The 288,358-nt window shown below is 45.6% G+C and overlaps 3 protein-coding genes and 1 pseudogene across 13 annotated transcripts in view; 1 reads left to right on the top strand and 3 right to left on the bottom strand.

Moving 5' to 3' along the window:
• plekhh3 (pleckstrin homology, MyTH4 and FERM domain containing H3) overlaps nt 1-75,865 on the bottom strand; it is a 76,462-nt gene extending 597 nt beyond the window's left edge. The window contains exons 1-13 of one of the 4 annotated variants that reach the window (XM_078529525.1): nt 75,593-75,865; nt 58,855-58,907; nt 54,006-54,100; nt 51,301-51,495; nt 49,760-49,917; nt 49,149-49,272; nt 38,183-38,480; nt 27,195-27,402; nt 18,861-18,997; nt 13,793-13,913; nt 10,495-10,950; nt 4,251-4,442; nt 1-815 (exon numbers count right to left, since the gene is read on the bottom strand). The exon at nt 1-815 is cut by the window's left edge and continues 597 nt beyond it. In XM_078529525.1, coding sequence (XP_078385651.1) covers nt 639-815; nt 4,251-4,442; nt 10,495-10,950; nt 13,793-13,913; nt 18,861-18,997; nt 27,195-27,402; nt 38,183-38,480; nt 49,149-49,272; nt 49,760-49,917; nt 51,301-51,495; nt 54,006-54,100; nt 58,855-58,907; nt 75,593-75,718 — 2,340 coding nt within the window. In that variant the 5' untranslated portion in view covers nt 75,719-75,865 and the 3' untranslated portion in view covers nt 1-638. The remainder of the gene's footprint in view (nt 816-4,250; nt 4,443-10,494; nt 10,951-13,792; nt 13,914-18,860; nt 18,998-27,194; nt 27,403-38,182; nt 38,481-49,148; nt 49,273-49,759; nt 49,918-51,300; nt 51,496-54,005; nt 54,101-58,854; nt 58,908-75,592) is intronic. The other 3 variants (XM_078529527.1, XM_078529526.1, XM_078529528.1) reach the window with 3 other exon arrangements.
• A 24,506-nt stretch (nt 75,866-100,371) lies between these two features.
• On the bottom strand, nt 100,372-101,427 carry LOC144667691 (C-C chemokine receptor type 7 pseudogene; annotated as a pseudogene).
• Nucleotides 101,428-154,707: 53,280 nt separating this feature from the next.
• cntnap1 (contactin associated protein 1) lies at nt 154,708-215,462 on the top strand. Of its 2 annotated transcripts, XM_078529520.1 has the most exons (24): nt 154,708-154,945; nt 158,917-159,018; nt 159,756-159,949; nt 160,371-160,518; nt 162,918-163,121; nt 165,556-165,740; nt 166,147-166,290; nt 175,532-175,808; nt 176,330-176,479; nt 182,167-182,338; nt 183,348-183,454; nt 184,773-184,895; nt 186,770-186,973; nt 187,354-187,510; nt 187,705-187,832; nt 188,321-188,488; nt 189,018-189,236; nt 189,813-190,052; nt 200,706-200,933; nt 208,214-208,347; nt 209,444-209,537; nt 211,839-212,066; nt 212,970-213,017; nt 213,718-215,462. In XM_078529520.1, the coding sequence occupies exons 1-24, from the start codon at nt 154,864-154,866 to the stop codon at nt 213,906-213,908; spliced, it is 3,927 nt and encodes a 1,308-aa protein (XP_078385646.1). In that variant the 5' UTR covers nt 154,708-154,863; the 3' UTR covers nt 213,909-215,462. The 2 variants fall into 2 exon arrangements, with proteins under 2 accessions (XP_078385646.1, XP_078385645.1); XM_078529519.1 differs by lacking the exons at nt 154,708-154,945; nt 158,917-159,018; nt 159,756-159,949; nt 160,371-160,518; nt 189,813-190,052 and having other exon boundaries at nt 162,923-163,121.
• Nucleotides 215,463-230,428: 14,966 nt separating this feature from the next.
• Nucleotides 230,429-287,551, bottom strand: ezh1 (enhancer of zeste 1 polycomb repressive complex 2 subunit). 7 transcript variants are annotated; one of them, XR_013573397.1, is made up of 19 exons: nt 287,418-287,551; nt 287,009-287,137; nt 285,768-285,887; nt 285,478-285,598; nt 277,704-277,868; nt 276,292-276,394; nt 275,236-275,399; nt 269,831-269,922; nt 269,098-269,293; nt 268,685-268,971; nt 265,377-265,471; nt 248,568-248,608; nt 247,804-247,820; nt 246,723-246,901; nt 246,221-246,316; nt 235,134-235,215; nt 234,216-234,296; nt 233,684-233,768; nt 230,429-231,487 (listed from the first exon to the last, which is right to left on the bottom strand). XR_013573397.1 is itself a non-coding variant. In XM_078529513.1 (19 exons), exons 1-19 carry the CDS (start codon nt 287,541-287,543, stop codon nt 231,427-231,429), a joined length of 2,349 nt encoding a protein of 782 aa, XP_078385639.1. In that variant the 5' UTR covers nt 287,544-287,551; the 3' UTR covers nt 230,429-231,426. The 7 variants fall into 7 exon arrangements, 6 of the variants coding, with proteins under 6 accessions (XP_078385639.1, XP_078385640.1, XP_078385642.1 ...); XM_078529513.1 differs by having other exon boundaries at nt 247,695-247,820; XM_078529514.1 differs by having other exon boundaries at nt 247,695-247,820; nt 275,308-275,399.
• Nucleotides 287,552-288,358: the final 807 nt, after the last annotated feature.

The raw sequence follows: 288,358 nt of genomic DNA, 5'->3' as shown, positions 1-288,358 counted from the left end.
CAATCTTGCATCTGTGATGAATCAGAAGTACTATCTGAATTTTAAGTGCTTTAATCTCCTCTTGGTTTCCTCTTGCTATCCATCATCTTGTTCATAATCAGTGCCAAAGAAATTAAGTTGTTGCAATCCCCATTAATCATCTGACTAGGGTTTGTAGCATTTACAGCTTCTTTTGAGATACCAAGTGGTTTGTTAATCTAAGGATTGATGTACTAGGGGACCATTTCACTGGAATACCTTCCCATTTGTAATGCTTTATTCAAAATGGCATTGAACTTTCATTTGTTCTCTTCCAGTCCCAGGCTTTCAGGCCTTTGCCCGAGAAGAGCACTGGATTTGTTCACTCCTCTTACTACCTTCACGACAGTCTGACAAGGCAAGACTACAGCAGGAACTTTTGATTCTGATGCCTCATCAACTTCCTGACTTAAAGAAGCCGTTTGCTCGTGATTTATAGTATGTTAAATGTTTAAGTGAAGCTGCAGCAATTAGTGTTTAGTAAAAGGCCTAAATGGGACCAACTCCCTGCTGCAGGATGAGGCTCGCTACCTATGTATGGTGTGCTGAAGTCTAATGATACAGTAGTAACAAGAAAAGTGAATGTTTCACCAGCAGCTCTCCTACTGTGCTCTGCTGTGTCAGATGCTCCACAAGGTTAAAGTTTCCTCTGTGCTGGAATCCCTGTACAGGATACGGTGGTGACTGTTGGCCAGGCTACCTGTTGTGATGGGTCTAGTTCGATGATCACCAGCTCGGGCTCGTGTTCTGACATGACTGGCGCTGTAAATTTTCATTAGCTGAGCAATCTCTTGAACCTAAGGATTAAAAAAAAGTTAATTTTAAAAGGCATTCAAAAAACCATTTCTTCACATCAGCCAGCCATATATTTCAGGGAAACCCGTGGTTTATGAAAATAAGACATCATGCAACTTACAGATGTCATTATTAAATAGGAAAAAGATCATCCACTTTTAGATCTCTTGGCAACATTTACAAATCCCTTGCTGAAACCTCTGCCAATGCAGACTGGTAACCAAGCTCTTACAGTTACATGAGCAAAGTAACATGCTCTTATGATCCTGCCTATTATTTGGGAATGCCACACCAGGCCAAAAAAGAAATTAGAGACTTCAACACAATTGGTTGAGGAGACTAATTCAAGTTTAGAAGAGGGAAGGTGAACAGGAAATTCAGATTTAATTACCACACAGGATGATGATTATGTGGATTGAACTGAACAGGGAGTTAGTAGGAGCAGATAGTGTCAGCCAATTCAACAGAGAGTGACAAAATAGCGCTTCAGGGACTCAGTATAGTTAGGGATTTTTGAATGTGTGACTGCCAATATCTAACCCATCATCATCTTTGTATTCCTGTGCACCTCCAAGTATTAGATTTTACATTTTACAGAGACTTTCTGATACTAAGCGCTTTAGTTATCTTTTACTATTTAACAACTTGTTTCATGAACTGTGGGATTATGCCAGGTCATATTCGATCAGTGAAAATATTCAGGGGAAAGCAATCACAAAAGGAAGATGCAATGGAATAGTGGTTTAAATAAGTCCCTCTGTGACATTTGCGATTATGGAAAATTCAGAGCAGACAGCAATGTACATTCTTGACAGATACACCCATCATTACCATGAGGATATATATTCCTGGTCCCTTATACAATCCCTGCCAGTGGATTTAAGACAGGTGGGAAGCAAGTTTATCCCCTTCATTAAGTTAATGAATACAAATTGGTATTTTATCAAATATTACGGATCGTAGGTAGAACCAGTCTGGAAAGTTCAAGGCAAATATTCAGATCACAGGGGTTTTATGTTCAAGGAGAGGGCATTAGGAGTTGGGGACTAACACAAGCTGAAGTTATTTTATGGCCTGTGAAACCACTGTTTCATATTGAGGCATCTCGTTGATTTTGCATATCGATTAAAGTTGCACTTTACTGGCACCCCGTGTATGCACCACTGCGATGGTGGTTCATTTCCTAGTTACAATTTAGAGACAAAACCTTGCACAACAACCACTGTATTTATATAGCAGCTTTAATGCAATTAAACGATCATCCCTAGGCACAATTTAAAGATGGAGCAGGAGTTGGGTGAGGTGGTGTTAAAGTAGAGCTAGATGTCAGAATACACGTGGAAACCTGATGATGTTTTTGGATGATGTTGCTGAGGAGCAATATGTAGATGAGAAACAGGAGAAAGCAAAGGATAGATCTTTGGGTTACTAGAGGTAACAGGAGCCATAAGAGAAGCCACTGCAGATGATTCTCTATGATTAGACAGGCAAGAATGAAACCAGACAAGTGCTATCTCATCAAGCTGGACAACAATATAGGTGCATTGGCAAGGATGGTGTGGTCAACTGTGTCAAAGGCTGCAGAGAGACGAATGAGATGGGATAGTCTACCTTAGTCACAGATTTCTGACTCAAGATTCATTTTGGTACTCTGGGAGGAGTGGAAACCTGATTAGAGGGATTCAAACATGAAGTTCCAGGAAAGATAGACAGGATTTAGGAAGTGGCTACACATTCAAAGGCTTAAGAGAGGAGAGGGAGTTTCGAGATGGGGCAGTAGTTTGCAGGGACTGAGGGGGTTGTGCTTTTTGAGGAGAATGATAACATCAGCAGATTTGAAAGAACATTAATATCTGTTGCCTCAGGGACCAGGTTTGGCTGTTGGCAGTTTAGGAGAAATGGGGTTGAGGGAGCAGGAGGTTGATCTCATCGTCAGATGAACTTCAAGAAGCAGTGAGGAGAGATAGGAGAGACCCTATAGAAAGACACAAGTTCAATGCTAGGGCAGGGGGAGAACGTTAGAAGAAATTTGGCATAGGGGACTGGGTATGGGAGGGAAGTGAAAGGCAGCTGACCATATGGTCCCAAACACTGAGGATGATTTGAAACCCCTATAACATGACAGATAGGCTAACAGAATGGGCAGACAAGTGGCGACAGAGTTTAATATGGAGAGCCACTATATAAATAGTCGTTGCTGCAAGGTTTTGTCTCTAATTGTAACTAGGAAATGAACCACCATCGCAGTGGTGCATGCATGGGGTGCCAGTAAAGTGCAACTTTAATCAATATGCAAAATCAACGAGGTGCCTCAGTACGAAGCAGTGGTTTCACAGGCCATAAAACAAAATAATTTCTGTTTGTGTTAGTCCCCAACTCCTAATGCCACCTCTCCTTAAACACAAAACCCCTCTGCGATCTGAATATTTGCTTTGAACTTTCCAGTCTGACTGCTTCTTAAGAATGTGGGGTGATGCATTTTGGCAGAAAGGATATGGAAAGGCAAAATGGCACAGTTCTAAAGAGGGGGGAGCTTTTGCATTGATCTTTGAAGGTGGCAGGACATATTGAGAAAGCAGTTAGCAAAACATATGAAATCTTGGGCTTCATAAATAGAGGTATTGAGCACAAGAGAGGAAATTATGCTAAATCTTTATAAAGCTTTGGTTAGGCCCCAACTGGAGTACTGCACTCAGTTCTAGTCACCACACTTTAGGAAGGATATGAGGGCTGTGAGGGCAGAGAGAGATTCACCAGAATGATTCCTGGGATGGGGGATTTTAGGATGGAAAAGCTGGGGTTGTTCTCCTGTTGGGGGTGGGGGGGTGATTTGATAGGAGTGTACAATATTAGGACAGGTTTGGATAAGGTAATCAAAGAAAAACTGTTCCCATTGGTTGACAATACAAGGTCTAGAAGACACAGATGTAACGATTTCAAAAGTTGATTGGATGGGCACTTAAAGAAAATAAACTTATAGGACATTGGGGATAGACTGGGAGAATGGGACTGACAGGATTGTTCTGTAGGGAGCCAGCATGGAGTTGATGGGCCAAATGGCACCCTCCTGTGCCATAAATAACTCTTCAACTCTTAATGACGATGAAATTCATGAGCTCCTTGCACTTTCTTTAAGGTGAGGGTGGAGGAGACAAGGCGGGATGATGTTCAGTGAGCAGTTTTGACAGGTGCAAGCAGGACCTGATGGTGTTTTATATAATCTACCCAGATCTGGAAGAATGGCTAAACCAATTATCTGCCATATCTGTTTAAGACCTCATCAGTTGGACTTGAAGGAGCGAGGAGGGTGGCGGCAGCAGAGGAATGGCCAGGGTGACGGTCCACAGTAAAATTATTACTCTATGACATCAAAGGTGGAGCTGAGGTTGTGACTGAGCAGATCAGTAGCTGCTGAAATACCATGTACCATGCCATACCTTGCAGGACTCAAACAGCAAGTCCTTTTTACTCAGGGTAATTTTGAAGGTGTTCCTGTCTGTTGCCTCAAACGATGAAATCTGCTGGTAATCGAAACTCTCCACAGACTCTGCATCCCCTTGTTTGTAGAGAGCAACACCTTTCGCTCCTACTGCCAGCCACAGTGTCTGAGCCATGTTCACTGCCGAATTCTGTAATGCATCAGAGGCCAGGCTTTATCCATTCTTAAAACACTGTCATTTGCCCTGGTTTCACTTTAATTCAGGTATTTGTGTGAATAAATATTTATTTTGGACTATAAATATTATATTAATATCAGACCCATTAACATTTCACAAGCCACCAATCTAGCTCATACTTCATGACCACAATTTTTCAGATGATGGGGTTTCCCATCTCACCACCCAGAGAGTTCAGTGGGGAACGCATCCCCTGTCACTGGCTGCCCCACATTTAATACTCCAAGGAGCGTTGACTGGCTGGAGGTAGGACTTCTGCCCCTCACTCGGCAGGAAGTCCCACCTCAGAGAGCTGCCAACCAATCTGATTGGCTGGCAACTCTGAAGTCCCTGTAGAGCCAGAAGCACTGGCGGCTACTGCTGGGACTACAACCAGAGTGCGAGCCGCAGCGTGCAGGAGCAGGTTGAGTTGGGGAGGCTCAGGGCATGGAGGGCCCAAGAAGTTGGGGAGGGAGCAGTCACGGGTGCAGACCTTGTGGAGGGGCGCCCGATGTTCAAAGGAGGCTGTTGATGGAGGCCCCCCCCGCCCAACCCTAGGCCTGAGCAGGGTGACTTTCCAGGCTTCTCTGCTCCTGTACTCCTCCCGTCTGCCTCAAAATTGAGGCTGAGCAGGAATTGGCTCCCAAGTGGTCATTAATTATCCACTTACAGGCTTCAATTGCGGCAAGGGCAAGTGGGCTGGCCTCGGCCTCGCCTGTCCCACTGTAAAATTGCAGACAGGGTGGGAAGGCAGTCTGGGAAATTTTACAGGCCCCCACGATCTTACAGAGTTTCCTTTGATTCTTTGGGCGTATTTTTGCAATTTTGGATTTTGTAAATTGTGTAATAATTTTTTAACATTATCATCTTGTATTTGCTATATACATACTAAAACATTCTAATGCACTTCACAGGACCGTAATCAGACTAAATTTGACAGCATCAAAGATGGAGACATTAAGGCAGATGATCAAATGCTTGGTCACAAAGATAGGATTTCAGGAGGGTCTTAAAGGAGGAGAGATGGCGAGATTTATGGAGGAAATTCTAAAGTATAGGACCTGGACAGCTGAAGGTATGGCCATCTATGTGATGGTGAAATTACATAACAGGGGAATATTGCAGGAACTTGGTTCTCAGAGGTGTGTCGGATTGGGGAAGGCTACAGAAAGAGAGCATCAAGGCCATGGAGAGATTTGAAGGTGAAGATGAAAATCTTAAACTTGAGGCTTTTTTAACCAGGAACCAATGTAGATCAGTGAGCATATAAGTGATGGGTGAACCGGGCCTGGTCTGATTTAGGGTGTGGCCAGCAGAGATTTGGATGAGCTCAAGTTTACAGAGACTGTAAGGTATGAGCCAGCCAGGAAAAGACTGGAATAGTCTAGTCTGGAGGTAACAAAAGCATGAACGAGGGTTTCAGCAGCAGATGGGCTGAGGCAGGTATGGGGACAGGCATTCGGCTATTTAACCACAAGGGACATCAGTCAAGCCTGATCCTGATGGCATAGATTCATACAGGTCTACAGCACAGAAAAAGGCCCTTTGGCCCGTCGAGTCTGCGCCGGTCAAGCAAATACCTAACTATTCTAATCCCATTTCCCAGTACTAGGCCCATAGCCTTGTATGCCATGGCATCGCAAGTGCACATCCAATACTTCTTAAATGTTATGAGGGTTTCTGCCTCTACCACCCTTTCAGGCAGCGAGTTCCAGATTCCCACGACCTTCTGGGTGAAAAAATGCTTCCTCACATCCCCTCTAAACTTCCTGTCCCTTACCTTAAATCTATGCCCCCTGATTACTGATCCCTCCACCAAGTGGAAAAGTTCCTTCCTGTCTACCCTATCTATGCCCCTCAAAATTTTATACACCTCAATCAAGTCCCCCCTCAATCTCCTCCGTTCCAGGGAAAATAACCCCATCCAATCTCTCCTCTTAACTAAAACTCTCCAGCCCAGGCAACATCCTGGTAAATCTCCTCTGCACTTTCTCTGGTGCAATCACATCCTTCCTATAATGCGGATTCTAGAACTGCATGCAATAGTCTAGCTGTGACCTAACCAGCGTTTTATACAGTTCCAGCAAACCTCCCTGCTCTTATATTCTATGCCTCGGCTAATAAAGGCAAGTATCCCGTATGCCTTCTTAACCACCTTATCTACCTGCCCCGCTACCTTAAGGGACCAGTCGACATGCACACCAAGGTCCCTCTGATCCTCAGTACTTCCCAGGGTCCTACCATTCATCGTGTATTCCTGTGCCTTGTTTGTCCTGCCCAAGTGCATCACCTCACACTTATTTGGATTAAATTCCATTTGCCACTGATCAGCCCGTCTATATTCTCCTGTAATCTAAGGCTATTCTCCTCACTATTTACCACCCCACCAATTTTCATGTCATCCGCGAACTTACTGATCAACCTTCCTACATTCAAGTCTAAATCGTTTATATATACCACCAACAGCAAGGGACCCAACACCGATCCCTGTGGAACCCCACTGGACACAGGCATCCAGTCACAAAAACACCCCTCGACCATCACCTCTGCTTCCTGCCACTCAGCCAATTCTGGATCCAGTTTGCCAAATTGCCTTGGATCCCATGGGCTCTTACCTTCGTTATCAGTCTCCCATGCGGGACCTTATCAAAAGCCTTGCTGAAGTCCAAGTAGACTATGTCAAATGCATTGCCTTCATCTACACACCTCTTCGAAAAATTTAATCAAATTGGTCAGACATGACCTCCCCATAACAAAACCATGCTGACTGTCCTTGATTAATCCCTGCCTCTCCAAGTGTAGATTAATTCTGTCCCTCAGAATTGCTTCCCATAGTTTCCCCACCACTGAGGTTAGACTGACTGGCCTGTAGTTCCCTGGTTTATCACCTCCTCCCTTCTTGAATAACGGTACCACATTGGCTGTCCTCCAGTCCTCTGGAACATCTCCTGTGGCCAGAGAGGTATTGAAAATTATTGCCAGCGCCCCTGCTATCTCATCCCTTGCCTCACTCAACAGCCGGGGATACATGTCATCCGGGCCTGGAGATTTATCTACTTTTAAGCCTGCCAGACCACTTAGAACCTCCTCCCTTTCTATGCTAATTTCTTCAATTATATCACAGTTCTTCTGTCTGATTTCCACACTCACGTCGTCCTTCTCACTTGTGAACACCGACACAAAGTACTCATTTAGAACCCTACCTACGTCTTCTGGCTCCACACACAAATTACCACTACAGTCCTTAATAGGCCCTACTCTTTCCTGAGCATTCAGGGACAGAAACTCTGGCTGCTTTCTCCTTCTCAGACCAGAGACACGGGGGACTGTGTACTCCCATTGGCAGAGTCTAGTTCAGGTCAACATTAGAATCTTGAACCTTCTGAGATTCAGACATGAGGAAGCATTGCATAGTCTGCTACTGGGAACTTAGAATATTTAACTATAAGGAAAGCTTACTTATTGTCAACCTTTAGAAAGAGTTGATAAATTGGAAGACAACTATGTCTTAAGGTGATTTTCATTGCAATACATTGATCTTAGTCATGATAAAGAATTCTCACTAATTATGTTGTCTGCTTTATTTACATCTTTCTAGCATTTGAATTTTAACATGCAAGACTGACCACATCACCAATGGATTTCCTAGGCTGAGTTACTGACTAGAATTAATAACACAGGGTACAGGATCATGACTGGGACGAGTTACTAAGCCTAGCAGTATTACTTGGTTTTATACCAATAAAAATAGACAGTAAATACTGGTGAGATCCAGCTTCCCCATACAATTATATGCTAGACTTCAGTTTTTGTAAACCAATGAGTCTATAAAATGGGACAAAGTTTCTAAACACTTGGAAAAACATAAATTAATAAAGGCTAGTTAAGTATAGATTTCTAAAAACAGATTCCACTTGACCAACCTCATAGTATTTGAAGTAACAACAAAGAAGCATTATTTATATGAATTTTTAAACACATTTTATATTACTGAGATTTCTGCAAAGATAATATGGCATTTTGATTTATGGCCACAGGGTAGAAAGCAAAATGCTGGGGTAAAAGGAAGTTTATTGAAAGAAAGATTGTGGTAATTGGTGTTCCACAGCGGTCTCAGTTGGATCTGCTCCTATTTTTGCATGAATGATTTGGACTTGGCAAAATTACAACGGATTGTACCTTAAAGGGTGCGGGTCATGAGTCAGAGCAGAATTAAACTGGGTTGGGTAATGCAAGTTTTATTTATTCACAGGTAGCGGGTATCGCTGACAAAGGCAGCATTTATTGCCCAAGTCTAAATTGCTCTTTAGAACATGGTCAGCGCCCACCTTGAATACAACTGGCTTGGTAGGTCATTTCAGATGGCAATTAAGAATTAACCAGATTGTTGTGGGTTTGGGGTCATTTATATTAGGCCAAGCCTGATCGGGACAGCAGATTTCTTTCCCCAGTGCCATTGGTGAACCAGATGGCTTTTATGACAATCCAATAGTTTCATAGTTACCATTACAGAGACTAAGTTACCATTACAGAGACTAGTTTTTTATTCCAGATTTAATTAATAATTGAATTTAAATTCCCCATATTCCATGCTGGGATTTAAACCCATGTCTCCAGATGAACCATCCTAATATCTGGATTACTAGTCAACCATTATGTTACCATATCATATCAAAATGTACAGGAAGTGACTGGGCGGGGTATTAAACACAATAAGGAGTGAGGGGGAAAGTGGAATATGACTGGGTGGGATATAAGAGGGGGATGGAGTGAGAGCAGAAGGGGCATGCGGGGGTACAGGGAGTGAGGGGGTTAGCAGGTGGGATATGTACAAAAAAATCCTGAACAGACCTGTGGCCTCATTTTGTGCTCAAATACTGTGGTTATAAGAACTGTAGTTCCTGCACTGATGATGTCAACATTTCACTAATTTGAGCAAATACACTGAAATCAACATAATGGGAAAGAGGAGAATTAATCAGAATCTTAATTTTTGATACTTTGAAGGGAGGCTGGATGCTTTAATAATATTCTTTTATGAACATGATATTTACAACTATGGTCGCTCTGATGTTTGTTTATAGATTGGCTGAATGTGTTATTAGGGTAGAGTGTGTAAAGATTGGACCAAACATGTAAATGAATGTTTAACTGATGCAGAGATTTTGTAGCTCAGAGCAGCTTTGCATTCACTTCAGAGCGCATTAACCATAAATCAGCTCTGACCCAGCAGCTTCATCTCCCACTCTGAGGGTAGGCTGGGGTTAAAGCTAGTTACATCAGTATGTAAGCATCAGTTATATCACTGTATGAGCTGTGAACATTAACCATTTCAATCACTTCTGTTTGCTTACACAGCTAGATTTTAAACCTGTTTAAATAAATCACTGGAATGTGTACTTCCTTGTAAATCTGAGGGGCTCAGTTTAAAGCGTGAGGCAAGAGTGCCAGAGACATATTGAGAGACTTAAATTATCTGTGGCTTGAAACTGGATCATCCAATCGGCTTAATTCAGCCAAGTCAAACAGCAACATCAGAACTTGATCTCCCCGTGATCTAATTGGGTTAAAAAGATCAATGCCTGAGGGATGAAGGAAGCTTTGTCTGAGATCAGGAGATGGTGCTCATGGGAGCAAACTCATACAAGCACATCTCCTGCTCACTCCTTCAGACTGTCCTGATATTCATTCTCCGAGTTCCCCTCGTCGCTGAAGTGTGTGTCCTGGCTGAAAGCAGAATTGCAACATGTGAGAAATTCTGTGTGAAAAATTTTTATGTTGCAGCTGTGGAATGTCTCTATGCCTCCTCATATATCTTTTGCTTGCCTGCTATCTGCAAATAAACAGAATTACCAGAAAAAAAAACTGAGATTATGCTCGATAAAGGAAAGATCAGCTGGATAGTGGCTGTAAGCTGCAGGGGCAGATATACTCTCTCCTGTACATTATGTTATTAGTGCAGGGTACACTGGATACAGCAATTCTGATGCAAAGACAAATGAAATAAATTATCCAATGCACTTACCATAAAAGCACCTACTTCAAACAGTGTGGCTCCAAATCCAGACCATTCCCTCACTATACTGAAATATGTTGCCATAGCCTCCAGTTGGGTCATTCCCTGAAGTTGTTTCCACTGTTCAATGATCATGGCCATTGAAGCTGCTGCCTCCTCTTTCAGCCGTACTTTTAATAGCTGTTCCTCCTCGAGTTTCTGTTTATGGATTGTGCTGCCCCAGATGCTGTTCGTCAGCGCTTCTGGCAGGAAGTGACTCCGACCCTTATTATTTGTGGAAAGTAATACCTTTACAGACTGCTGAACCCGAGCCCGGAGAACATGAACAGAAAACAACTCCTGGAATCTAGGTAGTGGCACATGTGTGGCAAAGTCCCGGATTGTAAACTGCAGTCTCAGGGCAGCCAGGGTCTGCAGGGTTTCTTCTGATGCAGGAAAATAGCCTTTGGTTACCATCTCATGGACCTAGATCACAAACAAAGCAAATTTCTTGCATATAATGTACTGCTGCTTTATGCAAGATTCAAAAATAGGACCATGTGACCAATAACACATTATTGTCTCTTGTATAATGCTAACAGACGTTCATAGTATTAGAAATGGTCTAGAACCCGAAGCACAGTTGTTACATTGCTAATGAGAGCTGTAACTTTATGGGAACTTATGTACAAGCGTTCTGTGCAAATTAAAGTCATTGGAGCTACTTATAAATCGTTCAGGTGAGTTATATTCAGCAAATTACTTGTACATTTCGGGCTAATAGAGGGGAGTGAAAATGGATCTTGTGTCACATTACCCAAAGGTGAATTAGAAAATGTACTAATGCTGAGGGGGGAGGCTAATGGAGAGGGGAGGTGCTGGGGTTCAATACTGAGGTATCTAGCACAGCTCCATAATTCAATATCAAAACAATAATTTGAAATTTTAATTATGAAACTGAAGAAAACTCATGTTTTAAGTATTCTGATTTTGTCTCAGCTTGACTCATAAGGCAAGCAAGTCAGAGATTTGGTAAGAGCAAATCATGTTTAGGTAACAGAGGGCTGATGTGGTGTGCATGGACTTCCAACAGGCATTTGATAAGTGCCACTTAAGTTTGTCAGCAAAGTTGAATCCCATGAAATAAAAGGGACACTAATTGCATGGATACAAAATTGGGTGTGTGACAGGAAAGAGAGTGTAGTGGTGTACGATTGTTTATCATACTGGAAAAAGGTTTATAGTGGGGTTCGCCAAGGGTTCCTGCTTTTCTTGATCTATATTAATGACCTAGACATTGGTGTACAGGACACAATTTCAAAATCTGCAGGTGGAACAAAACGTGCAAGTATTGTGAAATGTGATGATACCTGATAAACTTCAAAAGGAGATACATTGGTGGAATGGGTGGACAAGTGACAGATGAAATTTAATGAAGATAAGTGTGAGGTGGTTCATTCTGGTAGAAAGAACAGGAGAGGCAATATAAAATAAAGGGCACAATTCTAAAGGAGGTGAAAGAGCAGAGGGACCTGGGTGTGTATGTGCATAAGACATTGAAGGTGGCAGGACAGGTTGACAGAGCGATTAATAAAGCATACGGGATCCTGGGCTTTATAAATAGGGGCAGAGCACAAAAGCAAGAAAGTTATGATACACCTGTATGAAACAACTGTTCGGTCTCAACTTGAATAGTGTGTCTAGATCTGGGCACTACATTTTGAGAAGGATGTGAAGGCATTAGAGGGAATGCAGAAAAGATTCTTGAGAATGGTTCCAGCGATGAGAAACTTCACTTATGTGGATAGATTGGAGAAGCTGAGGCTGTTTTCTTTGGAGAAGAGAAGATTAAGACGAGTTATGATAGTGGTGTTCAAAATCATGAGGGGTCTGGAGAGAGTAGATAGGGAGGAACTTCTCTTGAGACCAGAGGACACTAATTTAAGGTGATTGGCATAGGAAGCAACAGCGATTTGAGGAAAACTTTTTAACGCAGTGAGGAATTAGGATCTGGAATGCCCTGCCTGAGAGTGTGGTGGAGGCAGAGTCAATCGTGGCTTTCAAAAGGGAATGGATGATTAATTGAAGAAAAAAAATTTCAGGGCTATTGTCAAAAGGCTGGCGAGTGGAACTAGGCGATAAAAAAAAACCAGAAAATGTTAGAAATACTCAACAGATCAGGCAGCATTTATAAAGAGAAACAGAGTTAACACTTCAGGTAGATGATGTCTCTCATCAGAACTAATGATATTGCTTGATCTGCTGATATTTTCAGCATTTTCTGTATTTATTTCAGATTTCCAGCACCTGCAGTATTTTGCTTTTGTATTTGCATGAGGTGAGTTCCACTTGTAGAGAGCTGACAAACACAACAGGCTGAATGGCTGCCTCCTGTTTTGGAATCATTTTATGATATGAAATTATAAACAATTATTATTTACAGCAAAGTAAACAGTTAATTGAAAACAATTTTGATCTTTTATATTTATCTTCAAGATTAGTTTAAAATCATTTGGAAAAAGTGCTTATTTGGACAATTCAACATACGTACTGAGAAATAACAAAAAATAGAAATGGTGTAATCACTTCCTTTCTCTAACAGTGCTAAGCTTTTTCCCTTGAAATAAAAATTAAACATCTGGTATATCTTAAATCAGAAAGTTTGTCTGAAAAAAGCTTACGGAATTTACTTGCATTAAATAAAAAGAATAAAATCAAAAAACAAAAAAAAAAATCAAAACGGGTGGGGAGGACATTGGATCCCCAGGTCGATGATTATTCAGGGTGGAAATCATTGAGGCTGTGGGGAGTCAGCTGAGCAAGTGAACAGATTTGCTGGGATGTTGGCAGGTGAAAAACCACTTGTTGCCATGCAGGAGACACATTCACAGCCTAGCTCGACCTCTCCCTATAGTGTCCTTCAGAGTGTGACCCACCAGATTCATTCTCAATTATCATGTAAGGTGATGTTACTGTCTGAAGACCTTTATACCAGCCACACATAGTGTTTTATATTCATACTTTATACATCAGTAAACCCTCTCCTCCTGTCAGCTACCTCAATTATCTCTCTTATTTAACACCATTTAACACTCATAAAAGTTTCTGTAATGTGATGTAAAGCTGCATAGTGAATCATAGTTGCTATGTACATGGTCTGATGGAAACAGGATATGCTGCTCCAGTTAGATACAGAACCAACTGGCATGTTTATAACAGATGTGGAGAAAAGATCGAGAATTGTGGATTGTCAAGTTACTGCCATGGCTAACCAAATGGTGAGGTAGCTCCAACGGGCTGAATGGCCTTCCTGTTCCTATATTTTTACCTGCTCGAACAGGAGAGTGAATTCCAAGTTGTTCTTTGGAACATTGTCTGAATCCAGGAAACAGTGTAGTTTGAAACAAAGCTTCCATTGGTTTTCTGGCTCATCCATGCTTGCAGCAAGACTGGAAAAAGGAAGCAAAAACTATAAGTTCGAACAAATGGGCCACCCCAAACCTTCTCCTTGGTGCAGCAGCACAGCCTAGTAACTGAATATAGAAACCTTCAAAAAGGGCCTTTTGCTGCTACAGTGAACAGAAGAATCAATTTTAAAAAGCTTGGAGTTTCTCCTGATGACTCTTGGTAAATGGAGCAGGTGTTTATTTTCATCGTCGCCACCTGACAATGTAGTGGTTAACAGAGAAACTTGCTTGGCCTGAGTCAGCTGTGTCGGTGTGGCACTGGGTCATGTATAGGCCCAGACTGGGTGAGGGCGGCAAGTTTCTTTCCCAAATGGACATTAGTCAATTAGTGCTTTTACAGCTGGCCTTCAGCAGCACCCGACCCCCACTTCACCCGACGCTGGGTTCCTCGATCAGACAATGAGATAGCCCCAGGTGCCCGCAAACAAACCGACAGTGTTTGCTTTTTGGGCTTCCTGTGTGGCAATTTCCCCCACCGACACTGGTGGGATACCAGCGGTAGTGGAGTGAGGCCCTTAAGCAGACATTAAAGGTTGACCACAAGCTTTCGCACCCCGGACTTAATCGGGACAGAGGCAGGAAAGCAGTGGGGTCCCCACCTGGCACCCTCCTGTCCAATTAAATGCCCCCCTGCCTCCAAACTCACCTCAGGGAGGGCATTAAATTCCACCCAATGATAGTATTCGTGAGATGTCTGGCATGCTATTCTCTCCCTCTACTGTAAATACCGACACAAAGTCATTGTCCACCAAAAACCTTATTTCTATTGACAATATCACCGTTCATATTTCCAAGGGGCCCACATTGCTCCTGACCACCCTCCTCTTCTTAATAAAACTGTAAAAATTTTCTATGTAGGCTTTGATATTCCGTGCTGGTTTCTTTTTAAACTCCCTTTTTATAACTCTACCTATTTGTCACCCTTTGCTGTTTTATATATCTCCCAGTCTCCAGGATCTGTGCTACTTTTGCTGTCTCATTCATGGCTGTTTTGTTTGGCAAGTAGAGCTCTTGTTCCTAGGGGTATAAACCGGTTGTGTACCATGTAAAATTCTTTTTGAACACCTCCCACTGATCTGTTGTTTTACTCATTAACAGACTTGCCCAGTTTACTCTAGATAATCTCTGTCTCACTGCATTGATGCCAGCCTTAACTGAATCTAGAATCTTTGTAGTTTCAAATTTCTACCCATCAAATACTACGTTGAACTCAATCACACTATGATCATTAGTGAATATATGTTCACAAACAGTTAATTAGGTCTCATTACTAAATCTAATATGGCGTGCCCCCTTTTTGATTCTAGAATACAATATTGCAAAAAGTCATACTGGATGTACTCATAAATTTAACTACCTCTCTAATATGCTGGTCTGCTTATCCCAATCTATAGAAAAGTTAAAGTCCCCAAGTGTATACACAACTCCGACTACAGTCTTAAATCCTTTTCTGTTGCTTTATTCTACCTAAAAAATCTCCACCACTCTGCTAACCTCTCATCATTGAGGTGATTTCATTCTTAATCACTAAGGCTACCACTCCCCCTCTACCACTTGCCAAAATTTCCTGTAGACCTAAAGCTAATGCTGAAGGAGCACTGCAGTTTTGCAAATTATAGAGTCATAAAATCATTTACGGTACAGAGTGCAACTTCACAAAGTGAGCAATTGGGAGTATGGTGAGTGAGGGGAAGATGGTGCTCCTTTCTTTTGTTGCCTCCAGTATTTGGTTCTTACCTCAGTACAAGGGAGGAAACTGACTGGTGAGTAACTGGTAAGTTATTCACCTTAATCTACTTATAATAAATAGTTTGTAAAGATAAGGTATGGCAGGGCAGCTCGGCAGAGTGGAACGTGCCTCCTGTGGTATGTGGGAAGTCATGGACCCACCATATGTCCTAGACAAATGCATCTGCAGGAAGTGTCACCATCTGTAAAAGCTTGAGCTCTGGGTTTCGGAATTCGAGCAGCGGCTGGAGTCACAGCGGTGCACCTACGGGGCAAAGAGCTATGTGGGTAGCACATTTAGGGAGGTGATCATACCGCAGGTTAGTAGCGTACTGGCAAAGAGGTAATGGGTGACCGCTAGGCAGTCTAAAAGAACCAGGCAGGCAGCGCAGGAGTCCCCTGAGTCAATCGCACTTGCTAACTGATTTTTCAATTTTGGATACTGGTGAGGGCGATGATTCCTCAGGGGAGTGCAGCAAGAACCAAGTCCATGGCACCACGAGTGACTCAGTTGTGACTCAGTTGCACAGGAGGTGAGAAAGAAGAGTGGAAGATCAATAGTGATAGGGGATTAATTCATTGGGGGACCAAACAGGCATATATCTGCGGCCGTAGACATGACTCCAGGATGGTGTGTTACTTCCCTGGTGTCAGGGTCAAGGATGTCAGAGCAGCTGCAGGACATTTTTCTGAGGGAGGGTGAACAGCCAGAGGTCATGGTCCGCATTGGTACCAACAACATAAGTAGGAAGAAGGATGAGGTCCTGAAAGCAGATTTAAGGGAGTTAGGAAAGAAACTAAAAAGCAGGACCTCAAAGGCAGTGATCTCTGGATTACTCCCAATGCCATGTGCTAGTGAGCACAGGTATAGGAGGATTGAGTGACTGAATACATCGCTGGAGAATTGATGGAGGAGGGAGGGCATCAAATTCCTGAGGCACTGGGATCAGGGGAGGTGAGACAGGTGGGACCTGTACAAGATGGATGGGTTACACCTTAGCAGGACCAAGGCTAACGTCCTTGCAGGGAGATTTGCTAATGTTGTTGGGTAGGGTTTAAACTAAATTGGAGGGGGATGGGAACCTGAGACAGAACTCAGATTGGAGGGAAGCAAAGCTGGTGACAGGAAGTAGTAAAATAATCAGCAAATTTAGAAGGCAGACAAGGCAAAGGCAAGCTTCAAATAGGATCAGAATGCGGAATAATATTAAAAAGACAAAGTTAAGGGCACTCTATCTGAAAGCACGCAGCATTCACAACAAGGTAGATGATTTGAAGGTGCAAATAGAGGTCAATGGGTATGATTTAATTGCCATTTCAGAGACATGGTTTCAGGGTGATCAAGACTGGGAATTGAATATTCAAGGACATTCGTCCTTTAGGAAGGATAAGCAAAACCAAAAAAGGAGGTGGGGTAGTGCTGTTAATAATAGACAAAATCAGTACATTAGTGAGAGAGGACCTTAGATCATGGATCAAGGTGTAAAATCAGTTTGAATGGAGCTAAGAAACAGCAAGGGCAGCAAACATTGGTGGGACTTGTTTCTAGGCCACCAAGCCGTAGTGGTAATGTTGGGCACAATATAAATCAAGAAATTAGAGCTGCATGTAACATGGGTAATACAATAATAATGGGTGACTTCAATTTACATATAAATTGGGTAAACCTAATTAGCACTAATGCTGTGAAGGATGAATTCCTGGAGTGTGCAAGAGATGGGTTTCTGGTGCAATATGTTGAAGAACCAGCTAAGGATCAGGCTATTTTAGATTTAGTATTATGTAATGAGAATATAAAATGAATAAGTGTTAAGTTATCCACTTGGGTAGAAAAAACAGAAAGGCAGAGTATTTCTTAAACAGTGAGAGGTTAAGAAGTTTTGATGTCCAAAGGGACCTGGAAGTCCTTGTTCATGAATCACTAAATGCTAGCATGTAGGTGCAGAAAGGAAGGTGAATGGTATGTCGGCCTCCATCGCAACAGAATTTGAATACAGGAGTAAAGTGTCTTGCTGCAATTATATAGAGCCTTGGTGAAACTGCATCTGGAGTATTGTGTACAGTTTTAGTCTCCTTATCAAAGGAAGGATGTACTTGCCATAGAGGGAGTGGAATGGAGGTTCTCCAGACTAAACCCTGGGATGGCAGGATTGTCTAATGAGGAGAGATGGAAGAAACAGGGCCTGTATTCCCTGAAGTTTAGAAGAATGAGAGATGATCTCATTGAAATTTACAGAATTCTTACAGGGCATGACAGGGTAGATGTGAATAGGATGTTTCCCCTGGCTGGTGAGTCTAGAACCAGAGAACACAATCTCAGAATAAGGGCAGGCCATTTAACACTGAGATGAGGAGGAATTTCTTCACTGAGAGCGGTGAATCTTGGGAATTCTCTACCCCAGAGGGCTGTGGAAGCTAAATCATTTAGTATGTTCAAGACAGAAATCGACAGATTTCTGGATACTAACTGTATCAAGGGATATGGGGATAGTGGGGAAAAATGGTGGAGAGCTAGATGGTTACCATGGTCTGTTTGAATGGGAGCAGGCTCAACTTCCAAATGGCCTACTCCTGCTCCTATGTCCCTAGGAGGCTGCCATTCAGCCCATCGAGTCTATGCCAGCTCTTCGTGGAACAATCCAGTCGGTCCAAATCCCCCGTTCTATCCCGGTAGCCCTGCAAGTTTATTTCCTTCAAACGCCCATCAAATTTCTTTTTGAAATAGTTGTTCGTCTCAGCCTTTACCACCCTTGTGGACTGCAAGTTCCAGTTCATTACAATTCACTGCATAAAAACATTCTTCCTCACAATCTCCATGCCTCTTACCCAAAGCCTTATATCTGTTTCCTAGTCCTTATACCGTAAGCTAATGTTGTCTTTTGATCCAACCGAAATAGATTATCTGGTCAATTATCTGATTGTGTTTTGTGGGATCTTGCTGTGTGCATGTTGGCTCTTACAACAGCGACCATGCTTAGAAAGTATTTCACTGAAGGGTTTTGGGATTCCCTGAGGATGTGAACAGAGCTCGACAGGAATCTGTAAATTTGCCCATTTTTTTTTTCTTTGCTTAACTTGTACCTGATGTTACCGAATATCAGATAATTAAAATATCTAGTTCTGGCCCTTTTCGAAAACAGTTTGCTGTGATTATTAATTTCTAAGCAATATCAAATTTAGAAATCTTTTTTGGATATTTACTTTTCAAACCTGGTTATAATATCCGCTACAATTGTGTTATTCGTCACGAGTTGCTGTTCAGTCATGTTCCGTTCAAAGAGAGCAAATTGATTGCGACTTTGCTCTAAGCCAAGCTTCACCAGCAGACTGTTCACAACCTGTAGAGGAGTAAATGGAAGAAGTGAGCTCAGATTGGTCACAGTGGCATTTGGATGGTAGAGTGTGTGGTGCCTTAGTATGTGTCAATCATACCTGATCACATAACACTGCTATTGCTTTGGTGGGAATGTAAGTCTACAGTGTTGCAGTTGGAAGCAATGAAAAATTAAAAAGGGCACTACTTCCCACTGAGCTGGGATACATATTGTGCCTGTTGTGCACTGAATCAGGCTAACCATGAGGCACCACTTTGGAGTCCCAGTGTATACAGAATTAACTATTCTTGGCCAGGCCAGGCCTCACTGCCTTTGGTTAACAGAAGGGAAAATGAGACAGGGTTCCTGCTCTAAATCACTGAAAACATAGAAACATAGAAAAATTTAAGGCACACGAGGAGACCATTAGGACCAATCCAGTTTGATCCCAACTTTCAGCTCTTGGTCTGTAGCCCTGTAGGTTATGGAACCTCAAGAGCACATATAAGTATTTTTGTTTAAATGCGATAAGTCTTTCTATCTCTACCACCCTTTAAGGCCGTGAGTTCCTGACACCTACCACTCTCTTGGTGAAAAAATTTCTCAACTTCTCTCTAGTCTTTCCACCAATTACTCTAAATCTATACCCCCTGATTATTAACCTCACTGCCAAAGGAAATAAGTCCTTTGTATCCACTCTATCTCGGCCCCTCAATTTTATACACCTGAATTAAATCTCCCCTTAGCCTCCTCTGTTCCAAAGAAAGCTCCAGTCTATCCAATCTTGCCTTTGCTAAAATCCTCTATTCCTGGTAACATCCTTGTAAATCCCCACTGTGCCCTCTCCAGGTACGATCACATTGTTCTTGTAATGCGCTGACCAGAACTATACTCAGTGCTGTACTCTAGCTGTGTTCTAAGTAGTATTTTATACAGTTCTAGTATAACCTCCTAACTCTAATACTCTAAGCCTCAGCTGATAAAGGAAAGTATGTGCCTCCCTGACCACCTTATCTAGCTCCACTGTTACCTTCAGGGATCTGTGGACATGTACTCCAAGGATCCTCTGTATCTCTGCACTTTTTTGAATCCCACCATTTATTGTGTATTCCTGGTATGTCCTCATCAAATGCATTACCTCACACTTCTCTGGATTGAATTACTTTTGCCACTTTTCTGCCCACCTGACCAGTCCATTGATATCTTCCTTACTATCAACCACATGGCCAATTTTCATATTATCTGTAAACATCTTAATCATGACCCCTACATGTAATTCTGAATCATTAATATAATGCTATGGACAGCAAGAGACCCGTTACTGAACTTGTGGAACCCCACTGGAAAGAAACTTCTAGTCCCAAGGATATCCGTCTACCATCACCCTTTGCTTTGGGATCTGACTTCTGCTTGCTTGCTATTTCAATGAACCACCTTGCTCTCAAACTCACATTTCTGTCTTCAGCTTGCTGCAACGTTCCAGTGAAGCTCAACACAACATGAGGAAACAGCACCTCATCTTCCAATTAGGCACTTTATGGTTTTCTGGACTCAACACGGAGTTCAACAATTTTAGACGATGAACTCTGCCCCCCATTTTGATTTTGTTCTTTTGCCATGTGCTGGTCACATTCTTGTTTTCATGATTTTGCTTTCAGACAGAGCTGTTCATTATTCTACCATTTACACTCATCAGGACAAATGCTTTGGCTCTTTACTAAAATCATTACCACTCCCTTTGCCTTTTGTTCCATGACTTCTTTGTCATTTAATCTCCCCCACCCTCTACCCTATCATAGACCTTCCCTTTTGTTCTTCCTCCCCTTCCCCCTCCTTTCAACCCATATAACCCATCACCTTCCTTCAATAATGAAGAAGTGTCATATTCAACTTGAAAAGTTAACTCCATTTCTCTCTCTCTCTCCACAGATACTGCCAGATCTGAGTATTTCGAGCACTTTGTTTTTATTTCAGATTTCCAGCTTTTATTATATTGAATCCAACTTGCCAATTTCCCTTGGATCCCAGGAGCTTTTAGATATGAACATTTTTTAAATTCATTTACAGGATGTGGGCTTCACTGGCTGGGCCAGCATTTATTGCCCATATCTAGTAGCCCTCGAGAAGGTGGTGGTGAACTGCCTTCTTGAACTGCTGCAACCCATGTGGTATAGGTACACCCACAGTGCTGTTATGAAGGGAATTTCAGGACAGTGAAGGAACAGCGACATAACTCCAATTCAGATGTGTGACTGGAACTTTCAGGTGGTGGTGTTCCCATTTATCTACTGCCCTTGTCCTTCTAGGCGATAGTGGTCGTGGGTTTGGAAGGTGCTGTCTAAGGAGCCTTGGTGAATTCCTGTGCATCTTGTAGATGGTACACACTGCTGCTACTGTGCGTCAGTGGTGGAGGGAGTGAATGGATGCGGAGGTGGTGCGAATGAAGCAGGCTGCTCTGTCCTGGACGGTGTCAAGCTTCTTGAGTGTTGTGGGAGCTGCACTCATCCAGGCAAGTGCGGAGTATTCCATCACACTCCTAACTTGTGTCTTGTAGATGGTGGACAGTCAGGTGAGTTACTCATTGCAGGATTCCTAGTCTCTGACCTGCTCTTGTAACCACAGAATTTATATGGCTAGTCCAGTTCAGCTTCTGGTCAATGGTAACCCCCAGGATGTTGATAATGGGGGAATCAGTGATGTTAATGCCATTGAACATCAAGAGGGCGATGGTTAGATTCTTTCTTGTCGGAGATGGTCATTGCCTGGCACTTGTGTGGCGCGAATGTTACTTGCCCCTTGTCAGCCCAAGCCTGGATATTGTCGGGGTCTTGCTGCATTTGGACATGGACTGCTTCAGCATCTGATGAGTCGCGAATGGTGCTGAACAATGTGCAATCAGCAGCAAACATCCCCACATCTGACCCAACGATGGAAGGAAGGTCATTGATGAAGTAGCTGAAGATGGTTGGGCTGAGGACACTACCCTTAGGAACTCCTGCAGTGATGTCCTGCAGCTGAGGTGATTGACCTCCAACAACCACAACCATCTTCCTTTGTGCTAGGTATGACTCAACCAGTGGAGAGTTTTTCCCCTGATTCCCATTGACTCCAGTTTTGCTAGGGCACCTTGATGCCACACTCGGTCAAATGCGGCCTTGATATCAAGGGCAGTCACTCTTACCTCACCTCGGGGGTTCAGCTCTTTTGTCCATGTTTGAACAAAGCTGTAACGAGGTCAGGAGCTGAGTGGCCCTGGTGGAACCCAAACTGGGCGTCAGTCAGCAGGTTATTGCTAAGCTGCCACTTGATAGCACTGTTGATGACCCCTTCCATTATTTTACTGATGATCGAGAGTAGGCGGATGGGGCGGTAATTGGCCGGATTGGATTTGTCCTGCTTTTTGTGTACAGGACATACCTGGGCAATTTTCCACATAGCCGAGTAGATGCCAGTGTTGTAGCTACACTGGAACAGGCTAGAGGCATGACAAGTTCTGGAACACAAGTCTTCAGTACTATTGCCGGAATGTTGTCAGGACCCATAGCCTTTGCACTATTCAGTGCCTTCAGCTGTTTCTTGATATCATGTGGAGTGAGTTGAATTGGCTGAAGACTGGCATCTATGATGCTGGGGACCTCCAGAGGAGGCCGAGATGGACCATCCACTCGGTACTTCTGGCTGAAGATTGTAGCAAATGCTTCAGCCTTATCTTTTGCACTTGATGTGCTGGGCTTCCCCATCACTGAGGAAGGGGATATTTGTGGAGCCTCCTCCTCCAGTGAGTTGTTTAATTGTCCATCAACATTCACGACTGGATTGGCAGGACTGCAGAGCTTAGATCTGATCCGTTGGTTGTGTGGTCGCTTAGCTCTGTCTATCACTTGCTGCTTATGCTGTTTGGCAGGCAAGTAGTCCTGTGTTATAGCTTCACCAAGTTGACACCTCATTTTTAGGTATGCCTGGTGTTGCTCCTGAGATCTGCCCCAAGGCGGATGAAGAACTTCTGGAGCCATCCATGAGGCGGCAGATACTGAATGTCCAGTGGGATACATGGGAAGATCTGGCAGAGATCCCCGAGAGTCTGTGGGCCATGATCTCAGTGTTGGAGGAGTCCATGCGGAGTCCACTACATTGGCCCAGAGTTCAGAACACACCGCCTCCTCCATAGAGAGAGTGGTGACTCTCAGAGAGGCAGCTCCAGGAACTCAAGCAGAGCTTTCTGGGGTTGTGTTCACGACCTCAGCAGGTCACTGCCAATGTGAGAGACCATAAGACATAGGAGCAGAAGCAAGCAATTCAGCCCATCGAGTCTGCTCCGCCATTCAATGAGAACATGGCTGATCTGATAATTCTCAACTCCACTTTCCTGCCTTTTCCCCATAACCCTTGATTCCCTTACTGATTAAAAATCTGCCTATCTCAGCCTTGAATATACTTAACGATCCAGCCTCTACATCCCTCTGGGGTAAAGAATTCCACAGATTAACTACCCTCTGAGACAAGAAATTCCTCCTCAGCTCTGTTTTAAATGGGCGGCACCTCACTCTGGGATTATCCCCTCTGGTTCCCCTCCCACAAGGGGGAAACAATCTCTCAGCATCTACCCTGTAGATATGGGGACCAAAATTGATCACAGTATTCTAGGTGTGAGGCACCTTGTAACTCTGCTAGCTGCCCGTCCATCAATGGTGAGCAGGGAGGTTCAAACCAATCTCATTTCGGCAGACAAGGTGCAGCTTGCATCTAGGGGCTCCTCAGGGCGCTCTTGGTGATGCCAGTAACTCCTCTGCCCCCTGCCAGTGACCGTGGCATCTGAGGAGACCGTAACGGCTGAGAAGTGCCCAGCCATGGTGCTGGACTCTCCCACCAAGATGGGGCCTACACAGGCTCTGGCGATCAGAGGACAGCCACCAAGGTCATCAAGGCCAACAGGCCATCAGAATCAGCAGCCTACCTACAATCCAGCTGCCAGCAAGAGGGGGGTCACCAAGACGTAGAACTCGCAAACAGAAATTCAGTTACTATGATCACATAAGGGGTTATCAAAGGTAATTTATGTTTCCCTGGCGTGTGTGTTCTGTTTCATTTGTATATTTGCCTTCATTATAGAAATGTCTCTTGATGTGCAATGGCCTTAGTGCGCTTCATGCATTTGCTAGGGAAGAGGCCTGTGAGTCACGCGTGACACAGAGGAAGGGCTGCAAAGTTTATTTCACAGATCTGTACTTGACTTAAGGGTGGCAGGAGTGCCTCATCAGTATGATCAGTAAAGTGACTTTTCCCTTGCCATCACCTTGACTGCTTGCTTTGGATACCTAACTGAAGGTCCTCTGAATCAAGGCCTCCCTGCCTCTCATAAGCATCCTCACATCGGAATCTTGCTCCTCACTCTGGGGCTCCTCAGTCTCCTCCTCAGACTCAGCACTTGAATTGTTCTCTGCAGCCCGTGGAGCAGGATCACTGTCTTCATCCTCCAATGGGTCCCCCTTGACAGAACAAGAGTGTGCAGTGTGCAGCACACAATAGTAAGGGATACACACTCAGGAGGATATTAAAGGGACCCCCCCGAGCCGTCCAGACAGTGAAACTGCATCTTCAGTAGGCCTATGGTCCTCTCAATAACTGCTCTCGTGGAGCCATGAATTCAGTTGTAGCTCTCCACAGCTGCAGTCCTTGGGTGTCTCATAGCTTCATCAGCCACCTTTTAAGCAGACAGGCTTTGTCTCCCAGGAGCCAGCCATCCAAGCATACTGGAGTAATGAACAGCCTTGGTACCTGGGAATGATGGAAGATGTAGGAATCATGGCAACTTCCTGGATACCTTGCACAAACCTGCAGTATCTGACGCTTGTGGTCACACACAATCCGGACACTGAGTGGAAGCCCCTTCTATTTACAAAGGCACTTGGCTCACCCACTGGCACATTTATGGGCACATGCTTGCAGTCAATGGCTCCCTGGATGCAGAGAAACCCAGCTATGGCAGCGAATCCTCTGGCTCACTCTGTCTTGCTAGCCTTGTCAGTTCTGAAGTGAATGAAGGTACTGATCCTTCAGAACAGTGTGTCAGTGACCAGCTTGATGTAGCTGTGGACAGATGATTGGGAGTCACCACATAGATCTCCCACTGATCCCTGGAAAGAACCAGAGCCATAGGTTCAGGACAACTGTCACCTTAAAAGCCACTGGCATAAGGTGGCCACCTACACAGTTGGAGGCGAGTGTTGGAGGCATATGGAGTTAGTTGGCAGTGTCTTTGGAGAGGTAGACCCTTCTTTGACACTGAATCTCAGGCATGTTCCAGTAGCATGAGCATTGCCTGTAAACTCTGCCTGCTGGGTAATGATGCCTTCTCCGGACTCTTCTGCCTTGCACTTCCTGCTGGCCCTGCACTCCTTCTGGCTGCGCCTCTTGATCCACGGGTCCCACTCTGGGACACTGCCTGTGGGCGATTGGCCTCCTCTCCCTTTTGGCCCTCTCTCCTCCTCTTCTGAGGAGGTCCCTCCAGCAGAGCACACTGTCCCATTTCTGTGATGTTTCCACAGATTTCTGCACTGATGGCCTCTGCAAATGATAAAGCAGAGAGCTCTCCAGAACAACACAAAAATACCAGAAACTATTACCATACCAGCTTCAAACCGCTCATAGCCAAACTCCTAACTACTTACTTTTGCATCTGTCTGTGGGCCCTTTATCCTGCCCTGGATGTAGAGTCCATGAAAAATGTAAGTCCACCTGGCCGAGCGGCCTATGCGCCGAGCGTAAAAGCGCACGGGCCACTCAAAATCTCTGTCAATTATCATTTAAATCACCTCAATTAAACCTTTATCTTCCACATGCATCCGCCAACCGAAATATCACGAGGCCGTGCAACAAAATTGGGATGCCCCCCCCACCCCCCGCTATCATCGCGCCCCATTTCACAAATGAACGTCACTGCAACGTGCCCACACTGCGAGCGTAAAATTCTGGCCTATTCCTTCCCTTAGCAGCCTGATGATTTCTCCACTTTCAAGGATGTTAAAACACTTTCATGTTCCATTCCTCACTCTGTATATTCCATCCAATATTTCACACTCCTCCTCCTAACCACAATGTCTGCTTTGTGAAAACAGACACAAAGTTAAGAACCAGGAGATATAAATAAAAACTGTTGCCCAAGTCTTGCACCTGCTAGATACATGTAAAATAATGAGAAAATGGATTTATGGAACATTTACCCCTCCACAAGAGGTGAGCATAACTGAGTTACAGCTTTAGCCGTGCCAACCTCCACCCTCCTCCCCGTCCTGAGCATGCATCCCAGCGCACATACCAAACTCGAGCTCAATCAGCAAACACCTCACCCTGAATATGTCCGTGACCTCTGCTCATTTCCGGCCACCTGAGCATCACAAGAATTCTTGCACCCGTTGCCCAAGTTTCCCTTCTCTTCCCAAATCCTTTACAACTTCTTACTGCTTGTCTCAGTTACAGCAAAACCCCATTTCTCAGCATTGTTCTGTTTCTGCCTCTTCATTGCAATCAAACACCAAAACTTGAACAACTGGCTACAATCTAAATGTAAGGTCACAGACCTGAAACATTGGACTGAATTTTCAGCTTCAAGGTAGGTAGCGGGAACCAGGAAATTTCCCAACCTCACCCGCCCGCCTCAGGAGAAAGACAAGCTTTTCATTCTAGGTCCGAAGGTGGGGGTGGGGGGGGGGGGGGGGGGGGGGCAGGCAAACAGTGGGTGCTAACAGCAGGAATGTTTCAAATATCTGGATATTCTCTATCCTTCTATCCAGCTTCATCTGCTCCACCCCCCTTAAACAATATAAATTTCATCACATTTCTACACTTTAACTCTGAAGAAGGGTCATATGGATTCGAAACGTTAACTCTGTTTCTCTCTCCACAGATACTGTTAGACCTGCTGAGTTTTTCCAGCATTTTCTGTTTTTGTATTCATCACACTCCTGACTTGTACCTTGTAGATGATGGACAGGCTTTGGGGAATCAGGAGATGAGTTACTCACTGCAGAATTCCTAGCCTCTGACCTGCTCTTGTAGCCACAGTATTTATATGGCTGGTCCAGTTGTTTCTAGTCAATGGTAACCCCCAGAATGTTGATAGTTAATGTTGCAGTGAGGGGCACACGGTTCTACTGGCTGTTATAACAGGGTCACCAGGTTCAGAAAACGGTGATTTCATGGTTTGACCAGTTTCATCTCTTACCTCCCCAGCTGTTGTATGAGAATTGATGGTGACCCTGCAGAATTTGGAGCCAGCATAGTGAATGTTGCAGCTCATCTCCTCTCGTTGGATCAAGACCAGAATTTCTTCGCATGATGGTACACAGTCCCTGCATTTGGTTTTCTCCAATGAATTTTTGATGAATTCTGCATATTTATCTATCTCAGTCTCTGGAAACTGATCCTGTGACCTGTGAAGGGCAAAGTAGTAAAAAGGAAAAGTTAATCACAAGTTCAAAGACGTCAACATGATCCCCAACTGACCCAAAACAGTGCGCTTCCAACAGCTGATGAAATGTTTACCATCTGCCCTGGAATGGTTGGGGTTCAGCTTCAAGCCTGTCCCAGAATGTTCACTGCTCTAGAGGGTGAAAGTACCATACGCCATCGCTGACTGAATGAGCTGATTCCTGATCCTACGCTTCTGCACAATGTCACTTTGCACATTGGAGCTGAGGAGCACACTAGCATAGGCTGGGGTGAATATGCCTCACAAGTCTCTCCATTAAAGCAGACGCTGCTAAGATCAGGAACAAACCATTCGATGAAACCTATCTGAAGCTTTTTTTTTTAATATCATACTTGAAAATTTAAAGGCTTCAATATTAGGAGCTGAGGCTGACTCTGGAACTAAGGAAACTTAAAACTCTTCTGCTCTTTATAAATCATAGATTCAGGGTACGATTACAGAGATGGACGGCATGTGGCCCTTCAAGCCCATTCCAGATCTCTGCAAGGGCAACTCAGCTAGTCCCACTCCCTTTTCCCTGTAGCCCTGTAATTTTTTTTCTTCAGATAATTATTCAATTCCCTTTTGAATACAACAATTGAATCTGCCTCCACCACACTCTCAGGCAGCGCATTCCAGATCCTGACCATGCACCATGTAGTTGCTGTAAAAAAAATGGAAGCAGTAGTCACTGTTATTAAACCTGCCTTCCACTATTAGAAGAGACTGTTCAGACTGCAGATGAAACAAGATCATCATTGGTCATTGCAGGAGGGCTAACGTTAATGGGATGGGAAAGAATCTCGCAAGGGTAAAATTAAACCAAAATATGACAGGAAAAACTGTAAGTGAACAATGGGTAATCATTAAGGAAGAGCTGTTTCAAGTGCAGACTAGGCAAGGGGTGAAAGGTAAGGAATCAAAACTGGGGCTCACTGTATAACGAGGCAGATAGAGATTATGATGAAACAAAAAAAATGACGGTGTATGATGCTCGTCAGCTGAATTCTTTAAATATTAACCAGGTCAAATTCAATAGGTAACAGCAATGTGGTTTACTCTTAAAATGCTCTTTGAACAAGGGCAGTTAGGGATGGGCAATAAATGCTGGCATAGCCAGCGACGCCCACATCCCATGAGCGAATATAAATAAAAGGTTGAGAGGATACGTGAACAGGAAACTAAGACTAGCAAAGAGAGAACAAGAGACTAGGATGGCAGTCAGTATAAGAGGCAACCAAAAATCTTCTATCGGCATATAAATAGTAAGCAGGTAGTAAGAGGTGGAGTGGGTCCTAATAGGGACAAAGAGGGTGATATATACTTAAGAGGTGCAGGCAAGGCTAGAATGGATGAGGTGAAATTTGATGGCATGAGTTACTTGAAAGGCTTGCCATGCCCAGAGTGGATAAGCCGCTTGGTCCAGATAGCCTGCATCCCAGGTTGCTAAAGGAAGCTGGAGTGGAGATAATGGAAAGGCTCGCCATAATGTTCCAATCTTCCCTGGATACACAGGAGGTGCCAGAGGGTTGGGGATGGGTTAAATGTGATAGCCTTATTCAAGAAAGGGTGTAAGGACAGTCCCAGAAACTACAGGCCGGTCAGTCTAACATCTATAGTGCATAAAAAAAAACAACAGGCACTTGGAGAAGTTTGGGTTGAATAAGGAGATCCAGCACAGATTTGTAAAAGACTGGTCATGTGTGACCAATCTAATTGAATTTTTAAATGAAGCAACAGAAAAGGTTGATGAAGGGAATGCAGTGGATGTTGTCCATTTTAAGGAAGTGCTTGACAAAGTAACGTATAAAAGGCTGGTTAACAAAATTGAGGCTCATGGAATAGGAGGGTCAGTGTCAGCTTGGATTTAAAAAATAGCTTAAGGACAGAAAACAGCAAGTCCTGTAAATGGGTTATTTACAGACTGGAGGACAGTAGGCAGTCGTGTTCCCCAAGGCTCAGTGCTAGGACCACTCCTTTTTTTCTCTTATGTAAATGACTTGGTATTGCAATACAAAGTAAAGTTTGCAGATGATCCCAAACTTGGGGATGTGGCTGACAGTGAGGATTTACTGCAGCAGGACATAGATAGGCCAGCAGAGCAGGCAGACAAGTGGCAGATGGAGTTTAATACAGAGAAATGTGCAGATGTGCATTTTGGCAGAAAGGATAGGGAGAGGCAATATAAACTAAATGGCACAATTCTATAGTGTGTTCAGGGACAGGGAGACCTGAAGGTTCATGTGCATTGGTCTTTGAAGTTGGCAGGACATACTGAGAGAGCTGTTAGCAAAGCATATGGGATCTTGGGCTTCACAAATAGAGGTGAAGAGTATAAAAGCAGGAAGCTTATGCCAAACCTTTTAAAGCTCCAGTTAGGCCATAACTAGGCTATTGAGTCCAGTTCTAGTCACTACACCCTAGGAAGGATGGTGCAGAGGAGATTTACCAGGGATGGGGGATTTTAGTTGCAAGATTAGGTTGGAGAAATTGGGGTTTAAAGAAGATTGAGGGGAGATTTGATAATGTACAAAATTATGACAGGTATAGATAAGGTAGATAAGAAAAGCTGTTCCTATTCCTAGAAGACTCATTTAAGGTTTTGGGCAAAAAAAGCAATAGGGAACATCAGAAAGAAGTTTTTTATGCAGCGAGTGGTAACGACCTGGAACACTCTGCCTATGTCTGGTGGGAGTGGAGATGATGAATCAATTATTTCAAAAGGAAATTGGATGAACAGAGGGAAATAAACTTACAGGACCACAGGGATAGGAAGGGGGAATGGGACTGGCTGGATTGCTCTACAGAGACCCAGTATGGACTCGATGGGCCCCTTCTACTGTAATTACTCTGAGACAAACGGAGTGTAGATTGCAAGCAGAGTGAGTTTGTTGGGTGAAGCAGCCTCTGGGCTGGAATTGGGGAGAGTCTCTTACAGAAGATCATGAGTGAGTCAGGGCCAGAGTAGGAGGATTGTGGAGTAGGACGCGCTTCAACTTACATTGCTGAGCTTCCAAAGACTGTCCTTGTCCCAGTTCAGGGAGGGGGAGGGCATGTTTGTCGAATGTTAGTTGTGCCCAGCAGAGCGTGCGCAGAGCATGGTCAGCACCTCACGCACGGCGGTCCAAGGGTTTCTGGCATAGTACTCGGCTGCAGATGGTGCAGTCACAGTTAGGGGAGGCATCTGCAGCCTGTAGATCGAGAACAGGTAATGCAGGGGTGGGCGCTCAGCGTATATGTGACAGTATAGTAGGCCTCAAGATGGGGAGGGGTAAGGTCCATATGGGGCATAGGAACGTAAACCTCAAACGACTCTGGGGTAACAATTACAATTGGATCAAGGATTACAGGGGAGGACAGAGTAATAGGAGGAACGGAGACCTGAACTCCTCCTACAGGACGATAGGAGGGATTTCCACAGTCACACAAGGAAGGTCGAAGCTGGTCTGGTAATAAAACCTGAGGACTACCATCTTGAAACCTCAAGCAATAGTGCAGCGGAAAGTGAAACTAAGAAAAAGCGCTCTTGGGGAGGGCTGCCAGGGCTTCTGGGAGGGGTAGATCACAGCACTGGGGAGGCCAATTAAAAGCTTACCATCTGGAACCTGTATTACCACATGAGGAGGAATGCACGGCTGAGACATGTTAGGAGCATCTCAATAACTATAAAGGCAATCAGGGGCCTTCAATGTAATAGCCCATTCATGGGAGATTAATCCCACTGTGTTTCAATCATCAATCTCCCTGCAATAACCCATTGGACCAATTCCACAGTATGATAATGACTCCAAAAACAAGTGGGTACCTGGACAAACAGGAGAAGCCTCTTGGAAACCTCACCTTAGAATCCTGCAGCTGCCAGGTTCAGGGATGGGGCTCCCACCCCCCACTAAAAGAATCTCATCCCCTCACAAAGCATGTGTCCTCATGTATGTTCCAAAGGATGTGGTCATAGACTCCGCTGAATGAGTAATTTATCACCTCAAATAAAAGCAGGATATCCAAGCACCTGGCCAAATCCATCTCATAGCTGTAGGTCTAAGGAAATGGGGCGGGGGTGGTGGGGTGGGGGGGTAAGCATACTGTGACACAGAGAGCTATCATCGCGATGACCAGGATTGTATTGGCTAATAAGTGCCTAGAATGTGACCAAGCGCTTGAACGCAGAGTCACTCACTCATGGGTCAGCGACAGAAAGAGAGCCTTTGGAGGCTGATGCTCTTTCTTTCAATGTTTCTGCAGAGAGGAAACCTTCAGGATGGTGGAGGGTGCATTTAATGTTGCCTGTATCATCACATGCAGACAGGAGGAAAGCGGTGAAGAGTGTGACAACGACGCCAGGCTCACCAAAGGGAGGAGCTTCACCCTGATGAGCAAGGGGCAGCAGGGCCCCCTCCAGACCCAGAGGAGTCAGCTCACAGGAACACTGCATGTAGGTGACTCTCAAGACCGAGAGTATACAGAAGACGCATGTCCTTTCTACAGATGAGCGAGAGACAGTGTCGTTGATGCCTCCGCAGGTCCAGGGATCTGGGGCTCACATCTGCCACACCCTCCATGAGTTGATACAGTTAACGTTTTGAGTCCGTATGACTCTTCACCAGAACTAAGGAATATAGAAATGAGGTGGAATATAAGCTGGTTGAAGGAGGATGGGACAGGTAGAACTGGATAGAGGGCCAGTGATAGGTGGAGGCAAAGAAGAGATTGCCAAAGATGTCATAGACAAAAAGACAAAGGGGTGTTGACAGTGGTGATATTAGCTGAGGAATGTGCTAATGATGACATTAAGGGTAGAAAGCAGGACGGGCAAGTCGAGGAGCCTCACAACATCCAGGGTTGGCTCCTTGGTGACAGAGGATACCGTAAAGTACATGGCTGATGACACCTGTCTGACGGCCACAAACTCCAACTGAAGGAAAGTACAACGATGCTCATTCTGCCACACGAACATTGGTAGAGCAGACCATTGGCATCTGATGGCGATTCTGATGCCTCGACAGATCTGGCGGAGCACTCAAGTACACTCCCCAGGGGGGTCTCACAGATCATTGTGGTTTGCTACTCCCTGCACAATCTGGCACTGCAAAGGGGGGACGCATTGCCAAATGTCGAGATGGAGGATCTGCATGTCTCCTCTGATGAGGAGCACATCAAGAGGGATGAGGGGGAAGCCAAGGCTGCAGAGGAAGAAGCCATAGCATGGGCTAGATGAGGCAGTCACGCAAGTGAGAAGCTCATTGCCACCAGATTCCAGGAGGATGTTGAAGAGTAGCAATGCTTATCCTGTTGGACCAGTGCCCTTCATGATGGGCCCACATCACCACCAGCATGGCTAGTCTTCTCAACCATCCTCTTCATCCTGACATTGAGTATTTACACATTCTGCTCACCATGTCCTCATCCTTTGAGGGATGAAGTCTTGGGGGCATGTGTCCTTGCTGAGATGAGGTACCAACTAAAAGAGGTCATTCCAGCATCACACAAGAGAAGGTGTTGACTCTTAAAGCGTTTCCTCAGCATTCTAGTTGCTAAGGCAGCTTACAAGAGACAGGAGTTGCACTGCAGTCCTCAGTGGACTCATGGCAGTGTACCTTCAATTTGATAAAGCGCCTCAAGGTGATGCATCTCCAGCAACGGAAAAACATCTTGCGTGTCACTTCGATGGTGATACTGCGAGGCCATATTTGGGACACAGCAGGTGAGGACATTCAACAGGTGATAACGCTTGTTCAAAGCACTCAGTTCTCAGCGCTACCTTAATCTCCCATTACACTGAGACCCTCCATTCTTAGTTAGGGATGCAGAACTCCAGTTAGTCTGACCTTTCAATGGACATAGCACCACACGATGACTATCTTCACACATTTGCTGACAGGCATGAAAAGGCCTCCTTTTCAACACCATCAGTTTCCCATAATGGTCAACCCTAGCCCTTGTGGCCCCAAAAATGCAGACACACCATGAAGCCCTCAAGGTTCTGCTTCGTTGATAATAACAAGCACACAATGCTGCATTACATCCTCGCTCCCAGCCCATTTCTGCCCTGAGCATTGTCATCAAGCTAATATATGAGCTTCGGGACCATGCTCAAAGGTTCCATTGACCACAACACATCTCCATATGAATGTAGTGTCGAAGAGTGTATAGGGGAGCAGAGGCTAAGTAGAATGAACAAGCCAGCACTGCATTCCCTTTTTGACGATAGTCTTGTGGGCGCTATGCACTCAATCCCAAGGTGCAAAATGGTTAAAGCTGCAGCTTTGAGCGCCAGGACAAAATTGTGCCCATGAGGGGCAGAACACTAGCACAGGGGAGGCAATGGCATAGTGCTCTTGTTGCTGGACTAGTAATCCATGACCCAGGGTAAAGCTCTAGGGGCCTGGGTTCGAATCCCACCATGTCAGATGGTGGAATTTGAATTCAACAAAAATCTGGAATTAAAAGTCTAATGATGACCATCAAACCATTGTCAATTGTTGTAAAAATCCATCTGGTTCACTAATGTCCCTGAAGGAAGGAAATCTGCTGTCCTTAGCTGGTCTGGCCTACATGTGACTCCAGACCCACAGCAAAGTGGCTGACTCTTAAATGTTCTCTGAACAAGGGCAATTAGGGATGGGCAATAAATACTAGCCAACCAGCGACGCCTACATCCCATGAATGAATACAAAAAGCCAATGAAGTGGGAAGGTATGCACACTTATTGGTCAGTTTAGCAGATGTACACTCAGAGAGTCGATAACGCGCAAGGCTGGCAGGAATGTACACAACCTCCAAGCATGGGCTTATAGATTGCAAACCCTCACGGATGACAGAGAGCATGGAATTCAAGGACAGATTAGCCTTCTCCATGTGAATCTATACATCTCCTTCTAAACGACACCTTCATCTTTCCACAATGCAGATGAGTTGGGGGATGCAGTGCCGCGAGCAGATGAATGATCTCACCCGCACAGCCAGGGTAAGTCAACCTTCTCATCCCTCTCAGCTCACTCTTATAAGCCCCTCACACATTTGCAGTATGACACTCCACAGGGATCTCTCACATTATCAACACAAGGGATTTCATCACTCACTCTCTCACACACACCCTGCCATCTCCATCTGGGCTCACATCCTGCGCAGTTCACGTCCCCATCCCGTACATGGCTCCACTCAACACCCACAAAAAGCAGGCATCCTTATCATCCACCTTGGCACGCTTCCTGCTCACACTCTCTCCACCTATCTTCATGCAGGCCAAGCTCACCCATAATAAAAGGGAATGGTCCCAGTCTGGTGGCAGGATGCCAGAGAACAGTGCCCTCACCCGGTATGAAGAGCATGCAGTACACCCAGCTGGAAAGGACCAGGATCCTGCCTGTGGTGACTGCGAGGTCAGCAGTGCACACCCAAATGCGGACCCTGCACCAGCTGATCCTTCAGACAGTGAGACGGTGAGTGCAATGTTATGTCTTGGAGCCTGTTGTCATGCACAACCCGCTTTCATACGCACCACAGCCAAACGCCCCAGGGGCACTGGGAGCTAATCCCTCACCTCCAGCCCTGAAGATACCTCAGATGAGGATTTTGAGGACCCACTTGCAGAAGACCTGTCACAGGGCTCACCCATACCCTCCACCAGTGCAGAGACACGCACCTCGGTGGGACCTAGATCTAGAGCGGGCTTGCTGTCATATTCTGGTGAGCACAACGCAGATTCTGGTTCACAGCAGGCGGATCAGGAACATCCAAGGTCACCGACATTCGGAGGACTGCTGGAGGCCAGGAATCTGCTGAGTCCCAGTCAGATGACGAGCCTGGTCCTAATACAGACGTTGGTGCAGGAGCAACAGACAGGGGCATACCAGGCAGCGTTCTCAGCTGCATTCCACAGATTACAACACATGATGGAGGAGTCCATCCGTGTTCAGTATGAGATAATGAAGCCAGCAAGCCAGCGCACCAAGGTCAACAGTGGTAGGATGGCGGCCGCCATGGAGACCTTGGTCCAGGACATAGCACCTGTGCTGCTGCAGGAGTTGCACTCCATCACTGTAGGCATTGGTGGCATCCACCAGTGGCTACACAAAAGGATCCAGGGCACCTCAATCTCACTCCAACTGCCCCTCCTCCTCAGGGAGTCAGCCAGGAACCCTCAGGCACCCGTAGGGACGGGGACCAGCAGCTGGACTCCCCAAGGCCATCTATCCAGGTGACTCCGGGAGTGTCCAGCCAATCCCAACCCCTTCTGCCTGTGACCCCATCACCTACAGCTCGACAGGCTGAGGAGGCTGCACCTGCCCCACAGGAGACCCAAATCAGGCCAGGGTTCTCCAAGTCTCAGCCCTCCAGAGGATGCCCGCCAGAGTTATCACAAACAACAAGGTGTAGCAGACATCAGGCTGCCTCCACCTCCACTGTAGATGTCAGCGATGCACCAAGACGTAGCGGTAAGGTTAGGAAGATCAAGAAATATTAGGAGTACAATGGTCGCATGGGCGAGCTTGGCCTGCGTGAAGATGGGTGGAGAGTGTGTGAGCAGGAAGTATGCCAAGGCAAATGATAAGGATGCGTGCTTTGTGTGGGTGCTGAGTGGAGCCGTGTAGGGATGAGGACGTGAACTGCACAGGATGTGAGCCCAGATGGAGATGGCAGGGTGTGTATAGGAGAGTGAGGGGTGAAATCCTTTGTGTTGGTAATGTGTGAGATCCCTGTGGATTGTCATACTGCAAATGTGTGAGGGGCTTATAAGAGTGTGAGCTGAGAGGGATGAGAAGGTTGTCTTACCCTGGCTGTGCGGGTCATTCATTCATCTGCTCGCGGCGCTGCATCACTGTTCTCCTGTGGGCTGAGGTGGCACTCACCGCCATAGGCGCCTCCTCCCGAGCTGGGTTGGTGACCATGTTGACCTCCACCAGTCATCCTGCGGCTAGAGATGGTCACAGCGGGCCTCCACAGTGCCCAGGTGACACCAGCGAGGTGTCACTAAACTTGGGGCTGCATTCTTCCTGCTTTTGGGGGCCATCTCTCGCCTGGAGCAGTCTTGAGCTGCAGGCATCGAAAGATGTGTGTGGGTGCACTTTAAACATGGCGCCCGGAGCAAGGATCTGCTGAGGTCACAGCAGGGCGTGTGAATTACAGGCTGTCTGCCGGTGAAACGGCATGTTTCCAACTGATGAGTATTTAGTGAGGCAAGAGGCGGACGATCAGGGGCAAAAACTCGCCATTGAAGTCGGCAGGGAAAAAGTCGCTTTTCCCACCCACCACCCACTTAGTTCACAGAGAGGAAAATCCTGCTCAGAGTGTAGACATAAATGGGTCATTTTCTGATTGGCCAGATGTAACAGGTGGTGTGCCACAGAGATCATTGTTGAGCTCTCAACTTTTTACAATTTATATAAATGACTTGGATGAAGGGACCAAAGGTATGATTGCTAAATTTGCTGATGGCACAAAGATAGGTAGGAAAGTAAGTTGTGAAAAGGACATAAGGAGGCCACAAACGGATATAGATAGGTCAAATGAGTGGACAAAGATCTGGCAAATGGAGTACAATGTGGGAAAATGTGAAATTGTCCATTTTGGCAGGAAGAATTAAAAAAAAGAATCATATTATCTAAATGGTGAGAGATTGCAGAACTCAGATGCAGAGGGATCTGACTGTCCTAGTGCATGTATTGCAGAAGTTTAGTATGCAGGTACAGCAAATAATTAGGAAAGCTATTGTTATTGGTTATTTCGAGGGTAATTGAACACAAAAGGGAGATGAAAACAAAATTCTGCGGATGCTGGAAATCTGAAATAGAAACAAAAAATGCTGGAAAAACTCAGCAGGTCTGCCAGCATCTATGGAGACAGAAACAGAGTTAACGTTTCGAATCCGTATGACTCTTCTTCATATGGTCTTGAAATGCTAACCTGCCTATTTTTGTAACAGAGTTATGCTTTAGTTGTACAGAACACTGGTGAGACCACATCTGGAGTACTATGTACAGTATTGGTCTCCTTATTTAAGTAAGGATGTAAATGCTTTGGAAGCAATTCAGAGGTTTACCAGACTAATACCTGGAGTGGGCGGGTTGTCTTATGAGGAAAGGTTGGACAGTATCCACTGGAGTTTAGAAGAGTAAGGCGACTTGATTGAAATATATAGGAGCCTGTGGCGTCTCGACAGGGTGGATCTGGAAAGGATGTTTCCTCTTGTGGGAGAATCTATAACTATGGGTTACTGTTTAAAAATAAGGGGTCGCCATTCAAAACAGAGATGAGGAGAATTTTTTTTCTTCAAGGGTCTTGAGTCTTTGGAACACCTTTCCTCAAAAGGTGGTGTATGTAGGGTCTTTGAATATTTTTAAGGCAGAGGTAGATAGATTCTTGATAAGCGAGGGGATGAAAGGTTATCGGGGCTAGGTGGGAATGTGGAGTTGAAGTTACAATCAGGTCAGCCATAATCTTATTGGATGGCAGAGCAGGCTCAAGAGGCCGAGTGGCTTACTCCTGCTCCTAATTCACATGTTTGTGTGACTTTGTGAACGTCGGGTGTTTTTCAAGGGACAGTTGACAAAGTGAAACCTTTCACATTTAATTAAAAGACTAAATATCCCTCTGGACAAATTTTGCTCTATTTTGTGACCCTGTGTCCATGGAAGTTCAGATACTTTGCTTGAGCAACCTGACACTGGGAACATGGATCACTGGGAACATGATGCACTGGGAAATTCCTGCTGTCCAGTAGCTATGCTTTTGTGTTTTCTCACCTTTTGATGTGGAACCTGAGGTATTTGAGAACAGTGGTACTGGGGAGGAAGGTGACGCTCATGCACGTGAGCAGCTGCCAATTCCGCAGGTCACTGACATTTCCCGCATGTGGGGGATTGCTTGTCTGCTTAATCAGCTGACAGTAGATCTCGTCCCGGAGAGGCTCCAAGTCCAGGCAGGTTTGCAGGACACCCTGAATGAGTGGGATAGGATCTCGTTCAGTCTCTAGTTGCTGCAGTGAATTGAAAACTTTGACAGCTTCATCCTGGACAGTTGTGTAACCTTTTGTATTCTTGACTAGAATAAAGAGCAAAGATTTAACATAACCAGGCTGTCATCATACCCTATATCACTGCTTTGAATCCAACAATTTAGCATTTTATACCTGTTTCAAACAATCCAATGTCAAAGTACATAGAACTAATAAATCCAGAGGCTCCTTTACAAGAACATAGGAGCAGCAGTAGTCCATTCATCTCTTCGACCCTGCTCTGCCATTCAATAAGATCATGGTTGATCTGGTTGTGATCTCAACTCCACTTTCTTGTCTGCCTCCCATAACCCTCGACTCCCTTGTCTATCAAAAATCTATCTAACTCAGCCTTGAATAAATTCAATGACCCAGCCTCCACTGCTCTCTGGGGAAGAGAATACTACAGACTAACAGCCCTCGCAGAGAAAAAAAATTCTCCTCATTTTTCTGTCTTAAAAGGGAGACCTCTTATTCTTAAACTTTGTCCTCTAGGTCTGGTCTCTCTCACAAAAGGAAACATGCTCCTGGGATCCACCGTCAAGTCCTCCCAGGATCTTATATGTTTCAGTAAGATCACCTGTCATTCTTCTAAACTCCAATGGGATGAGGCCCAACCTGTCCAACCTTTCTTCATAGAGTAAGCCCTTTATCTCAGGAATGAATTGAGTGAGCCTTATCTGAACTGCTTTGAATGCAATTATATATTTTGTTCAAATAAGGAGACCAAAACTGTACATAGTATTCCAGATGTGGTCTCATCAATGCCCTATACAGCTGCAGTAAAACTGCCCTATTTTTATATTCCAATCCCCTTTCAATAAACACCAACATTCTATTTGCCTTCCTAATCACTTGCTGTACCTGTATACTGACTTCATGTGATTCATGTACCAGGACACCCAGATCCCTCTGTACCTCAGAGTTCTACAATCTCTTTCCATTTAAATAATATGCTGCTTTTCTATTCTTCCTGCCAAAGTGGACAAGTTCACATTTTCCCATCTTCTCCATCTGCCAAATTTTTGTCCATTCACTTAACATATCTAATTCTCTTTATAAACTCTTTACCTCTTGACAACTTACTTTCCTACCTATATTTGTGCCATTGGCAAGTTTAGCCATCATACATTCAGTCCCTTCATCCAAGTCATTGATATAGATTGTAAATAGTTGAGGCCACATTACTGATCTCTGTGGTACTCCACTAGTTACAACCTGCCAACCTGAAAAAGACCCATTTATCCCTCCTCTCTGCTTCCTGTTAGCTAACCAATCCTTTATCCATGCTAACATATTATTCCCACATCATGCTCTCTTATCTTGTGTAATAACCTTTGATGTGGCACCTTATCAAATGCCTTTTGAAAATCCAAGTACACCACATAGGGTAGACAGGAAGGAACTTTTCCCCTTGGTGGAGGGGTCAATAATCAGGGGACATAGATTTAAGGTGAGGGGCAGGAGGTTTAGGGGGGATGTGAGGAAGAATTCTTTCACCCAGAGGGTGGTGGAGATCTGGAACACACTGCCTGAAAGGGTGGTAGAGGCAGAAACCCTCATAACATTTAAGAAGTATTTCAATGTGCACTTGTGATGCCATGGCATTCAAGGCTATGGGCCTCGTGCTGGAAAATAGGATTAGAATAGTTCGGTACTTGTTTGACCGACACAGACTCGATGGGCCGAAGGGCCTTTTTCTGTGCTGCAGACCTCTATGACCCTATCTGCAGGTTCCCCTTTATCCACCTTGCTTGTTACTTCATCAAATAACTTGAATAAATTAGTTATACACGATTTCCCTCTCAGAAAACCATGTTTGTGCTGCCTGGTCCCATTATGATTTTCTAAGTATCCTCCTATAACCTCCTCAGCAATGAATTCTAGCAATTTCCCTACGACAGATGTTAGGCTAACTGACCTATAGTTTCATCTTCTTGAATAAAGATGTTTCATTTCCAATTTTTCAATCTACTGGGACCTTTCCAGAATCTAAGGAATTTTGGAAGATTATAACCAAGGCCTCCACTATCTCTGCAGCCACTTCTTTTAAGACCCTAGGGCAGGCTAGTCCAACCGGCAGCCCATGGGCCGAAGCCCCTCTCTGTGGCCCCAGAGCCAATGATCAAAATGCAGGTAACACGGTCAGTGAAATTGAGGATTTCTGCAAAGGTCTGTTTCTCCAAATCAAAACATGTTTCTCTCCCATGTTGGCTGTTGATGGGCTGATGTGTGAGCCACGGGCAAGGGTGTGGACGAAGGCAGTGCCGTGGGCGAGGGGGTTGCTGCAGGCGAGGGCGAGGGGCTGGGTCGAGTGTGGGTGGGGGGAAAAGGTGAGTTTGGGGTGGGGGGGGGGGTGGTAGTCGAGGGTGAACTGGATATGGGGATTGGAGAGGAGATTGCCCTGTCCTGTTCAGACCTGCTGTCTTCTAATTTTGCTGCCTGATTTCAGCCCTTCCTCCAACCGGATCCCACTTGTCATTCCCCATCCCACCCTGCCTCACCTGCCCCAGTTTACTGTGCATTGCCCTGTTATACCAGTAACTTGGAGCAGGGGCTCCTCTTTAAAACCTCTTTCTTCAGTAACCTAGCACATGAAGCTAGTTCAATTACAATTATTTTTCATGTGGGATTTTGATTTATCAATGTTCAAATAACCTAATTTGTCTTTGAGGGTGTTACAGATAGACTGTATACAGTCAGTGGGATACAGCACAGAAGGGGGTCATTAGGCTCATCGTATCTGTGTCAGCTCTTTGGTAGAGATATCCATTCAATAACACTCTCCGTAGCCCACCCCCCCAACACTGGCTCCATCTGCAGCCCTACCATGACCATCCCCCACCAGCTCCATCTGCGCGCCCTCCTGCCACCACCCCCGCTGGTTCCATCTGCAGCCCAGGACAGGGGTTACTAAGGGGTTCAGGCTCTGGAGAGAGCGAGAGTGAGGGCGAGAAAGAGAAAAAGAGAGAGAGGGGGGGAGAGAGAGAGAGAGAGAGAGAGAAAGAGAGAAATAGAGAGAGAGAGAGAGAGAGAGAGAGAGAGACAGAGACAGAGAGAGACAAAGACAGAGTGGGAAGCGAGAGAGAGAACAAGAGGCATACCGGGAAAGGAGAGAGACGAACACACAAAGCGGGAAAGGAAAGCAAGGAAAAAGTTTATCTTGGAATGCACAGTGCTGCACATGTATGGTACAGTATTTTAACTTGTATATTGGATTTCTCGGGGCAAGAAAAGCCCATTCCTAATTGCCCTTGAAAAGGTAGTGGTGAGCTACCTTCTTGAACTACTGCGCACACCCACAGCGTTGTTAGGGAGGGAGCTCTAGGATTTTGACCCAACAATGGTAAAGGAACGCCAATATATTTCCAAGTCAGGATGGTGAGTGACTTGGAGGGGAACCTCTAGGTGTTGGCGTTCCCATCTATCTGCTGCCCTTGTCCTTCTAGATGGTAGCGGCCATGGGTTTGGAAGGTGCTGTCTAAGGAATCTTGGTGAATTCCTGCAGTGCATCTTGTAGATGGTACACACTGCTACCACTGTGCGTCGGTGGTGGAGAGTGAATGTTTGTGGATGGGTGCCAATCAAGCGGGCTGCTTTGTCTTGGATGGTGACAAGCTTCTTGAGTGTTGTGGGAGCTTCATTCATCCAGGCAAGTGCAGAGTATTCCATCACACTCCTGACTTGTGCCTTGTAGATGGTGGACAGACTTTGGGGAGTCAGGAGGTGAGTTACTCACCACAGGATTCCTAGCCTCTGACCTGCTCTTGTAGCCACAGTATTTATATGACTCGTCCAGTTCAGTTTCTGGTCAATGGTAACCCCCACCCAGGTTGTTGATAGTGGGGGATTCAGTGATGTTAATGCCATTGAATGTAAAAGGGCGATGGTTAGATTCTCTCTCATTGGAGTTGTACATTGCCTGGCACTTGTGTGGCGTGACTGTTACTTGCCGCTTGTCAGCCCAAGCCTGGATATTGTCCAGGTCTTGCTGCATTTGGACATGGACTGCTTCAGTATCTGAGGAGTCACAAATGGTGCTGAACATTGTGCAATCATCAGCGAACATCCCCACTTCTGACCTTATGATGCAAGGTAGGTCATTGACGAAGCAGCTGAAGGTGGTTGGGACTAAGATACTGAGGAACTCCTACAGTGATATCCTGGAACTGAAATGATTGACCTCCAAAAACCACAACCATCCTTTGTGCAAGGTATGACTCCAGCCAGTGGAGTTTTCCCCTGATTCCCACTGACTCCAGTTTTGCTAGAGCTCCTTGATGCCAGAAGTCAAAAGATGCCTTGATGTCAAGGGCAGTCACTCTCACCTCACCTCTAGAGTTCAGCTCTTTTGTCCATGTTTGGACCAAGGCTGTAATGAGGTCAGGAGCTGAGTGATCCTGCTGGAACCCAAATTGAGCATCAGCGAGCAGGTTATTGCTAAGCAAGTGCCATTTGATAGCACTGTTGATGATCCCTTCCATCACTTTACTGATGATCGAGAGCAGACCGAAAGGGTGGCAATTGGCAATTGAGTGTGTCCTGCTTTTTGTGTACAGGACATATCTGGGCAATTTTCCACATTGTCAGGTAGATGCCAATGTTGTAACTGTATTGGAACTGCTTGGTTCGGGGTGCAGCAAGTTCTGGAGCACAAGTCTGCAGAACTATTACCAAAACATTGTCAGGCCATAGCCTTTGCAGTATCCAATGCCTTCAGCCGTTTCTTGCTATCATGTGGAATGAGTTGAATTGGCTGGAGACAGGCATCTGTGATTCTGGGGACCACTGGAGGAGGCAAAGATGGATCATCCACTCAGCACTTCTGGCTAAAGATTGTTGCAAATGCTTCAGCCTTATATTTTGCACTGATGTTCTGGGCTCCCCCATCATTCAGGATGGGGACATTTGTGGAGCCTCCTCCTCCTGTGAGTTAACTGTCCACCACCATTCACAACTGGATGTGGCAGAACTGCAGAGCTTAGATCTGATCCGTTATTTGTGGAATCAAGGTAAGTCTGTCTATCACAAAACAAAAACAAAAATAATACCTGGAAAAACTCAGCAGGTCTGACAGCATCTGTGGAGAGGGATACAGTTAACGTTTCGAGTCCATATGACTCTTCAACAGAACTAAAGAAAAATAGAAGAGAGGTGAAATATAAGCTGGTTTAAGAGGGGATGGGACAAGTAGAGCTGGATAGAGGGCCAGTGATAGGTGGAGATTGCCAAAAGATGTCATAGACAAAAGAACAAAGAGGTGTTGACGGTGATGATATTAGCGAAGAAATGTGCTAATAGGTGACATTAAGGGTAGAAAGCAGGACGAGCAAGGTACAGATAGCCCTAGTGGGGGTGGGGTGGGGGGAAAGGGATTGAAATAGGCTAAAAGGTAGAGATAAACCAATGGATGGAAATGCATTTAAAAATAATGGAAATAGGTGGGAAAAGAAAAATCTATATAAATTACTGGAAAAAAGGGGGATTGGAAAGGGGGTGGGATGGAGGAGAGAGTTCATGATCTAAAGTTGTTGAACTCAATATTCAGTCCGGAAGGCTGTAAAATGCCTAGTCGGAAGATGAGGTGCTGTTCCTCCAGTTTGCATTGAGCTTCACTGGAACATTGCAGCAGGCCAAGGACGGACGTGTGGGCATGAGAGCAGGGTGGAGTGTTGAAATGGCAAGCGACAGGGAGGTCTGGGTCATGCTTGCGGATAGACTGAAGGTGTTCCGCAAAGCGGTCACCCTGTCTGCGTTTGGTCTCTCCAATGTCTATCGCCTGCTGCTTATGCTGTTTGGCATGCGTGTAGTCCTGTGTTGTAGCTTTACTAGGTTTACACCTCATTTTTAGGTATGCCTGGTGCTGCTCTTGGCATGCTGTCTTGCACTCTTCATTGAACCAGGGTTGATCCCCTGGCTTGATGGTAATGGTAGAGTGGGGAATATGCCAGGCCGTGAGGTTACAGATTATGGTTGAGTACAATTCTGCTGCTATTGATGGCCCACAGCGCCTCATGGTTGCCCAGACTTGAGTTGCTTGATCTGTTCAAAATCTATGCCATTTAACACTGTGGTAGTGCCACACAACATGATGGAGGGTATCCTCAATGTGAAGACAGGACTTTATCTCCACAAGGACTTTGCACTGGCCACTCCTACCGATATTAACGTGGACAGATGCATCTGCGGCAGGCAGGTTGGTGAGAAAATAATAGTCTGGATTTTGTTTTGAGAATAATGATGAGGCTAATAGTACTCATCATTATTATGGAGTAAATTAGACAGCAACGTGCAGTTAAATGCAGAAATCCAGAAGCTGCTGTCAAGATACCCTTCTCCTCCACAGGCTGAAATATAACTGTACCCCATCAATAGTCTCAGCCTTGAAATCAATGTAAGGGCATGAAGTTCTGGTACTCACCCACTAATTAAACACAGTGAATACAAGCTTAAAATGTTAGTGCTGGTGTACTCAGGTGTAAGTGAATAAGGGATGAGTCATAATTACTGTCAAAAAGCCTTTCAGGTCCCCAAAATGTAATTTTACAATTGTGGAGTCTCCTTCTCCCCATGTTGTGCCATTCCTCACTCTTTCCCTGACACATTTACTTGCTGCTCAACTGCCTGAACCAGCTCCAGCCACAATGCACCTTCCCTTTAGGAGGTACAAGCTAACAAACTGGTGCTAGGAAGATCCAACTTCAGCCCCACTGATGTTGCATGCAACTAGTGAACTACATGGTTAGTGCTGGCTGCATGCAGAAATTATTATAATTAACAGGCAGCACAAATTTGGTGTGCTGCCTGCATTTCAATGAACAGGCATTGGATGATTGCACATCACAATCCCCATGCCATTTCAGGCCTATTCAATTTAGCTTTCTGCATTTTTTTCTTTTTTCTTTCTTTTGGTAGAAATTCATGGCTGAGCAGGAGTCTGGCACCAACAATGTGATGTGGGAGATCCCAGTCTTCCTGCATGTATTAGTAAGGATCCTTCAATCTGATTAAATGAAGAGTCAGGCAGTTGTTTGTCCTACTCAGACTCCCTATAGACGACATCATGGTGGGTGATAAAGAGGTTACACTCGGAACCCCGTCAAACCTCTGTGGGCAACTATTAGCATAGTGAATGACCAGTCCTTCCTGTGCCACTGACAGCAAAATAATTTAATATTTTAACACTATTATTTCCCTGCTTTCAGAGCTACTTTTCAAATTCAAACTTCCAGTCACTAAACTTAAAGCTACTTTGCTTTTTGTGAATTGCTCTGAGATGACAAAATGTGAAATGGAAACTGAAGGATTCTTTGTTATTCTCTCAGGACTGTGTGCCCTTTTATTAATTCCTTTAGCATGTTTCAGCAACTCACTGTAAATAAGAAAAGAGCTTGCATTTAAATAGTCCTCAGTTCTGAGGGAGATCTTCATCCCAATCGATGATTCTTTGAAGTAAGGTCACTCTATGGACACTTTCCATATAGCAGAGTCTCACGAATGGTAGTTTCTGGGAGTTGGGGAAGAATGTTGGGAAGATAGGACTCTAGTTTAACATTGGACAGCATTTCCAATGACAACTTAGATCATGAGCCAAATTCCTGGGCCTGGATCTTGTGTTGGGCGTGTGCGATCCGCAATATGTGCTTCCGGCCGCAATCCGCCACCGACTGCGATTTCATGCTGGCTGGCCAATTAACTGGCAGCCAGCGTAAAACGCGCACTGAGAAGGGCTCAGCGCTGCCGGGGGGTGCGGGAAGGGGGCGGGCACCGAGGAAAGTGAGGGTAGGGGGGACGCTCCCCGAAGACTGACAGCTGCTATGGAGCTGCCTCGGGGAGCTGCAGTACTGTAAAAACGAAATGAGGTCAATAAACTGCTGCAAACTGTGTCAATACTACAAATTCAACCACCTGACAGCAGGCTAGATAACACCTCACCTCTCAAAAGTCTTCTTTCATTTTATTTAACCCCGGACATTTTATCCCGCCCTGGGTGGAATTTGTAGTGAAAACGTGAAGGCCGCCTGACTGATTGGCCCGTCTGCCAAACGTAAAGGTGGATGGGCCACATAAAATCACTGACAAGTAGCTCTTTAATGGGCTTAATTGCCCGCTTAATTGTTGGCAGGTGCGCTTCCGACTCTTGTTGCGTGCGAGCGTGACGTCGGGACGCACACCTGACGTCTTCTCACGCGATTTCACGTAATTCCGGGTCGGGCACGCATCCGCACTTTCAATGTAAAATTCTGGCCCTGGAGTACATTTTGACCCAAAGCTCAGGAACATAGGAAAAGGAGGAGGCCATTTAGCCCCTTGAGACTGTTCAGTCATTCAATCAGACATTGTTTGATCTGCAATCTAACTCCATATGTTAATACTTAATAACCCTCGTCCCATGTCCCTTAATAGTTGTGGATAACAAAAATCTATCAACCTCAGATTTAAAATCTACAATTGATCTCGTATCAATTGTTGTTTGCGAAAGAGAGCTTCAAACCTCTATAACCCTTTGTGCATAGAAGTGTTTCATAATTTCACTCCTGAAAGGTCTGGCTGTAAATTTTAAACTACGCCCCTTAGTCTTAGACTCCCCAGTCAGCAGAAATAATGGGCAGAATTTTATAATAGCGGGATTTTACGTCAATGGCATTTATAACGGCCTGCCACATTTTACTGCCCTGTCCCTGCCGAAATGGCCAAATTTCTCTCTAATTACCCTATTTTTTCCACATTAGATCTTGAAAATTTGGATTAAATTACTGCTTAACCTTCCAAATTCTAGGAATTAAAACCCTAGTTTATATAATCTCTCTTCATAATTTAACCAGGTATCATTCTGGCAAATCTGCACTGCACTCCCTCCAAGGCCATTTTTCTAACCTAATGTGTGGTACCCAGAACTGCTCACAGTATTCTAGATGCAATTTAATCAGGGCTTTGTACAGCTGTAGCACAACTTCTATCCCCTCAATACAAAGGCCAGCATTTCATTAGCCTCCTTAGCTATTTCATGTACTTGTTTTTAACATTTTAATGATCTGTACACCTGGACCTCTTAAGTCTCTTTGGATCTCCATTGTTTCTACCTTTTCACCATTTAGAAAAACCCTGTTCTATTCGTTTTAGGCCCAAATTGGATGAGCTTAGAAGGAAACATGCAATCAGTGAGCCAAGCCTACAGTTTCCCTGTAGTCTTCATGTTGTTTGTTGTCCTTCCTTGTTGCTACTCTAATTTCCATAGTAATCAAATTTAGGAATTGCTTGTTTGGCTTCCAGTGTTCTTTCTTGGTCTGATATATCAATGATTTGAATGTGGGCATAGGGAGTACAAAAGTGGAAGGTTCGACAAACTGTGGGGAGTGTTACAGTTCAGGAAATAATCAGTGAGCAGAATGGACAGACAGATAGCAGGTGCAATTTAAAATGGGTATAAGGTAAAGCAAGTGCAGAGAGTACACACTCAATGGAAGGGTATGAATCAAGAGACACCTCAGGGTTCAGATAGAGAACTGATGAAAATATGAGTGCAGGTGGTACAGGGTATCAGTAAAGTAACAATAAATTTGTACAAAACATTGACCGGCAACAGTTAGAGACTGTGGCCAAGTTCAGTTCCCATTTCAAATTAACTTTCACTGTCCAGGTGTCTGCACACTTCACCAGTCTGTTTATGTCTTCCTGAAGGCTGTTCTATCCTCTCCATTGTTCACTACATTTTCAAGTTTCATATCATCTGCATACTTGGAAATTAAGGCCATATACCCAAAAACAAGTCATTAATTTACATCAGAAAGAGCTGTGGTCCTAATACTGACTTCCTGGGAGACAGCACTGTTTTTTTCATTTGTTCATGGGATGTGGGCATCATTGGCTAGGCCAACATTTATTGCCCATCCCCAATTGTCCTTGAGAAGGTGGTGGTGAGCTGCCTTCTTGAGCCGCTGCAGTCCATGTGGTGTAGATACACCCACAGTGCCATTAGGGAGGGAGTTCCAAGATTTTGACCCAGCGATAGTGAAGGAACAGCGATATATTTCCAGGTCAGGATGGTGAGTGTCTTGGAGGGGAACTTCCAGGTGCCGCTGTACCCATGTATCTCCTGCCCTGTCCTTCTAGATGGTGATATGTTTGGAAGGTGTTGCCTAAGGAGGCTGGGTGAGTTTTATATTTTTCCCCCAATCTGAATAACATACCATTCACCATTGTTTTCTGTCCTTTAGCCAATTTGGTATCCATGCTGCCATAGCCCCTTTAATCCCATGGGCTATAATTTTACTAAAAATTCTATTCTGTGGTATAAAAATGAAATTCTGTGGATGCTGGAATGGTGAAATAAAAACAGAAAATGCTGGAAATACTCAACAAGTCTGGCAGCATCCTTGGAAATTAAAATCACATTCTGACAGAAGGTCATGTCTGAAACATTTATTCTGTTTCTCTCTCCACAGATACTGCCTGACATGAAGAATATTTTCAGCAAACTTTGTATTATATGGGACTTTGTCAAATGACTTTTTTTCAAAAGTCCACATAGACATCATCAACTGCACTACCCTCATCAATCCTACCCTTATGGCCCCCCTCATCTTCTCAAACTTCATGCACACTTCCAAAAATATGATCTAACTCAAGCTTTCCCACCGATGTTAAAGGATTAGGTATTTATTTTATTAAGTCTGAATATTACATCCAATCTCCAAAGAGGGTTTTGTACTTACAGTGGTGGCACACTAATCCATAACGGAATGGGAGGAGAGGAGCGTAAAGTGGTTTTTGAGTGTGCTGCAGAATAGGATTCCATTTGTAAATGTGCTCCAGAACTTCAGAATTGGTGTAGTTCTCCTGGAATAAAATGAAGGAGAACGGATTTTAGATTCAAGGACTGGGGCCTGGAGCTCAACTCAATCAGAATCACTGACAACACAGGAGGCAATTTCATAAATAGCTGACAGGAAAATCAAAACTAAAGTCTGCGAATGCTGGAATAACACAGCAGATCAGAATCTAGGAACAGAAAAGGCAAGAGCTAGGAAAAAAACTTCCGATACCGAACTTCCTCAAAACCAATTCTTCTCCAGTGTCCAGGGTTCCTCAGTGCCAAAAGTCTGCCTTTCATTAATATGCTGTTCCTTACAGAGAATGAACAAAGATGATAGGATGAATGGCCTCTTTCTGTGCCATACATTTTTTATGTTTCTTGTGTCCCGAATCACTACACAGCTATAAATCAATAAATCCCCCACCAATCACCAAATTCCCATTGCGTAAATTCCCCGTCAATCAGTAGTTCACTGTATCAATGAATAAATATGGGTCATTTGGAGAATACCTCAATGTCCTGAATCAGGAGCAGTGTTGGTGTCTCCACAGGAGCTTTACAACTGATGACATTCTGGATCGCACAAGCCCACTGAATACATTGGTTCAGGTGTTTTGTGTAGAGTTCATAGCGATGCTTTCGACCAAACACTGTGATGTTCCAATAGCCTGAAAATAACCATCAAATTATCAGGATTGCAATAATCTCCTTTGTTTATTCAGCAGGGTAAGGATCACCCACCATGTAACTGTACAGAATCTCTGTTTATTCAGGGAAAGGGTCACTCCCTGTGTAACTGTACAGAATCACCGTTTATTCACTCACTGATGTCATGTTACTGAGCAATGAAATTTTAAGTAGAAATTTTAAGTTGAATGAACAGCTGAAAAGGGAAGAGAGAGAGAAACTGAAAAAGTTGGCTTTAAACAGAAAATAAACTAGAAAATTATAGAAATAAGCAAGGTCACTGACTGAATGTCATTACCAGAAATTCTGGCCTTGGAAACCGCACTCCATGAAAAGTAAAATGATTAGAAATAGATAAGCATTGGGGTAAAGAAAATAAGAGAGTTGGGATCAGAGCACATGTGAAGCAATAAGGCATGGCATAGAGACAGGAGAAAGATTGCAAACATCAGTTATATAGCACGGAAAAGGCCATTTAGCCCATCCAGTCTAGGATGAAGTTTATGCTCCACTAGAGCCTCTTCTGCCTTTCCTCCTCTAATTCCAACAACATAATACTCGATTCCCTTCTCCCCCAGGAGCCTATTTAACCTCTCTTTAAATGCATTGATACTATTCACTTCAACCATTCAACCACAATGAAATCAGACAAAAATGTGTAGGGCCAATAGATCAGTGAGACTTAGGGACATCAGCTGAAGATATAGGGGAAGAGGTGGGTACTCCAGGTCTCTGCTAGTTTCCACTTCAGTAAGCTGAGTAAACAAGCAGTGACAGATTCCACAAGAATGGATATGGACCCACCAGTTGGTCCAACTCTGGACCTCTCCAAAAGAAGTTTTAAAGTACTTTCCAATTCAGTCCCTTCCTCAGTGAACCAAGAGACACATATCCAGGACTTGAGGGGGGTTTTGGGCAATCCAAGCCCCCCACCAAGAGGAGGGATGTTGCCAAACAGCTTTGTCCAGCACAAATTAGCAAGTGCCAGAGATGGTGCCTAAGGCACTTGGGCCTGACTGTCCTTTAGTGATGAGGTGCCAAACCCCTAAGCACAAGGGGCTGTTCACACACTTCCTGGGGGCATAACTGACCTCCCTCTCACTGACCTCTTGGTCCTGCCTCTCTATGTCCATTCCCTTTCAGCTTCTTCTTGTTTCCATTAAATGCTATATTCACTATTTCCTGCTATAACATATAACACGAGAACTTTACTGTCACTGAATTTAGATTTTCAAGTATGGAGGTTTGGTTGGGTGAATAATTGCTTGGTTCACACAGAGGAGCCATGCAGAAGCGGCAGGTGCTACACTTTGCCACATGGTGCTATTTGTCACAGGGATTGAAGTCTGTTCAGAAATCTCTACCTGTTCCCTTGTATGTGCACTTGTCGGGCCAGAGTACGGAGCACAGGCTGGTCAGGACTAACATGCCGAGACGCTTCGCATTCAGCTCATTGTTGGTGTAATAATCCAGTGAATTCTGCGTCAGCACAAACCAGTGTTTCCGAACTCTTAGCCAAGGCATCATCACACTGTGCTGCACCTCTTTAAACAGCCAACCTAGAAATGAATGAGAGACAGAACAAGCAAGAAATGGATTTCTTAATATCTGAAAACATCAACACTACACTCAGTGGAACTCGGGTTCAGACTTAGGTCTGGTGTTCAGTTTCCAAGCGGGAAGCAGTAAATCTTAAGAAAAAACACCATCTCCTTTCCTTTGCTGCTATCTTCAAAATCATAAAATGTTACAGCACAGAAGGTCGTCATTCAGCCCATCATGCCTGTGCTGGCTCTTTCAAAGAGCTATCCATTAGTCCCACAGCCTGCTCTTTCCCCATAGATCTACAAGTTTTGTTAAGTTGCTCTCCACTCATGCAGCAGTCATTCTACAGAAATGAACCTAAGCAGTGAAAGTTGTTCAAAGGTTGATTCAAGATGGATGGATTTTTGTTAACCAAAGGTATTAAGGAATATGGTGAATGGCAGGTATATGGAGTTCAGCTGCAGATCAGCCACGATTTCACTAAATGGCAGAACAGACTTAAGGGGCTGAATGACCTCCTCCAGTTCCTGTGGTGATGCAGCACTCACTGTGGACACAGCCCTAGATCTTGAAGTTTTTTCTTTCATGGGATGTGCACATTACTGGAAAGGGGCATTTATTGCCCATCTCTAAATGCCCTTGAGAAGGTGCTGGTGAGCTGCCTTCTTGAACTGCTGCAGTCCCTGTGGTGTAGGTACACCCAGTGCTGTTAGGGAGGGAGTTCCAGGACTTCGACCCAGCGATAGTGAAGGAAAGGCAATATATTTCCAAGTCAGAATGGTGACTGGCTTGGAGAGGACCTTCTAGATGGTGGTGTTCCAATGTATCTGCTGCCCTTGTCCTTCTATGTGTTAAAGGTCGTGGGTGTGGAAGGAGCCTTGGTGAGTTGCTGCGGTGCATCTTGCAGATAGTACCCGCTGCTGCTTCTGTGCATGGATGGTGGAGAGAATGAATGTTCAAGGTGGTGGATGGTAGATGAATCGAGAGGGCTGCTTTGTCCTGGATGGTGTTGAGCTTCTTGAGTGTTGTTGGAGCTGCGCTCATCCAGGCAAGTGGAGTGTATTCCATCACACTCCTGACCTGTGCCTTGTAGACAGTGGACAGGTTTTGGGGAGTCAGAAGATGAGTTACTCGCCGCAGGATTCCTAGCCTGTGACCTGCTCTTGTGGCCACAGTAATTAATTGGCTAGTCCAGTTCAGTTTCTGGTCAATGGTATCTCCCATGATGTTGATAGTGAGGGATTCAACGATGGCAATGCCATTGAATGTCAAGGGACGATGGTTAGATTCTCTCTCGTTGGAGATGGTCATTGTCCAGCACTTGTGAGGCTTTGCATTGCTCCAGACTATATATTCGTTGTGCTACAGGAAATATTTAAATTGAATTAACTTGAAGCAGCTTTGTGAGGTGCCATTGTTCCCTCTGGTTCATTCAATTTTAATAGGCTAAAATTTGCCTTCCATAAGTCATGAGGAACCAAGAATTGGGAATTTGAGACTAAAATAGACTCTGGTGTCATCACAGTTTATTTGAAGTAAAATTGTGGTTTTGGTAATTCTCAGTTCCTGGGACTCAGCAACCAGACAGTGTGTGTGTGTGTGTGTGTGTGTGTGCGTGTGTTTGGATTATAGAGGAGTGAGTGCCTGTCCTTTCTGATGTCAGGATGTGCAAACCACATCAGACAAATACTGGGTGACCACTATGAACTCAAAATTATCATTTAAAATGACCCTTACCTTATTAAAAATAGTCGTCCTACTGACTGTGAACAACAGCCTGCAGATGCCTGCAGAGACTAGGACCTCGGTGGTCCATGTGCCAATGACACCGCCCAGTGATCTTTTGAGCTGGAAAATGCAGCTTTATAGATTGTGAGAATCAGGATCAGACTAGGTCTTTGTGTTACACTGGGGGTTGGGGAAGTTCTGGGAAGGGAAGTTTGAATGGTAAGGATGGGACTGGGGAACTTGGAACAATCGAAGCCCAAATACTCCTCCTGCTCCTGGCCACAGAGATGTTTTGGATTTACTTATGAGAACCTCCTCTTCTTGCCACTTAGTTATCGTTAAAATATCATGGGGGCCCCAATGACCCTGATTAGCATCTATTAATAGGCCAGCCTGGGGTCAGGCTAGCACCTCAGCTCCTTAAACACAGACCAGCTTAGGTGACATCGTTGGGCATTGACAAGAAGTCTTTAACCAAATGTATTGACTGGGTGCTGCACATTCCCCTGGGATAAAATTAGTCCCTGACTGTTTGCCTCTCACAATTGTGAGCGCAGCTTTGGGTCACGTCCAAAGAAACCACAGCAAAATGGAAACATTCCTACTGCTGTGTGTTTTCCGCCCTGAACCACAACAGCTTCAAGCTCAAAACAAAACCATTCCTTCAATACAAAAAAAACAGCCAAAACTATTTATTTAATGGCAGCTCAGAATTGCAAATTGCTGTAGCCTCTTCCCAGGTTTAGTGAGTAGCAACTATCAGCTTAGATATCTGCTTAACTCCCAGTCCACTCACCCTGCATGATGATGCCCTTGTCCACACCAGTCGCTGCTTTGCTTTTGATTTTTTCTTTAATCAAGCTCTTCATTTCCTCTGGAATCTCTTTTGGTCTGAAACAAAACTTTCAATGCTCAGAATGGCTAGAATTAATCATTGACCAGTAACACTGTCAATTTAACTAGCAATAGAATATCAACCAGTAACAGGAATGGTAACTTAGTGGTAATGTTAATGGGCTACTAATCCAGAGGCTGGTTCTGAGATAGGAGTTCAAATCTTACCAGAGCAACTGAGGAAATTTCAAATCACCACCCATGTATAAATATGGAATAAATCTAGTGGTGACCATGAAACTATAGGAATTTCATTCAAACCTGTCTGGTTCACTAATGTCCTTTAGGGAAGGAAATCTGCCATCCTTACCTGGTCTGGCCAACATCTGGCTCCAGACCCACATCAATGTGGTTGGCTTTTAACTGCCCTCTGAAATGGCCTGGCAAGCCACTCAGTTGTATCAAACCACTACAGAAAAACTGATTTTCTTTATTTGTTCGTGGGATTCAAGCATTGCTAGGAAGGTCAACATTTATTGGCCATTCCAAATAGGGAGGGAGTTCCATGGGCTGCATATGCACATGGAAAGCTTCAACGTCTGAGGAATTGCAAATGGTACTAAACACTGTGCAATCATCAGCGAACATCTCCACTTCTGACCTTATGATGGAGGGACGGTCACTGATGAAGCAGCTAAGATGGTTGGGCCTAGGACACTGCCCTGCAAAGTCCTTTTTTTAAAAAATTCATTCATGGGATGTGGGCTTCGCTGGCTGGGCCAGCATTTATTGCCCATCCCTAGTTGCCCCTGAGAAGGTGGTGGTGAGCTGCCTTCTTGAACCGCTACAGTTCATGTGATGTGGGTACACCCACAGTGCTGTTAGGAAGGGAGTTCAGGATTTTGATCCAGCAACAGTGAAGGAACGGTGGTATATTTCCAAGTCAGGATGGTGAGTGGCTTGGAGGGGAACTTCTAGGTGGTGGGTGTTCCCAACCATATGCTGCCCTTGTCTTTCTAGATGGTAGTGGTCATGGGTTTGGAAGGTGCCGTCAAACGAGCCGGGGTGAATTCCTGCAGTGCATCTTGTAAATGACATACTGCTGCTACTGTGCGTCGGTGGTGGAGGGAGTGAATGTTTGTGGATGTGGTGCCAATCAAGCGGGCTGCTTTGTCGTGGATGGTGTCAAGCTTCTTGAGTATTGTGGGAGCTGCACTCATCCAGGCAAGTGGGGAGTATTCCATCACACTCCTGACTTGTGCCTTGAAGATGATGGACAGGCCTTGTGGAGTCAGGAGGTGAGTTACTCGTTGCAATATTCCTAGCCTCTGACCTGCTCTTGTAACCACAGTATTTATATGGCTAGTCCAGTTCAGTTTCTGGTCAATGGTAACCCCCAGGATGATGATAGTGGGGAATTCAGTGACGGTAATGCCATTGAACATCAAGGGGCGATGTTGGCTTCTCTCTTGTTAGAGATGGTCACTGCTTGACACTTGTGTGGTGTGAATGTTACTTGCCACTTGTCAGCCCAAGCCTGGATATTGTCCAGGTCTTGCTGCATTTGGACACAAACTGCTTCAGTATCTGAGGAGTCATGAATGATGCTGAACATTGTACAATCATCAGTGAACATCCCCACTTTTGACCTTATGTTGGAAGGAAGGTCATTGATGAAGCAGCTAAAGATGGTTGGGCCAAGGACACTACCCTGAGGAACTCCTGCAGTGATATCCTTGAGCCGAGGTGACTGACCTCCAACAACCACAACCATCTTCCTTTGTGCTAGGTATGACTCCAACCAGTGGAGAGTTTCCCCCCTGATTCCCATTGACTCCAGTTTTGCTAGGGCTCCTTGATGCCACACTCGGTCAAATGCTGCCTTGATGTTAAGGGCAGCCACTCTCACCTCACCTCGGGAGTTCAGCGCTTTGGCCACGTTTGAACCAAGGCTGTAATAAGATCAGGAGCTGAGTGGCCCTGGCGGAACCCAAACTGGGCATCAGTGAGCAGGTTATTGCTAATCAAGTGCCGCTTGATAGCACTGTTGATGACTCCTTCCATTACTTTACTGATGATCAAGACTGATGGGCGGTAATTGGCCGGGTTGGATTTGTCCTGCTTTTTGTGTACAGGACATACCTGGGTAATTTTCCACATAGCCGGATTGATGTCAGTGTTGCAGCTGCACTGGAACAGCCTGGCTAGGGGCGCGGCACGTTCTGGAGCACAAGTCTTCTGTACTATTGCTGAAACATTGCCAGGGCCCATAGCCTTTGCAGTATCCAGTGCCTTCAGCCGTTTCTTGATATCACGTGGAATGAATCAAATTGGCTGAAGACTGACATCTGTGATGCTGGAGGCCTCCGGAGGAGCCCGAGATGGATCATCCACTCGGCACTTTTGGCTGATGATTGTAGCAAATGCTTCAGTCTTATCTTTTGCACTGATGTGCTGGGCTCCTCCACCATTGAGGATGGGGATATTATTGAGCCTCCTCCTCCTCCAGTGAGTTGTTTAATTGTCCACCACCATTATCGACTGGATGTTGCAGGACGGCAGAGCTTAGGTCTGATCCGTTGGTTGTGGAATCACTTAGCCCCTGTCTATCACTTGCTGCTTATGCTGTTTGGCACGCAAGTAGTCCTGTGTTATAGATTCACCAGGGTGACACCTCACTTTTAGGTATGCCTGGTGCTGCTCCTGGCATGCCCTCCTGCACTCTTCATCGAACCAGGGTTGACCCTCTGGCTTTATGGTAATGGTACAGTGGGGGATATGCCGGGCCATGAGGTTACAGATTGTGTTTGAGTACAATTCTGCTGCTGCTGATGGCCCATAGCGCAATTTGGCTGCCCAGTCTTGACTAGCTAGATCTGTTCAAAATCTATCCCATTTAGCACAGTGGTAGTGCCGCACAACACGATGGAGGGTATCCTCAATGTGAAGCCGGCACTTTGTCTCCACAAAGGCTGTGCGGTGGTCACTCCTACCAATGCTGTCATGGACAGATGCATCTGCGGCAGGTAGGTTGGTGAGGATGAGGTCAAGTATGTTTTTCCCTCTTGTTGGTTCCCTCACCACCTGCCACAGCTGCTAGACTGGGGCTGTGTCCTTTAGGCATCGGCCAGCTTGGTCAGTAGTGGTGCTACCGAGCCACTCTTGGTGGTGGACATTCTGCGCCCTTGCCATCCTCGGTGCTTCCCCCAAGTGGTGTTCAACATGGAGCAGCACTGACTCATCAGCTAAGGGAGGGCGGTACGTCGTAATCAGCAGATTTACTTGTCCATGTTTGACCTGATGCCATGAGACTTCATGGGGTCTGGAGTCGATGTTGAGGACTCCTAGGGCAACTCCCTCCCAACTGTATACCACTTTGCTGCCACCTCTGCTGGGTCTGTCCTGCTGGTAGGACAGAACATACCCAAGGATGGTGATGGCGGAGTCTGGGACATTATCTGTAAGGTATGATTCCGTGAAGATGGTTATGTCAGGTTGTTGCTTGACCAGTCTGTGAAACAGCTCTCCCAATTTTGGCACTAGCCCCCAGGACTTTGCAAGGGCTGAGATTGCAGTTGTCATTGCCAGGTGATCCGTCCGGTTTCATTCCTTTTTTGTGACTTTGTAGCAATTTGTTACAACTGAGTGGCTTGCTAGGCCATTTCAGAGGGCATTTAAGAGTAAACCACATTGCTGTGGGTCTGGAGTCATGTGTAGACCAGACCAGGTCAGGACGTCAGATTTCCTTCCTTAAAGAACATTCGCGAACCAGATGGGTTTTTACAACAATCGATAATGATTTCATGGTCATCATTAGACTTTTAATTTTTATTGAATTCAAATTCTATCATCTGCCATGGCGGGATTCAAACCCAGGTCCCCAGAGCATTACTCCGAGTCTCTGGATCACTAATCCAGCGACAATACCACTACGCCATTGCCTCCTATTCCACTTTGCCATCATCCTGAGGCTGAGATGATTGTTCTCCAACAATCACAACTATTTGCCTTTATGTTAGGTATGACTGCAACCAATGGAGAGATTTCCCCCTGATTCCCATTGACTCCTGTGTTGCTAGGGTGCCTTGATGTCACACTCAATCAAATGCTGCCTTGATATCAGGGGCAGTCCCCTCACCTCTGCAGTTCAGCTCTTTTGTATATGTTTGGGCCAAAGCTGTAATGAGGTCAGAAGCCAAGTGGCCCTGGAAGAACCCAAATTGAGCGTCAGTGAGCAGGTTATTGCTGAGTAAGTGCCGCTTAATAGCACGAAAGGGTCGATGACCCTTTCCACCACTTTGCTAACTGGCCAGATTGGATTCGGTTTGTTTTTAATGGACAACATATACCCAGGCAATTTTCCACATCATCAGACAGGCGTCAGTGTTGTTGCTGTACTGGAACAGCTTGGCTAGGGCCACAGTTAGTTCCAGAGTACAAGTCTTCAGTAATACAGTCTGGATGTTGTCAGGACCCATAGTCTTTGCTGTATCCAGTGCCTTCAGCCGTTTCTTGATATCACTTGAGTGAATTGAATTGGCTGAATCCGGCTTCTGTTATGCTGGGCACATCAGGAGGAGACCGAGAAGGGTCATCCACTTCTGGCTAAAGATGGTTGCAAACGTTGACTAGCAACACAGTGAATTTAACTAAGCACTAGAATACTGACCAGGACCACAGTCAGAATATGAGAGGGGTGAGGAACTGAGGACTTTAGCTTCAAGCAGAAACAGCTCCAGCAACACCTGATGCAAAGACTCTGACTCTGGTCCACTTCCTGTAAAATTTCACGATTAGGAGATTTATGTTACCTGTTTGAGGTGTCAGGGGCTAACGACTGAGTTAGGCTCAGATCTGATGATGCCTGCATCAGAAAAAGAAAATATTTAGTATCATGAAAAAAGACGTCAGCAAGCAACATTTAACTGTATAGTCCATCTCACAATACAGGAGCAGAGATTATTGCGTATGCGAACTGGTGACTATTGGGTACAGCATCTAGTCTCAAGAGGTACAGGAACTCAGACCATTATCTGCAGGAGTATTGAATGTGCAGTGGTGAAATTAGCAAAGAACAGGCATGAACAAATATTGACAAGTAAAATTAAGGAAAGTTCAAAGATGTTTTATAAATACATAAAGAGCAAGAGGATAACTAAGAATAGGGCCTATTAGAAAACATATGAACGTAAGAAGCTAGAGCAGGAGGAAGTCATTCGGCCCCTCGTGTCTGCTCCACTATTCAATAAGGTCATGGCTAATCTTCTACCTCTCTCCACTTCCAGCGTTGACCCCATGACACTTAATTCCCTCAGAACCCAAAAATCTATCGATCTCCGTTTTGAATAAACTCAACAACTACATTCGCAACGATCTTCATCCAGATGTGCCAAGTGGATGATCCATCTTTGCCTCTGCTGGAGGTCCCCACCATCACAGATGCCAGTCTTCAGCCAATTCAATTCACTCCACGTGAAATCAAGAAACGGCTGAAGGCATTGGATACTGCAAAGATTATCGGCTCCCTGACAATATTCCGGCAATAGTGCTGAAGACCTGTGCTCCAGAACTTGCCACACCCCTAGCCAAGCTGTTCCACTACAGCTACAAGACTGGCATCTACCCAGCTATATACAAAATTGCCCGGGTATGTCCTGTACACAAAAAGCAGGACAAATCCAACCCGGCCAATTACCGCCTCACAAGTCTACCCTCCATCATCAGTAAAGTGATGGGAGTCACCAATAATGCTATAAAGCGGCACTTGCTTAGCAATAACCTGCTCGCTGATGTTCAGTTTGGGTTCCGCCAGGGCCACTCAGCTCCTGACCTTATTACAGCCTTGGTTCAAACATTGTCAAAAGAACTGAACTCCAGAGGTGAAGCGAGAGCGACTGCCCTTGACATCAAGGCAGCATTTGACCAAGTGTGCATCAAGGAGCCCTAGCAAAACTGGAGGCAATGGGAATCAGGGGGAAAACTCTCCACTAGTGGTTATTGGAGGTCGAATATCTAAGTGCTAGGGCATCACTGCAGGAATTCCTCAGTGTAGTGTCCTGGACCCAACCATCTTCAGCTGCTTCATCAATGACCATCCTTCCATCAAAAGGTCAAAAGTGGGGATGTTCACTGATAATTGCACAATGTTCAGCATCATTCATGACTCCTCAGATACTGAAGGAGGCCATTCCCATATTCATCAAGACCTTGACAACATTCAGGCTTGGGCTGAAATGTGCCAAGTAACACTTGCGCCACACAAGTACCAGGCAACGGACATCTCCAACAAGACAGAATCTAACCATCACCCCTTGACACCCAATAGCATTACCATTTCTGAATCCCCTACTAACAACATCCATGGGGTTACCATTGACCAGAAACTGAACTGGATTAGCCATATAAATACTGTGACTACAAGAGCAGGTCAGAGACTAGGAATTCTGCGACAAGTAACTCACCTCCTGACTCCCCAAAGCCTGTCCACCATCTACAAAGCACGTCGGGAGTGTGATAGAATACTTGTCACTTGCCTGGATGAGTGCAGCTCCAACAACACTCAAGAAGCTTGACATTATCCAGGACAAGGCAGCCCATTTGATTGGCACATCCAAAACATTCACTCCCTCCACCACTGATGCAGAGTGGCAGCAGTGTGTACCATCTACAAGATGCACTGCAAAAACTCACCAAGGCTCCTTAGGCAGCACCTTCCAAATCCACGACCGCTAGCTTCTAGAAGGACAAGGGGAGCAGACACATGGGAACATCACCACCTGGAAGTTCCCCTCCAAGCCACACACCATCCTGACTTGGAAATATATCACCCTTCCTTCATTGTCGCTGGGTCAAAATCCAGGAAATCCCTCCCTAACAACACTCTGGGTGTACCTACATCATATGGACAGCAGTGGTTCAAGAAGACAGCTCACCACCACCTTCTCAAGGGCAGCTAGGGGTGGACAATAAATGCTGGCCTAGCCAGCAACGTCCACATCCCATGAGTGAATAAAAAAAACATCCCTGGGGTACAGAATTCTGAACATTCACAACGCTTTGAGTGACCATATTTCTCCTCTTCTCAGTCCTAAATGGTGGACTCCTCATCCTGAGACTGTGACCCCTAGTTCTCGACTCTCCAGCCAGAGGGAAACATCCTCTCAACATCAACCCTGTCAAGCACCTTAAGACTTTTATATGTTTCAATTAGATTATTTTTCAAGTTCAGGGAACTGCAGACCATTTTGCTTGATATCAATACTAAGAAAGATAATAGAATCTTTACTCAAAAATGCAATAGAAAAACATCCAGAAACCTAAAATTTAATAAGTCAGCACGGATTTCAAATGGGGAGACATGCTTGACCAACCTTCAAAGTAAGGGAGGAAATAGCATGAGGCTCTGACCATCATTTTCTAGAGGAAAGTGGCAAGTTTGGTTCAGTGGCAGGGAGCAAAAGGTTGATGCGTGTTTTTATGGCTGGAAGACTGTGTCCAGTGGGATTCTGTGGGGCTCAGCACGGATCCCCACTTTTCATGGTACCCTTCAATGATTCAGGTTTAAATGCAGAGGGATATAAAAAGTTCACAGATGACACAAAAATTGGCCCTTGGTTGAGGAAGGCTGTAGACTGCAAGAAGATATCAATGAATTAGTCAGATAGTGAGCAGAAAAGTGGCAAATGGAATTCAATCTGGAGAAGTGTGAGGTAATGCATTTGGGAAAGGTGAACAAGGTAAAGAAGTACACAATAAATGGAGGAGTGTGGAGGGCCAAGGGATCTTACCAGGTATAAGCCCACAGATCACTGAGGGTAGCAGGACAGGTACATAAGAAAGTACGAAATAGCAGCAGGAGTAGCCCGTATGGTCCCTTGAGCCTGCTCCACCATTCAATACGACCATAGCGGATCTGAGCTCAGCCTCAACTTCACTTTACTGCCTGCTCCTTATAACCTTTGACTCCCCTATAGTTCAAAAATCTGCCTCTCACAGCCTTGGCTCAATCTCCACAGCTCTCTGGGATAGAGATTCATGGCCCTACAGGAAAAGAAATTGCTCCTCGTCTCAATCTTAAATGTACACCGCCATATCCTGAAACTGTGCCCCTAATTCTAGATTCTTCCATGAGGGGAAACATCCTCTCAGCACCGACCCTGTCAAGCCCCCTCAGAACCTAATATGTTTCAATAAGATCACCTCTCCTTCTTCTAAACCCCAATGACTGCCGGCCCAACCTTTCCTCATAAAAGAACCCCTTCATCCCAGGAATCAACCTAGTGAACCTTCTCTGAACTGCCTCCAATAGAAGAACATCCCTCCTTAAATAAGGAGACCAAAACTGTACATGGTACTCTAGATGAGATCCCATCAACACTCTGTGCAGTTGTAGCAGGACTTCTCTACTTCCCCTTGCAATAAAGACCAACATTCTATTTGCCTTCCTAATTACTTAGTCAGAGAGTCATAGAGGTCTACAGCACAAAAAAAGGCCCTTCAGCCCATCGAGTCTGTGCTGGTCAAATAATACCTTACTATTCTAATCACATTTTCCAGCACTAGGCCCATAGCCTTGTGTGCCATGGCATCGCAAGTGCACATCAAAGTACTCCTTAATGTTATGAGGGTTTCTGCCTCTAGCACCCTTTCAGGCAGTGAGTTCCAGATTCCCACCACCCTCTGGGTGAAAAAATTCTTCCTCATATCCCTTCTAAACCTCCCACCCCTTACCTTAAATCTATGCCCCCTGGTTATTGATCCCTCCACCAAGGGGAAAAGTTCCTTCCTGTCTACCCTATCTATGCCCCTCACAATTTTATACACCTCAATCATGTCCCCCCTCAATCTCCTCTGCTCCAGGGAAAATAACCCCAGTCTAGCCAATCTCTTCTCATAAATAAAACTCTCCAGCCCAGGCAACATCCTGGTAAATCTCCTCTGCACTCTCTCTAGTGCAATCACATCCTTCTTATAATGCGGATTCCAGAACTGCACACAATACTTGCTGTACCATCTTGCTAACTTTTTTCATTTCACGTATGAGGACTGTCATGAAACTTTAATATTTTTCATAATATTATTGCGGTATATTGTAAAGTAGGTTTATGACTGTGTATGGTTCTGTCTGCATGATTTAATTGAATTAGAGTCAGACAGACTGCAAGCTTGACGTTATCAAAAGAAGTTAGGGGTAAAAGGCATTTGAAATGCTCATGAGTAAACATGGAACTTTCTGGCTTGCTATTTAAATTTAAAATCTATTTTGAACTGTTGCCTTAAAGGGGGTGTGTAGTTGGGAGTCAGGTTAATTAGGGATTTTGGGATTTGTTATAGTATTAAGTAACTGTAATCTCTGTATGTGTTTGAAATCTTTTCTTTTGTTAATAAATGTTTTAATTTCATTTTTAAAATCTCTAAAGGTGTAGTGGACTCATTACTTCTGAATTCAGTGCACACACCTTCTCATAATAAATACAAATTGCAAAACTGTTGTGATAGCGTGGCCAGGTTTCCCTTGTGGATTTGATCTGCCTGGCGCACATCACCTGCCACATAACAGGGCACCTCGGTCCCTCTATACCGCAGCATTCTGCAGTCTCTTTACATTTAAATATTGTTTAAATAACATGAAATCTGCTTTTGTATTCTTCCTACCGAAGTAGGAAACTTCACATTTTCTGACATTATACTTCATCTGCCAAACTTTTGCCCATTCACTTAACCTATCTCTATCCCTTTGCAGACTTTTCGGCCTAGATTTTTGTCCGCAAGTCAGGTGCGCAGAGTCTGGAGAATTCCCAGCATCATCAACCCGACTTTTAAAGGGTAGCAGTCTATATTAGGAGTTAGGGTGGGTGACCCCCAAAAGTAGTGAGGGGGCAGAGGTGGGCCCAGTGCAGGTTGAGCAACTCCAGCTCAGATAAAAAGCAGGCAGTCAGAAAGCCCATTCAAGAGGCTGATTGTCCAGATTGTCCCTGTGCCTTGGAGGAGACATCATTGACTTGTCAGGTGAGTGGGAACTCTGTAAATGTTGTTCAACTGGTAGCTGACCCTGAAACAGAGGGCCCATCATGGACGTTCCCTAGGAAAAATTGCCGTTGTTGCTGCCTAATCGCAGTGTACTGTACTGAAGCACTGAAAGCATGGAGTGGATTCACAAGACCCAGCCATGGAGATAGCATCATCTTGCCACCACTACCTGGTATAGATATTCTGCAGTTATGCAGTTAGCCGCCAAGACTCTGGTGGATGAATGATAAATAGTGCTATGCTCATTATCCCATCTACTAAACCTCTTGCCACCCATCTCTCAGGATGCACCCCACATTATTGACCTTTGACCAAGTCCCTTACAGCTGTGCATTGTCACAGCATAGTAATGTGACTAAGACAGAGGAAACCAATAGGGCTGTCAGTGGTTGTGGAGCACAGCATGCCACCTTGGATTCACAGCCACAACATTCATGGCATGTGTAGAGCCATTTTCTCTACCTTACCAGTAATCATTGATGATATAGTGAAAACGGTTAGTGCATTAAGCACACAGAAGTGAATGAAGTATTGTAATCTGAACAGCTCACAACCTTTTCTTTATCTTACATTTTTACTCATTGAATGTCACACAGAGGAGACGCAGGGGAAGGGCTGTATCCAGCTGCCCCACACTTTTCTGACCAGGACCTTCAAGTTTTGGTGGAAGAGATCCAGAAAAGGACACCAATCCTCTACCTAGCTAGCTAGCAGAAACCATCAGCACTCATGGATTTAGTGCATGAAAAAGTTCAATGACCTGCTGCATTCCAGCAAGGCAAGTAGCTTGGCTCACCCATACAGAGCTCCAAGGGAAGGATCATATCTGCATGCTGCAGCTAAGATGCAAGACCTGGCACAGAGCACTGCTTCAGCTTTGAGACTTGTAGTGTAAGTGTGCATAGAATGTGTGTGAATAAGTACTGTAATACACAGACACAGTGAAGAGAAATATCCTTCATGCACTATATTGTCAGGGGAACATGAATTCATGTTTTCCTTGCAATTGAAAAGGGCGAAGAACACAAGAGATGGGCTGAAAAGAGGATGAGTCAGTCTGGCTGAGAACAATTTGCTTGTTTGAACACGTGACTATAGAGAATGCCAGTGTCCCTGAGCAGCTTTCTTTTGCTGATGGTGAATTGCTGGTAGGAGGTGATAAAGTCGGTGTTGAAATCACCTTGGAACATGGTGGTAATGGTGAAGGTCATGCTGTCAGTTCACTAAGCACAAGGAGTACTGGCATGAGAGGATGTGCAAGGGTGGGATTGTGTCATACAGGTAGCATGAGCAGGTTAAAGACAATGGCATGCATCAGAGCGTGCTTTCATTAAGAGAAGGGCTATACTTAAATAATGCCTTTTGTGTTTCACACAGGTCCCAGTTCTGCTCCCTCAACCCCTCGGCCAAGATCATCCCTCAGGAGGAGAGAGAGACATTTGAGGAGGCAGCATCGCATCTGACTAGCCCACACTAAACCAACTCAGATACCAGCATTTTGGAGGGATACAGCGCACATGTAGACTTGGTGGCAAAGGGTGAAAGTCACCCCACCATAGTGCAGGAGGTGGTGCCACAGTCAGAGATATCTGTGCACAGGCCCCTTGGAGGAGGGATGAAAGTCACAATGATGCTCCAGTGGACAGGAACGTGAAGCTGCGGGAGTCACCTTTTGGAGCACAGTATTTCCATAATCAGATGCAATGTGTGGACATCAGGCGGAGTTCCTGAGGAAGTGGGAGCTCTAGGACTGTGAATGGCGGAATCCATCGGCGTCATGAGTTCGACATTGTCCCAGGGGTTCAACCACGCGAGGACTGACCATGAGAGATTGCCAGTCTCTTGGAAGGACACATGCAGCAGCACTCAGAGTGGATGCAAAAGCAGTGTCTCGGCCCAGAAAGGGTGCAAGCCTCCATCAGTAGCCTGGAGCAGTCCAGAGTATAAGCACTGACATGCATGGAATACATGAGGAGCTGAGTACTCTTAACAGGACAGGCACACTGTTGACAAAATGGTTGCTGGAATAGACATCTACTGCGCACCAGCATCCAGCCCCAGCAACCCCACCTGAAGGCCAACCCAGGGCAGTGGAAGTAACTGAGGAGGGTGAAGGTACCAAGAGCTCCCCAGCATCCTCATCTTCCTCCACCTGTGCAACCCCTTTACCAGAGCCCTTGTATGCTCAACAGGTGGCAGTGAACATGGCTGCCCATACAGAGATGCAGAGGTGGCAGTCTGAAGAAAACTGTGTGCCTGCACGACGAGGCCTCCCACTATGCTCCTCATTGCTGTTTAAACCGAGAAGTGAGCAGCCTGCCTCCACCTCCTACAAGGGAATATGAGGGCAATTTGTAGGAGTGAGAGTGAGCACAGGGTGCCGTCTTGCCTAGAGCGCTAATGGATTCACCATGGTTTCACTTTTCACATTGTATCCAACACATTTGAGCACTTGTAACATATTTACATACACTTGTAGATGACTCAGTGTGTGTGTTTATATACTACAGAACTCCAAAAGAATGGTAACATTATGAAGGGCATTCATTGCAGTGATAATGAAGGCGATATGCTGAAGTCCATCTCAAGGTGAAGTCATCAGGAGCAAAGGAGTGCCCAAATTTGCGAGGCACTGGAGGGCTTCTTTATTCCCTGGTCTTTCACAAAGATTCCAGTGTTCAGCAGCTCAAATACCGAGATGTTCCTTGCACATTTCATAGTCCATCCAAACTTGACTTTAAGGGAACCTCAACAGTCAGACTCCACAAACAGATACAGGGCAGCAGGTGCATCTCAAACATGTGTGCTGGCTGCAAGCATTCATCCATATGGCACCACTGTCATGCATTGGCCAAGGTGTAAGCATCACAGCTTGATAGGCCATGTATGTTCCAGGAAATATTGCCCGTCTGCTGTGCCCACTACTTTGGCAGCATTTGCATTCCTTGGTGGGAGAAGCTGTGGTTTGTAATGGAAGCAGAGGTTTATGAAAGCCTGGAATGCTGTATATGGCGCCCATCTCAGAAACTGGACCATTGGCCAGAATGGATGGTGCACAAGTTTTTCAAAGAGCTGCTGTTGCAGCTGTGGTCTCATACTGTGTAATTTGCCTTATCTGCATGTTTCCTGGGCACATACAACCCTATCAGCATGATGAGGGTGTAAAATCATGTGACTCTCAGCATTGTGGGCATCGTTTGATTTTGGATTTTGGTGCCTTTGACACCTCATTTACAGGCACTGGCATTTATGTGAGGGGGCCAGATTGTGGAGAAATTCTTGCCATTTGTGTTTGTAATATGTTGAGGCCCATGGTTATGAAAGTGAGAGTTTCAGCCATTTTAATGTAACTGAGTCAAAGTCACTGATGTTAATTTTCTCCATTGTGGAGGATGGGCATTCCCCTGAGTAATTGTGCCATCAATGTAAAAGGTTCTTTACTTGGAAGTTGCTCACCAAGGACTGACTGCTGGCAAGTGTGAGACAGGAGGATCTTTAGCGAATCAATTTTGCACGAGGGCATGTCTGGTGATGATCCCCTCCTGCCCAGAGTCAGCCCTGGCTACATGGCCACACCTCCCAGCTGCTCTGCCATTGGCGGCATCCTCATCCTCCTCTGTTTGAGAATCTGAATGGACAGGGGCTTTCTCCTCCTCTTCAGAGGTTGGAGCTCTGCCCATGTCGTCTTCGTCACTGATTTGTATGCTCTTCCACAGTGCAACGTTGTACAGCATACAGCACACACTTATCTTTGACACCCTTGCTGGGGCATATTGCAGAGCTCCACCTGAACGATCGAAGCACCTGAAGCATAATTTTTAAAATGCCAATGGCCTGCTCGATGGTACTCTTGGTGATAACATGGCTGCTGTTGTAGTTGCTCTCAGTTTGAACGCTCCTGAAGGAGGACATTAGTCAGGTTCCTAAGGGGTAGCTCTTGTCCCCTAAAAGCCAACCACGGATCTACCGATGAATTCGAGAACTCCTTAGCATGAGGGAATCATGGCAGCTGCCAGATAACCTTGCACACACTTGAAGGAAGACCTTGTTGTGGTCACATTCCACCGGACATTGAGTGAGTAGAAGGACTTTCGGTTGACGAAGGTGTGTGAATTATGAGCTGGAGCCTTTATGGCAAAATGGGGGCAATCACTTACACCCTGCACCTGAGGGAAACCTGCTAATTGGACAAAGGCCATGGCTCTCTGCGTACGAGACACCAAATCTACAGGGAAATGAATGTATTCTCCCACATGAACAAACATGGCATTAGTTACAGCATTAACACAGATGTGTCCTGCTGACTGGGATATACCAGATGGGTCTCCTGATGATCTCTGGAAAGAGCCTAAGGCATAGATATTGAAGCGATGGTTACCTTCACATGGCAAAGCATTGGGGTCAATGGATCATGGCTCAAATTGTTACTGGGCCGTGCGACAAAAGTCTGTCACCACTTCACGGTTTAGCCTCAGTCGCCTTCGACACTGGTTGTCTATCATATTCAGGAAGGATATCCTAGGTCTGTACACTCTTCCCACAGGATAGTACCTGGTTGTCCTGCCTCTCCTCCTCCTCCTCCCTGGTGTGTGTGGCGCTGCCTCTTCCTCCTGACCTTCTGGCTTCTCACTGGCCTCTGGCTGCTTACACTGATTGGCTACTATAGTGTTTATATGCCAGGGTGCCAAGCTTATTGTTACGGACAGGAGAGAGGGGCAAACTGAACTCCTTTATCCTTGCACTGTTTATAAGCAGAAGTGTTTTTAATTGTTTTAAAATTAGGCTGTGGCGGTTTTCCCCAAACCCTCAGTTTGCATAATCCAATTTTATAAGTAACTCACAGAAAACTCTAAGATTAACTCAGAAGATTAACTTATTCCATAATTAAACCTGCAGCAGGGGTGGGGGCGGGCGATGTTCGCAACCTCACACAGACACCACACCCCACACATAGTAAGGGGGATAGAGAAGGAGCTTTTCAACTATGGATGACAACAGTAAAAGAACCACAGAAATGAATTAATGCACGTGATTTCCAGAGTCTAGAAAGTCAAAATCCAGAGGGGGAATCCCTTCGTGGGGAGGTTCCAATTCCAGTGGTTTCCTAGCTGAGGACAGCAGCACAAAATTCCTGTAAAGTGGAGGGTGGTGCAGCAAAATGAGATTGATACTCAGACTTGTTCTGCTTTGGAGGCGGTGGCCAGTGGCTTCCAGATGAACAGACTTCGAGGAGTTGAGATGTGTTGCTGGCTGCTTGGTCAGCCAGGAGCCCTGCTGTTGTTCTTTTCAAGTTGGAGGTATTCAGTAGACTCCTTGTTTCTCAGCTCTCAACTGAATATAGAGATTTTGAAATGGTCACTCGAGTCATGTGACATCCTTCCTCCACAATGATTTCAAAAGGGATGTTTATCTGGTGTCTGGGTCTGGCTTTTGTTTTATGGCTTATAATATCCCAGCCATTAGCCTCTGAAAGGGTCACCATCCATGTTGAGGATCTTGTTTCGAGAAGCCATTGTCGGGGCAGACCTTGTGACTCCACTAGAGGGGTACGCTTATAAAAGGTGCAAATGACATCCATTTTCCTCTCAATGGTCCCCTTTTGAAATGGACCTGAACAGTCCCAGGTGTGAGATGGGTCCTTCAATACCTCTGTAGGAATAACGAATTTTGATCTCTGCAAGTCCCCTGGTTTCGTGATTATAATGTCCTTACAATAAGGTGTGAGATTCCATAAGGATGAGGGGAACTCTTTTGTTCTTATAATTCCTGTTGGAAGCTTCCAGTTCAGATGGCTGATCCTGTGAGTCATGTGACCTGTAGCAGCTGTCTTTTGGTTCAGCAAAAGTCCATTTTAAAATTGCAAAAAAACAGTAAAGTTTGATGTACACAGTTTTGATTTCTTTCATGTCTTATTAACACCATCTAGTGTTTTCCTTCACATAAAGCACAATGTGCCCTTCTCAAGCACAAAGTTTTTCCTGGCACCTGGGTGCATGAGTCAGGAGGGACAAAAAAGAAAACTGCCCTGTGAATCCAGCAGAACCACCCTCCTACACCTTTGAGTGAAAGCAGGACAGTTTGAATTGAGTTTTTACCAATTCTGGGGCAGTTAAGACAAGTTTAAAATTCATTCCGCAGAGGTACCTGCGCCTTTCCAAAGGGATACTCTGGCCATCCAAAGAAATGCGTGACGTTCAGACCTGCTCTATCAGGGCTACTCTGCACTTGTCTCAGAAATCAAAACCCGACTTGAGTAGGGGCAGCTGCTGATTTATATGGGTAGCTACCTCTGTGAAACAGGCATGGTCAGATCCTAACTCAGGCCCATTCCCACCCCTGTGAAAATGGTAGGTGCTATGTTCAGGGTAGGACTTCTGATTTCTGGGCACATCTGCCATATCCACTACAACAGAAGCGGAAATTCATGTGAGAATTCAGACTTTTGTGTCCTCATAACCTGCTTTCCCTACCTATCTTTGCATCATCAGAAAATTTGACTATAATACACTCAGTTCCTTCATCCAACATCACCCCACTCCACCCCACCCCCACTAGAGCTGTACCTTGAGTGTCCTGCCATCCATTCTTAATTAGTACATTCATTTAGATAATATCACCACCTTTAACACCTCTTTGTTCCTTTGTCTGACATCTTTTGATCATCTGCTCCTATCACTGCTTGCTTGTTCCTACAACCACCTGCCCCCCGCCCCAACTTCTCTCCCCCTGCCCCCCCACCTTAAACCAGCATATATTTCACCCCTCTCCTAATATTACTCAGTTCTGTTGAAGGGTCATGAGGACTCAAAACGTCAACTCTTTTCTTCTCCGCCGATGCTGCCAGACCTGCTGAGCTTTTCCAGGTAATTCTGTTTTTGTTTTGGATTTCCAGCATCCGCAGTTTTTTGTTTTTATCAGTTGTAAATAGTTGAGGATTCTGTATTGATCGCTGTGACACCTGACTATTTACAGTTTGCCAGCTTGAAAATGACCCATTTATTCCTACACTGTTTTATGTTGCGTGTGGAAGTTCTTACTGTCTGAAGCCTTTGGGCTGAATTTTACGTCAATCGGGCGGGCTCGTGCCTGACCTGATCGGGCGTAAAATCATCGGCCAGCCAGCGTGAACTTGTGGTCGGGGGCCAATCGCAGTCGGTGCTCCGTTTCCCGGCCAATTGTGCCCACCCACCAAGCTGAAAATTCAGGCCTTTGTTTTTGGTCCCTGCCCCAAACTCCATTTCCTAGCTACCGAGTTCAACCTTCTTCCTGACAACAGTCGGAGATTAAGCCAGTCTGTTCACAACTTTGAAGTCACACTTGATCCCAATTTGAGCTTCCAACCTCGTGCCATCAGTAAGACCACCTATTTCCATCTCCGTAACATTGCCTGACTCAGATAATCTGTTACTGAAATCCTCATTCATGTCTGTTATCTCTAGACAGGACTATTCCAATGGACTCCTAGCTTATCTCCCACATTCTGCGCTACATAAACTTGAGGTCATCCAAAGCTCAACCACCCGTGTCTCGACTCACAGCAAGTCCCGTTCCCCCATCATCCCTGAGCTCATTGTTTGACTGAGAGCCAATGCAAGCCAAAGTCTTGACCTTAAAATTCTATTCCTGTTTTCAAATCCTCCATGGCTTTGCCATTCTATCTCTGTAATGTCCTCCAGCCATACAACTCTCCGAGATATCTCCGCTCCTCTAATTCAGGTCTCTTGTGCATTTCCCACTATAATTATTCTACCATTGGTGGATGTGCCTTCAGTTGCCTGGGCCCCAAGCTCTGGGATTTCCTCCCTACACATCTCTGCCTCTCTGAAACATTTTCTACTAACTTTTTGTGACTCATGCACTAGAACAGCTAGATCTCTCTGAACCTTGGAATTCTGCAGCCATTCTCTGTTAAAGGAATAGTCCGATTTTTTATTCTTCCTGCCAAAGTGAACAACTTCACATTTTCCCACATTATTCTCCATCTACCAGACTCCTGACACTCATTCAACCTATCTATGCCTGTCTGCAACCTCCTTATGTCCTCTTAACAACATACTTTCCTACCTATCTTTGTGTCATCTGCAAATTTAGCTACCATGCCTTCGCTCCCCTCATCCAAGTCATTGATATAAATTGTAAAACATTGAAGGCCCCAGCACAGGCCCCTGTGGGGCTCCACTTGTCACATCCTGCCAATCAGAAAAAGACCCATTTATGCATACTCTCTGTTTTCTGCCAGCCAGCCAATCTTCTATCCAGCTAATATGTTACCCCCTACACCATGAGCTTTTATTTTACGCAATAACCTTTGATGTGGCACCTTATCAAGTGTCTTCTGGAAATCCAAGTACAACACCCCATGACCCACAGTGCATGTTACTCCTTCAAAGTACTCCAAAGAATTGGTTAAACATGATTTTCCTGACAGTGCTATATCAATTGTTCTATATTTCTTGCTAGTTTACTCACAATCTATTTTCCTTCTCTTTTTGTCCCAATCTTCTAACTTATCACTAATCTTTGCAGCATTGTACACTTTTTCTTTCAATTTGATACCAATCCTTAACTTCCTGAGTTAGCCACGGATGGTGCATCCTTCTCAGAATCACAAAATCACAGAACTGTTACAGCACAGGAGGCCATTCGACCTGTTGTGTCTGCAATGACTCTCCAAAGGAGCATTTTACCTACTGCCACTCCCCCACCTTCTCCCTGCAACCCTGTACATTCTTCCTTTCCAGACAATAGTCAAATTCCGTCTTGAATGCCTGGATGAACCTGCCTCCACCACATTCCCGATCCCAACACTCACCGAGTAAAATAGTTTTCCTCATATCTCCATTGCTTCTTTTGCCAATTACCTTAAATCTATGCCATCTTGGTCTTGATCCTTCCAACAGTGAGAACAGTTTTTTCCCCTATCCACTCTGTCCAGACCCCACATTATGTTTTATACCTCTATCAAATCTCCTCTCAGCCTTCTCTTCTCCAAGGAAAACAGTCCCAATCTCTGCAATCTATCTACGTAACTGAAGTTCTTCAACTCTGGTACCATTCTTGTGAACATTTTCTGAACTTTCTCCAATGCCTTTACATCCTTCCTAAAGTGTGGTGCCCAAAACTGCACGCAATACTCCAGCTGAAGCTATACTAGAGTTCCATACAAGTTTAACATAACCTACTTACTCCTGTACTCTATGCCCCTATTAATAAAGTCCAGAATACTGTACGCTTTGTTAACCGCACTCTCAACCTGTTCTGCCACCTTCAATGGCGTATGCACATTTACACCCAGGTCTCTCTGCTCCTGTACCCCTTTAGAAATATACCCTTTATTTTATATTGTTCTTTGCTTTCTTCCTACCAAAATAATCACTGCACTATTCTCTGTATTAAATTTCATCTGTCACTTGTCCATCCATTCAATTTGTCTATGTCCTTTTGAAGATCTGCATCATCCTCACCAAAAATTCACAATGCTTCTAAGTTTTGTATCATTTCAAATTTTGAAATTATGCTCTGCACAAGGTCTAGAACATTAATATATATCAGATAAAGCATGGGTCCTAATTTTGTTAACCAGCCTTTTGTGCAGTACTTTGTCAGACACTTCCTTAAAATCCATATAGACAACATCCAATGCATTCCCTTCATCAACCCTCTTTGGTACTTCATCAAAAATTTCAATTAGATTAGTCAAGCATGATCTGCTTTTTACAAATCCATGCTGGCTCTCCTTAATTAACTCAAACCTCTCCAAGTGCCCATTAATTCTTTCCTTGACTCGCTGCCTGAAAGGGTGGTAGAGGCAGAAACACTCATCAGAGTTTTTAAAATTCTTGGATATGTATTTGAAGTGTTTTAACCATGGGGCTACAGATAGAGCTGAAAAGTGGAATTAGGTTGGCTAGCTCTTTTTTAGCCAATACAGACACGATTGGCTGAACTGCCTCCTTCTGTGCTGTAAAGTTCTATGACTCAAGGAGCTTGGAACATGGAGTACAGGAGCTTCAAATTCCTCTCAGTCTTTGATGCCACATTTTAGAATGAATCCTATTCCCTGAAGAAAACGGGTGGCACTGAATACATCATGAACGTGGAGTGGCCACAGGAGTCACTCACTTTACCTCATCCAATCTTCACAACTGGAAACAGGTCTAATATTTCACCTAAACCGAGTAAGAACGAACAAGCGGAATTAGGAAAAGGTGGGACAGTTGGAGGGGGGGTGGGGGTGTACAGTTGGAGGGGGGGTGGGGGTGTACAGTTGGAGGGGGGGTGGGGGTGTACAGTTGGAGGGGGGGTGGGGGTGTACAGTTGGAGGGGGGTGGGGGTGTACAGTTGGAGGGGGGGTGGGGGTGTACAGTTGGAGGGGGGGTGGGGGTGTACAGTTGGAGGGGGGGTGGGGGTGTACAGTTGGAGGGGGGTGGGGGTGTACAGTTGGAGGGGGGTGGGGGTGTACAGTTGGAGGGGGGTGGGGGTGGACAGTTTGGGGGGGTGGACAGTTTGGGGGGGGTGGACAGTTGGGGGGGGGTGGACAGTTTGGGGGGGGGTGGACAGTTTGGGGGGGTGGACAGTTGGGGTGGGGTGGACAGTTGGGGGGGGTGGACAGTTGGGGGGGTGGACAGTTGGGGGGGGGTGGACAGTTGGGGGGGGGGGTGGACAGTCGGGGGGGGGGTGGACAGTCGGGGGGGTGGTGGACAGTCGGGCGGGGGTGGTGGACAGTGGAGGGGTGGTAGACAGTCGGGTGGGGTGGTAGACAGTCCGGGAGGGTGGTAGACAGTCGGGGGGGGTGGTGGACAGTGGGGGGGGGGGACAGTTGTGGGGGGGGTGGTGGACAGTCGGGGGGGGTGGTGGACAGTCGGGGGGGGGGGAGGTGGTGGACAGTCGGTGGGGGGGAGGTGGTGGACAGTCGGTGGGGGGGGGTGGTGGACAGTCGGGGGGGGGGTGGTGGACAGTCGGGGGGGGGGTGGTGGACAGTCGGGGGGGGGGTGGTGGACAGTCGGGGGGGGGGGTGGTGGACAGTCGGGGGGGGGGGTGGTGGACAGTCGGGGGGGGGGTGGAGGACAGTTGGGGGTGGGGTGGACAGTTTGGGGGGGGGGGTGGACAGTTTGCGGGGGGGGGGGGGGGGGGTTGGACAGTCGGGGGGGTGCACGAGGTTAGTGAGAGTCGCTTACAGCCCTGAGGGACTCGAGCTGGACCGTTGAGCCTGATTCAGTGTTGTGATCTCTCAGGGTGACCAGTCACTGGGCCAGTGCCCTGGGTCCTCCTCTGCAGCGATTCCAGTGGAGGCCCAGGGATTGACAATAAATTCCTGCCTTGCCAGCGATGTCCACCCCAAACCCCAACACCCCCCGGATCCGTATATTTGTCAAATTCTGATCATCCCTGAACCCAACACAACCCCCTCCTAACCCCCTCTCCCTCCTGCCCCCCCATCCTGCCCCCACACACCTGCCTCTCCCAATTCTTACCCCCCTCCCTCCCTCCCCCCAAATTCTGCCCTCAGGCGTCACTCACAGATTTAATTTGTTCTTTCTGAAGTTCCTGAAGTTCTTCTGCTTTTTCTGCGTCTCCATAATCTCGGCCCAGCAAACTGAAGCCTCTCCGGCAGCAGAGCAATAAACACAAAGCTCGCAAAGGCATCAGGACAGGGGCCTCACCCTCCCGCGGAAAGATTCAGGCGAAACCAGACTCCGTCTGAGTAAAACCTTCCTGAAAACTGCAACCCAATCCCTCAGAATCCACTTCTTCCTAGAGCCAGAAATGTGAGTGACAGAGAGCGCGGGGGGGGGCGGGGAAACGCGGGGGAGGGGAAGCGCGCGCTGGAGAGCGCGGGAGGGGGAGGAGAGCACGCGCGGGGGAGGGGAGGGGAGCGAGAGAGCACGCGCGGGGGAGGGAGGGAGCGCGCGCGGGGGAGGGGAGGGAGGGAGCGCGCGGGGGGAGGGGCGGAGGGAATGCGGACTGGGGAGAGGGGCGAGGGGTGGGGCGAGCGCGCGGGAGGGAGGGGCGGGGCGAGCGCGCGAAGGATGGGCGGGGCGAGCGCGCGGGGGATGGGCGGGGCGAGCGCGCGGGGGGGAGGGCCGGGACGAGCGCGCGGGGGGGAGGGCCGGGACGAGCGCGCGGGGGAGGGGCGGGGCGAGCGCTGGGGGGGGGGGAGGGGCGGGGCGAGCGCGGGGGGGGAGGGGAGGGGCGGGGGGAGCGGTTTCCAACCGCTGTCATTCCAGGAGAAATCGCCGCTCGGAATCCAACAGCGGAATGAAGCTGAACCCGTCTCTGCCTGGTAACAACATACAGCCACTGGATGTGAGCCAATGATCCGGGCGACGCGCTGGATGTGAGCCAATGATCCGGGCGGCGCGCTGTATGTGAGCCAATGATCCGGGCGGCCACTGGATGTGAGCCAGTGATCCGGGCGGCCACTGGATGTGAGCCAGTGATCCGGGCGGCGCGCAGGGTATGGGCCAATGTGCATAACTGGAGAAGTTTTATCCCCAGAAATATTTACTCTTTACCCCGCATCAGGGCTGTAAATCTGGAAAAAGATGATCCGGGCCGCAGGTTTCATTGAATATGAAAAACCTCTAACAGCTTTAAAGATCATCACAAAATATTTTTAGAATTATACTCGTAATAAGAGGATAACGATAAAATCATAATACAGCACAGAAGGTTCAAGAAGGCAGCTCACCACCACCTTCTCAAAGGCAATTAGGGAATGGGCACTAAATGCCGGCCTAACCAGCGACACTCACATCCCATAAATCAATAAAAGGAGACCATTTGGCACATTGAGTTCGCCCCCAACTCTTTCCAAGAGCAATCTGGTTAACTCACCTCACCTCCCCTGCCTCCCTCACTTTTCTCATAGCTCTGTACATTTTTTCCCCTTCGGGTATTTATTGATTTTTCTTTTGAAGGTTACTGTTGGGGAATGTTGCCCTTTATTGCAAGGGAGATGGATAATAAAAGTAAGGAACTATTGCTGCAACTGTGAGACCACATCTAGAGTACTGTGTACTCCTTTGATCCCCTTAAGAAGATAAAATAAATACAGTAAAATCCCCTGTTTGCAGGGGTTACGTTCCCACAAATTCTCGCCAAGAATGAAATTGTGAACATTCTTTATAATTGGAGTGAACTAGATAGGTTCCAGTCATCCCAAAATTTGACTTTTTAAAGGCACAGAGGCAATAAAAACAATGTTTTTGAGTAAATTTGAGGCCATTTTACTGAGAAATTGTTTAACAAAGCAAGAAAACAAGAACCATGTAAAATCTGTCACACTTAGAGTGGAAATTACAGTACATTACAGTACAAATTACTGTCCCGCATTTGAGAGTGCAGGTGGAGGGAGTGGGTGAGGTGGCTGATATCGATGTTGATGTGGATAAAAAGAACAATATGATTCTTGACTGCTTCACCTTTTGTTTTTCAATTTTGTGAAGTTCTCAGGAAGGAGCAATAGCTGCGTCAATCACTTTATGAAAGGCGATGCTTCTTTCTATGTTTGTATCATAATCTGCTGCCTGTTTTTAAATCTTCAGCTGATCATATGAGATCTGCCATCATCTTGGTTGTAAAATGAGCCTTCTTAGGCTCTTCATCCTGCTCCTGCTCCTGTTTACTTTCATTTACCCTTATCAGTTCCAACCAACTCTTGAGCTGATGAGACTGAAGCAACTCCCCTACTTCATCTGTGACCAGGTCTTCAAATCCCTCCCCTCCAACTTGTTTTGCCAACTGGACAATCCTGGCCGCTTCAACTTCCACATTGGGGAGCCCTGTGATATCATTCGCAGCCTCAGGCCAAACATTTTTCCAGAGTCATTTATAGTTGAAGCTCTAACTTCATCCCATGAGTTCTTAATTATCCCTATTGCTGTGAGGATGTTCAATTCCTTCCAGCAATCACGCAGTGTAGTTGAAGGATCTGCTTGCAGAAAGTTAAGAATGTGACTGAAACTTTGTCAGGTGTAGTGAGCCTTGAATGAGGCAGTGACCCTCTGGCTCATTGGCTGGATAAGTGAGGTCGTTTGGGGGTTAAAACAAAAGGTCAACATCTGGATGGCTCTCTGCAAGAGTGTGTGGATGTCCAGGTGCATTATCAAGGATTGATAGGACCTTGAAAGACAGGTTCATTTCTCTCAGGTAAGTCCTGACCTCTGGCAGAAAACAATTCTAAAAGCAGCCTTCAAACACTACTGCTGTAACCCAGGCATTACTGTTAGTCTTCCAAGAGACTGGCAGATGAAATTTATTTTTCCCTTTAAGAGCTCGACGATTTTCTGACCTATAAAGCAGCATCGGTTTACATGTAAAACCAGCCACATTGACACATAGTAGATATGTTAGCCTGCCTTTTGCAGCTTTAAAACCAGGAGCTGTCCTTTCTTCACTGGACATGTAAGTCCTATTTGGCATTTTCTTCCAGAACGGGCCAGTTTTGTCTGCTTTAAAGACCCGTTCTGTGCCCTCTCTCCTCAATGCATTCCTGCAGCAGCTTGGGAAATTCTCCTGCAGCTGCATAGTCAGCTGATACAGCCCTCCCCCATCTCACCCCCCAACTTCACATTGTCCAACCCGAAACGCTTTTTGGAGCTATCAAGCCATCCTGTACTAGCTGAGAATCTTTTGGCAGGCAAAGGAGAGGCACCTTCTGCACCACCTTCATCATCACTATTATCACTGGTGACACCAGCACTACATTCTTTTCTACTTTCTATGTACTGATACAATTCTAATGCTTTATTTCTACCTGGAACAAAAAAACAGTAAAAACTGAGAAATAAGAATACTGGTCCGAACTGGTCTTGTATACCTTAAAAGGGAACACCAGTAAAAATTGTGAAATAAGAGTACTGGTCCGAACTCTTTTTTTCAATCTGGAGAATGATTAGACCATTAACTAGGGTCCTCCTTTGATGCTGGTCCTTTATCCATATGTTTAGTAACTTTTCTATTTCCTCCAAGTGTGGACCTCTCCTACTTACAAAAGTTAAACTGGCTGTATGACTACTAGAAACATTAATACTGGCCCTTTTTTTTTCTTCAGACTGCCTAATGTTCCTGATTGTGGGTTCATTGATAGAGTATTCCCTGGCCAACATGATAGCACTTGCACCATTTTTCAGTCTATCTAAAATTGTAGCTTTTTGTTCAAGTATCATCACTTTCCTGGGATGCTTCTGTTTGGCTCTGACTCACTCGTTTTTGGTAAAGTGCTGCACTGTACCCGTACTGAAAAATACTGGTCAGGAGATACTTCATCCTGTGAATCACAGCAACCCATGTGAAGTTATAGATGACGCATGCGCAGTGCGCACTTTCCACTGGGGGAAATACACCATAGAAACGGTTTTCCTAATACCTAAATGCCAGTTTTTCTTCATTTTAGGACCAGTATATGTTCAGGTACAAACTTCTAATTTTTAAATCGCGGATTCGCAAAGATTTGGGGCCGCAATGGATGACCGTGTGTGGACTTTTGTGCGGGTAAACGAATTTGCGAAAGAAGAAGTTGCAAATGGCGGGACTTCCATTGGAGACTGTTCAGAGAAAGTTTACTAGGCTGTTTCCTGGGCTGAAGGGGTTTGTCTTCTGAGGAAAAGTTGAACAGGTTGGGCCGATACACATTGGGGTTTAGAGGAATCAAAGGTGACTTTATTGAAACATATAAGATTCTGAGGGGGCTTGGCAGGGTAGATGCTCAGACAATGTTTCCCCTCATGGGGGAATCTAGAACCATTTAAGACAGAGGTGAGGAGCAATTTCTTCTGTCAGAGGGTTATTAATCTTTGGAATTATCTTCCCCCAGAGAGCAGTGGAGGCTGGATCGTTGAATATATTAAAGGATCACATTCCATTTGCCTTCCTAATTACTTGCTGCACCTGCATGCTAACTTTTTGTTATTCATGTATGAGGACATCCAGATCCCTCTGTACCACAGAATTCTGCAGTTTCTATGTATAAATAATATAGTGCTTTTCTATTCTTCCTGTCAAAGTGGACAATCTCACATTTTCCCACATTATACTCCATCTGACAAATTTTTGCCCACTCACTTAACATATCTATATCTCTTGGCAAATTCTTTGTATCCTCCTCACAACTCACTTTCCTATCTATATCATCAGCAAATTTGTCTACAATACATTCAGTCCCTTCATCCAAATCATTAATATAAATTGTAAACAGTTGAGGCCCCAGCACTGATCCCTGTGGCACTCCACTAGTTATAGTTTGCCAACCTGAAAATTACCAATTTATCCTGATTCTCTTTTTCCTGTTAGCTAGCCAATCCTGTATCCAAGCTAATATATCACCCCAACACCTAAGAAGAACTCTCATCTTGTGCAGCAACCTTTTATGTTTCACCTTGTTGAATGAATGCCTTTTGTAAATCCAAATACACCACATCTACTGGTTCCCCTTTAGCCACCCTGCTTGTCATATCCTCAAAGAACTGTAATAAATGTGCCAAATACAATTTTCCTCTCACAAAACCATGTTGATTCTACCTGTTTGTATTATGATTTTCTAAATGTAGTTCTACTACTTCCTTAATAGTGGATTCTATCATTTTCCCAATGACAGATGCCAGGCTTACTGGTTGATAGTTTCCTGCTTTCTGTCGCCCTTCGTTCTTGAATAGAGGTGTTGTATTTGCAGATTCCAATCCGCTGGGACCTTTCCAGAACCTAGAGAATTATAACCAATACAACCACCATCTCTGCAGCTGCTTCCTTTAAGACTCTTGGATGCAGGCCACCCGGCGAAGGGGACATGTCAGCCTTTAGTTCAAGCTTTTTCAGTACTTTTCCTCTAGTGAGATTGAGCATTTTAAATTCCCTCCCTTGTGCCTCTTGATTTTCTACTATTTTTGGGATGTTTTTTGTGTCTTCTTCATGCCATACAAAATATTTGTTCAAAGTCTCTGTCATTTCCTTGTTTCCCATTATTAATTTCCCAGTCACATCCTTTAAGGGACCAGCATTTATTGTAGTTACTCGGTTCCTTTTTAGATACTTGTAGAAACTTTTACTGTTTTTATATTTCTTGCTAGCTTTCTGTCATACTCCAATTTGTCCCTCTATTTTTTAAAATCATCCTTTTCTGTTTTCTAAAATTATTCCCAATCTCCTGCTCTACCACTATCTTTTGCAACAATGTATGCCTTTTCTTTCAATTTGATGCTATCTTTAACTTTCTTAGTTATCCACCGATAATGCATTCTTCTTGTAGAATCTTTCTATTTCAATAGGATATATCTTTGTTAAGAGTTATGAAATATCTACTTAAATGTCTGTCACTGCTTCTCTACCATCATACCTTTTCACCTATTTCCCCGGTCCACTTTAACCAACTCTGTTTTTTTTTATTCATTCATGGGATGTGGGCTTCATTGGCTGGGCCAGCATTTATTGCCCATCCCTAATTGCCCTTGAGAAGGTGGTGGTGAGCCGCCTTCTTGAATCGCTGCAGTCCATGTGACATAGGTACACCCTCAGTGCTGTTAGGAAGGGAGTTCCAGGATTTTGACCCAGTGACATTGAAGGAACAACGATATATTTCCAAGTCAGGATGATGAGTGACTTGGAAGGGAACTTCCAGGTGGTGATGTTCCCATCTATCTGCTGCCTTTGTCCTTCTAGATGGTCGTGGGTTTGGAAGGTGCTGTTGAAGGAGCCTTGGTGAATTCCTGCAATGCATCTTGTAGATGGTACATACTGCTGCTACTGTGCATCGGTGGTGGAGGGAGTGAATGTTTGTGGATGTGGTGCCAATCAAGCAGGCTGCTTTTTACTGGACAGTGTCAAACTTCTTGAATGTTGTGGGGGATGCACTCGTCCAGGCAAGTGGGGAGTACTCCATCACACTCCTGACTTGTGCCTTGTAGATGGTGGACAGGCTTTGGGGAATCAGGAGGTGAGTTACTCATTGCATGATTCCTAGCCTCTGACCTGCTCTTGTATCCACAGTATTTATATGGCTAGTCCAGTTCAGTTTCTGGTCAATGGTAACCCCCAGGATGTTGATAGTGGAAGATTCAGTGTCTTCATACCCTTGTAATTGCCTGTATTTAAATTTAAGACTCCAGTTTAAGACCAAATTTCTCACCCTCAAAACGCATGTGAAATTCTATCAAGTTATGATCACTCTTACTATGAAGTCATTAATTAATCCTGTCTCATTACACATTACCAGGTTTAAAATAACCAGTTCCCTGGATGGTTCCAGAAAACATTATCTAAGAAACTGGCCTGAATACACTCCATGAACTCATCCTCTGGGCTAGCCAATTTGATTCATCCAATCTATATAAAGGTTTAAGTTGCCCACAATTTTTGAAATTGCCCCCATTATTTTTTGATTTATCCTCTATCCTACGATGTAGCACAAACATTCAAGGAATACTCCTGTAAAATCAACTTCAGTGGACTGGACACTGTGTTCGGAGGGCTGAAAAATGCCTCCCCCTCCAAGTCCTGTTTCCTCAACACTCAAATGGCCAAAGTTCCATGGGAGGACAAAGAAAGCACTTCAAAGACACTCTGAAGGCCTCCCTGAAGCGCAGCAGCATTGATGACTAAGAGGAACTCGCTACCAATCATTCAAAATGGCGACAACTTTGTCCATCAAGCTGCATCACATTTTGAGTCACGATGTCTTAATGATGAGGCAGAGTCGCTGCAAAGAAGAAAAGAAAAGGAAGCAAATCTGGCACTCCGGATCCCACTACCTCGTGGACATCCTGCCACATTTGCCCAAATGTTTGCAGGTCAAGAATCGGCCTGTTCAGTCACACGAAGCCCCATGGCAGAAATGTGCACTCCTAAATAGACGTTATCCACAAGTCAAGGGACAGTCACTGCCTCCACCGCTGACAGTCTAGCTACTGTCAGGGAGTCTATAAAGTATCCCCACCAGTATCTTCTTTCCTTTGTTATTTCTTATTGCCACCCAAACTGATTCTACATCTTGATTCTCTGAATCAAGATCATTTCTCACTACTATACCAATCTCATCCTTCAGCAGCAGAGCTACTCCACCTCCTTTTCCTCTCTTCCTGTTCTTTGCAACCATGTCCCTTTCATGGCTATCATATCATACTCACTTATTTACATTTGTGCTATCAACTCATCCATCTTGTGAATGCTGTGTGTATTCAGATAAGAAGCCTTTAATTCTGTCTTTTTACCATTTTTCCCTACTCTGACCTTATTTGCTGGTGCATTCTTATGTTTGCACACTGACCCTGTCACACTCTGGTTATCATTACTCATATTACTACACTGCACTATTGCCTTGTCCTTTCTCTTTAACTTTCCAAATCTCCCCTCACACAAACCCTCCCCCCAACTATTTAGTTTGAAGCCCTCTCCACAGCCCTTGTTACATGAATTGCCAGTATCCTGGTCCCAGTGCAGCTCAGGTGAAGGCTGTCTCAGCAGTACAGCTCCCTCTTTCCCCAGAACCAGTGTCATTGCCACTTGAATCGAAACCTATCCCCACACCAATCTGAGTCACTCATTTAACTCCCTGATTTTATTTACCCTATTCTAATTTGCCAGTGACTCAAGTAGTAATGCAGACATTATTACCTTTATGTTTCTGCTTTTTATTTTAGTCTCTAGCTGCTCATATTCCCTCAGCAGAACATGGGATGGCTGCTGTGGTGGAGATGGGAGGGTAATGAGGCAGAACATTTTGGCCTTTGCCTCTATTTATGAAGCCCACGGTCCGATATGGCTATTAGCTGCTTTGTTAACTTGTCCTGCAACCCTCAATGATTTATGCACAAACACCCTCGAGATCTCTCTTATTGCACCCCCTTTAATACTGTACCATTTAGCCTTGTATTGGCTCTCCTCATTTTTCCTACCAAAATGTATCATCTCATACTTTACTGCATTAGATTTCATCTGCCATGTGTCTGCCCATTCAATTAGTCTGTCTTTAGCCTGTTTGAAGTCTATCACTCTCTTCCCCACAGTTTATTACATTTCCAGGTTTTGTGCGATCTGCAAATTTCAAAGTTGTGTTCTGTACCCACAAGTCCAGTCATTAATATATCTCAAAAACAGCAATGGTCCAAATTCAGAACCTTGGGGAATGCCACTGCATACCGCCCATCCGTTTGAAAACAGCCTTTACCACAACAAAAAAAAAACCAGAAATACCTGGAAAAACTCAGCAGGTCTGACAGCATCTGCGGAAAGGAACACAGTTATCGTTTCGAGTCCGTATGACTCTTCAACAGAACTAAGGAAAAATAGAAGAGGTGAAATATAAGCTGGTTTAAGGAGGGGTGGGACAGGTAGAGCTGGATGGAGGGCCAGTGATAGGTGGAGAATGCCAAAAGATGTCATAGACAAAAGGACAAAGAGGTGTTGACGGTGGTGATATTAGTTAAGAAATGTGCTAATGGTGACATTAAGGGTAGAAAGCAGGACGAGCACAACTCTTTGTTTCCTGTCCTTTAGTCAATTCTGTATCCATCATTATCCTGCCCTTTTTATCCCATGAGCTTCAATTTTACTAACAAGCCTAATATCTGATACTTTATTAAACTGCTATTGAAAGTGAAAATACACCACATCAACTGCATTACCCACATCCACCCTTTCTGTTACCTCACCAAAAAACTCAATCAAGTCAGTCAAGCATGAGTTACCCTTAACAAATCCTCCATACTGGCTCTCCTTTATTAGTCCACACTTGTATAGGTAGCTACTAAATTTCTCTCAAATTATTGGGCAGAATTTAATGGCCCCATTGCGGTGGGAGCGGGACCATAAAATGTGGCTAGCTGTTCAAAAGTCCATTGACTTCGGCAGGACCGGAAATTCCCATTGGTGGGAGGGGCCGTAAAATTCCGCCTATTGTTCCTAAAAGCTTCCCCACCAATGACATTAAACAGACTGACCTGTAATTGCTGGGTTTGTCCTTTGCCCCTATTCTGAACAGGGGCGTAATGTTTGCAATTCTCCAGCCTGTGGCACCACCCTTGTTTAAAGAGGATTGGAAGTTTATGGCTAGTATTTCAGCAGTTTCTACTCTTGCATCCTAGATTGCTGAGGGAAGTATTGATCCAGACCAGGTTAGCTATCAACTTTAAGTAGTGCCAGTCTTTCTAATACCACATCTTTATCCAGAGTCAGAGAATGGTTACAACACTGAAGAAGGCCTTTCGACCTGTTGAGTCCATGCCCACTCTACTAGAGTAATTTAGCTAATGTCTCTCGCCAGTCCTTTCCCCAGAGCACTGTAAATAATTTGCCTTCAGCATCTTTTGTCAATCACCTTCAACAGATGTTCACTGACACACTTGATTCTTCCACCAATGGGAACAGTTTCTCTCTATCTACTCTGTCCAGATCCATCATGATTTGAATCCCTCCATCAAGTCTCCTCTCAACCTTCTGTTTAAGGAGAACAACCCCAGCGTCTCCAATCTATCCTCATAACTGAAGTTCCTTTTCCTAGGACCCATTCTCATACATCTGCCTCAGTACTGACCCTCTGACAGTGTGGCGCTCCCTCAGTACTGACTCTCCGACAGTGCAGCACTCCCTCAGTACTGACCCTCCCACAGTGCAGCCCTCCCTCACTACTGACCCTCCGAGAGTGCAGCACTCCAAAGACCCCACACTAAACTACGCCATGCACAGACCTCCATCAGGTGAAAAGCCCTGTGGCAATGGGGGATTGGCAACAGGGGCAGGGCTGTGATAGCCAAGATCCCGCAAACAGGTGGTGGATGTATGATGGTCATCGGGCACCTGTGTCGGGACAGCGGTGCCTTTTGGCAGCTGCATCTGCGACTGAGCAGTCCTCTTCAGGATACCCTCTGCTCATCCCAAATGGGGAGGGGGCTAGAAAGGAGCATCTAGGAAGGTGCCCCAAAAATAGGCTGTCCCATTTCTCCTGGCTGGGAAACTGCAACCAGCGGAATCACCATCTCTGCAGTTGAAACAAGAAAAAATTAAACTTTGGAACCTGGAATGCAAAAACGTTTGTTGACAACCCAAAGAGTGATCGCCCGGAAAGACGAACTGCCATTGTGTTTTGGGTGCTAATGAGAGACAACATTGACATTGCTTGTCTTGGTGAAACCCGGCTTGCTGGGGAGGTGCAGTTGAGGGAGGCCAGTGGAGGGTTCACCTTCTTCTGGAATGGGAAGTCAGACCGTGACCCCCGCATCCACAGAGTCGGTTTCGCCACGAGGAACAGGATGGCTGCTGCGATTTCTGTTTGGGGTCAATGAGAGGCTGATGAATCTACGCCTGCATCTCTGTTGTAACCAATGCGCCACTGTCATCAGCACATATGCCTTTCACATCCAGACCAGGGTCAAACAAGGTTATGTGACCTTGTTCACCATTTAACTGACCGTCATCATCCACCTCATCCGAGATGAGCTCCCACCTGATGTCCGCATTCAGTGTCATCTGGACGGGAAGCTCTTCAGCCTTGGCTGCTTCCAGACAGAAACAGAATTCACCACCATGGACATCCATGACCCTCAGTTTGCGGATGATGGCTCACTCTGTATAGGACATGCAAAGGATGTGTGACCTCTTCAACACCTCATATAAGAGGCTTGGCCTGTCCTTAAACATCGCCAAGATGAAGGGTCTTCACCAACCTTCCCCCTGGCCAGTTGAGCATCTCCCGCACCTTCCACAGAGATGGGGTGGCTCTGGAGTATGTGCAGCACTTCCCTTATCTCAGCAGCCACCTCTCCCCAAGGACTACCATCGATGAGGAAGCCCAACACCGAGCCAACTGTGCCAGCGCTGCCATCTGCAAGCTGCGCCAACGTGTCTTTGACAACAGGGACCTTGGCCAGTTAACAAAGGTGGTTTATACTTTCTACTGCAGCAAAACATAGTCTGTCCACCGAGGCCCCATTAAGATCCCTGAGAGCTTCCATCAGTGGTGCTTGTGTCAAATCCTGGGGCTCAAATGGGAGGACAGCCGGGCTAACGCGAAGGTCCTCCATGAAGCTGTGCCTACCAGCATCGAAACCCTGCTCCTGTGGAACCAACTCCGATGGATAGGCCATTGTGTCCGGATGCCCGAAAACCACCTCCCTCGGCAGGTTCTCTTCCCACAGCTCTCTGTTGGCCAAAGGAAAAGGTTTGAGGATACACTCAAGGTCATCCTAAAGCACGGAGGCACTAACACCACTGACTGGGAGGAGAATGCTGCCAATCGCTCAGCATGGTACCACCTGGTCCATCAAGGCGCAAGCCACTTTGAGGCTCAGCAACTCAACAGCGAGGCGGAATGGCAACGGCAGAGGAAGCCAACCCAGGGCTGCGATTTTCACTCCCCTGTGCAACAACGTACCCCCACTGCAGAAGAACATGTGGATCCAGAATTGGGCTCCTCAGTCATCTGAAGTCTCACCAAGCCTGATGACATCATCCTCGATTCCGAGGGACCGCTGATGACTGCTCCCTCAATACTGACCCTCCGACAGTGCAGCACTCACTCAGTACTGACCCTCCGACAGTGCAGCACTCCATCAGTACTGACCCTCCGACAGTGCAGCACTCCCTCAATACTGACCCTCCGACAGTGCAGCACTCCCTCAGTACTGACCCTCCGACAGTGCAGCACTCCATCAGTACTGACCCTCCGACAGTGCAGCACTCCCTCAGTACTGACCCTCCGACAGTGCAGCACTTCTTCAGTACTGACCCTCCGACAGTGCGGCGCTCCCTCAGTACTGACCCTCCCTCAATACTGCACTGGGAGTGTCAGTCTAGATTTTATGCTTATGGCTCTTGAGTAGAACTTGAATCCACAGCCTTCTGACTCAGAGGTGAGTGTGCTATTAACTAAGCAATAACCAACATCGGTGCTGTCTGTGTTCTGTGTGCAGGTGGGTGCAGTGAATTCTAATTCCTCACTGAAGCTCACAAGGCAACAGGTCACTTATGAGCTGGAGGGAAGCTCAATGTTGCCAAAATGACACATCAGACACACCTAGTGTGAGTAACTAGCTCAGTGTTGTTTTTTAGAGGATGGTCCTTCATGAATAATTGCAGAAGAGATAAGAGTACATGCCAAGCTGTACCAAGCCAGGTCGAGCTAGGTTGCACCAGGCTAGACTACACCAGGCAAGGCTGAGCCAGGCTGCAATGAGCCAGGCTGGGTTAGGCTGGATTTGACCATGCTCAGTTGGATATCTATAATGGGCAGACAGTGAGCCTCTGTTCATGACAGCACACTCCACAAGGACTTTGACACATTTTTGCCTACTCCCTTTAGCAGCTAACTCTCCTGGAATGTCCCACAATCAGAGATATTGCCTTCTAACCCCTCCCTCCAGCCCTCCACCTTCCGACACACCTCCGTCTGGTTCCCTTCCCTCTGACTCCACTCCTTCCAACTCCTCTCCCTCTTCCTTTCGGCTAATGTGAAAGATACAGAAAGAGGAGTGAAAGGTATGAGGGGAGATTAGATTTTGTGAGTGTGTGTATTTGTATGATTGCTTGCTTGGGTCTATATGCAGATAATGTGCGTGAGTGTTTGAGTGTGCACACATGTGTGTCTGTAAACATGTGAGTCGGTACATGACAACTCAACAATTTACCCAATTTTTCTGCGGAAACTTGACTCAGTTTTGGATCCAAGACAAATATTGTGGGGAGATCGCCACCCAGTGGCTCAGTCATTTACTGCAGCCAGTGGTACTGTGCCACAAGGACCAGGCCGATTCTCTATGCAGCAGTGGTTGAAGTCAAAATTGGCATCAGTGTCCTAGATTAGCGAGGCAGAAAATAAATAGCTGGTTTTCCGGCTTCTGATCGATGTCTCATGCCAAAACGTATACAGAGCTAATTTCCCTGTGGCAACTCGGCAGTCGGAGCCCTGAAGTCACAGACAGGGTCGTATTGAGAGAGCACTGCACTGTCAAAGTCCGTCTTTCAGATGTGATGTTAAACTGATGCTGTCTCTTACCTCTGAGGTGGATGTAAAAGATCCCATGGCCACTATTTCAAAGAAGGCCAGGAAATTCTCTCCGGTGTCCTGGCCAATATTTATCTCTCATCAACATCACAAAACCAGATGCAATCATTAACATTTTCCTGTTTGTGGGAGCTTGCTTTCCATAAGTTGGCTGTCAAGATCCCTACAGTACAACAGTGACAACATAAAAGTACTTCATTGACTGTGAAGCTTTTTGAGATGTCTTGAGGTTGTGAAAGGTGCTGCAGAAATGTAAGTTTGTTAATGGCCTGAAACTTTCTTTTAACCTACATTCAATAATTCACTGAAATCTGTCCATCACATGTTGCAATGTTTGTGAATTTGATCTGTGCTGTCTTCATTTCATGAAGTTGGAACTATTATGTGCCATTTCATTTTTTAAGACACAGTAATTGAACAAATTTATTAGAATTCTTTGAGGAGGTAACAAGCAGGATAGATAATGGGGAACCAGTAAATGTAATATATTAGGATTTCCAAAAAGTGTTCGATAAGATACTGCACATAAGGCTACTTAATAATTTAAGAGCCCATGGTGTTGGGGCTAGTATATTAGCATGGATAGAGGACTGGCTAATTAATTGAGGACAGAGAATTGGGATAAGGGCGGCGTTTTCAGGATGGCAACTAGTAACAAGTGGAGTGCCACAGCGATCAGTGCTGGGGCCACAATTATTTATAATATATATTAATGACTTAGATGAGGGAAGTGAATGTACTATTGCCAGGTTTGCAGATGAGACAAAAATAGATGGAAAGGCAAGTGATGAGGATGACACAAGGAGCCTACAGAGGGACATAGACAGGTTAAGTGAGTGGGCAAAAATGTGACAGATGGAATATAATGTGGGAAAATGTAAGGTTATGCACTTTGGCAGGAAGAATAGAGGAGCTGAATATTATTTAAATGGAGAAAGACTGCAGAAAGCTGCAGCACAGGAGGATTTGGGAGCAAGTTTAGCAGGTAATAGGGAAGGCAAATGGAATGTTGGCCTTTATTTCAAAGGGAATGGATTATAAAAATAGGGAAGTCTTGCTAAAGCTATACGAGGCACTAGTTAGACCACACCTAGAATACTGTGAACTGTTTTGGTCCCCTTATCTAAGGAAAGATATACTGGCATTGGAGGCAGTCCAGAGAAGGTCACTAGGTTGAACCCGAGTATGGAGGGATTTTCTTATGAGGAGAGGTTTAGTAGGTTGGGCCTGTATTCATTGGAGTTTAGAAGAATGAGAGGTGACCTTATTGAAACATATAAGATTCTTAGGGGGCTTGACAGGGTCGATGCTGAGAGGTTGTTTCCCCTTGTGGGTGAGTCTAGGACCAGAGGACATAATCTCAGAGTAAGGGGTCGCCCATTTAAGACAGAGCTGAGGAGGAATTTCTTCTCTCAGTGGGTAGTGAATCTGTGGAATTCTTTACTACAGAGGGCTGTATAGCTGGGATGTTAAGCATATTCAAGGCCGAGATAGACAGATTTTTAATCATTAAGAGAATCAAGGGCTGTGGGGAAAAGGCAGGAAAGTGGAGTTGAGGATTATCAGATCGGCCATGATCTCATTGAATGGTGGAGCAGACTCGATAGGCCGAATGGCCTACTTCTGCTCCTATGTCTTGTGGTCTTATGGTCTTGTGCTCCAGAACTAACTGCACATCTAGCCAAGCTGTTCCAGTATGGCTACAGCACTGGCATCCACCTGGCAATGTGGAAAATTGCCATGTATATCCAGTCCATAAAAAACAGGACAAATCCAACCTTATGAGTCACCACCACGTTGGCCCCCTCTCAATCATCAGCAAAGCAATGGCAGGTGTCATTAACAGTGCTATCAAGCAACACTTACCCAGCAATAACCGACTCACTGACGCTCAGTTTGGGTTCCTCCACAGCCAGTCAGCTTCAGACTTTATTACAGCCTTGATCCAAACATGGACAAAAGAGCTGAATTCCAGAGGTGAGGTGAGAGTGATTGCCCTTGACATCAAGGCCGCATTTGACCAAGTGTAACATCAAGGAGCCCTAGAAAAACTGGAGTCAATGGGAATCGGGGAAAACTCTCTGCTGGTTGGAGTCATAACTAGCACAAAGGAAGATGGTTGTGGTTGTTGGAGGTTAATCATCTCAGTTCCAGGACATCACTGCAGGAGTTCCTCAGGGTAGTCTCCTCAGTCCAACCGTCTTCAGCTGCTTCATCCATGACCTTCCTTCCATAATAAGGTCAGAAATGGGGATGTTCGCTGATGATTGCACAATGGAGCATGGAATGGAGCACCATTCGCGACTCCTCAGATACTGAAGCAGTCCATGTCCAAATGCAGCAAGACCTGGACAATATCCAGGCTCGAGCTGACAAGTGGCAAGTAACATTCATGCCACACAAGTGCCAGACAATGACCATCTCCAACAAGAGAGAATCTAACCATCGCCCCATGACATTCAATGGCATAACCATTGCTGAACATTCTGGGGTTTCCATTGATCAGAAACTGAACTGGATTAACCATATAAATACTGTGGCTACAAGAGCAGGTCGAAGGCTGGGAATTCTGAGGCAAGTTACTTATCCCCAATGCCTGTCCACCATCTGCAATGCACAGATCAGGAATATAGTGGAATACTCTCTATTTGTCTGTGGGGGTGCATTCCAACAAGACTCCAGAAGCTTGACACTGTTCAGGACAAAGCAGCCCACTTGATTGGCACCTAATTCACCAACTTAAACATTTACTCCTTCCACCACTGACGCACAGTAGCAGCAGTGTGTACGATCTACAAGATGCACTGCAGAAATTCACCAAGGCTCCTTAGACAGCATCTTCTAAACCCACAACCACTACCATCTAGAACGACAAGGGCAGCAGGTAGATGGGAACACCACCGCCTGGAAGTTACCCCCCAAGTCATTCACCATCCTGACATGGAAATATATCACCGTTCCTTCTCTGTCACTGGGTCAAAATCCTGGAACTCCTAACAGCACTGTGGGTGTACCTACACCACATGGACTGCTGCAGTTCAAGAAGGCATCTCACCACCACCTTCCCTAGGGCAATTAGGGATGGGCAATAAATGCTGGTCTTGCCAGCAATGCTCATAACCCAAAGAAGAATGTAAAAACGATCTGAACAGCAATTCTGAAATCCAAATTCAATCACTTGTTACCAGCTCAAAAAAAATTGAAGTTTTTATTTTGTGGGGCAGGAGGCGGAATCTCACTGCAGTCTTATCCCTAAATGTGGACTAAACCTTCCCAAGTCAATGGTCATGTCAGGGAAGCTCTTGGCTTTCTGGGAAATTCCTCAATTTGAACCTATGAAAGGTCTCAGTGAATGTCAGAGCAGTTCAGAACGAACACTCTAAACCTTTACACACAGTGACTTAAGATATATTCTAGTCAGGAGTGTGAAGGAATACTATCCACTTGCCTGAATGAATGCAGCCCCAACAACACTCAAGAAGCTTGAAACCATCCAGGACAAAGCAGCCCACTTGATTGGCACCCCATCCACAAACATTCACTCCCTCCACCACTGTCGCACAGTAGCAGCAGTGTGTACCATCTACAAGATGCACTGCAGGAATTCACCAAGGCTCCTTCGACAGCACCTTCCAAACCCACGACCACGACCAGCTAGAAGGACAAGGGCAGCAGAAAGATCGGAACACCACCACCTGGAAGTTCCCTTCCAAGCCACTCACCATCCTGACTTGGAAATATATCGCTGTTTCTTCACTGTCACTGAGTCAAAATCCTTGAACTCCCTTCATAACAGCACAGTGGGTGTACCTACACCACATGGACTGCAGCGGTTCAAGAAGGCAGCTCACCACCACCTTCTCAAGGGCAACTAGGGATGGGCAATAAATGCTGGCCCAGCCAGCGAAGCCCATATCCCATGAATGAATAAAAAAACATTTAGAGCTGTGGTTAGAGTGACTGACTCTCTATAATTTCTAAAGTTCATTGTACAAATGAAGGAATGTCACTGTGATAAAAGACTCATAGTGGGATACAATCTCCATATTGTGATTCATTTAACCTTGAGGACACGTTAGCTTGTTTCAGCAGCTGTTGTTGTGAACAGTAAAGAATTCAAATATGAATCACAGCATCTACCAGTTCAACATGGAGCCTGTTTAATCTTGTCCCATTTCTCCACAATCTTTCCCTTTAAAATTTTTCTCTTGAGTATTATAAAGGAACAGGAGACCATTCAGCCCCTTGGGTTTGCTCTGCCATTCAGTTAGATTATGGCTGTTCTGTATCTTAATTCCATCGACCATGGCCTTGGTTTCAGAAATCTTAACACCCTTATTCAAAAATAAAGCAATCTTTGTTTTTAAAATTTTCAATTAACCCCCCAACCTCAACAGCATTTTGTGGGAGAGAGTTCCAGATTTCCACTCCCCTTTGTGTGAAGAAATGCTTCCTAACATCATCCCTGAACAGCCTTAATTTAATTTTAAGATTCTGGCCCCTTGTTCTGGGCTCCCCATGAAAGAAAATAGTTTCTCTCTATCCACCCTATCAACTCCTTTGGTCACCTTAAACTCCTCAATTAGATCATCCTGTAATCTATAGCTTAGGGAACACAGGCCCAGTCAATGCAAACTGTCCTCATAATTTAACCCTTTTAGCCCTGGTGTCCTCTTAGTGAATCTGCTCTGCACCCATTCCAAGCCCAACGTATGCTTTCTAAGATGTGATGGCCAGAACTCTATGTAGTTACTCAAACTGAGGTCTAACCAGAGTTATTTATAACTAACATTTTTAACATTTGCAGGGAGACAGTGGCACAATGGTATTGTCACTGGTCTAGTAATCCCACAAGTCAGATGGTGAAATGTGAATCCAATAAAAATCTGGAATTAAAAGCCTGATGATAACCATTGTTGATTATCATAAAAACCCATCTGCTGTCCTTACCTGGTCTGGCCTACATGTGATTTTAGACCTACGGAAATGTGGTTGACTTTTAAATGGCCTAGCAAGCCACTCAGATGTATCAAACTGTTAAAAAGCCTAAAAGGATGAAACTGGACGGACCACCCAGCATCAACCTAAGAAATGACAATGGAAAATTCAGCCCTGTTGACCTACTAACATCTGGGGGCTTGTGCCAAAATTGGGAGAGCTGTCCCACAGACTAGTCAAGCAGCAGTCTGACATAGTCATCCTCACGGAATCATACCTTACAGATAATGTCCCAGACACCGTCATCACCATTCCTGGGTATGTCCTGTCCCACTGGCAGGACAGACCCAGCAGCGGTGGTGGCACAGTGGTATACAGTCGGGAGGGAGTTGGCCTGGGAGTCCTCAACATCGACTCTGGACCCCATGAAGTCTAATAGCATCGGGTCAAACATGGGCAATGAAACTTCCTGCTGATTACCACGTACTGCCCTCCCTCAGCTGATGAATCAGTGCTCCTCCATGTTGAACACCACTTGGGTGGGGGACTTCGATGCCCATCACCAAGAGTGGCTCGGTACCACTACTACAGAGTGAGCTGGCCGTGACCCAATGGACATAGCTGCTAGACTGAGTCTGCAGCAAGTGCTGAGGGAACCAACCTGAGGGAAAAACATACTTGACCTCATCCTCACCAACCTGCCTGCCGCAGATGCATCTATCCATGAAACTATTGGTAGGAGGGGCCACCGCACAGTTGTTGGGCAGACGAAGTTGCGTCTTCACATTGAGGATACCCTCCATTGTGTTGTGTGGCACTACCACCTAAATGCTAAATGAGATAGATTTCAAACAAATCTAAAAACTCAAGACTGGGCATCCATGAGGCACTGTGGGCCATCAGCAGCAGCAGAATTGTACTCTGCCACATACCGGCATATCCCCCACTCTACCGTCACCATCAAGCCAGGGGATCAACCCTGGTTCAGTGAAGAATGCAGGAGGGTATGCCAGGAGCAGCACCAGGCATACCTAAAAATGAGGTGCCCTCCTGGTGAAGCTATAACACAGGACTACTTGTGTGCCAAACAGCATAAGCAGCAAGTGATAGACAGAGCTAAGCGATCCAACCAATGGATCAGATCTAAGTCCTGCAGTCCTGCTACTTTCAGTCATGAATGGTGGTGAACAATTAAACAACTCAGTGGAGGAGGAGGCTCCACAAATATCCCCATCCTCAATGATGGGGAAGCCCAGCACATCAGTGCAAAAGATAATGCTGAAGCATTCACAACAAGCTTCAGTCAGAAGTGCTGAGTGGGTGATCCATTTCGGCCTCCTCCGGATGGAGGAGGAGATGCCAGTCTTCAGTCAATTTGATTCACTCCACGTGATATCAAGAAACAGCTGAAGGCACTGGATAGTGCAAAGGCTATGGGTCCTAACTATATTCTGGTAATAGTACTGAAGACTTGTGCTCCAGAACTTGCCACGCTCCTGGTGAAAGCCGTTCCAGCTACAACACAGGCATCTACCGGGCTATGTGGAAAATTTCCAAGGAATGTCCTGCACACAAAAAGCAGGACAAATCCAACCCGGACAATTACCACCCCATCAATCTACTCCATCATCAGTAATGTGATGGAAGGGGTCATGAACAGTGCTATCAAATGGCACTTGCTTAGCAATAACCTGCTCACTGACACTCAGATAGGGTTCCACCAGGGTCACTCAGCTCCTGACCTCATTACAACCTTGGTTCAAACATGGACAAAAGGGCTGAACTCCAGGGGTAAGGTGAGAGTGACTGCCCTTGACATCAAGGCAGCATTTGACCGAGTGTGGCATCAAGGAGCCCTAGCAAAACTGGAGTCAATGGGAATCAGGGGGAAAAGCTCTCTGCTGGTTGGAGTCATACCTAGAACAAAGGAAGATAGGGTTTTGGTTGTTGGTATCAATCATCTCAGTTCCAGGACATCACTGCAGGGGTTCCTCAGGGTGGTGTCCTCAGCCCAACCATCTTCAGCTGCTTCATCAATGACCTTCCTTCCATCATAAGGTCAGAAGTGGAGATGTTCACTGATGATTGCACAATGTTCAACACTATTTGCAACTCCTCAGATACTAAAATGTCCAAATGCAGCAAGACCTGGACAATATCCAGGCTTGGGCTGACAAGTGGCAAGTAACATTTGTGCCACATAAGTGCCAGGCAATGACCATCTCCAACAAGAGAGAATCTTATCATTGCCCCTTGACATTGAATGGCATTACCATTGCTGTATTCCCCCACTTATCAACATCTTGAGGTTTACCATTGGCCAGAAGTTGAACTGAACTAGCCATATAAATACTGTGGCTACAAGAGCAGGTCAGAGGCTAGGAATCCTGCAGTGAGGAACTCACCTCCTGACTCCCCAAAGCCTGTCCATCATCTACAAGGCACGAGTCAGGGATGTGATGGAATACTCCCCACTTGTCTGGATGACTGCAGCTCCAGCAACACTCAAGAAGCTTGGCACCATTCGTGACAAAGCATTCTGCTTGATTGGCACCCCATCCACAAACATTCACTCCCTCCACCAGCGATGCACAGTAACAGTAGTGTGTACCATCTACAAGATGCACTGCAGAAATTCACCAAGGCTCCTTAGACAGCACCTTCCAACTCCACGACCACTACCATTTAGAAGGACAAGGGCAGCAGATAGATTGGGAACACTACCGCCTAGAAGTTCCCCTCCAAGTTACTCACCATCCTTACTTGGAAATATAACGCCGTTCCCTCAGTGTCACTGGAACTCCCTTCCTAACAGCACAGTGGGTGTACCTACACCACATAGGCTGCAGCGGTTCAAGAAGGCAACTAGGGATGGGCCAGCAACGCCCACATCCCATGAATGAATAAAAATAATTATATAACTGTCACACTACTTCCACATCTTTGTAATGCAGTCCCTTTGACAAAGACCTGTAGTCTTTCCATCATTTTTGTACCTGTCCACTAGCTTTTGGTAATTTCTATGCTTATAAAATTCGCTGCTCCACTACACTTCCTGACTTCTTGCAATTCAGAAAACATTCAGATTTATCTTTCTGCCAAAGTTGATGACCTCATGCTTTCTGACTTTGAACTCCATCTGCCAGTTTTCACATTCACTTTATCAATGTCCCTTTGCAGCTTTCTGCTACAATCTACACTATTTACTGTGTTATCACCAAACTTGTAAATATGACTGTCCATTCATAGGAAAATGGGGGCAGGAGTTGACCCCCTCCCCCACCCCATTCCCTCCTAAACAGGTTTTACTATTCGTGAGATCATGGCTGATCTGTGACTCCAAACTTCTTCATTGCTAAATATGATGAAAGCTGAGTTCCTGATACAGATTCCTGGGGAATATAGTTACTACACTTTGCCAATTGGAGTACATAACTCTATCCCCTATTCTTTCCTAACCTCTGCCATTTATCAACAGTTTGCCTTTGATTCCATGTGTTTCTCACTTCCATACCAGTCTCTTGTGTGAAACCTTATCAAACATTTTCTGCAAGAACAAAGGAGGAGAATGGAGGAGATAGAGATTCAGCAACCATGAGGGCCCCTAGCTGCTTGAAATCTTAGACAAGCTTCGCCAAGGAACTAAACCAGTCTTTCGATTCCCCACTCAGCAACACTCCTATAATACTTACCTCTCTGAATGCTTTACTTCACTCCAGACCAATGGGTCTCACTCTCATTTCAATGAAAAGACAAACACCAACACAGAATCCAGAACAAAAAGCTAATTTTATCAAACAAAACAAATGAGCATTTACAATAACCAACTCTTCATGCTTGTGAAGATCTCAGTGCCTGTCCTGTGTTAGCTCCTTTCCCTATCCTTATGCTGCAATCAGGTTTCTTTCCCACCTTCTGAACTGCAGCCAGTGAAGTTTGCTGACCTTCCATTGGTAGGAGCAATGCTGGGCCTCGTGGACCTGGCTACAGATAGCGGCCTCTCCACCTGGATTGATGCAGCCAGACTCAGTTGACTGTTTCACTAACAAGGGCACAGAAGGAGTGAACGATCCTCATCCTGAAAGAGGGGTGTCATGAAGCTATTTAATGTATATAATGTTATTGGAATTTTTTTCTTAAATAGAGGTTTAGTCTGTGAACAAAAACAGAATTACCTGGAAAAACTCAGCAGGTCTGGCAGCATCGGCGGAGAAGAAAAGAGTTGACATTTCGAGTCCTCATGACCCTTGTGTCTTAATGGATTAAAGCCAGCTAGTCTGGGTGCTTTGATGTATAGTAGTTTTGAGATGTAAACAGTAAGGTAGAGGTACATTTGCATTTTGTTGAATAGAGCATTCAAGAGTGGGAGTTAAATCTTTCACCTTTCTAGAAGACATCAAGCAATGTTTATATTACTAATAAAATTGGTACCATGAAAGGGGTTTTATTGTTAGAAGAGGTGAAGTTCAAAGGGCCTGGTGATACAATGAGAACTTACATTCAAAGAGAAGTGCTGGGTATAACCTGAGTGGGGTTTGTCTGTGCAGAGCAGAGGCATATAACATTAAAGCCACAAGTGTCTGCAAAGGAACTAAATTGAAAGGAGATAAAAACAAAAAACTACTGCGGATGCTGGAAATCCAAAACAAAAACAGAATTACCTGGAAAAACTCAGCAGGTCTGGCAGCATCGGCGGAGAAGAAAAGAGTGGGGGTGGTGGTTGTAGGGACAAGCAAGCAGTGATAGGAGCAGATAATCAAAAGATGTCACAGACAAAGGAACAAAGAGGTGTTGAAGGTGGTGATATTATCTAAACGAATGTGCTAATTAAGAATGGATGGCAGGACACTCAAGGTACAGCTCTAGTGGGGGTGGGGTGGAAAGATTGACAGGGCATTAAAGGTATCGATTTAAAAATAATGGAAATAGGTGGGAAAAGAAAAATCTATATAAATTATTGGAAAAAACAAAAGGGAGGGGGAAGAAACGGAAAGGGGGTGGGGATGGAGGAGGGAGTTCAAGATCTAAAGTTGTTGAATTCAATATTCAGTCTAGAAGGCTGTAAAGTGCCTAGTCAGAAGATGAGGTGCTGTTCCTCCAGTTTGCGTTGGGCTTCACTGGAACATTGCAGCAAGCCAAGGACAGACATGTGGGCAAGAGAGCAGGGTGGAGTGTTAAAGTGGAAAGCGACAGGGAGGTTTGGGTCTTTCTTGCGGACAGACCGCAGGTGTTCTGCAAAGCAGTCGCCCAGTTTACGTTTGGTCTCTCCAATGTAGAGGAGACCGCATTGGGAGCAACGAATGCAGTAGACTAAGTTAGGGGAAATGCAAGTGAAATGCTGCTTCACTTGAAAGGAGTGTTTGGGCCCTTGGACGGTGCCTCATTTTGAATTGGTAAGGTGAAAATGCTTTGCCTGGTGTCTGGTTAAGTCTATGGGCTGTTGTTGCCTTCGTGGAGATTAGTTTGGGAATTTGTTAAAAGTTATGATAGTAGTAATTTGTAGCCATGTGTATATATTTAATTTGTTCTAAATTAATAAAGGTCTCATTTAGTTTGTTGTAAACACCTCTCCAGAACTGGTGGTCTTATTCCTGAATTTAGAGCTGCAATTCAAACATACCAATTGAAAATATAGGTTATGACTGCTGTTTAAAGTTTCCCTCTGGGATTTTAAATAACAGCCTTTACCAACTGCTGTGTCATAACAGGGGACACCAGGTCCCTCTCCCCTGGTCTCTCTCTCTCTCGTCAGGGGTCTCTCTCTCTCTCTCTCTCCTTTCTCCCTGGACCTCTCCCAACTCAGGGTATCACTCTCTCTGCTCCCTGGGCATCTCTCTCTCACCTTATATCAATTTTCCCCTCTCTCTCTCCCCCTGTCTCCATGCCACCCCTTTCCCAGGTCTCTTTCTCTCTCTCTCCCTGGGGTGTCTCACACTCTCTTTCCTTGGTGTGCCTCTATTTTTCTCTCAGTCTACCTGAGGTCTCTCTCTTTCTTTTTGTGCAGTTTGAAATAACTTCCACTTTGGGTTGTCAACTGTGTTTGAACGGATTCAAGAGGTTTTAGCACATCTCCCTGGAAGCCCCTTTTAAAGGGGGTCTGCAGCCAAGCTGGGAGGACTCTGAAGTTTGTTACCTTCTAACCACCACCATGTGACCACGTCCCTGCCACCAACTCCCAACCCCTGCCCCCGATACTGCTAAGACCTCTCCCAACTCAGACCCCCAGTCCCATCCCCCGATATCCTCCAATCTCTGCCCCTCATCCCCCCATCTCAACAAACTGCACTGGTGCAAGCAGAACTTCTCAGGAAGGAAAATATATTCACACTGAATTCAAGTCCCATTGAAGATGCCAAGTGAACAGAGAGCAAGTTCACAGAGCGAAGGTGCTTCTGGTGTCTGTGTTCATGCTTGACAATGACCTGTTAGCTGAGGAGGTGTATTGCCTCTGGCCAATGCAGCCCAGGTGGCTCAGCAGCTTCAACAGGTTGTTCCTGAATTTCACCCCCACAAACACATAGAGGATGGGGTTAAGGCAGCAGTGAGTATAGGCCAGGTACATGGTCACCTGCATCGCAATGTCCTTGTGCTTGCTCTCAAGACAAGACAACCCACCTTCCCCCACTTTGTCCATGATATTGAGAATGCTGAGAATGTTGTATGGTGCCTGAAAAATGATAAAAATCAGCACCACCGTCAGAATCACCTTGATCGCTTTGTGCTTTTCAAAGCATCGAGTCTGCAACAGGGTCTTAATTGTAACAGAATAACAGAAAAGCATGACAAGCAATGGCAGAAAGAATCCCAACAGCATCTCCAAGATCGGAATGACCACTTTCATCCGAGTGTTCACCCTATCAGGATAATTGACCAAACAGATAGCTTCAGGACTTACTTCCACCTTGGCGTAAATGAACTGCTGAATGCTTAGGAATAGGGAGAATAGCCAGATGCTGAGACTGACAAGGCTGCCGTACCGCAAGCACTTGGACCGGAGCCTGAGAGCAACAGTGGCTCGGACAATCACAAAGTACCGGTCAATGCTGACACACATTAGGAAGAGGAAACCGCTACACACGTTCATTTTGTATAACATCAGCACAATTGCACACATGACTCTTCCAAAGATCCAGCCGGTTAGTGAACTGGTAACCAGGAAGGGGAGAGTGAACAGAAAGAGGATATCGGAAATGGCCAAATTCAGCAAGTACATGTCGGTCATTGTCTTCAATCTTTTGTGATAAATATATGTCCCAAGCACCAGACCATTCCCCGCTAGGCCCAGAATAAACAACAGTGAGTAGATAGAAGGCTGGAGAGTGCTGATCATCTTCTGCACCTCACTCTTATCACAGGGAGTAGGGATATCTGAGTAATCAGGGATACTTGAGTCATCCATATCGTCTGAATACATGGTTGTTCCATAATCTGCCATTTTCCCAGATATCTAAAAAATGATACAATGACAATTAACATTATCCAGTGAACCACAGAGCTTGAAAACTCGCAGGCAAGCACTGACCATTAGAGTGAAGCACAGACCCACACTGACCAACAGAGGCTAGCACTAACTCATATTGAACAACAGAGGCTAGCACTGAGCCACACTGACCAATAGAGGCTAGCACTAACCCATATTGACCAATGGAGGTTAGCAGTGACCCACACTGACCAATGGAGGCTAGCACTGACCCACATTGGCCAACAGAGACTAGAAGTGACCCACACAGACCAATAGGGGTTAGCACTGACCCACGCTGACCAATAGAGGCTATCACGGACCCACACTGACCAATTGAAATTGGCACTGACCCACACTGATCAATATTGGCTAGTACTGAGCCACACTGACCATTAGAGGCTAGCACTAACCCACACTGACCCCCAGTGACCAATAGTGGCAAGCACTAACCCATATTGACCAATAGAAGCTAACACTGACCCACAGTGACCGAGAGAGGCTAGCACTGACCCACAGTGACTGAGAGAGGCTAGCACTAATCCACAGTGACCTAGAGGCTGACACCGACCCACATTGACCAATAGAGGCTAGCACTGACCCACGCTGACCAATAGAGTCTACCACTGACCTACATTGACCAATTAGAACCTCCATCTGTTCTTGCTATCTTTTGGATCCTTGATGTTTGTAATAATCATATTTTAAGCTTGGAAAAGATCGGAACTCTTTATCTTTAACTTGCCATGCTGTCTTGTACACGAGAAGAGCCAGTTTGAACAGGCTCTGTTACACATCTCATGGGTCTTTAGCGCAGCTGTGAAATGTGGCCCCCTGGAACACTTACACTTAACAACTAGTTCCTAGATAATTAGCTCCTAGCTCTTTACAGATACTTATAGATAATACAACAATCCATAACATCCCTCTTTCTTTAAAATGTAATGCCCCTTTAAAGTAGCTGCTCCAGTCATTAACACTTATAAACTAAAGATTATCAATTGACTTTTGGGAAATATATACATTGTGTCCTCTCAGCAGCTCAAGTGGGGATTGAGGGTGTTTGTTGAATTGCTGACGTGCTCTTTCCTGTGCTTCAGTGAGTTGTTGTCTCATTTCCTCCAGGTCACTTGGTGGATGTTTGCTTGGCGGAGCAGTCTGATCTTTTCTTCTATTCAACAAGACCACAGGTGATTTCATGTCCATTTCGAGAGGTGTGGATCGAAGTGACAATGAAGCAAGGTTTGTGTCTTTCTTTGCATTTCGCTGGGGTGCTTTTGACCGCCTGGATATGTCTTTCTATGACCCCGTGTCATCGGGATAATGTGGTGATGAGGTGATGATGTTGAACCCAATCTGTCCAGCGAATTCCTTCACTTCCCTGGATGTGAACTGGTTGCCATTGTCACTTACTAACCTTTCAGGAATCCCTTGCTCAGCAAACAGGACTCGTACGGCTGAAAGGATTGTGTGGCTCTCAAGTCTTTCATCCTCCGGATAATAGGAAACTTTGAGAAGTAGTTTGTGACTATGAGAGGCCATTTTTGATTGTGCGTGAATAAATCGGCTCACACAGTATCCCATGGTCTGGGTGGTATATCAGTCACTATCATCTCCTCTTTCTGCTGTGTCTTTCTGTACTCCTGGTACACATTGCGGTTAGTCATCATATTTTCAATGTCTTTGTAGATGTCTATCCAGTACCCAGCTGACCTAGCTCTGAGCTTACACTTCCCCATTCCCATGTAGCCCTCATGTATCTTCTGGAGAAGTTCTTCCTGCATCGTTTTGGGGGTGATTATTCTGGATCCAGCTAACAGAACACCATCTTCCAGTGAGATGTCATCTCTGATAGGCCAGTACTGCCGTATTGTGGCTGTGTTTGCTGCATCTTATCAGGCCATCCCTGGATCACTTGCTGAGAGAGCATCTGTACCTCCTCATCTTTGCAGGTCTAATCTCTAATTTGACTCAGATTTGGTGGTGTTATATTCACTAGGTGATGGATTTTTATACCTAGATCTCCTATCTTGTGTTTTGAACCGAGATTCTCTTCCTGTCTTGTATTTCAGAGTGAAATTGTAACACTGAAACCTCAAGACTAACCTCTGTTGATGCTCTACACAGATTCTTCTTGTAGATCTGCTCCAGTGGACAATGATCACTCTCCACTATGAACTTCCTCCCCTAGAGATGTGTAGAGAATTTCTCACATCCAGGCATGACTGCCAGAAGCTCTCTTTCTGTAGTGGCATATCTGGTCTCAGCTAAGGTTGCAGTTTTGGATTTGAAGGCTATTGGCTTTCCCTCTTGTAGCATGGCTGCTCTTAGTCATTTTGTCGAAGCATCCACTTACAGAGTGACAGGTTTCTTTCTGTCATAATATGACTGACTTGTCTCCTGGAATGTTACCTTTTTGAGTTTGTTGAAACTCCTGTCATATGACTCTGACCACTGGTACTCTACATCTTTGAATGCACACCAACCCACATTGACTAATAGAGGCTTGCACTGATCCACACTGACCAATAGAGACTAGCACTTCCCACACTGACCCACACTGACTAATAGAGGCTAACACTAATCCACACTGACCAATCAAAGCCAGCACTAAACCATATTGACCAACTGATACCAGCATTAACCCATACTGACCCATACTGACCAATAGCCTTTATCTCTATCACAGTCACTGTCTCTCATAGGATCAAGAAGCCATTCAGCCATTCAATTAGATTGGGGCTGATCTGTATTTAAATCCATTGACCCTTAATTCCACTATAACCCAACTCAAATCTGTCAATCTCAGTTTTGAAATTTTCAATTGACTCCCAACATCAACAGCTTTTTGGGAGAGAGAGTTCCAGATTTCCACTCCCCTCTGTTTGAAGAAGTTCTTCCTGACATCACCCATGAACGGCCTGGCTCTAACTTTAAGATTTTTCCCCTTTGTTCTGGACTGCGCCCCCCCATCCCCACTAGAGGAAATAGTTTCTTGCCATCAACCCTGTCGGAGCCTTTAATCATCTTTAACACCTCAGAGGGAGTTTTATGGAGGTGATAGAGTTCTTAACCACTGGCTGGGGGAGCCAATGAGAGACCCTTTGGGGAAGGCCCACCAAATTATGAGCCAATCAGGTAATTAACAGGCCATCACTGGATCAGACCTCGGGGGTGGGAAGTCCTGCTCACTGACAGCTGATGGCCAATCAGAGACGGGCATCTCTATTGAACAGCAGCACAACTGGGGAGGCAGTGTCTGCTGCTTGAACGACACCCACCAGAGACCCAGGTCCCTTAATCAGGCGTTGCGTACCTTTGAATGAGGAACATCCCGCCCCACTGACTACAAGCAACCTGCACAGGTTTGCATGTCATGCTCCCTGCATGGCACTGAGCCTGCCCACCGCTGGATTCATACCATTAATTGCCCCTTACGAGCCTTAACTGACGGATGGGGAGGCCATCCATGAGCCTTCTCTCCATAGGCTTAATCGGGGTGGAAGTGGGAAGGGTCGCAGGTTCTCCATCCTTCACCATCCCATCCAACTAAATGCCTGCCCCGCCTCCAAACCTGCCATGGGGAGAGCCATCCCTCAATCAGATCACCCCTTAACCTTCCAGCTGGATTCTGATTAGCAACTGGACTCGAGCTGATCCTTCCCCCAAGCCCAGCTGTACTGAGTCAGTGTATGGTCCACCAGTGACATTAGTCACCGCACTCAGAGCCTCCTGTTGCTAATCAACCAAACAACTCAGTGTAGAGTGTGGACACCAACTAAACAGACAATTGGAAAATGCAGGCAAGAGAATTAAAGTCATCATGCTTAACATCACTGACTCCCTATTTCAGGACGAGAATAAAATGCAAAAGATTTAGACATGTTTCCATCATCACTTTGTGTCTGTCTTTGTCTCTATTTCTGTTTCTATCTCTGTCTCTGTCACTGTCTCTGTCTCGGTTTCTCTTTCTGACTCTGACTCTGTCTCTGTTTCTGTCTTTATTTCTGATACTGTCACTGGCTCTGTCACTGTCTCTGTCACTGTCACTGTCACTGTCACCGCCACTGTTTCTATCACTGTCTGTTTCTGACTCTGTCACTACTTATTGCTGTCTCTATTTCTGACTGTCACTGACTCTGTCTCCGTTTCTGTCTCTATTTCCGACTCTGTCACTGACTCTGTTACTGTCACTCTGTCACTTTTTCTGTCTCAGTTTCTGTTTCTGACTTTGTCTCTGTTTCTGTCTCTATTTCTGACTCTGTCACTGACAGTCACTGTCACTGACTCTATCACTGACTCTGCCATTATCACTGTCACTGTCTCTGTCTCTGTTTCTGACTCTGTCACTATTTATTGCTGTCTCTATTTCTGACTCTGTCATTGACTCTGTCTCCGTTTCTGTCTCTATTTCCGACTCTGTCACCGACTCTGTCTCTGTCACAATCACTGGCTGTCTCTGTTTCTGACTCTATTTCTGACTCTGTCACCGAATCTGTCTCTGTCACAATCACTGGCTGTCTCTGTTTCTGACTCTGTCACTATTTATCTCTCTGACTGTTCCTGTCCCTGACACTGTCTTTGTCATTGAGTCCAGCTCTACATTGAGGGACACAGTTTCTATTCACTCGAATACACAATCCATAGTCACCAGTGATTGGTAGTGAATGCACTCTCCCAAACTCCAGTGTTGCAAGCTTTGTTCTCTGTGTTAAATTGCTCACCTTCAATCAATGTCCAATACTTGGAGCTCCTTTCACAGGACTGTTGACTGCAAAATGACCAAATAATTTAAATCTCTCTATCCAGCAGCTCAACTGCTCTAGCAACCTTGAAACACCTCTCTGCTCCAATCTGTCAGCCTTATCTGTGATTTAATGGACACACCCACAGAAGCAGCTATCTGATCTGCCCAAATCATTCCACCTAGAGTTAAACATAACCATTCGCATGCACACTGCCCCCACACTCTCTCTCACACACATGCAAACATCCCTCTGCAAACCCACACACGCACACACTTCCCTCTGTACACACAAACTGACCCAGACACACAAACACACCACTCACGCCAGCACACCCACACACACACATTCCCCACACCACCATCTCCAGTAGCCACATAAACAGCAATATTTCTCACACATTTTTCACATTTCAAAATGATAAAAATAATGAAATGTTTCTGATCAATGTGGAGTCCCAAATTTCCAAAATCAATTTACATGGAGTTACATTGAGTCTATAGCAGAGAAACAGGCCATTCAGCCCAACTGGTCTATGCTGGTGTTTACGCTTCATGTAGAAACAAAACTTGCAGCAAGTTAATTGCTGCTTATCCCACTGGAAGTATTCTGAAGAAGAGTCATCAGGACTTGAAACGTTAACTCTGTGTTTCTCTCCACAGATGCTGTCAGACCTGCTGAGTTTTTCTAGCACTTGTTGTTTTTGTTTCAGATTTCTAGCATCTGCAGTATTTTGCTTTAATGAAAGTGAACTTTGAGGAGGATCATGATAGACTTGAAGAGGATATAGATATGCTGGTAGATCAGGAAGATACATGGCAGATGAAATTTAATGCAGAAAAATGTGAAGTGATATGTTTGGATCTGAAGAAGAGAGGAGAGGTGATATAAACTGAAGGGTAGAATTCTAAAGAGGGTGCAGGGACAGAGAGACAAAGAGAGTTTATGTGCACCAATCATTAAAGGTGCAGGGCAGGTTTAGAAAGGGGATAAAAAGGTGTGGTAACTGGATGTACAGTCACTCCCTCCTGCCAATCACAGATAATGTGATGTTCAGTCAGTGAGCTCCTAGCGCAGTCAATCCCTGGGATGGGGCTTTAATGATGAGAGGTCTGGTTGAGCGTGGAAACACTGAAAGTGTCTCTGTAATAAAATTTATCTGTTTCTTGATGAAACCAGTCTGCTCCATAGCGTCTTCACATTTGACGACAGGGATGGGATCAACTTTGACTCTGCGCCTCACCCAGTTACTCTGCAAAAATCAAAATTTAAAAACTACTCACCAGCCATGCCGCTCTTTGGAATAATTGACCCATTTGATGCTAATATTGAAGACTGGAACCAGTATATTGAGCACCTCGGATTTTACTTCGTAGCAAATGAAGTAACCGTCAAAGAAAAGTGGAAAGTGATCCTCTTACGTGTGTGTGGCAGTAAAACATAAAACGTGATTGGTAACCTGACTGCCCCGAGTGTGCCCGATTCCAAGTCATATAGCGAACTAGTGGACCTAGTGAAAACACACTTCCAGCTGAAGCCATCCGTGATAATGCAGCGGTTTAAATTTAATTCAAGAGTTCAGGCCCTGGGAGAATCCATTGCGGCCTATGTAGTTAACAGAATACAGCAACTTTGGAGAGGTTTTAAATGATATGTTGCGGGACCAAGCATAGGCTGGGAGGAGGTGATGGTGTAGTGGTATTGTCGCTAGATTAGTAATCTTGCAACCCAGGGTAATGTTCTGGGTACGTGGGTTTCAATCCTGCCACGGCAGATGGTGGAAATTAAATTCAATGATAAAAATCTAGAAAAAAAAGTCTAATGATAACCACGGACCTATTGTCAATTGTTGTAAAAACCCATCTGGTTCGCTGATGTCCTTTAGGCAACAGTTTTACAACAATTAGTCCTTTAGGAAAGGAAATCTGCCGTCCTTACCTGGTCTGGCCTACATGTGACTCCAGACCCACAGCGATGTGGTTGGACTCTTAATTGCTCTCTGAAATGGCCTAACAAGCCGCTCAGTTGTAACAAACCGCTACAAAGTCACAAAAAAGGAATGAAACCAGACGGACCACCCAGCATCGACCTAGGCACCAGAAACGACAACAGCAATCTTATCCCTGTCGACCCTGCAAAGTCCTCCTTACTGACATCTGGGGGCTAGTGTCAAAACTGGGAGAGCTGTCACTCAGACTAGTCAACTGACATAGTCATCCTGACGGAATCATAGCTTACAGATAATGTTCCAAATACCACCATCACCATCCCTGGGTATGTCCTGTCCCACCGGCAGGACAGACCCAGCAGAAGTGACGGCACAGCGGTATACAGTCAGGAGGGAGTTGCCCTGGGAGTCCACAACATCGACTCCAGACATCATGAAGTCTCATGGCGTAAGGTCAAACATGGACAAGGAAACCTCCTACTGATTACCATGTACTGCCATCCCGCAGCTGATGAATCAGCCTCGGGGAAAACATGGACAAAATAGCTGAACTCCCGAGGTGAGGTGAGAGTGACTGCCCTTGACATCAAGGCCACATTTGACCAAGTGTGGCATCAGGGAGCCCCAGCAAAACGGAGTCAATGGGAGTCAGGGGGAAAACTCTCCACTGGTTGGAGTCATACCTAGCAAAGGAAGATGGCTGTGGTTGTTGGAGGTCAGTCATCTCGGCTCCAGGACATCACTGCAGGAGTTCCTCAGGGTAGTGTCCTCGGCCCAACCATCTTCAGCTGCTTCGTTAATGACCTTCCTTCCAACATAAGGTCAGAAGTGGGGAAGTTCTCTGATGATCGCACAATGTTCAGCACCATTCGCGACTCCTCAGATTCTGAAGCAGTCCATGTCCAAATGCAACAAGACCTGGACAATACCCAGGTTTGGGCTGACAAGGGGTAAGTAACATTTGCTCCACACAAGTGCCAGGCAATGACCAGTTCCAACAAGAGAGAATCTAACCATTGCCCCTTGACATTCAATGGCATTACTATCACTGAATCCCCCACTATCAACATCCTGGGGGTTACCATTGACCAGAAACTGAACTGGACTAGCCATATAAATACTGTGGATACAACAGCAGGTCAGAGGCTGGGAATCCTGCGACGAGTAACTCACCTCCTGACTTCCCAAAGCCTGTCCACCATCTACAAGGCACAAGTCACGAGGGTGAAGGAATGCTCCCCACTTGCCTGGATGTGTGCAGCTCCTACAACACTCAAGAAGTTTGACACTATCCAGGACAAAGCAGCCCACTTGATTGGCACCACAGCCACAAACATTCACTCCCTCCACCACCGACACACAGTAGCAGCAGTGTGTACCATCTACAAGATGCACTGCACAAATTCACCAAGGCTCCTTCGACCTAAACCCACAACCATCTAGAAGGACAAGGGCAGCAGATAGATGGGAACACCACCATCTGGAAGTTCCCTTCCAAGTCACCCACCATCCTGACTTGGAAATATATCGCCGTTCCTTCGCTGTCGCTGGATCAAAATCCTGGAACTCCTTTCCTAACAGCACTATGGGTGTACCTACACCACATGCACTGCAGCGGTTGAAGAAGGCAGCTCACCACCATCTTCTCAAGGGCAATTAGTGATGGGCAATAAATGCGGGCCCACCCAGCGAAACCCACATCCTGTGAATGATTTTTAAAAAAAGATTGGCGGTTTTTCCCGTCGTATCATCCCAATCCTGCTGTATTAATTATGCATTCCTGGGAAACATGCCGTTTCCATGGCGGGTGGGCTCTCATTCGCCCGCCATTCCATCACCTCACTGCTTCATCACGCTTGGCACCATATTTAAAGTCCAGCCGCGTGCACGCATCTCAGTGCTCCCAGTCCATGACTACTGCAGGGAAGATGTCCACAAAAGGCAAAAGAGACTGCAGCCCCCGGTTTAATGATGCGTCGCTGGGAAGGTCATTTGGATGCAGTGGAGGCCCACCGTGGTCTCCTCTACCCCAGCTCTGGCCACAGGGCGGGTAGCAGCATCACCACCCACCCTCTGATCTATCAAAACCATAAAACCTGTTCCTCAAAACAAAGGTGTAATCTCTAACCATGTTGTACCTATACCACTCCAATAAGTTTATTTGGAGCACAGAAACAAAAACAAATACAAAATACTGTGAATGCTGGAAATCTGAAATAAAAACAGAAAATAGTGGAAAATCCTGAAATGTTAACTCTGTTTCTCTCTCCACTGAAGCTGCCAGAATTGAATATTTCTAATCTTTTCATTTTAATTTATTTAGAGCACATTGGTTTTTGTTAAAATAATAATTTGAAACCATAAATGCAGCATAATAATTAGCTTTTTACCCTACAATCAAAATGTGGCACTTATTTTTTGTCACTAAACTGACGCCTTTTAGATACAGTGGGGACTCGTCGTGATCTCCTCTACCCTGCTTCAGCTTGGCAGGCGGTGGCAGTGGTGATCAGTACCAATGTTGCACAGAAGAGGTTGGCCATCCAATGCAGATAGAGGAGGAATGATCTCATCCATGCAGCCAGGGTATCACATCAACCATCTCATCACTCTAAACTCACACACTCAAGCCCGTCACACATTCACTGGCAACTCACTCACTGCCAGCTCAAGGGACATCAGCCCCCATTCTCACACACATACCCTCACATGTCCATCTGGCCTCATCTCCTCTGGAGACAGCCTCCTCAGCCCTCACCATCTTGAAGCAACTTTCACAGATCAACATGTGCCGCCCACACACACCCTGGGTTACCCTCCTTCCCTAGTACAGCCCTCACCCTGCAGCCTCTTCCCTTGCCTGAGGCCACTTCTCCCCCCTCCCCAAGCAAGCCGTAGCCCTGCACCCATTGAAAAGCCACCCACATGTGGCTGATCTGGTAGGTAAAGATCTACCTGTGACCTCCCCCTAAAAGTGATGTGGTGCTGTCAGTGAAGCCTGGCGCTGATGACTGTGAGTGCTGACCGAAGGCAGGAAAACAAACCTTGAAGTCCTGAACGAAGTGCATTGTTCCTTATGTGCTGTTGTGATCCACATCAGTGTGTTTTCCTGTCAACATGGGCGGACAATCCAGCTTGGGGGGGCTGAGTCCGGTGGGCTGACCTTATAATGATCAGTATTTACAATGAAGTTCCCGGTGTCCGATGGTGGGTAACGTAGCCTGCCACCAGCGAGCTGAGCGGAGGATTGCAAACCGGTTTCACAATATTGTGAAACTGATTGTGCCATATTGTTCACTCACACCACTGACCATGTCCGACCTTGGCCTGGGTCTCTTGAAGTTAAGGTAATGGAGATGAGACATTGAGAGAGTAATGGTTTTAACGGTGACAAGGGTATCAAAGTTAGAGGCAGGTGGGTGATTTAGCCGATTGGCAGCTGCAAAAATAGTATGTTGAATTATGGGCCAAAGGTGAGGAATTTGGGAATTTGAAAATGCACTGGCAAGTGACTTGAGGAGTTTATGTCAATTGGTTTATCAATTATCCCCTCCCATTCTATTTTAAATGTCTTAATATCTTTTTTGATCTCTTCTAAAGGCTTGCCCACTCTGTTAGTATCCCTGGTAGTTACTGAGGCAAGGCAATTATTCAATATTTCTGCCATTTTGCTCTGATTACCTTGAGTTTATCATCTGGCCCTATTCCTACCTTGGTTTTCCTTTTATCCTTTATGTGTATGTAGAATACTATTTCTTTTTATATTTATAAGCATCATTTGGTAGAAGCAGAACCCACAACAAGGACTAGTTTGAGACCTACTGAACTGAGTTGATATCTGTCATTGATGAAATACACAAAGCCTACATGATGTACAACGAAAACCAAACAAATAGTCACTTGGTTGTACAGAACTTGAACATTGCTGAAAAAAGCAACATTTTTTTGTTGAAGATTTTTGTCTTGCACTCATCAGGACAATTCACAAGAAAATACCAATGTCAGGGGAAACAACATATTTATAGTATATGAGAAGAGAGTGTTGATTGGTTGGCAAGTGGACTACAATTGGTAGAGGCTTTTCCATAGAGAATGCACCAGTTGATGGTGACTGACAGGTAACTGCCAAGCATTGTTTGAAATTTAAATCAGGCAGCTTGATCCTGATTGGTGAGAAAGAAAATATTACAGGATAGGAAATAGAGAGGTAAGAGGAAGTAAGCTAAGAAAATAGCCAGTTGTCCCGTAGCCTACCGAAACCCACCACGGACAAGAAGGAGGAAGTCATGAAATGTTAACAATCCTGTCTATGTTTAATTTGTACCTTATGTGCATGCAGATAAATGTTAAAATGAAATTGTAAGCTTTGTGTGAAAATCAGGAAAGTACTCTTGGAGCATAGCCAGAATAAAATGAACTTTGTGTGTGATTAATTACATAAGTATGGTGGCCAGCTTGTTTTTTTAACTTTCCTGTACTTTGTATTCTATGTCTCGTAGGCTGTTGATTGTTTTCTAATTTGATGCAACATGCCTTGTAAACTGTCTTTGTAAAACTGTCTGTCTTGCATCTGATGTAATTACTTAGTTAAATTACCGATTACCTGACCTATTGTGAGCTATAACTGCATGCACTGATAACGGTCCATGTATAACTACCTGACTGTTACATGATTATAACTCAGATAAAAAGGATCAGATGTTATCTCATGGAATGAATAGTACATTGTTAGAAGAGATAAGGGACAATCAAGAAACTGGGTAACAAAATCAATTAGCTAACCTAATTATAAGAGAATAAAGAAGGGCAAGTTAATAGGATCACTGTGTGAATATGCTCGAGCCACGTAATTGTACTGTATAAATACTGCTTGTTGTGCACTGTAACTTCGAGCAGATCTGTTGTGATCTGCACCCAATGGCCTTTGTACGGTTCAGCGCTTAATAAATTGTATTCTTTCCGGAAGTAACCTGCAGTTGCTGTATTTATACTTTGACATTGGTCAAGACATTGCTCTGTGGAATGGCTGTCACTTATCGTGATTAGCTGAAACAGGCTCAATATGTGTACATGTTCTTTCTGTCTGCAAAGAACAGGGTCCTGTGTATTAATATAGCTTCCAGGACACGCAAATGTGCCACACTGCGTGCCTGACAATCTTAAATTGGTTGTCAGTATAATTCTTAGCACAATGAGGGTTATTTAGCAAATATTGTCCAATTGCAAGATCACATCTAATGTTGGACACTGTGTTTTGAGTTTTGCAAGCATGGGCTGAATGGGTACAGTCTGTACCTTGCATGTTGCGAACAGTGGAAGGGACATGCTGTTTGATACGATCCGCCAGTCTTTGGGATGTACGGACTACATACCTGGTGCTCAGATTTTTGAGATTCCTTGCCCTTCCAGGGTAATCTGAGGTAGACTGGGTACTTTTCAGAGCTGAAAGTGACGGGCTTAGGCTCGTTCATGAGTTTGCATGATATTCAGCATGAAACAATCTGATCAGGGTAGCCATTATCCTGCAGGATGTATTTGATGCGCCTATTCCAGCATCAAGCTTGCATGGTGAGAAAATGGCTTGAGTCCTATTTACGAGGTTGCCGATAAGACCAATCTTATTGAGTGTGAAACTGTAAGAATCCCAACGCATGTACTGACAAGTGAAGGTAGGCTTGCGGTAGACCATGGTAGAGAGTTCCCTGGCAGATTTCTCAACCAGTATGTCAAGGAAAGGGAATTCATTTGACTGCTCCAGTCAAATTTGAGCGCAGGATGGAGTCCATTAAGACATGTATGGAAATTGTTACATACAGCTGTGGGTTTAAATATAACAAATGTATCATCCACATATTGGAAATATGTGAGGGGTGAGAGGTTGGGTGTCATTCCATCAAAGACACATTTCCCGTGGAACCCAACAAAGATGTTTGTGAGAGCTGGGCCTAGAGGGAATCCCATGGCAACACCATCGATTTGGACATACACGGTGTCGTTAAAACTGAATTCAACTGCACGAGTTGCCGAGTTCATAAGCCCAATGAATACTGATTCACGCAATGCGTTCTCTTCACACACAGTATAAATATGTTGTTTCCTCTGACATTGGCATTTTCTTGCAAATTGTCCCGATTAGTGCAAAATGAAAAGCTTTGACAAAAAATGTCCCTTTTTTCAGCAATAAACCCAAAAATTAAAACACTGCACAACCTGAAAGTAGCCAAGACAGCAGTGTAAAACACAGGGAGATGCTACGCAAACTAACACAGGATCAACTTATGTCAAGAAGTCCAAATTGCCTTTGACAATGGGAATCTATGAGCTATGTATGATTGGATCAAGAGGGCATTTGGCCCTGTCATCACCAAAGTTTCCCCCACCAAAGTCAGTGTAAGGTGTTCCACTGACAGAAGTAAACAGATGCTCTGGCGGGCCAAACACTACTGTGAGCTGTACACCTGTGAGACGGACATCTCCCAGTCCATGCTTGATGCTCTCCTGTAGCTTCCTGTTGTGGATAAGTTATTGGGGCTTACGAAGGCCATAGTACACCTAGCGAACAGAAAGGCACCCAGCAAGGAAGAAATCTCATCCAAACTGCTCAAACACAGAAAGTCCCATCTATTGCCAAACCTTTCTGAACTTTGCCTTCTCTGCTGGAAATAGGTTCCACTCCATAGGAGACGAATGATGCAAAAATCATCACACTCTGCAAAAGCAAAAGGTGACAAGGAGACTGCAGTTGCTTCAGGGCACTTCACTACTTAGTGACACAGGGAAAGCCTTTGCTTGGGTCGTACTCCATCTACCTGCAGACCGAGTGTATCCGGAAGGACAGGTGGTGTCCATACCGGCAGACCCACTGTGGACATGATCTTCTCCATACGCCAGCTACAAGTGGAGTGTAAGGAACAGGGCCTATTCCTTTACCTTACTTTTTCAGATCTCACTAAAGCATTCAAGACTGTCAGCAGAGCCCAAGATTTTGGGAAAAATTGGCTCTCCACTGAAGCTCCCCAGTCACATCTGCTCCTTCCATGATGACATGCACTGTACAGTTTGATGGTTCTGCTTCTAATAGCTCTAGAGTGAAGATTGGAGAGAAACAGGGCTGTATCCTCAATCCCACTCCGTTTGGCATCTTCTTCTCCATGATCCTGACATTTGCCTTCCCTACAGATATGGAGGGAGTCTACTTGCACACTAGGTCAGATGGCAAACTCTTCAATCTATCAAAGCTGAAAGCATAAACAAAAACACATCACGTCCTGACCAGGAAGCTCCTCTAAGCTGATGATGCTGTGTGCGTCACCCACATGGCAACTCAGCTACAAAGACTCATGAGCCAGAACCTTCTGTTCGGTATGTGGGTGTGGTCCCCGCATGCCGACGCATAAAATGACGCCGAATTGTCAAAGGCCTGTTAAGGCCATTAATAATCTAATTGAAGTAATTGTCAGGGCTGCCCGTCCAACCTTAAGCCCAGGCAGCCTTCGCATTTTTCATGGAACCTCATCCATCGGTGGGATGAGGTTTCATGAAGGGTTTATTAATTCAATAAAATGTTTCAAGGAAATTCATAAACATATCCCAGCTCATGTGACAATGTCACATGAGGGGATATGTCTGAATCATTTTATTTATTCTTTTTTTCAATCGTTGATAATGAAGTTAATCTCCCTGAGGCAGCTCTGTGCCTCAGGAAGATTGCTACGCTCTTTCGTGTGCATGCCCTGACTCTACCTCCTCCCCCCACCTGCACAGGTAGCGCTGAGCGCTTGTGGGTGTGTGTCATGCTGGGTGGACTTAATTGGCCCTCCCATGTAAAATGGCCACGTGCAGCCTCCCCATGGACTGCCTCTCCCATACCTGTAACTTGTTCTCTCTGACTATAAGTGTCAAGAAAACCGTGATATAAAAACAGCAAGCGCTGGAAAACTCAACAGGTCTGGCAGCATTTTTGGAGAGAGAAAGAGAATTAAGAAGTTCTGAAGAAGAGTCATGTAATACATTTTTTACAACTATTTTTTTCTTTTCCCTCTTATTTTTAAATTTATTTCAATCTATTGTTTCATCTCCACCTTTTAGCCCATTTCGATCCCTTCCCCCCACCCCACCCACACTAGGGCCATCTGCCACTAGCTTGCTTCCCTTCATGTCACCATTAGCACATCCTTTAGAAAATATCACCACCGTCAACACCCCCTTGTCCTTTTGTCTATGACATCTTTGGCAGTCTCTTCTTGGCCTCTACCTATCACTGGCCCCCTATCGAGCTCTCCTGTCCAACCCCCTTCTACCAGCTTATATTTCATCTCATTTCTATATGTCTTAGTTCTGATGAAGGGTCATACGGACTCGAAACGCCCACTGTATTCCTCTCCTCAGATGCTGTCAGACCTGTTGAGTTTTTCCAGGTATTTTTGTTTTTGTTCTAGATTTCCAGCATCCGCAGTATTTTGCTATTATTTTGCTTTTATCATATTGGACTCGAAATGTTAAATCTGTTTCTCTCTCCTCAGCTGCTTCCTAGCATTTTATGTTTTCATTTCAGATTTCCAGCATCTGCAGTATTTTGCTTTTAAGAAAACTGTGGACATGGGACAAGGGGTTGTATCTCCGCCCCAATCACACTCAATAACACCCCAATGGAAGCGGTTAGTAAATCCTGCTACCTTGGGTCCACAGTGACAGACAATCTGTCCCTTGATGTAGAGCTCGATACAAGGATAGGTAAAGCAGCTACCACCTTTGGTTGACTCGCAAAACACACATGGGATAAAACCAAGCTGACCCTTAGGAACAAGCTGATGGTTTCTAAGGCCTGTGTTCTCAGCACCTTGCTGTATGGCTGCAAAACATGGACAACTTACCACAGTCACCAGGAAAAGTGGTTCAATAATTTCCACTTTTGCTGTCTGTGGTGCATTATAGGTATAGCCCCTGGCAGGATAAAACCATGAACGTGGCAGATCCTCTCAAATGCAGACCTCCAAGTGTGTTAGCACTAATCAAACAGCAGCGGCTTTGGTGGACTGGGCACATCCACAGGATGAAAGTTGGTCGCAAACCCATGGACTTTCTGTATGGTGAGGTAGTCGGAGCCAGACGACAAGTGGGGCGCCCAAGACTCCACTTCAAGGATGCTTGCAAACATGATGTGAAGGTCCTAAACATTGACTATCACAGCTAGGAGTCACCAGCGGGCGAAAGAAGGAAATGGCGTCACCTCCTGTGGGCTGGCGTGTACCACCACGGCCACTGGTTATAGCAGCTTTGAAACAGGCACCCAAACCAAAAACAATAACCCCACAATGACACTTGGCAGCTTCATGTGTGGTGCTTGTAGCAGAACTGGCCCCTCAGGGATTGGTCTTAATAGCACCAAATGAAGCCACCCATCTGAAATGGATAGTCTGCTGTGTGTCCATCATCTTTCATAGATGGAAGATTGCCAATACCTTGATTATTTAACTTTATTTCTTTCCTTTCCTAATTGTTTTGTGAATTTTTTCCAAATCTTTTGGAATTCCCTTTTCTCATCCTCCTTTATTGTCCATCTACTTGGTGTATGCCTCTTTCTTTAGTTTCAATTTTCCCATATCTCTTCATTCCCCAAGCATTTCACTATTGGCTACATTCTATTTCACAAAAATGTAAGAGAATTTCTCCTAAGCTTTATTGAGAACCATTTTAAGTATTTCCCATTGCTGTTCTATTTCTTTGTTGATACTATTTCCATTTTATCTTCCTTGTTTCCATTCTCTTTCCTTCAATAATAACAATTTTCTGATCTCTTACTTTGAACGTTATCTTGGGCAGGATTTTTCCGTCGGCATCCGCGGGTGGGGGGGGGGAGACCCACATGCCGTTGCGTAAAATGGCGGGCGGTGATGGCGGGCGCGCATCCCGACACCATCGCGATATTTCAGTGGGCGCGCACGCGACGATGTCCATTGCGCGACCGCCTTTAATGAATGGGCCAGTTAAGGCCCTTGGGGTTCCAATTGACCTGGATTTTAAGGCGCCCGTGCGACCTTCGGCTTGTCGCACGGGCGCAACGGGCGGGCGGGTATTAGAAATTTGCATGAAGCTCATCCACGGGCGGGAGAAGAGGGCTCAGTGGGTTTGTAAATCCAGACATTTGAAAGTTACTGCTCAGAAGTTAGCGAAACTTGCCTGTGTGAGGTGGAAAAGTTGCAAACGCATAGCACCTGCCTGGACTGGATTCATAACCTTCAGGTCAGCACTTTTCAGTGAGGATTTGTTTTGGGGCCTGTAAGTTTCAGGAAGCCTCCCTGAGCCTGGGAATGGGAGGCGATCTCCCCACTGGAATCATCTCATCTGAGGAGGCAGGGAGGGCTAGAAGGGGGAGGAGGCCAGGAGTGCACATTCAGCCTACAGGGAAGCCACCTTTGGGAATACAGGCACAGGCACAAGGGGTGCAGGGCCAAGAGGTAGTCCAAGGGGCCGCAGAAGATGCCACTATCTTGCTGCCAGGGTATACAGGTGGCGAAGCAGCTACCTCAATATGTCTGAGGTGCAAAGCCGAAGGAGGCTCCGTCTGTCAAGGGAGACAGTCAACAGTATTTGTCAGATGATTGGTCCAGAGATCTCAGCTAACTGTGTGGGTGGACACCCCATGCCAGTGGCTTTAAAGGTCACAGCTGCCCTCAACGTCTATGTCTCTGGCTCCTTCCAGGGGCCGGCGGGTGGTCTTTGAGGTGTCTCACAATCAGCCGTCCACACTTGTGTCAAGAAGGTCACAACTGCTCTGTTCAGGCGTGCAGTGACCTTCATCCTCTACCGTTGGGATGAGGCAAGTCAGACACAGCGAGCCAGAGGCTTCGCAGCGATTGCTGGCTTCCCCCGCGTCCAGGGTGCTATAGACTGTTCACATGTGGCCATCAAGGCGCCAGCAGGTGAGCTGGATGCCTTTGTCAACAGGAAGTGCTTCCACTCCATGAACGTGCAGATAGTGTGTGATCACAGGATGCTGATTCTTCAAGTCTGTGCAAGGTATCCAGGCAGCTCCCATGACACCTACATCCTCAGACACTCCCAGGTGCCGGGGCTCTTCAGTGCTCTAGCCCGGCTGGATGGATGGCTGCTGGGTGACTAGGACTACCCCCTCAGAAGGTGGCTCCTGATGCCTCTCTGTCATCCAAGAACAGAAGCTGAACAGTGCTACAATAGGAGCCACACCTCCACAAGGGCTGTGGTGGAGAAAGCCATCGGTCTTCTCAAAATGCGCTTCAGATGCCTGAACCGTTCGGGGGTGCACTGCAGTACCCCCCAGATTGTGTGTCACAGAATCACAGTGCAGAAGAGGCCCTTTGGCCCATCGAGTCTGCACCGACACGTGAGAAACACTTGACCTACCTACCTAATCCCATTTACCAGCACTTGGCCCATAACCTTGAATGTTATGACGTGCCAAGTGCTCATCCAGGTACTTTTTAAAGGATGTGAGGCAACCCGCCTCCACCACCCTTCCAGGCAGTGCATTCCAGACCGTCACCACCCTCTGGGTAAAAAAGTTTTTCCTCACATCCACCTAAACCTCATGCCCCTCACCTTGAACTTATGCCCCCTTGTGTCAGACCCTTCAACAAAGGGGAACAGCTGCTCCCTATCCACCCTGTCCATGCCCCTCATAATCTTGTTCATCTCGATCAGGTCGCCCCTCAGTCTTCTCTGCTCCATCGAAAACAACTCAAGTCTATCCAACCTCTCTTCATAACTTAAATGTTTCATCCCAGGCAATATCCTGGTGAATCTCCTCTGCACCCCCTCCAGTGTAATCACATCCTTCCTATAATGTGGTGACCAGAACTGCACACAGTACTCCAGCTGTGGCCTCACTAAGGTTCTATACAACTCCAACATGACCTCCCTACTTTTGTAATCTATGTCTCGATTGATAAAGGCAAGTGTCCCATATGCCTTTTTCACCACTAACTAACATGCCCCTCCGCCTTCAGAGATCTAAGGACACACACGCCAAGGTCCCTTTGTTCCTCAGAACTTCCTAGTGCCATGCCATTCATTGAATATTTCCTTGTCAAATTACTCCTTCCAACGTGTATCACCTCACACTTTTCAGGGTTAAATTCCATCTGCCACTTATCTGCCCATTTGACCATCCCGTCTATATCTTCCTGTAGCCCAAGACACTCAGCCTCACTGTTAACCACCCAGCCAATCTTTGTGTCATCCGCAAACTTACTAATCCTATCCCACACATAGTCATCTATGTCATTTATATAAATGACAAATAATAGGGGACCGAGCACAGATCCCTGTGGTACGCCACTGGACACTGGCTTCCAGTCAATAAAGCATCCTTCTGTCATCACCCTCTGCCTCCTACAGCTATGTCAATTTTGAATCCACCTTATCAAATTACCCTGTATCCCATGTGCATTTGCCTTCTTTATAAGTCTCCCATGTGGGACCTTGTCAAAGGCTTTGCTGAAATCCATATAAACTACATCAACTGCACTACCCTGCTGACCTCCTCAAAAAATTCAGTCGAATTTGTTAGGGCATGACCTCCCTCTGACAAAGCCATGCTGACTATCCCTGATCAAACCTTGCCTCTCCAGGTGGAGATAGATACTCTCCTTCAGAAATTTCTCCAATAGTTTCCCTACCACTGACATGAGACTCACTGGCCTGTAGTTCCCTGGCTTATCTCTACAACGCTTCTTAAATAGCGGAACCACGTTCGCTGTTCTCCAGTCCTCTGGCACCTCCCCCGTGGCCAGAGAGGAATTAAAAATTTGGGTCAAAGCCCCTGCGATCTCCTCCTTTGCCTCCCTCAGCAGTCTGGGACACAAATCATCCAGACCTGGAGATTTGTCCACTTTTAAGCCTGCCAACACCTCCAATACCTTGTCACCCCCTATATCAATTTGCTTAAGAACCTCGCAGTCTCTCTCCCCGAGTTCGATACCTTCATCGTCATTCTCTTGGGTGAAGACAGACGTGAAGTATTCCTTCAACACCCTAGCGATGTCCTCTGGCTCCACCCATAGATTGCCCCCTTTGTCCCTTATGGGCCCTACTTTTTCCCTGGTTATCCTCTTCCCATTGATATACTTATAGAATATCTTGGGATTTTCCCTACTTTTACCAGCCAGAGCTTTCTCATATCCCCTCTTTGCTCTCCTAATTGCTTTCTTAAGCTCCACCCTGCACTGTTTGTACTCCACTAATGCCTCTGCTGATTTGCTTCCCTTGTACCTGCTAAAAGCCTCTCTTTTACTTCTCATCATAACCTGAATGTCTCTGGTCGTCCATGCTTCTCTGGGCTTGTTACTCCTTCCTATCACCCTAGAGGGAACATGTTGAGCCTGTACCCTCCCCATTTCCTTTTTGAACACCCCCCAATGTTCCTCTGTAGATTTCCCCACAAATAACTGTTCCCAGTCTCCCTTGGCCAGATCCTGCCTTATTTTACTAAAATCCACTTTCCCCCAATCCAAAACAGTTTTTTGCAACTTGTCAATTTCTTTGTCCATAATAAACTTAAACTGTACCATGTTGTGGTCGCTATTGCTAAAATGCTCGCCCACCACCACCTCAGCCACCTGTCCGGCTTCATTCCCCAGAATTAGGTCCAGCACTGCGCCGTCCCTTGTTGGACTCTCTACATATTGACCTAAAAAGTTCTCCTGTACACATTTCAAGAAATCCACTCCATCCAAGCCCTTAACATTATGTCTATCCCAATTAATGTTGGGAAAGTTGAAATCACCTAATATAATTAACCTATTGTTATTGATTTTACACACCTCCACAAATTGTGCACATATTTGCTCCTCAATTTCCCGCTGACTATCTGGGGGTCTATAATAAACACCTAATAATGTGGTTGCTCTTTTTTTATTCCTAAGCTCTACCCACAAAGCTTCATTCGATGCCCCCTCCAAGATGTCATCTCCCCTTACGGCAGTAACGAACTCCTTAACTAATAATGCAACGCCTCCTCCTCTATTACCCCCTCCCCTGTCTCACCTGAAGATTCTATATCTCGGAATGTTGAGTTGCCAATCCTGCCCTTCCCTCAACCACATCTCTGTGATGGCTACTATATCACAATTCCACATGTCAATCCTTGCCCTTAACTCATCTGTTTTACCTGTAATACTGCTGGCATTAAGGTAGAGGCCATCCAGCCTTGCCTTACTCCCTTGAAGCTTATTGCAGCTGTACTCCCTCTGACTTGATTGTTTTACTGTATCATAATGTGTCCCTATTCTGCTAACATTCTGTGTCCCCTACCCCTTCTGAATTAGTTTCAACTCCTCCCAACAGCACTAGCAAACACGCCCGCAAGGATGTTAGTCCCGCTCTGGTTCAGATGTAGACCGTCCCGCTTGTACAGGTCCCACCTTCCCCAGAAACGGTCCCAGTGATCCAGGAATCTAAAACCTTCCCTCCTGCACCAACTCTTAAGCCATGTGTTCATCTGTGCTATTCTCCTATTTCTGAGCTCCCTAGCACGTGGCACTGGGAGTAATCCAGAGATTACAACCTGAGAGGTCTTGCTTTTTAGTCTACTGCCTAACTCCCTGAATTCTTGATGCAAGACCTCATCCCTCTTTCTACCTATGACATTGGTACCAACATGTATCATGACCTCTGCCTTATCACCCTCCCCCTTCAGGATGCCCTGCAGCCGTTCAATGACATCCCGGACCCTGGCATCAGGGAGGCAACATACCATCCTGGAGTCACGTTGACGGCCACGTAGCGCCTATCTGTTCCCCTGACTATAGAATCCCCTATTACTATTGCTCTTCCTACCATCCTCCCCTCCTATACAGACACGCTGCTTGTGGTGCAAACCACAAAAAGATCTTAAACTATAAGCAATTAAAGTAGTAAATACCTTACCCACTACTTACCAGTGATTCCTTTTCCTTGTAGCCTCTCCTGCTGCAGCACGCTCTGAAGGTTAAAGAAATTGGATAGCAAGGAAAAAATGCAAAGAGCACCTCGTCCCCTATGCACCGAATTCCTGCTTTGCACCAAATTCCGAATACCCGCTCTGGCTGTGCCCCACACAGGATGTGCTCGCTCTCCTGTTTGTGTGCAAGCACACCGTAGCGTGCTTCCAGATAGTCCCTTTCTTAAATAGAGCTGACTTGACTCACCACTAGTTAAGCTTCAAATAGTAATTAACCCCTATTCAGGCCCTAATCAGGCTTCAGGTGATTGACAGTTAACTGTCGCACAGTCAGCTGAGTCAGCTACCTTACCAACCTTTTAACTAGACTATTGAACTTACAAAAATTATTGAGAAATTAAAGAGAATTAAAGTGTTGCTAATAGTGGTTGCATGCTGCGTTCTCCACAATCTTGCGCTGCTGTGGATGAAGAAAATGTAGATGGAGTGGCTGCGGCTGACCATGATGAGTCCAGCAGTGAGTCCGAGGATGAGAACGCACAAGGAAATGATGAGGGGGCACACATTGACCCGGGCATACTCCAGGGAGACAGGGACACCCAGGATGCTCTAATCCAAGGAACCTTTAGCTAGCACAGCACATATGGATCTGCAACACAAGCCTGGCATGTAGCCTCCATCCTGGAGACCTTCGTACAAAATCTGTCTGGATAGGAGCATTGACGATGGGCTCAGTCAATAAATGTAAATGACACACAAGTCACTGATCAAATCTCAGGAATCCATGTACCTGCCCAAGAAAAGAAGCACCCCCAGCCATTTCAGATGACATAAATTTAATGCTGTAACAAAAGTCTCTTGATATAAGAGAAATAAAATAGTGTTTCACTTCACACACAACCAGAAGGAACTCATAGGGGGGCCTACAAGAAAACCACCAGTGATGAACCCGGGATGTGCCTAAGGTGCGTTCATTTTACGTTTGCAGATGCTATGTCTTTGTGGTGCCCCCTTGCTGGCACTGGCATTTGAGACAGCCTGTTCTCTCTGATGTCCTGTTAGCCTCAGTGGCCTTGGCGGATGTCCTTTGGCCCCTCCCTACCTGGGAGGGAGCTGCCAGCTCCGCAGCTGGCATCTCCCCAGTCGTCACAGCCACCTTGGGGTGCCATGGTCACTGGCAGAGGGGTAGAAGAGCTGCCGGCCTCATCTGGAGCACCCTGAGAGGCGCCAGCAGAGACAACAGGCAGCTGCTCCGCCGATGTGAGGTCTGTTCGGCCCTCCCTGCTCACCTTAGATGGATGGGCACTGAGGTGAGATACCTGGTGCCCAAACCACCGCCCACACGGGCACTGACCACATCAGGTCAATGCCCCTGTGAGGGATTGCAGGTCCGAACACAACCCCAGGAACCCCTGATCCTGTCCCTGAAGCTGTCTCTCCATGAGAGTCGCCACTCTCTCCATGGAGGGAGCTTGGCGCTCAGCCATGAGGCTCAATGCATCGGCTACAGTCCGCGTAGACTCCTCCACCACTGACACCAAGCCAAGCCTCATGTATCTCCACCAGATGGCCCCGCGCACCCGGCGGCATCTCATCACTTGGCTGCATCGCCGACAACTCCAGAGGCTCATCCTCAGCGACGGACTGAGCATGTGGCTGGGCCCCTGCAGTCCTCTGACTGCTGGCACCATCAGCACTCTCTGTCTCCGCCAGCTCCTCCAGCGACTGCGAAGTGCCCTCTCCACTGTGCCCCAGGACACTAGCTGAAGATATGATGCGCACCGAGGTGCCAGCATCTGCACTGGTGCCTGCCTGGCAGAGATGGTGTGGCGCTTCTGATGGTGCAACTTCGTAGCCCTCAGGTGGCAGAGGGGGCCCTGCTACTCCTGTTCCCAGCCGTGCGCCACTGATGCTGAAATGAAGAGTAAGGACATTCGATCAGTTAGCCTGCGGGCAATGTCAATGTACATACCTGTCCCCCGGATCATCATGCACTCATCATTCCACACGCAAGCCATGTTGGTTACGTCACTCACTCAATCAGCACTGTCATGGCTGTTGGGAGACTACTGGTGATGTGAGTGCCGGCCATACATTTCTGCCCGTGGAATCCCAGCCTCTCTTGCTCCAGTGGACCTGGGCGCATGGCACCTCTCCAGGTCGAGGGCCTCCTCATCGAAGTGGCTAAGCAGCAAAATCTGGCCTGGCCCACCGCCAGTCCTCCGCCACTGGGCGTTGTTATGAGAATTGTTCTCCTGGAAATGAAAAAATAGCATTGATAAGTGATACTTGCACCATCAATCTCCTGGCGGCCGGCCCACCCCAAGCCCAGTTGCCAATTGCAGGGCTCCAGTGCATCCTTCCCCCACTGCTGGCCAGCACTCACACAAATATGCCAGGTGTGTCCTTCCACCACCACAACCCCCACCCCCCGCCACCCCTTGCCCTTGGCCACATGCTGCCTTCATCACAGTTGGGAGCACACAGTTATACCTGCCGTAGCAATGACGTGGAGCACAGAGGGCAGCAGATCCATCTGTTCCATGCCACCTTGAACATCCACTCCCACCATGTCATCACCCTGACTTTGACAGGGGTTCGAGCACTGCGCCTGGGTACTGATCCTCTGGTTGTCCCCACCACAGTCATGTGGGTCTCAGTCCACCACATGCTGCGGGGACAGAAGACATCTCATCACCACCCTCTCAGGCTGACCAACGCATAGGGAATATCTGCTGGCTCACCCAACTAAGGACACATGCCGTCAGTGACTCATTGCACTCAGGCCACTCAGGCATGGGTGGAGTGCCAGCGGGGGAGAAGGTTACATGATGGGCGAAGTGAATGATACCAACATGCTACTCACCCTTCCCGTGCGCAGCAGGTCGTGGAAGTGCTTGCGGCACTGGGTCCATAAGCGCCGCACCACATGGTGGGAGCTCAAGACCTCCGCTACCTCCTCCCACCCACACCTGGTCAAATGGGGTGGCGTCCTCCTCCCGTCCTTGGGGACAAACGATTCCCGCCATGCTGCCACCTCCTTGAGGAGGGCAGCAAAGCACTTGTCTGAAACCCTGGGCGCACAGTGAGCACCCGCCCTACCCTCCTGCATGGCTAGCCTTGATGTGCCTTGGCCCCGACCTCTGGCCATGTACAGCAGCCTTGGAGCAGCTGCAGCTTGGCCTTTAAACAGGCCGCCGGATTGCCATTCAACCCTGCAACGATTGCCGATCTGCGTCCGCCTGCCCACTCCCGCCGTCCCCGCCCAACTTATTTCCATCTTTGCAATCATTATCTTAAACTTATGATGTTGTGCCCACTGTTGCCTAGATGTTCCCTACACTTTCTTCACTTATCTGTTCTGCTTTCTTTCCTACCATTGGAACCAACAGCAATTCCACTCTTGTTGGGCTTCGTGTGTATTGGATAATTAAACAACTCACAGGAGACTCCACAAATATCCCCATCCTCAATGATGGAGGAGCCCAGCACATCAGTGCAAAAGATAAGGCTGAAGCATTCGCAACAATCTTCAGCCAGAAGTGCGTGGATGATCCATCTCAGCCTCCTCCAGAGGCCTCCAGCATCACAGATGTCAGTCTTCAGCCAATTCGATTCACTCCACATGATATCAAGAAATGGCTGAAGGCACTGGATACTGCAGAGGCTATGGGCCCTGACAATAATCCAGCAATAATGCTGAAGACTTGTGCTCCACAACTTGCCGCGTCCCTAGCCAGGCTGTTCCAGTGTAGCTATAACACTGGCATCTACCCGGCTATGTGGAAAATTGCCCAGGTATGTCCTGTAAACAAAAATCAGGACAAATCCAACCCAGCCAATAACTGCCACATCAGTCTACTCTCCATCATTAGTAAAGTAGTGGAAGGGGTCATCAACAGTGCTATCAAGTGGCACTGATGCTCAATTTGGGTTCCACCAGAGCTCCTGACCTCATTGCAGCCTTGGTTCAAACATGGACAAAAGAGCTGAACTCCCAAGGTGAGGTGAGAGTGACTGCACTTGACATCAAAGCAGCATTTGACCGAGTGTGGCATTTAAAGCCCCAGCAACACTGTAGTCAATGGGAATCAGGGGAAAAACTCTCCGCTAGTTGGAGTCATGCCTAGCACAAAGGAAGATGTTGTGGTTGTTGGAGTCAATTATCTTAGTTCCAGGACATCACTACAGGGGTTCCTCAGGGTAGTGTCCTCGGCCCAAGCATCTTCAGCTGCTTCATCAGTGACCTTCCTTCCATAATAAGTTCAGAAGTGGGGATGTTCGCTGAAGATTGCACAATGTTCAGCACAACTCGCGACTCCTCAGATACTGAAGCAGTCCATGTCCAAATGCAGCAAGACCTGGACAATAACCAGGCTTGGGCTGACAAGTAGCAAGTAACATTCGTGCCACTTTAGTGCCAGGCAATGACCATCTCAAACAAGAGAGAATCTAACCATTGCCCCCTGACATTCAATGGCATTACCATTGCTGTATCCCCCACTATCAACATCCTGGGGGTTACCATTGACCAGAAACTGAACTGGACTAGCCATATAAATACTGTGGCTACAAGAGCAGGTCAGAGGCTAGAAATCCTGTAACTCACCTCCTGACTCCCAAAAGCCTGTTCACCATCTACAAGGCACAAGTCAGGAGTGTGATGGAATATTCTCCACTTGCCTGGAAGAGTGCAGCTCCCACAACACTCAAGAAGCTCGACACCATCCACGACAAAGCAGCCCCGCTTGATTGGCACCACATCCATAAACATTCACCCGCTCCACCACTGACGCACAGTGGCAGGTGTGTACCATCTACAAGATGCACTGCAGGAATTCACCAAGGCTCCTTAGACAGCACCTTCCAAACCCACGACCACTACCATCTGGAAGGACAAGGGCAGCAGGTAGATGGGAACACCACCACCTGGAAGTTCCCATCCAAGCCACTCACCATCCTGACTTGGAAATATATCGCTGTTCCTTCACTGTCACTGGGTCAAAACCCTTGAACTCCCTCCCTAACCGCACTTTGGCTGTGCCTACACCACATGGGCTGCAGCGGTTGAAGGAGGCAGCTCACCACCACCTACTCAAGGGCAACCAGGGATGGGCAATAAATGCTGGCCCAGCCAGTGAAGCCCACATCCCGTGAAAGAATACAAAGTGCCCCCCATACCCTCCATATCGGATCCTGGATTGGGCACAGAGTGCTTGATAATGAGGGACTTCGCCTAGGAGGCTGTTGGCAAACCCAACAGGATTTGATGGGTGGCCTTCGGAAGGCATGGGAAAGCCATGCAGCTCCCATTTAATACCTAAGCCACCACTGACTTCCAGTTGGCTCAGGGGCAATTGGTGTCATTAGGCTCATTAATAAGCCTAATTAACATGTTGCCACCAACAGCCAGGAATCCTGCATCAGCGCCTTCCGCCCTCTGACTGAATGAGGGGAGATTTGGCCGCCACGGGAGACAGATGCGCCGGGGCCAGGCCATCATGGTCATCACCACAATGGAAACCAGTCCAAAGGAGTGAAACCTGGAGATAGGGCCTCCTGCGGAATGTGTTCTACATTGAAGCATCTGTGTCCAATCAGTGGAATCAAGACATGGAGATTCTTGAAACTCAACCTGGCTAAATATGATCTGGTGGTACAAAACAAGAAGATGGTTGGAACTTCAACCTTTGAGAAATGATTTTTCAAAAAACGTCCTGTGGATAAGATTGCTGTGAGAAAGCTGTTCTACCTTTTGTTCTTCTTATTGCTGATTAAAGATAAACAGGAAACATTCCGACATTTCTGATTGAATCATATTTCCTGGGTTTACCTGGTGTAATTAAGAGAAGACAGCAACCAGATTAAGATAAGATATTTTCTTGTAGAAAATATTGAGTATAGATCCTATCTCTGACTGCAGTCTTTCTGATTCCACTTAAAGTAGAATAAATTATGTGAATTCTGAGCAGAAGAGTTCACAAACTCCAGAATGTGCAGTTAAACAATCAACTTTCTCTCTTGAACATTTATCTATTTCAAGCCCAGAAGTAAAACTGTGTAAAGGAAGCACTTTCTTGTATGTGTTGAGCTTGCAATGAACTGTCGTGTAAAACCAGCCACTCTAACCACCAGCAGTTGCTGTATCTGAGCACGGGCTGCTCCATAGTCATGGATTTCCCAGCTTGAGTGATACATACTATTCCCAGGAATCCCTCGGACTCCCTGTCCAATGCTGACCCGTTCAACCCATCAGTGCAACCTTTGTAATGAGGTTTATCTTTTGCACTGAATGAAACATTAAACTGAAACCACACCTGCCCTCTCAAGTGGAAGTCAAAGACCCCCATGAGATTATTTTGAGGAGGAGCGGGGTAGATTTCCCTGGTGCCCTGGCCAATATTCCTCCTTCAGTCAACATCTTGAAATAATATCTGGTCGTTATCGTATTACCATTTGTGGGATCTTGCTGTGCACAAATGGGCTGTTGCGTTTCCTGAAAATTAGCAGTGACTACACTTCAAAAAGTACTTCATTGGCTGTGAATCACAGAATCACACAGTGCAGAAGAGGTCTTTCGGCCCATCAAGTCTGTACCAATATGTGAGAAACACCTGACCTACCTACCTAATCCCATTTACCAGCACTTGGCCCATAGCATTGAATGTTATGACGTGCCAAGTGCTCATCCAGATACTTATTAAAGGATGTGAGGCAACCCGCCTCCACCACCCTCCCAGGCAGTGCATTCCAGACCGTCACCACCCTCTGGGTAAAAAAGTTTTCCCTCACATCCTCCCAAACCTCCTGCCCCTCACCTTGAATTTATGCCCCCTTGTGACTGACCCTTCAACTAAGGGGAACAGCTGCTCCCTATCCATCCTGTCCATGCCCCTCATAATCTTGTACACCCCAATCAGGTCGCCCTTCAGTCTTTTCTGCTCCAACGAAAACAACCCAAATCTATCCAACCTCTCTTCATAACTTAAATATTTCATCCTCCCAGGCAACATTCTGGTGAATCTCCTCTGCACCCCCTCCAGTGCAATCACATCCTTCCTATAATGTGGTAACCAGAACTGCACACAATACTCCAGCTGCGGCCTCACCAAGGTTCTATACAACTCCAACATGACCTCCCTACTTTTGTAATCTATGCCTCGATTGATAAAGGCAAGTGTCCTATATGCCTTTTTCACCACCCCACTAACATGCCCCTCCGCCTTCAGAGATCTGTGGACACACACGCCAAGGTCCCTTTGTTCCTCAGAACTTCCTAGTGTCATGCCGTTCATTGAATACTTCCTTGTCAAATTACTCCTTCCAACGTGTATCACCTCACACTTTTCAGGGTTAAATTCCATCTGCCACTTATCTGCCCATTTGACCATTCTGTCTATATCTTCCTGTAGCCCAGGACACTCAACCTCACTGTTAACCACCCAGCCAATTTTTGTGTCATCCGCAAACTTACTAATCCTACCCCCCACGTGGTCATCTATGTTGTTTATATAAATGACAAATAATAGGGGACCGAGCACAGATCCCTGTGGTACGCTACTGGACACTGGCTTCCAGTCACTAAAGCATCCTTCTGTCATCACCCTCTGCTTCCTACAGCTAAGCCAATTTTGAATCCACCTTATCAAATTAACCTGTATCCCATGTGCATTTGCCTTCTTTATGGCCAGAATTCTTACCTTGATGGGCAGACGGGCCCCACTGGCTTGGCGGCGGGCAGGCAGCCGAACTCGGCCGCCGAAACGGGTCCCGCCACCATTTTGAGTGGGCGGGCCAATTAAGGCCCACCCAGCGGCCTGCCCAACAGGAAGCACTATGTGCTTCCTGTGTGGGGAGGGGAGGGGGGGATGCAGAGGAATTCTCCATCTGTTAAAGTGCGCTCTTTCACACATGCGCACGAAAGAGCACACTGCTCCCTGAGACTAAGTGGTGTCTCAGGGAGATCACTGACAGTGTAAAAAACGTTAAAAATAGAAAAATATTAAAATTATTAAAATGTCCCCCTCATGTGACAATATCACACAAGATGGGACATGTTAATAAAAAGGACATAAACTTTATTAAACTTTTTAAAAACAGACATGAAACCTCATCCCGCCAGTATTATCAGGAGCCCGCTGGGGCTCCTGGCCTGCCCGTCAACCTTAAGGTTGGACGGGCAGGTCTTTAATGATCTTAATTATCCTGTCAATGGCCTTAATTGGCCATTGACAGGTCGGTGGGCGGACAGCTGATTTCGCTGTCCGCCCGCCTTCCTCAATATTTAAATGGACCGGGATGACATCAGGGGTTCCTCCCGACGTCATCCCACGTCATTTTCCTGTTGGCGAGTGGGCCCCGCCCCCAAATTGCCGACGGGAAAATTCTGGCCTATAAGTCTCCCATGTGGGACCTTGTCAAAGGCTTTGCTGAAATCCATATAAACTATCAACTGCACTACCCTCATCTACACACCTGGTCACTTCCTCAAAAAATTCAATCAAATTTGTAAGGCATGACCTCCCTCTAACAAAGCCATGCTGACTATCCCTGATCAAACCTTGCCTCTCCAAGTGGAGATAGATACTCTCCTTCAGAAATTTCTCCAATAGTTTCCCTACCACTGACATGAGACTCACTGGCCTGTAGTTCCCTGGCTTATCTCTACAATGCTTCTTAAATAGCGGAACCACATTAGCTGTTCTCCAGTCCTCTGGCACCTCCCCCGTGGCCAGAGAGGAATTAAAAATTTGGGTCAGAGCCCCTGCGATCTCCTCCTTTGCCTCCCTCAGCAGTCTGGGACACAAATCATCCAGACCTGGAGATTTGTCCAATTTTAAGCCTGCCAACACCTCCAATACCTTGTCACTCCCTATATCAATTTGCTTAAGAACCTTGCAGTCTCTCTCCCCGAGTTCGATACCTTCATCCTCATTCTCTTGGGTGAAATCAGATGTGAAATATTCATTCAACACTCTAGCGATGTCCTCTGGCTCCACCCATAGATTGCCCCTTTGGTCCCTTATGGGCCCTACTCTTTCCCTGGTTATCCTCTTCCCACTGATATACTTATAGAATATCTTGGGATTTTCCCTACTTTTACCAGCCAGAGATTTCTCATATCCCCTCTTTGTTCTCCTAATTGCTTTCTTAAGCTCCACCTTGCACTGTCTGTACTTCACTAATGCCTCTGCTGATTTGCTTCCCTTCTACCTGCTAAAAACCTCTCTTTTCCTTCTCATCGTAACCTGAATGTCTCTGGTCGTCCATGGTTCTCAGGGCTTGTTACTACTTCCTATCACCCTAGAGGGAGTATGTTGAGCTTGTACCCTCCCCATTTCCCTTTTGAACACCCCTCCACTGTTCCTCTGTAGATTTCCCCACAAGTAACTGTTCGCAGTCTACCTTGGCCAGATCCTGCCTTATTTTATTAAAATCCACTTTCCCCCAATCCAAAACAGTTTTTTGCAACATGTCAATTTCTTTGTCCATAACAAACTTAAACTGTACCATATTGTGGTCGCTATCACTAAAATGCTCGCCCATCACCACCTCAGCCACCTGTCCGGCTTCATTTCCCAGAATTAGGTCCAGCAATGCACCGTCCCTTGTTGGACCCTCTACATATTGACCTAAAAAGTTCTCCTGTACACATTTCAAGAAATCCACTCCATCCAAGCACTTAACACTATGTCGATCCTAATTAATGTTGGGAAAGTTGAAATCACCTAATATAATTACCCTATTGTTATTGTTTTTACACACCTCCACAAATTGTGCACATATTTGCTCCTCAATTTCCCGCTGACTATCTGGGGGTCTATAATAAACACCTAATAATGTGGTTGCCCTTTTTTTATTCCTAAGCTCTACCCACAAAGCTTCATTCGATGCCCCCTCCAAGATATCATCTCTCCTTACAGCAGTAACTGACTCCCTAACTAATAATGCAATGCCTCCTCCTCTATTACCCCCTCTCTTGTCTCGCCTGAAGATTCTATATCCTGGAATGTTGAGCTGCCAATCCTGCCCTTCCCTAACCACGTCTCAGTGATGGCTACTATATCACAATTCCATGTGTCAATCCTCACCCTTAACTCATCCATTTTACCTGTAATACTCCTGGTATTAAAGTAGAGGACATTCAGCCTTGCCTTACTCCCTTGAAGCTTATTGCAGCTGTACTCCCTCTGACTTGATTGTTTTACTGTATTATGATGTGTCCCTATTCTGCTAACATTCTGTGTCCCCTACCCCTGCCGAATTAGTTTAAACTCCTCCCAACAGCACTAGCAAACCCACCCATGAAGAGCCTTTGGACATCATGAGATGGAGAAAGGTGCTATAGAAATGCACATTCTCTTTTTTTTTTTGCTCGTTCACAAGCGCAAGTCTTCAGTGCTATTTCCAAAACGCTGTCCGGGCCAATTGTCTTTGCAGTATCCAGTGCCTTCAGCTATTTTTTGATATCACGTGGAGTGAATCGAATTGGCTGAAGACTGGCATCTGTGATGTAGGGGAACTCCGGAGGACGCCGCGATGAATCATCCACTCGGCACTTCTGGCTGAAGATTGTAGCAAATGCTTCAGCCTTATCTTTTGCACTGCTGTGTTGAGCTCCTCCATCATTGAGGATGGGGATATTTGTGGAGCCTCCTCCTCCCCCACCGCCATTCACCACTAGATGTGGCAGGACTGTAGAACTTAGATTTGATCCGTTGGTTTTGGGATCACTTAGTTCTGTCTATCATTTGCTTCTTATGCTGTTTGGCACGCAAGTAGTCCTGTTTTATAGCTTCACCAGGTTGACACCTCATTTTTAGGTATGCCTGGTGCTGCTCCTGGCATGCCCTCCTGCACTCTTCATTGAACCAGGGTTGATCCCCTGGCTTGATGGTAATGGTAGAGTGGGGGATATGCCAGGCCATGAGGTTATAGGTTGTGTTCAAGTACAATTCTGCTGCTGCTGATGGCCCACAGTGCCTCATGGATGCCCAGTCTTGAGTTTCTAGATCTATTTGAACTTTATCCCATTTAGCACGGTGGTAGTGCCACACAACACGATGGAGGGTATCCTCAATGTGAAGGCGGGATTTCGCCTGCACAATAACTGTGCGGTGGTCACTCCTACCGATACTGTCATGGACAGATACCTCTGCAGCAGGCAGGTTGGTGTGGATGAGGTCAAGTATGTTTCTCCCTCTTGTCGGTTCCCTCACCACCTGCTGCAGACCCAGTCTAGCAGCTATGTCATTTAGGACTCGGCCAGCTCGGTCAGTACTGGTGCTACCGAGCCACTCTTGGTAATGGATAATGAAGTCCCCCACCCAGAGTGCATTCTGTATCCTTTCCACCCTCCGTGCTTCCTCCAAGTGGTGTTCAACATGGAGGAGCACTGATTCATCAGCTGAGAGAGGGTGGTACATTGTAATCAGCAGGCGGTTTCCTTGCTCATATTTGACCTGATACCATAACATCAGCTCAACTATTCCCCCAGTTGTTCCCCGGATATGTCAATGAGTTCATTTCACTTTAACCTATTTCAGTTTTTTGAATATTACGTTTTGCTCCAAGTTTATTAACGTTGCTGATTTCTGTAGCCTTTGTGTGTGGTTTGCTAAATCGGAACCTGAATCTCTCTCTGTCTGGAGAACAGGTAATTTGATAAAAGTGAGCACCCACACACGCACATCTATAACCAATCATGAATAGATGGAACTGATAACCTTTACTCAGCTGCACAAACAAGTGATAAAGATCAGTCAGTCAAGGAGAGAACAAGTTGCAGTAGCTTTGCTGCAATTAGAAACATTCATCTCAAGTGCCTTCACAAGCTTAAGGAGAAACAAACTGCCTGGTACAGTGCAGAGCCTCCCACCGTCTTGACGCCTGAACCCCAGCCCAGCTATCCTGGCCCCCTTACCTTCCTTGGTCTGACACACAATCCCCCTAACCTGGCCTTACTTGAACCCCCCACCTTCCTGAACCTGACTCCCCAACCCCCCATCATCTGAACCCCTAGCTGCATCTTCCCTGAATTCCCAGACCTTTTTTGACTGACCCCAATCACCCCAACCTAACCCCCCCCCTGGCTTTCCTTGATTTAACCTCCAATTTTTGACCTCCCTCCCCCTGATCTGAAACCCCTGATCTTCCTTGAACTAACCCATAATTCCCTTTGACCTGGCTGCCTCTGGCCTTTGACCTGACTGCCTCGGGTCTTTGACCTGACTGCCTCTGGTGTTTGACTTGACTGCCTCTGGTCTTTGTCCTGGCTGCCTCTGGTCTTTGACCTGGTTGCCTATGGTCTTTGACCTGACTGCCTCTGGTCTTTGACCTGACTGCCTCTGGTCTTTGACCTGGCTGCCTCTGGCCTTTGACCTGGCTGCCTCTGGCCTTTGACCTGGCTGCCTCTGGTCTTTGACCTGGTTGCCTCTGGTCTTTGACCTGACTGCCTCTGGTCTTTGACCTGACTGCCTCTGGTCTTTGACCTGACTGCCTCGGGTCTTTGACCTGACTGCTTCTGGTGTTTGACTTGACTGCCTCTGGTCTTTGTCCTGACTGCCTCTGGTCTTTGACCTGGTTGCCTCTGGCCTTTGACCTGACTGCCTCTGGTCTTTGACCTGACTGCCTCTGGTCTTTGACCTGACTGCCTCTCGTCTTTGACCTGGCTGCCTCTGGCCTTTGACCTGGCTGCCTCTGGCCTTTGACCTGGCTGCTGCAATCCCCTGTCCTGATACTAATTGAATAACGCTGGTCCCAGATTTCAAGAGGGTTAACTTTACAAAGAAAAGTTTACTGGGATACTTCCTGGATAGGAAATCAGGCACTGAAGGCAAATGTTCTCAATTTTAATCTATTCTCAGATAGAATGAGGCTGTGTACCAGAACGGGTGAAAGGACACCATGACACTGGTTGCTCACTTGCTGTATGTGTGTGTCCTCTAGGTTGTGGTCATATGCCCTGCACATGACTCACTTGCACTCTGATCTGTCTGGGTTGGGCTGAATTTTCAGTGGTTGATGGGGGAGGAACAGGAGACAAACAGGCCAGAATTTCCTGTCGCTATCCGGCAAGGCAGCACAGTCCCACCTCCGAGTCATTTTCTTGACAACACCTGTCCTTGCCCTATGACCTGCCCTCGGTAGGTTACTTGAGCCTTTGCAAACTCGCTCTTGGCAAGGTTTTATTGCGACATCTGCTGACTGTGATTGTTTAAATAGGGCTTCTAATTGTTTTAAATGATCTTTCCAAGTGTTGCTGTAAATCAATACATCATCCAGGTAAACCACACAGTTAGGATCATTGGTTATAACTTGATTCATTAGTCTTTGGAAAGTGGCTCAAGCATTTTTTCGTCTGAATGGCATCACTCGGTGTTGGTATAGCCTATTTGGACAAAGGCCGATATCTCCTTAGCTCGTGATGTGAAAGGTACTTGCCAGTATCTTTTCAACAAATCTATCTTAGTGAGGAATGTGGCACTGCCGAGCCTGTCAATTTAATCTTCTAAACGAGGGATTGGGTGAGAGTCTTCTTTGGGTTGCCGCATTAACCTTTCTGTAATCTATACAAAATCTGGTTGACCCGTCAGGTTTAGGCAGCAACACTACGGGAGAGCGCCTACTGCTTTGACTTGGTTCAATCGGGTGATTTTTCAACTTGTTGGATTTCTGCTTCTATCTGAGCCGGTTTCTCCAGGTTTGAACCACAAGCAGGTTGTTGATCGGGAAAGATTTTCCTTTATCCAAATCATGTGGATTTTTTTTTTAAAAGGTCGTAAGTTAACCTTGGAACTGTCAACAAGCAGGCCTCTTCCAAGAAATCACCTGACCTTTAGGTACTTGAGGGAGATCTGGTTGTTTGTTTTGACCAGCGATCACTTTAATTGATGGGAAAGAAACTGAAAAGGCAAAGGTTGCTAACTTGCTGGAAATCACATGGGAGGGAGAAAAGCTTAAGTTGTGAACCTGCTGGCTTTGAAGACTGTCTTGTTGGGGAACAAGTTGCAGAAGGAAGTCTACCCTAACTGGCTCCCTCTCTTTACTTTGCTTGCACTGTGTGTGGCTATCGACCTGTATCCAGAGAACTCTCCTCGGAGTGTAACTGGTCTGCATTTGGACCTGCAAAGCTGAGACCAGTTGGTGAGAACTTCCAGATGTCCACCAGGACCAGCAGCCCGTCTTCACACGAGGGAACTCCAGGCCAACAGCATCGATGCTTTACCTGTTTGTTCTTTGTTTGTTTGTGTGTGTGCTGGGGGGAATTCTTTGATGAGTTAGATAATTATATTTTCCAATTACAATTGTGTGTTAACTAGTATTTGCAACTTGTTAAAAGAAGTTTCTGGGCTCAGTTTTGGGGAATAAGCTGAGAAGGATGGCTGTCCTAACACGCTCTCTCCCTACCTTGCCTGAAACGTAGTGCAGTTATCAGAATCCAGCTAGGAATCCTCATCTCCATATAACTTGCCGGAATTTGGAAACATGAAAAGCTGAGACAAGAGAGATATCAAGGATTGATTCAGCTCTATTTTCCTCCATGCCAAAGCTCCAATGGAAAGAACATCTAGACGACTACTGCAACCAGTGGTCAGTCCCTGATTGTTGGAACACCAGATCTACAGCATCAAAACCTTTCAAACTTTATCCTTTTCCATAAAGTTTTCTGATCGGCTGACCTATGCAGTGACCCTGTTTGTTTTGTATGTATATATATGTGTGTGTCTGTGTGTGTGTGTGTGTGTGTGTGTGTGTATGCGGGGTAGGGAGAATTTTAAAAGGGGCAAATTGTTACACTTCCGGATTACAAATTGTATGTTAAGCAGTTTTTCAGAAGTTTTGTTTCATGATAAATCATTTATTCTGAGTTTATTGAAAGAAGCCTGGTTAAAGGTCTCTTTTATTCTGGGTCTAGCAGTAGCAAAAGTAAACATTTGGCCATTTCGGAGAGTGAATTGAACATTTACATTTGTACTGAGACCTGTTGAGAAATGGGGCTCGAGAAACTGTGCACTCTTCCCATCCCGGTCGTAATGATGTCCAGTATCTATTTACAACATGGTGTGGGATTGGGACCTGATTTGATCCCAGAGCGGGGGTTCTGGCCCTAAACAACAATCCTGCCCATGGAGCTCAATGTATGACTTTGACTAATCTCTAGAGAGGTGGTTACACATGGTGGCAGCAGTGGCAGTAAAACAATTTTCACTTTTGATGGACATGTCATTGGCCTGCACACCTTAAATACAGTTACTCCTCATAGAGTAAGTCTTCTTCTTAGGCTGTCCCTTGGGGTCGAGGATGACTTGCTTCCACACTAAAAATAAGTTCTCAGGTGACCGAAGAGTCCAATGCGTGACACAGGTGGGGCAGACAGTGGTAGGGGGAACAGGTGGATGGGGTGCCCGGGTTGCCACACGCTCCTTTCGCTGTTGACGCTTGGCTTCAGCCAGCTCTTGGCGAAGAGACTTGAGGTGTTCAGCTCTTTCCCAGATGCTTTCCCTCCACTTCCGGTGGTCTTGGGCCAGGGACTCCCAGATGTCGGTGGGGATGTTGCACTTTTTCAAGGAGGCTTTGAGGGTGTCCTTGAAGCGTTTCCTCTGCCCTCCTCTGGGGCTGGCTTGCCATGGTCAAAGCTCTGAGTAGAACACTTGTTTCGGGAGTCTCGTGTCAGGCATGTGGACGATGTGGCCCGCCCAGTGGAGCTGGTCAATGTTTTTTGATGCTGGGGATGTTGGCCCAAGAGAGGTCGCTGACGTTGGTGTGCGTATCCTGTCAATGGATTTGCAGGATCTTGCGGAGGCAGCGCTGGTGGTGCTTTGCCAGAGTTTTGAGGTGCCTGCTGTACGTAGTCCATGTCTCAGAGCCATATAGGAGGGCGGGTATCAACACTGCTCTGTAGACCATGAGCTTGGTGTCGGGTTTGAGGTCCTAATCTTCAAACACTCTCTTCCTCAGGTGCCCGAAGGCTGCACTGGCACATTGAAGGCGGTGTTGAACCCCGTCGTCGATGTCTGCCCTTGTTGACAGTCAGTTCCCAAGATATGGAAATTGGTCCATATTGTCCAAGTCCTCATCGTGGATTTTGATAACCAGGGGGCAGTGCGGCGTGGAGGAGGCAGGTTGGTAGAGGACCTTTGTCCTATGGATCTTTAGTGTAAGCCCTGTGCTCTCGTACGCCTCGGTATAGGCGTTTACGATGCTTTGGAGCTTGGCCTCTGAGTATGCGCAGACACTAGCATCGTCTGTATCCTGTAGTTCAATGATAGGGGATGGGATGACTTTGGTCTGCAGGTGGTGGAGGTTGAACAAGTTCCCTTTTGTTCTGTAGTTTAGCTCCACTCCAGCGAGGAGCTTGCCGAGGGTAAGATGGAGCATTGCAGCAAGGAAGATTGAGAAGAGTGTCGGTGCGATGACCCCAGTCCGAATGTGGATTGGGTCTGTGGAGAATCTGTTAGTCAGGATCAGGGCTTGCATATCATCATGGAACAGGCAGAGGATGGTGACAAACTTTTGCGGGCAGCTGAAATGGAGCAGGATGCTCCATAATCCTTTGCGATTGAAAGTGTCGAAGTCTTTTGTGAGATCAAGGGAGGCCATGTTGATGCTGTTCCCTGCATTTCTCTTGCAGTTGCTGTGTGTTGAAGATCATGTCTGTTGTGCCCCTTAGTGGGTGAAATCAGTGTTGTGACTCGTGGAGGAGCACTTCAGCCACAGGGAATAGGCAATTGAGGAGGATTCTTGCGATGACCTTCCCTGTGGTTGACAGCAGGGAGATTCCTCTATAGTTACCGCAGTCAGACTTGTCACCTTTGTCTTACAGAGATGGTCATGATTATGGCATCTCTGCGATCTCCTGGCATGCTCTCTTTCTACTGGTTTAACTTTACAGAAGAAAGCGTAACCACCACCTTGTTCCTTGAGCTGGCCTTCCCCTGCCCACCGGGTCTCACTTAGGGCAGCGATGTCAATGTCGAAACGTCTGAGCTCCCAGGCGACGAAAGCAGTACGCCGTTCTGGTCTGTCGCTGTTGGGGTTGTCCGTGAGGTTCCTTACGTTTCAGGTCCCAAACTTCATTTTAAGGGGGGTGGAAAATGCCTGTACTTGAGTTCTTAATGTGGGATTAAAAGATAGAATAAGTGTGTGTACAATGGCAACAGGGTTTGCTCAAGCTCCTCATCCAGCTCTTGAGATCCAAAATACAAATGCTGCAGAAAAGAGGAAGAGGTTTGAACAAGCCTGAAAAACTCTTCCCTTGAAATGGAGGTCAATCAGGAGAAGGAACAAATGCAGGTGTTGACACTTCTTCCAGTGACTGGAGAGGAATCGTGTGAAGTCTATTCCACATGGGCAGACTGGGATAAAGGTGGAGATAGAGGCAATGACAAAGATGGCACTGGTACTGCAAACGACACAAGAACCTGCCCTTCAAAACGAGAAAGCAAGTAACTGGTGAAATCTACAAGTACTGCGAAAACTTGCTGGAGGATGTGATTTCCACTCCATAAGACATAAAGGGTTACTCTGAGACTGACTGCTGTGTTTTTTTATTATTCACTCATGGGATGTGGGCTTTGTTGGCTGGGCCAGCATTTATTGCCCATCCCTAGTTGCCCTTGAGAAGGTGATGGTGAGCTGCCTTCTTGAACTGCTGCAGTCCGTGTGGTGTAGGTACACCCACAGTGCTGTTAGGAAGGAATTCCAAGATTTTGATCCAGCGACAGTGAAGGAACGGTGACATTGTTGTAATATCGTGCACCTTTGCCCCATCTCAGCTCATCTGCTGCTGAGACCCTCATCCATACTTAATTACCCCTAGACTTAACTATTCCAACACATACTTGGCTAGTCTCCCACATTCTAGCCTCCATGAATTTGAGGTCATCCAAAACTCTGCTGCAGTGTCTTAACTCACAGCAAGTTCTGTTTCCCCCTGTGTTCATCAACTTATATTGGCTCCCAGTCAGGCAACACTTAATTTTAAAATTCCTCTCTTTGGTTTTCAAATCCTTCCATGGCCTCACTCCTCCCTATCTCTGTAATCTCCTTCAGCTTCACCAAGATATCTCTAATTCTGGCTTCTTGTGCATCCATAATTTTATTTGCTTCACCATTGGTAGCCATGACTTCAGTTACCACGTCCCGAGCTCTGCGATTCCCTCCTTACACCTCTCAGTCTCACCACCTCCTTTATGACACTCCTTAAACCTACCTATTTGACCAAGCTTTTGTTCACCTGACTGGCTCGGTGTCATACTTTATTTTATAATGCTCCTGTGAAGCGTTTTGGGATGGTTCATTACTTTAAAGGCGCTATATAAATATTATTTGTTGTTGTTGTTGAAGAGATATGAATTTTACAGAAGAGTTTTCCTGTGCCTTAAACAAAAGCTTGGAGCAAGTTTTTTTTAATTCTTCCACGGGATGTGGGCTTCGATGGCTGGGCCAGCATTTATTGTCCATCCCTAATTGCCCCTGAGAAGGTAGTGGTGAGCTGCCTTCTTGAACCGTTGCAGTCCATGTAGTGTAGGTACACCCACAGTGCTGTTAGGAAGGGAGTTCCAGGATTTTGACCCAGCGACAGTGAAGAAATGGTGATATATTTCCAAGTCAGGATGGTGAGTGACTTGGAGGACAACTTCCAGGTGGTGGTGTTCCCATCTATCTGCTGCCCTTGTCATTCTAGATGGTAGAGGTCATGGGTTTGGAAGGTGCTGTCAAAGGAGCCTTGGTGAATTCCTGCAGTGCATCTTGTAGATGGTCCACACTGCTACTACTGTGCGTCCGTGGTAGAGGGAGTGAATGTTTGTGTCTGTGGTGTCAATCTTCTTGATTGTTGTTGGAGCTGCACTCATCCAGGCAAATGGGGACTATTGTGCCTTGTAGATGCGGGAGAAGCTTTGGGGAGTCAGGAGGTGAGTTACTCATTGCAGAATTGCTAGCCTCTGACCTGCTCTTGTAGCCATAGTATTTATATGGCTAGTCCAGTTCAGTTTCTGGTTAATGGTAACCCCCAGGATGTTGGTAGCGGGGGATTCAGTGATGGTAATGCCATTGAATGTCAAGGGGTGATGGTTGGATTCTCTCTTGTTGGAGATGGTCATTGCCTGGCACTTCTGTGGCACGAATGTTACTTGTCACTTGTCATCGCAAGCCTGGATATTGTCCAAGCCTTGCTGCATTTAGACATGGACTGCTTCAGTATCTGAGGAGTTCTGAATGGTGCGGAACATTGTGCAATCATCAGCGAACATCCCCACTTCTGACCTTATGATGGTCGGAAGGCCATTGATGAAGCAGCTGAAGATGGTTGGGCCTAGGACATTACCCTGAGGAACTCCTGCAGTGATGTCCTGGAGCTGAGATGACTGACCTCCAACAACCACAACCATCATCCTTTGTGCTAGGTATGACTCCAACCAGTGGAGAGTTTTCCCTCTGATTCCCATTGACTCCAGTTTGGCTAGTGCTCCTTGTTGCCACACTCGGTCAAATGCGGCCTTGATATCAAGGGCAGTCACTCTCACCTCGGGAGTTCAGCTCTTTTGTCCATATATGAAGTGCAGGAAAACCAAACATTTTGTAGTAAAATGCCATGTAAAAGAATTGCCTGCACACAGATAGACAGATGCAGTAATGCATGATGAACCAAACACAGATGAAGTCTGGCATAAATCATAGAAACTTATAGCACAAACGAGGGCCATTTGGCCTATCTTGCTTGTACTGGCTCTATGAAAGAGCAGCTGTACTTCCCATATTCTTTTGTCCATAATTCTGAAAGATCCTCATCCTTAGGTTTCCGTCCAACTTCCTCTAAAATTATTCATGGAATCAGCTTCCACCATATGTTCAAGTCAAACATTCCAGTTCCAAACAGCTGTTTGGGTGAAAATACTTCTCCTCATCTCCCCTCTAGATCTTTTCCCACTGATTTTAAATGTATTGTTATCCTTAAAATAATTGTCGCCAGTTAAATGTATCTGGTTATTGACCCGCTAGAGGGAATAGTAATCTTTATTAACTCTATCAAACCTTCCCATTGTCTTGAAAACCTGTTAGGTGTTCTCTTAACCTCTCTGTTCCAGTCTCTCCTCATAAAGTCTCTGATCCCTGGTAATAGCTTGGTTATCCTTTCCATCAACAAAATTGATTTGGATGACCGCAGTCAGGCAGTGACTTCAAATTCCAAATACTGTGTTCAAAGTCATGTGATTCTACTTCACCTGGAACTCCCTTTCTAACAGGGCTGTGGGTTTTTTTTAATTTGCTCATCATGGGATGTGGTGGTCACTGGCTAGGCCAGCATTTATTGCCCTTGTTCAGAAAGCATTTTAAGAGTCAACCACATTGCTGTGGGTCTGGAGTCACACATAGGCCAGATTAGGTAGACTTCCTTCCCTAAAGGCCATAAGCAAACCAGATGGGTTTTGCAACAATCCAGATTTTTATTGGATTCAAATTTCACTATTTGCTGTGGCAGGATTCGAATCCAGGCCCCAAGAGAATTACCCTGGGTCCCTGGAATACTAGTCCAGTAACAATGCCACTATGCCACCACCTCCCCTATGTGGGGGTACCTATACCACATGGTTGCAACCATTCAAGAAGGTGGCCCACTACCATCTTCTCAAGAACAATTAGAGATGGGCAATAAATGCTGGCCTTGACAGTGACACTCACATCCTGTGAAAGAATTTGTAAAAATATCAAAAACCAATATAAATTATAAGCTTGCAAATGTTGAACCAACGTTGGTTTACCACACTTAAAGTTGACTGTTCGCTATTAAAGGACAAGTAGGAATCCAGATCCAAAGTGGTGCTTTTTGGTGTAAATTGGATTTGAAGGTCACTGACAATACACCCTCTGCTAGGTTGAAAGACTTGCCTGCGCATGAACATCATTCATTTTGCAGATATAAATCAAACACCCTCTATTGATGCATCATTAACTACAAAGTGTTTAATGCAGAGGCATCCTGGAGCAGTCAGCGATGGGGAAGGACAAGTTGAGGGAGGGTACAAAACCAGGTGTGACAAGGCTGGAGCTCCAATCCAACACATCCCACATCTGGTACCAGTGGCGCTATGGGACAAGCTGAAGGCAGCCTTGGATAGTCTTGTCAGACAGGACTTTGTTGCTTCTGTAATAGTGCTGACTGCATGGATCAGTTTTATTGTAGTTGTATCGAAGAACGGTACACTATGCAACTGCTTAGATTTCAAGCCTTACCAGAATCATGAATCAAGAGCATTATCCTCTGCTGACTATTAAGAAGGTGTTGGATGTCTACACAGTGCTAAAGCCATTGTGATTCTTGACATCTGTAATAAATTTTGGAATGTGAGTCTTGCTGAACAACCGCCATATCCAGCCACATTTCACTAACCTTTTGGTTGATGCCATGAGCAGTGGTTGCCATTTGGGATCAGCTCAGCGCTGAAAGTCTTCCAACCCAAGATACAGGAGCTGATGAAGGGACTGCAAAAAATGGAGGTCATTGCAGCTAATTTTGTAACAGTTGGATTTGGAGAGATGCTTGTTGTAATACTATACAGATTATAGACCAGCATTACAGATTGCTGATTACCATTACAGGTTCCTGATCACTATTATAGGTTACTGGTCACTGTTAGAGATCAATGATCACTATTACTGATTGCTAATCACTATTACAAATTACATCACTATTACATATTGCATATCACCATTATAGGTTGCTGATCATTATTACTGATTGCTAAACAGTATGATAGATTACTGATCAAAATTAAAGATTACCAATCATTGTTAGAGATTCCTGATCACTATTGGAATTGCTGGTAACCATTGTAGATAACTGATCACTATTACAAATTGTTAACCATCCTTACAGATTGCTGGTTACTCTTACAACACATTACTGGTCAGCAGGGGAGGTGATGGCATAGTGGTATTGTTGCTGGACTAGTAATCCAGAGACTCAGGGTGATATTCTGGGGATCTGGGTTGGAATCCGGCCAATGGCAGATGGTGAAATTTAAATTCAATAAAAATCTGGAATTAAAAGTCTGAGGATGACCAGGAAACCAATGTTGATTGTTGTAAAAACCCATCTGGTTCACTAATTCCCTTTAAAAAAGAAAATCTGCTGTCCTTACTCCAGACACCCAGCAATGTGGTTGACTCTTAAAATGCCATCTGAAATGGTAGACAACTCAGTTGTATCCAACCACTACAAAGCCTCAAAAAAGGAATGAAACCAGATGGATCACCCAGCATTGACCTAGACACTGGAAATGACAACGACAATCTCAGTCCTGTCAGCCCTGCAAAGTCCTCCTTACTAACATCTGGGAGCTAGTGGGAGATCTGTCTCACAGACTAGTCAAGCAACAGCTTGACATAGTTATTCTCACGGAATCATACCTTACAGATAATGTCCCAGATATCACCATCACTGGGTATGTCCTGTCCCACCAGCAGGACAGACTCAGCAGAGGTGGTGGCACAGTAGTTTACAGTCAGGAGGGAGTTGCCCTGGGAGTCCTCAACATCAACTCCAGACCCCATGAAGTCTCATGGCATCAGGTCAAACATGGGCGAGGAAATCTCCTGCTGATTACCACATACCGCCCTCCCTCAGCTGATGAATCAGTGCTCCTCCATGTTGAACACCACTTGGAGGAAGAACTGGCAGTGTACTCTGGATGGGGGACTTCAATGTCCATCACCAAGAGTGGCTCGGCAGCACCACTACTGACTGAGCTGGCCGAGTCCTAAAGGACATAACTGCTAGACTGGGCCTGTGGCAGGTGATAAGGGAACAACATACTTGACCTCATCCTCACCAATCTGCCTGCCGCAGTTGCATCTGTCCATGGCAGTATTGGTAGGAGTGACCACCACACAATCGTTGTGGAGATGAAATCCTGTCCTCATATTGAGGATACCCTCCATCATGTTGTGCGGCACTACCACCGTGCTAAATGGGATAGATTTCAAACAGATCTAGCAACTCAAGACTGGGCATCCATGAGGCGCTGTGGGCCATCAGCAGCAGCAGAATTGCACTCAATCACAATGTGTAAGCTCATGGCCTGGCATATCTCTCATTCAACCATTACCATCAAGCCAGGGGATCAACCCTGGTGCAATAAAGAGTGCAGGAGAGCATGCCAGGATCAGCACCAGGCATACCTAAAAATGAGGTGTCAACCTGGTGAAGCTATAACACAAGACTGCTTGTGTGCCAAACAGCATAAGCAGCAAGTGACAGACAGAGCTAAGCGACCCTGTCATGAAGAGATAATAATGTCTATAATGTTATTGGAAATTATTTTTTAAAATAGGGTTCTAGTAAGGTCTGTGTCTATGTGTGTCTTAATTGGATTAAAACCAGCTAGTCTGGGTGCTTTGATATATAGTAATTTTGAGATGTTAATTAGATAAACGTAAGGAGGGTAGAAGGTAAAGTGTAAATTTGCATTTTTTAGAATAAACCATTCTAGACAGCGGGTGAAATCTTACACTTAGCTAGAAGATGCCAAGCAATGTGTTTATTTTTTCTCAGCTTACTAATAAAATTAGTGGGATGTAATGATATTATTGTTAGAAGAGGAAAAGTTACAATGGAAAATTTACATTCAAAGAGAAAGATATGTATAAAGGAGAAAGGAGATTGTGTGTAAGGTAGAGACATTTTAAGATCCAACAAGTGTGAGAAGTCTCCAGCCTGTAAGCCTCAAGCTGCTGTCTACAAGGATCCAGAGCTGAAAGAAACTAATTTTGAGTGCTTTGCCAGTTGCCTGTTTAAATCTATGAGATTTACTGTTCCCTTAACGAGGGTGTAACTGAAAGTCAGATTAATTATGGGATTTTTGTAGTTATTATAGTAGTAAGTTTGTAGACGTATACGTGTGTTTACATATCTTTCTTGTATTAATAAATGTTTAATTTAGTTTTATAAAAAAGCTCTTGAGACTTGGTGGTCTTATTACTGCTGAATTCAAAGCCTGCATCTCGAAACATACAAAATGCAAGAATGGATTATGACAGCTGTTTCAAGTTTCCATCTGGGATTTGTGCACCTCAGCCCTTACCATCGGCAACCAACAATAGATCCTGCAACAAACGGGTTAGATCTAAGCTCTGCAGTCCTGCCACATCCAGTCATGAATGATGATGGACAATTAAACAACTCACTGGAGGAGGAGGCTCTACAAATATCCCCATCCTCAGTGATGGAGGAGTCCAGCACAGCAGTGCAAAAGATAAGGCTGAAGCCTTTGCTACAATCTTCAGCTAGAAGTGCCGAGTGGATGATCCATATCGGCCTCCTCCGGAGGTCCCTAGCATCACAGATGTCAGCCTTCAGTCAATTCAATTCACTCCATGTGATATCAAGAAACGTCTGAAGGTACTGGATACTGCAAAGGCTATGGGCCCTGCCAATATTCCGGCAATAGTGCTGAAGACTTGTGCTCCAGAACTTGCTGCACCCTGAGCCAAGCTGTTCCAGTGTAGCTACAACACTGGCATCTACCTGGCTATGTGGAAAATTGCCCAGGTATATCCTGTACACAAAAAGCAGGACAAATCCAACCCGGCCAATTACCGCTGTATCAGTCTACTCTCCATCATCAGTAAAGTCATGGAAGGGAGTCATCATCAGTGCTGTCAAGTGGCACTTGCTTAGCAATAACCTGCTCACTGATGCCCAGTTTGGGTTCTGCCAGGGCCACTCAGCTCCTGACCTCATTACAGCCTTGGTTTAAACATGGACAAAAGAACTGAACTCCCGAGGTGAGGTGAGAGTGACTGCCCTTGACATCAAGGCAGCATTTGACCGAGTGTGGCATCAAGGAGCCCTAGCAAAACTGGGGTCAATGGAAATCAGGGGGAAATCTCCCCACTGGTTGGAGTCAAACCTAGCACAAAGGAAGATGGTTGTGGCTGTTGGAGGTCAATCATCTCAGTCCCAAGGCTTCACTGCAGAAGTTCCTCAGGGTAGTGTCCGAGGCCCAACCATCTTCAGCTGCTTCATCAATGACCTTCCTTCCATCATAAGATCAGAAGTGGGGATGTTCACTGATGATTGCATAATGTTCAGCACCATTTGCGACTTCTCAGATACTGAAGCAGTCCATGTTGAAATGCAACAAGACCTGGACAATATCCAGGCATGGTCTGACAAGTGGCAAGTAACATTCGCACCCCACAAGTGCCAGGCAATGACCATTTCCAACAAGAGAGAGAATTTAACTATCTCCCCTTGCTGTTCAACAGCTTTGCAATCGCTGAATCCCCAACTATCAACATCCTGGGTTGCAGTGACCAGAAACTGAACTGGACTAGCCATATAAATACTGTGGCTACAAGAGCAGGACAGAGGCTAGGAATCCAGTGGTGAGTAACTCACCTCCTGACTTCCCGAAGCCTGTCTACAAGCCACAAATCAGGAGTATGATGGAACCCTCTCCCATTGCCTAATGAATGCAACTCCAACTACACTGAAGAAGGACAAAGCAGCCTGCTTAATTGGCACCCCATCCACCACCTTAAACATTCACTCCCTCCACGACCGATACTCACTAACAGCAGCATGTATCATTTACAAGATGTACTGCAGCAACTCACCAAGTTTCCTTCGACTGTGCCTTCCAAACTCATGACCTCTGCCATCTAGAAGGACAATGGCAGCAGATAGATGGGAACACCACCACTTGCAAGTTCCCCTCCCAATCACTCACCATCCTGACTTGGAAATATATCGGCATTCCTTCACTGTCGATGGATCCAAATCCTGGAACTCCCTTCCTAACAGCACTGTGGGTGTACCTATACTGCATGGACTGCAGCGGTTCAAGAAGGCAGCTCACCACCACCTTTTCAAGGGCAACTAGGGATGGGCAATAAATACTGGCCCAGCCAGAGAAGCCCACATCCCATGAACGAATCAAAAAATAGTTTGATGGATACTGTTGCAACACATTGCTCCCAACACAGATTGATCACTATTACAGATTACTGATCATTGTCAAAGATTTCTGATAATCATTACAGATGACTAATCTTTGTCACATGTTACAGGTCACCATTACAGATTACAGATCACAATTGCAGGTTACTGATCATTGTCACAGATTACAGATCACCGCTATAGATTACAGATCATCATTACAGAATACTGATCTTTGTCGCAAATTACGGATCACCATTACAGATTACTGATCATTTTCATAGATTACAGATCACCATTACAGGTTACTGATCATTCACACAGATTACAGGTCACCATTAGAGATCACTGATTATTGTCGCAGATTACAGATCATAATTACAGATTACTGATCTCTGTTGCAGATTACAGATCACCATTACACATTACTGATCATTGTCACAGTTTACTGATCTTTGTCACAGATTACAGATCACCATTACAGATTGCTTATCATTGTCACAGATTGTGGATCACTGTTATGATGGAAGGAAGGTAATTGATGAAGTAGCTATTGATGGTTAGGCCGAGGACACTACCCTGAGGAATTTCTTATGCTGTTTGGCACTCAAATAGTCCTGATTACAGATCACCATTACAGATTACTGATCACCATTACAGATTACTAATCATTGTCACAGAATACAGATCACTGTTACTGATTACTGATCATTGTCGCAGATCACAGATCACCATTAAAGAATACTGATTATTGTCACAGATTACAGATCAGCATTACAGATTACTGACCTTTGTCACAGATTACAGATCAGCATTACAGATTATTGATCATTTTCATAGATTACAGATCATCATTACAGGCTACTGATCATTCGCACAGATTACAGGTCACCATTACAGATTACTAATCTTTGTCACAGAATACAGATCACTGCTACTGATTACTGATCATTGTCACATATTGCAAATCGCCGTTATAATTACAGATCACTGTCACAGATTACAGATCACTGTCACATATTGCAAATCGCCATTATAATTACAGTTCACTGTCACAGATTACAGATCACTATTATAATTACAGATCACTGTCACAGATTACAGATCACTGTCACAGATTACAGATTGCTGTCACAGATTATAGATCACCATTATAATTACAGATCACTGTCACAGATTACAGATCACTGTTATGATTACAGATCTATGTCACACATTACAGATCACCGTTATAATTACAGATCACAGATCGCTGTTATAATTACAGATCACTGTCACAGATTACAGGTCACTGTTAGAATTACAGATCACTGTCACCAGATTACAGATCACTGTCACAGATCACAGATCATCGTTATAATTACAGATCACTGTCACAGATCACAGCTCACTGTCACATATTGCAGATCACCGTTATAATTACAGATCACTGTCACAGATTACAGCTCACAGTTATAGTTACAGATCACTGTCACAGATTACAGATCATTGTTATAATCACAGATCACTATCACAGATTGCAGATCACTGTCACATATTGCAGATCACTGTTAAAATTACAGATCACTGTCACAGATTACTATTATAATTACAGATTGCCAACACGGATTACAGATCACCGTTATAATTACAGATCACTGTCACAGATTACAGATCACTGTCACATTGCAGATCACCGTTATAATTATAGATCACTGTCACAGATTACATATCACCGTTATAATTACAGATCACTGTCACAGATTACAGATCACCGTTATAATTACAGATCGCTGTCATAGATTACAGATCACCATTTTAATTACAGATCACTGTCACAGATTACAGATCACTGTTATACTTACAGATCACTGTCACAGATTACAGATCACTGTTATAATTACAGATCACTGTCACAGATTACAGATCACTGTTATAATTACAGATCACTGTCACAGATTACAGATCACCGTTATAATTACAGATCACTGTCACAGATTACAGCTCACCGTTTTAATTACAGATCACCATCATAGATTACAGATCACTATCGCAGATTGCAGATCATTGTTATAATTACAGATCACTATCACAGATTACAGATCATTGTAATAATTACAGATCACTGTCACAGATTACAGATCACCGTTATAATTACAGATCACTGTCACAGATTACAGCTCACCGTTTTAATTACAGATCACCATCATAGATTACAGATCACTATCGCAGATTGCAGATCATTGTTATAATTACAGATCACTATCACAGATTACAGATCATTGTAATAATTACAGATCACTGTCACAGATTACAGATCACCGTTATAATTACAGATCACTGTTATAATTACAGACCACTGTTATGATTAGAGATCACTGTCATAGATTACAGATCACTGTCACAGATTACAGATCACCATTATAATTACAGATCACTGTCACATATTACAGATCACTGTTATGATTACAGATCACTGTCACAGATTACAGATCACCTTTATAATTACACATCACTGTCACAGATTACAAATCACTGTCACAGATTACAGATCACTGTCACAGATTACAAATCACCGTTATAATTACAGATCACTGTCACAGATTACAGATCACCATTATAATTACAGATCACTGCCACAGATTACAGATCACCATTATAATAACAGATCACTGTCACAGATTACAGATCACTGTTATAATTACAGATCACTGTTATAATTACAGATCACCGTTATAATTACAGATCACTGTTATAATTACAAATCACCGTTATAATTACAGATCACTGTCACAGATTACAGATCACCGTTATAATTACAGATTACTGTTATAATTACAGATCACCATTATAATTACAGATCACTATCACAGATTACAGCTCACCGTTTTAATTACAGATCACTGTCACAGATTACAGATCACCGTTATAATTACAGACCACTGTCACAGATTACAGATCACTGTTATAATTAGAGATCACTGTCATAGATTACAGATCACTGTCACAGATTACAGATCACCATTATAATTACAGATCACTGTCACATATTACAGATCACTGTTATGATTACAGATCACTGTCACAGATTACAGATCACCTTTATAATTACACATCACTGTCACAGATTACAAATCACTGTCACAGATTACAGATCACTGTCACAGATTATAGATCACCATTATAATTACAGATCACTGCCACAGATTACAGATCACCGTTATAATAACAGATCACTGTCACAGATTACAGATCACTGTTATAATTACAGACCACTGTCACAGATTACAGATCACTGTTATAATTAGAGATCACTGTCATAGATTACAGATCACTGTCACAGATTACAGATCACCATTATAATTACAGATCACTGTCACATATTACAGATCACTGTTATGATTACAGATCACTGTCACAGATTACAGATCACCTTTATAATTACACATCACTGTCACAGATTACAAATCACTGTCACAGATTACAGATCACTGTCACAGATTATAGATCACCATTATAATTACAGATCACTGCCACAGATTACAGATCACCGTTATAATAACAGATCACTGTCACAGATTACAGATCACTGTTATAATTACAGATCACTGTTATAATTACAGATCACCATTATAATTACAGATCACTGTTATAATTACAAATCGCCATTATAATTACAGATCACTGTCACAGATTACAGATCACCATTATAATTACAGATCACTGTCACAGATTACAGATCACCGTTATAATTACAGATCACTGTTATAATTACAGATCACCATTATAATTACAGATCACTATCACAGATTACAGCTCACCGTTTTAATTACAGATCACTGTCACAGATTACAGATCACCGTTATAATTACAGATCGCTGTCATAGATTACAGATCACCGTTTTAATTACAGATCACTGTCACAGATTACAGATCACTGTTATACTTACAGATCACTGTCACAGATTACAGATCACTGTTATAATTACAGATCACTGTCACAGATTACAGATCACTGTTATAATTACAGATCACTGTCACAGATTACAGATCACCGTTATAATTACAGATCACTGTCACAGATTACAGCTCACCGTTTTAATTACAGATCACTGTCACAGATTACAGCTCACTATGACTGTTACTGGTGACAGATCACTGTCACAGATTACAGATCACTATGACTGTTACTGGTGACTGGTGACAGATCACTGTCAGAGGTTACAGATCACCGTTATAATTACAGATCACTGTCACAGATTATAGATCACTGTTATAATTACAGATCACTGTCACAGATTATAGCTCACTATGACTGTTACTGGTGACAGATCACTGTCAGAGGTTACAGATCACCGTTATAATTACAGATCACTGTCACAGATTATAGATCACTGTTATAATTACAGATCACTGTTATAATTACAGATCACCGTTATAATTACAGATCACTGTCACAGATTATAGCTCACTATGACTGTTACTGGTGACAGATCACTGTCACAGATTACAGATCACTATGACTGTTACTGGTGACTGGTGACAGATCACTGTCAGAGGTTACCAATCACCGTTATAATTACAGATCACCATTATAATTACAGATCACTGTCACAGATTACAGATCACTATGACTGTTACTGGTGACTGGTGACAGATCACTATCACAGATCACAGATCACTGTTATAATTACAGATCACCGTTATAATTACAGATCACTGTGACTGTTACTGGTGAGAGATCACTGTCACAGATTACAGATCACTATGACTGTTACTGGTGACAGATCACTGTCACAGATTACAGATCACTATGACTGTTACTGGTGACAGATCACTGTCACAGATTACAGATCACAATGACTGTTACTGGTGACAGATCACTGTCAGAGGTTACAGATCACCGTTATAATTACAGATCACCATTATAATTACAGATCACTGTCACAGATTACAGATCACTATGACTGTTACTGGTGACTGGTGACAGATCACTGTCAGAGGTTACAGATCACCGTTATAATTACAGACCACTGTCACAGATTACAGATCACTGTTATAATTACAGATCACTATGACTGTTACTGGTGACAGATCACTGTCACAGATTACAGATCACCATTATAATTACAGATCACTGTCACAGATTACAGATCACCGTTATAATTACAGATCACTGTGACTGTTACTGGTGACAGATCACTGTCACAGATCACAGATCACTGTTATAATTACAGATCACTGTGACTGTTACTGGTGACTGGTGACAGATCACTGTCACAGATCACTGTTATAATTACAGATCACCATTATAATTACAGGTCACAGATCACCATTATAATTACAGATCACAGATCACTGTTATAATTACAGATCACCATTATAATTACAGATCACAGATCACTGTTAGAATTACAGATCACCATTATAATTACAGATCACAGATCACTGTTATAATTACAGATCACCATTATAATTACAGATCACAGATCACCATTATAATTACAGATCACAGATCACTGTTATAATTACAGATCATAGATCACTGTTATAATTACAGATCACAGATCACCATTATAATTACAGATCACAGATCACTGTTAGAATTACAGATCACCATTATAATTACAGATCACTGTGACTGTTACTGGTGACTGTTTGGTGGTGACTGTTGGACACTTGTAGACGCCTCTGCTGATCTGGTGAGCGGGAAGGGAGCAGCCCCGCCGCAGCCGCAGTCCCGGCGCTGTCCTCAGTCCGCAGCCGGCCCGGTGGGAGGGGAAAAGCTGCGTCACTCACTGCAGCATCCCCGCCCCGGAGCGGGAGCGGAGCGGAGCCGCAGAACCGCAGCGGTCGGAGCCGGGACACTGGGATGATGCAGCGCAGCAGCCCCGGTGCCGCATTCCCGCTGCTCTTCCCGCTTCTCCTGGTGACCGTCAGCTCCCGCTCAATCGGTAAGGAGCGGGATTGGGAGCGGGTTTGGAAGGGGGAGCGGGATCGGGAAGGGGAGCGGGATCGGGAAGGGGAGCGGGAGGGGGATCGGGAAGGGGAGCGGGATCGGGAAGGGGAGCGGGATCGGGAAGGGGAGCGGGAGGGGGAGCGGGTTTGGGAGGGGGATTGGGAGCGGGTTTGGGAGCGGGATTGGGAAGGGGAGCGGGATCGGGAAGGGGAGCGGGAGGGGGATTGGGAGCGGGTTTGGGAGCGGGATTGGGACGGGGATCGGGAGCGGGTTTGGGATGGGGAGCGGGATCGGGAGCGGGTTTGGGAGCGGGATCGGGACGGGGATCGGAAGCGGGTTTGGGAGCGGGATCGGGAGCGGGTTTGGGATCTCTCCTGATTTGAGCGAGGATTCGGGGAATGTCTGACCCGCACGGAGGTGACCCGATGGTAACAGGCGAGGAGCGAATCCACCCGGATCCACCGGGGAATCAGTGCGGATCCACTAGGATCCACTGGGGAGCGGGTCCGCAGCGAATCTGCCGCCTGTCTAGCCCTGGGATAGAGTCAGGGCCCCGGGGACTGGGGGGCCCGGGGACTGGGGGGAGGGGGATAGAGAGGATTTAGCCGAATGAGAGCCGGGAAAAGCGGCTTCAGCTCACGGGGGAGAAGCTGGGATTGTCCTTGGAGCAGAGAAGGTTAAAAAGAGATTTCAAAGAGGAATTGAAAATCAGGATGGGTTTTGATCGAATAAAGAAGGAAAAACTGGCAGGACCGACCTAACCAGAGAATCACAGGTTTAAGGTGATTGGCAGAAAGAAATGATTTTTTTTTACTTTGAGTTCTTGTGATCTGGAACCTACTGCCTGGTAAAAACAGAACAGGAGCTGGGTCAGACCGTCTGGCCAGACACGGGGCAGGGGCAGACCGTCTGGCCAGACACGGGGCAGGGGCAGACTGTCTGGCCAGACATGGGGCAGGGGCAGACCGTCTGGCCAGACACGGGGTAGGGGCAGACTGCCCGGCCAGACACGGGGCAGGGGCAGATACCCAGCCAGACACGGGGCAGGGGCAGACCGTCTGGCCAGACACGGGGCAGGGGCAGACTGCCCGGCCAGACACGGGGCAGATACCCAGCCAGACACGGGGCAGGGGCAGACCGCCCGGCCAGACACGGGGCAGGGGCAGACTATCCGGCCAGACACGGGGCAAGGGCAGACCATCCGGCCAGACATGGGGCAAGGGCAAACTGCCTGGCCAGACACGGGGCAGGGGCAGACCATCCGGCCAGACACGGGGTAGGGGCAGACTGTCCGGCCAGACACGGGGCACGGGCAGGCCGTCTGGGCCGTCATTGGGCGGGGGCAGTCCGTCTGGGCCATCATTGGGCAGGGGCAGACTGTCTGGGTCATCATCGGGCAGGGGCAGACCGTCTGGGCCGTCATTGGGCAGGGGCAGACCGTCTGGGTCGTCATTGGGCGGGGGCAGACCGTCTGGGTCGTTGAGCCTGCTCCGCCATTCAATGCAGCCATGGCTGATCCTGGGCAGAGAAGCATATTCAATATGAACTTTTAAAAGGGAATTAGATAAATAATTAAAGAGAAATCATTCATAGCACTACGGGGAAAGAGAGGGGAGTGGGACTAATTGGATAGCTCTTTCAAAGAGCCAGCACAGGCACAATGGATTGAATGGCCTACTTTGGTGGGTGGGGGTGTGTGTGGTGGGATGTTGGGGGAGTGGGGTGTGCAGTGGGTGGGATGTAGGGTTGTTGGGAGCGTGTGCAGAGGGAGGGGGTGTCAGGGGGTGTTGAGGCTGTGCACAGTGGGTGAAGGTGTTGGGGAGTTCAGGGGGTTGGGGATATTGGGGGGCGTCAGAGTGTTTATCTCAAGACCCGCTGAATGTAACATTTTTTGCCTCCGTTTCTGGGATGCTGCAATGGGTGGGGGGTGGGGGAGGGGAGGAGGGGTTTGTTCAGGGGGTGACTAGAGGAGGGGGGGAACTGGAGGCTTTTGGGGAGATGTGGAGAGTCATTGGGAAGGAGTAATTGGAGATCTGGGTGCATTGATTAGGATATGGGGTTTGGTGAAACATGTAAACTGACTCTAGCTGATGGATTTCTCAAGGTCCAGAAAAGTTGGTTACATTTAAAATCAACATTATGAGGCACTCAGCCTCATAATATTGAAAAGACCAACCTGTCTCCTGTAAATGTTCACATGCTGCCACTGCCCCACCCCCGCCATTCAAATCAGAAGTGGATAGATTGGAGGCGGACTTCAGATTTTTTACATTTATACTCCCCACCCAACCCAAACTAACCGGTTTCTCAGGGTAGAATATTCTCAGTCCAGATTCAGAGAATTATAAGGCACTAAATTGGTATATTATACAGACTGTAAATAAGCCTAGCACAAAGAAAGATGGTTGTGGTTGTTGGAGGTCAGTCATCTCAGCTCCAGGACATCACTGCAGGAGTTCCTCAGGGTAGTGTCCTAGGCCCAACCATCTTCAGCTGCTTCACCAATGACCTTCCCCCCATCATAAGGTCAGAAGTGGGGATGTTCACTGATGATTGCACAGTGTTTAGCATCAGTATCCTCAGATACTGAAGCAGTCCATGTCTAAATTCAGCAATAACTGTACAATATCCAGGCTTGGGCTGACAAGTGGCAAGTAACATTCACGCCACTCAAGTGTCACGCAATGACTGTCTCCAACAAGAGAGAATCCAACCATTGCCTCTTGAGGTTCAATGGCATTACCATCACTGAATCCCTCAATATCAACGTCCTGGAGGCTACCATTGACCAGAAACTGAACTGGACTAGCTATATAAATCCTGTAGCTACAAGAGCAGGTCAGAGGCTAGGAATCCTGTGATGAGTAACTCACCTCCTGACTCCCCAAAGCCTGTCCACCATCCACAAGTCAGGAGTGTGATGGAATACTCCTCATTTGCCTGGATGAGTGCAGCTCCCACAACACTCAAGAAGCTCGACATCGTCCAGGACAAAGCAGCCCGTTTGATTGGCACCACATCCACAAACATTCACTCCCTCCACCACTGACATAAAGTAGCAGCAGTGTGTACCATCTACAAGATGCACTGCAGGAATTCACCAAGGCTCCTTTGACAGCACCTCCCAAATCCACGACCACTACCACCTAGAAGGAAAAGGGCAGCAGATAAATGGGAACACAACCACCTAGAAGTTTCCCCTCCAAGTCACTTACCATCCTGACTTGGAAATATATCGCTGTTCCTTCAATGTCGCTGGGTCAAAATCCTGGAACTCCCTTCCTAACAGCACTGTGGGTGTACCTACACCACACGGACTGTAGCGGTTCAAGAAGGCAGCTCACCACCACCTTCTCAAGGGCAATTAGGGATGGACAGTAAATACTGGCCCAGCCAGCAAAGCCCACATCCTGTGAATGAATGAAAAAAAAGCCATTTCCTCTCATTGGTTTTTGGAGTTGGTGCATTTCTGGTGCAAATTCCTCCCACTCACATGCATCCCTCCCACTGGACTGGGGAATACTACTATTGGCTGCCTTGGCCCCGCCTGCTGAACTGAGATCTGCAGCTGTTGGCTGCCCTGGCCCCACCCATTGGCCCAGGAGCTGCTGATATTGGCTGCCTGGGCCCCTCCCACTGGACTGGGTGTTGCTGGTATTGGTTGCCTTGGCCCTGCCCATTGTTCTGGGAGATGCTGGTATTGGCTGCCTCAACCCCGCCCATTGGCCTGGGAGCTGCTGCTATTGGCTGCCCTGGTCCCGCCCTCAGGCTTGGGAGCTGCTGGTATTGACATATTAAGGAATTAGATCAGTTTGAGCAGTCAGAATGTTTTATTTAGGGTGCTGTGGCTGAGGGAGAATCTTGACAAAACTGAGGTCAGGATTAGAGTTCTTAATTTTTAGCTAGATAGTCAAAATCTGAAATTGTTGTAAAACAAAAATGTGTAAATTTTGTTCTTTCTTCCAGAACGATGTAACGAGGCTCTGGTGGAACAAGAATACTCAAGCGCATTGACAGCTTCCTCCTATTACTCATATTCCTACTCACCTGGCTATGGAAAACTGTACAGTAAGGTCAAAATTCATGTCATGTACAGGCAAAGGTAGGGCAAGAGTGGGGATGGGAGAGGGGTTGGGGAAGAGCAGGTGGTGGAAAGGCATGAGGGGTAAGGATGGTGGGATGGGGCGAGGAAGGACCAGTGCTGTGGTAGAAGGAATGGAGGGGAAATGGTGGTTGAGATGGAGGAGGGGTAGTGTGTGAGAAGAGGGTGAGGCAGTGCGGGAGAGGAGGTTGGGGGTCGGTGCATGGGGTCTTGGCAGGAGGGCGAAGGGGAGGTGGGTGGAGAAAGGGGGAGGTGATAGGCAGGAGGGGAGCTCAGGAAGAGAGGTTGTGGGAGTGGGGTGTAGGCTTGATGGGCTTGGGAAGGGGGTTGGTGGGTAAGTATGGCTGAGGGATGTGGTGTGATGAAGGGTGGGTAAAAGGTGGGGAGAGAAGCAGTGAGGGGGAAGAGGGCTGGGTGCACCCCATGTTTACTCAAAACCTCCCATCGACCATGGAAGTCAATCCTGTCAAGTGGTAATAACATTGAGAGACTTTACACCCTCATAGCTCCTGGACTAATGCCCATGGTGAGGGGGTTGCAGTTCAGAGATGTTCAACCTGCCCCCAGTACAAGTTATGGGGAAATGAGTCCAGGGTTTAGTCCAGTTCTCCTCGCCCCCCGCCAGCTGAGACAGGCCCCCCCTCCCCAGGTTTGGGTGGCTGTGGTCATGGCCTCACTTGCTGCCATTGTTTTTGTTTTTCAGCGAGAGGAGGCTGGTCCCCACAGCTTTCAGACCGACTCCCCTGGTTGCAGATTAACCTGTCCCAGAGATCGAAAATCACTGCAATCGCAACACAAGGAACTTACAACTCTTACGATTGGGTGACCAAGTATCTCTTCCTGTATGGTGACCGAGCAGATAACTGGAAACCTTTCTATCAACAGGGACATAACTGGGTATGTCTGGCGCTTGCAAATAGACCTCTTAGAGAGACTGAAAAATGTCCAGAATCCAGAAAATATTTTCAAGGACTTTGTCCTTGGATCCTCAGTTCATGTATACATCTCATCAACTGAATAAGTTATATTAATCAAAATGTAGTGATATCCTCAGTAACTGAGCCCTATTGAACTGAGAAGTGATTTACACATCATCCAATAAACTTATTGTGAGTGAGTGAGTGTGTGAGTGTGACTTCATTGAAAGTGAGGATATGTGGAGACTTGATAAACAGTTCTCACTGTAATATTGCATGTGAAAAATACCCCAATTCTAAATACCCCAACCTCTCTGCCTCCCCAACTGTCTGTCTGTCCTCTGACCTCCCCCTCACCCCGTTGTCCCCAGCCCTGTGGAATAATGACACTTTTGTTAAAGACGTTTGCAGGAAACCGGAATTCTGATGATGTGGTTCGACATGAGCTCTGGCGGCCAGTTCTCGCACGTTCCTTCCGCTTCGTGGCAATCAGCTGGAGGCCAGGTCATTACGTTGGGCTCCGTGTCGAAGTCTACGGCTGCCATTACGGCAAGTACCAATACTGCCATAATGTAAAAGCAAAAATACTGCAGATGCTGGAAATCTGAAGTAAAAATAAAAAATGCTGAAAAAGCTCAGCAGTTCTGGCAGCCTCTGTGGAGAGAGAAACAGGGTTTCAAGTCTGTATCACTCTTCTTCAGGGACTTTCTAGCTGTTCAATAAATTAGAACCAAGCAGTTTTGTGTAATCTGATTTGTAGAGATTGGTTCCTTCAGTTGATGAAGAACTAATTTTGTGAGATTGCAACAGAATAATTCAATGTTACAAGGGATCACAGCAATTTATAAACATAATAGCATCAAAGTAGCAGAGTCAGATAGGATACCTTCAGCGCATCTTGCTCACTTAACCACATCTTGCTCACTTAACCACAGTATTCCTTTGGGTGCATTTCTCATAGCCTTGAATCCTGTTTGTTAACCAGAATCTGTTAAATTCCTTACTTAACCACTAAAGGTTTCAGGACAATAATCTCCTCTAAAGGTCATCGACCTGAAATATTAATTCTGTTCCTCAACCGTCTTTCCCCTAATTTCTGGGACCAGCTGTGTAAATTGAACCAAATTAACGTTTGAATTTTGTTATAAATTGGATTGAAACATCTTGCAAAGTTTTTGAAATTGTAGGAATTGTAACCTCAATTTATAGTGTACATCAGTGGGATTACATAGGATATGCGGCACAGAAACAGGTCATTCGGCCCAACCAGTCCACGATGGTGTTTCTGCTCCTCCTGAGCATCCTCCCATCTTTCCTCATCTAATTCTACCATTGTAACCCTTTATTCCCTCTTCCTCAAACGCTTGCCTGGATTTCCCACAAATACTTCACCTACTCCCTGCGGCAGCGAGTTCCACATTCTCGTCTGGGTAAAGATGTCTTTTCTAAATTCCCGATTGGATTTCTTGGTGACTATCTTATATCGATGGCCTCTAGTTCTGCTCTTCCCCACAAGTGGAAACATTCTCTCTATAGCCAATCTATCAAAACCTTATGTTATCAGGAAATAGAAGGGAGGGAGGAACTCAAGAAAATCACAATCACCAGGGAAGTGGTACTTAGCAAATTGTTAGAACTGCGGCTGACAAGTCCCCGGGTCCTGATGGATTTCATCCTAGGATCCTAAAAGAAGTGGCTAGTGAGATAGTTGATGTGTTGGTTTTAATTTTCCAAAATTCTCTAGATTTAGGAAAGATTCCATTAGGTCGGAAAATAGCTAATGTAACTCCTATATTCAAAGAAGGAGGGAGATAGAAAACAGGAAACTGCAGGCCAGTTAGCTTAACATCTGTCATAGGGAAAATGTTCACTATTATCAGAGACATTATAGCAGGGCACACAGATTAAATTCAAGGTAATCAAGGTTTTGTGAGAGGGAAATCATGTTAAACCAATTTATTTGAGTTCTTTGGGGAAGTCACATGTGCTGTGGATAAAGTGGAACCAGTGGATGTGCCATTTTTGGATTTCATGAAGGCATTTGATAAGGTGCCACATCATAGGTTGTTGTGGAAAATAAAAGCTCATGGTGTAGGGATAACATTGGCATGAATATAAGATTGGCTGGCTAACAGGAAACAGAGAGTTGGCATAAATGAGTCATTTTCTGGTTGGCAGGATGTGACGAGTGGTGTGCCACAGGGATCAGTGCTGGGGCGTCAACTTTATACAATTTATATAAATGGCTTGGATGAATGGACAGAAGGCATGGTTGCTAAATTTGTTGATGACACAGATAGGAAAGTAAACTGTGAAGAGAACATACGGAGGCTACAAAGAAATAAATAGTAGTCATTTGGTCAGACAGAACTTGAGTGTTGCTGAAAAAGAGACATTTTTTGTCAAAGCTTTTTGTCTTGCACTCATAAGGACAATTTGCAAGAAAATACCAATGTCAGGGGAAAGAACATATGCTGTATGAGAAGAGAGTGCTGATTGGTTGGCAAGTGTTAGAGGCGTTGCCATTGTTTGAAATTTAAGCCAAGCAGCTTGACTCTGATTGGTCAAGACAGTTCCCACCCCCGCCCATTGAATAGTGGAGCAGGTTCGAAGGGCCGAGTGGCCTCCTCCTCCTCCTAATTCATATTCTCGCACATATCATTTTATTGCTGTCAGTAAATCTGTTTCATTCAGTTATTGTAACTGAGAGCAAATTCAGTGTGCAAGACTTTGCTACATTCCAACAGTCATTGGGTGTTAAAACTTCCAAATGGACAATAAAGCACAATGTAAATGCTTTTCTTTCTTTCTTTCCTTCCTGTCTTCTTGCACCACCCAACCCCACCCCCTCCCCAACCTCACCCCGGTGCTGATTTGAAATGACAGCTATTTCTGTATTTCTGGGCTTTGGCTGTGGTTAATGTTGATAACTTTTATTCCATTTTTAGATTCTGACATGGTCTTTTTCGATGGGAACAGTTCACTGAGCTACCGATTCCAGGACAGAAATACTCGCACGCTCTTCGACTCCATCTCATTCAACTTCAAAACTATGGCTCAGGATGGACTTCTCTTACACAGCGAGGGCGAAGAGGGAGATTATATCACTGTGGAGCTGCAGGGAGCAAAACTGCTGTTTCACATTAATTTAGGTATTTAATCTGGGGAAGTGCACCATTTAACAGGCTCCTCACTGGGGTTAGTAGCCAGTATAGACTGAGTCCACTCATTAAAATCAGACAAGCAGAGCAGAGAGAAACCCGAATCGAAGCACATTGTGAATTACAGACCCTATTACTGGACCTCAGGACCACTGCCAATTATAGACTCTTGTGTTGGACCTGAGGAATGCTACTAATTTATGGACCCAGTGTAAGGCCATATCATGGTTATGTTACTGGATTAGTAATTGAAAGGCTTAGACTAATGACCTGGAGGCATGAGCTCATATCCACCACAGCAGCTGGGGAACTCAGTTAATCAAATAAACCTGGAACAAAGAGTGAGAATCAGTAACAGTATCAGTGACAGTATCACCATCAATATCAGTAACAGCAACAGTATCAGTGTCAGCATCAGTAACAGTACAGCATTAGTATCAGCAACAGCATTAGCATCCGGATGAGAACAGCGTTTCTGTGGCCGTAGACGTGACTCCAGGATGGTATGTTGCCTCCCTGGTCCCCGGGTCAAGGATGCCACGGAGCGGCTGCAGGACATTCTTCTGGGGGAGTGTGATCAGCTAGAGGTCGTGGTCCACATGGTTCCAATGACTTAGGTAGGAAGGGGGATGTGGTCCTGCAATCAGAATTTAGGGAGCTAGGTAAAAAATTAGCAAGCAGGGCGTCAAATGTAGTAATCTCTGGATTACTCCCAGTACCATGTGCCAGTGAGTACAGAAATAGGAGGATAAGGCAGGTGAATGCGTGGCTGGAAAGATGGTGCAGGAGGGAGGGCTTTAGGTTCCTGGGACACTGGGACTGACTCTGGGGGAGATGGGACCTGTCCAAGCTGGATGGGTTGCACCTGAACAGAGCTGGGGCTGAGTTCCTTGCGGGGCATTTTGCTAGTGCTGTTGGGAAAGCTTTAAACTAACTCAGCAGGGGTTTGAGAACCAAGAGAAAATATTAGAGAGTAATACCAGGGTGCACAAAATACTGGGACTCTTGATCATCAGTAAAGTGATGGAAGTCATTATCGACAGTGCTATCAAGCGGCAATTGCTTAGCAATAACCTGCCCACTGGTGCCCAGTTTGGGTTCCGCCAGGATCACTCAGCTCATGACCTCAGTACAGCCTTGGTTCAAGCATGGATAAATAGCTGAACTCCTGAGGTGAGGTGAGAGTGACTGCCCTTGACATCAAGGCAGCTTTTGATCAAGTGTGGCATCAAGGAGCTACAGGTAAAATGTAAGAATAGCAAAATAGCACATAGCAAAATTGAAGTCAATGTGAATTGGGGAATAATTTCCACTGGCTGGAGTCATATCTAGCACAAAGGAGGATGATTGCATTTGTCAATCATCTAATCCCAGGGCATCACTGCAGGAGTCCCTCAGGGTAGTGTCCTCGGCCCAACCATCTTCAGCTGCTTCATCAATGACCTTCCTTCCATCATAAGGTCAGAAATGGGGATGTTTGCTGGTTTGCCATCTTCAGTACCATTCATGACACCTCAGATACTGAAGAGATCTATGCAGCAAAACCTGGACAACATTCCGGCTTGTGCTGCTAAGTTGTAAGCAACACTTGCATGAGGCAATGATCATCTCCAACAACAGAGAGAATCTAATTATCTCCCCTCAACATCACCATCGCTGAATCCCTCACTGTCAATGTCCTGAGCCAAATCAACTCTGGCTCCAGGAGCAGGCTAAAGACCAGGAACTCTATGGCAGTTACTCCCCTCCTAACTCCCCAAAGCCTGTCCACCATCTACAAGGCACAAGTCAGGAGTGTGATGGAATACTCCCCCCTTGCCTGGGTGAAGGTGGCCCCAAAAACACTCAAGAAGCTCAACACTACTCAGGACAAAACAGCCCTCTGTATTGGTACCCCTTCCACAAACATTCACTCCCCCCACCATCGACACACAGTAGCAGCAGTGTGTACCATATACACGATGCACTGCAGCAACTCGCCAAGGCTCCTTAGACAGCACCTTCTAAACCTGCTATCTCTACCACCTAGAAGGACAAGGGCAGCAGATACATGGGAACAGCATCACCTGGAAGCTCCCCTCCAAGCCACTAACCATCCTGACTTGGAATTATATCACCGTTCCTTCGCTGTCCCTGGGCAAAAATCCTGGAACTCCCTTCCTAACAGCACTGTGAGTGTACCCACACCACATGGACTGTAGCGGTTCAAAAAGGCAGCTCACCACCACCTTCTCAAGGGCAACTAGGGATGAGCAATAAATGTTGGTCTTGCCTGTGATGCTGGAAATGAACTTAAAATTTTAAAAAATAAATGACATGATCCCAAGCACACTGCTGATTACAGGCCGTATCAGAGAGTTTAATTTGCGTGAGTTAATATGTCCCATGTTTATTGTTTTTGCCATGTTCCCCATTTCCTGTGCAGGCAGCAGCAACATCCATTCTGTGAGTGGAGAGACTTCCGTCACCCTGGGCAGTTTGCTAGATGACCAACACTGGCACATGGTTGAAATCGAGCGCTATGGGCAAGATGTTAATTTCACACTCGATGGTCATGTTGAACGTGTGCACACGAATGGTGATTTTGACCACCTGGATTTGAATTCTATGGTAAGTTGGCTTTACATTTGGAGCTGCCATGGGTTGGTATGCTCTGGCTGAAATCTTCTGAATTGTTGAATAAGGTTCAACTCGGTTACAAATTTAAGTTAAACGTTTCAGTTTCCTGTTGCATTTGAGTTTGTCCCTTATTCGTGTGTTAAATGTTGCAGCATTTCCTGCTTGTATGTCGTTGTTTTGGTAAACCTGTTGATCCTGGCATAATACTGTTTGTACAGTTTACTTTCTCACTGCCAACCATTTGTTAGTTTTATACTAATCAATGTGGCATCACTAGAGAAATGGCCAGAACACCGGTTTAGTTCTATCTAGTATAACTCAACTGCAGTTTAATTGAAGTTTTAAGATTGCTTCACCCAACTGCTTCTTGTTTTCTTACACTTTACCTTTATTCCAGATTTTCTTTGGTGGGTTGAATACCACTGAGAGACTAAGACTGGTCGACAAGCCAAACTTCCGGGGCTGTGTGGAGAACATCATGTACAACAATATCAGTGTTATCGACCTGGCAAGAACAGGACACTTACAAACTCAGAGCCTGGTAGGGAGCAGTCAGTAAACCTGACATGACATAAGCGGAAGTCACACCCCAGTCACCCGAGTCCCGAGTCTGTGGTAACTACCCAAGAAAGAGTAAGCTAAGAACAGAGACACAGAGAAAAGAAATGGTCTTTATGTTGTTGAAGATGAGGTGAAGAGAAGCTCCCATCTTGCCATGCATATTTATATCTTTGAAAGAACTGTCCCTGTTCTGAACCAGTCATCAAAACTGTTAAAAGAGACTTGAACGATAACACATTTCAGGATGTGGTCACCCCGCAGCTTAAGGAAGTGCAAGCAGAGAGGGAATGGGCGACCGCCAGACAGAAGAAAGGGACCAGGCAGGTAGTGAGGGAAACCCCCGTGTGCATCTTGCTCTCAAAACCATTTTTCGGCCTTGGAAAACGGTGAGAGTGACAGTTCCTCTGTGCAGGCCAACCAGAGCCAAGGCCATGGCACTGTGGGTGGTCCAGCTGCTCAGGGGTGCAGAGGGGAGGAAGAAGTGTGGAAGGGCAATCGTGGTAGGGGGTTCGTTAGTGAGGGGAGTAGACAGGCGCTTCTGTGGCTGTAGATGTGACTCCAAGGTGGTATGTTGCCTCCTGGCTGCCAGGGTCAAGGACGTCATGGAACGGCTTCAGGGCATTCTGAAGGGGGAAGGTGAACAGCCAGAGGTCGTGCTCCATGTTGGGACCAATGACGTAGGAAGAAAGAGAAACGAGGTCCTGCGAGCAGACTTTAGGGAGTTAGGTAGGAAATTGAAAGGCAGGACTTCAAAGGTAGTAATCTCCGGATTACTCCTGGTGTCACACAGTAGTGAGTATAGGAACAGAAGGATAGAGCAGATGAATGCCAGGCTGGAGAGATGGTGCAGGAGGGAGGGCTTTAGATTCCTGGGGCATTGGGACCGTTTCTGGGGGAGGTAGGACCTGTACAAGTTGGACTTGGCTAAAAGAAGGGCAGGATTGGCAGCTCAACATTCCTGGTTATAGGATATTCAGACGAGATAGAGAGGGTGATAGAAGAGGAGGGGATGGGGTTTGCAATATTGATCAAGGAATCAATTATAGCAGTGAGGAGGGATGATATCTTGGAAGGATCATCAAATGAAGCCATACGGGTAGAAGTAAAAAATACAAAAGGGGCAAACATGCTGTTGGGTGTATACTATAGGCCCTAAAACAGTCAGGGAGAGATAGAGGATCAAATATGTAATCAAATTTCAGAGAAGTGTAAGAATAATAGGGCAGTAATATTAACTGGCATAGTTTTAGTGTGCAAGGTAGGGAGGGAGCAAAATTCTTAAGTTGCATCCAGGAGAACTTTTTTAGTCAGTGTGTAGGAATCCCAACAAGGGAGAGGGCAGTTCTGGACCTAATTTTCGGAAATGAGCCTGGGTAGGTGGAAGGCGTATCAATAGGGGAGCATTTTGTAGATGGTGACCTTAACTCAGTTAGATTTAGGATAGTTCTGGAAAAGGATAAGGTTGGACCAGGAATAAAAGTTCTAAACTGGGGAAAGGCTAATTTTACTAAGATGAGATGCGATTTGGCACAAGTGGTTGACAAATTTGATCAAATTTTTTAAGAAGATAACAAGAAGTGTTGATGAGGGTAATGCATTTGATGTGGTCTACATGGACTTTAGCAAGGCTTTTGATAAGGTCCCTCATGACAGACTGACTGGTCAAGAAATTAAGAACCCATGGGACCCAAGGCAAAGTGGCACATTGGATCCAAAATTGGCTGAGAGGCGGGAAGCAGAGGGTAATGGCTGAGGGTTGTTTCTGTGACTGGAAGTCTGTTTCCAATGGGGTTCCGCAGGGCTCGGTGTTGGGGCCCTTGCTGTTTGTGGTGTGCATAAATGATTTGGACTTAAATGTAGGGGGTATGATCAAGAAGTTCACGGATGACATGAAAATTGGTAGGGTGGTAAATAGTGAGGAGGATAGCTGTAAACTGCAGGAGGCTATCAATGGACTGGTCAGGTGGGCAGAGCAGTGGACAATGTAATTCAACTCAAAAAAGTGTGAGGTAATGCACTTGGGGAGGGTTAACAACGCAAGGGATTACACTATGAATAGTACGACCCTGGAAATTACTGAAGATCAGAAGGACCTTGGTGTGCATATCCATAGAACCCTGAAGGTAGCAGGGCAGGTAGATAAGGTGATTAAGAAGATATACGGGATACTTGCCTTTATTAGCCGAGGTATAGAATACAAGAGCAGGGAGGTTATGCTGGAACTGTATAAAACACTGGTTAGGCCACAACTGGAGTACTGCATGCAGTTCTGGTCACTACATTATGGGAAGGATGTGATTGCAGAGGAGAGGGTGCAGAGGAGATTTACCAGGATGCTGCCTGGGCTGGAGGGTCTGAGCTATGAGGAAAGATTGGATAGGCTGGGATTGTTTTCCTTGGAGCAGCGAAGGTTGAGAGGGGATCTGATAGAGGTGCATAAGATTATGAGAGGCATAGATAGGGTGGATAGGAAGGCACTTTTTCCATTAGTAGAGGGTCAATAACCAGGGGCATAGATTTAAGATAAGAGGTAGAAGGCTAAGAGGGGAGTTGAGAAATATTTTCACCCAGAGGGTGGTGGGAGTCTGGAACTCACTGCCTGAAAGGGTGGTTGAGTCAGAAACGCTCATAACATTTAAGAAGTATTTAGATATTCATTTGCGTTGCCATAGCCTCCAGGGCTATGGGCCAAGCGCTGGAAAATGGGATTAGTGTCAGATCTTTGTTGAGCGGCACGGACATGATGGGCCGAATGGCCTCCTCCTGTGCTGTAAATGTCTATGAGTCTATGAGTTTCAGTAGAAAGCATGAGAGATGGGAAATGTCAGGAAAGGGATAGTTTTGACAGACTGATCTATCCTCTGGGTCCAGCTTGCAGACTTTAATTTTGTGTCATTTTTCCACTATTGCCATTCTGCACTTCCCAGTGGGAGACTGTGAAATATTCAAGTTAACATTCAGATATCATTTGCCAAAAACATAAATAATGTGGACAGGATACAATCAGAATAATGTCAGTACTTGCAAACACCAAATTAGGGGCTTTGCAAACTAGTAAAACTAGTAATGAACAGGGCTGGATATAGGACAGGTTGGGTGGGTTAATTTTGAGAAATGTGGAGCTTTCCAGAAAATTAAAAGATTGAAAATAGTAAAATTCTCATGAAGCAGAGGAATACACAGAGTCAGGGGAGGAAGGGGTGGGTGGGTGAAATAGATACATGGAGCTGGAGAAAAACACAAGACCAATATATCCAACCCAAGGTGTAGTGCCAAAACTGAACACAGTGTTACACGAAATAGTGTGACTGTGCTGCACCTGCACTTAGCCTCTATGCAACCAAAGCATAGCTTCCGTACATTAATATTTCAATCCCTCGAGGCAAAGACCAACATTCCATTAGCCACCAGCAGAGCAAGCCACAAAAGGACTAATGAGATTCATAGAATCATATGCACAAAAAAAGACCATTGAGTCCATCATTCCATCATGGTGAAATTACAATCACTAGGGAAGTGGTACTGAGCAAACTGATGGAGCTGCGGACTGACCAGTCTCCTGATCCTGATGGGCTTCATCCTAGGGTCTTAAAAGAAGTGGCTAATGAGATAGTGGATGCATTTGTGTTAACTTTCCAAAATTCCCTAGGTTCTGGAAAGATTCCATCAGACTGGAAAGTAGCAAATATAACCTATTCAAGAAGGGAGGGGAGGCAGGAAACATGAAACTATAGGCCAATTAGCTTAACATCTATTGTGGGTAAGGTGTTAGAATCGATCCTAAAAGATGTTATAGCTGGGCACTTAGAAAACCTTAATGTAATAGGGGAGAGTCAGCATGGTTTTGTGAAAGGGAAATCATGTTATCATGTTAGAGTTCTTTGAAGGGGTAACACATGCTGTGGATAAAGGGGAGCCTGTAGACGTGATGTACTTGGATTTCCAGATTGTATTTGATAAGGTGCCACAACAAAGGTTATTGTGGAAAATGGGGAGGTGATGGCATAGCGGTATTGTTGCTGTTGCTGGACTAGTAATCCAGAGACCTAGGGTAATGCTCTGTGGACCTGGGTTCGAATCCTGCCACACTAGATGGTGGAATTTGAATTCAATCAAAAAATGTGGAATTAAAAGTCTAAAGATGACCATTAAACCATTGTTGATTGCTGTAAAAACCCATCTGGTTCACTAATGCCCTTTAGGGAAGGAAATCTGCTGTCCTTATCTAGTCTGGCCTACATGTGACTCCAGACCCACCCTTAAATGGCCTAGCAAGCCACTCAGTTGTGTCAAACCACTACAAAGTCTCCAAAAAAGGAAGGAAACCAGACAGACCACCCGGCATCGACCTAGACCACAGTAAACTCAGCCCTGCAAAGTCCTCTTTACTAATGTCTGGGGGCTAGTGCCAAAATTGGGAGAGCTGCCTCACTACTTAGTCAAGCAACAGCCTGACATAGTCATCCTCACGGAATCATGGCCAGGATTTTTCAGTGGGCGTACAGAGGGGGCCCCGACACGCCGGTGTGTAAAATGATGTGCGATGACGTCGGGCACGCGTCCCAACGTTGTGGTGGTGTCTCACGATGTTTCATTCGGCCGGGGCATGCCAGAGTCGGCTGTGCATCCGCCGATAATGACAAGGCCTATCGAGGCCATTAAGGAACGAATTAATTTCAAGCAGCCTTTATGTTTTTTAGGAAACCTCATCCACAAGCGGGACGAGGTTTCCTAAAGCTTTGACAAATTGAATTAAAAAATTTTCTGAAAAATGTCGCAGCCACATGACGTTTCATTCAATTTTTATTCCATTTATTTAATTATTTCAAAAGCGCTTCAATCTCCGTGAGGCAGCTCCGTGCGTGTGAAAGAGCGCTGCCCTGACTCTCCCTCCTCCCCCTGCCCGCACAGGTAGCGCTGAGTGCTACCGCTGGCATATTACACTGGGCGGGCCTTAATTGGTCCACCCATGTAAAATGGCGGTGTGGAGCCGATCGTGAGCGGCGGTGGGCTCTGTGACCGTCTGCTCCCACCGAGCCCACCCAACGCGGGAAAAAGTCAGGCCCATATCTTACATATAATGTCCCAGACACCACCATCACCCCATCCCTGGGTGTGTCCTGTCCAGCAGGGGTGGCGGCCGGCACAGTGGTATACAGTCGGGAGGGAGCTGCCCTGGGAGTCCTCAACATCGACTCCGGACCCCATGAAATCTCACAGCATCAGGTCAAACATGGACAAGGAAACCTCCTGCTGATTACCACATACCTCCCCCCATCAGCTGATGAATCCTCATCACCATGAACACCACTTGGAGGAAACACTGAGGGTGGCAAGGGCACGGAATGTACTTTAGTGGGGGACTTCAATATCCATCACCAAGAGTGGCTCGGTAGCACCATTACTGACCGAGCTGGCCGAGTCCTAAAGGACATAGCTCCTAGACTGGGTCTGCAGCAGGTGGTGAGGGACCCGACAAGAGGGAAAAACATACTTGACCTTATCCTCACCAAACTGCCTGCTGCAGAGGTATCTGTCCATGACAGTATCGGTAGGAGTGACCACTGCACAGTCATTGTGGAGACGAAGTCCCGCCTTCACACGATTGTGTTGTGTGGCATTACCACCGTGCTAAATGGAATAGATTTTGAACAGATCTAGCAACTCAAGACTGGGCATCCATGAGGCGCTGTGGGCCATCAGCAGCAGCAGAATTGTACTGAAACACAATCTGTAACCTCATGGCCTGGCATATCCCCCACTCTACCATTACCATCAAGCCAGGGGATCAACCCTGGTTCAATGAAGAGTGCAGGAGGGCATGCCAGGAGCAGCACCAGGCACACCTAAAAATGAGGTGCCAACCTGGTGAAGCTATAACACAGGACTACTTGCATGCGAAACAGCATAAGCAGCAAGTGATAGACAGAGCTAAACGATCCCACAACCAATGGATCAGACCTAAGCTCTGCAGTCCTGCCACATGCAGTCGTGAATGGTGGTGGACAATTAAACAACTCACTAGAGGAAGAGGCTCCACAAATATCCCCATCCTCAATGATGGAGGAACCCAGCACATCAGTGCAAAAGATAAGGCTGAAGCATTTCCTACAATCTTAAGCCAGAAGTCCTGAGTGGATGATCCATCTCGGCCTCTCCGGAGGTCCCCAGCATCTCCAGATGATATCAAGAAATGGCTGAAGGCACTGGATACTGCAAAGGCTGAGCCCTGACAATATTCTGGCAATAGTACTGAAGACTTGTGCTCCAGAACTTGCCACGCCTCTAGCCAAGCTGTTCCAGTACAGTTACAACACTGGCATCAACCTGGCTATGTGGAAAATTGCCCAGGTATGTCCTGTACACTAAAAGCAGGACAAACCCAACCTGGCCAATTACCGCCCCATCTATTGAGCCTACTCTCAATCATCACCAATGGAAGGGGTCATCAACAGCGCTATTAAGCGGCACTTGCTTAGCAATAACCTGCTCACTGACGCCCAGTTTGGGTTCTGCCAGGGCCACTCAGCTGTGGACCTCATTACAGCCTTGGTTCAAACATGGAGAAAAGAGCTGAACTCCCGAGGTGAGGTGAGAGTGACTGGCCTTGACATCGCATTTGACCGAGTGTGGCATCAAGGAGCCCTCGCAAAACAGGAGTTAATGGGAATCCGGGGGAAAACTCTCCACTGGTTGAGTCATACCTAGCACAAAGGGAGATGGTTGTGGTTGTTGGAGGTCAGTCATCTCAACTCCAGAACATCACTGCAGGAGTTCCTCAGGGTAGTCCCTTGGCCCAACCATCTTCAGCTGCTTCATCAATGAGTTTCCTTCCATCATAAGGTCAGAAGTGGGGATGTTCACTGATGATTGCACAATATTTAGCATCATTCGCGACTCCTCAGATGCTGAAGCAGTCCTTGTCCAAATGCAGCAAGACCTGGACATTTTTCAGACTTGGGCTGATAAGTGGCAAGTAACATTTGCACCATACAAGTGCCAGGCAATGACTATCTCCAAGAAGAGAGAATCTAACCATCACCCCTTGACATTCAATGGCATTACCATCACTGAATCCCCCACTATCAACATCCTGGGGGTTACCATTGACCAGAAACTGAACTGGACAAGCCATATAAATAGTGTGGCTGCAAGAGCAGGTCAGAGGCTAGGAATCCTGTGATGAGTAACTCACCACCTGACTCCCCAAAGCCTGCCCACCATCTACAAGGCACAAGTCAGGAGTGCGATGGAATACTCTGACTTGCCTGGATGAGTGAAGCTCCCACAATACTCAAGAAGCTTGACACCATCCAGGACAAAGCAGCCTGCTTGATTGGCACCCCATCCAGAAACATTCAGTCACTCCACCGCTATCGCACAGTGGCAGCAGTGTGTACCATCTACAAGATGCACTGCAGGAATTCACCAAGGCTCCTTATACAGCACCTTCCAAACCCATGACCACTACCATTTAGAAGGACAAGTGCAGCTGATCGATGGGAACACCACAACCTGGAAGTTCCCCTCCAAGCCACTCACCATCCTGACTTGGAAATATATCGCCGTTCCTTCACCGTCGCTGGGTCAAAATCCTGGAACTCCCTTCCTAACAGCACAGCGGGTGTACCTACACCACATGGACTGCAGCGGTTCAAGAAGGCAGCTCACCACCACCTTCTCAAGGGCAACTTGGGATGGGCAATAAATGCTGGCCCAGCCAGTGAAGCCCATATCCCGTGAATGAATAAAAAAAAATAAAAGCTCATGGTGTAGGGGGTAACACATTAGCATGGATAGAAGATTGGCTAGCTAACAGGAAACAGAGAGTGCCCATAGTTCTGTTGAAGAGTCACACGGACTCGAAATGTTAACTGTGTTCCTCTCTGCAGATGCTGGCAGACCTGCTGAGTTTTTCCAGGTATTTTTATTTTTGTTTTGGATTTCCAGCATCCGCAGTTTTTTGCTTTTATCTTAGTGCCCATAAATGAGTCTTTTTCTGATTTGCAAGAAGTAACAAAGTGTAAATGCATTGGAGGCGGTTCAGAGGAGGTTTGCTAGATTGATACCTGGAATGAGTGGGTTGTGTTATGAGGAAAGGTTGGACAGACTGGGCTTGTTTCCACTGGAGGCTAGAAGAGTGAGGGGTGAATTGATTAAAGGTTATAAGATCCTGAATGGTATCGACAGGGTGGATATGGACAGGATGATTCCTCTTATGGCTGAGTCTAGAACTAGGGGGCACGGTTTAAAAATTAGGGGTCACCCTTTTAGGACAGAGATGAGGAGAATTTTTTTTTTCTGAGGGTTGTGCGATTATGGAACTCTCTGCCTCAGAAGGTGGTGGAGACAGGGTCATTGAATATTTTTAAGTCAGAGGTAGATAGATTCTTGTTAGGCAAGGGAATCAAAGGTTAAAGGGGGTAGATGGGAATGTGGAAATCGAAACACAAACGGATCAGCCATGATCTTATTGAATGACGGAACAGACTCGAGGGGCCAAATGGCCTAATTCTGCTCCTGCTTTATATGTTCCCTTGCTGGAGCTTTGATTCTCAACTTTAGGGGTCTTGAAGGGAGGAGGTGAAGGTGAATCTGTAAATTGGAGAGCCACAGTTAGCAAAGAGTGTGCAGTTTTGTGTATCTTATGATAAAAAAGGACAGGAGTAATGTAGATTCAGAGGGCTGACAACTGCATGATATGATTATATGAGAGATTTGGAAAAGCAATGGCTGCATTTACTGGAGTGGAGATGGTTATTGGAAATTTATCAGCGTATTTTAAGTTTTTTTTGAGAGGGTAAATAATTCACTGGCTGATGAATTGGTATCAAGAGGTCAGTGTAGGGTTGACACAAGAGTCATAAAAAGAGAAAGGGAAGTTTTTCACACAGCAATTATAAAATGGAATGCACTCTCACACAGGGTTGCTGCTTTGAGTCAGCCACAGGCTTTCATTGGGCATTTAGAGAAACTCCTGGTCAAATACTGAAGAGTTTTGGGACAGAGCAGAAAAGGAGATTAGAGAGTAGATGGTTTTGCTGCAGTTAACACCAGCACAGGGATGATGGGCTGAAAGGCCTCCTGCTTTGTTGTATATGCTTTGATTCCATATTGTCAGGAAGATTGAGTGTAAGTTTAAAACTGTGTTTGAGTCGCAGAGAATGTTTTTGCTGTTGGGTATAAAGTGGTGTCATTAATATTTCCATTCCTTCAATCAGGGTGATATACGATTTCGCTGTCATGAATTCCTCTATAAGGACAAGCCGTACTATCCAATAACCTTCGCAACGCCAGCCAGCTTTATCCAGGTACCAGGGCTACCAATGCAGAACCAGCTGGCTGTCAATTTCAGTTTCCGATCTTCAGACACAAGCGGCCTGCTTCTTTTTAGCAACTTTTCTGACGGCATTGGTTGGCTGGAGATGGGTTTAAGTGAAGGGCAGATCAACATTTCATTTCAACAGACTGGCAGGAAAAGACTGGAGTTTGCTGCAGGTACAACGTTTGGGGAATTCCCCACTTTTCCTTCTCTGTTCCACTCACTTAGCAGCTGAATCTCGATGCTGCCCTCCTGTGGTATAGTGCAGAGCTACATTGCCCAGTGTGGCACACAGCTGAGGCAAGCTGATTGGATGTAGAATCAATGAGGAATGGAAAGAATTATCCAAATCTCCTCCTGATGCTGTCTAGTGACTCCTTGCAAAGTATGTGTGTGTTTTTTTGTGCGTGCCATGCTGACACTGTACTGAGACTGGCAGCTGAATAGTGGGCCATTGGTTGAGGTTCCTAATCTCAGACAATGTAGGTGCTTCAGGGGACCAGGAATGGAAATGGGAGGCATTTATGGAAAGATTGTTGTTTTTTTCTAGCACCTGAGCTGGTCAATTGTTTTGATTTTTGGCCAAAAGGTGATCTGTGGGATGGAGAAGTGAACTGCAGCTGCTGGATTGCACGGAGTCATTCAGTGGCTGGCGGACAGACTCCCCACACCAACTCTCTCTTCTTTGCTCTGCCAGGTTATAACTTGACTGATGGACACTGGCACTCAGTTCAGCTGCTAGCCCGAATGGATTCTGTTATTGTTGTCATTGATGAGAGGGAGGATTCACCAGTACGGATTAACCATGCTTTACGTGTACAGACTGGCGATCAATACTACTTTGGAGGTGGGTGTTATTTTATTTTATCAATTCCTTTACTCCTGTGTTTTCCCTGTGATATAAGTAACATTCACGCCACACAACTGCCAGGCATTGACCATCTCCAATAACAGACAATCTCACCAGCTCCTCTTGACATTCAATGGCATTGCCATCGCTGAATCCCCCACTACCAACATCCTTGGGGTTACCATTGACCAGAAACCGAACTGGACCAGCCATATAAATATTGTACCTAAAAACAGACTGTGAAAGCTTCTATAGGTATGTAAAAAGGAAAAGATTAGCAAAGACAACTGCAGGCAGAGTCAGGAGAATTTATAATGGGGAATAAGGAAATGGCAGAGAAACAAAACAAATATTTTGTGTCTGTATTCATGGAGGAAGAGACAAAAAACCTCCCAAAAATATGAGGGAACCAAGGGACTAGCGGGAACAAGGACCTGAAAGAAATTAGTATTAGTTTTTTAAAAAAGTATTCCTGGAGAAATTAATGTGATTGAAAGTTGATAAATCCCCTGAACCTGATGATCTACATCCCAGAGTGTTGAAGGAGGTGGCTGTAGAGATAGTGGATGCATTGGTGGTCACTCTTCAAAATTTTGTAGATTGTGGAATGGTTCCTGAAGATTGGAAGGTAGCAAGTGTAACCCCACTGTTTAAGAAGGGAGGGTGAGAAAAATCAGGGAACCACAGACCTGTTATTCTGGCATCAGTAGTAGGAAAATTCTAGAATCTATTCTAAAGGATGTGATAACTGAGCATTTAGAAAATAATGGTGAGATTGGGCAGGATCAGCATGGATTTATGACAGGGAAATTGTGTTTGACAAACCTGTTGGAGTTTTTCGAGGATGTAACTAACAGAATAGATAATGGAGAATCAGTGGATGTTGCGTATTTGGATTTTCAGAAGGCTTTTGATAAGATCCACACAGGAGGTTAATAAGTAAAATTAAAGCTCATGGGATTGGAGGTAATATACTGGCCTGGATTGAGAACTGGTTAACGGACAGAAAGCAGAGAGTAGGGATAAATGGATCACTCTCAGGTTGGCAGGCTGTGACTAGTGGGGTGCTGCAAGGATCAGTGCCTGGGCTCCAGTTATTCACAATCTATATCAATGATTTGGCTGTGGGGACCAAATGTAATATTTACAAATTTGCTGATGACACAAAATTTAGTGGGAATGTGAGTTGTGAGGAGGATGCAAAGAGGCTTCAAGGGGATTTAAATAGAGTAAGCGAGTGGGCAAGAACGTGGCAGATGAAACATAATGTGGAAAAAATGTAAAGTTATCCACTTTGGTAAGAAAAACAGGAAGGCAGAGCATTTCTTAAATAGCGAGAGGTTGGGACGTGTTGATGTCCAAAGGGACCTGGGTGTCCTTGTTTATGAGGCACTGAAAGCGAATATGTAGTTACAGCAAGCAATTAGGAAGGCAAATGTTATGTTGGCTTTATTGCAAGAGGATTTAAGTACAGGCGTAAGGGTGCCTTGCTACAATTGTACAGGGCATTGGTGAGGGTGCACCTGGAGTATTGTGTACAGTTTTGGTCTCTTACTTAAGGAAGGATAGCTTGGCCGTAGTTCCACCAGACAGATCCCTGGGATGGCGGGATTGTCTTATGAGGAGAGATTGAGGATACTGTTGCCCTGAATTTAGAGGAATGAGAGGTGATCTCATTGAAACATACAACATTCTTACAGGGCACAGCATGGTAGATCAGCAGGGTAGATGCAGGAAGGATGTTTCCTCTGTCTAGGGGGGACACCGTTTCAGAATAAGGGGCAGGCCATTTAGGACCGAGATAAGGAGGAATTTCTGAATAGCCTCTTCTGCCACCATGACCCGGGCAGCATCTTCTTCCTTAGTAAAGTTTTCATTTAATACCTCAACCATGCCTCCATGCGTAAATCCCTTTTTTGGTCCCTAATCGCCCTCATTCCTACTTTTACCACCTTTTACTATTTATGTATTTATAGAAAATTTCTGAATTCCCTTTTTATGTTAGCTGCCAGTCTCTTCTCATACCCTTGCTTTTCTTCTCCTATTTGCTTTTTCAATTCCCTTCTGAATATTTTATATTCAACCTGGTGTTCAGTTGTATTATCCGCCTGACATTTGTCATAAGCACACTTTTTTTCTTCTTCATAATCTCTATCTCTTTCATCATCCAAGGAGGTCTGGATTTGTTTGCCCTAACTTTCTCCTTCATGGGAACACAACTTCACTGTGACCGAACTCTCTCTTTAAAAGCAGCCCATTGTTCGGTTAAAATTTTGCCTACTGTAGTTTTCAATTGCTCAGTTCATTTGTGTCTGATTATGTGAATCTGTTTACTATTGATGCTCACTGTGCCTGATTGGTTAAGCCTGGGTATGGACTCAGAGAAAAAGTAAACATGTTACAGAAGTTACTGAAAGCTAGAGGTGTAAGCATGGAGCAGACATTTTAAAACACTGTAAATAAAACCTGTTACACACATGCAAACTAGTGTCATCCCTGCCCTTAGGCATGTAAAGTACAACACCTTCCAATCTTTGATACCAATTTATCTGAGTCATTTCCATTCTTACCTCACTGAAGTTGGTTTTTCCCCCAGTTAATTATTATTACTTTGGATTGTTCTTTGTCTTCTTTGATAATCAACCTAAACCTAATGTTACAAGGATCACTGCCCCTTAAATGTTCCCCAACTGACATTTGATCTACTTGGCCTACCTCATTACCACAATCCAGGTCTAGCAGTGCCTCCTCTAGAATCTAGAGAATTTTGGAAAATCACAACCAGTGCGCCCATGATAGCTACAATCACTTAATTCAGAACCCTGGGATGTAGACAGTCTGGTCTAGAAGATTCGTTGAGTTAATTTTTCCGTTTTTTTTCTTTGCAATATTAATTACTTCAAATCCCTCGCTCACATTAGGCCCTTGGTTTCCCACTATTTTGGTCTGTTTTTTGTGGCTTCTACTAAGAAGGTAGACACAAAATATATGTTTAATGTGTCTGCTGCTCTCCTATTCCCCATTATAATTTCTCGTGTCTCAGGGACCCATGTTTACTTTCATTACTGTATTTCTTTTTGCAAACATTTAGATTTCTCACTAATTTACTCTCATGTTCTCTTTCTTCATCAATTTTTTGGTCATTCTTTGTTCGTATCTAAAACTCGCCCAATCCTCAGACTTGCTACTCTCCTGGGCAATATTATACTCCAGGTATTTTAATCTAATACTATCCCTATCCTCTTCCGATAGCCATGGATGAGTCACCTTTCTTGTGGAGCTCTATTTCTCAATGGAATATATACCCTTTGAGAATTAAGGATATTTCTTTCAATATTTTCCATTGCCCATCTACTGTCATCCCTTTTAACATAATTTCCAAATCTACCTTAGCTAACTCGCCCTCATACCTGTGTGATTGGCTTTATTTAAGTTTAATACGCTAGTTTCAGATTTAGTAAGCCATTCTTGAACTCAAAGTGAAATGCTTCATTGAGATTACTAATTAAACCTGTCTCATTACACAAGACAAGATCTAAAACAGACAGTTATAAATGCTCTATTTACTCTGTCCTATCCTTTCATAATTTTAAATATCTCTATCCACAATTTTCCCTCTTAACAAAAATAGCTCCAATTTTCCATGTCTGTCTTCATTTTGACTCAAAGGAGTCTTCATCCTAGAGAATCTGTGCTATTTCCTCTCTCAAACCTCAACACTTTCTATAGCCTGGATTTCAAAACTGCATGCAGTCCCTAACTGTACTCTTATTGAGGTTTATATAAATTCTTCATTACATCTGAATATTTTCAATTCCTCCTGCCATAAAGGCCCAGTTATCCAATTAAGTTATTTTATGACCTTATCCTCTTGATCTTGCTTAAATATCTAGTGAACCTGAAACCCCAAATGCCTCTGCTCCTTACATCACCCAACCTCTTTTATTTTTTTAACCAGGATGTATCACCTCACACGTGCATTAAATTCCTTCAGTAGCCTTTTCCCCATTCATCAAATTCCACTTGCAGCTTTCATTGATCCTCAGAATGAATTATTCTGTATCCTGTGTCAGCACCTCTCTCTCCAGCCAAGTCACTGACACACACACAGTGAACGGAAGTGGCTCAGAACTGAACCTTGTGGGACCCCACTGCCCATTTGCATCCAACCTTAACTATTACTTTCTGACGGGCTTTGTTTCAATTTGTTATCATCTCGCTTCTCCAGTATTCTTTAGTGAGCTTTCTGAAAGTCCTCGGGCAGAATTTTACACCTTGCGGGCGGGCGTGCGCCTGAACCGATTGGGTGTAAAATTGTGCGGGAAGACATCGGGTGAGCATCCCGATATCACCCCGTGCTCGTGCGATATTTCATTCGGTGGGTACGCACAAAAGCTGGAAGTGCGCCCGCCAACAATTAAGGGGGCAATTAAGCCCATTAATGGCGCAGTTGTCTGCGATTTTTCGTGGTCTCTTCAACCCTATGGTTAGTGGACGGGCAAATCGGCCAGGCGGACTTTGCATTTTTCATGAAACCTCATCCAAGGACGGGGGTGAGGTTTCCGTTATTAAATAAAATAAAATTAAAATAAAAATCTGTGGACAGCATTTTTATCATCCATATGTTCAGGTGCCTGATTGTGACACTTGGACATTTCTTTTCCTGATTTTCAAAACTTCATTTCCTGGGTTTCGGGTCTGCAGCTCCCTGAGGCAGCTCTCTGCCTTCAGGCCGCTTTCTCTCACTGGCCGTTAATTGGCCAGCCAACGTGAAATCGCAGCTGGGAGCTGACCACAGTCAGCGGTCCGTTTCCCCACCGCTCCCAGGCCTGTCGATCGCCGAGCTAAACATTCAGGCCCTTGGGTTGCACATCTGTCACATTTCCCCATCACCTGGTCTGCTGTCACCACAGATTTACTAAGCATGATCTTCCTTTCTGAAATCTATTTCATTTCATTTAGATATTTAGTAATTTAAAGATCCTTCTTCTCCGCTCCAGGTGATGGACTAACCGGCCTGCCATTCCCTGGATTAATTCCATCTCCACTTTAAGAATGGATTTCGATTACATTGTCCAAACTTCAATCCTTTGGTACATTCTCAATGTCCAATGTCTGCCATCCTTTCCCCATTTTCCTCTCCTCAGAAATTCTCCTTTACGATAAATAACTTCTCAAACGCTTCACTAAGATATTTCTCATCTTGTTTCTAACCAATTCAGGAATTACATTTGCAGCCTCCTTCTCTTCTGTAGACACTGAAATGAAATATTTTTAAATATTCCCATCACTTATCATTTATTCTTTCCTAACCATTCCTGGCACATTTAATATTTAACATTTCTCTTTTTACTGATCTATCTGAAGAATGCGTTACTTTGTCATTTTTTGGTGAAATGTTATTCTCCCTCCTCACCCTCCTTATTCCTCTCAATCTCTCCCTTTATTGTCTCTTATTCTCATTTATTCTTGTCATTATTTAGGCTTCGCAACGTCCTCTTCTTCATTTAATTTTTTTTCTAACCTCATTCTTTATCTGCGGGGTTAGTGATTCTTGGCACAGCCTCCTTTTGCAGCTTTATATATTCTGCTTTTCAAACAAGGCTTTTGTTGAAAATTGAGCCTCTTCTCTGTCTTTGTACACACTAACACACACCCTCACTTTCTGCTCTGAACATGCACAGGCTGCCCCGCCACTGTGAGGAACTTGGGCTGTTTTTCTAATGTGAGTATGTTCCACGGCTGCATGCAGCGTATCCACGTGGACAATTACCTTGTGGATCTGGAGTTAGTAAAACGACGCAGACTAGGAAGATATGCAGAGATGCTGTTTAACACGTGTGGGGTAACAGACAGGTAGGTGAATCATACAACTCAAAACATATTGAACTGAAAAATAACAAACAAGGTGAGTGACCCTTACCCTGAATAAACAGTGATTCTGTACAGTTAGACAGTGAGTGATCCTTACCCTAAATAAACAGTGACTCTGTACAGTTAGACAGTGAGTGACCCTTACCCTGAATAAACAATGACTCTGTACAGTTAGACAGCGAATGACCCTTACCCTGAATAAACAGTGACTCTGTACAGTTAGACAGTGAGTGACCCTTACCCTGAATAAACAATGACTCTGTACAGTTAGACAGCGAATGACCCTTACCCTGAATAAACAGTCACTCTGTACAGTTAGACAGTGAGTGACCCTTACCCTGAATAAACAGTGACTCTGTACAGTTAGACAGTGAATGACACTTACCCTGAATAAACAGTGACTCTGTACAATCAGACAGTGAGTGACCCTTACCCTGAATAAACAATGACTCTGTACAGTTAGACAGTGAGTGACCCGTACCCTGAATAAACAGTGACTCTGTACAGTTAGACAGTGAGTGACCCTTACCCTGAATAAACAGTGACTCTGTACAGTTAGACAGTGAGTGACCCTTACCCTGAATAAACAGTGACTCTGTACAATTAGACAGTGAGTGACACTTACCCTGAATAAACAGTGACTCTGTACAGTTAGACAGTGAGTGACCCTTACCCTGAATAAACAGTGACTCTGTACAGTTATACAGTGAGTGACCCTTACCCTGAATAAACAGTGACTCTGTACAGTTAGACAGTGAATGACCCTTTCCCTGAATAAACAGTGACTCTGTACAGTTAGACAGTGAATGACCCTTACCCTGAATAAACAGTGACTCTGTACAGTTAGACAGTGAGTGACCCTTACCCTGAATAAACAGTGACTCTGCTTAGACAGCTTTCTATATTGAAAATCATTTTGACTCTGAATTGATTGTTTTGTGTCATTCACTGCCTTAATCAGATTGTTGCTTTCTGTTTTCATCATTGACAGATGTACCCCAAATTTGTGTGAACATGGAGGAATTTGCCTGCAGACCTCAGAGAATTTTGTATGTGATTGTGAGAGAACAGGATATAAAGGACCAACCTGTCATAACTGTGAGTAATGGTATATTAACAGGTCTGTGGGAGGAGCAGTGTTTGATGGGACAGTGTAGAGGGAGATTTACTCTGTATCTAACCCCGTGCTGTACCTGCCCTGGGAGTGTTTGATGGGACTGTGTAGAGGGAGCTTTACTCTGTATCTAACCCCGTGCTGTCCCTGTCCTGGGAGTGTTTGATGGGACTGTGTAGAGGGAGCTTTACTCTGTATCTAACCCCATGCTGTACCTATCCTGGGAGTGTTTTCTGGGACAGTGCAGAGGGATCTTTACTCCATATCTAACCCCGTGCTGTACCTGTCCTGGGAGTGTTTGGTGGGGACAGTGTAGAAGGAGCTTCACTCTGTGTCTAACCCTGTGCTGTACCTGCCCTGGGAGTGTTTGATGGGGACAGTGTAGAGGGAGCTTTTCTCTGTATCTAACCCCGTACTGTAACTGCCCTGGGAGTGTTTGATAGGGACAGTGTAGAGGGAGCTTTACTCTGTATCTAACCCCGTGCTGTCCCTATCCTGGGAGTGTTTTATGGGACAGTGTAGAGGGAGCTTCACTCTGTATCTAACCCCATGCTGTACCTGCCCTGGGAGTGTTTGATGGGGACAGTGTAGAGGGAGATTTACTCTATGCCTAACCTCGTGTTGTACCTGCCCTGGGAGTGTTTGATGGGGACAGTGTAGAGGGAGGTTTACTCTGTATCTAACCCCGTACTGTAACTGCCCTGGGAGTGTTTGATAGGGACAGTGTAGAGGGGGCTTTACCCTGTATCTAACCCCGTGCTGTCCCTATCCTGGGAGTGTTTTATGGGACAGTGTAGAGGGAGCTTCACTCTGTATCTAACCCCATGCTGTACCTGCCCTGGGAGTGTTTGATGGGGACAGTTTAGAGGGAGATTTACTCTATGCCTAACCTCGTGTTGTACCTGCCCTGGGAGTGTTTGATGGGGACAATGTAGAGGGAGGTTTACTCTGTATCTAACCCCATGCTGTACCTGTCCTGGGAGTGTTTGATGGGGACAGTGTAGAGGGAGCTTTACTCTGTATCTAACCCTGTGCTGTACCTGTCCTGGGACTGTTTGTATTTTTTTGTTTTGTGTGGTTTAGTCCCATATGGATAAGCAGAAACTTCACCAAAACAAACAGCTCACAGGAAAGTCTGAGAGTGTGGGTGGCGGGGAGTGGTGCTGTGTTTGTGCCTGTAGTGAGTCTGTGACTGTGATTGTCTTTTTCTCCTCTTCATATCACTCGATCCCCCATTTCTTTCTTCCTCGCTCCCCCTTCATTCCCCTTCCCTCGCATTCTATTTTTTCAATCCATTACAAGCTCTCTATCCAGAGTCATGTGATGGATACAGGAAACTGGGTGTCAGAACTTCTGGAAACTACACAATTGACCCTGACGGGAGTGGCCCATCAAGGCCCTTCACTGTTCACTGCACAATGACAGGTATTTATTGGATTTTTTCAGTACCTGCACTGGGGCTGATTCTGCTCTGGTAATATCCTGGTAACCTGCATTCTCTGGCCCAGGTGCATTCCACAGAAGGATTCACTGGACCCAGTGTGGGGTATCACTGGTTCAGGCTGCACTGTTACCCCAGTGTGGGGTATCACTGGTTCAGGCTGCACTGTTACCCCAGTGTGGGGTATCACTGGCTCAGGCTGCACTGTTACCTCAGTGTGGGGTATCACTGGTTCAGGCTGCACTGTTACCCCAGTGTGGGGTATCACTGGTTCAGGCTGCACTGTTACCCCAGTGTGGGGTATCACTGGTTCAGGCTGCACTGTTACCCCAGTGTGGGGTATCACTGGTTCAGGCTGCAGTGTTACCCCAGTGTGGGGTATCACTGGTTCAAGCTGCACTGTTACCCCAGTGTGGGGTATCACTGGTTCAAGCTGCACTGTTACCCCAGTGTGGGGTATCACTGGTTCACGTTGTACTGTTACCCCAGTGTGGGGTATCACTGGTTCAGGCTGCACTGTTACCCCAGTGTGGGGTATCACTGGTTCACGTTGTACTGTTACCCCAGTGTGGGGTATCACTGGTTCACGTTGTACTGTTACCCCAGTGTGGGGTATCACTGGTTCACGTTGTACTGTTACCCCAGTGTGGGGTATCACTGGTTCAGGCTGCACTGTTACCCCAGTGTGGGGTATCACTGGTTCACGTTGTACTGTTACCCCAGTGTGGGGTATCACTGGTTCATGTTGTACTGTTACCCCAGTGTGGGGTATCACTGGTTCAGGCTGCACTGAGTGCTACACCAGCTACTGCACCTGTGGGGAGTTTGAGCTATATTGGGGTTCTGGAAAGTGGTGGGAGAGTGGCGCAGGGTGGATCAGGGGTGTGGGTAGGTTGGTGGTGTTGCATTGGGGAGAGGGGAGGGTGGATCAGGGTGGGGTCTAGATTGAGGGGGTGGAGGATCACTTTGATTGTGCAGCGGGTGTGGGATCACAAGGTGGGTGTGGGATCACAAGGTGGGTGCGGGATCACAAGGTGGGTGTGGGATCACGGGGCGGGTGTGGGATCACAAGGCGGGTGTGGGATCACAAGGTGGGTGTGGGATCACAAGGTGGGTGCGGGATCACAAGGTGGGTGCGGGATCACAAGGTGGGTGCGGGATCACAAGGTGGATGTGGGATCACAAGGCGGGTGTGGGATCACAAGGCGGGTGCGGGATCACAAGGCGGGTGTGGGATCTCAGGGCGGGTGTGGGATCACGGGGCGGATGTGGGATCTCAGGGCGGGTGTGGGATCACGGGGCGGGTGTGGGATCACAAGGCGGGTGTGGGATCACGGGGCGGATGTGGGATCTCGGGGCGGGTGTGGGATCTCGGGGCGGGTGCGGGATCACGGGGCGGGTGTGGGATCACAAGGCAGGTGTGGGATCACGGGGCGGATGTGGGATCACAAGGCGGGTGCGGGATCTCGGGGCGGGTGTGGGATCACAAGGCGGGTGTAGGATCACGGGGCGGATGTGGGATCACAAGGCGGGTGTGGGATCTCGGGGCGGGTGTGGGATCACAAGGCGGGTGTGGGATCACGGGGCGGATGTGGGATCACAAGGCGGGTGCGGGATCTCGGGGCGGGTGTGGGATCACAAGGCGGGTTTGGGATCACGGGCTGGGTGTGGGATCACAAGGCGGGTGTGGGATCACGGGGCAGGTGTGGGATCATAAGGCGGGTGTGGGATCTCGGGGCGGGTGTGGGATCGCGGGGCCGGTTCGAGATTGCGGCCAGGTTTAGGATGCGGGGCGGGTGTTGCTGGCGCTGGGCTGTGTGATAAGATTGGAACTCACCCACTGACGTTGTGTTGACAGAGGAGAAAGCCTGGACAGTTGTTTATCATCTGCAGCAACAAGAGACCAAAGTAACAGGCTCGACTTTGGAGAAACCTTTCGTGGGGCAGATCAAATATTACAACAACACAGAGGAGGAGATTTCTGCAATAACTCTAGCAGCTGAGTATTGTGAACAGATGATCTCCTTCTCCTGCTATAGGTCCAGGCTCCTCAACAGTCCAGGTGAGTAAAGCTCTTGTGAGTGGAAGCCAATGCGTATTTACGCCAAACTCTGCCATCAGACTCAACTTGGGGAGGAAAGATCAGTTTGTCAGTTTTAGATCTGTTCTTAGATAGATTTGGTATCAATAGATACCAAAATGATCTATTGGTATGGCAACAAATTCATAGATACACAGTGGCCTGTCTGTAGCACTGTCCCTCTGCGATTTCTCTGCCAGTCCCTCTGGGAATTCTCTGCCTGTCCCTCTGGGAATTCTCTGCCTGTCCCTCTGGGAGTCCTCTGCCTGTCTCATTGTGATTCCTCTGCCTGTCTCATTGTGATTCCTCTGCCTGTCTCATTGTGATTCCTCTGCCTGTCTCTCTGTGCTTTTTCCTCTTAGCTGGGCTGCCTTTCTCCTGGTGGCTGGGCCGTGGATCTGAGAAACATTTCTATTGGGGAGGTGCGAGTCCTGGGAGTCAGAGATGTTCCTGTGGGATGGAGAGAACTTGCACTGACCCAAAGTATTACTGCAATTGTGATGCAGACTACAGGCAGTGGTGAGTCTAGCTGTGTGGTTCCTGTCTCTGAGAGGGAGAACCATCCTGTCTATTCTCAAAATATTTCATTGTGTTTATTAAAGGGCATCTGGAAAATGTCTCTGACTGTGGCCCTGCTCCTATTCCCCCCCTGTATATGTCTCTCTCTCGTCCTCTCTCTCTCTCTCTAAGACTAATCTCTCCGTCTTCACCAGGAAGTATGACCGAGGTTTGCTAACGTATAAGGAGGATCTGCCAGTTACTAAAGTTGTTGTTGGCGACACAGGCCGCTCAGGCTCTGAGGCTCGATTTAATGTGGGACCTTTACGTTGCTATGGAGATGGTGAGTGTCCTAGGGCGAGGCTGTTCGTGGGGGTTGAGATGTGGACAGTAGGCACTTGATGGCAAAATGAAGGCAGAAATTAAGGCTGGAAACCTGAAATAAAAACAGAAAATCCCGGAAATGTTCAGCGGGTCTGACAGCTTCTGTGGAGGGAGAAAAAGAGTTAGCGCTTCAGGTCACTGAGCTTTCATCAGTTAGGTCCCTGGGGATGGGCAGGAAGATGGAGCAGTATCACTGGACCTGAGGAGGAGAGGGGTAGCCTTAGGGGTGGGCGAGGGGAGGTGGTGTTCAGGCCACTGGAGGCGGGGAGGGCTGAGGGGGAAGGGGTGCATTGTCACGACCCCGAGCGGGGAATGAGGGGGGTGGGGATTATTGCTGGGTTTTGGGTGGTGGTGGGGGCAGTTATGTTGCTTTACGGGGATGTTGATGGGATTTTATTGGAATTATTGTTAGCTGGCCCTACATTGAAGGGTTTGTTTCTTTCACAGGGGGATCCTGGAACTCTGCCTCATTTGTTCATGGGAATTACCTTATGTTTCCGAGCTTCAATCCTGGCCCCAGTGCTGACATTTCTTTCTACTTTAAAACCACATCCTCCTATGGCGTCTTCCTGGAGAATTCGGGATACAGGAACTTTATCCAGCTGGAACTGAAATGTGAGTTTCATTATTTGAAGTTGTGGATGCAGTAAAATAAAAATTAAAGCATATTGATAAAAGGCTATTAACCCAGTGAGGAATCATTGAAATAATTTAACAGATTAGGTAACGGAGACAAAACTCTGACTGACTGAAGAGGTAGCAACAAAATCCTGAAGCAAAGTGAGCCGCCTCCTGAGATCTACCCCCATCTCTCCCCCCATCTCGCTCTCTCCCCCCCATTTCTCCTATTCCTTGTGATTTATGATCCTGATTTCAGCTCACATTCTCTCTCACTCTGACAATTTACAGCTTAACTGTTTGAGGTGTAGACCTGACAGTGGCTGCTGGAATGAGTCTCCCCCTCCCCACCCCCTCGCCATCCCCAGGTCAGTGTGTGTGACCACTGACCCCACGGGTTCTGTGTGTGACCCTGTTGACCCCAGCTTCAGTGAGTGCCCTCCCGACCCCACAGGTTTGGTGTGCGTGACCTCCAACCCTTGTGTTCAGCAAGTGACCCCCTGACCTCCGCCCTGGTGTTTTGCAGCAGAGCTGGTGGTTGCATTCTCCTTTGATGTGGGTGATGGGCCACAGGAGCTACAGGTGGAAGCTGCGGCCCCGCTGAATGATGATGCCTGGCATTTCGTGGAGGCTGAGATCAACGTAAAGTTTACCCGTTTGCGGCTGGATGAGTTGCCATGGAAAGTGAGAGAGGCGCCGCCACAGAGCTATGTATCCCTGAAGCTTGAAAAGCCGCTGTTCGTGGGTAAGTTTCAAATTCCTCAAACTCAGCTTCCAGTGAAGTACAAAGATCACCTTGGAAGCTGTGTGTTTTCAGTGTGAAGATCAGATTCCGGCCTGAGGCTTTCTAATGGACATTGCAATTGTGACTCTTAATGTGGGAAAGAGAAGGCGGGCTGGGGAGGAAGATTTTTATGTTCCTGAGCTGTGGAATTTGCTGGATTTCTATGTTTGGGATTGCCTCCTGCCTGACAGGTAGTAGGTAACCCCAGGAATACTAGACTCCCCCGGTCCAGCACTCAGTCAGTGTCTGAAAGTGACATTCCAGGGTGGAAAGCTTAGCGAGATGTGACTGTGCTGAGATCTGCCACATGCCGTCCATTCCAAACTTTTTGTACTTTGTTCTTGCTCATTGCTGCATTATTTATTTCTTTTTGTTGAAAGACATCCTTCGGTTGGGCGTTTAACAGGATGTTGAGAGGGCCTGAACTTTAATGTGGCTGCGGCCAGTCTCTGGGAGGAGCTCAGTGTATCTTTCACAGTCCAGATGTGATCTTATTCCTGCCTCTGTAGCTGAGCCTGTTGCTGTTTTGTGTGACAGGGGCAGCTGAGTACAGGCTGAACGCTTTCTTTGGCTGCCTGCGTGGGCTAAGAATGAACGGAGAAATCCTGAACCTGGAACGGGAAGCCAATATGACAGAGGGAGTGAATGCAGGCTGTGTGGGACAGTGCAGTGGTCCTGAAATGCTGTGTCAGAACGGAGGGCGATGTATCGAGAGGTATAGCACGTACAAGTGTGACTGCAATGCCAGTGCCTTTGATGGGCCATTCTGCAATAAAGGTACCAGCTCTTAAACAGACCTCCGTTATCTGGTGACAGGCTCGGGTTATTCTCTAACCGGTATCTTTCTGTAGTTTCTCTTCTATCTCCCCACCATTCCCTCCCTGAGCTCTTGGCCATGACACCCACTCTCTTGCTCTCCAAACTCTATTCCCACCAAAATGCTGATCACCCAACTTCCCTTCCTGGTCCCCAAGATAGCTGATGTTCTCTCTCAGGTACTGTTCCTCTCTCTTTCGAATTTGCTGTTATCATTCCTCTCCTCAAAAAAGCATTTAACCCCTCTGTCCGTGCAAACTACCATCCCCATTTCCAATCTCTTACTTTTCCTCCATTCGAACAATGATTACGCTTCATTTAAGGCAGAGGGTTAAGTAATTGTCCAGCTAGGTGGGATTGCTGCCTCTGATTCCATTCTTATCCGTCTAATCATATCCGAGAATCACCCGCGATGGCTTCTCTTCTTGTTCCCACATGTTTACCTCTGGTGTTTCCCAGGGATCTATCCTTGCTCCCCCCCTCCTGTCTCTTATCTACATGCTGCCTCTTGGCATCATTATTGGAAACATGTCGCTTTTCATGTGACTCCAATTTTGCCTCACTACCACTACCATCGACTTCTCCACTGTCTAAGTTTATCAGACTGCTTGTCCGACATCCAGAACTAGATTAACAGAACTTTCATAGCAATGGACCAACAGAAATTGCCCATTTAAACCTCTGAGCCTGTTCCTCTATTCAATGAGATCTGTAGCCTAATGACCCACTTTTCCCCATGTCCCCTAATACCTTTGGATAACAAAACATCTATCAATTCTTAAAATTAACAATTGATCGAGCATCAACTGCTGTCTGTGGAAGAGAGTTCCAAACTTCTACCACCCTTTGTGTAGACGTGGTTCCTAATGTTACTCATGAAAGGCCTGACTCCAATCCTCAACTCCCCAACCAGTGGAAATAGATTCCCTCTACCCTATCTGTTCCCCCTAACATCTTGAAAACTTTGATTAAATCAGCCCTTAACCTTCTAAATTCCAGGGAATACAACCCTAGTTTGTGTAATTTCTCCTCGTAATTTAACCTTTGGAATCCAGTATCATTCTGGCAAGTCCACACTATACTCCCTCAAGGGCCAGTAGATCCTTCCTGAGGTGTGGTGCCCAGAACTGCTCCCAGTACCCCAGGTGTGGTCTAACCAGGACTTTGTACAGCTGAAGCAGGACTTCTACCCCTTGTATTGTAGACCTGCAGATAGAAAGGTCAACTTTCCATTTGTCTTTTTGATTATTTTCTGTACCTGTTCAAGACAGATTGGTCCCTGGGATGAAATTTAAATTTATTCTTTCATGAGATGTGGGCACCACTGGCAAGGTCAGCATTTCTTGTCCATCCCTAATTGCCCTTGAACTGTGGCTTTGCTGGGCCAAGTCAGAGGGCAGTTAAGAGTCAACCACATTGCCGTAGGTCTGGAGTCACATGTAGGCCAGACCAGGTAAGGATGGCAGATTTCCTTCCTCGAAAGACATTATGAACTGGATGGGTTTTTACGACAATTGATGATAGTTTCATGGTCACCATGAGAGGATTGTCCTATGATGAGAGGCTGAGTGGCTTGGGTCTATACTCTCTGGTGCTTAGAAGAATGAAATGTGATCTCGTTGAAATATGTAAGATTATGCAGGGGCTTGATAGGTAGACAATGAGATGTTGTTTTCCCTGGTCGGGGAACCTAAAACTCGTGGACACAGTCTCAGGATAAGGGGCCAATCATTTTGACTGAGGTGAGGAGAAATTACTTCACTCAAAGGGTTGTGAATCTTTGGAATTCACCACAGAATGTTTAAGTTACAAGAGAGCATTCAGCCCCTCGAGCCTGATGCAACTCTCTACAACGGCAATTTAGCGAGTCTCACTCTCCAGGCCTCCTCTCTTAGCCCTGCAAGAAAGCCACAATGAAACCTGCCTCTACCCCACTCTCAGGCAGTGTATTCCTGACCCTAACACCTCAGCATAAGGAAATGTTTTTTCTCATGCCGCCTTTGGTCCTTTTACCAACCTAGGTTGGTAAAAGGTTGGAAGGTTCTCGAGCCTTCCACCAATGGAAACAGTTTCTCTATATCCACCCTGTCCAGATTCCTCATGATTTTGAACACCTCTATCAAATTATCTCTAGGAGAACAGCCCCAGCTTCTGCAGTCTGTCCATGTAACTGAAACCCTTCACCCTGGAACCATTCCTGTGAATCTTTTCTGCATCCTTCCTAAAGTGTGGTACCCAGAATCAGGCAGAAGAGTCCAGTTGTGGCCAGGCCAGTGTTTTATAAAGATTCAATATAACTTCCTTGTTTTTTGCTCTGCCTCAATTTATAAAGCCCCAATTTATAAATCCCAGGATATATATTCCTTTTTAACCACTTTCTCAACCTGAAAATTTAATAATTTGTGCACGTTTATCCTCAGCCCTTTGTTCCTGCTCCCTGTTTAGAATTGTATCCTTCAGTTTATATTCTCTCCTCATTATTTCTACCAAAATGGATTGCTTCACATCTGCCACGTTTCTGCTCGTTCCACCCAACTGTCTATGTCTCCTTGAAGCCTATCATCATCTTCCTCAAAGTTCACTGTGCTTCCAAGTTTTGAGTCATTTGCAAATTTTGAAATGGAGCCCTGCACACCTAAGACGAAGTCATAAATCCACTATAACCTTCCTTGTCCAGAATACTTGGGACCAAGGTATTTCCAGATTTTGGAATTTACTGGATTTTGGAATAATTTGGATCAGTATGTACCAGCAGGGGAAACCACATTTATCAGTGAGTGCCGATTACTGTGTGCGCGTGCGTGTGTGCACACGTGTGAGTGTGTGTGTGCATGCTGAGGGGCTAATTACCGCGGTGTGTGTGTGCGTTGTTATGGCATCCCCCCCCACCCCCGGGTGAGGTTCCCCAAAGTTGTTGATCTAGGTAAGACCGTCAATTTGTCACCGTCTGGCTGGGACAACTCCAAATTGTTATGTCCCGGGTGAGGTCTGGATCCCTGTCTTTATTCAGCCCATGTTGGTCGCATCAAGATTTAATCTAAAAATGATCCCTTTTGCGGATACCTTTTCCCAGACCCAATCGTTCTGGCTTTGAAGGAGCCATTTTAATTGGACTTCCTTGAGTTAAAGGTATGTAAGTTTATAAACTACTAAAGGCAAGAAAGGATCAAACACATGCATGTATGGTCATACAGGTTAAAAATAAGAATTTAGCTTGAAGTAAGTGAATATAAAGGAAGGTATATAGAACAGTCCTTGACTCGTGGGGAGTAGGTGATTGAGTGTTGCGATTTGAGGTTCCAATAGTGTTGACTCTGGTAGAGGAATAGTCAGTTTTGAGGTTCCAGTAGTGTTGATTCCAGTAGAGAGAGAGATCGGGATACCTACAAAATGGCATTTTGCAGGGGTACAGTGTGTGGCTGTTATGGAGTCAAACTTCCAACACCTGCTCTCTCAGAACACCCACCAACAGACAAACACCAGGGCAGCTTTTCAGCTCACTTTTAACCCCTCCTTTGTCTATTCCAAGTGGGAAGTGAATTCACAAATCAGTCTGGGAATTGATGAGGTGTCCCATTGTTTCTACCAGAGGGAGCAATTACTTTCTGGATGTCTTTAGAAGTATCTTGTCTGGCAACAGGGTGGGTTCCATTATCTCTTAGGGAGTTACCCTGCAGTATTCCAGCCCGTGGCTTGTGTGCATTTTTAAAAACTCAGGTTCTATTTTAAAGTCCAATGTTTCTGGGTGCAATGCGGTGTTTTTTCCCTTCATTAATATCATGACAGTGTGCATGTGTGCATGTGTGCAGAGGGGCTGATTACTCGTGTGTGCTTGTGTCTGTGTGTGCATGTGTGTGCGTGTACGTGCAGAGGGGCTGATTACCCTCTGGGTTACATTATATGTGCCCCCATTGGGCATGGTTTTGGCAGGGGTGCATGTAAAATAGGGTGCATGCCCACCCCATCACCTTCCCACCCACTCCTGAATTATGGGGCTGAGCTGGGGGATCAGCAGGAAGCCCGTCTGTCTTATTTAAATAAATAATCATGTATTATAAGAGTGTTTGGGCAGAACAGGGGTTAATGTGGGACTGGAGAACAGTACCACCCACAGTATGATGTAGAGAGGAAGGAGCCAGCATGGAGACAGCTACCACAGAGGGCTGCACCTTGGAGATGTATATAGTTATGAGTTACTATTAAATGGTTTACGTTCAACCATACAAGCCTCCAGACCTCTTAGTAAGACACCAAACAACCTTACAACATGGTGGCAGTGAAAGATGGATCCAGACATCCCAGAGAAGCTGGAGAAGGAACCCAGAATCTCAAAGCATGAAAATGCTAAAGAAACACAAGCCTGACCTGAGAGATGTGCACCTAAATTGAAGACAGAGTTGGAGATCATCTTAAAAAAAGCTCCCTTGCAGAGCTGGAGGCTGAAGGACTCCACCAGGGCACATGGAGGGCCATTGCCAGACCTGAGTGAACACAGAGTCAAGAGACCTGGCTAAATCACAAGAAGGGTGAGAAAAATACAGTAACAAAATCTGGGATTACCTTTTAAAATAGGCAGCAATCAGGGTCAGCACATCTGCAGCACAGCTGCGAGATGCTGCAGCAGTGGGTCCATAGCCGGCACCATAACACGTGGGGGCCGAGCTGGACTGAAGGGAAAGAAAGTTTTTAAAAACGGCAGGCAGAGTTCAAAAATCGCTTCCCAGTTGATTCCCAGGCTTAGAGGAGCAGGTAGCTGGGCCCAAGCTACTTGTTTTGATGTTTCCTGGAGAATCGATTGGTTTGAAAAACTGGCCCCGTCAGTGCAGTGGGAACGCTCCGAAACCTGACCAGCGCGGGAAGATCGAAGAGACAAAAAAAAAGGCAGCTGCAGAGCCACCTTGAAGAGAAAAAAATTTTAAGAGGTACCCACCTGTTATAAAAAACGGCCATGGATAGAAAATTAAAACTACCAGACCAGGTAGGGCTAGGGCCAAACCAGACCTAAAATTGGGAGCCTTAGAGAAGAAAATTTTTAGATTACAGGAGTACATCAGGATTAAGTAGGAAATCAGAAGAACTGCAAGTTAATATGTTTTTATACTACTTTGGCGTATTTGCGGATGAAGTAATCCTAAGACAAGGTATAGATGAATCCTCAACCACATTTGGTGACCTACTGAAAGCCTTTGACAGATATTTTAAACGTCAAGTTGTGTAGAGTGCAGACCTTAAAAGATCTAGAGCACCCCCAGTAAAGCACCGAAAGGGCCAGGAGACCCAGGCCGAGAGAGACAATACCTAAGCAAACCATAAGATTGTCACAGACCATGTCAGCGCAATGAAGTGCATGAGCCGAAGAGTTTAGTGCAGAAGAAAGAGGCTGAGAAGCCGCTGAAAAACTTAAAAATAGAGCTTTTGAAAATGCTGACTCATTACCTAGGTGACACTGTGGAGCAAGCGGCTGGCTGTGAATGAAGGAAAGCTGTCTGAGGTAACCCAAAAGAAACAAAATCTGCAAAAAGAAAATGAACAGCTGATTGTCCTTCAAGATAAATTGCTAAAGGAGTACATAACTCTTCAGCAACATGAAGAAATGAAATCTGTCTTGAACAACGGAATGAAAGAACGGCAGACAAACTCAAGGACATTCTGTTGAATTACAAGAAAAGTCAGGAGGAAGCAATTGAGCTTTGCAAAGAAAAAGAAAACCTGGCGAAGCACCTTCATGGGCAGCAAGGATTCCTCAGTTCAAAGTTTGTTCCTCTGCAAAATTATGGAGAGAAGCAAAACGAATTTAATGTCACTCTGAACCAACTGAAGAACCAGTTGGCAGAGAAATCTCAGCAATGTTCCGTATTCCAGGAGGAAGCCAAGGGGTGTAAGAAAGAGACTGAAGAGCTGAAGATGCAGCTGAATGAAAAGAGGAGGAATTAAAAGGAAAAGCTGTAGAGCTTTCTAAGCCTGAGACCAGATAATGAGGCCATGAGCTGCGCAATTACAGAACTGGAACAAGCTAAGACTTCGCCAGAGACAGACCTGACCAATAGTGAAAGCAAAATGAAGGACAAGGACAAAGCTCAGCTGTAGGTGGAGAAAGGAAAGACAGAAATAAGATCGGAAAATGTAAATCCCACACTGAAACTTAAGGAACTAGAAGAAAAAGCACTGGATTCTTCAAACATACTGAGAACGTTTGAAAAGCGACATCACTGCAATGAAAATCAAGAATCTAGAATGTCAAGAATCAAGAAAAACCTAAACAGTTGCAAGGGAAAGTAGAAATTCTCCCAAAGGAACAGTCAGTGACAAGTGAAGAAGGATTCCGAAAGGAACTGAATGCCCAGGTGAAGTTGTTAAAGTGCGTATAAGGATTTCATAGATAACTTTGAAACAAAGATAACTCTGAACTCATCAGAGTAGTTACTGAGCTGAATGAAAAGATTCATAAGCTCAAAAAAGGATTTAAAAATAAGAATAAACAAAAACTTAGTTGAAATTGTGAAACAAATGGAAATGAAGGTTCCATTTTTGAAACATAAACATTCAGCAAGATCATGGCCGATCCCACGGAAAAGAAAACCTGCGTCCACTCTAGGAATGAATGGAGTGAACATTCCCTTCGGAAGGAATGGGTCAAACCATGGTGTCTGAACAAAGCAGACGGGCTGTTGATAAAGAAAACTTCAACTGGAAGGAACGCAAAAAGCGAATCAAATGGAGACAACCAAGTGTCGAAAACACAGAGTGCAACAATTTCAACATCAAACTGACAAAGTCAACACAAAGCAACGGAGACTGCCATCCCTCCAAACGTGACAGAACAAGATCTGGAAGAATTGTCAAGCCTCCAGACTGCCTGAATTTATAAAGTCAGAGACTTGAGAGTGGAGAAGGGGTAGCAAGTAAAGAAAGACCGTATTGTAAATATATTTGGATGAAGACTTGGGGGGAGATGTAGTATAAGGGTGTTTGGGCACAGCAAGGGTTAATATGGGACTGCCCACAGTATGATGTAGAGTCACTTGATGGTAGACTGTGTGTGGAGTAGAGTCTGAAAGGAGCCAGCATGGAGACAACCCATGTATGGCTGTACCTTGGATATGTATATAGTTTAGGTTCAAGCCTGCCAATCGGCCATTCTGAACGCATCATGTCCCTGAGCCTCCCCCTTCAAGACCAGCAGCATGCAACTCTCATCAGCACTTATGCTTCACCCAGAAGGCTAACCCAGCTGATGAAGATAAGTTCTACTCTGATCTCCGTGAAGTCATCCAGAATGCCCTTCCTAAGGACAAAATTGTTGTCCTTGGCAATTTCAACGCTAGACTTCGCTGTGACAACCAGGCATGGAAGGGAGTGCCTGGAAACCATGGAGTTGGAAACTGCAATGAAAACAAATGTCTACTCTTGGAATTGTGTGCAGAGAAGAAGCTGTCCATAGCCAACATCATCTTTCAACAAAAAGATTGCTTCAAGACCACATGGATACATCCCCCCTCTAAACACTGGCACCTGATAGACTACATCTTGGTGCGCCAGTGCGACCTAAAGGATGTCTTGCAAACTAGAGTCATGCCCAGTGCTGACTGCCATACATTCACTTGAAGCTGAACTTCCATTTCAGGCCTAAGCCCAAGAACAGACCAAGAGACAGCCCATCAAAGAGTTAGCAACCTGCAAACCTCACCTTGCAGAGATAGATAACAAGCAACCTTACAGAGCAGACTGGAACATCCTGACCTCACTGCTGATTCCACTCCAGAAGAACTCTGGGAGTATATCAAAGCTGCAGTACTGGATACTTCCAATAACATCACCAGACCAGCACCAAGAATAAGGATTAGTTTGATGAAAATGACAAGAAAATCCAAGATGTGCTAGCAATAAAAAGGTCAGCTCACCTGGCTCAGCTGGCTAAGAGAAAAAGACAGCTTATAGTCAAACACACAGCACCCTCAGCGTAGACTGAGGAACATCCAAAATGACTGGTGGATTGCGCTTGCTAAAAAAAACTCAACTGTGCGCTGATACTGGCGACATAAGAAGCTTCTACGAAGCACTAAAATTTGCCTATGGACCAACATATCAAACCCAAAACCCCCTGAGGTGCGCTGATGGCAAGACTCTACACATCGACAGGGAGTCAGGATCGCTGGTCGGAGCACTTTGAAACACACTTCAGCACCAGGTGCACAGCGCATGATGCTGCCATCAACCACGTTGAACAACAGGCGGTCAAAGAAGAACTGAATGAGAGCCCAACTCTGGAGGAAACTGTGACCGTCATCACCCAAATGAAGAGCAACAAAGCCCCCGAGTCGATGGAATTCCACCTTGAAACATGGTGTCCCTGCCCTAAATACCAAGCTCCATGAGTTATTCATGGCCTGCTGGCAACAGGGCAGATTCCACAGGATCTTCATGCTGCCGTTATCACCTTGTACAATATTCAGACGAGAAAAGTCAGATTGCTCCAACTAGCGAGAGATCACCCTCCTTTCCATCGCTGGGAAGATCCTGGCGCGAATACTTCGGAACAGACTCATGCCCACCATCGCGGAAAGAAACCTCCCAGAGAGCCAGTGTGGTTTCAGAGCAAACAGGGGTACCAAGATTGTGTTGGACGGAGAGCTGACCACTGGTAAATGGGACAGAGGGCCCCCGCACAAACATTTCAAGGAATCCCTGAAGAATTCGCTCTCTGTGTGCCACTTCGACCATCGCCAGTAGGAAGCACAGGCCATGGACCATGATGCCTAGAGGTGCCAGATCGGGAGTGCTACAGACACCTTTGAGACTGAGCAAAGAGCCAGCATTAAAGAGAAAAGGAGGAGAAGGATAGATCCAATTGCCCCAGCACTAACTATACCTTCACCTGCACCCGCTGTGGGAGAATCTGCTAGTCACGGGTAGGGCTGACCAACAGGCCTTCAAATGATGGGAAAATACAACCTTTCAAAACATCTTCGCGAAGAAATGCCAAGAAGAAGATGTCCAATAAATGGTTTATGTTTAGCCATAAAACCCTCCAGATCTCTTAGTGAGACATCAAACAACCTTACCACGTGTGTGTGTCTATGGAGGGGCCGACTGCACTCTGTGTGCGTGCATGTGTGCGTGTGTGTGTGGAGAAGGGGGCTGCATTTTACATGCCCCCACTGGGTGTGCTTTTGGTGGGTGGGGGCATGTAAAATGGCCACCCACCCCACCACCTTCCCCTCACCCCCATAGTACAGGGAGTGGGCAGCCCGCACGCCATATTTAAATAAATAATCAAGGGCCAATTGTTAACAAGCCTATTGCCCGCAATAATACACCGCCCACGGCATAACAAGGTTGGCATGGGCAGTGCAGCTGCAGTGAGCAGGCTGCTTTTTTTAAAAAAACATTTTCAAAGGGCATGAAGGAAGGTGGGTGCCCTCCTAGTGCTGCGAGGGCTGCTGGAGCTGACGGCCAACCTGATTAGAGGCAGAAGCCCCACACTCACAAGCTTAGCCCACCTGCAGCGCATTGTGGATGGCGTGGAGTGTGTTTTTGTTCTGGGCGGATGAGCCATCCACCTCCCCTCCACCCGCCTGCACTCTCCACCTCCCCCATAATATTCTGCCCTGTGTGTCCACGCAGAGGGGCTGATTACACTGTGCGTGTGTGGGGAGGTTGTGTGTGCATGTGCGCGTATGCATGGGTGTGTGTGTGTTTGGGTGTGTGTGTGTGTGTGCATGGGGGGTGTGTGTGTTTGCATGTGTGTGTGTGTGCATGCGTGTGCATATGGGGGTGTATGTGTGTAGGGAGTGTGCATGTGTGTGTATGGGGGTGTGTGTCTGCGTGTGCGTGTGTGTGCATGTGTGGGGGTGTGTGCATTGTGTGTATGCATGCGTGCGTGCGTGCCTGTGTGTGTGTGTGTGTGTGTGTGTATGTTGGGGGGGTGGGGTGAGTTGGCAGAGAATCTGATTCCTGGATCTGAAACATATTTTTGCCCACCCTCAAAAACCTGCTTGAAACATCTGGCGTCTTTTTCTATCTTCTCCTGCTCAAATACGTTAGAGGCACTTATACTTGACAAAGGCCATTAAAATCATGGCCATAGATTTACCATTAACTATTGGGCCATAACACTGACTCTTGCTGCACTATGCTGGATTGTATGTGGGCTCAAACAAAATTCTGGGATACCTGAAGTCCAAGCTGTCGTCCTAATTGCAAACCTTGGGAAAAACTAATGTACACCCTCCTCCAATGTACACCCTCCCTCCAATGCACACCTTCCTTCAATGTACACCCTCCTCCAATGTACACCCTCCCTCCAATGCACACCTTCCTTCAATGTACACCCTCCTCCAATGTACACCTTCCTCCAGTGTACACCTTCCCCCAGTGTACACCCTCCTTCCAATGTACACTTTCCTCCAATGTATACCCTCCCTCCAATGTAGACCTTCCTTCAATGTACACCCTCCTCCAGTGTACACCCTCCCCCAATGTACATCCTCCTCCAATGTACCACTTCTTCCAGACTGAAAAACATCCCTTCACAATTGGTCAATTGTAAGCAGTGAGTGCTGTGAATATCAATGCTATTCCTTCTGACTGTGACTATGATCTGTTTGTTTCCAGTTATTGGTGGGTATTTTGAGCCTGGAACCTATGTGCGTTATGGTTTCCAATCACCGTTCACAGCAGCAGCAAGAGCCTTTGCGAATATGATGGTTCCACTGAGTCATGGTTTTAACTCAACCAGTGAGGAGATTGTCTTCAGTTTCAAAACATCGCAACCACCAAGTGTTCTCATGTACATCAGCTCCTACTCCAGAGATTACCTTGCAGTGATTATCAAACATGATGGTAAGCACACACCTACACCAACACATCAACATGTCAATGTAGCTGCACACAAATTAACACACATACACTATTAACTCAATTATACACCCAAGTTTCAACAACCAGACATGCATGTTGATACATGTACTCACGTTAACACTGCATTATTATCAGGTGAATTAACACATTTTAGTGAATTCTGTCTTTCCTGATTTCCTTTGTCCATTCAATTGTCATGAAGGAAAATTGGTCACAGTGAAAAAGTGACTAATCACGTCAGTTTATACCACCAGTCTGACTCTAGTGACAGGTTTACACCTATACTTCCTTCTCTCGAGCCAACTGGCAATGATAGAATGTGGCTCAATTAAAGAATTGGGTACTTTCCCTGCCAGCCCTAAATTCCAGCTGCCATTTCTGATACATGAATCACAAAAAAGTTAGTATGCAGGTACAGCAAGTCATTAGGAAGGCGAACAGATTATTTATTGCAAGGGGAATGGAATATAAAAGTGGGGACGTTTTGCTACAGTTGTACAAGGCATTGGAGTACTGAGTACAGCTTTGGATATAATTGCACTAGAAGCAGTTCAGAGAAGGTTCACTCGACTGATTCCTGGGATATGAGGAAAGGTTGGACAGGTTGGGCCTGTGCCCATTGGAAACAAAAACAGAATTACCTGGAAAAACTCAGCAGGTCTGGCAGCATCGGTGGAGAAGAAATCAGTTAACGTTTTGAGCCTTCATGGCCCTTCGGCAGAACTGAAGCATAGTTAGGAGAAAGGAGAAATATAAGCTGGTTTAAGGTGGGAGCGGGGGGCGGGGGGGGAAGAGAGAAGTTGAGGGTGTGGTGATTGTGGAGATAAGCAAGCCGTGATAGGAGCAGATAATCAAAAGATGTCACAGATAAAAGGATCAAAGAGGTGTTGAAGGTGGTGATATTTGTCTAAGAAAAGTGACATCTTTGTCTCTTGATCCTTTTGTCTGTGACATCTTTTGATTATCTGCTCCTATCACGGCTTGCTTATCTCCACAATCACCACACCCTCAACTTCTCTCTTCCCCCCCCGCCACCCCCCAACCTTAAACCAGCTTATATTTCTCCTTTCTCCTAACTATGCTTCAGTTCTGCCAAAGGGCCATGAAGGCTCGAAACGTTAACTGATTTCTTCTCCACCGATGCTGCCAGACCTGCTGAGTTTTTCCAGGTAATTCTGTTTTTGTTTTGGATTTCCAGCATCCGCAGTAGCTTTTAGCTTTTTGTTTTTATCTCTGTGCCCATTGGAGTTTAGAAGAATGAGCGATGATCTTATTGAATCATGATTCTGACAGGACTTGATAGGGTGGATGCCGGGAGGATGTTTCTCCTTATGGGGGAGACTAGAACTAGGGGACACAGTTTAAAAATAAGCGATCACCCATTTAATATAGAGACAAGGAGAATCTTTTTCTCTGAGGTTGTTAGTCTTTGGAAATGGAGTGGAGCTGAGGAAATAGTGCAGACTTGGAGCTTGGTGAGACGGGGAGTTTGGGGAAGGAGTTGTTCGTTTCCTCTTTGTATCTTTCTCACCCCATAGAAATTGGTTTTTACTCTACTACAGGGAAAGCTGTTTGATGAGTATCTGGTAAATGGGTAAGTTCCATTCTATCCCTAAGGCTTTAAATAGTACACTAATTGGTGGTAAAGTTAATAAAATATATACAAAAGCAACGTAAATAAGTGAATAATATAATTAAGTAATTATTTATAACGCATTAAGGGTGGAAGGACAGGTGATGTGTCAAGGCTGCAGCATATGGGAGCTCCTGGATAACATTGTGATCCACAGCAAACACGTCTGCAGTAAGTGTTTGCGGCTCGAGGAACCTCTAACTATTGCACAAATGCCATCCTGGGTTAACAGTGCTACCCCTCCACCTTTACCTAGTTTCCTATTCTTGCTGAATGTCCCTTAATATTCAGGAAGCAATTCTTGTCATTCAGCAGCCACGTCTCCGTAATGGCTAGCAGATCATATTTATTTACTTCAATGTGCGCTTTCAATTCACTTACTTTGTTATGAATGCTACACGCATTCAGATACAGAGCCTTTAGTTTTGTCTTTTTGCTATCTTTGTAACATCTAGTCTTGATTCTTGGTGCATTCTTAGAATTTTTTCTCTCTGTCCCTTCCTGCCATCCCCCGACCCTCATTTCCCATCTTACTATGTTCCTCTCTCACCCGGTCTCTACTCTTTGATATATCACATCTTCCCATATTTGATCCCTTGCCCCACTATTTAGTTTAAAACCCTCTCTACTTCCCTTGTTATGTGGTTCGCAAGAACACTGGTCCCAGCACGGTTCAGGCGTAGACTGTCCCAACAGTACAGCCCCCACTTTCCCCAGTATTGGTGCCAGTACTTAGTTAACTTTAACTTAGTTAAACTATTTCTATTTCCAACACCCTTTATCACAAGCATCCAATACTTGTTCTTGTATACTTTGTCCTACGTTGTGGTTCAGGAGATCAGGATGCAGAATCGGTTTGGATGGCGATGAGGAATAGTAGGGGAAAGAAGTCACTGGTGGGAGTGGTCTACAGGCCCCCTAACAGTAACCACAACTAAGTTATATTTGTATTTGTAGGTGTTAGGAATGAGTTTTAGCTTTAATGTTTAAGTTTGATTTGTATTTCTATATTTGTGTGTTAAGAAAGGTCGAATTAAGTTTTAGTTTCACTTTAAAAGGTGCCTGCATTTTTACTGAGAGTTTTACAACTGTTGCAGCTAAGTTAAACAAACAAGAGTAGAAAAAAACAGTGCTGTTGCCTAGCAACAGGGGTCCGGAGAGGCAACTACCATCCACAAACACCCACAAAAACTAAAGAAACAGCAGTTTTGAAGGCAGCTGCCAGGCAGAAGCAGCCTAAAAGGGGCAGATAGCCAGTTCCAAGCTAAAATTGGTTGAAAGTAGCTGCCAGAGAGAGAGACTGGAGCAAAAGGGACAGATAGCAACTCTCAAGCTAAAGAAAAGATCCCAAAATCCAGGGGAGTGGAACAGGAGAAAGTCCCAAGCAGACCTTCTAGTCAAAGGAAGGACAGGAATCTGGAAAAGGCCCTGTTAATGAAGTTAAGAGTGAAGGGCAGAGAGAAAGGCTCCAAGCTTCAGATTTAAAGAGACAAAAGCCGCTGAAAGCAGATTTAAAGTGAGAACAGCTTGCAGGAGGCAAGAAGGTCCAAAGAGACGGCTGAAGGTCTGTAACTCTTTGCTCTGGGCATGTGAAACAGTGATGTACTGTTGATGGCTGAATCGGTGAGAGAGAGCGCGTGGAAGACAGCTTGAGTGCATGTGGTGACCCAGGGAAGAGAAACATCAGAAGGAAAGTTCAAAACCCTGGAGGTGAACCATTGCAGAAGGTGTCTGAGAGAAAGCATCAGTTTGGGAGAAGATTCCAAGGTGAATTCTTGGAAAGTAGAGATTGGAAACCCTCATGTGAAAGACAGAGTGCAGTGAGGCCGGTTGGCTCATGGTGTGACAAGCATCTGGGGGAAGTTGAGGAGAGATCCATAACATCTGTTTGAAGTGGCATCTGACACTTGGTTTCAGAATGTGGTGTATCTGACCACAGGTTGCCAATTGGTTTACATGGACTGTACTTACTGTGAACATTAGAGGATAAGATAGTTTAGTACCTGTGTTATCCTTAAAAATCTGTATATATCTGTAAAGATATGGTTGTGGGTGAAGGAGTATTTTTATACTTTTCTTGTTTAATAAATGTTTTATTCTTTTGTTAAAACTTCATTAGCTGACTCTGGTGACTCTGTTCAGTGGCTACTCTCCACGTATCTAAACAAACAAATTAAAAGTTGGGATCTATCAAGCTGGGTTCCACCCTGGGATCAGGCTTGTCTGGGGCAACCTCAGCTGGAGATCACAACAAAGGGCAGCAATAATCACAGGTGATTTTAATCTACGTATAAACTGGAAAAATCAGATTGGCAGTAGTAGCCTGGATGAGGAGTTCATAGAATGCTTTCGAGATAGTTTCTCAGAACAGCACATTCTGGAACCAACCAGAAAGCAGGTTATGTTAGACTTGGGGCAGGATCTTCTGGTCGATGAGTGGGGGACAGGGCCCGCCCGCTCGCTAACGTGTAAAATGAGGCGGGATGACGTCGGGTGGAACTCCTGACATCACCCCGCGTCATTTCCATTTTCAGGTTGGCGGGGATGCAGCTGAGTCAGCTGTGCACCCACCGACCTATCAACAGCCTATTGAGGCCTTTGAAAAACTAATTAAGGTCATTAATGGACGTGCCAATTCAACCTTAAGGTTGGTGGGCAGGCCGGGAGTCCAGGTGGGCTTCAGAAAAAACATGAAACCTCATCCACGGGCGGGATGAGGTGTCATGAGGGTGGTTAAATTTTTAGCAAATCTTTCAATAAAAGTTATGGACATGTCCCAACTCATGTGACAGTGTCAGGGAAATTTTTTGATCATTTCTATTAAAACTTTTAATTCCGTGCTGATCTCCCTGAGGCAGCACTTAGCCCCAGGGAGATCTGTGCACTCTTTTGCGTGCATACATGCGCAAAAGAACACACTCCCGGCTGAGGGAATCCCCTCCCCGCCCGCACAGGGAGCGCATAGCGCTTCCTGGTGGACATCATGCTGGGCGAGCCTTAATTGGCCCGCCCATGTAAAATGTCGGCACGCCCCCACTGGGGGCGCCGATCGGAGGTGCGCCCACCTGCACCTGCTCCTGCACCTCTCCCCCAACGGGGGGAAAATTTTTCCCTTGGTATTGTGTAATGTGACAGGATTAATTAATGACCTCAGAGTACAGGCACCCCTCGGTTGCAGCGACCACAATATGATCAAATTTTACATCCAGTTTTAAAGGGAGAAGAGTGGGTCTAAGACTAGTATTTTAAACTTAAATAAGGACAACTATGCAGGGATAAAAGCTGAGCTAGCTGAAGTGAACTGGGAAACTAGGCCAGAGGTTAGATCAATAGAGAAGCAATGCCAGACATTTAAGGGGATATTTCAGAATACTCAGATTAGGTATATTCCTACTATAAAGAAAAATTCTAAAGGGTGGATCCACCATCTGTGGTTAACTAAAGAAGTTAGAGAAAGCATCAGACTTAAGGAAAAAGCATATAACTACACAAAGATGAGTGGCAGGTCAGGTGACTGGTCAGAATATAAAGAACGGCAGAGAATGACTAAAAGGTTAATCAGGAGAAAGAAATTAGAGTATGAGAAGAAGCAAGCTGGAAATACAAAAATGGATAGCAAGAGTTTCTATAGGTATTTAAACAGGAAAAGAATAGGTAAAGTGAGTGTTGAGAGTGAGAACGGGGAATTAATAGATAATAAGGAAATGACAGATGAAATGAACAAATATTTTGCTTCTGTCTTCACTATAGAGGATACAAAAACATTCCAGTAATTGCTGTAAATCAGGAGGTAATGGGGAGGGAGGAACTTGGTGCAATTACAATCATTAGGGAAGTGGTACTGAGCAAACTGATGGAGCTGTGGGCTGACAAGTCTCTGGGTCCGGATTGACTTCACCCTAGGGTCTTAAAAAAGGTGGCTAATCAGGTAGTTGCTGCATTGGCATTAATTTTCCAGAATTCCCTAGATTCTGGAAAGATTCCATCAGACTGGAAAGTAGCAAATGTAACCCAATGAAGGATTATATTAAGAAGGGAGGAAGGCAGAAAACAGGAAACTATAGGCCAATTAGCTTGAAATCTATCATGGGGAAGGAATTAGAGTCGATCATTAAGGAGGTTATAGCTGGGCAATTAGAAAAATCAAGGTAATTGGGAAGAGTCAGTATGGTTTTGTGAAAGGGAAATCATGTTTAACCAATTTATTGGAGTCCTTTGAAGGAGTAACATGCACTGTGGATAAAGGGGAGTCTGTAGATGTGCTGTACTTGGATTTCTAGAAGGCATTTGATAAGGTGCCAAATCAAAGGTTATTGCCGAAAATAAAAGCTCATGGTCTATGGGGTAACATGTTAGCCTGGATAGGGGATTGGCTGTCTGGCAGAAAACAGAGAGTATGCATAAATGGGTCTTTGTCTGATTGGCAGGATGTGACGAGTGGCGTCCCACAGGGGTCTGTGCTGGGACCTCAACTTTTTACAATTTACATCAATGACTTAAATGAGGGGAGTGAAGGCATGTAACTAAATTTACAGATGACACAAAGGTAGGTAGGAAAGTATGTTGTGAAGAAGACATAAGGAGTTTTCAAACAGATATAGATAATTGAGTGAGTTGGCAAAAATCTGGCGGATGGAGTATATTGTGGGAAAATGTGAAGTTGTTCACTTTGGCAGGAAGAATAAAAAAGCAAAGTATTACTTAAACAGAGAACAACTGCAGAATTCTGAGATGCAGGGGGATCTAGGTGTTCTCGTGCATTAGTCACAAAAAGTTAGTATGCAGGTACAGCAAGTAATTCAGGAAGCTAATGGAATGCTATCCTTTATTACGAGAGGAATTGAACATATAAGTAAGGATGTTATACTTTAGTTATACAGGGCAATGGTGAGACCACATCTCAAATACTGTGTGCAGTTTAGGTCTCCTTATTTAAGGAAGGATGTAAATGTGTTGGAGGCGGTTCAGAGGCGGTTTACTGGATTGATACCTGGAATGAGTGGGTTGTCTTATGAGGAAAGGCTGGACAGACTGGGCTTGTTTCCACTGAGGTTTAGAAGAGTGAGGGGTGATTTGATTGAAGTGTATAAGATCCTGAACGGCCTTGACAAGGTGGAGGTAGAAAGGATGTTTCCCCTTGTGGGTGAGTCCAGAACTAGGGGGCACTGTTTTAAAATTAGGGGTCGCCCTTTTAGGACAGAGATGAGGGGAAATTTTTTTTTCTCAGAGGGTTGTGCAACTTTGAAACTCTGCCTCAGAAGGCGGTGGAGGCGGGGTCACTGAACATTTTTAAGTCAATAGCAGACAGATTCTTGTTAGGTAAGGGAATCAAAAATTATTGAGGGTAGATGGGAATGTGGAATTCGAAACACTAACAGATCAGCCGTGATCATATTGAATGGCGGAGCAGGATTGAGGGGCTGAATGACCTACTCCTGCTCCTAATTCATATGTCCTGAGCTCCGGAGATTGTTGGATGTCTTTGGATTGGTGGGCTCTGGGTGAAGATCTTGCCTTGGCTGCTTCTCTCCCCTTGTTATTTTTGTTCTATGTAGCTGGACAATTCAAGAACAAAACATATTAAATTTGGAAATCTTTGCAATGAGGTTGTTGGCTTTTCCCCCCACAGGCAGTTTGGTGCTTCGGTACCAGCTTGGCTCCTTTGCCAATCCCTACACTAGGATCCTGGTAAAGGAGAACGTGGCAGATGGCAAAGCTCATTGGGTCAACATCACCAGACAAGACCGTGACATCTATACACAGGTACCGTACTCGGAGCGAACACAGGCCCCATCACAACAGGCTGGAATAAGGTTGCATGTCACCAAGCAGAGACTGGATCATTGAACTGAGCTGCAAACTCGCTGCCAACTAGACTTGCACCAGGAAGTGAGAGAATCAACATGTACAAATTGCAATACTTTGTTCGCACCAGATCCATTGACAGTATTAGTTGGAGTGACCACCACACAGTCCTTTTGGAGACCAAGTCTCGTCTTTGCACTGAAGACACTCTCCATTATGTTGTGTGGTGTTACCAGCATGTTAAACAGGGTAGATTCATAACAGATCTAGCAGCTCAAAACTGGACATCCATGAGGTGCTGTGGGCCATCAGCAGCAACAGAATTGTACTCGAACACAATCTGTAACCTCATGGCCTAGCATATCTCTCATTCAACTAATAGCATCAAGCCAGAGGATCAACCCTGGTTCAATGAAGAGTGCAGGAGGGCATACAGGAGCAGCACCAGGCATATCTAAAACTGAGTTGTCAACCTGGTGAGGCTATAACACAGGACTACTTGCATGCTAGTCAATGGCTTGAATCATACAACCCCACTCCCCCAAACACCCCCACGGACATTCCCATCCTCACCCCATTCCCCCCCAAACCATGGTCACCCCTTACCCCCTCCACCACCCCCATGGACACTTCCCTTCCCGCCCCACAGACACGCCCCTCCTTACCACACCACCACCGCACCCCCACACAGAATGGACACACCTTTTCTCCCAAGGACTTTCTACTTTACCCACCCCTTCCAAGGACACTTCCTTCCCGGCCCCATGGACACTCCCCTCATACCCCCACTATGGATATTCCCTTAGCCCCCTACCCCTTCCCTTCCCCCCGTTCCCATGGACACTCCGCTCCCCCTTCTCTCTGCTCCTGCAACCCCCCATCCTGCACCATCCCCTCCACTCCCTGACCCACAGACACTCCTTTCCCCCTCCCACCCCACAGACATGCCCCTCCACCCATGGTACTGAGTTCCCTTGGTGTTTGGGCATGGTAATTTCTGGCTGTTACAGTAAAACATGTTTTTAACTTTTTCTCTAATCTGCTCTTCCTTCAGGTGGATGAGTATCCGATTGTCAGAGACCGGATTTCTCTGTGGGGAGATAAGAATTTTGATTCTCCTAGGTCTCTCTTCCTGGGACGAGTGATGGGTAAGGGTTATAATTTTCTGCAGTTTCTCTGCTCCTTCTTTATTTCTTTCGAAGCTCTCACTGAACTGGGACTGTGTGTGACTCTTGCAAGCAGCTCCTTTTGGATTTTGCATTTATATAAATGTTTAAATTGCTCTTGCTCATTAATATGATACAGTCAATAAACCTTACACCTCTGATCAAAATCCTGTCACACTCCAATACTGGGACGCAGCATCTAGGTTGCCAGCAAGTGCAGTGCTGCATTGTCAGGGACACAGTGCTGAGGGAGCTCTGCACTGTCTGAGTGACAGGACTGAGGGAGCTCTGCACTGTCTGAGTGACAGGACTGAGGGAGCTCTGCACTGTCTGAGTGACAGGACTGAGGGAGCTCTGCAACGTCGGAGGGTCAGGACTGAGGGAGTGCTGAACTGGAAGAGGGGCAAGATGGAAGACACATTGCACTGGCAGAAGGAGTGCTGCCCTGCTGTTGTACTATTGAAGAGAGTCTTATTGGACGGTGAGAACTCTAAGTAGGAGAATGGGAGCCAGCTTTGGGTCAGTTGGAAGTTTGTCCCACCGAACAGTTCATAAATAAGTGGAATACGCGAAGAGGGGAAGATAATTCATGGAATAAATTGTGAACAGGAGAAACAGAAAATTAGAAAAGGGAACAGATTAAATAATGAGGAACAGAAGAAGGCCATTCAGCCCCTCAAGCCTGTTTCGCAATTGAATGAGATTGTGGTTGATCTGTAACCTAACTCCTCCTACCCACCTTTGTCCCATATCCTGTAATACCTTCAGTTAATAAAAATCCCTCAATATCAGATTTGAAATTTACAATTGATTTAGCAACAATTGCCATTTAAGAAAGAAAATTTCACACTTGTACCACTGTTAGAAGTGGAAGTGTTTCCTCATTTCACTCCTAAAAAGTCTGGCTTTAATTTTTGGACTCAGCTCCCAAGTCCTAGATTTCCATCCAATAGAAATAGTTTCTCTCTATCTGCCCTATCTGTTCCCTCTTATATCTTGAAAACTTTGATCAAATCACCCCTTAACCTTGTAAATTTCGAGGAGTACAAGCCTAGTTTATGTAATCTCTTCTCGTAATGTAATTCTTTCCTGAGATAGTGGGACTGTCCCACGAGGTTCGATCGAGGGCCCTGGGCTTGTATTCTCCAGAGTTTAGAAGAATGAGAAGTGATCTCTTTGAAGTGTACAAAATTCTTAGCGGGCTCGACAGGGTAGATGCAGGAAGGATGTTTCCCTTGGCTGGGGAGTCTAGAACCAGGGGACACAGTCTCAGAATAAGGGGGTGGGCCATTTAGGACTGAGATGAGGAGGAATTTCTTCACTCAGAGGGTGGTGAATCTTTATAATTCTCTACCCAGAGGACTGTGGAAGCTCAATCATTGAGCATGGTTAACACAGAAATCGATAGATTTCTGGAGACTAATGACATCTAGGGACATGGGGATAGTGTGGGAAAATGTTGCTTAGGTGGAAGATCAGCCATGATTGAATTGAATGGCGGAGCAGGCTTGAACAGCTGAATGGCGTACTCCTGCTCCTATTTCCTATGTTCCTTGGAATCAGGGTATCATTCTGGTAAATCCACCCTTCACTGCCTAATATAACCTTCCTAAAGTGTGATGCCCAGAACTGTTCACAGTACTCAGTGCGTGATCTAACAAGGACTTTGCATAGCTGAAGTGTGACTTCACCCCCTTGTATTTTAGCCCTTGAGATGTAAAGAACAGCATTCCATTAGCCTTTTGGATTATTTTCTGTATCTGTTCCTGAGATTTTAATGATCTGTATACCTGGATCTTCCTAAGTCTCTTTGGACCTTCACTGTTTTTAGCTTTTTACCATTTAGAAAGTCCCAAAATGGATAACCTCATGTTTGCCTACATTGAAATTCATTCACTGCAGTTTTGCCCATTCACTAAATCCAGAAATATTGCCTTGTGGGACACTACTAGGCACATCCTGCCAGTTAGAGTACCCACCCATTGTCCCTACTCTCTGTCTCTTGTCATTCAGCTAATTTCCTGATCAGATCATTAGTTTACTTTCAATTCCAGGAGTTTCAACTTTAGCTAACAGTATCTTGTAAGGTATTTTATCAAATGCCTTCTGGAAATCCATATCAATAACATCCATAGGCATTCATTAGTCAGCTATTCAAAAATTTTGATCCGGTTCACCTGGCAATGATGTGTCACTTGCAAGAGGACAATGTGATCTGTGTGTGTAAATCTACCTCTGTTATCTGTGCTAATTTATTGTGTTTCCGTGATGATTCCCTGACAGAGGTAGGTGTTCTGGACCCAGAGATACAACGGTTTAACACCCCAGGTTTTACAGGGTGCCTGGCTGGAGTCAGCTTTAATGGAATTGCCCCATTAAAAGTGGCACTGAGAACGGACACCAATCGGACTGTGGAGGTTTTGGGGGAGTTGGTGGAATCAAACTGTGGTTCTCTCCCCATAATTCTGTCTTCAGTCCTTCTGGAGGAAGATCCATGGGCTTTGCATCCAGGTACAGAAGGAACTGCATGTTGGGAGGGACTTTGTCAAAATGTATGAATGAATTCTTTCTCAAGTTACTGCCAGTTTAATGTTGCAAGCATCATCACAATCTGAATTCTCATTTTTAATGCACCAACAACTTGCATTTAATTAGAGCCTTGTTATTTTTGAAAAGGAGATTTGGATTTTCACCAATTTCTCAGATAAAACTGGGCAAGGGGTGGCAGGGAGAGAGCGAGAGGGGGGCATGGGTGGAGAGTGTGAGGTGTGGTTAGAGGGGTGGGTGGGTGGAGGGGAGTATGAGAGCATTTTCTGGTGTGCATGGGGTGAGGGAAAGTTGGTTGAGGTTGTGTAACAGAGGAGAGTGGGGGGAGGGACAGTGTGAGGGAGGAATGGAAGCTCAGAGAGATGGTTCCTGACTGATTTTTGGACCTTTAAGCATGAAGAAGAATAACATACCTCCTGCCCCTCGCTACCACCCTCGCTTCCCCTCCCCTCGCTCCCCCTCCCCACCCCTCGCTTCCCCTCCCCACCCCTCGCTCCCCCTCCCCAGCCCCTTGCTCTCCCTCCCCTGCCCCTCACTCCCCCCTCCCCTTGCTGCCCCTCACTCCCCCACCCCTCACTTCCCTGCCCCTCACCCCACTTCCCCGCCCCTCACTACCCCTGCCCCTCACTACCCCTGCCCCTGACTGTCTCACCCTTCACTCTCCACACCTCTTGCTCTCCCAGCCCCTCGCTTCCCCGCCACTTGCACCCCCCACCCCCCCCACCCCTCACTCCCCCACCCCTCTATCCCCTCCTTTTTGCCCGTCTTATGCCCCATCTGATCGTCTGATTGGCTGGATAAGTGGAACTGAGCCACCTGGGTCCTGATGTGATTACCCAACTGAAAGGATCAAACTCTGTTTTTCAGACACTCCACGGTTTGGCTACGATTACCTGACAGGAGTGATCATTGGTGGTGAGTATAGACCCAGCCTTTCTATCACCTTTCCTTTCTCATTTTCTGCTCTCAAGAACAGAGAGTCCAACTTTATTTTTTCTTATTGCTCTGTCCTCTGATGTGAGCTTTTGATTATTTCCCATCCTGTGTCTGTACCGTGTGCCGAGCTCACTGCGCTCTGCCCCCCACCCCCCACCCCAGTTTGCTATCTTCAGCCTTTGGCATGGACTGTGAACAGATAGGGTCTTGTGCCGAGAGTCAGGGGCAGAACAGGGTAATCTCCTGAGCTGGGTCAGTTGGGCAGCAGCCACCTCTGCCCCCACCCATTCTCCCAACCATCCATTAACCAAAACCTTCGAGATCTTCAGGGAAGCTATGAAAGGAAGTCCAGGAGCCTTTAGGCATTTGTTTGCTTTGCCAAGGCCTGGGCTGAAGCTTCCTGCCAACTGGAGAAAATGCCCCCTGTCCATTACATCGCGGGACCTGGAACCTGAGTGAAAACACTGACCCGGACCAGAACCAGGCATGTCATTCCAGGTTTGATGTTCTGGTCCTAAACTGTCAAGAAAGAATCATATGTTTGGAATATTTTCTGGGAAAGAGCATAAACCAAACTTGCTTTGCCAGACACTGGGGCCAGTGCTGGTGTCTGAGCCCAAGTGGGCTGCGATGATGTACTTTGATTTTCCACTAATCCAATTTGTCTTTTCTGCTGTAGCCATTGTAGCAGTCATCCTGTTCACCATCCTCGCCCTGTTGGTGCTACTGTTCCTCTATTATTACCGTCACAAGGGCAGCTATCACACTAATGAGGCCAAACCACTCGAGCCTGCCAACAGTGCCAAACCCATCTCCCTGAAGAAGGACCAAAACCTTCCGCAGATACTGGAAGAGACTAAAACCGAATAGTTGGAGCCGAGTTTGCGCTTTGCCAAGCGACAGTTGTAAGAAAATCTCTGATTAAGGATACAGTCCAATGTTAAATACACTGTCTCTAACTGATCAACATTCCTTATTTGTGAACAAAGATTACTTATAGAAAAATAGGCAAAAAGAATTTACAAAACCAAATCACATGGTTTTAGTAAGATGTGTGCCAGTGTTCGCATCCGAGAAAATCTTTCTAATTGGCAAATTTTTTTAACAGTCATGTGGAATCTAATGCTGCTAATTAAGGCTAAAAGTGAGTAGAAACCATATCTATATATGAATTGCTGCTGCTGCCGGTTACAGTGGGGAATGGAATCCTGGTTCCAAGCTATAATCAATGCACTGCTATGCTGTACGCTATCCTAGTGCATGCAAAATATCTGCAATATTTACCTCACTTTGACATAAACAATCACTTGCAATATATTTTTACTTTTTACTGTTTCTTTTGTCAAGTATGAATCAACATTGTTTAAAATTCTCACTGTAATATTTTATAAATGGCTGTAACATCCAGGGAGTGAAAATGTAACATGGGAATGTACCAATATCATCGAGAGGGGGCAGCAGATGGCGAGGCCTTAGACTGGCCTTTGTGCGAATGGACATTAGCCCAATGTTACCCACCCCCTGCTCCACAGGTGCTGGTGGTAGATTCAGAGACAGAAGGTCCAGTGTTGGATCACACCATGAACATCAGCCCTATTGCCAGGGAGTTTGCTGCAACACTGCCATTACATGGTGAAACTGGGAACAGTTAGCACTAAGAGGAGCATGTGGGTCAATTAAAACAAGATTCTGGAATGGAATCTCTGAGGTATGTGTAAGTCAAGACTAGAATTAGTGTCTAAGCAACAGGACTTCCAGGTAACACAGTGGTTAGGGTCTTGGAGGTACAATTGCAGCAAGGGAGGATTTGCCTAAACTGCATTTGGGGTGCCAGAGAGGGGTATTCATCTAGAATTGGTTTGGGTGTCAGAGAGAGAGGTGTTAGATTAGACTGGATTTGGGTATCAGAGAGTGGGGTGTTAGTCTAGACTCGATTTGGGTGTCGGAGAAGGTGTTAGTCTAGACTGGATTTGGGAGTCAGACAGGATGTTAGTTGGGTTTATGATTAGGGTTTCCGAGTAAGGTTTTAGCATTAAAGAGGGAATTTATAAAGTTTTGTTGTTGAAGTCACTCCCTGCACCCAACTCCCCTTTGTCACTGCAAAAGGATTCTGAAGAATGCTGAATTGTTCTTCCTGCCCTGATACCTTGCACTGTGTGTTATTAATGGAACCGCCCCAGGGTCAAGCAAGTTAAAGGACTCTGACAGACTATGCAAAGTATTTCCAATAAGAGGATTTAATTCACAAACAGGTGCTTCTCTCCTCCTGATCTCCCCATCTCTCTCCCTTGACCCTTTCTCTCTCTCCTGGTCTGTCTCTGTGTCCTTCCCGCCCTCTGTCTGACATTCTGTTTACAATTGATGTAAAATTTTATTCATGTTTCTGTTACTTGTGTATTTATGTATTAAATTTCATTCCATTAATGGTTTGGTTGCTTGCCTTTGTTAAGAAGTGGCTGTAACTGTGAAATCCAGGGCTAATTGGCATTCGAGTGCCTGAGAAATTCTACAATATACCTTGCATCTGAACTTGAGATTCACAAGAATGATTCCCAGATGAAGAACTGTAGCTATGAGGATAGAATGGAGAGGTTGGGACTGTTTTCTTTGGAGAAAAAAAGGATGAGAGGAGACTTGGTGGAGATATTCAAGATCCTGAGGTGTTCGGACAGGGTAAATAGTGAGATACTGTTCCCACTCAAGAGAGAATCCAGAACTAGGGGGCACAGATTCAAAATAACTGGCTAAAGGAGTATAAATGATGTGAGGAAAATTTTTTTCATCCAGAGGGTTGTGGAGGCAGGTCGATCAAGGTATTTAAAAGGGAATTGGATTGCTATCTGAAAAGAGAGGATGTGCAAGGTTACATGGATAAGGCAGGGGAGTGGGACTAGGTAGAATGCTCTTTCAGAGAGCCAGTGCAGACTCGATGGGCTGAATGGTCTCCTGCACTGTAAATATTCTGCAATAGAGTTGCCTGTGGGCCAGCTGTAGTGTGAGGGTCACTGCCCTTGATCAGCACCAATTTGACTGCTTGATCTTCCACAGAGCCTTGTGCTCTGGTGCTAACTCTGCTGTGTGCGTTACAGAGCAATAACCTGCTCACTGACCCTCAGTTTGGGTTCTGACAGGGCCATTCAGCTCCTGACCTCATTACAGCCTTGGTCCAAATATGGACAAAACAGCTGATCTCAAGACATGAGGTGAGAGTGACTATCCTTGAAATCAAGGTAGCATTTGACTGAGTGTGGCATCAAGGAGCCCTAGCAAAACTAGAGTCAATGGGAATCAGTGGGAAAACTCTCCACTGGTTGGAGTCATACCTAGCACAAAGCGAGATGTGGTTGTTGGAGGTCAGTCATCTCAGTTCCAGGACATCACTGCAGGAGTTCCTCAAGGTAGTGTCCTTGGCCCAACCATCTTCAGCTGATTCATCAATGACCTTCCTTTCATCATAAGGTCAGAAGTGGTGATGTTCACTGATGATTGCACAATGTTCAGCACCATTTGTGACTCCTCAGATACTGAAACAGTCCATGTCCAAATGCAGCAAGACCTGGACAATATCCAGGATTGGGCTGACAAGTGGCAAGTAACATTCGCGCCACACAAGTGTCAGGCAATGACCATCTCCAACAACAGGGAATCCAACCATTGCCCCTTGATGTTCAATGGCATTACCATCACTGAATCCCCCACTATCAACATCCTGGGGTTACCATTGACCAGAAGCTGAACTGGACTAGCCATATAAATACTGTGGCTACAAGAATAGGTCAGAGGTTGGGAATTCTGCAGAGAGTAACTCACCTTCTGACTCCCCAAGCCTGTCCACCATCTACAAGGCACAAGTCAGGAGTGTGATGGAATACTCTCCACTTGCCTGGATGAGTGCAGCTCCAACAACACTCAAGAAGCTCGACACCATCCAGGACAAAGCAGCCCGCTTGATTGGCACCCCTTCCACAAACATTCTCTCCCTCCACCACCGATGCAGCAGTGTGTACCATCTATAAGATGAACTGCAGCAACTTACCAAGGCTTTTTAGACAGCACCTTCCCAGAAAAGAGTGAAAATGTCAGAATGGAATGGAAACTGGCTGTTTAGTTAAAGTGCAGAATGCACCAGGCTTGACCACTGGAGCTGTCACAAGCTCTTGTTTCTGTTAATATGAAACTAATATTAAATACCTGGGCAAAGTAATGAAGAGAAATGTGTACACAAAACATTGTGGGAGTCACTGAAATTAGTGACTCCTGACATTTTCATTCTTCCGGGTTTGAGGCCATATCCTACATTGCATCAAGACCAGTTCATCCATCACCTCTCTACTCCCTGACCTATACTGCCTCCAGGACTGGCAAAGCATTGATTTCAAAATTTTCACGTGTGTTCTGATCCCTCCATGGCCCTTGTACGTCAACCCCCTCCCACCTCTATATCTAATCTTCTCCAGACCGCAGGGATCAATGCTTGGGCCCCAGATATTCACGATATATATAAATGACTTGGATGAAGGAACCAAATGCAATATTTCCAAGTTTGCTGACGACACAAAACTGGGCGGGGTTGTGAGGAGGATGCAAGGAGGCTTCAGGGCGATTTAGACAAGTTGTGAGTGTGGGCAAACACATGGCAGATGCAGTATAAAGTGGATAAATGTGAAGTTATACACTTCGGTGTGAAAAACAGAGAGGCAGAGTATTATTTAAATGTTGAAACACTGGGACATGTGGATGTACAAAGGGATCTGGGTGTCCTTGTACACCAGTCAATGAAAGTAAATAGGCCCTTTATCCAGCTCTACTTGTCCCACCCCCCCTTAAACCAGCTTATACTTCACCTCTCTTTTATTTTTACTTAGTTCTGTTGAAGGGTCATTTGGACTCGAAATGTTAACTGTGTTCCTCTCCGCAGATGCCATCAGACCTGCTGAGTTTTTCCAGGTACTTTTGTTTTTGTTTTGAAAGTAAACAGGCGGGTGCAGCAAGCAATTAGGAAGGCAAATGGTATGTTGGCCTTCATTGCAAGAGGATTTGAGTTCAGAAGTAGGGATGTCTTACTGCAGTTATACAGAGCCTTGGTGAGACCACACCTGCAGTATCACGTGCAGTTTTTGATCTCCCTACCTAAGAAAGGATATACTTGCCACAGAGGGAGCGCAGGGAAGGTTCACTAGGCTGATACTGGAGATGGCAAGACTGCCATATGAAGAGAAATTGGTTCGATTGGGCCTGTATTCGCTAGAGTTTAGAAGAATAAGAGGGGATCTGTTTGAAACGTATAAAATTCTAACAGGGCTAGACAGACTGGATGCAGGGAGGATGTTTCCCCTGATTGGGGAATCTAGAACCAGGGGCCACAGCCTCAGGATACAGGGCAGGGCGTTTAGGACTAAGATGAGGGAAAATCTCTTCACTCAGAGGGTGGTCATCCTGTGGAATTCTCTACCACAGAAGGCTGTGGAGGCCAGGTCACTGAGTATATTCAAGAAATAAATTGATAATTTTTTGGATATTAGGGGCATCAAGAGGTAAGGAGAGAAAGCAGGAATATGGCGTTGAGATAAAGGATCAGCCATGATCATATTGAATGGCACAAGAGTTTCTATGAGTGGGAATGGAGCTGTGTAGGATTCAGTTCTTTGTATACAGTTGATTGTTACAGGATGTATATGGACAAGTGAAGATTAAATTATTTTATTTTTGGATATTGGAGAAACTCTGGCCTGTCAGGGATGAGCTACTTGTAATGAGACAGTGTTCACTGTTTCTCATGAACATTAAACATGGAATAAAATGCTTCCTTGACATCATTTTCATTGCTTCTGAGTGACTGTTTCATTCCAAATCTATCACTTCAGCTTCAGCAGCTCTCTGATCATCTCAAATAAAGCACCATAATAAACAGACTCCCACACAATAAAACTTCAAAATCACTTGTCAACAGAATCAGGACCAAGAGAAGGACAGGTTAAAACAAAAGGCAGAAAATAATCCTGCAATTTCAGATGAGAAAAGTGTCTGAGAACTGAAAAGCCAGACTGACATTCCCATTACAATCCTGAAGAAATACCTCACTGTCGGAGGGTCAGCACTATGGGAGAGCCAGACTGTAACAGGGTCAGTACTGAGGGACTGTCGAACTGTCAGAGGGACAGTACTGAGGAACCACTGCACTATTGGAGGGTCAGTTCTGAGGAACCGCTGCACTGTCGGACGGTCAGTGCTGAGGGAGTGCCGGACTGTCGGAGGGTCAGTACTGAGGGAGTGCCGCACTGTCGGAGGGTCAGTACTGAGGAAGTGCCGCACTGTTGGAGGGTCAGTACTGAGAGAGCACTGCATTGTCAGGGGGTCAGTACTGAGAAACTGCTGCACTTTTTGGAGGGTCGGTACTGAAGGAGTGTTGCAATGTTGGAGGGTCAGTACTGAGGAAGTGCTACACCGTCAGAGGGACGGTACTGAGGGAAAACTGCACTGTCGGAGGGTCAGTATTGAGGGAGTGCGGCAATGGCAGAGGGTCAGTAATGAGGCAGTGCCACACTGTCGGAGAGTCAGTACTGAGGGAGTGCCACACTGTCAGAGGGGCAGTACTGAGGGAGTGCTGCACTGTTGGAGGGTCAGTACTGAGGGAGTGCTGTGCTGTTGGTGGGTCAATACTGTGGGAGCGCTGCACTGTCAGAGAGTCAGTACTGAGGGAGCGCCACCCTGTCAGAGGGTCAGTACTGAGGGAAGGCCACACTGTCAGAGGGTCAATACTGAGGAACTGCTGCACTGTCAGAGGGAGGGAGTGCTGCTGTTATGACCGATGCAGTGGGTAAAGCGGAGTTATTTAAAATTCCCAGAGGGAAACTTTAAACAACTGTCATAACCTATAATTTTTAGTGTTATGCTTGAGATGCAACTTTAAATTCAGGAATCAGACCACCATTTCGCGAGGCTTTACATTAAACTAATTGAAACATTTTATTAATTTACACAGGTTAAATTATATATACATGGCTACAGATTACCACCATCATAACTTTTAACAAATTCACAAACTACTCTCCATTAAGGCAACAGCAACCCATAGACTTAACCAAACAGCAGGCAAAGGAATTTAACCTTACGAATTCAAAATAAGGTTCTTTTCACTGTGGAGCCAGTTGGAGGCTTGCAGCTGCCTTTTGATCTCACATTGCTTCTCTGCACACCCAAAAACTACTGAAGTTATACCTAACATCACTGATTGAATTCAAATTCTCATTGTCTCACCAGCCTCTTTGAACTTTACCTTTTAACAATGAAACCCCTTTCATAGTTCCAATTTTATTAGTAATATAAACACATGGCTTGGTATCTGCTAGATAGGCGTCAAGTTTTCACCCCACTTCTTGAATGCTCTATTCAAAAAATGCAAATACATGCTACCTCTCTTCCATATCAAAACTAGTACATATCAAAGCACCCAGACCAGCTGGCTTTAATCCAATTAAGACACACCCACAGATTAAACCTCTATTTTAAAAGAAAAATATTTTCTGAAATATTATATACATTAATAGCTTCATGACATCCCCTTCCTTATCGAAAAATGAACCGTCATAATTCTAAAAGACAGCTTCATTTTAATAACCAATCTCACACCATCTCCTATGCTTATTACACTATTACATTACCAGAATTATGCATTAACATAAATATATATACACAAGTCTATGGTATCAACAGAAATCACTCCATTTCAGAGTCCAGGTTTTTTTTTTAAATGGCCCATTTTCATTTAAGCTTCAAACTCTTGATAATGCATCTGTGAACAGATTTTCTCTTCCAGCAACATGTATAATACGTAGATTAAATGGTTGTAATAATAGACTCCATCTGAATAGCCTTGCACTTTTGTCACAAAATTTGTCCTAAAACTTCAAAGGATTATGGTCTGTATAAATGATTGTTTCTGATGAATTGTTTGCAACATAAATTTCAAAATGCTGCAATGCTAACACCAAACTCAGTCTCTTTATCGATCATTGAATATCTTCTCTGTTGCACATTCAGCTTCTGTGAAAAATAGCCTTGCGATTTTTCAGTTCTAGTGCCATCTTCTAGTAACAGTACGGCCCCAATGCCTATATCGCTTGCATCAGCAGCCAACTTGAATTGCTTGGCATAATTGGGTACTGCCAACACTGGTGTCATAGTTAATACAGTTTTCAAACTATTGAATGACTTCTGACACTCTAGTGTCCATTGAAACTTCTTGTTCTCTTTTAATAGTTCAGTCAGTGGAGCAACCACTTGGCTAAACTGTGGTACAAATTTCCGGTAAAACCCAGTCATGCCCAGGAATCTCAAAACTTCTTGTTTTGTTGTAGGCACTGGGAAATCCATGATAGCCTTGACTTTTGCATCTCTTGGAGCTGCCTTACCATGTCCAATGGTATGGCCTAGATACGTAACTTACGCTTTTGCAAATTCACTTTTAGCCAAGTTCATCACCAAATTAGCTTCTTGTAGTCGAGTAAATAATTCTTCCAGATGCTGTAAATGTTTCTCCCACGTCTGACTGAAAACAATTAGGTCATCAATATAAACCGCACAATTGCTTAGACCCGCAATTACTTTGTCAGCCTTTGAAACGTTGCAGGTGGATTCTTCATACTAAATGGCATCACTTTAAACTGATATAGTCCACTTGGTGTTACCAAAGCTGATATCTCCTTTGCCCTTTCCGACAATGGTGCCTGCCAATATCCTTTTAGCAAGTCAATCTTTGTGATAAATTTCGATTGTCCCACTTTCTCAATGCAATCCTCCAACTGTGGTATGGAATATGAATCCGCTTTTGTCACCGCATTCACCTTTCGAACAGTCTTTGTGTTCCACCCGGTTTCGGTACTAGTACAACAGGCGAACTCTAGTTACTGCAGCTGGACTCTATGATATCATTTTGAAGCATGAAATCAATTTCTTTTTGTACTTGTGATAACTTTGCAAGATTTAATCTATAAGGTTGTTGCCTTATTGAAGATAAGGTTTCAATAGCTACATCATGTAAAGCTAAATGTGTCTTTCCCAACTTATTTCCACAAATAAGTTGGTGTGACTGCAATAGCTTTTCCAAATCACTTTGACCCTTGCTTGGAAGGGAACTCAATATCACATTTAAATTTTCAAGCACCCCCTTTTGTCCAATTTGATTTTAGGAAAATCAATTTCAGAGTCCTGCAATTCTACCTCTTTCTCATCATCCACCATCACTAACACCTCTTTTTGTTCCTTTTCCCTGTCAAAGTACTTTTTAAGCATATTTACATAAACTCATCCTGTGCTTCTTTCTTCTATCTAGAGTATTTATTAAATAATTTACTTCACTCAATTTCTTTTCAATCCTGTAAGGCCCACTAAGTCTTGCATTTAGTGAATCAGTTAGTACTGGGAACAAAACTCTCCAGAAACCAAACTGCAAATTTTAGCCTTCTTATTTGCTTTCACTTTCATCACTTGCTGTGATATCTTTAAATGTTCCCTAGCCAACTCACATGCTCTCTTCAATCTTTCCCTGAAATTTGATACATAATCCAGGAGAATAGTTTCTGAATTTTGACCCACCAATTTCTCATGAATCAATTCCAGTGGTCCCCTTACCTCATGACCATAAACTAGTTCAAAAGGGCTAAAACCAGTTGATGCATTAGGAGCGTCTCTAATAACAAATAACAAAAATAGAATTCCTGTATCCCAATCCTGTGCATAATCCTGACAGTATGCTCTTATCATAGCTTTTAAAGTTTGATGCCATCTTTGCAAAGCTCCTTGTGACTCTGGATAATAAGCTGTTGACACAACTGTTTTATCCCCAAACAGTTCATTACTCCCTTAAACAGCTGTGACATGAAATTTTACCCCTGATTTGATTGCATTTCCTTAGGTAAACCTTATCTTGTAAAAAAAAATTAATTTACTCCTTCACAATCTTCCTAATTGTAATATTTCTTAAAGGTATTGCTTCAGGAAACCTAGTAGACACATCCATTTTTGTCAATAAATACTGATTTCCACTTTTAGTCTTAGGGAGGGTCCTACACAATCAATCATGACCCTGGTAAAAGGTTCTTCAAATGCTGGTATTGGGATTAAAGGCATCAGATTAGTCTTGTGGCTTTCCTGCTATTTGCCATGTATAACAGGTTCTACAGAATTTGACCACATCCCTATGCAATCCTGGCCAAAAAAAAACCTTTGTATCTTTTCCTGTGTTTTCCTAATTCCTAAATGTCCCCCCATTGGAATTTCATGAGCAATCCTCAGAATCTCATTTCTATAACCTAATGGGATAACAATCTGATGCATCTCCCTCCAGCTTTCATTTGCTGAGACATAATCCGACCACCACTTTCTCATTAATATATTCCCTTAATGATAATAACATTTTGCTTCAGTTTCTGAATAAGCTTTCTGATATAACTGTTTTAATTGCAAATCATTTTTCTGCAACTCCACTAACTTCTTTGAGTTAAACACTTCAATATTCCTTCCTCCTGAACAATGTTATCAAATACAGTGCCAGCTAATTGGATTTCGACACCTTCTTCTTGCCTTTGAACTGCCTGCTTATCTTGTTTATTTTATTCTTCCCAATTGGCCTTTGATCTTGTTATAACACAATCAGGAAACAATCATCAGCTATCTCTGCTGCTTGTCTCACAAGAATCAACCCTCTGTTCCTCTACATGAGTCCTCACTACTGAAGGGATTGAATGTTTAAATTCTTCCAAAAGAATGACTTCTCTAAGAGCTGCATAGGTTGTCTCTATTTTTAACACCCGTATCCACTGGCCAAAATTACTTTGTTTTACTCTTTCAAACTTAATATAACTTTGCCTTGGCTATTTTCTCATATTCCTAAATTTCTGCATGTATGCTTCAGGAACCAACTCATATGCACTCAAAATAGCTTTTTTCACCACATCATAATTCACCGGCGTTTCTTCTGAAAGAGAAGAATATACTTCAAGCTCCCTACCTGACAACTTTGACTGTAATAATAATGTCCAGTTTTCCTGTGGCCATTTCATTTAGCTAGCTTTTCAAATGAAATAAAGAATGCTTCAATATCTTTTTCCTCAAACTTTGGAAGAGCTTGTACACATTTAAACATATCCCCACGGTCTTCTATTCTAGAGATAAATCCATTCTCACCTACTGGAGTCTCTTTTCTAACTGCCAACATTTTCAGTTGGAATTCTCTTTCTCTCTATCTCTTTCTCTTTCCTCCTTCGCCATCTTCGCAAATTCTAATTCCCTTTTAAAAGCCATTTCTCTTCCTTTGCTTCAAATTTAAGATTTTTCATTTGCAACTGAAGTCTCACTACTTCCAGCTGTGACTCACTAGTGTCAGGTTTCACTTCCAACTGTAGATGCTGTGCTACACTTATAATCTGATTTCCTAGCCTTGCAGGTAACTCCAATTTTAGCTCTGTTAACTTACTTTTGGTTATTGTCTCCAACCCAATCAGAGTTATCTCTTCTACTCCTAGGCAAGTCTTAGCAATTGCCAAAGCCTCACCACTTCTAAATTACCTCACCAACTCCTGAATTCAAAGAGCCTCTTGTACTCATAAGCTTAAGATTCACCAATTCCTAAACAATTGAGGAATTAGAAATATAATTTATCCTGGCACAGCCTCCAATTGTTATGACCGATGCAGTTGGTAAAGCAGAGCTATTTAAAATTCTCAGAGGGAAACTTTAAACAACTGTCTTAACCTATAATTTTTAGTGTTATGTTTGAGATGCGACTCTAAATTCAGGAATCAGACCTCGAGGCTTCTTGAGGTTTTACATTAAACTAATTGAAACATTTTATTAATTTACACAGGTAAATCTATTTACACATGTCTACAAATTACCACCATCATAACTTTTAACAAATTCACAAACTACTCTTCATTAAGGCAACAGCAACCTATAGACTTAACCAATCACCAGGCAAAGCACTTTCGCCTTACAAAATTAAAATTAGGTTCTTTTCACTGTAGAGCCAGTTGGAGGCTTGCAGCTGCCTTTTGATCTCACATTGCCTCTGCCTGCACATCCGAAAACTGCTGAAGTTATACCAACCATCACAGATTGAATTCAAATTCTCATTATCTCACCAACCTCTTTGAACTTCACCTTTTCACAATGAAACCCCTTTCATAGTACCAATTTTATTAGTAATATAAACACATGGCTTGGTATCTGCTAGATAGGCTTCAAGTTTTCACCCCACTTCTTGAATGCTGTATTCAAAAAATGCAAATGCATGCTATCTCTCTTCCATATCAAAACTAGTACATATCAAAGCACCCAGACTAGCTGGCTTTAATCCAATTAAGGTGCATCCACACCACCGCACCCACTGCACCACTGCACACACCACACTCACCATACCCACTGTACCACCGCATCCACCACACTCACCACACCCACCGCACTCACCACACCCACCGCACCACCACACCCACCGCACCACCACACCCACCGCACCACCGCATCACCGCATTCACCGCACTTCCCACACCACCACACTCACCGCACCACCACACCCACCGTACCACTGCACTCACAACACTCACCGGACCACCACACCCATTGCACCACTGCTTCCACTGCACTCACCACACCCACCGCACCACCACACTTACCACACCACCACACCCACCGCACTCACCACACCCACTGCATCACTGCACACTCAACGCTCATCGCACCACCGCATCCACCACACCCACCACACCACTGCACCCACAACGCTCACTGCACCACCACATTCACTGCACCACCACATCCACCGCACTCACCACACCCACCGCACTCACCACACCCACCGCACCACTGCATCTGCCGCACCCACCACACCTACCACATCCACCGCACCACTGCATTCACCGCACCCACCACACCCACAGCACCACTGAACCCACTGCACCACCGCATCCACCACCATAAACCTCAACTCCCCTATAGATCAAAAATCTGTGCAACTGAAATTTCAACATATACAATGACCCTGTCTAAACTGCTTTCTCGGGTAGAGAATTCCAAAGATTCACGACTCTTTGAGAGAGGAAATTCCTCCTCATCTTCCTCTTAAATGGGACAGCCTTATTTTTAAACCATGTCGCCTAATTTTAGACTCCCCTATGAGTGGAAACATCATCTCAACTAACACCCTGACAAACCCCCTCGGAATCCCATATGTTTCAATAAGATCAGCTCTCATTCTTCTAAACTCCAATAATTATAGGCCCAATCTTTTCTCATAGAAAGGTCTCCTTATTTAAGGAAATCATCCTGGTATTTTCGTTCAACTGCTTCCAATACAGGTATATCATCCTTAAATAAGGAGACCAAGACTGTACTGAGAACTCTTGATGCCGTCTTATGAACGCTCTGTACAGTTGCAGCAAGACTTCCCTACTTTTATAATCCATCCAACTTCAAATAAAGGCCAACATTTCTTTGCCTTCCTAATTCCTTGCTGTACCTGCATGCTAAGATCCATGTACAAGGACAACCAGACCCCTCTGTACTGCAGCATTCTGCAGTCTCTCTCTAAGTATCGGAGGGACAGCACTGAGGGAGCGTTGCACTGTTGGGTTATTTTTATTCATTTATGGGATGTGGGCATCGCTGGCTGGACCAGCATTTATTCCTCATCCCTAATTTCTCTTGAGAAGGTGTTGGTGAGCTGCCTTCTTGAACCGCTGCAGTCCATGTGGTGCGGGTAAACCCACAGTGCTGTTTGAGAAGGAGTTCCATGGTTTTTATCCAATGACAGTGAAGGAACGGGATATATTTCCAAGTCAGGATGGTGAGTGACTTGGGGGGAACTTCCAGGTGGTGGTGTTCCCATCTATCTGCTGCCCTTGTCCTTCTAGATGGTAGTGGTTGTGGGTTTGGGAGGTGCTGTCAAAGGAGCCTTGGTGAATTCCTGCAGTGCATTTTGTAGATGGTACACACTGCTGCTACTGTGCATCGGTGGTGGAGGGAGTAAATGTTTGTGGATGTGGTGCGAATCAAGCAGACTGCTTTGTCCTGGATGGTGTCAAGCTTCTTGAGTGTTGTGGGAGCTGCACTCATCCAGGCTATGGAGAGTATTTCATCACACTCCTGACTTGTGCCTTGTAGATGGTGGACAGGCTTTGGGGAGTCAGGAGGTGAGTTACTTACCACAGGATTCCTAGCCTTTGACCAGCTCTTGCAGCCACAATATTTATGTGGCTAGTCCAGTTCAGTTTCTGGTCAATGGTAACCCCCAGCATGTTGATAATGGGGGATTCAGCAATGGTAATGCCATTGAATGTCAAGGGGAGATGGTTAGATTCTCTCTTGTTGGAGATGGTCATTGCCTGGCACTTGTGTGACACGAATGTTACTTGCCACTTGTCAGCCCAAGCCTGGATATTGTCCAGGTCTTGCTGCATTTGGACAAGGACTGCTTCAGCATCTGAGGAGTTGTGAATGGTGCTGAACATTGTGCAATCATCAGCGAACATCCCCACTTCTGGCCTTATGATGGAAGGAAGGTCATTGATGAAGCAGCTGAAGATGGTTGGGCCGAGGGCACTACCCTGAGGAACTCCTGCAGTGATGTTCTGGAGCTGAGATGACTGCCCTCCAACAACCACAACCATCTTCCTTTGTGCTAGGCATGACCCCCACAAGAGGAGAGTTTTCCCCCTAATTCCCAGTTTTTCTAGGGCTCCTTGATTCCACACTCAGTCAAATGCTGCCCTGATGTATGGGGCAGTCACTCTCACCTCACCTCTGGAGTTCAGCTTCTTTGTCCACGTTTGAACCAAGGTTGTAGTGAGGTCAGGAGTTGAGTGATCCTGGCGGAACCCAAACTGGGCATCAGTGAGCAGGTTATTGCTAAAAAAGTGCCGCTTAATAGCACTGTTGATGACCCCTTCCATTGCTGATGATTGATAGTAGACTGATGGATGCCAGTGTTGTAGCTGTTCTGGAACAGCTTGTCTAGGGGTGCAGCAAATTCTGGAGCACAAGTCTTCAGTACTATTGCTGGAATATTGTCAGGGCTTTCAGCTGTTTCTTGATATCACGTGGAGTGAATCATATTGGCTGAAGCCTGGAATCTGTGATGCTGGGGACCTCCGGAGGCTGAGATGGATCATCCACTTAGCATTTCTGGCAGAATATTCTTGCCAATGCTTCAGCCTTATCTTTTGCACTGATGTGCTGGGCTCCTCCATCATTGAGTATGGGGATATTTATGGAGCCTCCTCCAGCGAGTTGTTTAATTGTCCACCACCATTCACGGCTGGATGTGGCAGGACAACAGAGCCTGAGGTCTGATCTGTTGGTTGTGGGTTCATTTAGCTCTGTCTATCACTTGCTGCTCATGCTGTTTGGCACTCAAATAGTCCTGTGTTATAGCTTCACCAGGTTGATACCTCATTTTTAGGCATGCCTGGTACTGCTCCTGGCATACCCTCCTGCACTCTTCATTGAACCAGGGTTGATCCCCTGGCTTGATGGTAATGGTAGAGTAGGGGATATGCCGGGCCATGAGGTTACAGACTGTGTTCAAGTACAATTCTGCTGCTGCTGATGGCCCACAGCGCCTCATGGATGCTCAGTTTTGAGTTGCTAGATCTGTTCGAAATCTATCCCATTTAGCACGGTGGTACTGTGACACAACATGATGGAGGGTATCCTCAATATGAAGATGGGGAGTTCATCTCCAAAAGGACTGTGCGGTGGTCACTCCCACTGATACTGTCATGGACAGATGCATCTGCGGCAGGTAGGTTGGTGTGGATGAGGTCAACTATGTTTTTCCCTCTTGTTGGTTCCCTCACCACCTACCATAGACCCAGTCTAACAGCTATGTCCTTTAGGGATCGGCCGGCTTGGTCGGTAATGGTGCTACCGAGCCACTCTTGGTGATGGACATTGAAGCGTCTCACCCAGAGTTCATTCTGTACCCTTGCCACCCTCAGTGTTTCCTCCAAGCAGTGTTTAACATGGAGCAGCACTGATTCATCAGCTAAGGGAGGGCGGTATGTCATAATCAGCAGGTTTACTTGCCCATGTTTGACCTGATGCCATGAGACTTCATGGGGTCCGGTGTCAATGTTGAGGACTCCCAGGGCAACTCCCTCCTGACTGTATACCACTGTGCCACCACCTCTGCTGGGTCTGTCCTGCCGGTGGGACAGGACATACCCAGGGATGGTGATGGTGGAATCTGGGACATTATCTGTAAGGTATGATCCCGTGAGGATGACTATGTCAGGCTGTTGCTTGACTAGTCTGCAAGACAGCTCTCCCAGTTTTGGCACTGGACCCCAGATGTTAGTAAGGAGGACTTTGCAGGGTTGACGGGGCTGAGTTTGCCGTTATTGTTTCCAGTGCCTCGGTAGATGCTGAGTGGTCCATCTGGTTTCATTCCTTTGAGACTTTGTAGCAGTTTGATACAACTGGGTGGCTTGCTAGGCCATTTCAGAAGGCGTTTAAGAGTCAATCACATTGCTGTGGGTCTGGAGTCACATGTAGGCCAGACCAGGTAAGGATGACAGATTTCCTTCCCTAACAGACATTAGTGAACCAGATGGGTTTTTATGACAGAAAAACAGAAAATGCTGGAAAAACTCAGCATGTCTAACAGCATCTGTGGAGAGAGAAACAGTGTTAATGTTTCGAGTCTGTATGACTCTTCTTCAGAGCTCATACAGACTTGGAATGTTAACTGAGTTTTTCCAGCATTTTCTGTTTTTGTTTCAGGTTTCCAGCATCCGCAGTATTTTGCTTTGTCGATTTTGGTTCATGGTCACCATTACCAAGACTAGCTTTTCAATTCCAGATTCATTAACTGAATTTAATAATGGGATTCAAACCCATTAACCTGGACCTCCGGGTTACATGCCTGACGACATTACCGTTATGCCACCAACTCCCCACTGGAACAGGAGTAGGCCATTCTGCCCCTCGAGCCTGCTCCGTCCTTCAATTAGATCATGAATTATTTTCTATCTCGATGCCATTTTCCTGCACTATCCCTGCATCCATGATATCTTTACTATCTAGAAACCTATCAATCTCTTGTCTTGAACATAATGACTGAGCCTCCACAGCCTCTGGAGTAGAGACTTCCAAAGACTTACCACCCCGAATGCCATTTTTCAGTTGAGATGTAAAATAGTGTCACGGCCACCCTCTCAGCTAGGTGTTAAAGTAGTGATTCTTCTGACCAATGTTGCACCCTGGCCAGCAATTAGCCTCAACATCTCCCTCACACTTAATTAGTAACAACTTCCCTCAGAAATGATGAAATAACTTGGGAATGTAGGTGGCCTGGACCATATGGGTCGAGTGAGTAAGAAACACAGGCAGGAGAATTCCATTATCATTTTTATTTCAAATGTAATTTAAAGGAAGAGTGGATTCTGCTTCAAGCTTCATTTCGAGATGCCGACCATTCTCAGATTGCAAAAAATCAGAAACTGTGCGAAGTCGGGACCCTGAAATCTCATCTCAGTCACAACCATCGCTCCAGTAGAGAACTCACTGCTTCACACAGGCTGAGTTACACCAGGACTACGAGCAAACCTGGGCTAACTGAGACACTTGGTGCAGTGGATGGAGGCATCATAGATGAGAACCAAACATAGGTTTGAACATCATCGGCAGAAGGATTTTACAGGAACACATACTGTAATCTGGATTATAATGTGGCTACCGCTACATCAAGCAAGAGCAGCATCGCAGAATCACCTGTCAACTCTTATCTTATTTTCCCTCTCATCAGCATTGCATGGTGGTTGGTTTCTGTGGTAGAAACAATTAACACAGAGATCAGGTCTTCCACATTCTGAACTGAATTATCTGCCTCGTTGTTCCAACCGATTTCTGACATCAGAAATCCATCAATGCGTAAAAAGTTGTAACATATTATTTTCTGGTGCCCATCAACCTGACTGTGTCCCTGGAGAGAGAAATGTTTCTTCCACAGGGTTGAATTCTGAATACTCGATAAAGCTGCCCTTCATTGACAGTATCACTTGCCATTAAGCTCTGGCTTCTGATTAACCTGAACCGGGAGTAGATTCCTAGTTGGGGGCGAGGGGCCCAATGTCTGGTGTAGGAGAGGTGGTGGTGGGGCTACATGTGGAGGGGAGAGACAGGAGAGGGGGAAGCGTGGCAGGCAGCAGCAAGAGAAGCTCTAAGTGTTTGTGCTAGTAACAGACTGAAGCACAGTAATGTGAAACACTCCTCCTATCACTGACACAGTATAGGAGGCTGACCTCACACCATCTGCTCAGGAAATGTACTAGTGAACTTGTCGCACAGTCTAACTCACAACCAAACACAATTTCACACCAAAATACCAATGGGATCAGAGCATTTCCATCTTCCGTTCAATTCCCACGTACTTCAGTGCATCTGCTTGACTGTATCTGAAACAGAAACACAGCAGCCAGTTTGTGATTTATGTTTCAGGAGTTGTATTGTCATCATGCCTGTTTTCAACTATTCTAAAATGCAGTCCTTTCAGCATTGGAATGGGATTTCAGCTCCCTGATAACCTGCAGATCAGGCATTTTAGCAACTTGCAATTTTTCAGTTTGCATAACCAGAAAACGTACTTTAATTCCAGCCGAAATTGGAAATAACAGGTCAAAGTTAGATGGAATGCAATAAAGCCTAAATTAGGGTTAGTGTGCAAAGTGTGGTCAGTGAAGGGTTAGTGAGCTGCAGGCTCAGGTTGCCATGTGGGAATTGTCCTGTTGTTGCAGTTAGAGGCTTGGCTCAAAGAAGAGCAAGGCTGGGTATTAATTATTCCTGGGTACAAGGGAAAGAAAGAAAGGAGGGGGGATGGAAGTATTGATTAACAAGAACATTACAGTGCTAGAGAGAGAGGATGTCCCAGAGGGGTCAAGGACACGATCTATTTGGTTAGAGTTAAGAAACAATAGAGACGCTATTACATTCTATAGGCCTCAAACTAGAGGGAAAGATATAGACAAATTTGCAAGGAAATTACAGCGAGGTATAAAAGCCCTGTAGTAGTTATAATAGAGACTTTAATTATCCTAATATAAACTGGGAGCATAATAATGTAAAGGACAGAAAAGAGGAAGGGCTACTGAAGTACAGTCAGGAGAATTTTCTTCATCAGTCTGTTCCAGCCCGATGAGGAAGGAGGCGTTGCTGGATCTAGTTCTGAGCAATGAGTTGGATCAAGAGTCAGTAGGGGAACATTTTGTGGACAGTGATCATCATTTCATAAGGTTTAGGTTTGCGATGGAAAAGGACACGGAGCAATCCAGAGTAAAATAATTGATTGTTGGAGGGCCAATTTCAGTAAGATAACAACGGATCTGGCCCAGGTAAGTTGGAATCAAAGATCGTCAGACAAAACTGTAATGGAACAATGGGCTGTCTTTAAAGAGGGGATGTTTTGGGTACAGTCAAGGTACATTCTCACAAGGGCAAAGTTAAGACAAACAAAACCATAACTCCCTGGACGATGAAAGATATAGAGGATGAAGCTGAAAAGGGGGCCTATGCCAGATGACAGGTTGATAATACGAGTGAGAACCAGGTTGAATATTGAAAGTCCAGAGCGGAAGTGAAAAAAAGGAAAAGAGAGAGCATGAGAAGATACTGGCAGTAAACAATAAAAGGGAATCCAAAAGTCTTCTATAGGCATATAATAGTCAAAGGGTGATAAAAGAAAGTGAGGAAAGAACGGTGATTAATGTATGGAGGCAGGAGGCATGGCTGAGGTATTAAACAAATTCTTTGCAACTGTCTTTATATATTGCCCAAAGAGGAAGTAATTCAGACACTTGAGGTGTTTAAAATTGTTAAAGAGAAGGTATTAGACAGGCTGGGTGTACTGAAAGTTGATAAGTCACCAGGACCAATGAGATGCAGTCAAGGAAACTGAGGATGTAAGAGTGGAAATTGTGGAGGAATTGGCCATAATCTTCCTATACTCTTTAACACAGGGTGCTGCCAGAGGACTGGAGAATTGCAAATGTTACACCCTTGTTCAAAAATGGGAATAAGGGTAAATCCAGCAACTACAGGCCAACCAGTTGGGCCTCGGCTTTGGAAACGCTTTTAGGAACAATAATCTGGGACAAAATTAACAGTCACCTGGACAAATGCGGGTTAGTTAAGGAAAGCCAGCATGGATCTGTTAAGGAAAAATCATGCTTAATTTGATTGAGCTTTTTGATGAGGTAACAGAGGGCTGATGAGGGCAATGTGGTTGATGTGGTGTACATGGACTTCCAAAAAGGCACATAACAGGCTTGCCAGCAAAGTTGAAGCCCACAGAATAAAAGGGCCAATGACAGCATGGATATGAAGCTGGTTGAGTGACAGGAAACAGAGGTTATTGATGGATGGTTGTTTTGTGGCTGCAGAGGTTTATAGTGGGGTTCCCCAGGGGTCGATATTGTGGCCACTGCTTTTCCTGATACATATTAATGACCTAAATTTGGGAGTACAGGGCACAATTTCAAAATTTGAAGATGACACAAAACTTGGAAAAACTGTGAACTACGAGGAGGATGGTAATATATGACCACTAACCAGCTGTAGAATTCGATGGTTTGTGAAGATTTAATTTGACATTTCACCTGTAATCAAAGAACAATTCCTCGCCTGTCTGGATCATTCTTTTTGCAAAAATACCGATTCGGTGGTCACCGTTCACCATGACAACTGGAAAAAGAGAAGAGTTATCAATGTACAGGATGAATCAACTGTTGACCTAGTGTCTGTGGGGTCAGAGGTCATGAAGTTGGGAACTGCAGGTCCGTTGGCCATGGGGTCGCAGAGTTGGAGGTCATAGGTCCATGAGTCATGGGGCTGCTGGGTGTATGGTCAGTATTTGCCAGTCAGCTTGTCACAGTTCTGGTAGTCAAGGGGTCAGGGATCCCAGGCCCAGTGACCCACTGTGGAACCCAAGCACTGTAACCCTATCTGAAATGGAGAACAAACTGTTGTTTCCCCCCAGCACATCCTTTGCATTCCCTTCCTTAATTGCACCACCTGATTCCCTCCAGCTCCCCTCTCATCCACTCTCCTTCTTACCCCTTACCCACCCCCATTCCCCCTGCCCCCTCAACCTCTTTCCCCTCCCACCACCAAGTCTTACTGGATCCTTACCTTTAGCATAGCAATTGGGATTGACGGAGTGATTCGCAAAACGGATTTTGTTTCCTTTGCGAGTTGCATCAACAACAAAATCTACAAAACAGGAATGAAAGCATTGATGAGCAGGACCCCAATTACCCTGCCCCCCATCACCCCTCCCCCTCAGACATCCTCTGAGTTAGAAGAATGAGAGGTGATCTTATTGAAAGGTGTGAGCTTCTGAGGGGGTTTGACAGGATAGATGCTGAGAGGATGCATTCCCTCATGGGGAAGTCTAGAACTAGGGGACATAGTTTCAGAGTAAGGGGTCTCCCATTTCAGACAGAGATGTGGAGAACTTTTTTTCTATCGGAGGGTCATTAATCTTTGGAATTCTCTTCCCCGGAGAGCAGTGGAGCTGGGTCATTGAATACATTCAAGGCTGAATTAGACAGGTTTTTGATTGACAAGGGAGTCAAGGGTAATGGGGAAGAGACAAGAAAGTGGAGCTAAAGCCACAATCAGGTCAGCCATGACCTTATTGAATGGGGGAGCAGGCTCAAGGGGCCGAATGGTCTACTCCTGCTCTTATTTCTTATGATCTTATATCCCTCTCCCAACCCCTTTCCATCAACCTTCTTTCCTCCAGGGGGATCAATATAACTGACAGAAAATCCCTAAAGTTTACACATCCAGTAAAAGAACTTCTAGCCTCAGGACGAATATCTGATCCCACACTGCAGTGACATCTCATTCAGCATCTGCTGAAGCAGGGGATAGAGAGTCTAGGAAGGTTCATGCCAGGGCTGCATAATCCTGCAGTGAGTATCCTAACTCTGCAACCTCCTGACACCATTGCCTGATCATTGTCCCCAGCATCACCTCACACGCACCACAGGTGAAACACAAAATGAATGAGCAACTGCCCACAGAGGGAGCAGGAGCACTGACCGTTGTTCAGATTGAAGAGAAAGCTGGACATGTATTTATCATAGACTTTCCCACGTCGGTCTGCTTCATCCTGAGATATAATCTACAAGGAAAACAGGTCAAGGATTAGTGATCGTGCACCACTGCTTACATCCCACAGGTTCCACAGCCCCAGCTTGACCCAATGCTGCCCAGCTAGGCTCTCTGTGGCCCACTCCAGTCCTGGCCTTACCCCGTCCCCGACCCAGAAGGCCCAGTCCAGCTTGGCCCAGTCTGGTCCGGTCTGGCTTAGTCCAGGAGTTCAGCGTGACTTCAACACATCCACTCATCTCCGGCCATGACTGGGCATATCTTGGATTTAAAGAATTTCCCAGGTTGGAGGCCACAAGCCTACAGCAAAGGAGGTCACCAAGGAAACTTGACACATTGCATCATGAAGTAAGAACATAGGGAACAGGAAGAGCAGTAGATCATTCATCCCCTCGGGCCTGCCCCGTCATTCTGTAAGATCATGGCTGCTCTGATTGTGGCTTTAACTCCACTTTCCTGCCTGCTCCCCCATAACCCTTGATCCTCTTGTAGGTCAAAAGTCTGTCTAACTCAGCCTTGAATATATTCACTGACCCAGCTCCCACTGCTCTCTGGGGAAGAGAATTCCAAAGATTAACGACCCTCTGAGAGAAGAAATTCCTCCTAATTTCCATCTTAAATGGGAGACCCCTTATTCTGAAACTGTGCCCCCTAGTTCTAGATTTTCCCCATGAGGGGAAACAGTCTCTCAGCATCAACTCTAACAAGCTCCCTCAGAATCTTATATGTTTCAATAAGATCACCTCTCATTCTTATAAATTCCAATGAGTATAGGCCCAACCTGCTGAATCTTACCTCATACAGCAACCCCTTCATCCCAGTGAACCTTCTCTGAACTGCTTCCAATACAAGTATATCCAACCTTAACAAGGAAACCAAAAATGTATGCAGTTCTTGGAGATGGTCACACCTTTTAGAATAAAGTCGTCTGCTTTAGTCAGCAGTGAGGGGCAGGAGGTTGTGACTGTGAGTGAGGCAGATAATAGGACTGAGCAGACAGTAGTGGAAGAAACCCCGACTTTGCAATTGCCAAACAGGATTGAGGTGCTTGCAACCTGTATGGATGAAAGCGAGGTATGCAAGGTGGGTGAGCAGACTCACTAGGGCACCAGGGTACAGGAAGCCGTTCAAGCTGGGGGAGCAAACAGGAATGTAGTGATAGTAGAGAACAGTATAATGAGGGGGATTGACACTGTTCTCTGCAGCAAAGAGCAAGAGTCCAGATGGCTGTGTTGCCTGCCTGGTGCCAGTGTTCAGGACATCTCCTCAGGGTTGGACAGGAACTTGCAGTGGGAGGGGCTGCATCCAGTCATTGTGGTCCATGTAGGTACCAGTGACATAGGAAACGATTTTGCATAGCCAGTATGAGGAGCAAGGCACTAAATTAAAAAGCAGAACCTCAAAGGTTCCAGGATTATCACCTGAGCCATGTGCAGATTGGCATAGCGTACATAAAATCAGAGCAATGAACGCGTGGCTCAAAGACTGGCGGTGGAAGAAGTGGGCTCCAGTTTGTGGGGCACTGGCACCAGTACTGGGGACAGGGGGGCTGTGATGTTGGGTCTACACCTGAACTGTGAGCATTCTTGTGAATCACGTAACTAGGGAAGTAGAAAGGGTTTTAACCTGAATAGTGGGGGCAAGGGGTCAAATTTGGGAAGACGTGGTATACTGAAGAGTAGCGACAAGGCACAAAAGGAAGGTATTAAGATGGGAAATGATAAACTGGCAGTGACAGGAAGGTAGAGGAAGTGAGAGACCTTGGTGTGCCTGTCCACAGGGTCCCTGAAGGTGGCAGGACAGGTGGATAAGGTGGTAAATAAAGCATATGGAATGTTTTCCTTTATTTAACGAGGCACAGAATACAAAAGCGGGGATGTAATGATGGAACTATGTAAAACGCTGGTTAGGCCACAGCTGGAATTTTGTGTACAGTTCTGGTCACATTATAGGAAGGACATAATTGCTCTGGAGAAAGTACAGAGGAGATTTATAAGAATGTTGCCAGGGCTTGAAAATTGCAGCTATGAGCAAAGAAATCTAAGAGTGACAAAGGGTAAATTAACAGATAAGGCTGGAGGTTACAAAAATAATAAATGGACAAAACTTAAGGCTGTATCTAAACGCACGTAGCATTCGAAACAAAACAGATGAACTGATAGTGCAAATAGAGATGAACAAGTACGATCTAACAGCCATTACAGAGACATGGCTGCAGAATGGCATAGAATGGGACCTGAATATTGAAGGGTATGTGAATTTTAGGAAGGATAGGAGGTTAGGAAAAGGTGGAGGGATGGTTCTGTTAATTAAAGACGACATTAACACAATAGAGAGGGATGACCTAAATTCAGGAAACAAGGATATAGAAGCGGTTTGGGTAGAGATGAGGAATGATGAAGGGCAAGAAGTTGCTTGTGGGAGTGGTGTGCAGGCCGCCTACAGTAATCACACAGTAGGATAGGGGATCAAAAAAGAAATAATGGGATTGAAAGGTATTGCGATTATCATGGGGAATTTTAATCTACAGATTGACTGGAAAAATCAGATGGGCAAAGGCAAAAGGTATTGGCAGGTAAAATCAAAGAAATCCCAAAGATGTTTTACCAGTGCATTAAGAGCAAGAGAATAACTAAGGAAGCGGTAGGGCCTATCAGGGATGTACATGGTAACTTGTGCATTGATGCTGAAGATGTGGGCAGGGTTCTCAATGAGTACTTTGTGTCTGTCTTCACTAAGGAAAGGGATGATGCAAACATTCTAGTTAAAGAGGAGGAGTGTGAAATGTTAGAAACAATAAGCATAGTGAGAGAGGAAGTACTGGAGGGCTGGCATCCTTGAAGGTGGATAAATCACCAGGGCTGGAAGGGTTGCATCCCAGGCTGTTGAAGGGAGCCAGGGAGGAAAAGCGGATGCTCTGAGGATCATTTTCCAATCCTCACTAGATACAGGCGAGATTCCAGAGGATTGGAGGTCTGTGAACGTTGTGATATTATTTAAAAAGGGTGCGAGGGACAGACCAGAAAATTATAGGCTGATCAGTCTGACTTCAGTGATGGGAAAATTATTAGGATCAATTCTGAGAAACAGGATAAACTGTCAGTTGGAAAGGCTCAGATTGATCAGGGATAGTCAGCATGGCTTTGTTAGGGGAAGATCGTGTCTTACTAACAATAGAATATTTTGAGGAAATAACAAGGAGGATTGATGAGGTAGTGCAGTGCATGTTGTCTACAGTAAGGCATTTGACAAGGTCCCACATGGCAGACTGGTCAAAAAAGTGAGATCCCATGGGATATTGGGGAAGGTGGCGAGTTGGATCCAAAATTGGCTTAGTGACAGGAAACAAAAGGTAATGGTCGATGGATAATTTTGCAAATAGAAAGCGGTTTCCAGTGTCGTTCCACAGGGCTCAGTGTTGGGGCCCTTGCTGTTTGCTGTGGATATTAATGATTTGGACTTACATGTAGGAGGCATGATTGGGAAATTTGCGAATGACACAAAAATTGGCCGTGTAGTTGATAGTGAAGAGGATAGGGAGAGAAGAGTGAGTCTAAGACTGGTATTTTAAACTTAAATAAGGGCAATTATGAGGGCATGAAAGCAAAGCTAGCTAAAGTGAACTGGCCATTTAGGTTAAGGGATAGGTCAATAGAGATGCAGTGACAGACATTTAAAGGGATATTTCAGAATACACAGAATAGATACATTCCAACGAGAAAGAAAAATTTCAAGGGGACGACCCACCATCCGTGTTTAACTAAAAATGTTAAAGGTAGCATCAAACTTAAAGAAAAAGCATATAATTGTGCAAAGATGGGTGGCAGGTCAGAAGATTGGATAGAATATAAAAAAAGAGCAAAACATGGCTAAAAGATTGTTAAGGAGGGAAAAATTAGAGTCGAGAGAAAGCCAGCTAAAAATGTAAAAACAGATAGTAAGAGTTTCTATAGCTATTAAAAAAAGAGAATAGTTAACAAAGTGAGTGTAGTTCCTATAGAAAGTGAGTCTGGGGAGTTAATAATAGAAACTAGGAGATGACAGATGAATTGAACAGGTATTTTGCATTGGTCTTCACTATAGAGGGTACAAGTAACATTCCAGAAATAGCTGTAAATCAGGAAATGGAAGGGAGGGAGGAACTCAAGAAAACTACAATCACCAGGGAACTGGTACTGTGTAAATTGCTGAAACTGCAGGTTGACAAGTCCCTGGGTCCTGATGGATTTCATCCTAGGGTCTTCAAAGAAGTGGCTAGTGAGATAGGTGATGTATTGGTTTTAATTTTCCAAAGTTCACTAGATTCGGGGAAGGTTCCATTAGACTTGAAAATAGCAAATGTAATTCCTTTATTCAAAAAGGGAGGGGCACAGAAAGCAGGAAACTATAGGCCAGTTAGCTTAGCATCTGTCAAGGGGAAAATGATAGAAGCCATTATTACAGATGTTATAGCAGGGCACTTAAAAAAATTCAAGGCAATCAGTCAGAGTCAACATGATTTTTTGAAAGGGAAGTCATGTTTAATCAATTTATTGGAGTTCTTTGTAGGAGTCACATATGCTGTGAATAAAGGGGAACTGGTGGATATACTGTACTTAGATTTCCAGAAGGCATTTGATAAAGTGCCACATCAAAGGTTAATGCGGAAAATAAAAGCTCATGGTGTAGGGGGTAACATATTGGCATGGATAGAAGATGGCTAGCTAATGGGAAACAGAGTATGCGTAAATGGGTCATTTTCTGGTTGGCAGGATGTGACAAGTGGTGTGCCACAGGGATCAGTGTCGGGGCCCCAACTCTTTACAATGTATATAAATTATTTGGATGAAGGGGCCAATAGGAGCATAGAAACATAGAAAATAGGAGCAGCAGTAGGTCATTCGGCCCTTCAAGCCTGCTCTGCCATTCAATAAGATCATGGCTGATCCTCCCTCTCAATGCTATACTCTCGCTCTCTCCCCATAACCCTTGATGCCTTTAGAGTCCAGAAATTTATCTACTTCCTTCTTAAATATATTCAGTGACTTGGCCTCCACAGTCCTCTGTGGTAGAGAATTCCACAGGTTCTCCGCCCTCTGAGTGAAGAAGTTTCTCCTCATCTCAGTCCTAAACGGCCTACCCTGTATCCTGAGACTGTGACCCCTTGTTCTAGACCCCTCCAGCCAGAGAAAATATCATCCCTGCATCCAGTCTGTCCTGCCCGGTCAGAATTTTATATGTTTCAATGAGATCTCCTCTCATTCTTGTAAACTCCAGTGAATACAGGCCTAGTTGACCCAATCCCTTCTCATATGACAATCCCATCATCCCAGGAATCAGTCTGATGAGCCTTTGCTGCACTCCCTCTATGGCAAGTATATCCTTTCTTAGGTAAGGAGACCAAAACTGCACACAATATTCTAGGTGTGGCCTCACCAAGGCCCTGTACAGCTGCAGCAAGACATCCTTGCTCCTGTACTCAAGAAGGCAAATGGTATGTTGACCTCCATTGCAAGAGGACTTGAGTACAGGAGCAAGCATGCTTGCTTTCAGTGATTGGTGCACAAGGACACCCAGGTCCCTTTGTACATCAACATTTCCCAATCTATTACCATTTAACTATTGCTCTGCCATTCTGTTTTTCCTAGCAAAATGGATAACTTCACACTTATCCACATTATACTGCATCTGCCATGTATTTTCTCACTCGCTCAAATTGTCTAAATCGCCTTGAAGCCTCTTATTATCCTCCTCACCGCTCGTATTCCCACCAAGTTATGTGTCATCAGCAAACTTGGAAATATTACATTTGGTTCCCTCACCAAAATCATTGATATATATTGTGAATAGCTGGGACCCAAGCACTGATCCCTGCGGTACCCCACTAGTCACCGCCTCCCACTCCGAAAAAGACCCATTTATTCCTACTTTCTGTTTCATGTCTGCTAACCAATTCTCAATCCATGCTAACATGCCCCTAATCCCATGTGCTTTAATTTTACACTCATGTGGGATTGTATCAAAGGCCTTCTGAAAGTCCAAATACACATGCACCGGTTCTCCCTTATCTATTCTGCTAGTTATGTCCTCAAAAAACTCCAGTAGGTTTGTCAATCATGATTTCCCTTTCATAAATCCATGTTGACTTTTTCTAATCCCATTGATATTTTCCAAGTATCCTGTTATCACATCCTTTATAGTAGACTCTAGCATTATCCCTACTACTGATGGTCTGTAATTCGCTGTTTTCTTCCTCTCTCTTTTTTTAACTAGTGGGGTTACATTTGTCACCCTCCAATCTGCCGGGACTGTTTCAGAATCTACAGAATTCTGGAAGATGATTACCATCGCATCCACTATTTCATGGCCACCTCCTTTAGTACCCTGGGATGTAGATTATCAGGCCCTGGGGATTTATCGGCTTTCAGTCCCATTAATTTCTCCAGCGCTATTTTTTTAGTAATACTAATTTCCTTCAATTTCCTCTTCCTCACTAGACCCTTGGTTCTAGTATTTCTGGGAAGTTATTTGTGTCTTCCTCCGTGAAGACAGAGCTAAAGTAGTTGTTTAATTGCTTTGTCATTTCCTTGTTCTCTATTATAAATTCTCCCATTTCAGACTGTAAGGGACCTACATTTGTCTTCACTAATCTTTTTCTTTTTACATGCTTAAGGAAGCTTTTACAGTCTGCTTTTATGTTCCTTGCAAGTTTACTCTCATACTCAATTTTTCCCCTCTTAATCAATCTCTTGGTCCTCCTCTGCTGAATTCTAAACTGCTCCCAATCCTCAGGCTTGCTATTTTTTCTAGAAACTTTACAGGTCTCCTCTTTGGATCTAAGACTATCCTTAATTTCTTTTGTTAGCCATGGTTGGGCCACTTTTCCTGTTGTGTTTTTGTTTCAGAAAGGAATGTATAACTGTTGCAATGCATACATTTGTTCCTTAAATATTAGCCTCTGCCTATCCACCGTCATGTCTTTTAATGAAATTCCCCAATCTATCTTAGCCAACTCATGCCTCATATCGTCGTAGTTTCCTTTATTTAGATTTAGGACCCTAGATTCGGATTGGACTACTTCACTTCCCATTCTAATGGTATGGTTGCTAAATTGGCTGATGACACAAAGATAGGTAGGAAAGTAAGTTGTGAAGAGGACCTAAGGAGGCTACAAAAGGATAGAGATAGGTTAAGTGAGTGGGCAAAGATCAGGCAAATGGAGTATAATGTAGGAAAATGTGAGGTTGTCCATTTTGGCAGGGCGAATAAAAAAGGAGCATATTATCTAAACAGTGAGAGATTGCAGAGCTCGGAGATTTAGAGGGATCTGGGTATCCTAGTGCATGAATCGCAAAAGGTTAGTATGTAGGTACAGCAAATAATTCGGAAAGCTAATAGAATGTTATCATTTATTGCAAGGGGAATTGAATACAAAAGAGAGGGTATGCTTCAGATTTACAAGGGACTGGTGAGACCACATCTGGAGTACTGTATACAGTATTGGTTTCCTTATTTAAGGAAAGATGTTGTTAGAATAATATCTCTCAAGGCTGAAGTTTTCTTTTACAAAATGGAAGGGTTTGGCCTGATCTGAGCATGTGGATGCTAACCTGGGATTTTTTTTAAAAGGTCATAAATTCACTTTGCAACTGTAAACAAGCAGGCCTCTTCCAAGAAATTATCTGACATTTATGGTACTTGAGAAGGAGTTTGTTTGTGTTGAACTGCAAAGCACTTTAATTAATGAAAAGCTGGGAGACAAAAAAGGTAGTCCCATGGGAGAGAGGAAAAAACTTAAGTTGTGAACCTGCTTGTTTTGAAGATAGTCTTGTTGGAGAATAAACTAAGGAAAGAAGGCTACCTTGTGGGATCCCTCTCTCTACCTTGCTTAAAATTGTGTGTGGCTATCAATCTGTAGCCAGAGAACCCCCATCTGAGTGTAACAGGTCTGCATTGGGACCTGCAAAGCTGAGACCAGTGGTGAGAACGTCCAGGCATTCACCGGGACCAGTGGTCCATCTTCACATGAGGGAACTCCGTGTTGACAGCATTGAGACCCTGTGGACTTTATCCTTTATTTTATAACACTCATCCCCAAAACCCATCTCTGCAGGGAGACTCTATCTTTTTGTCCTTTATTTGTCTGTGTGTGTGTGCTGGGGGAATTCTTAAGGAAGAGATAAATAGTTGCACTTCCCGATCACAATTGTGTGTTAACCAGTACTTGCAACTTGTTAAAAGAAGTTTTGTTTTAAAATAAATTAATCATTCTGAGTTTTACTGCAGGTATAGGTAAACAATTGGCCGTTGTGGTGAGAAAATGAAATGTTTAAATTAATGGCACAGCCTGCGGAGTAGTGGGGCTTGATAATTTGTCCACTCCTCCCATCCCGGTCCTAACAATGTAAACGCATTGGAAGCAGTTCAGAGAAGATTTACTAGATCAATACCAGGTATGGGTGGGTTGTCTTATTAGGAAAGGTTGGACAGGCCAGGCTTGTATCCGCAGGAGTAAGAGGCAACTTGATTGGAAAACATATAACATCCTTAGGGGACTTAACAGCGTGAATGTGGAGAGGATGTTTCCTCTTGTGGGAGAATCTAGAACTAGGGGTCACGGTTTAAAAATAAGGGGTCGCTCACTTAAGACAGAGATGAGGTAAAAATTTTTCTCTCAGAGGGTTGTGAGACTTTGCAACTCTGTTTCTCAAGAGGCGGTTGAGGCAGAGGCTTTGAATATCTTTAAGGCAGAGGGAGATAGATTCTTGATAAACAAGAAGATGAAAGGTTATCGGGGGTAGGCAGGAATGTGGAGCAGAGGTTACAATCAGATCAGTCATCATCTTATTGAATGGCGGAGCAGGCTCGAGGGGCCAAGTGGCCTCCTCCTGCTCCTAGTCTGTATGTTTGTATTATAGGCTGAGTCTCACCAATGCTCAATGTAGTTGTAGCAGGGACTTCTCAGCTTTATTATTCATGTGCCTTTCAATAAACACCAACATTCCATTTGCCTTAATAAAAACAAAAAACTACTGCGGATGCTGGAAATCCAAAACAAAAACAGAATTACCTGGAAAAACTCAGCAGGTCTGGCAGCATCGGTGGAGAAGAAAAGAGTCGACGTTTCGAGTCCTCACGACCCTTCAACAGAACTGAGTATAGAGAGTATATATACTCAGTTCTGTTGAAGGGTCGTGAGGACTCGAAACGTCGACTCTTTTCTTCTCCACCGATGCTGCCAGACCTGCTGAGTTTTTCCAGGTAATTCTGATTCCATTTGCCTTGTTAAGTACTTGCTGTACCTGTATACGAACGTTTTGCATTTTTTTGTATGAGGACACCCAGATCGCTCTGTACCAGGGCATCTTGCATTTCCTCTAGAACCATAGAAAAATTACAGCACAGAAAGAGGCCATTTGGCCCATCTTGTCCATGCCAGCCTGAGGACACCCAGGTGCCCTTTCTAATCCCACCTTCCTGCACCCGGCCCATAGCCCTGCAGCTTACAGCACTTCAGGTGCAGGTCCAGGTACTTTTTAAAAGAGTTTAAAGTTTCTGCCTCTACCACCAACTTGGGCAGCGAATTCCCGACACCCACTACCCTCTGCGTAAAAAAGTTCTTCCTCATGTCCCCCCTACACCTTCTGCCACTTATCTTGAATCTATGTCCCCTGGTTCTAGAATTCTCCATCAAGGGAAACAATTTCATCCTGTCCACTCTACCTATTCCCCTCATAATTTTATACACCTCAATCAAGTTACCTCTCAGCCTTCTTTGTTCTAAGGAAAATAACCCCAACCTATCCAATCTCTCCTTGTAGCTACTCTTTTCTAACCCTGGCAACATTCTTGTAAACCTCCTCTGCACTCTCTCCAGAGCTATTACGTACTTCCTATAATGTGGTGACCAGAACTGCACACAATACTCCAGTTGTGGCCTCACCAGTGTTTTATACAATTCCAACATTATATTCTTACTTTTATATTCTATACCTCTGCCAGTGAAGGACAGCATTCCATATGCCTTCTTTACAACCTTGTCTACTTGAACTGCTGCCTTCAGGGACCTGTGTACTTGTACGCCAAGATCTCTCACTTCATCTACCCCTCTTAGTATATTCCCATTTATTTTGTAATCCCTGTAACTGTTTGACCTCCCTAAATGTATGATCTCACACTTCTCTACGTTAAAATCCATCTGCCACTTTACCGCCCACTCCACCAACCCATCTATATCGTTTTGGAGATTATGGCTACACTATCCGCTACTCGGCCAATCTTTGTGTCATCTGCAAATTTCCCAATCGTGCCCCCCAAATTCACGACCAAATTGTTAATATATAACACAAACAGCAAGGGTCCCAACACCGAGCCCTGTGGAACACCACTTGAGACAAATTTCCATTTGCAAGGGCATCCATCGACCATTACCCTTTGTTTCCTGTTACAAAGCCAATCTTTCATCCAGTTCGCCACATTACCCTGAATCCCATGGGCTTTTACTTTCCTGATCAATTTGCCATGTGGGACCTTGTCATGTGTCTCTACTTTTCTATTCTTCCTGCCAAAGTGGACAACCTCACATTTTCCTACATTATTCTCCACCTGCCAAATTTTTGCCCACTCACTTAACATATCTATGTCCCTTTGCAGATTCTTTTGTATCCTCCTCACAACTTGCTTGCCCACCTATCTTTGTATCATCAGCAAATTTGGCTTCAATACAATGAATTCCTTTGTCTAAATCATTCATTTGATTGTAAATAGTTGAGGCCCCAGTTCTGATCCCTGTGTGGCACTGCAATATTTACAGTTTGCCAGCCTGGAAATGAGGCATCTTCCCTTTGCTCATGATCTACATTGGCTCCCAGTCCAGCAACATCCTGATATTAAAATCTCATCCTTTATCAAATCTCTCCAAGACCTTACTGTTCCCGCTCTTTGTAACCTCCTCCAGTAAACCCCTCCCATAAAGCCTTTGTTCCTCTGACTCCAGCTGTATGTGAACCATCTTGTTCATTCCAACAGTAATGACCAACCTCTCCACAATATTCCGAGATGAATTCATTTTTCTGGACTGAGTCCTTAATGAAGGTTCCCCATCCAGCCACATCCGATGGAGCAAGTAACAGGTGCTGGGAAAGAAACAGGAATGCGTGAGAATCCCATAGACTGTGATAGAGACTGGGATGGAGACTGGGATACAGATTATGATATAGAATCTGCTATGCCTGAATCCAGTGGGTAGCCAGAGGGAGCAGGGGTCCAGCCACTGGAGAAACTTTGGAACGGACCTCCCCGGCCAGTGGCAATGACTGCCCCTCCCTGTGCCATCGCCCCCCACCGCACCCTCCCCCACCACACCACGCACCTCAGAACGGATCCCCGCGCCCCCACCCACCTCGCGCAGCGGGGAACGGATCCCCCACCCGCCCCATGTACACCTTGGAATGGACCCCCCCACCACCCACCTCGCGCACCTGGGAGTGGATCCCCCACCACCTTCCCACCCCCACCTCGCACTTCACCGGTTTAAAGCACCTTCTTGAGGCCGCGTTGGATGCTGCAGTTCTTGCAGGAGACATTCTTGCTGTCCCAGTGATCAGCAGCCCCACAGGTCTGGCACAAATCAGGGTCACACTCACGCACGGCCAGGTAACAGGGACATTGCTTGGTGTTACACTGAGTTTTACAACGGCAGCCAGGAAACCGATTCTGACCTAAGATAAAAACATGTGGAGTTAGGTTGCAGATCAGGCATTAAAGAATGGCAGAACAGGCTTAAAGGGCTGATTGGCCTCCTCCTGTTCCTATTTCAAATATTCCACAAGAATTTTCCTGAACTCTGTTGTTGAATGTATTCAGTCTGTCTCTGCTACAACTCACATGTCTGATGATGAACTCCATGCCCGCACAAACGTCAATGCTGGTTAACAGACGGCGAATTATCCAAAAAGCCAAATAACAACTGAGGCCGCACTCCAGCTGCCTTCTAGTTGGTATCAGCCGCACACCTGTGACCCAGTCAGAACCACTTTCGAGCTTCAGCCTCTACAATATCCGTGCTCACCATGTCGAAATCCTCGTTTACTAATCTGTTGTCAACAAGTTTCTGGATTTTGGATTCTACCTCGTTCAGATTTATTGGTTTGTGATTTTTTTTCAGATTTAAGCAGCATTTACATTGAGTCACCATCTGTGTCAAGCTCTAATCCCTGTTAGCAGCAGTTTCATAGTTCCAGAGGGATTAAAACCTCATGCCCGCCAACCCACACCCTCCCCACTCCTCGACTTCCCCCTTCCATCCTACCTCCAAACCCCTCTCCACACTCCCTAACCTCCTCATTCCCTCTCCCCCAAACACTCCCAACCCCTCGCCCGAACCCACTCTGCCCCTGAAACCCCTCACTCAAACAACCCCATCACCCATCCTCCCTCACCACACCCCTCACAACTCCACTCCAATGCCCCCTCCCTCCATCCTGGGGTATTGGATCCTCCTGTGTAGCTCACACTCGGGGCTGCACTGACAGAATTTTTCACAGAAATTCTGGGCGGTGACACAGGGACAGGTGATGTCACAGGTGCGCTCGGGGTGGTCACATGGCTGATAATTGTAAACCTGATTGGATGAATTATCTGAAATAGAAGAAAGCGCAGGAAGTTAAAATAAATTCATGAACCCGAGTAACCCCAAACCCCATCAAATCCCCAACCCCCCAACCCATCATTTCCAATCCACCAAACCCCTATCACCCCACAAACCCCCCAACCACAACCTCCTCCAAATCCCTTCCCCACAGAACAAGCAGCACAAAGTCAGGGGCACAGCGTCAGAGGTCACACACAGTGGGAAATGGGTCACACACAGTGGGAAAGGGGTCAGAGGTCACACACAGTGGGAAAAGGGTCAGAGAACCACACAGTGGGTAAGGGGTCACACACAGTGGGAAAGGGGTCAGGGGTCACACACAGTGGGAAAGGGGTCAGAGGTCACACAATGGGAAAGGGGTCAGAGGTCCACACAGTGGGCACAGTATTAGAGGTCACACAGAGTGGGAAAGGGGTCAGAGATCCACACAGTGGGAAAGGGGTCAGAGGTCCACACAGTGGGAAAGGGGTCAGGGGTCCACACAGTGGGCACAGTGTTGGAGGTCACATACAGTGGGAAAGGGGTCAGAGGTCCACACAGTGGGCAGTGTCAGAGGTCACACACAGTGGGAAAGGGGTCAGAGGTCCACACAGTGGGAAAGGGGTCAGACGTCCACACAGGGGGCATAGTGTCAGAGGTCACACACAGAAGGCATGGGGCCAGAGGTCACACATAAACGACAGACTGAGACAAAGGTTACTGTGGATTATTTTAGTCAGTTTGGAGACACCGACCTTTCTTCAGCTGCATCCTCCTGCAATGTGCTGCCCACAGTCTGTAACAGAGAAGCAGATTTAAAGCCTTGTTCTGTCCCAACTATAGTGTTTATAAATTTGAGTTTATAAAGCACAGAACTGGTCACTAACTCACTGGCCTGGCTTCTGAAAGCCGGGGCAGAGGGCAGACTGCCTGACCCATTCCCCAACACCCCTCATTATCCTGCTAAGGGGCCAATGTTCTGAGTCTCCAAGCTGAAAGCCTAACAATATTCTGTCTCTTTACCCATCCCAGGCCATCAGTGAACAGCAGAAAGGACTGAATCCCTTTTAATATTATCCAGCAATTTCTGCAGTGCCTGATCACAGATGATGTGCTTATATTTGAGCTGCAGGAGCTTTGCCTAGTCACCAAGATTGTGCTGCTTAGGTGCCAGGTCCTGCAGCTTAAACTGACACAAGATAAAAGAACATAAAAATCAGGAGCAGCGGTAAAACAAACAGCCTGGTGACTCTGCTCTGCCATTCAATATGGTCATGGTTGATCTTCAGCTTAATCTTCCCATCCAGTCCCCATATCCCTTGAATCCAAGGGATCAAAAATCTGTCTTTCCCAGCCTTAAATGTATTCAACGATGGACCATCCACAACCCTCTGGGGTAGAGAATTCCAAAGATTCACAACCCTTTGAGTGAAGAAATTTCTCCTCATCTCAGTCCCAAATGATCAGCCCCTTATCCTAAGACTGTGGCACCATATTCAAGATTCCCAACCAGGGGAAACGCTCAGAATCTATCCTTTTAAAACTCTTTCAGAATCTTGTTTGTTTTGATTAAATAACCTCTCATTCTTCTAAAATTCACACAGTTTAGATCCAATCTACTCAGTCACTCATCATAAGATAACCCTCTCATCCCAGGAACCAAATCAAAGAATCTTTGCTGTACCAATGTATATTCTTTCTTAAATATGGAGATCTAAACTGCATACAGTATTCCAGTTGCAGTCTCATCAAAACCATGTACAATTGTAGCAAGACTTTTTTTTATTCCCGGTCTCCAATCCCCTTACAATAAAGGCCAACACATCATCTGCCTTCCTAATTGTTTGCTGTAACTTCATGCTAATTTTCTGTGTTCCTCGTACGAATACGCCCAAGTCCCTCTGACATCAACATTTACAAGTTTCATGCCTTTTAAAAAAATATGCTATTCTTCCTATTCTGAGATGGTCCTTCTATCTGTGGAATCTAGGCGTGGTACTTGGTTAGTACACAGATGTAGTCATACTCTGGTTTCTGCTTAACACTTGTTTATTACTACATCTAAACAGGTTACAGGGTAGGCATGTTGTTCCTAGGCATGATTCCAACCTCTCTCTCTCTCTCTCTCTCTCTCGAGTCTGACACATGACTGACTGATGTCAGTGGTACATTATCATTTATGTCATACATTCGCATTTCCCATCTGTTAACCCTTTATACTACCCTTACTACCAAAGTGAATAACTTCACATGTCCCCATATTATGCTGTCTGACCTTAACCTGTCTATATCCCTTTGCAGCTTCTCTGAGCCCTCCTGACAGCTTGCATTTCCACCTAGTTTTGTATCATCAGCAAACTTGAATACATTACTCTCCGTCTCTTTGTCTAAGTCATTAATATAGGCCCCAGCACTGACTTTTGTGACACTCCGCTAGTTACGGCCCACCAATGTGATACATATATGTGCAACCCTCACAAGGGCACAAGAAGCAGAACAATAAAAAACTCCAGTGGAAAGAGTGAATTTTATATCACAGGAGGCTATTCAGCCCATTATGACTGTGTTGGCACTTTGTTAGAGCTATTTAGAACAAATCTCACTGCACCTCTCTCTCGCTCGCTCTCTCTCTCTCGCATTCACTTTCAACAAAGTATCTTAGGTGAGAACAGGCCATTTTAGATGATAAGTGGCTATTTTAGATCGAGAAGAAAGAGTTAATTAATAACCTCGTATTAAAGGAACCTATAAGGAAGTCTGATCACATTATGATAGAATTTCATAATGAATTTGAGAGTTGTTTTATTAAGTCCGAAACCAAGGTCTTAAATCTGAACAAAGCATAGGTATAAGGGGTGAGTTGGCTAAGTTAGATTGTGAAATTGGATTTAAAAACATGATGGTAGAAAAGCAATGGTAAACATTTAAAGAATTAATTCATAATTTACAACAAATATACATTCCCCTAAGGAAGAAAAAGCTCATGGGTAAAGTGGTCTAATCATGGTTAAAGATGGTATTAGATTAAAGGAATAGGCTAATAATATTGCCAAAAATAGGAGTGAGCCTGATGATTGGGAGATTTTAAAATTCAGCAAAGGATTGCCATGAAATTGATAAAGAAAGAGAAAAGAGATTATGAGATAGACTAGAATAGATGTAAAGACAAGCTTCTATAGGAATTGCAGACACAGGAAGAGATCAGCAAAAATAAACATGGTCTCTTCGAGGCAGAGACAGGAGAAATTATAAATGCAGAAAAAGGAAATGGCAGACACATTAAAAACACATTTTATATCTTTCTTCGTGTAGACAACACAAAAATTCTGGAAATATTGGGAAACTGAGGGTCTGTGGAGACTAAGCAACTTAAAGAAATTAGTAGCAGCAAAGAAACAGTGAGGTATCAACTGAGTGTAGCTATAACCCAGGGCTACTTGCGCACCAAACAGCAGAAGCAGCAAGTGATAGACAGAACTAAGCGATCCCACACCAACGGATCAGATCTAAGCTCTGCAGTCCTGCCACATCCAGTCATGAATGGTGGTGGTCAATTAAACAACTCACTGGAGGAGGAGGCTCCACAAATATCTTCATCCTCAATGATGGAGGAGCCCAGCACATCAGTGGAAAATATAAGGCTGAAGCATTTGTAACAATCTTCAGCCAGAAGTGCCGAGTGGATGATCCATCTCAGCCTCCTCCAGAGGTCCCCAGCATCACAGATGCCAGTCTTCAGCCAATTCGATTCACTCCATGTGACATCAAGAAATGGCTGAAGGCACTGGATGCTGCAAAGGCTATGGGCCCTGACAATATTCCGGCAATAGTGCTGAAGACTTGAGTTCCAGGACTTGCTGTGCCTCGAGCCAAGCTGTTCCAGTGCAGCTATAACACTGGCATCTACACAACTATATGGAAAATTGCCCAGGTAGGTCCTGTACACAAAAAGCAGGACAAATCCAACCCGGCCAATTACTGCCCCATCAGTCTACTCTCCAGCTTCAGTAAAGTAATGGAAGGGGTCGTCAACAGTGCTATCAAGCAGCACTAGCTTAGCAATAACCTCAAGAACACTCAAGAAGCTTGACAGTGTCCATGACAAAGCATCCCGCTTGATTGGCACCACATCCATAAACTTTCACTCCCTCCACCACCGACGTACAGTAACAGCAGTGTGCACCATCTACAAGTTGCACTGCAAGAATTCATGAAGGCTCCTTAGACAGCACCTTCCAAACCCACGACCACTACCATTTAGAAGGACAAGGGCAGCAGATAGATGGGGACACCACCGCCCAGAAGTTCCCCTCCAAGTCACTCACCATCCTGACTTGGAAATATATCGCCATTCCTTCACTGTCGCTGGGTCAAAATCCTGGAACTCCCTTCCTAACAGCACTGTGGGTGTACGTACACCACATGGACTGCAGTGGTTCAAGAAGGCAGCTCACCACCACCTTCTCAAGGGCAACCAGGGATCGGCAATAAATGCTGGCCTAGCCAGCGAAGCACACATCCCATGAATGAATTTTTTAAAAATGCATTCAAGTTTTGCTGTTAGGTGGAAAAATGAGGTGAGGAGAGTGCAAAGAGGTTGCAAAGGGATAGAGACAGACTAAGTGAGTGGAAAAGAACATGGCAGATGGAATATAACATCAGGAAACGTAAAGTTATTGACTTTGGAATAAAAAATGGAAAACAGAGTTTTTCGAATGGTGGTTAGAAGGCAGCAAATGTGACTTCCTTATTTAAGAAAGGAGGGAGGGAGAAAACAGGGAATGGCCGACCTGTTAGCCTGACATCAGTAATAGGGAAAATGCTAGTCACTTAGAAAATAATGGTGAGATTGGGCAGAGTCAACGTGGATTTATGAACGTAAATTGCGTTTGACAAACCTGTTGGAGTTTTTTTGAGGACGTAACTAGCAGAATAGATAAGGGAGAACCAGTGGATGTGGTGTATTTGGATTTTCAGGAAGCTTTTGATGAGGTCCCACATGAGAGGTTAGGAAACAAAATTAGAGCACCTGGGATTGGGGTAATATACTGGTCTGGGTTGAGAACTGGTTAACGGACAGAAAACAGAGAGTAGGGAAAAATGGATCACTCTCAGGTTGGCAGGCTGTGACTAGTGGGGTGCTGCAAGGATCAGTGCTTGGGCTCCAGCTATTCACAATATATATCAGGGATATATATAAAAGTAGGGAAAATCCCAAGATATTCTATAAGTTTATCAATGGGAAGAGGATAACCAGGGAAAGAGTAGGGCCCATTAGGGACCAAGGGGGCAATCTAAGGGTGGAGCCAGAGGTCATCGGTAGAGTGTTGAACGAATACTTCACATCTGTCTTCACCCAAGAGAATGAGGATGAAGGTATCGAGCTCAGGGAGAGAAACTGCGAGGTTCTTAAGCAAATTGATATAGGGAGTGACAAGGTATTGGAGGTGTTGGCAGGCTTAAAAGTGGACAAATCTCCACTCTTTGATGATTTGTGTCCCAGACTGCTGAGGGAGGCAAGGGAGGAGATTGCAGGGGCTCTGACCCAAATTTTAAATTCCTCTCTGGCCAAGGGGGAGGTGCCAAAGGACTGGAGAACAGCTAATGTGGTTCCGCTATTTAAGAAGGGTTGTAGAGAGAAGCCAGGGAACTACAAGCCAGTGAGTCTCATGCCAGTGGTAGAGAAACTATCGGAGAAAATTCTGAAGGAGAGTATCTATCTCCACTTGGAGTGGCAAGGTTTGATCAGGGATAGTCAGCATGGTTTTTGTCAGAGGGAGGTCATGCCTAGCAAATTTGATTGAATTTTTTGAGGGGGTGACCAGGTGTGTAGATGAGGGTAGTGCAGTTGATGTAGTTTATATGGATTTCAGCAAAACCTTTGACAAGGTCACACATCGGAGACGTATAAAGAAGGCAAATATACATGGGACACGGGGTAATTTGATAAGGTGGATTCAAAATTGGCTTAGTTGTAGGAGACAGAGGGTGATGACAGAAGGATGCTTTAGTGACTGGAAGCCAATGTCCAGTGGCATACCACAGGGATCTGTGCTGGGTCCCCTATTATTTGTCATTTATATAAACGACATAGGTGACTATGTGTGGGGTAGGATTAGTAAGTTTGCGGATGACACAAAGATTGGCTGGGTGGCTAACAGTGAGGTTGAGTGTCTTGGGCTACAGGAAGATATAGATGGGATGGTCAAATGGGCAGATAAGTGGCAGATGGAATTTAACCCTGAAAAGTGTGAGGTGATACACTTTGGAAGGAGTAATTTGACAAGGAAGTATTCAATGAACGGCATGACACTAGGAAGTTCTGAGGAACAAAGGGACCTTGGCGTGTGTGTCCATAGATCTCTGAAGGCAAAGGGGCATGTTAGTGGGGTGGTGAAAAAGGCATATGGGACACTTGCCTTTATCAATCGAGGCATAGATTAGAAAAGTAGGGAGGTCATGTTGGAGTTGTATAGAACCTTGGTGAGGCCACAGCTGGAGTACTGTGTGCAGTTCTGGTCGCCACATCATAGGAAGGATGTGATTGCACTGGAGGGGGTGCAGAGGAGATTCACCAGGATGTTGCCTGGGGTGAAACATTTAAGTTATGAAGAGAGGTTAGATAGACTTGGGTTGTTTTCGTTGGAGCAGAGAAGACTGAGGGACGACCTGATCGAGGTGTACAAGATTATGAGGGGCATGGACAGGGTGGATAGGGGGCAGCTGTTCCCCTTAGTTAAAGGGTCAGTCACGAGGAGACATAAATTCAAGGTGAGGGGCAGGAGGTTTAGGGGAGATGTGAGGAAAAACTTTTTTACCCAGGGGGTGGTGACGGTCTGGAATGCACTGCCTGGGAGGGTGGTGGAGGCGGTTTGCCTCACATCCTTTAAAAAGTACCTGGATGAGCACTTGGCACATCATAACATTCAAGCTATGGGCCAAGTGCTGGTAAATGGGATTAGGTAGGTAGGTCAGGTGTTTCTCACGTGTCGGTGCAGACTCGATGGGCCGAAGGCCCTCTTCTGCACTGTGATTCTGTGATATCCATGATTTGGATGTGGGGCCAAATGTAATATTTCCAAATTTACTGATAACAAAACTATGTGGGAATGTAAGTTGCGAGGAGGATGCAAAGAGGCTTCAAGGGGATTTAGACAGACTAAGTGAGAGGGCAAGATCATGGCAGATGGAATATAATATAAATAAAAATGTAAAAGTTATTCATTTTGGTAGAAAAAACAGAAATGCAGAGTATTTCTTAAATAGGGAGAGGTTGAGACGTGTTGATGTCCAAAGGGATCTGGGTGTCCTTGTTCATAAGTCACTGAAAGATAACATGCAGGAGCAGCAAGCAATTAGGAAGGCAAATGGTATGTTGGTCTTTATTGCATGGGGATTTGAGTAAAGGAGTAAGGGTGTCTTGCTGCAGTTGTATTGAGCCTTGGTGAGACCACACCTGGAGTAGTGTGTACAGTTTTGGTCTCTTTACCTAAGAAAGGATATACTAAGAAAGGGAGTGCAGTGAAGGTTCACCAGACTGATTCCTGGGATGGCGGGATTGTCGTTTGAGGAGAGATTGAGCCGACTAGGCCTTTATTCACTGGAGTTTAGAAGAATGAGAGGAGATCTCATTGAAACATATAAAATTCTGACAGGGATGAATAGACTGGATGCAGGAATGATGCTTCCTCCAGCTGGGGGGGGGGTCTAGAACAAGGGGTCACAGTCTCAGGATACAGGGTAGGCCATTTTGGAGTGAGATGAGAAACTTCTTCACTCAAAGGGTGGTGAACCTATGGATCTCATTGAAGTGTACAAAATTTTTACAGGGCTCGACAGGGTAGATGCAGGAAGGATGTTTCCCCTGGTTTGGGGGTTTAGAAACAGGTGACAGAGTCTCTGAATAAGGGGTAAGCCATTTAGGACCAAGATGAGAAGGAATTTTTTTCACTCGGGGGTGGCGAATCTTTCGAATTCTCTACCCCAGAGGGCTGTGGAGGCTCAGACAGAGAATATTCAAAGCAGGTTTCTAGATACCAACGACACCAAGGGAAATGGGGATAGTGCAGGAAGATTGCGTTGAGGCAGATGATCGGCCATGATCTTGTTAAACAGCGGAGCTGTTAAACAGGCTCGAGGAGCCGAATGGCCTACTCCTACACCTATGTTCCTATGTGAGAAACTGTGAAATGTTGATATTCAAAGGAATTAGGGTGTCCTTGTACACAAATCACACAAAGCTAACGAACAGTAAGTAATTAGGAAAGCAAATGGCATGACAGACTTTATTACAAAGGGATAATAGTAAAGAGTCTTAGTGCAATTGTATAGGTCTTTGTTGAGGCTACACCTGGAGTACTGTGTACAGCTTGGATCTCTTTACCATAGAAAGGATACACTTATCTTAGAGGGGGGGGGGTGTAACAAAGATTCAATAGATTGATTCCTGGGATGAGGGATTGCCCTATCAGGAGAGATTGAGTAGGCTAGGCCTTTATTCCCTGGAGTTTATTAGAATAAGATCTCATTGAAACATATAAACTTCTTAGAGGGCTTGACAGAATACATACTCAGAGGCTGTTTCCCAGCTGGAGAGTTTAGAACGAGGAGAAATGGTCTCAGGATAATGGGTCAATCATTTAGAACTAACGGGAGGCAAAATTTCTTTCTCAGAGGGTTGTGAATCAATTGGAATTCTCTACCCCAGAGAGTTGTGGATGCTCCGTTGATGAGTTTATTTCAGACTATGCAATATTTTGGAGGCTACAGGAACCATAGGCTATGAGGATACTGTGGGAAAGTGAAGTTGAGGTTGAGTATCAGCCATGATCATATTGAATGGTGGAGCAGGCTCAAAGGGCCGAATAGCCTACTCCTGCTCTTCGTCTATCCCACTGTTTCTAGCATTAACCAATCCCACCCATATTAGAGTCACATTGTTAAGTCTTAAACTCAATTCTGTTTACTCATTTCCTCCCAGAGCCTTCTGCAAACCTGCAATCACCTGCCTCGATCTGCACAAGCTGACCTGCCCCGATCTGCACACGCTCACCTGCCTCGATCTGCACAAGCTCACCTGCCCCGATCTGCACACGCTCACCTGCCTCGATCTGCACACACTCACCTGCCCCGATCTGCACACGCTCACCTGCTTCGATCTACACACACTCACCCGCCTCGATCTGCACACGCTCACCTGCCCCGATCTGCACACGCTCACCTGCCCCGATCTGCACACACTCACCTGCCCCGATCTGCACATGCTCACCTGCCCCGATCTGCACACGCTCACCTGCCCCGATCTACACACGCTCACCTGCCCCGATCTGCACACGCTCACCTGCCCCGATCTGCACACGCTCACCTGCCCCGATCTGCACATGCTCACCCGCTTCAATCTACACACGCTCACCCGCCTCGATCTGCACACGCTCACCTGCCCCGATCTGCACACGCTCACCTGCCCCGATCTGCACACGCTCACCTGCCCCGATCTGCACACGCTCACCTGCCCCGATCTACACACGCTCACCTGCCCCGATCTGCACACACTCACCTGCTCCGATCTGCACACGCTCACCAGCTTCGATCTACACACGCTCACCTGCCCCGATCTGCACACGCTCACCTGCTTCGATCTACACACGCTCACCTACCCCGATCTGCACACGCTCACCTGCCCCGATCTGCACATGCTCACCTGCCCCGATCTACACACACTCACCTGCCCCAATCTGCACACACTCACCTGCCCCGATCTGCACACGCTCACCTGCCCCGATCTGCACACGCTCACCTGCCCCGATCTGCACACGCTCACCTGCCCCGATCTACACACGCTCACCTGCCCCGATCTGCACACACTCACCTGCTCCGATCTGCACACGCTCACCAGCTTCGATCTACACACGCTCACCTGCCCCGATCTGCACACGCTCACCTGCTTCGATCTACACACGCTCACCTACCCCGATCTGCACACGCTCACCTGCCCCGATCTGCACACGCTCACCTGCCCCGATCTGCACACGCTCACCTGCCCCGATCTGCACACACTCACCTGCTCCGATCTGCACACGCTCACCAGCTTCGATCTACACACGATCACCTGCCCCGATCTGCACACGCTCACCTGCTTCGATCTACACACGCTCACCTACCCCGATCTGCACACGCTCACCTGCCCCGATCTGCACACGCTCACCTGCCCCGATCTACACACACTCACCTGCCCCAATCTGCACACACTCACCTGCCCCGATCTGCACACGCTCACCTGCCCCGATCTGCACATGCTCACCTGCCCCGATCTGCACACGCTCACCTGCCCCGATCTACACACGCTCACCTGCCCCGATCTGCACACACTCACCTGCTCCGATCTGCACACGCTCACCAGCTTCGATCTACACACGCTCACCTGCCCCGATCTGCACACGCTCACCTGCTTCGATCTACACACGCTCACCTACCCCGATCTGCACACGCTCACCTGCCCCGATCTGCACACGCTCACCTGCCCCGATCTGCACACGCTCACCTGCTTCAATCTACACACACTCACCTGCCCCGATCTACACACTCACCTGCCCCGATCTGCACACGCTCACCTGCTTCGATCTACACACGCTCACCTGCTTCGATCTACACACGCTCACCTACCCCGATCTGCACACGCTCACCTGCCCCGATCTGCACACGCTCACCTGCCCCGATCTGCACACGCTCACCTGCCCCGATCTGCACACACTCACCTGCTCCGATCTGCACACGCTCACCAGCTTCGATCTACACACGATCACCTGCCCCGATCTGCACACGCTCACCTGCTTCGATCTACACACGCTCACCTACCCCGATCTGCACACGCTCACCTGCCCCGATCTGCACACGCTCACCTGCCCCGATCTACACACACTCACCTGCCCCAATCTGCACACACTCACCTGCCCCGATCTGCACACGCTCACCTGCCCCGATCTGCACATGCTCACCTGCCCCGATCTGCACACGCTCACCTGCCCCGATCTACACACGCTCACCTGCCCCGATCTGCACACACTCACCTGCTCCGATCTGCACACGCTCACCAGCTTCGATCTACACACGCTCACCTGCCCCGATCTGCACACGCTCACCTGCTTCGATCTACACACGCTCACCTACCCCGATCTGCACACGCTCACCTGCCCCGATCTGCACACGCTCACCTGCCCCGATCTGCACACGCTCACCTGCTTCAATCTACACACACTCACCTGCCCCGATCTACACACTCACCTGCCCCGATCTGCACACGCTCACCTGCTTCGATCTACACACGCTCACCTGCTGCACACGCTCACCTGCCTCGATCTGCACACGGTCACCTGCCCCGATCTGCACACGCTCACCTGCCCCGATCTGCACACGCTCACCTGCCCCGATCTGCACACGCTCACCTGCTTCAATCTACACACACTCACCTGCCCCGATCTGCACACGCTCACCAGCTTCGATCTACACACGCTCACCTGCCCCGATCTGCACAAGCCCACCTGCCCCAACTACACACATTCACCTGCCTCGATCTGCACATGCTCACCTGCAGACGCTCATGTGCCTCGATCTACACATGCTCACCTGCTTCGATCTACACACGCTCACCTGCACAAGGCCACCTGCCCCAACTGCACACGCTCACCTGCACACTCTCACCTGCCCCGATCTACACACGCTCACCTGCTTCGATCTGCACACGCTCACCTGCTTCAATCTGCACACGCTCACCTGCCCCGATCTACACACACTCACCTGCCCCAATTTGCACACGCTCACCTGCCCCGATCTATACACACTCACCTGCCCCGATCTGCACACACTCACCTGCCCCGATCTGCACACGTTCACCTGCCCCGATCTGCACACGCTCACCTGCCCCGATCTGCACACGCTCACCTGCCCCGATCTACACACACTCACCTGCCCCGATCTACACACACTCACCTGCCCCGATCTGCACACACTCACCTGCTCCGATCTGCACACGCTCACCAGCTTCGATCTACACACGCTCACCTGCCCCGATCTGCACACGCTCACCTGCTTCGATCTACACACGCTCACCTGCCTCGATCTGCACGCGCTCACCTGCCCCGATCTGCACACGCTCACCTGCCCCGATCTGCACACGCTCACCTGCTTCAATCTACACACACTCACCTGCCCCGATCTGCACACGCACACCAGCTTCCATCTACACACGCTCACCTGCCCGATCTGCACAAGCCCACCTGCCCCAACTACACACATTCACCTGCCCCGATCTGCACACGCTCACCTGCTTCGATCTACACACGCTCACCTGCCTCGATCTGCACACGCTCACCTGCCCCGATCTGCACACGCTCACCTGCCCCGATCTGCACACGCTCACCTGCTTCAATCTACACACACTCACCTGCCCCGATCTGCACACGCACACCAGCTTCCATCTACACACGCTCACCTGCCCGATCTGCACAAGCCCACCTGCCCCAACTACACACATTCACCTGCCTCGATCTGCACATGCTCACCTGCAGATGCTCATGTGCCTCGATCTACACACGCTCACCTGCTTCGATCTACACACGCTCACCTGCACAAGGCCACCTGCCCCAACTGCACACGCTCACCTGCACACTCTCACCTGCCTCGATCTACACACGCTCACCTGCACAAGGCCACCAGCCCCAACTGCACACGCTCACCTGCACATGCTCACCTGCAGACACTCACCTGCTTCGATCTACACACGCTCACCTGCACAAGCCCACCTGCCCCAACTGCACACACTCACCTGCCCGGATCTGCACAAGCTCACCTGCAGACGCTCACCTGCCCCGATCTGCACATGCTCACCTGCCCTGATCTGCACACCCTCATCTGCACACGCTCACCTGCTTCGATCTACACATGGTCACCTGCTTCGATCTACACACACTCACCTGCCCCAACTGCAGACGCCAAACAGAACACGTTCACCTGCACACGCTCATCTGCACACACTCACCTGCCCCGATTTGCACACGCTCACCTGCGCATGCCCACCTGCACACGCTCACCTGCACATGCTCATATGAATTAGGAGGAGTAGGCCAATCAGCCACTCGAGCCTGCTCCGCCATTCAATAAGATCATGGCTAATCTGATTGTAATCTCAACCCCACATTCCTGCCTACCCCCGATAAATTTTCATCTCCTTGTTAATCAAGAACCTATCTAGCTCTGCCTTAAAAATATTCAAAGACTCTGCCTGCTTCCATTGCCTTTTGAGGAAGAGTTCCAAAGAGTCACAACCCTCTGAGAGAAAAAATTTCGCCTCATCCTTGTCTTAAATGAGTGACTGACCCTTTATTTTTAAACAGTGACCCCTAGTTCTGGATTCTCCCACAAGAGGAAACATTCTTTCCACATCCATCCTGTCAAGACCCCTCAGGATCTTAAAAGTTTCAATTAAGTCACCTCTTACTCTTCTAAATACCAGTGGATACAAGCCTAACCTGTCCAACCTTTCCTCATAATACAACCCGCCCATTCCTGGTATTGGTCTAGTAAACCTTCTCTGAACTGCTTCTAACGCATTTACATCTTTCTTTAAATAAGGAGCCCAATACTGTACACAATACTCCAGATGTGATCTCACCAATGCTCTGTATAACTGAAGCATAACCTCCCCACTTTTGTATTCAATTCCCCTCACAATAAATTATAACATTTTATTAGCTTTCCTAATTACCTGCTGTACCTGCATACTAACCTTTTGTGATTCATGAACTAGGACACCCAGATCCCTCTGAATCTCAGAGCTCTGCAATCTCTCACCATTTAGATAATAAGCTTCTTTTTTATTCTTCCTGCCAAAATGAACAATTTCACATTTGCCCACATTACACTCCATTTGCCAGATCTTTGCACACTCACTTAACCTATTTATGTCACTCTGTAGCCTCCTTACGTCCTCTTCATAATTTACTTTCCTACCTATCTTTGTGTTGTCAGCAAATTAGCAACCATTCCTTCGGTCCCTTCATCCAAATAATTTATATAAATTATAAAAAGTTGAGGCCCCAGCACTGATTCCTGTGGCACACCGCTCATCACACCCTGCCAACCAGAAAAAGACCAACTCATGCCAACTCTCTGCTCCCTGTTAGCTAGCCAATCTTCTATCCATGCCAACATGTTACCCCCCACATCATGAGCTTTTATTTTCTGCAATAACATTTGATGTGGCACTTTATCAAATACCTTCTGGAAATCTAAGTACAGTACATCCACTGGTTCCCCTTTATCCACAGCGCATGTGACTCCTTCAAAGAACTCCAATAAATTGGTTAAACATGATTTCCCTTTTATAAAACCATGTTGACTCTGCCTGATTGCCTTGAATTTTTCTAAGTGCCCTGCTATAACATCTTTAATAATAGCTTCTAACATTTTCCCTATGACAGATGTTAGGCTAACTGGTCTGTAGTTTTCTGCTTTCTGTCTCCCTCCCTTTTTGAATAAAGGAGTTATATTTGCTATTTTCCAATCTAATGGAACCTTCTCCCTCAAAATAAATGTAAAATTCAATCATGCTCTGATTGCTGCTACCTAGGGGTGCCTTCACTAGGAGGTTATCAATTAATCCTATCTCGCTGCTCAATACCAGGTCTAGTATCACCTGCTCTCTGGTTGGCACCAGAACATGCTGTTCTAAGAAACTATCCCAAAAACATTCTATGAACTCCTCATCTAGGCTACCTTTGCCCGTCTGATTTTTCCAGTCTATATGTAGGTTAAAATCACCCATGATTATTGCTGTACCTTTCTGGCAAGCTCTCATTATCTCTTCTTTTATACTCCGTCCTACTGTGTAATTACAATTAGGAGGCCTGTACACCTCTCCCACAAGTGACTTCTTGCTCTTATCATTTCTCATCTCAAACCAAACCACTTCTACATCCCTGTTTCCTGAACTTAGGCCATCCCTCTCTGATGCACTAATACCATCTTTAATTAACAGAGCCACCCCTCCACCTTTTCCTAACTTTCTGTCCTTCCTAAATGTCACATGCCCTTCAATATTCAGGTCCCAATCTATGTCATCCTGTAGCCATGTCTCTGTAACAGCTATCAGATCGTTCTTATTTATTTATATTTGCACTATCAGTTCATCTGTTTTGTTTCAAATACTACGTGCATTTAGATACAGAGCATTTAGTTATGTCCTTTTATTATTTTTGTAGCATCTAGCCTTATCTGCTGATTTACTCTTAGATTTGTACTCTCTGTCCCTTCCAGTCACAGTCTATCATTTCCCATATTACTACCTGTCTCACTTGCCTTGTTTCTACTCTTTGGCTTACCACATCTCCCCAGATTTGATTCCTTGCCCCTACTATTCAGTTTAAAACCCTCTCTACTTCCCGAGTTATGCGGCTCGCGAGGTCACCAGCCCCAGCATGGTTCAGGTGTAGACTGTCCCACCGGTACAGGTCCCACTTTCCCCAATACTGGTGCCAGTGCCCCACAAGCTGGAACCCACTTCTCCCACACCCGGTCTTTGAGCCACACATTCATTTCTCTAATCTTATTTGTCCTATGCCAATTTGCACAGGCAATAATCCATGGCTCAGGTAATAATCCAGAAATTATTACCTTTGAGGTTCTGCTTCTTAATTTGGTGCCTAGCACACCATACTAACTATGCAGAGCCTCCTTCCTCATCCTGTCTATGTCGTAAGTATCTACATGGACCATGACCACTGGATCCTCCCCCTCACACTGCAAGTTCCTCTCCAGGCCTGAGCAGATGTCCCGAGCTCTGGCACCGGGCAGGCAACAAAGCCGTCTGGACTCTCGCTCTTTGCTACAGAGAACAGTGTCAATTCCCCTGACTATACTGTCCCCTACAACCACTACATTTCTTTTTGCTCCCCCGACTTGGATGGCTTCCTGTACCACAGGGCCATGGTCAGTTTGCTCATCCACCCTGCAGCCCCCACTCTCATCCAAACAAGCTGAGAGAACCTCAAACCTGTTGGACAATTGCAGAGGCTCAACACTCCTGCCCTCTGGGTCCCCTTACCTGCTTCACTCACAGTCACACCCTCCTGTACCTGGCCACTGACCAAATCAGAAGACTTTATTCTAAATGGTGTGACTGCCTCCTGGTATAAAGCATCCAGGTAACTTTCCCCCTGCCTGATGTGTTACAGAGTCTGCAGCTCAGTGACTCTGAGCTGAAGTTCCTCAGGCCGCAAACACTTGCTGCAGACGTATTTTCCCTGGATCACAATGTTATCCAGGAGCCCCCACATGCTGCAGCTTTGACACATCACCTGTCCTGCCATCCTTAATGTGTTTTAAATAATTACTTAATTATATTCACTTAGGTTGCTTTCTTATATATTTTATTAACTTCACCAAATTGTGTACGATTTTTAACCCGAGGGATAGAATAGAACTTACCCACTTACCAGAAACTCTTTTACTGCTAATTACAGAATGGATTAGGTTTTAAGAGCAAAATTTAAGAACAAAATTAACACTTAGAACTCCCCCCTCGTCAAACTCCAAGAGTTCACTTAGTTAGTCGCCTGCACATGCTCACCTGCCCTGATCTGCACACGCTCGTCTGCACATGCCACCCACACACGCTCACCCACACACGCTCACCCGCACACGCTCACCCGCACACGGCCACCTGCACACGGCCACCTGCACACACTCAGCTACACACGCCCACTTGCACACGCTCAGCTGCATGCGCTCACCTGCACACACCCACTTGCACACGCTCACTTGTCCTGATTTGCACATGCTCACTTGTACATGTTCATTTGCACACATACCTGTCCCAATTTGCATATGCTCACTGGCACATGTATAAAGCTCTGGTTAGGCCACAGCTAGAGTATTGCGTGCAGTTCTGGAATCCACATTATAGAAAGGATGTGATTGCACTAGAGAGAGTGCAGAGGAGATTTACCAGGATGTTGCCTGGGCTGGAGAGTTTTAGTTATGATGAGAGATTGGATAGACTGGGGTTATTTTCCTTGGAGCAGAGGAGATTGAGAGGGGGACATGATTGAGGTGTATAAAATTATGAGGGGCATAGATAGGGTAGACAGGAAGGAACTTTTCCCCTTGGTGGAGGAATCAATAACCAGGGGGCATAGATTTAAGGTAAGGGACATGAGGAAAAATTTTTTCACCCAGAGGGTGGTGGGAATCTGGAACTCACTGCCTGAAAGGGTGCTAGAGGCAGAAACCCTCATAACATTAAGGAGTGTTTTGATGTGCACTTGTGATGCCATGGCACACAAGGCAATGGGCCTAGTGCTGGAAAATGGGATTAGAATAGTTAGGTATTGTTTGACCGGTGCAGACTCGATGGGCCGAAGGGCCTTTTTCTGTGCTGTATACCTCTATGACTCTATGTTCACTTACACATGCTCGCCTGCACATGCTCATCTCTCCCGATTTGCACACGCTCATTTGCACACGTTCACCTGCACACGCTGACTTGCACACGCTCACCTGCACATGCTCACCTGTGCTTTCTCTTTTTTTTTGGTGGAGACAGAACCTGGTCATCAGTGGGCATCTTGTGAATGATGGATGATTCCTTCACTGCAAACTCGTATATCTGGAGAGAGGGCACACACCACTCAGAAAATCAGGATTTATTCAGTCTCAACTGGTGCTATGACCACAGGAATGGGGGGGGGTGGGGGGTGGTGGGTGTGTGGTCATTCAGCTGCTTGAGCATGTTCTACTGATAAAACAGATCATGTCTGCCCTTTATCTTAAATTTGTTTTCCCACCTTTGTTCCTTTTCCCATAATCCTCATACACAACAAAATCTGTTGATCCCAGTTGAAAGGTCTAATTGAAGCCCAATGCTCGCAGACTGTTAGGGAACAAGGTTCCAGATTTTCACCATGTGTGTGAAGTTACTGCAGGCAACTGAATGAGGTGATGCTATGAAAATTGGGTTTTAGACCAGATAATTCAACAAGGCAGAATGAGTTGTTCCCCTCAGTGTCTAGACCCATGGACACACTCTACTTGTCATTCAGTAACTAGTCCTGTGAACACTGTCTTTACCTTGTTTCCATAGGGACAGCAGTTAATTTAATCCCTCAGACCTGCTCCACCACCAGTTTTCAAAAGGAACTTTTAGTCTCTGACCACCTCCTCTTCTTAATGTAATCACAAAAATGTTTTGCATAGATTTTAATATCTCTGCTAGTTTCTTTTCAAATTCTCTTCTACTGGTTGTTCCTATCTGTTACACTTTGCTGTTTTTTTGCATAATTTCCATTCACTAGGATCTGAGATACTTTTTATATCTTTGTAAACTTTTTCTTTTAGTCTTTTGTTGTCTCTTACCTCTTTCGTCACTGTGGCTTTTTTTTGCCAATAGGTTCCTTGCCTCTTAAGGTTCTAAATTGGTTCCATATCCAGTCAAATATTTTCGGAACACCTGCCACTGACCTTCTGTCATTTTCCACAGTAACAGATTTGCCCGAGAATTGGCAGGAAGGTCAGGATCAGTATCCGCCCCAAACCCAACATCAGAATCAGGCAGCAACTTGGCAAACCCAACTGGAGAGAGGGCTCCAGCATCAAACCCTCTCCTCTCCTCCCACTTCCCCCCTTCTACCCTCCCTTCCCCTCTGTACTCTTCTGTCCCCCTCCCCTTCTCTCCACCACTCCTCTCCCTTCTCCTTCTTCCCTGCCCCTCTCCTCTTCCCCTTTCTCCTCCACTCTCCCCCCCCTTCTCCCCCTCCCATTCACTCCTTCTTTCCTCTCCACATCTCTCATCTCCTTCCCCCTCCCCTTCCTCCTCTCTTTCTTCCACACATCTCCCCATCCCTCCTTCTCACCTCTCCTCTCCCCTCCTCTTCCCATTACTCCCCTGGCCCACCTCTTCTTCTCTGCCTTTGCCACATAATCAACCTGAAAGCACTGACAGAGTGGGTAGGACCATAGCACCAGTCACACAGTGACCACGGAGTGATGGACAATCACTGTCTTATCCCACTGAAGACAGCCTCACCTAAATCTAGAATCTTAGTGGCTGTTTTGTGTTTTTTTCAAATATAACCTTGAACTCAATCAGATTATAATTGCTATTAGGTGATTGTTCACACACGATTAGACTTTAAACTAAATCTGACTAATTACTCATTTCTAAATCTAATGTAGCCTTCCCACCTATACACAAATGGTCACACCAACCCCAGTCTGTACCTGCAGCTTTCTCCTAGAGGTTACTAAAATCTGGACCAAATGACCAGAAATTCCTCCCCCTCCTTTATGTGTCAGAGTCTCTCAAACTCTCAGGAGCTTCAATGGATCTGAGCTGGAGAGATGCGAGATGATGACATTGGCTTTGGATATGTTTACTCGGGACAATCTTGCTATTCACAAGCTCCTGCATACTGCAGTCCAAACACACAACCCACTCTACCATATCGTAACTTGCATTAATTATGAATACGTTTGTCTGTTCTAACTTCATTTTTAGCAGATTATCATGCACTAAGGGCTAAATCACTCAACAAAATGTTACATAACTACTGCCTCAAGCTTGCACAAACGACCGCAACTATTATAAGACAAAAGCAACATCTCTTTCATCTTCTGCACTAAATTCTCAACTTCCCATCCCATTCATAAAGCACCCTACGATAAAGATCAGTAACTATTCCTATGCACACTCTCCTGACCTGTCTACAGATCAGTAACTGTTCCTGTGCACACTTTCCTGACCTATCTACAGATCAGTAACTGTTCCTGTGCACATGCTCTCCTGACCTGTCTACAGATCAGTAACTGTTCCTGTGCACGCTCTCCTGACCTGTCTACAGATCAGTAACTGTTCCTGTGCACGCTCTCCTGACCTGTCTACAGATCAGTAACTGTTCCTGTGCACGCTCTCCTGACCTGTCTACAGATCAGTAACTGTTCCTGTGCACACTTTCCTGACCTGTCTACAGATCAGTAACTGTTCCCGTGCACGCTTTCCTGACCTGTCTACAGATCAGTAACTGTTCCTGTGCACACTCTCCTGACCTGTCTACAGATCAGTAACTGTTCCTGTGCACACTTTCCTGACCTGTCTACAGATCAGTAACTGTTCCTGTGCACGCTCTCCTGACCTGTCTACAGATCAGTAACTATTCCTGTGCACGCTCTCCTGACCTGTCTACAGATCAGTAACTGTTCCCATGCACGCTCTCCTGACCTGTCTACAGATCAGTAACTGTGCCTGTGCACACGCTCTCCTGACCTGTCTACAGATCAGTAACTGTTCCTGTGCATGCTTTCCTGACCTGTCTACAGATCAGTAACTGTTCCCGTGCACGCTCTCCTGACCTGTCTACAGATCAGTAACTGTTCCTGTGCACGCTCTCCTGACCTGTCTACAGATCAGTAACTGTTCCTGTGCACACTTTCCTGACCTATCTACAGATCAGTAACTGTTCCCGTGCACATTCTCCTGACCTGTCTACAGATCAGTAACTGTTCCCGTGCACACTCTCCTGACCTGTTTACAGATCAGTAACTATTCCTGTGCACGCTCTCCTGACCTGTCTACAGATCAGTAACTGTTCCTGTGCACACTCTCCTGACCTGTCTACAGATCAGTAACTGTTCCCATGCACGCTCTCCTGACCTGTCTACAGATCAGTAACTGTGCCTGTGCACACGCTCTCCTGACCTGTCTACAGATCAGTAACTGTTCCTGTGCATGCTTTCCTGACCTGTCTACAGATCAGTAACTGTTCCCGTGCACGCTCTCCTGACCTGTCTACAGATCAGTAACTGTTCCCGTGCACACTCTCCTGACCTGTCTACAGCTCTTGGTTTTCATCAATCTGGCAATGGCGCAGAAGTTGTTGAAATAAGTTCCATGCAAGACACGGAAGAGTGATTCCTCGGCACTAATCCAGGTGACATGCTCTGCGATTGGATTGTACTCATCCAATTCAGGACCCTCACTCTGCCCAGGGGTCTCACTTGGGCCAGAGGTCTCGGTCGGACCAGGGGTCTCACAGACATCGTCTGCCTCGCACGTTCCAGCCATTGGCTTCAGTTTGACTGGTGTTTGACTCCGAGAACTTCCCTCCGACAAATCTGCAACACAAATGTTGATCGAGTTACAGGATGAAATCTGATCGAGGAGCTCAGTGGGTTTATATCCTCGGCGGAGGCTGCATGGGGTGTTGGCCCTGGGTGGGGGTGGCTGGGTTGACAACTTACCCGAGAAACTCTGGGAATTTTCGCCACTGCATTCCCGGTCACTGTCGCCATCTTTCATCTCAATGACCGCAATGCAGGAGCCACTGGGCTGGTTCCAGTTACTATGGTGATGTTTTCTCCGCCGTCCTGTGCTCCGTTTTGCCCGTGTTTTGTTTTGAATGGCGGAGAGAGAGGCAGAAAGCTCCTTGGCTCCATCCTGTACCCGAGAATTGGGAAGAAGGTCAGGATCAGTATCCACCCCAAACTCAACATCAGAATCAGGCAGCAACTCGGCAAACCCAACTGGAGAGAGGGCTCCAGCATCAAACCCTCTCCTCTCCTCCCCCTCTGCCCTTCCACCCTCCCTTCCCCTTTGCACTCTTCTCCTGTCCCCCTTCCTTTCTCTCCAAGCTCTCCTCTCCCCCTCCACTCTCCTCACCCTTCTCCCCTCCCCACATCTCTCTCCTCTTTCCCCTCCCGTTCCTCCTTTCTTTCCTTCACATACCTCCCCATCCCTCCGTCTCACCTCTCCCCTCCCCTCATCTCATTCCTCCCCTGGCCCACCTCTCCTCTACCTTTGCCACATAATCAATCCCAAAGCACTGACAGACTGGGTAAGACCACAGCACCAGTCACACAGTGACCAGAGAGTGATGAACTTCATGGATCCTGCAAGAGTGGACATTGACCTTGTTGCATGGCCATGTATTTGCTCAGATTAACTCCCAGCATTTAAAATAAAATCCTTTCTCACCAGCAACATGAAGCAGTCCCGGCCGCAAGGTGTCGTTTCCACCAATATCTCTTTATTTTTCCGCTTGTACATATTTGGTGTCGCGTGGAAAGCTGCAAAAGTAAGAATCATATTGTAACAAGCCTTTGCATGAGCATTGGACCTACACAACAGACAAACATACGAATTAGGAGCAGGAGTAGGCCACTCGGCCCCTCGAGCCTGCTCCATCATTCAATAAGATCATGGCTGATCTGAATGTAACCTCATCCCCACATTCCCACCTCCCCCGATAACCTTTCACCCCCTTGTTAATCAAGAATCTATCTAGCTCTGCCTTAAAAATATTCAAAGACTCTGCTTCCACCGCCTTCCAAAGATTCACGACCCTCTGAGAGGAACAATTTCTCCTCATCTCTGTCTTAAATGAGCGACTCCTTATTTTTAAACAATGACTCCTGGTTCTAGATTCTCCCACAAGAGAAAACATTATTTCCACATCCACCCTCAGGATCTTAAAGGTTTCAATTAAGTCGCCTCTAACTCTTCTAAACTCCAGTGCGTAAAAACCTAACCTGTCCAACCTTTCCTCACAAGACAACCAGCTCATTTCTGGTATTAGTCTAGTAAACCTTCTCTGAACTGCTTCTAACACATTTACATCTTTCTTTAAATAAGGAGCCCAATACTGTACACACTACTCCAGATGTGGTCTCACAGTGCCCTGTATAACTGAAGCATAACCTTTGTATTGCATAACTTTTGTATTCAATTCCCCTCACAATAAATGATAACATTCTATTAGCTTTCCTAATTACCTGCTGTACCTGCATACTAACCTTTTGTGATTCATGCACTAGGGCACCCAGATCCCTCTGAATCTCAGAGCTCTGCAATCTCTCACCATTTAGTTAATAAGCTTCTTTTTTATTCTACCCGCCAAAATGAACAATTTCACATTTGCCCACATTATACTGCATTTGCCAGATCTTTGCCCTCTCAATGAGCCTATCTTTGTCACACTGTAGCCTTCTTACATCCTCTTCATAATTTACTTTCCTACCTATCTTTATGCCGTCAGCAAATTTAGCCACCATTCCTTCGGTCCCTTCATCCAAATCATTTATATAAATTATAAAAAGTTGAGGCCCATCACTGATCCCTGTGGCACACTGCTCATCACATCCTGCCAACCAGAAAAAGACCCATTTATGCCAACTCTCTGCTTCCAGTTAGCTGGTCAGTTTTCTACCATGCCAATATGCTATCCCCTACACCATGAGCTTTTATTTTCTGCAGGGTATGGGGAGAGCGCGACATTGAGATAGAGGATTAGCCATGATCATACTGAATGGCGGAGCAGGCTCGAAGGGCCAAATGACTTACTCCTGCTCCTATTTTCTATGTTTCTATCATGGTCAAACACCTTTGATGTGGCACTTTATCAAATACCTTCTGGAAATCTAAGTACAGTACATCCACCCTTTATCCACAGCACATGTGACTCCTTCAAAGAACTCCAATAAATTGGTTAAACATGATTCCCTTATACAAAACCATGTCGACTCTGCTCGACTGCTTTGAATTTTTCTAAGTGTCCTGCTATAACATCTTTAATAATGGCTTCTAACATTTTCCCTATGACAGATGTTAGGCTAATACATAGACTCACACAGGAAAGCAATGGCACCTACACAATTGAGCTGTCAACCTGGTGAAGCTACAACACAGGACCACTTGTACACTAAACATCGGAAGCAGTATGCAATAGACAGAGCTACAACACTGGCATCTGCCTGACTATGTGGAAAATTGCCCAGGTATGTCCTGTACGCAAAAACCAGGACAAATCCAACCCGGCCAATTACCACCCAATCAGTCTACTCTTGATTATCAGCAAGGTGATGGACGATGTCGGTGACAGTGCTATAAAGCGGCACTTGCGTGGCAATAACCTGCTCACTCACGCCCAGTTCAGGTTCTGCCAGGGCCACTCAGCACCTGGCCTCATTACAGTCTTGGTTCAAACATGAGGTGAGGTGAGAGTGACTGGCTTTGACATCAAGACAGCATTTGGCCGAATGTGGCATCAAGGAGCCCGAGCAAAACTGGAATTAATGGGAATCAGGGGGAAAACTCTCCGCTGGTTGGAGTCATACCTAGCACAAAGGAAGATGGTTGTGGCTGTTGGAGGTCAATCTTCTCAGTTCCAGGACATCACTGCAGGAGTTCCTCAGGGCTGTGTCCTAGGCCCAACCATCTTCAGTTGCTTCATCAATGACCTTGCTTCATCATAAGGTGAGCAGTGTGGATGTTCGCTGATGATTTCACAATGTTCAGCACCATTTGTGACTCCTCAGATACTGAATGTCCATGTCCAAATGCAGCAAGACCTGGTCAATATCCAAGCTTGGGCTGATAAGTGGCAAGTAACATTCACACCTCACAAGTGCAAGCAATGACCATCTCCAACAAGAGAGAATCTAAGATCTCCCTGTGATATTCAGTGGTATTACCATCGCTGAATCCCCCACTATCAACATCCTGGAGGTTATCATTGATCAGAAACTGAACTGGACTAGCCATATAAATACTATGGTTACAAGAGCAGGTCAGAGGCTAGGAATCCTGCGCTGAGTAACTCACCTCCAGACTCCCCAAAGTCTGCCTACCATCTACAAGGCACAAGTCAAGAGTATGATGGAATATTCTCCACTTACCTGGATGAGTGCAACTCCAACAACACTCAAGAAGCTTGACACCATCCAGGACAAAGCAGCCCGCTTGATTGGCACCCCATCCACTAACATTCACTCCCTCCACCACTGGCGCATAGTAACAGCAGTGTGTACCATCTACAAGATGCACTGCAGGAACTTGCTAAGGCTCCTTCGACAGCACCTTCCAAACCCACGACCACGACCATCTAGAAGGACAAGGGCAGCAGAAAGATCGGAACACCACCACCTGGAAGTTCCCCTCCAAGCCACTCACCATCCTGACTTGGAAATATATCGCCGTTCCTTCACTCTCACTGGGTCAAAATCCTGGAACTCCCTTCCTAACAGCACTGTAGGTGTACCTACACCACATAGACTGCAGCAGTTCAAGAAGGCAGCTCACCATCACATTCTCAAGGGCAACTCGGGATGGGCAATAAATGCTGGCCCAGCCATCAAAACCCACATCCCAGGAATGAATTAAAAAAAAACATCCTGCCAATTAGAGTACCTGCCCAGTATCAACTACTCTCTATCTCCTGCCCTTCAATGTCCTCACCAGATCAATAATTTGCCTTGAATTTCATGGGCTTCAATTTTAACTAACAGTCTCTTGTGTGGGATTTCACCATTTGCCTTTTTGAAATCCATTTAAATAACACCCATAGACATTTCCCTATCCACTAGTTGAATCATCTCTTCAAAAAAATCAATTAGGTTCATCGGGCATTGGCCTAACCTTTATGAATCCAAGCTGGTTCTCTCTGGTCAGTAAGTTTTCAAGGTGCTCATTCACTATTTCCTTCATACGGAAGCTTGTAATTCCCCAGCAGAAGTTGGATTAACTGGTCTATAATTCCCTGTTTTTCCCTCACTCAGCTTTCTCAAAGAGTGGAGTGACAGCAATTTCCCAATCTAAAGGAACAATTCTCGAATTGAAAGAATTTGGGAGATTATAGTAGGGGCAACTACAAAGTTCTCACTAAAATCCTGGCATAGGAAGCGTCTGGTCCTGGTGAATCGTTATTTTTCAGTGTCATCATTTTCTCATTACTGTTATTTTGCTTACAATAATTTTGTTGAGTCTCTGATACATTATTAGTTTCCTTGGAGTGTAGGCATGCTGACCTCTACTGTAAATACTGAGGCAAAGTAACTATTCAACATGTCCATCATTTCCTTATTTTCGTTAACAATGTCGCCATTATCAGTTTTCAAGGGGCCCACATGACTGCTGCCCACCCTCTTTTTCCGAATATAACTGAAAACCGTTTTGTGTTGATTTTGATGCTCTTTGCAAGCTTCCTTTTTGTAGCTCTCACTATCTGTTTTGTCAACCTTTGTTGCTCCTTGTGTCTCTTCCATTCACCAACGTCTGTGCTACTTTTTCTATTTCTGTACGCTATTTCTTTAGGTTTTGTTGTCTCTTACCTCTTTAGTTGTCCATGGCTGGCCATTTTGGTAATTCGAACTCTTGACCTTTAGAGAGGTATAAACTGGTTCTGTGTCACATGAAATTATTTTTTTAAACATCTTCCATTGATCTACTGTCATTTTGTCCATTTGCTCAGTTTAATGTGGACAATCTCTGTCTCACCATACTGAAGTCAGCTTTACCTAAATCTAGAATCTTAGTAATAAGAGAAAATGCTTGAAAAACTCAGCAGGTCTGCCAGCATCTGTGGAGAGAGAAACAGAGTTAACGTGTCGAAACCAATATGACTCTTTTTCGGAACACTGAATCATATTGGACTAAAAACATTAACTCTGTTTCTCTCTCCACAGAAGCTGCCAGACCTGCTGAGTTTTTCCAGCATTTTCTATTTTTATTTCAGATTTCCAGCATCCACAGTATTTTGCTTTTATCCTAGAGTCTTAGTACCTGATTCGTGTTTCTCCCATTCAAACACAATGTTGAACTCAAATCATATTAGGGTCACTGTAAGGTAATTATTCATGGACCATAAGATCTTAAATAAATCTGGATCATTGCTCATTATTAAATTTCATGGCATTTCTCCCTGTTGGTTCTAGGACATATTTTTGCAGAAAACTAACCCAGGCAGACTCAAGAAATTCACTCTGTTCTGGAATGTGCTAGACTGCTACGCCAATCTATGAGAAACAATCCAGATATTACAACCTTTGGTGTCCTATTCTTCAATTTAGCTTCTAGTTCCAGGAGCTCTCCAAGCAGAACTCTTGCCCGTAAAAACCCATCTATTCACTAATGTCCTTTAGGGAAGGGCATCTGCCATCCTTACCTGGTCTGGTCTACGTGTGGCTCCAGACCCACAGAAATGTGGTTGACTCTTAAATGCCTTCTGAGCGAGGGGAATTAGGGATGGGCAATAAATGCTGGTCTAGCCAGCAACATCCACATCCCATGAATGAATAATAAAAAAAAGGGAAAGGACGTGAGAATAAAATGGGAAACATAGTTTAGATGCTGCATAATTTCTTTCTCTACAGTATTTCCCTGTTAGTGTTTGTGCTCTTACCAGTTTAATGTACTGTCTATTTGACAGCTCCTACTTCAGCTCCCACCCCCACCCTTCAGCCCCAGCATCGTTACTGCCACCAATGGGATTCCAAATAGGAACTCTCCCCTTTCTTATATAACAGGAGGAAACTCTATCCCAGGGCAGCACAGGCTATACAAACAGTAATTTTATAGCACCTCAAAATAGCCTGATAGCTACTCACGGTGCAAGAAACAGTCATACTTGAAGCAGCGTCTGCAGAAGAGGGTGTGGAAGGAATGCAGGGACTGCTTACGCTGCACAGACTTAGCATTTGGTCCATCAATGTTCGGAGTGCACTCAGGGGGCATTGCTGATGGATCACAGAGTTTAGTCAGCTCCCAGTACCTGAAAAACAAGAAGAGCAAATGTCACTTGCCAGCCCAGCCCATGAAACCTGGGGAGCAGGAGTGGGAAGGGGAAGGCAGGAGTGGAAAGGGGAAGACAGGAGTGGAAAGGGGAAGACAGGAGTGGAAAGGGGAAGACAGGAGTGGGAAGGGGAAGACAGCAGTGGGAAGGGGAAGACAGCAGTGGGAAGGGGAAGACAGCAGTGGGAAGGGGAAGACAGCAGTGGGAAGGGGAAGACAGCAGTGGGAAGGGGAAGACAGGAGTGGGAAGGGGAAGACAGGAGTGGAAAGGGGAAGACAGGAGTGGAAAGGGGAAGACAGGAGTGGAAAGGGGAAGACAGGAGTGGGAAGGGGAAGACAGGAGTGGGAAGGGGAAGACAGGAGTGGGAAGGGGAAGACAGGAGTGGGAAGGGGAAGACAGGAGTGGGAAGGGGAAGATGAGGGGGGGACAAAGAGAAGGGTCGAGGGGAGGGGGGAACGAGGGGAGGGGAAATGAGGGAAGGGAAATGAGAGGAGGGGGGACAAAGAGAGGGGGACGAAGAGAGGGGGGCATGAAGAGAGGATGGGGTGAGGGGAGGGGGGAACGAGGGGAGGGGGGAACAAGGGGAGGGGGGAACGAGGGGAGGGGGGAACGAGGGGAGGGGGGAACAAGGGGAGGGGGGAACGAAGGGAGGGGGAACGAGGGGAGGGGGGAACGAGGGGAGGGGGAACGAGGGGAGGGGGGAACGAGGGGAGGGGGGAACGAGGGGAGGGGGGAACGAGGGGAGGGGGAACGAGGGGAGGGGGAACGAGGGGAGGGGGGAACGAGAGGAGGGAGGAATGAGGGGGGGGGGGAACGAGGGGAGGGGGGAACGAGGGGAGGGTAAAACGAGGGGAGGAAGGTGAGTTCTCACTTCTCTCTCAAGTCCTTCGATGAGCCCCTATCGGGAAACATCATGGCAATTGCTTTGAAGATCTTGTCCGGTGGCAGCCTAGTGTTCTGCTTCTCCTCAGTCCCTATAACATTCAGTTAGAGCAGGGTTAAAAGAGCTGAGACAGACAAAACCCAGCCAGAAATCTGAATAAATGAATTTTAATTATTCTGTAGGTCACAGGCTGAATACACGGAGTCAGAATTAGCATTTCTCCTTTTCCTTCCGACCTCTGAGGGTTTGCAAAGTCCGACTGCCACTTGATGGGCGGATAAATCATTATAATGTTTAAATTCTGCTCCCACAGTGCAACTGAAAGTCTGATTTAAATTTAACGGAACTCCAGGAATCTAGAAATCTGGGAGTGAAATGGAGTCTGGCAGTGGATTCCAGGGAAGTGCCCTTTCCAGCCCTGTTTGTGGTCCAGGAGGAAGACAAGTACGTCCCCCAATCCCTGAAGCTCAACTTTGGCCTCTCCCCACTGCGATAAATCAAACCCTTGATCCCCTCCAACCCCCAATCACCAGGCTGCGAGACCCTCGTCTCAATCTCTGCATAATGCCCTCCAAAACTCAAACTTTCTCTCCCAGTAGCTGTACTCTGGCCCCTTGGGTCCTCCGTTGTGCACCTACCACTGGTTTTCCCACTTGGCAAACTGCCAATTATGGCTGGGCGGCAAACCAATGAGAAAATGATTATAAGGTCATGCCAGGCTACCTGAATCCCTGTGAGTCTCTTCCCCTCAATAACTCACTCTCTCCCTGTAAATATCAAGCCATCCTGTTGGGTTACAACACCCACATCCCTTCAGACAGTTCATCTGGATACCTGAACCAAAGCCAGAATCAGGATCAATACAGGCTTGCATTTATATATCACCTTTCACAACCTCAAGACAACACAAAGCATTTCTCAGCCAATGAGGTGCTTCTGTGTATTGTGACTACTGTGATGTAGGAAATGTGGGAGCCAGTTAGACACAGCAAGTTCCCACAAACAGTAATTTGATAATGACCATCTGTGTACAAGCCAAAATACAGCGACCTGTCTCTCCACCAAAAGCCAGCTGTTCAATGCAATCCCCCAATAAGACCCCCACACATCCCTTGCAGGAGCCCCTTTGTGTGGGTTCAATCAGCTCTGCATTAATTTCAGGAAAAAAACAACCGCTCCTTCAGTGTTGTTGGGTCAACATCCTGGAACTCCCTCCCTAGCAGCACTGTGGGTATACCTACACCACATGGACTGCAGCGGTTCAAGAAGGCAGCTCACCATCACCACCACCTCAAGGGCAACTAGGGATGGGCAATAAATGCCGGCCCAGCCAGCGAAGTCCACATCCTGAGAATTAATAAAACAGACTCCCATCAGGAGAGGTCAGTGCAAAGACTCACCATCCTCAATGCTCTGATTACTAGAGTGGGACTCATCCTGTCCTCGTTTAATATTCTGTCTGCTGCTGTTCCGAGAAGGAGCTGCTGGCTTAGCTTCATCATCTGACTCCCGACTGAGGCCGTGAACAAGCGCAGTGAAGATCTCATCATTGATAAAATCACACTCTGCAAAAACATAGAGGCATTAACCCTATCTGCTCAGCAAATATACCACACGCCCGGCAATGGATCTCCACAGCTGCTGTGGAACTCCACATCTGGCGATCGGTTGCTATAAAACATGGCGACACCAGGAGAGGATCACCAACAAAATTCTAGCAGTTCCATTAGAGGCTGAGTGGGAACACAAAACTCTTCTCTCCTTTCCAACAATCTTCCACAATCATACCCTCAGATTCTTCATCTGTCTCACTCCCTCTCTCATTCATTCCCTATCTCTTTTTGTCTTCCCATTTCTCTCTCTCTACCCTTCTCTCCCACAATCTCTTGCTCCTGTCTTTCTCTCGTCTCCCCTTCCCCCCAACCGCCTCTCTCTCCCTCTCTCCTGTCTTTGTCTCTCACCCGTATCTGCCTCTCTCTCACCGCCCTTGTCTTTCTCTCTCTCTCTGTCTCTCTTAGGATGCTCATGTGGAGTCATAGGCTTTTTGTCACAGAGCAGCCTAGCTGGACAGACTGCAGCTTTGATTGTTCTCAGTGCTGCAAGCTGAACTGTGTGCAATGAGTAGCTGAGACACTTGATGGGTCTCAGGATCTCAGATGACAGACCACTTCCAATCTCTTGTTGAAACAGCCTAGAAGCACAGGAATGGCTTGTATCAGATGTTTTATGTGCATGACCTTGGCATGCAATGTGGAATGCTGCATGAGATAAGCAGTATGCAGAATGCCTGATGGAGGTGGACTGGAGATGTTGACAACATCACAGCAAGGAAGTTATCGTGGCACAAGCCAAGTGGGAACATTCACTGTATCTTACAGATTCAAACCTTTTAGTAAAGGCACAAATTCCACACAAATTGAGAAACAAACTTATTACATAAAATTAATGAACAATCAGAATAGAGTTTGATGACAGAAATTGAAGATAAAGTAAAGTGAAATTGAACTTAACACTGAAAATAGCATCCAAATAGTCGTTTGGTAGTACAGAAATTGAGTATTGCTGAAAAAAAAGACATGCCGAAGTTTTTCATCTTGCACTCATCAGGACACTGTGAGAATACCAATATAAGGGGAAAACAACTACTTATACTGTATGTGAAGAGAGTGCTGATTAGTTGGCAAGTGGACTCTGATTGGTAGCAACGTTGCGATGGAGAATGCACCAAAGATGGTGACTGACAGTTAACTGCGAGCATTGTTTGAAATTTAAATCAGACAGCTTGACCCTGATTGGTCAAGGCATTGCCCTGAGGAACGAGCCAGCAAATGGCTGTCACTTATTTTGTTTAGCTCAGTCGCAATGTATGTACATGTTCTTTCTGTCCGCAAAGAACAGGGCCCTGTGTATTATTATATGTAGTTTCCAGTACATGCAAATGCGCCGCACTGCGCACCCGACTGACAATCTTAAATTGGTTGTCAGTGTAAATCTTAGCACACTGAGGATTATTTAGCAAATGTTGTGCAATCGCAGAATCACATCTAATGTTGGACACTGTGTTTTGAGTTTTGCAAGCACGGGCTGGTTGGGTTCGGTCTGTACCCTAACCATTGCGAACAGTGGCTGGGACATGCTGTTTGATACGATCCTCCAGTCTTTGGGACATACGGCCTACATGCCTAGCATCACACTGGCACTGAAATTCATATACCACATGACTCATTTGTTGATAGGCAGAATGTGTTTTTGGCTTGATGGCAGCATCTGTTGGTGCCAAATACCGCTCATGTTGCTACTGCATAGTAACAGCGTGAAACAGCTAGCTTCACCTGTTGCTCAAATTTTTAGGATACCTACCTTGCCCTTCCAGGGTAATCTGAGGTAGACTGGGCGATTTTCAGAGCTGAAAGTGATGGCCTTAGGCCTGTCCATGAGTTTCCGAAATGATCTGATCAGGGTAGCCATTGTACTTCAGGATGCCTTTGATGCTGATAAGACCAATCTTATAGTGTTTAGAGCTGTAATTACTATGCAGCAGCAACACGAGTGGATATTCACCACTAACAGGACGCTGCTGTCAAGCCAAAAAGATGTTCTGCCTATCACACAAATGAGTAATGTGGTAAATGAATTTCAGTGCCAGTGTGATGCCAGGTATGTAGGCTGTATATTCCAAAGACTGGCAGATCGTATCACAGTATCTCTACAGTGCAGAGGAGGTCATTTGACCCATCGAGTCTGCACTGGCTCTCTGAAAGAGCATTCCACCTAGTCCCACTCCCCTGCCTTATCCCTGTAACTTTGCACATTCTCTCTTTTCAGGTAGCAATCCAATTCCCTTTTGAATACCTCAATCGAACCTGCCTCCACCACGCTTTCAAGATGTTTGTTCCAGACTCCAACCACCCTCTGGGTGAAAAACAATGTTCTTCACATCACTTTTACTTCTTTTGCCAATTATTTTGAATCTGTGTCCTCCAGTTCTTGATTTTGTCCTGAGTGGGGACAGTTTCTCACGATTTACCCTGTCCATACTGTCACGATTCACTGGGGATAGTGCGCTGCAATATCAAGCCCCACTGTTCCTCAAGCCGTGACAAATGTGAAAAGTTTGATCAAACTACCAGATTTCCCCAATTCTACCAAACTGTTTAATTTAGGTTAAAAGAATACGAGCATCAGGTTTGTAAACATAATAAGCAAATAACTGTTTATTGAACAAACTGTCTTTAACTAGTGGTAAAAGAAAGAAATATGAACTGCTTACTTCTAACTCTATAACCTAGACTCTACCCCCTTCTTAAACCCCTACATACACACACATACAAGACACATAAGACACACAAAAATATGGATTTTAAGGGTGGGATAAAACAGTTCAATTGCGCCAATTCTGGAGTGTAGGATTCGATGGGTTGATTTTGATCAATGTCTTCCAGATTCCTTTCAGTTCTTTGTTGATGACATGAGGTGGTCTCCTAGCAATTTCAGTCCTTAGTTCACTGGTGGAGCACTTGCCTTTCAATGTCTCTAACAGTGATTTTCCCCTTTGCCTCTTGACAGGGGTTTTCAGAGACAGAGCAGGTTATAGAGATATGAGGAGAAAAAGCTAGCTAGCTATTATTGTGGAATTACTAGAATCTTCCATACACAGGAGGAAGAGGTTTTAGGTCTTGTTCCTTTCGGGCTAGGAGCTATTCTGCTGCACTGCCCCAACACAAAACCTGGTCACGTGTTCAAGAGTCAATTAAAACGTTGTTGCCAGGCAGCTTCTTTGGTCCAGGACTTCATTCCAGCACCATACTGTCTTTCATGGCACATTCTGTTCCAGGAAGGTAACATTATATATAATATATATATATATATATATATATATCTCATCCTGTTCCAGTGAACATGTCTTTCAAACTGCAGCCATTGTCATTTTAATCCACACTCCAACAGAAAATAAAAAGATATATTTTTCACAACAGTCCAACACAAATAAAAAGATCTCTTCCTTACAATACCCCTCAGGATCTTGAATACCTCTATCAAGTCTCCTCTCAGCCTTCTTTTCTCCAAGAGAAACAGACCCAACCTCTCCAATCTATCTTCATAGCTACAGTTCTTTATCCCTGGTATCAAACAGCATGCCCCAGCTGCTGTTCGCAATGGGCAGGGTACAGACAATACCCAGCAAACCTGTGCTTGCAAAAGTCAAAACACAGTGTCCTACATCAGCTGTGATTCCATGATTCAACAACGTTTGCTAAATAATCCTCAATGTGCTAAAAATTACGCTGACAACTAATTTAAGACTGTCAGTCAGGCTCGCAGTGTGACACATCTGCCTGTACTAGAAGCTACACATATTAACACACAGGGCCCAATATTTTTTTATTATTAGTTCATGGGATATTGATATTGCTGGCTAGGCCAGCATTTATTGCCCAACCCTAATTGCCCTTGAGATGGTGGTGGTGAGCTGCCTTCTTGAACCACTGCAGTCCATGTGGTGTAGGTACACCCACAGTGCTGTTAGGAAGGGAGTTCCAGGCTTTTGAGCCAAAGACAGTGAAGGGACGGCAATATATTTCCAAGTCAGGATGGTGTGTGTCTTGGAGGGGAACTTCCAGGTTGTGGTGTACCCATCTATCTGCTGCCCTTGTCCTTCTAGATGGTAGTAGTTGTGGGTTTTGAAGGTGCAGACATAAAGAACATTGCACCTGTTTCAGCACAACAAAATAAGTGGCAGTCATTCGCTGACTCATACGTCAGGGCAATGCCTTGGCCAATCAGGGGTCAAGCTGCCTGGTTTAAATTTCAAATAATGCTTGGCAGTTAGCTGTTAGTCACCATCACTGGTACATTCTCCATAGCAACGCCTCTACCAATTAGAGTCCACTTGACAACCAATCAACACTTTCTTCTCATACAGTACAAATTGTTGTTTTCCCCTTATATTGGTATTCTTGCAAAGTGTCCTGATGAGTGCAAGATGACATGTCAGCCAATGGCAGAGGACAGCCAATGTGGTACCGTTATTCAAGAGAGGAAGGGATAAACCATGGAACTACAGGCCAGTCAGTCTAACCTCAGTGATGGGGAAACTATTGGAAGCAATTCTGAGGGACAGAATTAATCTACACTTGGAGAGGCAGGAATTAATCAAGGACAGTCAGCCTGGTTTTGTTAAGGGGAGGTCACGTCTGACCAATTTGATTGAATTTTTTGAAGAGGTGACCAGGTGTGTAGATGAGGGCAATGCATTTGACGTAGTCTACTTCAGCAAGGCTTTTGATAAGGTCCCGCATGGGAGACTGATAATGAAAGTAAGAGCCCATGGGATCCAAGACAATTTGGTAAATTGGCTGAGTGGCAGGAAACAGAGGGTGTTTTTGTGACTGGATGCCTGTGTCCAGTGGGGTTCCACAGGGATCGGTGTTGGGTCCCTTGCTGTTTGTGGTATATATAAACGATTTAGACTTGAATGTAGGAGGGTTGATTAGTAAGTTTGCGGATGACACGAAAATTGGTGGGGTGGTAAATAGTGAGGAGGATAACCTTAGATTACAGGAGGGAATAGACAGGTTGGTCAGATGGGCTGATCAGTGGCAAATGGAATTTAATCCAGGTAAGTGTGAGGTGATGCACTTGGACAGGACAACCAAGGCACAAGAAAACACGATGAATGGTAGGACCCTGGGAAGTACCGAGGATTAGAGGGGCTTTGGTGTGCATTGTCCACCGGTCCCTTAAGGTAGCGGGACAGGTAGATAAGGTGGTTTGTATGGGATACTTGCCTTTATTAGCTGACGTATAGCGTATAAGAGCAGGGAGGTTATGCTGGAACTGTATAAAACACTGGTTAGGCCACAGCTAGAGTATTGCGTGCAGTTCTGGAATCCGCATTATAGGAAAGATGTGACTGCATTCGAGAGAGTGCAGAGGAGATTTACCAGGATGTTGTCTAGGCTGGAGAGTTTTACTTATGAGGAGAGATTGGATAGACTGAGATTATTTTCCCTGGAGCAGAGGAGATTGAGGGGGGACATGATTGGGGTGTATAAAATTATGAGGGGCATAGATAGGGTAGACAGGAAGGAACTTTTCCCCTTGGTAGAAGGATCAATAACCAGGGGGCATAGATTTAAGATAAGGTTTAGAAGGGATGTGAGGAAGAATTTTTTCACCTAGAAGGTGGTGGGAATCTGGGACTCACTGCCTAAAAGGGTGCTAGAGGCAGAAACCCTCATAACATTTAAGAAGAATCTGGATGTGCACTTGCGATGCCATGACATACAAGGCTATGGGCCTAGTGTTGGAAAATGGGATTAGAATAGTTAGGTACTTGTTTGACCGGCGCAGACTCAATGGGCCAAAGGGCCTTTTTCTGTGCCTTTTTCTATGACTCAATGACTATGACCCTATGTCTCTTTTTTCAGTAATACGAAAATGGGTTCATTGGGGTTAGGGTAAAATAATGCTTAGGTTTAGCTACAGCATGGAAAAGAGAGCTGGAGAATCTTTCAAGTCCAGAGGATGATTTATTGATAAAACGGTAGTATTTCTGTGAGTGGAATTTTAGATTTCACGGTTGTATTTGGTACAATATTTTATGATTTCCTTTGTATGTTTCACCACATGTAATTTCAATTAATATGTAATATTAATGTACCAACTTACGAATGAAAGAGCAAATGGCTTGAGAGAGCATGCAACAAGGAAAGGTGTGGGATCCCGGGAGTTTCACCCCAAGGTTACTTGACTGAGTCAATGTTGAGGCCGGGGTTTGTTGGCCCCACCATGGTGGGTCCTGCCAAGGGGAATGTGGCAGGCCAGCCAAAGGTCTATTGACTTTCGGGTGGACCGGAAGATCCTGGAGGTGAGCAGGGCCAGAAAATCCCAGCCTGAGTCTCTTTCTCCTTGTTGGGGAGTCTAGAACTAGGTGTATCAGTTGAAGTTAAATACATACAGGTGGAGGACATTGATTGGACGATTACTTGGGCACATATGAAAAGTCACTTATTGATGCGAGTGGAGTGAAATCAGGAGATATATACCTGTAATGTTGTATTCTGTGAATAAATCTATTCCAAGTAAAGCCTGGCTTTGGATTCTTCCTTCACCAATTGACCATCAGGAGTACAACACTAGGGAGCATAGTCTCAGGATAACGGGACAAATATTTTGAATTGAGATGAGGAAAAATTTCTTCATGCAGAGTGTTGTCAACTTTTGGAATTCTCTACCACAGACTGCTGTGGTGCTCAGTCTTTGAGTACATTCAAGGCTGAGGTTAATAAGATATTTGGACGTTAAGGGAATGAAGAGATATGGAGATAGGGCTGGAAAGTGTAACTGAGGTGAAGATCAGTCGCGATCTGAGTGGCAGAGCAGGCTCAAGGGGCTGAATACCGTCCTCCTGCCCCTATTTCTTATGTTCTTATCAGTGTCTCCTCACTTATGACATGCTAGGTTTAACATTAATGTGCTGACATCACTGATGGAGTCGAGATTAGCAACAGGGATGCAGCCCAATTGTGTAACAAGCCACTTCCCCGGTTCTGCTGCTAATGGCACCTAATATCCTCCCCAACTCTGCACCCATAACCGGCTCACAACTAAGCAGGAGTCAGCCTCTCGCAGGAAGCAATATGGAAACCACAGGAATGCTGAAAAATGGAAATATGGGTATACGAATCAGGAAAGGATCATGTGGCTGGGTCTCTTTTCTCTAGAACAAAAAGGCTGAGGGGTGACCTAATAGAGTTCTTTAAAATGATGAAAGGTTTTGATAGAGTGGATACAGAGATTCCACTTGCGGGGAAGAGCAGAACTAGAGACTATCGATATAAGATAGTCACCAAGAAATCCATTGGGAAATTCAGGAGAAACTGCTTTACCCAGAGAGTGGTGAGAATGTGGAACTCACAATCACAGACAGTGGTTGAAGTGAATAGTAAGATACATTTAAGGGGGAAGCTAGACAAATGTATGAGGGAGAAGGGAATAAAGGGTTACATTGGTAGATTTAGATGAGGAAAGATAGGAAGCTGCTCGAGTACAGCATAAACACCAGCATGGAGTGGTGGGGCAGAATGGCCTGTTTCTGTGCTGTATATCCTATGTAAATATATTTGGTGATCTGTGTGACAAGGTGGTGACAGGAAAGACACAGTCACTTACCTCGGTCTCCATGCACTTTTCCATCATAATTATTAATCAATTCTTCAATAAAAACTCCATCCTGCTCCAGGACTTCATCTCCCATGTATGGGATATTGTGCAAAACAGTCTCATCCTCCACCTGCACAGTAAACAAGGACGAGTTAGTGAGGAAGAAAATGTCAGATACAGTAATTAACATAAATAGTGCTAATTCCTGGAAATGCGATCCTGCCTTTACCAAACACAGCCACTGATCTCAGGCACTCATGTAGCAGAATCATCTGCTCAGGGCCAACATAACTACATACCATGAAATTCTGCTGGAGTGGAGACCAGGAATACATAACCGGGCTCATTGCCACTGGGCTCAGCATCTTCTGTATGACCATCTGATTCTTGAAGCCAAGGAATAAACTCTCGACCATGCACTGCAATGAAGAAAAGGAGCAGTGAGGACAAGGGGAGGGAGGGTGAGCACAGTGAGAGTGCAGAGTAAAGGTTGTTCCTCTAACACTATCAAAAGCTCCAGCCACTGCCCACTCATTGCTAACTGGAGAAAGTGGTGTTATGGGAGGTGAGAATACATGAATGTGCATGTCCGGTAGACTGCAGGCCTGCCCTGCTGGTGAATATAGCTGCACTGGGGCACGGTGACCAGGTACAGTAGAAGCTGCCATGCTATCGGGTTCTGATAGGCCCTGGACATTATGTTTTGACTAGGTTTTACTAGTGATCATTTCCATAGTCTTTCCGCATTGGTATTGATTTGACTGAGGGCTGCCGTGCCAATGTCCATGAGATGCTGATCTCAGCCACGAGACACAAAGCTAGCTATTCTTCCTGCTGAAGTTGCAAAGTGGCACATCAAACCAGTGTGAGGTGCCAAGTTTTACTGGTTGCCACGTTTTCAGGTAGAAGGGAGTGTCTGACAGGAAATGGGATTGCTGCAATAAAACATGCAGCTGTGTATTTAGCCATTTCTCAAACACATCTGTTTACCTCTTCTTCCTGTTGGCTCTTGGTCTGCTTGCACCAATGGGTTTCCCATGTGTTGGGGGGGGGTGGGGAAAGGGCTGGGTGGAAGGCTATGAGGGGAGGAAGGCTCTGTGCCCACAGCTGCAGACAGATGTGTAAATATCTCACCAAAGTTGAAGGTCAGAGTTGGGGGAGTCTCCACTTCCCAAACAGAGGCTAATGGCAAACCCAGTAATGCGACTGAGATGCAAAAACCAGACTCACCATGAGGGAAGTCCCTCATTTATCCCAGAGTTAATACAATGGCTGTGTGACCTGTGAAAGTAAAGCCCTCACTGGCAAAAACCTCACTCGAGATTCCAGCTCCTAGTCACGGTGTCTGACATAACTCACAGCATCACAATAACGCATGCCTCTCCCACAAACCCCCTTCTGTCCCCTAAACCTCTCCTCCTCCTCCCTCTCATACTACCCCAACTCCGCACCTCCCCATCCCACCCCAAGAAGCCCTGCGGCGAATGCTTCCGCAATCGGCACAGTACTGCAGATTGAGCCACTCCACTTGAGACTCTACCTTCCGATTCCCAAAGCCAGCAGCTCCCACTGTTGTTACATTCATTGGCTGGATCCTCAGCTTCCTCCAATCTTCATTGAGAATTTCAGTTCGGTTCCTGATCTTGTTACGGTTACAGATAAACATTTCCTTCAGATAGAGAGGAAAGGAAAGGACAGGGTTTAAAGCAGGTTGGTAGAGAGTTGTTCAGTGTCTAACCTCGGACTCACCATGTAACTGGACTCCATCCTCTTTCACCAACCTCACAATTTCATTTAACAATAAGTTAAGTGTGCAGTAGGTGGATGGCTGAGGTGACATCCTCACCCATGGTCACTCATTGGAAATGTAAAGTGGGCCAAGCTCGTACACAAAAGTGAGGCAACACCACAGCCTGAAGCAGTTGTGAACATGACACACCCACCATTACCTTCACTTCATCTGCTCTCCGGAAGCGTTTGAGTTGTCGCAGGCGCATGTATTCGGACTTGACACGTTTCCGCCAGTCCATCGATAAATTGGCCAACGGTTTATTCTGAGAAGTTTCAGATTCCATCCTCAGCCTGGAAACCAGATCACACCAATCAGCATCATGCCAGGGTAGGTGGCAGTGTGAGCAATGCACACATTGGGAGAGACAATTGGTGTCAAGGGTGACACCAATTCAGAACCAAAAAGGTCTTCTTGTAGAGGCAGACACCAGGGCTCAGATACTAGATGAATATTTTGCAATAAATATGTAATGTGAGCTCAATGAATTCATTCATGTGCATATTTTGGCTGCCACTCTGGACCAGAGCCCATCAGACTATTTCCGCTTTTGTTCTTTACTCTTTCACTTTACTCCTACTCTGTTGCCGTGGTCCCTGGCTTCGCTCTCTGGTCAAGAAGACTACAGTTCCCTCTGTGCCTTGGATAGGGGGGGAGGGGGGAGTGAGGGGCGAGGGGGAAGAGTGAGGGGAGTGGGTGAAGTGAGGGGAGGGTGGGTAGTGAAGGAAGGGGAGGGGAGGGGGGAGTGCGGGGAGAGCGGGGAGTGAGGGGAGAGTGGGGATAGTGTGGGAGTGAGGGGATAGTGTGGGGAGTTGAGGGGATAGTGTGGGGAGTGAGGGGATAGTGTGGGGAGTGAGGGGATAGTGTGGGGAGGGGGATAGTGTGGGGGAGGGGATAGTGTGGGGAGGGGATAGTGAGGGAGGGGATAGTGTGGGGGAGGGGATAGTGTGAGGGGAGGGATAGTGTGAGGGAGGGGATAGTGTGGGGGAGGGGATAGTGTGGGGAGGGGATAGTGTGAGGGAGGGGATAGTGTGGGGGAGGGGATAGTGTGGGGGAGGGGATAGTGAGGGAGGGGATAGTGGGGGAGGGGATAGTGAGGGA

This window comes from Cetorhinus maximus, chromosome 25 (genome assembly GCF_964194155.1).
Source record: "Cetorhinus maximus chromosome 25, sCetMax3.hap1.1, whole genome shotgun sequence".
NCBI lineage: Eukaryota > Metazoa > Chordata > Chondrichthyes > Lamniformes > Cetorhinidae > Cetorhinus > Cetorhinus maximus.
This window is presented reverse-complemented; position numbering and strand designations above follow the sequence as displayed.

Bases quoted from the DNA above. Each gene is read 5' to 3' on its own strand.
- cntnap1 (XM_078529520.1), top strand. From the start codon at position 154,864: ATGATGCAGCGCAGCAGCCCCGGTGCCGCATTCCCGCTGCTCTTCCCG. The intron at 186,974-187,353 runs GTGAGTAAAGCT...TTTTCCTCTTAG, and splicing joins CAGGCTCCTCAACAGTCCAG to CTGGGCTGCCTTTCTCCTGG. The intron at 208,348-209,443 runs GTACCGTACTCG...CTCTTCCTTCAG, and splicing joins ACCGTGACATCTATACACAG to GTGGATGAGTATCCGATTGT.
- ezh1 (XM_078529513.1), bottom strand. From the start codon at position 287,543: ATGGAATCTGAAACTTCTCAGAATAAACCGTTGGCCAATTTATCGATG. The intron at 285,888-287,008 runs GTAGAGTCTCAA...TCTTCATTGCAG, and splicing joins CTGGCTTTGGGAATCGGAAG to TGCATGGTCGAGAGTTTATT. The intron at 246,317-246,722 runs GTGCTTTAAACC...TTTCTTTCCCAG, and splicing joins TCCAACGCGGCCTCAAGAAG to CACCTGTTACTTGCTCCATC.